The 232,569-nt window shown below is 43.4% G+C and overlaps 5 protein-coding genes and 3 long non-coding RNA genes across 12 annotated transcripts; 4 read left to right on the plus strand and 4 right to left on the minus strand.

Moving 5' to 3' along the window:
• Window positions 1-3,954: 3,954 nt before the first annotated feature.
• On the minus strand, window positions 3,955-41,352 carry SLC38A6 (solute carrier family 38 member 6). 2 transcript variants are annotated; one of them, XM_079309330.1, is made up of 16 exons: window positions 41,159-41,352; window positions 40,537-40,658; window positions 39,758-39,831; window positions 35,695-35,747; window positions 32,866-32,905; window positions 24,196-24,274; window positions 19,705-19,787; window positions 19,178-19,236; window positions 14,912-14,977; window positions 14,665-14,718; window positions 13,052-13,131; window positions 12,339-12,439; window positions 10,152-10,276; window positions 9,114-9,258; window positions 8,899-8,993; window positions 3,955-7,770 (listed from the first exon to the last, which is right to left on the minus strand). In XM_079309330.1, exons 1-16 carry the CDS (start codon window positions 41,309-41,311, stop codon window positions 7,690-7,692), a joined length of 1,410 nt encoding a protein of 469 aa, XP_079165456.1. In that variant the 5' UTR covers window positions 41,312-41,352; the 3' UTR covers window positions 3,955-7,689. The 2 variants fall into 2 exon arrangements, with proteins under 2 accessions (XP_079165456.1, XP_079165457.1); XM_079309331.1 differs by lacking the exon at window positions 9,114-9,258.
• A 104-nt stretch (window positions 41,353-41,456) lies between these two features.
• Window positions 41,457-47,507, plus strand: TRMT5 (tRNA methyltransferase 5). 2 transcript variants are annotated; one of them, XM_079309323.1, is made up of 5 exons: window positions 41,457-41,547; window positions 43,056-43,705; window positions 43,989-44,113; window positions 45,568-46,267; window positions 46,311-47,507. In XM_079309323.1, the coding sequence occupies exons 1-5, from the start codon at window positions 41,543-41,545 to the stop codon at window positions 46,337-46,339; spliced, it is 1,509 nt and encodes a 502-aa protein (XP_079165449.1). In that variant the 5' UTR covers window positions 41,457-41,542; the 3' UTR covers window positions 46,340-47,507. The 2 variants fall into 2 exon arrangements, with proteins under 2 accessions (XP_079165449.1, XP_079165450.1); XM_079309324.1 differs by having other exon boundaries at window positions 45,568-46,222; window positions 47,243-47,507.
• A 2,582-nt stretch (window positions 47,508-50,089) lies between these two features.
• On the minus strand, window positions 50,090-164,518 carry MNAT1 (MNAT1 component of CDK activating kinase). Its single transcript, XM_079309338.1, has 8 exons — window positions 164,368-164,518; window positions 130,798-130,950; window positions 129,127-129,200; window positions 120,724-120,827; window positions 116,708-116,848; window positions 111,388-111,513; window positions 83,073-83,194; window positions 50,090-50,549 (listed from the first exon to the last, which is right to left on the minus strand). The coding sequence occupies exons 1-8, from the start codon at window positions 164,454-164,456 to the stop codon at window positions 50,429-50,431; spliced, it is 930 nt and encodes a 309-aa protein (XP_079165464.1). The 5' UTR covers window positions 164,457-164,518; the 3' UTR covers window positions 50,090-50,428.
• An 891-nt stretch (window positions 164,519-165,409) lies between these two features.
• Window positions 165,410-176,611, plus strand: SIX4 (SIX homeobox 4). Of its 2 annotated transcripts, XM_079309316.1 has the most exons (4): window positions 165,448-165,852; window positions 165,946-166,499; window positions 167,817-168,505; window positions 170,858-176,611. In XM_079309316.1, exons 1-4 carry the CDS (start codon window positions 165,667-165,669, stop codon window positions 171,652-171,654), a joined length of 2,226 nt encoding a protein of 741 aa, XP_079165442.1. In that variant the 5' UTR covers window positions 165,448-165,666; the 3' UTR covers window positions 171,655-176,611. The 2 variants fall into 2 exon arrangements, with proteins under 2 accessions (XP_079165441.1, XP_079165442.1); XM_079309315.1 differs by having other exon boundaries at window positions 165,410-166,499.
• A 1,303-nt stretch (window positions 176,612-177,914) lies between these two features.
• On the minus strand, window positions 177,915-194,873 carry LOC306803724. The gene is made up of 5 exons (XR_013774676.1): window positions 194,355-194,873; window positions 190,846-190,936; window positions 189,031-189,115; window positions 178,445-178,525; window positions 177,915-178,169 (listed from the first exon to the last, which is right to left on the minus strand). It is a non-coding gene; the product is annotated as an uncharacterized lncRNA (long non-coding RNA).
• Window positions 194,874-194,903: 30 nt separating this feature from the next.
• Window positions 194,904-196,728, plus strand: LOC306803725. The gene is made up of 2 exons (XR_013774677.1): window positions 194,904-195,382; window positions 195,588-196,728. It is a non-coding gene; the product is annotated as an uncharacterized lncRNA (long non-coding RNA).
• Window positions 195,802-198,191, minus strand: LOC306803723. Of its 2 annotated transcripts, none has more exons than XR_013774674.1 (2): window positions 197,725-198,191; window positions 195,802-196,717 (listed from the first exon to the last, which is right to left on the minus strand). It is a non-coding gene; the product is annotated as an uncharacterized lncRNA (long non-coding RNA). The 2 variants fall into 2 exon arrangements; XR_013774675.1 differs by having other exon boundaries at window positions 197,246-198,191.
• Window positions 198,192-198,388: 197 nt separating this feature from the next.
• On the plus strand, window positions 198,389-201,223 carry SIX1 (SIX homeobox 1). Its single transcript, XM_079309504.1, has 2 exons — window positions 198,389-199,216; window positions 200,267-201,223. The coding sequence occupies exons 1-2, from the start codon at window positions 198,657-198,659 to the stop codon at window positions 200,553-200,555; spliced, it is 849 nt and encodes a 282-aa protein (XP_079165630.1). The 5' UTR covers window positions 198,389-198,656; the 3' UTR covers window positions 200,556-201,223.
• The last annotated feature ends 31,346 nt before the right edge of the window (window positions 201,224-232,569 follow it).

Genomic DNA, 232,569 nt, shown 5'->3' on the forward strand with positions numbered 1-232,569 from the left:
CAGATCAACTGAGTGGGAAAGGTCAAAAACTTGCTGCAACATCCCCAGGTGAAGCTCAGTTTTGCTTGTCACTGCTGGCAGTAACAAATAGTCACCACATGGAAAAGGAAGTTGGAAGCAAGTTTTGCTTTGCTCCATGATCTCCTCTTAGAGAGCCATCCCTGAGCCCCACACATGTTCCCACACCAAGGCTGGGGGGAGGCAGCTCCCACAGCTGCTGGCCAAAGATTTTTTGGCTCAGTGAAGCTCAGTAGAGACCAAACCAGCTGGAGCTGCTGGGATGCATCAAAAGCCCTATGTCTGCTCTGCCCATGCAATATGCCCATCACACAGGGTTGTGATGGCCAATTTTGTCTGGCCCCCAGAGAAGTGCCAGTGGTTAAATAATCCCAGCAGTGTTAATGTCATTTCAGGGATGCAGCCTGGGAGGGGCCATGCTGGTGCTCAGAGGGTCTCCCACCCACTGAGCCACCTCCTGTGGCTTTTTCAGATCCTTGGGGACAGGCGAGTGTGTTCATGGCCAGCTGAGAAGGGCTGAGTGACAGGCTGTGACCTCAGGCCCTCCTCTGGTTTCCTTGGAGGAGGAGGATGAGGCTCCAGGATGGGTCACCACAATGGGACCATCGTGGGGGGTGAGGGCAAACCAGGCAAGGATCACAGGGAGGCACAGGCAGCTGGTGTCCCTGCCCAGCCCCCAGACCCCCTGCCCAGCAGCAATGACACCACATGCTTTTGAATGGACACTTTGTTCTCACATTGGCAAAACACAGCAATTTCAAGAGACAGCTCAACCATTCCTTCCTCACCTTGCTCCCTCCTCCCCTCCCCTCTCAGCCACCTTCCTCCTCCTCTGGGGAATGGAAGGGCTGGGGAATTTTTGTGCCTTGGTGATCTTTAGTCTTGGCCTCCTTGCAGCTGCAGCAGTCCTGTGGCTGCTCCAGCACCAGCTTGGTTGTATCAGAGCCCACCCTGGCCAAAAGCCCCTCTTTAGGGCCTAGACCCTAAAGATTTCAGCAATCACTGAAAGCCCCTGGAATTTGGGCTCCTAAACACTTTCTGAGCTACAGGATGCCACCAGGAAAGGGGACTGACCCTCACCTGCTCACGCCTTTCATCATCACTCTAAGCTCCTAGGTTGGAACAGGAAAACAAAGAGCTTTTAAATTTACCAAATTACTGAACAAAACCTCATGTATTTTCCCAGGTAACATCCACTGGATCCTGATTTTTTTTTTTCAGCTTTTTCAGTCAAGCACGTTCCCTCTGTGGCACAGAAAGGGACTTCAACCCTCAGTTTCCCAAGAGGTCATTTAACAGCAAGCTGGAAGGAGTGGAGACATGACAAGGAATTTCAACAGAAGGCAAATTAAGCTCTTTGTAAGTCACTTCCAAATTGATTTATATAGCTAAGGCAGCTCCACTACACTTTCACAGTGGAAAAGTCCCTTAAGAAAACATCTTCAAAAGACTGATCCAAATCTCCTTGAAGCCAGGAGAGACAAATCATGCAAGTCAAAACTGGGGATAAATTGTGCATAAAATCCACAAAACACTCAAAATCACCATTCAGTAGATTGTTCCACAGTCTCCTGAATTCCAGATGCTGGAGCCTAATGGATAATGCTGAGCTATCAAAACATGAATGTACGTGGTGTTTCTTTATTCTCAGCATTACAACTTAATTTCTCAGCATTAACGTTCATTTCAAAGCAAGGAATTTTGCTTGGTCTCCCCTGGGACCCCTAAAACCCTGGTGTTTGTATTGCACCCCTGCAGCAGGAGCATGGGGTGGCAGGGAAGTGCTAAAGCCAAATGTTTCCCCTTTGCAGCTCACTGGAGAATGTGTGGTGACACCTCTGCTCCAAGGGAACAGCCTTGTTTGGATAAGCCATGGCAAACACCAGGACAGGCCCTGCAGCAATGGCTTAGGGGCTGCAAGAAAGTGGAATATCAACTTTCAGTATTTCTGGGTGAAAGAAAAAAGAAATCTGTCCATGGTTTCCATGCAGTTTCAGCCTGAGGCTTTGCATCCTCTGGGAAATGTCATTCCTTGGCTTGTGACCCACCAAATTGAACTGTCAGATCCAGGAATGGCAAGACAGACATCTTTGGACAGCCAGGTCAAGACAAGGTTGGTGTTATTCCAGAAGTTTGCCCCAGTGCCATGCACACATGGGTCAGCAGGGACCCCCTTGGAACAGCTTCTGCCCAGGCTGTCTCTGCACCCATCAACATGCAGATGATTCTGCTCATTGCTTTGGCTCAAAGGATCAAATATTGATTACTATATTTGGAGAAAGAGAAGTGGATTGCAACAGTGTGAACTGAGAAGTGAATAAACCCCATTTGCCATCTTTCCCTTTAACAAGGATGGAAGTTGTTAATCAAAACGGGGAGCAAAACATTAAAAGTGAGTCCCACAAACCATCCCAGTGCCAGACCTGTAGGAAGCTATAAAACACAGGCTCTTTAACCCTTTCCTACAGGAGATTCACAGCCAGGAGCTGCACAAACCCAGCTGAGGAAATGCTAAAGCCCCACTTTCAGCCCAAAGCATAGTGAAACAGCCAAGTGTGACTGGAGGTGAGAATAAGGCCTGAGATTTTCAAGGCCCTCAACTCCAACCCAAAAGGTTCTGTGCTGTCAAAACCACATTCCAAATCTTTTCTCCATCCCTGCATGTAAATGCCACTATCAAGTGGAGCTACCTGGCAGGGCAGAGAGAAGGGGCTCCCAGGAACCCTGTCTGGTCTGTGGAGTGGTGAGGTGGGCTCCTGAAAGGCAACAGACTGGAACAGCCCTGAGCCTCCAGGGCTCATTAACTCTCCTTGGCCACATCTGTGATTTGCTACATGATGCATGGAGCAGGAATTTCCAACCTGTCTCCAGAAAAGTAGTCCTGCACCTGGGGCTGATCAGCCACCACAGCAACTTCCCCGTTCATCAGAGATACCCGGTGACTTCAATGAAATCATGCCTGAAATCTGAAATGTCAATCAGGAAGGGAAGGCATTAATGGCAGCAATGTAAAGGCTCAGTGCAAACCTTCCCAAGATGAACTGTCCTGACCTTGGCTGGGCTGACAATGCAAGTGTGACATCATGTGCAAATGAGCTCTAAACTCAAACCAGGTGCCAGAAGCTGCAGCACAAAGCCCTGATGTGTGAGCAGGGATCCTGGGGGCAGCACAGACAGGACACACTCAGCCACAAACAGCCAGTGCAGCACAGGACACAACTCTGCACTGCATTGAAAATGCTGGGATTTGTGCTCTTGGGGCAAACACCATTAAGTAAACAGAGCTGCTGATATTCATGTCCATGTGTGTGAACTTTCCTACAGCCCTGGAATCAAGAAACCAGCACAAAAATGAGGGTTTTTTCCATGTCTGCTCATACCCAGGACTCCCTTGGACCTTGCAAAGTGCTTGGAGCTGCAAACACAGGACACAGCTATTGCAGAGCACTGTGACTTACAGCCAAAAAGCACATCCATGATTCAGAGCTCCTCCTGGCCAGCCACTGCTCCTCTGCTGCCACCCTCTAAGGAAATGGCCTGTTCCCCATGACTGACCCTCACCTTGCTGACAAGAAGGCCCTTCCCAAAGGATCTCCATGAGCAGTTTTTCACACTATTATGCACCACCAGGCCAGCTGCTCACCATTTCCCCACATCCCAGAGGTAGTGCTGGCTTGGAGCTGTGCAGCCACAGCCTCTGAGATAAATCCTGCTGGCTTGTGTTTATGGGGGGTGGACTTGATAAACACAGAAGAGGCAGGTTGGCTGTCCATGAACCAATACCTGGGAGGACAGTAACTGCAGTTCTTCTTTTTTGCATCCTGTTGTTTTGGAGAGCACAGTCCAAAGAGGCCCAGGAGGGGCAGTTGGGAACATTTCAGGATGTGCTGCAAAACATCACCTGCAAAACAGAGTGGGGATCACACACAACTGTGGAGAATGTAAACTGTTCTTTATTTTTTGCTGGTCATTTTTTGGAACATGCCCTGGCTGTTCCACAGTGACCCTGAGGCAAGGAAAACTCAAAACAGAAAATCTGTTGTCCAACATACAGGTTTGACATGAGATGGGCAAATTTTACATCCAGATCATTAATTTCTTTTGGGAATTCCATTTCCACATGAAGCATGGGTGGATGAACACTACTGGAGCACACAAATACCAAGACCACCACCACAAACTGCAGAATTTACCCAGCACTTTTATAACACTGAAAATTCTCTCCCACTGGCAGAAAGAGTAAACATGTCCAAAGGTTTCTTTGTATGGAGAGCAGCTACAATGAATGGTTTCAACATCAAAATCAACTGGAAAACAACAATTTCAGGTAAAGTGTTAAATTAAATCTAAATAGGAAAGGAGTTCTACAATAATCCTAGTTTTGAGCACTGTTGTTTGGCAGTCTCCTTCCTGCCATGCTGGTTACAAAAACCACTCTTCACACCCAGCTTACCACAGTCCAGCTGAAACTTGAGCAGCCTCCAAATGGACAAGGAATGGAAATAGGAGAAAAAGAGAAAATAAATCAAAGGCAACCAATTAATTTTCATCTCTCCCATTGTTCTTCCTGCTCAACTGGGGAAAGGGAACCTTTCCAAGTGAGTTCAGAAATGCTGTGGGTCCCTTCATCCATTCCTGTCAAGTCTTCAGTGAAGAAGGTTGGAAAATGCTGATGACAGGCAATAAAGTAAAATCACTGAAATTCATAAATCTGGAAATTTGGAAGAAACAATATCTGTATGCAAGAATAATGAAGAAAATATTTGTCAGCATTTAAGTGAACTAAGAGTTCCAGACTGGAGGTTTCTTCTGCTCAAAAATTTCATGGAAGTGCACAATTGTAGAAAAACCCTTGAGAGACACAATGCACAGCACAGCCATGGGAGATGAGAAGGATAAATTACTCTGGTTTTTCATTGTGGATAAGACTCATACCTTCTAAATTTGAGAACAGAAATTCTTTTTCTTCCCCTCTCTCCATATTTAAAGTTATGAACTACAGAAACTCAGAGGTAGCAGCATTTCTAGTTCTTTTTCAGATGAAAGGTAACAGGCATTCTGTAAACCCCTGAGCTCTCCTTTCTGCACCACAGCCAAAATGTAATAGAGCTCAGCAGAGCTGTGAATTGCTTCCATTCATCCTCATCAAGTATTAACTTCATACACTGGAATTCATCATTCCAAAGCCTACCTATCAGGACAGTCAGTCAATAGCCAGGCTAGTTAGGATAATGCCCAAGGATTAAAAACAATACTGTAGTGATTTCTGCAGCACTACAGGAATCCACTGTAAAATTAACACTGTATTTCAGGTATTTTCTCAGTCACATTTTCAAGATGATGCAGGCAAACTAAACTGCCTGAGGGCAAACAAAACATTACAGTGCATGGTAAGACTCAGCTTTTTAGGGAGAAGAGGGAAGACAAAAGTTTAGCAAAGCTTTGACAACTTTCTGTCCCCTCACAGATATTCTAAGTATTCAGACTTTAAGCATTATTGGTTAGAGTTTAAAATAAAAGTGACTCCAGTAATGACCTATCAGTACTACTCACCAGTATGCTACAAGAGCAGAAAACAAATGAGAAACTATTTCCATAAATTTTCTAATAAATACACTCCCAAAATTCTAATGTCTGACAAAAATCCCTGAGTTAATTCTCATCAGTGTAAGGTCTCCTGTTCTCCAAAAAAGTTTTGGTTCAGTCAGACAGCAAATCACTTCCTGACGTACAGTTGTCAGTGCTGACTCAGGGTACACTTTTACAAGGCATATATTTAGTTTTCTACAGCAGTGCCAGAGATTCCATGAGCATCTGAATCTCTGCAGTGTAACAAAGCCAGTGAGACTCAGCTGTCAGAGGGCAGGGAGGCAGCTACACCTGGTTAGCAGGAGTTTAAATTGGAAAAATAAGGGCAAGTTCACTTTTCAGGGAGATAATGTCACATCTTGTATTTATCTTGGTTTTCTGCTGGGTAGACATGCTGCCAGGAGCCACTGCCAGTGCCACAGGAGGAGCTGGAAACTCCTGGCCAAGAGTGGATGTGCTGTTTCTGGTACTGCCAAACTATTACACGGCTCACCTACAGTCAAGAAACCTCTGCTAGAAACTTTGTTACAAAAATAACAGCAGTCTTTTCCAGGGATCATTTTCTTTGGGATCCTACCAAAATTTCTGAGTTAGTTCCCCTGTCCTCACCACATGTGTCTATCTCTAAATTACACTCCTAGGTAGAAGGATACTTTTAAGTAAAAAGGATTTCTGAAGCAGTACTAACCTGCAGCACCTGGGTGCCTTCAGGCCATCCATCACAAATGAAAAGTAACTTTTGGACCTTGAGAGAGGCAAGTGATCTGCTGGCATGAGAAATCCTAGTCTGTCAGCTCAGGAATAGAGAAGGTGATTCCAACTCTATTTACTGTTCCTCTCCATTAGACAGGAGAGGATCAAGCACATTCAATCAACCTTTGCTTCCTTAGGGCATGAAATCTATGAAAAGGTCCCTTCAGGGCCATCAGATCCCACCTAACAGAAGCAAATGTTGAAAACCTCACCATGGTCTCAGCCATTGCTTTCAATCTACTAAAATGAGGAACTTTGCTTGTGGATACCCAACACCATTTCCAACAAAGCCCAGTTGGTGTTGAAAATTGCATTCACATTCAAAAGTAAGGAATTGTAAAAGACTGTGTGGAAGTTCAAAGGCATCTGAGGTAAAAATAGGGTTCCATGACAGGAAAGTTTCCCTTTGTTTTCAACAGAGGCAGATTTTCATCTTTCAAGAGAAAATTCTCTCTGACACACAAAAGAACATAAAATATAGAAACACTTTAGTTCAAACCTGAAACATTTGTAAAAATGTGAGTAAGAGAAAAAAAGAGAACAGCCTTTCACTTGGAGGAATACTGAGGTACTTTGAGTACTACTCAAAAGTAGATATTAATTGAAAAATGTCCATTATTAGCTGCAAAATGAAAACACCAGAATTAAATGCTACTAAAAGCTATTATGCTTGATGGGCAAAGCCTGCTAATTTAAAAATTATATCAGGATGATTCAAGTGTGCTGACATAGAAAAACTCTATTTTAAAAAACAATTAACAAATACTATCAAGACATGCCCATTAAACTGAGCTAAGGCAATTGGTCTCTGGATCCATCTTGGGATAAATTAGGGTAAACACTTGGAATCAACAAGTTCTTAATGTGAATTGGCTGAAATTCTGGAAATTAGTCAAGCAAGAGAAGTCTTTCAAGGATTAGGACAATGTGTATTACCCTATGTGCATATTGTCAGGTTATGCACAAAAAGACTGATGTAATGTCTATTCACTTTGTTGTCTTGAAAGGACAAGTTATTTCAAGTTTGAGTTTTGTTCACCATGTGCCCTAAACCACTTTTGCATTGCAGAAATTCTCCAGACCTTTTTACCTGTGATTATTACATCATCAAAAACTCATATTTCAGAATAGCAAAGACAAATTGTCCAGTAACTCAGAGTGACTCAAGATCAAAGAAGGACCATCAGTAATGGAGGTGAAAAGAGCATTACTTCTGTTGGCAGCTTTGGTCAGTGCTCCTTTAGGATGTCCAGCACTCACTGCAGCAGTGTTGGCACCACTCTGGTTCTTGCTGTCCTGAAGCTCAGATCATTCAGTGTCAATAGGCTGTTATTGATCAACCCAATTGAAAATGATTAGAACCAAACTGAGAAGGCCAACACAAATGCCAAAAATAACCAAGGCACATGCCTGTGAAGAAAGAAAAGCAAAAATTAATGCTTTGCTGAAAGAAGCATGTTACATGTCCAAGGCTTATGAAAATCCACAACAACAGGTAGAAACAGTGTCTTTTAAAATAATCTGTAATGTTTCAAATTAATCAGTCTCCAAACACAAAGTATCTGTTTAGTGAGAAACTAAACCAAGCCTGGCATAGTTTCACTGGGAACTCCTGGAGCAGTCTGGTTTCCCTGCTCACACTATCCAGCTGCACAAAAAATAATCTGCCCTTTACAACTCCAAACAAATTGAGAAACTGATTCGTATTTTACACAAAATAAAATTAAAATTACAATGGATTTTTTACTATTTTGAATAGCCAGATGATAATAAAACCACAGTTCAAAAGACTGCAGCTTGTTGATTTATAACAAGCCCCCAAAACTACTGGAACTAGTCATGACTTTAGATGATCAGAGGGCACCATTATTATATTTTCTTTCAGATTCCCTGTTTTGTCAATACAAGAGCAGCCCTATGAATCATAAAAATGGCAGAAAGACTATGCAAAAACAGTTTGTCAGCATTTTGGCCATTGCCATGAAGTTGCTTTGCTGAGCAGTAGTTAAAATGAAGACAGAGTGCAAAAAGCAGGCTCCTGTACAAATTCCAACCCAGAACTTAACCTACTACAATAAAAGAGAAACCACAAAGAGGAGAAAAAAACAAAAACAACAAAAAGGAAGAGAACAACAACAACAAAAATATTTTTTTGCAAAGTCTTTTATAGAAAACAAACAGAAAAACTGTTTCACTTAAATGCAGTTTAGCTTTGTCCCAACTACCCAGATAGAGTAACAGGCAAAAACTGAGCAGAAACTGGATTAAAAGTCAACATCTGAAAACTATAGGGAAAACACATACTCAGATCAGTGGTCCAGTATGGACACACTGCTTGCCAAAAACCTCTGGTAAGAAGGAGTTTCAGAAAGACCAGAGCTACCAGGAAGGATGAAAGAAAATGTTCAGAGATTTTGTGAGCTGCAATGAAAACAAGAGCTTTGCCCCTTGGATTGTGTGCTCCACTGTGTATTAAAATGCATTTTAAATGAGCCTGTTTAAATATTATTACTGTAGATGAAAAAACAGAAAACATACCCCAAGTTTCTGTGGTGATATAAAGTCCTCTCTGTTAAGTTTAAGATAAAATAGTCCAGGATACACAAAAAGCAAACATGTTGATGTGGTTGAGCCTTTAAAAAACAGAAAGTGAGATTTTGTTTAGAAAAGACTGAAGTACATTGCAGAATCATATAGTGAATTTATTGAAGTTAAAATAAAAACAAAGAAAACCAACCACCACAAGAACTTACCAACTACTCCAAATACATTTTTAATGTCTGGCACATACATTGCAAACAGAACAACAACTGCATTCAGTGTTAAGGTGACAAGGATATGGCAAATCCATGACCCAGGAAGATGAGAGAAAAATACCATCAACACAGCTTTCCTTGCCTACACAAAACAAAGACAAACATTGTGTGAGTAAATACATACACATACACACACACATATTTTTTGATCTTATCTCCACTTCATAACCTTAAGAATTACATCATTCCAGATGTGAAAGAACATTTTAAAAATCAAAATGCCAGAAGCTTAGTAATAGTTTAATGCTTTGTCTCTCTGGAGTGTAGAATGTAATTTATTACTGTATTAAAGTAAGATTTATCACATGGTCATTAGTTAGTCTGAAGAAATTACTGGTCCTTCCCTTTTTTGGAGGGATAAAAGAAGGCCTGGGGGATAGTGCTTTGTCTCTCTGAAAATGCCTGGTAGCAAATGTCAGCATGTTGCCAAATGATACACAATCTATACAGTGCTTCCATACACAGAGTTTTGCCTGCACAATTGTTTTTGGTCCTAAAAGGATGAATTTTCAATTCTACCACAATATTGATAAGCTAGACTAGGTTGTTTTTTAGGGTTTATTTGGTGAAATAGGTCTATATGTGGTTTTAATTTACAATTAAATTGAGTTTCAAGTATAAGTGTGTTTGTGTGTGGGTGCGTGCATGTAGAAAGGAAAAACCAAGTCAGCAAAACTCAATTTAAGAGAAAAAAAAAATCAAACTAAATAAACTTTAGAAGTTCTGAATTCTCTAAATTAAAAACAATGCTGTGGGCTAGTTTTAATCTGAAATCTGTCTCAAGAGCACAAATTAGCTTAGTGGTTAGTTGTTATTTTGGAGCTTTCATGGAACATATGCAAATATGTGGTCTTTGATCAATCACTTGACAAGTGAATAAGATACACAAGACTAGATGTGACTCAAGAATTGCAGTCTGCAAAACATTAGTGACCAGTTCTCACTGCCAGCACCAGAGCTCTCAGGAATACTCACTGGGAAATGGATTAGAGGGACTGTCAGGAGCACAGCAAACAGAATGGCTGCTCTCACAGTCATCATGGTGGTATCATGGGGCAGGTACCTGGAGTAACCTTGCAACAGTTCAGAGTCCACTTTGTCTGAAAACAAGACAAACTAGTTAATTTGTTAATCACTAGAGAGCTAAGGTAATTAGCAAGGCATATTAAGATGACATTCAAATGGATCCATCTGCTTGGGGGATGCAGATCCACTCAAGTATTACTGATACATTAGGAGGCAAAATCTTCAGGGAAATGAAAAAATTCAGGAGGCAAGGTCAGGGAGATCCTCTGCTGAAGCAAAAATACATGAAGAAAAGACACAATTGTGAAGGAAACAGGATTATAAAAAATGAGAAAATTGAACAGCAAGAGTCAGAGCACTGAGAGTGGTCTGCTATGCTGATTTTTTGGTGTTTTTTTTTAATCTTAACTGTTTTTTTAGACTTCAGAATGGACTGAAATTTTCAAAGTCTGGCCACCCTGTGAAGTTTCAAATTCACAGAAAACAGAAGAAACCATCTGAACCACAGAGAGATGAAACATGCCTTGTTTCAAAGAGGGAACTCTTCTTTTGTTTCCAATTTAAAATAAAATGTTTTACATTTTCTCAGACTGGTGTTTTAGGAACAGGGAACAGACTTTCTCTGTTTAAAGAAGTAAGTTAATTAAACAAGACAAGCAAAAAGTGAAAAGGAGAAGAAGCTTGCAAGGGGAAAAAAAACCAAACCAAACAAACAAAGCAACTCTCTTACAGGCACCCACTCTTGATTCCAGCATTTCAAGCTCCTGAGTCTTAGAGTTACTAAAAGAAATCAAGCCTGCAGAAAACCAAAAGCATTCCCAGTGAAACAGACTGAAATACTACAATCAACACAGGGTCTGGTCCTAAAGAAATCATGGCAGTAAAGGTAACAGGAACTGGCATGGCTTCCAGGAGTATTTTTTTTCCCTCTTTTATTTTGTCCCTTTCTTATTAAGATTTCATCTGGACAGATGATTACCCTGCACTGCCTAGTGAACCTCTCTGAGTTGCACTTAAATTTATATTCTCCAACAAACCTCATGGAGACAGTCAGGAAACAACAAGAGTGGCCACTAGGGTAATTAGGGCCTTCAAAACTCCCCATATAATTTTTCTAAGGTTTCTGGATATCTAGGGAGTATTCTCAGACACAAGGGTGTAAAAGGTACAAAAGTCCCTAAAAATCTGGAATTATTAGATGCTGAAAGCCAATAATCTGGAATTATTTGTTTTATCTGGAATTATTAGATGCTGAAAGCCAATTCTGTTGGTGCTTTGTCAGACACCATCTCATCACCAGGATCAAGAATTATATAACACTTGAAAGGTGAGAAAATCCTAACCAGAACTTTCATCTTATTGCCTTACAGCATCCTGTGAGAATTTTTAATCATTCCAATCAATGAAGGTTAGCATGTGATCATCTCATAATAAGAGTTTGCAGAAGGCATCAGAAGGATCCTCGTGGATGACTGTGATGCATTTATGTGACACCATTGATATGAAACTACAGCAGAATCAGCAAGTAGAGGAAATTCAATGAACTAGTTGTGTTATCATTGCTGTATGAAATAGACTCTCAACTACTTCTGCCAGGGCTGTGAGGGACCTTTAAAAAAAGGCCACTGTGTAGATAAGGGGTCTGAAATCTTTCTGTGCATTTGGGAAGTACAAGAATGCCAGAGAGAAAAAGTCATCTATGTTAAACTCTACTAAAAATCTGTACCCAGAGGTATTAAATGTCCAAATGTAGAGTAATTAAACTGGTACTGTAGCACACTGTCACCTAAACTCCTCAACAAATGAAAATGCCTGTAGAATTTGGTATAGCAAGTGTGATAACCCCAGTCACTCTTCTGATTGCTAACAAAAAGGTACAGTTACTTCATCAAAGGTCAACAACATTTCAAAGAAATGTGCACTTCTTGGTTCAATTCATATATCAAACACATTTCTGGCTCAGGAACTGCATGCAAGACCAGAAGCATGTGCTGGAAAACTCAGCTCAAAGCCTATCCTTTTGAATTTTTAAAATCTGAGGGTTCAAGTGTACTAATACCTGAAGCATTCCAGGGAGAAAACATTTCTCATTTCTCATTAACCTTTTTCTAAGGAATACTTGAAGAATACACTTACCATAAAATGTCAGGTACCCAAAGAGAGCTGATATGAAGTAAATTAGGAAACTCAGACCAATTCCTGTGACAGTTACACTCTGCATTCTCCTTTTGGAAGGACTAAAATGAAAAAGAAAAGGAAATCAGTGATGTTTTATCTGTATTAAGGATGATTAAACACAGGACAATCTATACAGTACCTTGCCTTTCATAAGGAAATATTGGCCTAATTTAAGGCCACTGAGTATTTGCTGAGGTCTGTGCTGTCACTGATATTTAGGGGGTTTAAAAGTATTTTTAGTCTGGTAATTGAAAGGGCACTTGTCAGGAAGATAATTAACACTGTCCCCATCTTGTACAGAATTTAGACATCTTTTAAATGAAAATTGGGATTTACACAGGTTTATACCTATTCAGAGCCAGGAACAGAATCTATGTCAAAAACCCTCACTGGATCAGATATGGCCACAACTGAATGCAAATTCAGCTACAGTCATAAAAATTGACTATTAAAAGTACCTTAGCAAATGATTTTTTTTCCCTGATTGTCCAGGGCAGGACAATATCCTGACATTGATGATGGAATATTTGCAACTTTTCTCTCCTCTAAGAGAGAAAAAGCCAGTACAGACAAACTGACTTAAAAATAAAAATTACTTGGGATTAATTTAGGGAAAGTATTACAAAAAAGGTTATAATTATATTTTAATATTGCATGTCTTCATGCATTACCTTTGAAGCTCACAATAGATTGGCAAGACTGAGGTATGGCACAGAAAAGAGAAAGCCATAGTGGGTATTGCATAAGCACTCTGAAATAGAAAGAAAACATCTTGTAAGTTGTTTGCTATACTGCTGATTGGAAAAATATCTGTATGAACTCAGAATTCAGTTCAAGTGTTGGAAGTCAGTGCAAATATTTCCAGATTAATGCTTTGAGATAAATCTCCACAAGACAGAAACAGTGTCTCTGAATCAGTTCACAAAAACTCAACCTTTTCAACTCATGCAAGTTCAAGTGGACATAGCTCAGTTTCATCATCAGAAGTCATGCTGTCTATAAGCCAAAAACTGGAAGATTCTTTTTTGACTATACTGAAGCCAAGTACTAATGTAGAAAGAGCAGGATGTGTCCCAGAGCCAGTGTATCATTTGTGAAATTCTCTAAGAAGTTTTCCAAATTCTGATATCCATGGCTATCTGTCAAATTACTGATTCCTTTACCCTGATCTCATTATTTTATTAGTCCTTCAGAAAATTTAGTTAAATCACAAAATATAACAGCAAATATTAACAGGAAATATAACATGCTTTGGCATCTGAAGTTTTAAGACAGTTATTTAATTAAAGATGCAACCACACAATTAGTGGTGTATTATTCCAAAAATCTGTAATAAAAGAGATGAATCATCTGTACAGCTTACTGCAATTGCCAAGTAGAATAAGCTGAACTATAACAAACATATTTGTGGTGAAATAATCAGGCCCATACTGGTAAAAATAATCCACTTTCTATTGATAAAGCTAATTTTAAAAAAGAAGTAGAGATGAGTTCCACAATTCTTCAAAGCCCAAAAGGCCAGAATCTCACACTAGATGTTTCTGGTCAAAGCACCATTTCTTTGATCTCCAGAAAACATTTGTCTGATGTTTGCATTGCCCAAACCGTTTTTTTTTTTTTTTTTTTTTTTTTCCTTTTTCTTGGGAGGGTAGGGTGGATTTTGTTTTTTCAGAGAAAAGCAGCCACATCCCTCCTAAATTCCACTACAGGACTATCCCAGATTTACCTTCACCCCACAGACCAGGGCTCTACATGACACTTCCTCTGCTGCAAGCCTTGATGGGTGGTCACAGGATTTAAATGCCATGTTAATTAACAAATACCAGAGCTGGCACCCAATGAGATGCAGAAGATTGCATCAGGCCTGAAGGATCAGCTTCAGGTAAGGAAAAACTAAGGTTAGGTCCAGGCAATGTCAGGAAACCTGCTCTACCCTGCCAGGAACTAAAAGCACACAGCCAAGCAGCACCAACTTCCAGATGAGGGTATGTTAAGTTGGCATGATGACCACTGCTTTACCTGTTATACTTTATTCTTTGGTCATATTTCCAAAATATTTTCATAAATGCTAACTTGAACAGTCAGCCTTCATACCAAAAAAAAATAAAAAAAAATAAAAAAAATAAAGTGAGACTGGATAACACTTGGCAGTAGGTACAGAAAATATTTCAGCAGCCCATAATGAGTTTTACACAAGGACAGCTTACCCTGGGTAAGGTTTAAACCCCAATTTTTTAAAAACTACCACCCCCCTTTAAGTTTGTGTATTGTTAATAGAGATTACCTCTTTTGAAAGATGAAAGAGTTTTGCTTTACAATCCCCAGTAGAATTTGAAACCTGTAAAATATAAATGCAAAAAAAAAGGCATAATGAAAGAATAAGCCCAAACCACAGACATGAAACTTTTCAGATTCTGTGATGATTAATAAAAGAAGGAATTTAAATTGCAAGCCATTCTGAAAGTGTTAATGTAAAAAAAGCATTACAGTTTACTAGTAAAATTAGAATTTCAAACCAGCACATACTTTACCTGTAAAGTCTCTATGGCACTAGTCAGAGGTAGAGGACAAGGAATCGACCATTTTTTAATCATAACCTGCAGAGACAGAATATTTCATGTATGAATGATATCCTAAAAATCAGTTTTCAATTTAGATAGCCATAGCTGAAGTACCAGCCTGCTGGAACACACAGCAGGGAGCTACACCCCCAGTAAATTACCAGGCCTGCCTGGCAGACAGGCCACCAGAAGGAGACTTAGAAAAGCCTGTCAGTGCCATTCCATGCAGCTGCTCACCCTGCACAGCTGGCAGCCTTATGGCCCATGGATGTGGGGCACTGCAATGGCTCTGACATAGCTGAAATCCAAGCAGCACTCCCCAGGCACCTCCCTGGGCTCCACAGCAAGGAATTGCTGCTGCCTTGGCCATCCCAGGCTGGAGCCCGGAGCACACGAGCCCTCAACAGAGATAGAGCAGAGCCTAGGGCTAATCTTAAAAGGCAGAAACATATGGTTTGGACTAGAAAGCAAAGGAAAAACAATAAATGCAATTATTGTCCCAGAATGTCATTGGGCCTTCAGCTACACCCTGCTGGTTTAGGGACTGCCAAGTAACAGGGCTGAAAATCAAAGGGAAATTAAAATAAGAAATGTTACCTCCTCTTTCAGGAGCCCAGTTTAAAATGATAGCTGCATTGCTCTCCTCACTCTAATTAATTTCCTATTGTAGTTGCCTGGCTTTAGAGGTTATAATTCTTTTGAAGCCTAGAGCAAATAATTAAAAACTTAATTAAAGACTCAGATTCACGAGAAGAATAACATGCAAGGGAGCTCTTCTCCTGACTCTGAGAACTGTGCTTTGCCTGCTGCCAAGTGGTGTTTCCCAGAGGATTAGATGCTCCCTCTTGTCACCAGTGCCAGGAGAGGCAAACAAATGTTACCTCTGGCCAAAATGTGGGGAAAGAAAACTGTGGGTGCACAGCAGGCTGAGTGCATTGTGGCAGTAACACATTTTAAACTGCACAAGAACAACTCACTCAAGGTATGGAACTAGGTGGGAGCCAGCTCAACAGCAGCCTGCAAACACCAAACACTAAAATATAATTTGAGCCTGGGTTGTATTTAAAGGCACCCAGACAGGGGAAGGCTTTGAAGGCTCTAAAGTAGTCAGCCTTGTGAAAACTTCCCCACTCCAGTCTAAAGCAGAAACAGGCACTGGAAAGGGGCATGGAGCAGAAGGGCAAGGTTTGGGGAAAGTAAAATGTGCCTGGCAGTGGAGAGGGGAAGATTTCCTGCAAGCTAAAGAGCAGAGATATATATAAACATTGCAAAGGGAGGACCAGACAAGCTAAACCTAAAAGGCTGGAGAACATTTTTCTAAATTAAATCCAATACAGATTAAGAACAAGCTGAAGTAGAAATAAAAGAAGACAAAATAAAATGTACTAGGTGCATTTAAAAATCTGTATTTAATATTTGCCCACCTGCTTAATTATTCAAATGAGTTCAGGTTTCCAATTGTAGCTGAATGAGTTTCCCCAACAGGAAGGGATTTTTAAGCTGGAAGCACAGCCCAGTTAGCTGAGCAGGCACCACAACCCTCCTCTAGAACTTTAAGCCTATTTCATATAAACATTCTTTTGAGTATAACATACATTTGGTTTTAAGTGAAAAAAAAATTTAAAAATCAAGAGAGATTCTAGTGGAAAAAGGATATTTTAAGCCCACACCAAAAACACTGCTAAAGAATAAAGTTAGAGGCTCAAAGTGTTCTAATATTCTCTGTGATTTTTTGTATCCTGCAAAGGGAAAACAGGAATCCCTTCATTCCAGCAGTACTGACAGCACACAGGGAAGGGGCTCTCTGTGCATAACATCATTCATTGCATATGGCAGGTTCCCAATCTGCAACATGTTTTGTTCTGGGAACATAAACAAGAGATTTAGACAAACACCATCAGCAATCATTAACACCTTTGCTGAACAAGCTACCAATAATGCTGCCTCCACACACACAAAAAAAATACAAATCTGTCTTTATGCCTCACCAATATTTAATACAGCAAGAGAGGAGACAATAACAGAAAAATTTAAGAATCACAATTTATTTTCCCTGAGGATTCAAGTCAAGGAAGTATTCAACATCTGAGCAACAAAAGTGCTCAGGACCTCATAGTATCTGGCTTTGAATTAATACTTACACATACTTGTTTTTCTCCTAGATCAGCTCATCTCAGTGTTTGCAATATTTTTGCAAGTAAAGCCTGGAAGCAGTTTTTTTGGCTTTAAAGGAAGAGATACTGAGGCACAGAGAGGGCATTTGAGAGCCAGAACAAAGAAGTCTCCAGCCCTTTGCTCAGTGCACTCCCTGACCAGACTGACCAAGACATCTCTTTTCTGCAGGCTGCAGTAAAACTGTGGCTTGCTGGCAAAAAGCTGAACAGATGGTGTGCACTTGAAAAGGCACAGAATTACTGTATATGCAAAATATAATTATATCACTTCCATATGACTAACAGAGTTCTCTTCTGGAACAAATTAAAACATATCTGCCACACAGAAATTAACAGTGTGCAAACTAAAACACCATTTCAACAGCACATATCACCCACTTCAAAGCAATTAGATATGAAAACTAAACCACATTTAATGCCTTTGACTTTGAGGGGCTGAACAAGTCAGAGGGAATATTCTGTCAAGAGTATTGGTTTTCTGGAAATATCTGTAACAGCTTTTAAAAATTTTGACCTCAGTTAGATTTACTGTGGCTGCTGCTTTGCCATTTAACAAGAAAGAGTAAGCACACAAACTTAACCATTTCATTAAAAATTCAGCAGTCTGTACTCCCTCATTAGCACTTTTTACCCTCTTTTTTGATAGAGAATCACAAATTAAAATCTAGTTTAACTCATCCCAGCTTGGCATGGCTGCATACAACTCTTGCTTACACATTTGCTTTTTCAGGGACTGAAGTTATTTTCAAATGCATTCACCCATTACAAAAGCTTTCCTCTGAGATCCATACACATTCCCTTTGAAATCCAGGAGCTGAACTGGTTTTAAAACCCTTGCAACTCCCTTCAGCCAAAGGCCTATGTCAGCATGATGGTTAGTGCTTTTTCTTACCTTTTTTTTCCCTTTTTTTTTTTCTTTAAGATAAATTTTAGGAGAGAGGTCAAAAGTTAAGGTAATTTATAAATATTACAAATGAATTTCCATTAACTCTGGAGAGGCTATGGCTGCTTCTCAATGTTCAGCCTAAGAAGAATACTTCCCAAGGTCCTACAAACACTGCAGCTCTCCAGGGATACCCTAGGGAGATGTTTTGACAGCTTTGAAGTTTGGTTTTATCACATGGTTTAGTTCCTAATGGATTGCCTTGGTCTCCTGGATGGCATGTTTGTTCAACTTGCCTTCAACTCTGTTTATCCCTTTGTAAAACAGGTATTAAATGCAAGTCAATGCAAGCCAGAATAACAGGGCAGAGGGGGAACATTTTTGCCAGGCTCCCAAATAAGATTCAAATAGATGACAAAGTGAGAGTTGCTCAGTTGTACCACATATTACACATGTGCATTAACACACTTTTTCCCTGTAAAAAGAAAAAAAAGTGCAACTTAAAGGCACATTTTCTCTCTTAGATCTGCCTAGCAGGTCTCACTTTTGATATTTGGAAACATCTACCTCACAGGGGCCTTGAGAGGGTGAACATCAGGGTCAAAAACCCCCATATGGCTCAGAGAAAAGAACTTTTCCTTTCAGCTGGAGAGGAGAATAAGGTCATTGACATATTAATGAATCTTGTAAACTGCCTTAATGAAGTTCTAGTTTTCTTTGCCTTTTTCTGAACTCTGTCACTCCATTATACATGTAAATTTAATTTATTTTGGAGTATATTAAATTTTCTGCTGCGCGAGTTGCAGTAAATAATAGTTACAAGTTAAGAAAACAGAATCCCATTCCTCTGTAAGTAGAGAAACAAAAATATATCTGCCAGCTCCCTTTGCTGTACCACCAGAAAAAAGAAAAAAAAAATTGTTACATTTACCAGCCCAAAAGATAATTATTTATACTTTTCACATGCTTGGAAGTTCATACACATTTCCCAGCCTCAGCAAAACAAATATAATCTGTCCAAATCTGTCTAGCATATACTGAACTTGAAGAAAATTCTAAATTTCACATTAAAAAAATTAAGGGGGAGGGGTAGATAATTAATTTCAAAACAGGCTTATGAAAACATTCAAACAATAAGAAAAAAAAAATGATAAGCTGGGAAGAGATTTTTTAACTTACCACAAGAGTAAAGTACACCGTAAAGAAAAATGATAAACTACTTGTGTAGCCAAGAAAGCCTGTAAAATAACAGTAAAAATAAAAGAGAATTTATAAGGAAAGTGATCCTAATGTACAGCTAAAGCTTTACATTTTAGGCATGTTTTCTATTACAGTGCTTGGTATCTGGGGCTTAGGACTCAGAATAACAACATTCCAACTGCCTGTCACAGATCATTTATGTAGTTTTGTAGGGCAGAATTAGAACTGGCTTACCACTAATGGCATGCTGTAAGTAAATGCAGCTCTTTAATGTTCTGCTGTAAAGATTTTATTTTAGTATTGCAGACAAAATACTACTGCAACCCAAGTAATAGGTTAACTAGGCAGGGCTGGAAGGCAGAGCACTACAACAACTTAAGTAATCACCACCACCAGCAGCCCCCTGCCAGTTTAAATAAATAAATAACCCATTAAGGTTTTAAAGTCTTCAACTGTAATTGCTACTAAAGTAGAATAATATTCGCTTCTCTCCTTTAATTACTCACCAATTTTAGGAAGAAGGGCAAGAGGAAAAACAATGCAGACTGAAGTAAGCAGCAGCAGCAGTCTCCCATCGAGGTACCAAGACCTGTTGGGAAATTGATTTAGGATTGATACCAAGCTCAGGACTCTTAAAAATATGTTTAGTTAGAACTGTGATCTTAGACAAAGCAACCACTAGGACAAGAAAAAAAAAAATTCCTGTCTCACATGCAATTTACATGGATTTGTACTCCTAGTTTTGACACTGACATAAAACAGAGCTCCCAGATAAAGACACAGCAGCATCATTCTGTAAGAAACCAGCACTGCAAGCAATGTCCCACAGGCAAGTATGTGTCTGCATGGACCAGGGGTCTGATGTGTGCCAATTAATATTCCTCATCAGCACAATATGCAAATCCCTGCCTTGATTCACAGCAATGGTCAGAGGGAAGGGTATTTCATACTCTACAGATTTCCTGCTGTAGTACCTACATAGCACAGTGTGTATTTAAACTGTGTTACAATGAGCTGCATATTTACACAACTGAAGAAACAGCAACATCAATTCCCACTCACTGCTGAGCTTCCCTTCCTTGCATACATCCATGAAATATGTAAAGGACAGAAGGGATAAAAATTATGCTGATGAAATCTGGTAGAATGTTTATACATAAAACCACATTAAAAAAGCATTGCAGAGGCACATGAAATCCTCACACATTTAAAATCTATCTGAAGCATCAAAATCCCATCTCTGAAGTGAGGAAAGCACAGATGGATAAGTTGTTAAGCAACAGAAACATCTTGAGGGTGGCTGCCCTGACTTGGCAATAACCATATCCTGCACTGATAAACATCTTGCACATCAGCCTCCAACTTTACCACCTATAAACACCTTGACTTTTGACCTTCCAGTTTATTTAGTCCAGGATATGGTTAGCACCTAATAAACAGGCAGCACCTCAAGTTATCATGAGGGAAGTACCATACCACCTGTGTTAAAGAAGAATTATCATATATATAGGTTTAATAACTACTGCTATACATCATGGACAGCCACTCGTGCCACTGATTTGAAAAGAAGTGTAATGTAAGTGAACAGAGAAATTTCAAGGTTGAGGGCATCTTCACTGTATCAAACCCAAAGCAACCATTAGGTTACAATGTCTATAATAAAAACAAGTCAAAATCATCTTCAAAAAATGTATTATTAGCTATGTCTGCTACTGCTACACTGAAGTAGCAACTTTGCCAAGATCAGCCTCTTGCTGTAGCATTTACTCTTCACGTTGTTATTATTTAGCATTCATATATTTTTAAACTTTTTCTTTCTTTCTTTCCAGTTTGGTGGATGTTCAGATTAGGAGGAAGAGCATCATGGCAGAGAACATAAGGATCATGCACTATGTGTAGATGTGGGATCTCTGTTTAAATCTCCTGATTCTAAACATGCAGCAAACCCACAGCTGCCACCGAGGTTCACAAGCTCAGCAGAACAGACAGAAAATTATTTTGGTTACTTTATGGTAAATGAAAAAAACGTTTCTGGGTGAGGGAGGGAACAGAGAGCAAAACAGCAGTGAGGAAATGAAGGAGAAAAAGTAATTTTGTACACTGCTTCGTTTTGAACTATCAATTCTTATACCTAAAAAGACCTCAAAAAACTGCTTAGTGGGCTGGTTATTGGAAAATGTGTCCATTATCTCCCCAAAGTACTGCTGTAAAAATACACTTATTTTCCAAAGGCAGAATAAATGTTTTGATAGTGCCTTTAAAATCAATCTGATCTGTAAATTTAATCCTATATGATAAAAGCATTCAAAATATGAAATACAGCTTATAAATCCTTGACTCTGCTGAAAAAGCTTTGGCATGCAGATGTTTCTCCTCCCTCCCCCATATTTTAACTAAAAGCAGACATTTATAAATCGCTTTAATTTCATTCCTGAATTCAACAGAACAAGATATTCATATGTTCTAAATTAGGATCTTACTCTCAGTTCATATCAATTATACAACACACAAGCAAGACAACTTAATTGCATCAATCACATCCTCTGACAGGGTCATTAAATGTTAACAGAGGGCTCACAAATTACAACTTTTTAACACAATCCTCATTTGAAACTATGTTCATGTCATCAAAACTATGTGGAATTCTTGTTATGCAGACAGAAACATCTCCACTCAATATTAATATGTGTTCATATTGTATGGTTTTGTTTTTTGAAAAGACATTAGAATGTGTTAGACTGGCTCTGAGCCTTTCAAACACAGGCACACCTGCTAACCTTGATCTATAAAAATAATTTAATGCACAAAACGTTCTTTAAATGGCTTTCCCAAATGTACAGCTCAGGAGGGTATATGCATATAAAATACTTTCACAGATAGTTTCAATGACACTTTTGATACATCCTAAATACAGTTAAGATAAATTCTGCACCAAATGTAAGTGTATCAGATGCTATAATGACCTAACAAAAAGAGAACAGCTGTGTAATCCCATCTGGAAACAAGTGGTCCAGGTAAAGAAGTAGAATCAAACTATTCAATATTTATGCCCTTTGCATAAATAAGTTGCTTCTTAGGCTTGATATTTGATTACCTATTTTTGTTGAACAATTTCCTACAATTCAAAATGTCTGCTAGTAAAAATGTACACTTAACATCTGCAAAAAAAATCCACAGGAACAAAACGTTATGATAATGGCAAAAGAAATTAAATATAGATGTGGGCATGCATATGTGCATGTTCCTGGAATACTGCTTGACCACTGCACTTGAACAATTTGCTTGGGCAAACACTGGAGAAGGGAAACTGTGTTAAATAAACATTGATTGATGCAAGAACTCCAATTTACAGAAACTGGATGAGACCAGGCTGCCAATCACCTAAAGACTGGAGCTGTGGTTAGGATTCCTATGGACAATCTCAGCTCTGTCTAAATGCAAAGCTGAACTTCATTCCCATCTCCAACTGTAATTTCAGCTAAGGAAAAAGAGTGGGTGTTGGCAGAGCTGACAGATCACTGAGGATTACAGGTGATTTGTAATAAACAGTTCAACACTGTAACCTGAGTGCAGGAGATCTGAGATAGACCTGGACAGACAAAGCTGTTGGGAGCATTATCCCACAGGCAACTTGATGAAGAAGTTTTCACAGTGCCTTTTTCAGACAGAACAACCCTCTGAGCAGCACAGAGCACCTCCAAGTTCTACCCAAAAGGAATTTTATTAAGCTGCTTGTTTCAAAGTATACCCTTGCTGAAAGAAAAGTCACTTTGCATAAACAGAGCTGACATAAAATTAAAAACAGTTAGATGTTAGATGCTAAATTTGGGGCAGATTGGAACACATGCAGCAGATACAGCAGCAGCTCAACACCACAGTGTATGGAGAGTGAGGCTGAAGTATGTGCTTGAAGGAGAAGGTTACAGCACCCAAATGAAAAGCTGATGACTACCACAGCTGGTACATGATACATTAGCAGACTAAAAATAACATACATATACATAAAATGTAATAGTTTAGGAAAAAAGAGAAAACTGACAAAAAAAAACTTTTACTAAAACTGGAGGGCAGAAAGACAGAAAGCAATATTACAGCCACAATTAATTTTTCAAACTCATCATAAAATCTAGAAGTTGTAAGTGATAAAATAGAAAATCAATTAAAGTACCTTTTAACAAACTGATTTCCCACTTAAAATTTACCCACAACATCCAGGAATAATACAAGCATTGCTCAGCCTTGAGACAATTTCACCACATTTCAATCCAGAGCAAGTTTTGAGCTCAAAACATCTGAAAATAGCAGTTTGGAAAAACAGCAGTAACACACTCCAAGATACACTGTCACGAAGGACAGCAGCACTGGAACAACTCAAACAAGATATTTCAGTGCTGAAGCTGCAGTGTTTGCCTTAGATTTCTTGTGACAGTTTTGATGGAAAAGTGAGGGATGCATTCCTTACAAACAGCTTTACAAACAGCTTTACAGCTCAACAGCGAAAAATAACTTCTTTACTGGGAGCCAAGTTTAGGAATTATAAACCAAGTCTGGAAACATGGCATTTTTCCCAAGGCAAGTCCAATTACTAGAGCAAGACAACAAAGTATTTCAATATAAATGCCAGCCATTTTTTGTACTGTGATTTTGAATTATGTGAAGTGATAACATGACAGCAGTGGAAATGTTTCCTCTCCTCTCCCCCCAGCACCTTCCTGCTTCCCCTTTTAAAATATTGCAGAAAGGAGATTTCTGTAGATGGAGTTTTGCCATTGACTTTAAGGCCGTAGGACGGGAAATGAGGAACGAATCACGCTCCGTGTGTGTGTGTGCTGCAAAAGACTTGCACTTGCCAAATATATTTCCTATTCCAACAACTCATGTAAATGACTATTTATTTTCACATGTGAGATCAGAGAAGTGTCAGTACCCATCTCTTTCAGCACTGCTGAACCCCTTTTTTCTTCAAGACAAACACAGAATGCACGATTTGTCCTTACCCACTCTCGGCTCCGCTCACAAGCCCTGCAACAGCCCCAGGAAGTTCAGACTTCACAATTAACAGATAAGATGACATGGCTGCAAACAGAAGCAGGACAGATTTAGCAGGGGAACAGCAGCATCTCAGCCAGCAGGGCTGGAGCAGCGGGGTTACGCCTGGAACATCTCAGCTCTATGTGAGACACCGCGGCACCAGAACCAGAATTTATTTTCTCGTATACTTCCTTTAAAAATAGCTGCAAGTATTGCACTGATGTCAGCTAATGCCTCCAAAGAGACTCTTACAATGTGAGTCTTGAAACAAGGAAAACATAATCCAATGGACTAAAAGGCAAAATAATATAATATATAGGCCTGCCCTTCTACCTGGGAATACAGACCTACAGGCTAGAGACAGACTGTAAGGCTGCAGCACTCCTCCTTCCTCTTCATGAGACATTATTTATAATGACAGCAAACAATATTGGTTTCTGTCAGGGTTTTAAAAATAATCAGTTTTCATAGATGTTCAATCACTGTTGTACAAAATAAAGACAGAAATTCAAACAGAAGTATAGGAGTTGAAAGGGTTTTTTTTATATACTGCAAGGTTTGGTCCTCAGAGCTAAGAGGATTATCAGTGAGAGATCCCTGCTTTGCATATAAATCCATCAACAACAAGATCCCAACAATAATATCAAGTGCAGAACTGTACAGGAGTTGTGAAGCAGAACAGAAATTCTTAGCTACTCTTACAGGAGCATTGACTTGAAATTAAATGGTTTTAATTCTATTCAGCAGAAAGCAATCCAAAAGCTCCTTCACTTTTCTTCCTTTACTAAATACTGTGATCAAAGGAATGCATGAGAGGGATTTTAAATCCTAATTTACACCAATATAAAGGTCTGATACCTTCACATGTTGCTTTTTTATGTAACCAGTATAGAATTACTCAAAAAATCAAGGTTTACAAACAGCTTCAACAAGCATCAAAGCCTATGTGAAAGTAATTTCCATCTAGCAACAGCAATTTTACTAATGTGTCAGTAAAAGCTCAGTTACATTTAGTCCCTGACAAAAAACTCATCTGTTGTACTCAAATTTTACTGTTCTGTATTTAGTAATTCTTTAGAATTTTACCACGGTGTATTTATTCATGCTTTAAAATTAAAATTAAAACATACACTTTGAAAAGGCAAACCAGCAACCTTTCATAAGATGATATTTGAAGAAGTTTATGGCAGTTTTTTTATTTAAGAAATTTTTTGAATCTTAAAAGAAAAGATGTGTGGACTCGAACTCTGCTGTACTAGAGCAGTTACTGCTAAATTCTAAAGAAATGGTAAAGTGGTCCCTATAAAGAAAGAGAATTCTATTAATACAAAGTGACATCTACCTACCACAAGGTTAAATTAAAACCATTTGGTAAGTCACTAAATAATAATATGCACTTCCCCATAATTAAAAGCTCTGTTTTTCTCCAGTATTTATGCATAGTTAGTGATATGTAGCTGCTGACTGTGTGCTGAGGTATTTATCTGCTGTCCTGATTTACTCTCCTGTAACAGAATACAGATTCAACCAGAGAGAATTACAGCAGGCATATTTCTAAGTCACTAGAATTTGTAAGTAAATTAACCCAATTTTTCATGCTAAGTTGCAGGCAGCTGTGTATTTCATTCTCATTTTTAAGAAAACTAAGTGGGGGAGGAGGGAAAAGAAAATTCTTCTAAATTGCAATTCAACCTTATTTATCTATTAACCTTCTCTCCTGTATGATACAATACTTTATACAAAAGCAAGTCAGAATTTTCATATATTTATGTCCTTTAGGAAGATTTCAAAACTAGTTCTTTTCCAGTCTTCACTGTAAACCTTCAAATTAACTTCCAGATCAGATTTCCTCCAATATGCAATCTGTCACTCTGCCCTTGCATTCCTATTAGCCTCTGGCTAATCACTTGATCACTTATCCTTTGTTGCTCATTCTTTGTTTTTAAGAGGAATCCTATTTCACTGAATTCCACTCCTAAGGAGGGAGCCAGTCCTGCACAAGAAACTTGTGCATGCTGAACATTTGTATGCATCTTTCTTCCTTTCTCTGGGCATATGGGAAACAATCTCACATAGTAGGATTTTTTATATCCTCTTGTTTGTTCTACAAGATGAGTAATTAATATTAAATAATCTTATTTCTATTCTGATGCTTATATAGGACCTGAATCTTATGCATGAATCTGAGCAGGATGCCCATACTTTAATGCAGTTTAAAAAGCCAAATTCTGCTTTTAGTTTATTTGCAAACACAGTTTTAATTCTCTTCAGGAGAAACAACTCCTTGTAGCTTTATTTGGCACGAAGACACAAACCACTGTGTAACTCTGCAGCACACTACAGAGTGAGCAAAGAACATGGTTGGTTTGTTTTTTTTAAAGATGAAACTAAAACAAGGAAAACTAAAACAATGTGACAGTCTTTTTCTACTAGGAGTTAAGGGTGTAGAATGTGGCAGACAAAGTCAGGTATCCTTTGCTCCTCAATCTGTACCTCATTTCCCTGACACCCCCACAGCCAGAGCCACATCAGGTTGTGTTGGACAAATGAAACATCAGCTCTCCTTGGCAGCCTTAATGTGCAAAGGAAGGAAGAGATTACACAGCCACAAGACTCAGCTGTGACAGCAGGGAACACAACAAAAAGCACACCCTGGTGCTCTGATCCAGCCCCCTCTGAAATACTGACACAGAACAAACCATGTGCAGTGACTTTGAGGCTGCAGCAATAAGGGGATGCCACAAGGGCTGAACTACAAATAAGTGAGCAACCTTCATATGGTCACTTCCTAATTTTTAGGTTCTGAATTTACATGTATCATGTTAATTTTAGGTAACTTTCAGTATGCACTTCAGAGCTACTTGATGGAGAACAGCTCTAAACTTCTCAACACACCAGAACTCACCAAAAATCATAATTATGTTACTAGTTTATTATTCTGTAGAGTACACTGTGATGAAAGCAGTAAGAAATATTGCTCTTAAAATGCCTATCACTTTGCCATGATCTGAAAACTTGGTATTAGCTCTTTGACAGAAAAAACCAAGAAGTTTACTAAAATATAAAATAAAGTAATTGTTTTACACTTCCATTACTACAGCCTGCAGTGGCAGCTGTGACTCTTTATAAATACACACAGCATGCATACATTATTCAGAATGTCTGTGCTGTGCCACCAATATTGTTTAACATCAAGCATATGTGCTCCTAAACAGTTGCTAGAGAAAAGGTTGTTTATTAGTCCTCAAAATATCCTTCTGAGGTAGCCCAAACTTAAAATACATGGGTGGTTGTTTGGTTAGCAGAAAAAAAGTGTAACTTTTTCTTATTCTTATTCTTATTATTCTCCCCAAAAAGAGACCAAGTCCACAGCAAGGATATTGGAGAATGTACAATAAACTTAGAAGTAAGCATAGAATTTGTGGTGATAAATCCCTTCAAATCATTTCACTGAAGGGACTGACTCTTTTGCTTAACTTTTCCTCATCTGCCACTGCAGATGATCATAAAGATATCCCAATAAAGATGTCCTGCATTTTTAAGCACTGTGCAAAGATGGAAACAAGCTCCACTCCATCTTCCCACAGGTGAAGAGAGGGCATGTACTGCTTTTAATATTTCCTATTAGTGGAAGCTTAGCAAAAAAAATGTTGGGATAATTTATCTGGTTTTAAATATAGATGTAGAATGGAGAGTGTGACAGAAGATGTAATCTTTGTTCATATGGAGAAATTCCAACAGGTTATCAATTTCTTTGTCCTTTCTGCTCCCCTGCTTCCTTTTCCTTCTATCTTTAGCTTTTACCTGAATTAGTCTGGAAATTACCCATGGCAAGCTTAAAAAACAAACAAAAAATCCTTCTTATTTTACACAGAACACTCAGCCAGCAGACTTATTTTGCTAAAATTTCATTAGTTATAAGTTTACATTTATGCTAAAAGAATAGAAAAGTTTCCAACATAGCTCATCACATATTCCATTCTGCAGTACAGTGCAGGCTGGTATTTCTCTACATTTACTTTTTTTTCTATTACTTGAAGCAAGCTTAATATTCTTTACAATATCAAACCTTCCAAAAACCTTCTACTCACTGCAATAGGAAAACACAGGAGCATGGGTCATCAATTGTTAAATTAGTACAGGAGCTGACAAACCTGCCCTTAATTAAGGCAGCTCTGCACTGGAAATCCTCACTTTGAATCAGTCAGGATAATTAGGCTTTCAGGTCAAAAGTAAACCATGCTGTGAAAACAAACATTTAAGTTTGTTTGAAAACAGAATTAGGTTTCCCATACTTAAAGGAAGCTCAGTAATTTCTTAAGGTAATAAGGATGCAGGTCTCAGCATGTGAAAAGCTGTATTTTATTTTATTCCTCCAAGATTTGCACCATTCATTAATTTTCAAAGTTTCTGGAGTATTGTTCTTGCTGATTCCCCAAAGGTTAGTCCCATCCACCCCCTCAGCATGAAAAAAAAAAATGCTTTATTTAAGTTTGAAACAAATTTTGCAAAAACTGCAGAATGAATTAACTTGGGGGCGCGGAAGAGGGAAAAAAAAAAGAGAAAAACACAAAAGAAAATAATTTGCAATTAAAAAATGCTCAATTAGCTTGATAAAAGAGGGGCGTTTTTACACAGCACCTTTAAGCAGGCACTCACAGAAAGCACAAATACATATTTTGATGGGGGGAGGTAAGTTCAATATTTCACGGATCACCTCGGGGGGATGTGGAACGCGGCAGAAGCTGGAGGTTCCCGGGCTGCCGCAGCGCTGCCGGGAGGCGGCTCGGGCCGTGCGGGGCCGGGCCAGGCCAGCAGAGGGTGGTGCTGCTTTTTTAAATACCGGCTTTTAAAAACATCTGCTCTGCACAGCGCCACAGCCTCGCCATTGATCCCGGGAAGCTTGAAAAATACAAAGCACGCGACTGTAAATGCGAATTTAGGGTGTCTGACACTCACAGCAGGGTCTCTGTGTATCGTCTGTCACCTCGACTGGTCATAAAATCTACAGAGCTGCATCACCCATTGGAATGAATCCTGTCGCTTCAGTCACCACCCAGGATAAAAATCACTCCAGGGATACAGAAGCAGCTTTTTTACTCATTACTTATCCTTACAAAGAAGCGAAGTGTGTACCTTTGAGGACACATTGTCTCCAGAATATGGAAACAAAAAATCAAAAAGCACCAGTTATAGAAATTACACAGAGAAAACGATTCTTTGTACACTTAACAGCTGTCTGGAAAGTTCTGCAATGGCAACCAAGGGAGATTATCTGAAGACATTGGAAAAAATAAATATTGTAAAAATCCCGACAGAGACCACCTAAGCTACATGGTAGTACCACAGGTTTTACTGCAGCACTGCTAATAAATTTTAAATGATTAAACTCCTGTTCTCAGCAGTTGGGACTGATGTTTGTGTGCATCACAGCCACCAGGCCCTCTGGGCTCAGCCACATCTCAGGCAGCAGTGACCTTCAGCTGATGGCAGCCCCAGCCCTGGGAAGCATGCTGGAAAACTCCACATGCTTCCTGCTAGACCTCAGTGCTGGCATTTGTTAGTGCTGGCAACGGGCTGAGAGCTGCTCTTGTGCAATACTTTATTGTGCTTGTCTCCATTTTTCCACCAGCCTTGCTCAAAATCAGCCCTTCTCTAACTTTATTACACTGGCTTTAGGAGTCCTGCTTGGGTACACAGCTGTGGACTGTCCTCCTTTTCAGTCACATCCACAGAAAGGACAATTCTAGAAGGAGAAATTGCTGTCCTCCTTCCTCCCCTGCTTCAGAAAGCACCTAGGAAGCTCACAAAGCTTTCCTGGCAGGGGAGAGGGAAGGGCTGTGTGATTCCCAGCCATGGCTTTAGCCCACTGTGCCTCATCCATCACTTCCTAGAAGCACAACACTATTAAACAATAGCAGGGAACCCATCCAACTGCATCTGCTCCTGGGAAGGATGACATGAGGAGCAGCAGAGATGTAAAACTGAGCATTTCTGACAGCAGCCTCTCTCTCTCCTTGTGTGCCTCCTGCAATTCCTCAAGGGCTCTCTCCCTTCTTTTAGGACACCTGACACCATCTGGGACCCTTCAAGAATCTCTTCTTCAGAGCAGTGAGAAATGGACTTTGGGAAGATCACTCAAGAGAAAGATGTGTGTGATATGAGAGGGTTGGGAGGAGCAGATGAACAAACTTGAACAGCCTGGGAAATGCAATTTGACAGTTCCCTTTCTCCTGTGCTCTTTGCACCCACACATGCCAATCAGCCCTTTCAAAAACAAGGCAGTTCATGTGAAACTAAGCACTGGTCTTCTACATTAAAGGGCTGCTGGATTGGGTCAAAAAAAAACCTGAGAAACTGAATGTAAAAATTAGTAGCACTGACCATCCCACTCAAGCTTTTGTTTCCCCTCATTAACAAATACCTACATTACAATAACATATTCATTATAAGGAGAGCAAGGCAAATGTTCTCCAAGTTTAGTCACTCTAAGCTCTACATAGTTTACAAAGTCTTTTGAGTTATGGTATTAAAAGGACTCTAATTTACATTTGGATTTTGAAAAGCTAACTCAGTATCCTTGTGCATCCTTAATCTTAGTACTTTAATTTTGGTATTTGTGTTATGTGGATTAATTAAATGCTTTCCAAAGGACAATTAAAAATCTGCAGGAAAAGTTGAATACTCATGTTAGAGATGTATGTTAAAATGCCAAACAATGTACTTGAAAACTTGAACCTTAATTTGACCAATCAGTACCTTCCTGCAGCTGTACAATTTTTTTTTTTTCCCCTTGGGTATCCTGTTAATAGAAAAAAAATTGATTCCCCTGTCTACACAAATCCCTAAGTGTATGCAATTAGAATGTCAAATTCAAATTTGCACATTAAGCTTTCTTTTAGAAAAACAAAAAGATGACAAATTGGAAAGCATAACTATTAAAATTATTACTAAAATGCTCTCTCTACCACAAATTAATGTAAATCTCTTCTGCACTTCGACTATTTTTAGAAGGGATCAGAGCAAACTTTAAAAAAAGCCCAGACTAGATGTAGATAGTGACAATAATCCTGGTAAAGTTGCTTAATCACAAGCCATCTCTCATTATCTCATGCTCCCTAATCACTTCTGAAATAAGATACCATATGATGCAACACACCCAGGTCTGATGATGGAAGAGGTAACACAAAACAATTTTATTTTTAGCCTTCCTGTGAAATCAAAGATGTTGACAGTGTCTGGATGTGTGCCCAACAGGCACCTTATTTCTGGTTCCTTCAGCCAGACAGAAAAACAGAAAGAGGGGAACACTCCAAACCAGCACAAAAGGCAGAGCTCAGGTTTTTACACTTAATCCTGAGCTGATTTTTATTAAGAATAGAACAGAGGAGATTATGAACTGTGATGAGGAAGAAGGGAGAGTTATATTTCCTTTGACAACAGAACCTTGTACATGATCCCAGAATCTCTGGAACCTGCCCTGTGTATCCCTCCTTCTCTTGCTCTGTTTATTTAGAGGTGCATTCAAAGGGAAATTAAAAGATTTTTCATTGCTACAGAACATCCTCTAAAACCTGTAGCAATAAATAGTCCTTAATCTTGGAATTGCTATGGTCACTCCTGCCTAAAATTAATGCTTGGATTTTTATAGCCATTTCATTTGGGCTGCTTTTATTATACTGGAACTTTTAGTATATGAAAATATTCCAAGCTTATCATGAAAGCACTGTTACTTTGTCTAGTTCTAGGTGTTTACACAGTGACAAAAACCAGCAATCACTGAATTATCTGGACTTGACAGGTAATCTTAAAGGAAAGAACAACACTGGGATGCTGTTTCCTTCTTTTGATGTATGTGAACATGGCTATCTGCTTGATGGCAGGGAACAGAGGAAGGAACTTGAGAGATAATTCTCTCATTTAAAAGAAGGCATCCAAAACATTTACAACCAAAGAAAAATTACAATTGTTGTATTAGATTCCAAATTGTTCTGTCTACTTTCAGACAAATAATCTCTAAATACTTAGTGACTGCCAAATATGGGAGCATACCTGAATAAGAGTTCAAGTACAAAAGCAAGGAGTGTTATTTTATTATGCCAAGGAAGACAAAACATGAACAGTAGAAGTGGACAGCCCACGTGATGTAAGTCAGGAAGATAAACAACTCCCCCAAGAAATAAATTATTGAGCTAAAAAAAACAAAGCTCCCATTAATGCAGAACACATGAAACATCATAGCTAAGTAAACATTCACTTGCTGCACGAATCACAAAAAGCAGGTTCCAACAGTGAAACCCAAAACACATGATCTGATAAAATGCAGCTACCAGATACAAATGTACAGAAGAGCAGAGAGGAGATGCTGCTTCCTGAGTCCCTTCCCATGAGCTCTGCAGCTCTGATGAATGTGCTCCACATCCTGGGATGCAGCAACAGGCAGAGAATCCAACCCCCAGAATTCCCCCATCTAGCCCACAACTACAGTCCTCCTGCTTAGCACCATGATAAAAGCCTTTCCCTTAAGTATTTTTAAGAAACATTAAAAGTACAGAAAACTTTAATTATTGCCATTGGTGCTGATGGAGCTTTGAAGCCAATCACACAGTTAATACTGAGCATATGAAGTCTCTTACCTCCAATATTCTGGATAATTATTGTAGTTGCAACAAGGACCTATAAAAAATTGATTTCTTTAGAAAGGGTAAGGATAATTAAAATCATATGTCTATAGCAGGCATAAACCACATGTGTATTATCTTCAACACACCAGATGTAGCAGTGATAACTAGTCCTGAAAAGAAGGGAATCTTCTCTTTAGTGAGGAGTTTAACACATGGAAACCAGCACAATTTCAGATGAACATGGAAACAAAAATTATTCCTGAAAATATCACGTTTTTGTTCTGAAACAAAGCAATTGTAAGTATACTGTGAAGCCTGTTGTGCAGAAGAAAAGGTTTTTAAATCACTGAAAACATAAATGCATTCTAACTGATATCAGGTGAAGACAAATAAAAATTATCATTTATCTCTGAAAAGACAGCAGAGATTTGTACAAGCTCAAGTGTACTTCCTTACTCCTTAATATTTTGACTGTCAGGAATGCCATTGTTTTTTTAAACTTGTAAAACATAGACTTTTCCTTAGCACTTGTGATTATTCATACTGGACTGATATGAAAGCAAAAATGAACACAGATTATTAAAATACTTGTCTGAGTAAAAAAAAAAAATAATTTCCAATTAAAAAAACACCCTAAAAGTGGCTATAAAGTTTTTCCAATGTTTTCTTTTGAATTTAGCTCTAAAATACCATGATCATCAGCTTCAGTTTTCCTTCTCCCACTGCTTTTCTTGATATAGGACATTTGCTAAATGAGTGCTCCCATTAAGATAATTTGGAAAAAAATTAAGCTACAGTAATAATAAGAAGTACAAATTTGTTTTTTGAAAAAAATAATGTCAGATTTTAAATTAATTCAGTCAAAAACTCACCAAGGAAAGGAAGAAAAAAAATGATATCTTGGCATTTGCCACAGATGGAAACAACTAGTTCACACCTTTGGAAAGGGAGAATCAGCAATCTTCCAACAGCAGAAAATTTCCATTCTTACAAATCTCAGAAAAATAGATTTGAAAGGAAATCAGCAGGTTGAGTAATTGCTCTACTTCAAGAGTAGTTAACCAGTAGTTTATTCAAACTAAGCTGCCAGTTCAAGCAAGGTTCTACACTGGCCTGGCATCCCCTGTGTGTGAGGGAAAAGTAAGTACTGCTGCAGAGAAAAAAAGAAAAAAAGAAGTGAGAAGTATTCAGGGACAGATAAGAATTCAAAATGGTTGTGGTGAAGTAGAAAAGCCTAAAAATCAACAGGATCAGCTAAAAGCAAAACATTCAGGAAGGAGACCTCAAATACATGACTTAAAGAGTTACTGGATTGCAAAGAGAAAAGTCTGACAGAACACAATCAGAAGCAGCAAAGCCTGGTTGCAGGTGAGTTTTGAGAAAAGTGTATAAATATCAAAGATGCTTCAAGTGACAAAGGCAACTGTTCCTGAAAACAACAATTCACCAGGAAATCTTGGTGAACTTTGATTATTTTATCAAAAGAATAGCTTCCCAACACAGAAATAAAAGGCCAGATAATTTTCAGCATGGATTAAACTGGAAATTATGAAGCAGCATATTAAGAAGAATTAAAAAAAAAAAAAAGATGTTGACTATGATGTGAAGGTGTGAAATCTCCTTCACTTAAGCTTTTAAATAATAGATTAGACAAGCATCTGCCAAAAATGGTTTCTGTATGTTCAGTGCTGCTTCAGGGTAAAGGCAGAGTAAGTTACATTTTAGTTTCTTCTTAAGCGCTACATTTTTATGACTTTTTCACTTAATAGCTCATGGTTAATGTCTATAGAACAGCTCCTGTGAAAAATAACTATGTCATATACCTTGCTATTATCAAAGTTTATTATCTCTTGAGGTTGATCACTTCTTAATTTGATCAATAAATATTGATCCTCAGACTACACTCATCTGCTTATTAATGCTAATGGAAGCCTTACAAACACCTGATAGCTCAGATTTAATTCTCTGACATTTAGATATAAGAAAGCAATCTCTAGCCTGTTAAGTCAAACTAATGTTTAAAAATTTGCATTGTTTCAGTAAAGTATTTAAATTACACTTGTGTATGGTTAAAACCTGTTTCCAGTGAGGTGTAACTGGAACTCAGAGCACAGAATTCATAATTTTAATGTGCAGTATTCACAGGCAGTATTTCCTGTGCACCCACTGTTACTGAATAATGTCACCACTAGGAAAAAGATTCAGAACATATTACAGAAAATTAATAGCTAATATTTGGATTACTTTTATATCAGAAATGGCTAACTTTGATGGTGGTTTTGTTTGGCTGCTTTAGTTTGGTGGTATGGTTTTTTAGTGCTTTCTAACCATGAGATAGAACAAGTAAGAAATGTTCATGTGAAGAGCTCATTATACAAAAGGAAACAAAGAACATATATTTTATATACTCTTAGTTGTCCCTATTGTGGAAATGCCATGAAAAGCCACTCCTTATCTTAGATCCCTATTAAATGCTGAAATACCACCAGCAAATCCACCACTTACCTGTCTCTTAACACTTTTACAACAGAGGTAAGTAAGACTGTATCAAATCTGAACCCTGAGCCAAGCTGACAACAATGTCAGTGAGCAGGTTTGTACTAAAAGTGAACACTGACAGGAAAGCAGCACAAAATCCTGCATTTAAGGAGTGTAAATTTAACTGAAGTTTGGCTTCCACAGAGCAGACACACAAACTGAAACCAAGTGAAAAGCTTGAGCACACTGCAGTGTCAGTACTACACTTCTTATTTCATTTATGTCTCTTTACTATGCAAAGAACAGTTGCACATGAGAAGCATGAGACCAAGAAGAAAAATAGAGGTAAAAATGAATACTCACCCTTCCAGTAGATCCAAATGCAAATAGGCCAAGGTCTTCATAAGAAGTGACAGCTGTTGGTATGGGAAAAAAAGAAAAGAGCTAAAATATCTCTAACTTGAAAATCTTACAAGCTCTATTTTTCTTGAAAGCCATTTTTTCCCATATTAAATTAATAAAATTCAGAATTAAAATAATATTTCATACTATTTTTTTCTTACAAAATAGTTTTTATATACACCTGTACTCCTGCTACAAAATACAGCTCTATGCTCAAACTTTCAGACTCTTCAGAAACTCAATGTATTTGCACTTGCAATAATTAAAATATAATAGTAGTACATTAATGGCAAATTGCCTTCTCCCTAAGATTTTCTATGTGGGTAAAGAATTATTAAATTAGCATCAGCAATTAGATATATTAGATATTTCCATATTTTGTTTACTAAACCAGAAGGTTTTTTAAATTAGATGACAACAGAGGATATATTTTCATCTTCCTACAAATATAAACACTACTATCTTTCCAGCTTTTAAGAACTAGGCCCTATCTATTTTCAAGAGAGCTGAAGGCAAACACCTTCTTTGGTTGAAATCTATTATTAAAAAAACCTAAAAGAAAACCCAAAGCCAAACAAAATTCCTGCCCTTACCTGCACCCAACTTACATAATTACATTAAACAGCCTGTGGTTTCCTGTATAATTTTGCTGGGTTTTAGCTGAAGCTCACTTCTATTATTGCTGGTAACCCAAAACAATCCTTTCTCAGAAAGAACTCATATTAAAACCTTTCATTGTAACTCTGTATTTTGTTATTAGAAACTCAAGCAGTATCAAAAACATGAAAGTTTTCTGAGAAACACCACTCACTTTCTTGGGATATAATGAAACAGCTGTGAATGGCTCAGAGTGTAAAATTAATCTCAAACCCACAAAATTCTGTTGTCAGGACACTTTGGTTTCTCCTCCTTGGTTCTGTTTAGTGCAACACTGCTCCTGCTCCTGTCACATCTCAACTGAGGGCCCAGCTTTGCAAGCTGAGCTTTCCACACCTGAGTGAAGCCCCATTCACTGAAGGAAATGCCACAGGACAGGGGGACACAGGCACCTCACAGACATCAGATGACACAGGCTTGCCCAAGCTTAGGTGGTTTTATTTTATTGAAGTTCTGCAATCCATCAGATCAGTACTCCAGAGGACAAAGAACAAAACAAAAACAAAACCAAACCAAACCAAACTTCCTAAATTTTCTCATTTTCTCAAGGGTAATGTTTCCCATTCTGTTCTACTACAGACACCAACATACTATGACAATATAAATGAAATAACAAAATGAAATGAGCCAGAGTCAGTGCTCAGCATTAAACCTGGATTATCTCTAACAGATATAATTAAACAGAAAATATGTCTTACTAGATTTTACCCTGTGTTTTTCCTAATTTCAGTTTTTTAAGTAGCTGATCACAAGGAAAAAAAAAAAAAAAAGCATTTTAGTTAGTCATCCTCATTACCATTAAAAAAATCAGTAAAATAATAAACATATTTAAGAGCAAGTTGTTTTTACCACATAGTAATAAATACACAGCACATAGGTATGAGGAGTTATCAGCAAAGAGAAAAAATTTTCTTACAATTCCAAAAGAACAACATGAAGTCTTATTTTCTGTAGTAACTGTTTCTGTGAACACTGGGAAGCCCTATTACTTGATCACATCACTTTTGTAGTTTCAAGAATACATGGAACAAAATATTTAGTGCAATTAATAGAAAGATAAATAAATTCTGCCTGAATAGTTTAATTTTTTATCACTATTGACACTCCATGGAAATGATCATTTTAAATGTAAAGGGCCAAGTATAGACCAGCAATATTTATGACTAACTCCAAAAATGAAAAGAAAAAAGCAGCCACAAAACTTCAAAGTGCATCCCACTTAAATTCCCAATTCCTCTGCTTTACAGAGTAAGCTTGGCCTTTATCAGCCCAAAACAACACAGGTCATACTGAATTACCACCAGGACAAACACTGACTAAACTAATCTCAACTCAACACTTGACTCTTAGAATATTTTTTTTGCTAAGCCTTTTGGTCTACACAAATCACTTGATTTTGTCAAAGTCCACACCAACATAACTGAAGACACTTCTTTATTTTTGAACTGCAGCTACAATGTCTGTGCTTAATAAATCCTGGCCTGTTTAAAATGGAATTAGTATTAGTGCTTTCTTTTCAGAAGGTGTTTTATAGATCATCTCTTTCCTAAATAATAATTTACAAATACTTTCAACAGTTTCTCTTCACCACCTTTTAATTTTTTCCAGCTTGTTCTTAATATAAAAATACTAAAATTTCCTTCCAATTTTTTCCCATGGATGAAGTTTAATATCGTAACACTGCTTACAAATTAATATAGAATTTTTTAAAGAAAAAGTTTAATCACCTATTTTGGAATCAAACATGGGCAGAGATTTTACTCTGTCAAGGCACAACAGTTTGTATTTCCTAGTTTATAAAGACAGTGTTCAAGGAAAAACTTGGAATACTACCTAACATTTAATTACTTCAATAGCTGATGGAAATTATAGGAAATATAATCTCAAATCTTATTTTAAAAAATCAAAACACGAAAGGTCATAAATCCAGCAAACTTATCCAAACATAGTTCTCTTGCAAGTTCTACCTGCCAGCATTAGGTGATAACTAATTGTTAAGTTTCAGACAGGAGAAATTCTTCCTCCTGACACTTCAGCTGTATGCATTTCAAAATGTTTTCCTGGGGTGGACTGTTGCCTTTGGACAAGAACTGAAGAGTTAAACCCTTCCTGCATATCAGGCCTCTGAGTTCAGAACATCCAAACTCTTCTTACTTCAACAGACTTAAATCCTTAGTTCTCCCCCTCATCAAAACTCTTTTGCAAGACTCTAATATTTTTTTACTAGACAACAGCTTAATATCACTTAATGCCCATGAAATCCAGAACTTTTCAACCTGAAGTAAGAAGTTAAAAAGGTCATCAAAATTACCACAAGCCTCCTTTTTTTTTTTTTTTCTTGCTTCTCATGTACCTCTCTAGCTATGTGTTTCAGGTTCTGATTCCTTTCTCAGAAGCAGCACTCCAAAAGGAGAAAAAAATCACCAAAGACTTAATCCCAAATCATCAAACAGCCAAAAATACCAACCATAAAAGTAACCCTACCTCTGAGGGGTGTTTTTTAAGAATGTATGAAAATGATCATTCAGCAGGTGGGGACAGGAGCAGCAGATCTAAGAAGAATCAGGAAGCAATCATCTGAGAGACCAAAGGCAGCTAAAGAAAACAAAGCCAAGGAGGAAAGAAGCAAAAGCTTTCTCCCACCACCTTTGAAAAGAGAGGAAAACAGATGAGAGGGAAACAATAAGCAGGGAGATTTCCTGCTGTAACATGATCTTTGTGTAAGAGAAGTCAAGGAAGGACTCATTGTTTCAGCAGCAATTAAAAGATGCAGGAATTAAAACATGAGCAGATTTGACTGCAGTATTAGAATGCACTGTTTGAAGTGTCCCACAGCAGTGCAGTTTGCAAATACTGCAACATGACTTCTCATTCAGCATTAAAAATGCTCTATAAGCTGCACAAGAATAATGATAATCCAATATGATTGAAAAACCTGAAAGGTATCCATTTCAAACCATGGATAAAAATACATGTAGTGCTCCTAGGAGAATGAATGAAAGGCTGCTGTGCTCTGAAGCATTCACTGAAAGCAAAAGCACACACTGAAGTAGTGAGGTTCAGGCAGCACCAAAATAATTTTGCTGCAGAAATACAGGATCTCTCTGGAAAGAGAGGCATTTAGGAAAAAAAAAAAAACAACTAAAATTTAGAAACCAGTCAGCTTGGCATTGGCGTTGCATAAAAAGACTCAGAATTATGTTTTTAAATGGCAGATATTGTTAAAAACGTTCAATATTTCAAGGTCAGTCAATCAGACACCAGTGTTAAGACACTGTTAACTGCAATCTCCATACTGGGTCATGTCTCTGTGATAAAACTGATGAAATATTTCAGAGCTACTGTTAGACAAATCCTTTTCACTTACCAGTCTGAGTGCACATACTGAGCAGAAGAAACACAGAGTAAGAAGCAAGGCTGGCAACAATCAGCAGCAAGATACTAGAAACCACAAAATATTCACAATTAAGCACTTTTACAGAACAATGCATTTTAGAGCTTTAAGAATGCTACTCTTGCAAGAACTAAACTATAAGATTTCCTCATTTTATGGCTTGTCTCTGCTGACTGTGGTTCACGTGGTCTCTGATCTTCCCAATACTTGCCAAGTTGACCTGGTGTACAGATTACAGACTGGTCATAGCCATGGGAGCTTGTGTGTGCACATGTTTACAAACACACATCCTCCAGTGAAGTGGAACCAATGCTTAGGAAATTCCAAGTCACAAAGTCACAATTCCAGTGACTTTGGCCCCATTACCCATAGTTAGCATTTGCAACAAGCAGAAGTGCAAACAAAAGCAGAAGTTGATTCACGGTTTTCAGCCACATATCCATCCCATTCCATAAGGCCCATTCCTGGAACTAAAGGAGATCAGAGTTTTGAAAGGAAAATGTCAATCTCTCAGGAGTAATGGCCAAGAAATTGCCACCCTGTGGCAATTTAATGCAATGTCTGGGTAGGATTTATGTTAGGCCAGATCTGAATGACTAAATCAAAAAGGGGAAGATATTAACAATTCTGAAAGGCACAAGCTATTTATTCCTTCCTCAGATTTGCACAGGATTCTCAGTAATCAAGTTTTGTTCAATTTAAACCTGCAAGACGAGTTTAAAAATTAGTATATGTATAAACTGAAAACTTACCTAAAGCCCATGATCCCTGTGTTGGCCATGGCATAGGATAAGCCAAGTATCCCACTGCCCATGATTGCATTCATTAAGTTAAACACTGAGAAAGCAAAGGAAGAACCACGACTTGAAGAACTCTGTGAAAAGGACAGGGGGAAAAAAAAAAGTACAATTAGCAGAAGAGGTGTTTTGATCTTTCCTAAAATGACATTCGAAGCGGGGACAACAGTCAATTTTTCCTTCTTCAATTGAAAACCTCCATTCTCATTCTAAACGGACGCAAATCCTTGCGCACACGCGATGCGGCCCCGCAAGCACCGCAAGCCGCCCACAAGCTCCGAGCCCAGCAGAGCTGAGCGCAAAACGAGCACAGCGAGACCCACGGCTCGGAGCGGGCTCTCCCTGCTCCGCAGGGGCCAGGGCACATGGCAGCGCTCCAGGCGCCCAGCAAGAGGGGAATCGAAGGGATCAGGAGCAGCGTGGGGCCGTCTCATCCTGCCCCGCCAGGTGAGCACCCTCTCCCCGGCGCTGTCCCCCCCGAGCCGCCCCGCACGGCCCCGTCCTCTGAACCCGCGCTGCCCTCAGCACCCAGCGCAGCCCCCTCAGGGCGCTCCCTCCCACCGCCCCTCGCACGCACGCTGCCCGGCGGCGGCGGCAGCAGCGGGGCGGTCTCCCCATCCTCCTCCTCCTCCTCGCCGTCCTCATCCCGCCGCTCGCGGGTAGAGAGGTACCAGCCGCGGGCGGGCAGGGGCCGGACCCGCTCGGACCCCCAGGGCGGCGCCGCCGCCATCGCCCCCCGCGCCCGCCGAGCGCCTCTGAGGGGAGCGTCGGGGGCGGAGCCAACGGGGGCGTGGTCAAAATTGGGGCGTGGCAGCCACGGAGGGGCGGGGCCGTTGCGCCCCGTTCCCGCCCCGCAGAGGGGACAGAGAGGGGCGGGGCTCTGTGGGCGTGGTCACTGCGCCGGCCCCGCCCACCCCGGCGCAGCGGCGATGACGCGCGCGCGCGGCGCGCGGGGCCCGGCATGAGGTGAGGGCGGGGGCGGGGGGGGGGGCTGAGCGGGGGGAGAATTCCCTGAGGGGAGAGCGGGATAAATGGGATAAACAGGATAAACGGGGATCCTGTGGGGAGGGACATGACGGTGTCTCTTCATAGGCGCCTTGGGAAGGTGGCGGCAGTGACCCCCAGCCAGATCCAGCGTTGCGGGCGGCTTCATCTCGTGGGTTTAATCCAGAGAAGCGACAGGATGGGAGGACACGGCCCCAAGCTGCGCTAGGGGAGACGTAGTTCGGACATTAGCAAGAATTTATTCGCAGAAGGGGTAATCAGACCCTGGAACGATGTCCAGCACAGTGGCGGAGTCCCTGTCCCGGCGGTGTTTAAGGAGCGATTGTGCGAGGCGCCCGTGCCGTGCTGCTGCTGCTGCTGCTCCGTCACTCCGTCACCCCTGAAGTCTCTTCCAGCCCTTCCCATCCTCTCACTCTGAGAACCCCCGTTCCCACCGCAGGACAATGCCCCAGGGAAAGCACGGGGGTGCTGAGGCCTCTGGAGGAGGATTTTTCCTGTGGTGCAGACGTGAGGAATGCAGTGTGTCTGAAGGAGGTGTGCTCTGCCAGGACCCTGGCTTAGGGCAGTGGGAGGTGTGGAGTCCAGCGAGGAGCTGGGATTTGATGGGAAAAGGAGCAGCTTTGGCAGAGCTTTGGGCTCAGCAGGTTTGTGAAGGAGAGAGCACACAGCCTGTTGTTACCCTGGAGAGGGGCAGGGCTGGGAACAATTTCCTTGCAGAGCCTCTCTCTCAAAACAAGCCTTTAAAAAAGGAGGAATGCCAGCCTCCAGCCCCACCTAAAGCGTTGGTTCCTGCCTTGGAGCAGCCGGTGCCAAGGCAGAAAATTGGCCCTTTTGGTCTGTCTGTAGTGGTGGAAACCATTTAGAGAAGCGTAGAGCCACTTTGTAAAGTTCCCATCCCGGGGCTTAGTGACAGGAACAGACACTGCTGATGCTGCTCTGAACCTTATGGGGACATTTCATTTAATTAATGACCTTTCTGGCATGCACCTCATGGATCAAGGATCTTACAGAGCATGGAACCCCTTACTGGGGCATGAGAGGCTGAAATCATCAGAGAGATCATGACCACTGTTGCTAATAACTGTTTTCTAGCAACCACTGCTTGGTAATGAATTTTACCAGACACGGGAGGGATCCAACAGGAGCAGGATCAAGACAGTAGAAATCTTTCCATTTGGCTTACTGAGATTAATATCACATTTATTAGAACAAAGAGAGGTCATTGTTTTTTGGCAGGAGGGGATTATCCCGCCGCTTGAAGTCAGTTAACGTTTGAGTCTAAAAGTACATTTGCAAAATAACAGAAATTTGCAGCATATATTTCATAATAAAGAGCTTTACTAAACTATTGTGGATTGTTTGGTACAGATGGAAATTCTGGTTTAAGAGAACAGCAAATCCATGTGATTTGCAGCCTTTTAAATGGAATGATTACATAATGTCTATAAAATGAATAATTCCTCTTCTAGGACTTTGTGGAGATTGGGATACTGTGCCAGACTACTGAAAACTAATCATTTTAGGACAGCTGCATCAAATACATCATTTCCAGCAGTTTGGATGCTATTAGCACAACATTCTGGCAGAATACCTGGGCTCTTTGTAGTAGTTAAAAAAAATACTTTCTTCACAATGCCCGAAACCGTGGAGGATAAAACTAATCCAGAACTGTATTTGCCACATCCTGGAGTGCGTGGGATGACACTGCTCGACAGAGAGGCTTTCAAAAGGACAGTGGTTGTTCCAGCTCTTAAAGTCAAGAAGGAAATTGTGCACAATGTGCTGAAGTCCCTAAAACAATCAGTACTGCAGCGTCCCGGCCTCAAGCGGGTGGTGGAGGACCCAGAGGATGAGGACAGCAGATTTGTTATCCTGGATCCCCATAAAGTCCCAGAATTCTCATTGGGAGAGTCAGAGCAGCAGGTCCTGAAGCAGCTCAGTGTCCATCCCGAGGTGTCCAAGTACCACCTGGAGCTGACCTATGAGAATTTCAAGTTGGAGGAGATCCTGCGAGCCGTCCTTCCTGAGGGACAGGAGGTCACCTCTGGATTCAGCCGTGTTGGCCACATTGCTCATTTGAATCTCAGGGATCACCAGCTGCCCTACAGACACTTGATTGGTAGGTGAAACTGCTCCTCCCAGGAAGGTGTTGGTGGCATTTGGGTGTTGTTTAAAAGTTACTGTACTGAGGGGCACAGTTCTCTGCTCTCACAGTGAGGTGCTGTCACTGCACTGAGCCCTGGGCCAGGGTGAAGTCTGTGCCAGCTGCAGCCCTGAGTCATGAGAGGGAGGTTGTTCCAACACACTTTTGTTAATTTAGCTGTAAACAACAGGTTTGCTGTGGCTGTTGTTGAATATTAAAAGGTCTCTTAACCATAATTACCTCTCACCTTCTCTTTCAGGCCAGGTTATAATGGACAAGAATCCAGGAGTCACCTGTGTAGTGAATAAAACCAATATTATTGACAGCACATACAGGAATTTTGAGATGGAAGTGCTTGCTGGAGAGAACAACCTGGTAACCAAGGTACAGGCCTTTCCCCCCTGGTGTTTTAAATTTAATGTGCTAAAACCCAAAGGCATCTTCTGGAGAGATGTGATGCAGGGGTGCTGCTGAGGCCATTCCTTTGCACAGTGCCCTTCCTGACACCTGTCTGAGCCTGAGGATTGGCTTTCCTTCTGCATTCCTTTGTCCTGCTCTGTCAAGGGCAAACTCAGCCATAGGGATCAGGAAGGCATGTATTCTTCCAAGTTCACAGCCTAAATTTAATGATGTGGATTTGATCTAAGACAATCCAGTTTCCTAATTTCACCAAGCCTTGTACAGTGGCTGGTACAGAAATTTTAATCCCACTAACTTCGCAACTTAGGCAACATGTGCCTTTGCCTTTTTCCTGTCCTGTCAGCAGCAAGACAAACCTCCTGTCTCCTCTGCTCTGACATTTATCAGGTGTATTCACTGTGTAACTGCCAAGTGTTCTTCACATAGGGTCTCTTGTCTGTAGCTGGAAACTTGGCCACTGCTTCCACAAAAATATTTTCTCTTATCTGTTAGCAGCTTTATACTTTCAAAGGAGAAAACATGAGATTACCAAAAAAGAAGGTTGAATAGCTTGGTGGAACATCCTGTTCATGCAGAGAGAAGGCTGTTGGATTGCCAAGGCAGCAGTGACAATTAAATTTTATGCAGAGGGTGTCACCACACACCTGGCACACCATGGAGGTGCATCAAGCAGTGCAGGGACACTTCAGGGTGTTCCTTGCTGGCAAAGCAAGCTATGTGGTGATCTGGATCCCAAATTACTGTACCTTGGAATCAGACAATTCCACATGCTGGTTCAAAGAGAGTATTAACTTGCATCCCGTTCTCATCTGAATAAATACTGTTCCTTTTCAGGTCTGTTCTTAAGATAGTGGTCATCCCAAAGCTTGGGTTTGGATCAGTTTCCAGACTCTGTCACCTTGGGAGATGAAATACAGTATTTTTCAAGCTGCAGAACTGGCTCCCAGTGGCTTTGAATTTGGCTGACGGTTCCTGTTCTTGGGCCTATCATTCTCAGACACTTATTTACTGTGTGCACTCCACAAAGGAGGGCTTGAGGCATCCTTCCAAGGTCTGCTTTCAATAAAGGAATTGTCAGCCAGCCACAAAGCTCTTGAAAACCCTCAGGTTTTTTTAGGGTCATTTTAAGTTGCTGCTTTATTTCCACCTGGTGATTGAGAGCTGCATAAAGCCAGCCATGGGGATTGACACTGGGGACATGGCTGCTTCTGATGAGTTGACTGTTGATTTAAGATCTGTTTATTTGATTGCTTAGTGCATCTGTTTAAGATTCACGTGTGCTACCAGTGGGACAATGCCAATGTACACGTTACCTTTCTATAAGGCACCTTGGTTTTTAATTTCCCTAATTAGTGATAATGCTTAAATCTGCCTGGCATTTGAACACAGAGGCTTAAGCCAATGTTTTGGACTTGCAGGTCAAAGAAAATAACATTTGCTATGAACTGGACTTTTCCAAAGTGTACTGGAACCCGCGGCTGTGCACGGAGCACGGCCGCATCGTGGAGCTGCTCAGGGCTGGCGATGTTCTCTTCGACGTCTTCGCCGGGGTCGGGCCTTTCTCCATCCCAGCAGCCAAGAGGAAGTGCAGAGTGTTTGCCAATGACCTCAACCCCGAGTCCTACAGCTGGCTGCTGCACAACTGCAAGCTCAACAAAGTGGACAGCAGGGTCAAGGCGTTCAACATGGACGGCAGGGCCTTCCTGCGGGGGCCGGTGAGGGAGGAGCTCAGCAGAGAGCTCCCGCTCCTCAAGGAGGAGCAGAAAACCAATTTCCACATAGTGATGAATTTGCCAGCTCTGGCTCTGGAGTTCCTGGATGTTTTCAGGCATCTCTTGGTCGGGGAGCCCTGCAGCCCTGCTGCCCTTCCCACTGTGCACTGCTATGGCTTCTCCAAACACAGCAACCCAGGCAGGGACATTCAGGAGCGAGCGGAAGCTGCGCTGGGAACCTCCTTGGCTGGGCGCTGCTCCACTTTCCAGGTCAGGAACGTGGCTCCCAACAAGGAGATGCTGTGCCTCAGCTTCCAGATCCCAGCAGATGTCCTGTACAAGAGGCCCTGCCCTGATGGAGGTAAGGAGCAAACCTCCCATGTGGGATTTGAGGCTGCACCTTGTGGTGCCTCGGGCTGGTCCCACCTGCTCAGCCCTGGGCCATGCAGTGTGTGACAGGGTGTGGGTGTGGCACTGAGCCCCAGGTGGCAGCAGGACCGAGCCCCTGCACGTGTGCAGCAGCTGCAGGGCTTCCTTGCTTTGGTAACAGCAGCCTGCTCCTCTGATCCCAGCATGAGCCTCCCCAGAAAAATGGTGGACTGGACAGGATCACCCCACAGGCCATAAACCAGACCTTTATGCCTCAGGTTGTGCACTGGGGGAGGATGGGGACTCAGTGATCCTTGTGGGCCCTTCCAGTGCAGGATATTCAGTGGCTCTGTGATCTAATGCCAAGCACACCTCTCTGTTAGCTCAGCCCTTCAGAACTGGAGCTGTGGTTTTGCCCAGATCAGTGCACAACCAAGGGACTGCTCCCAGCTCTGACCTTCTCCTTGTGCTCAGACTCTGTAGGTCTGGAGTCACCACAGCAGCAGAATCAAGTTCTGTACCTGATTCAGTTTGAGACATTGATACCCTTAGAGATCTTTAGTGCTGAATTTGGTTGTTTTGTGGTTTATTTTTGTTGTTTGTTTATAATTGTTCCTTTGTTCTTAAAGTACTTCTAGAAACTGGTTGGTTTCAATGATCTTGGGCTTTGCCCTACATGTCAGAGGGAGCAGAGGGAGGCTCTCAGTCTGCAGTTACATGAACTGGAGGAAAGGAGGTTTTTAAAGCATTAATGCCATGAAACTTATTTTTATGCTGTTGTTGGTAGCACTGAAATGTAGGTCAAAATGTAGCTGCACACAGGTTTTTTGAAAGTCGTTTTTGGTGTTCAGTAAAGACCCCCCATTATTGCTCTAAGAGTTTTCATTTGTGACTGTTAATTCTGATTTTCTTCCTGTTAAATCCTTTAACAGAGTTCCCTCTTCCAGAGCTTGTGGTTAGGTCAGTCTGTTTACTGTACATTAAATAACTTACTTTTTCTAACCTTTTCCAGCCAAACCAGCCTCGAAACGTCTGTGTACCAGCCAAGATTCTTCAGAAGAGAAGGTACTGAGTTAAAGACCAGAGCTGTGGTGACTGCCTTAGTTTGTGTGAAGGGTATTTGGGGTGTCTGTGCTTTACCCCTTGGAGCAGACCTGTGTTCCCATTGAGTTTCCTTTGGGAGCCTTGCTTCCTGCTCTCACCTCTTCTTCTCATTGTGGGATCCATTGAAATTGTCGTTACTACAAAAAATTAAAACTTTATTGTTTTATAACCAATGTGTTTTGGTACTTCCTGCTCTCTGTTGTTTCATGCCCTGGGCTAACTCACTGGCAGGGCCCAGGGTAGTTTTGTGCTGTAGCATTTTGATAATGTGCAAGTTGTGGGGAGAACAGATTTTTATGTCTTGTCAGGTCTAGTAAGGGTACTTATATAACCCCTGCCCTGGATTCTCCCTGACAGATGTTTTGGTTTCAGAATATTGGATTATGGTTAGCAGATGCACAAACAGCTCTTGGGTAAGCAAGGTAACATTTCAAAAGCTTAACCTGAGTTACCAAAAGGGCCAAAGAGCCAAATATCCTGAGGTTTTGAGTAAAAAATGCTTTTTAATACCAAGATTTAGTTAGGGATTAGTTGACTCCTAACTTTGTGTTTGCCCACGGTTAGAGCCAGAAAGACTTTAATGTTTTTTGCACATTTGCAGATGAAGTTCATGCTTGCATTGCAGTTCCAGGCTGAAACCAGCACCTGAAAAACAGTTCTGTCCTCCTGAAACCGTGTCCTCCCGTGGCTTTTGAGCCTCTGCCCTCTCCCAGCTCTTCCCACCTCTGCCTGCTCCCCTGCTGCAGTCCCTGGATGATCTTTCTGGCTGGCTGCTCATATTCTGCAGGGATTTGAGAAGCCTCTGCCTTTGATTTCCTTTTCTTACCCATCCAAACTATTGTTGGGCAATGTCAACCACAAATAGTTTATTTGGCCAGAGAACTCGGCTCGCCCTCCCAATTTCAGATATTTTCCTTCAGCCCAAGCTCTGAGCTCACACCCAGCAACCAGATGTCTGTCACCCTCCTGGCCCTGCTGCTGTGGCTCCAGCCCTGAGCCTGCAGCCTGCTGCATTTTTGGTTCTCACCCAAACACCACCAAGGGCCATGGATTTGTTTTGCTCATGGCTCTGTGTGATGGCCTTTCCTTCCCTTGGCTGCACAGCCGGTGTTTGGAGCGAGCCTGGTTCCTGCAGGATCAGGTTTATCAACCCCCAGGGAGCCATCCTGACTCCCTGGGTGTCCTGATTCCTCCCTGGCCTGCCCTGAGCCCCAGCACTCCTGCTCAGGCTGTGAACCTCCCTGCAGTCCAGCCTGGGAGTGCTGTGCTGGGATCCTGCCCCACCTCGCTGCTGCTCTGCTGCCTGTCCTGTTTGCTGTCACCTCTGCCTTTCCACAAACACCTCAAGGCATCTCCTGCTCTCTGGAGCCCCCCACAAACACTGCTGGAGCAGTAAGGCCTTCCACCACCCTGGAATGGTGCAGCCACCCTGGGGTCACTGCCTGTCACAGGCCCTGTGACTCCACAGTGCTTCACAGCTCCATTTAGGGCTTGGCACCACTGCACCAACAGAAACCAGGCTTTGATCACCATTTCTGGGCCAGGCCTGTAAAATACATAACTCTCATTTTCACTAAAGCATCTCAGAGCAGGGAGGATTTGAACTGGTAAAGGGTTTTTCCCTTAAGACTGAATGGCAGTGCTCTTCCAGCAGCATAACTTCAGTTTAGATCCAGTCTAGCAGATACATCACTATATTCATAACCAGGGGTTTTCCAGCTTTCTGTGCAGTTGCCAATTCTGTGTGCAATAAATGACAAATAATAGCCAAGCTACACACAAGTTAATGAGTGTATTGAAATTATAAATATTAATGTACAAATGCACTTGTGCATTCACTAGGGCATGACCTGGGGCTTTACAAAGTGAATACAGAGATCATTGGTGAGGTGCATCTTTGCCAGTCTAGGTGAGCCTGGGAGAGAGAAGAGGGAAGGATCTGATCTCTTCCTCACCTGCCTTCCATAACATTCCTTGTCAGCAGCTGTTCTGGGCATTTCAAAGAGCAATGGAAATTTTGCCATCTCCCCCTGTTTCCTTTAATAAGAAAACACCAAGTCTGGAATAGATCTCATACTTCTCTTTATTACAGCATACAAAAAATACATCCATCTAGTGCACTGCTCAGAGCAGGATTCAACAGCTATGAGCAGGGGGCCTGTAAAACACGGCCCAGGGTGGCTGCCCTGAGCAGCTTCCCATCTCCTGCAGTTGGTCAGTGTTCCATTACAAGGAGCAGGCAAGGAATACAAAAAGGATCACATCAGGTGACAGGGATCATCCCTGAGACCAAAGGAAGCTCCTGAATTTATGACAGAAAAGTTGCAAATGGAAATAAACAAGAAAAAACAAACATACAAAAGCAAAACAAACAAAAGGGTACCCCACAATTCTGACTTCTTCAGTGACTTGATGTTGTGTTGAGGTTTCTTAGATTGCTTCTGGAGTACCTCAGCTAAAAGACTTGGAGCTAAAGATTTGTTTTCCAAGCAAAGGTAAGAACCAAGTGACAAATGGAGGAAGGATCCCACACAAGAGTTGTGTCAGCATAATTCTAGAGTTTCTCATCTCATCCAGCTGGCAGGAGGAAAAACCCACTTGTCTAAACTCGGGAAACTCGTTTTATGGGAAGAAAATGTAGGCTTGAATATTGACACTAAATGTTATAATCAAAATGGCATTTAAATACTTGTGCAAATAAAACCCTGCAATAAGAGTAAAACCACAAACTTTATTAAAGTCTGGCTTTATTTGAAAAAAAATTTACAAGTGTATTTCTTTAAGCCTCAAACGTACACAGCTGAGTTATTCACATCTTCCATTAGATGTGGCTTATTGCTTCAGCCTCCCTCAGCAAAGTGCCACATGACTAACGAGTTTCCCCCTCCACAAGAATGTATCCACCATTTCACAAAGCTCTGGTGCACATGGGGTTTGTTTTTTCCCTTTAACACTTGCAGGCAGCTGGTTTTGCAGCAGAGGGGGCACGGAGCAGCGAGCGCAGCCCCGATGGCAGCGATCCCGCCCCCCCTTTGCCGGCTGGGCTGGCTCCTGGCTCTGCTGGGGGTCCCTTGTCGCAGGCTGGGCTCCCTGGCTAGCTGGGGTGCCAGAAGAGCCCGCTGAAGGCGTCCTGCAGGGCGCGGTGACAGGCCAGCGACGACGTGTAGCCCCCGGCCAGGTCCTGCGGAGACGCCGCTCGCACGTGGGTCAGGTACCTGCAGCAAAGAGAGGGACTTCAGAGCAGGGAAACACCCAACAGCCTGGGCACAGGGCAGCCAGCTGAGGCTGCTCGAGGAGAAAGCAAGGAGATGGAGCTGCCCACTTCCCACTGGACACATCAGGATAGAACTGCCATGAGTTAGAGCAGTGATGCACCTGCAGGCAGCTGCCCCACCAGCGCTCTGCTGGCACAGGGTTTATGGCACCAGGGGTTTGTGTCCTCTGTGATCACCCTGGGGATGGTTCATCTCCCCACTCCCACAGCTCCTGCCGAGACAAGGACACCACCAGGAGCTTTCCTGCACTCCCACAGGAACAGGAGGGTTTCACCTCTGCCACTTCATGCCAGGCACTCCCCAAGCTGTCTGTGCCTGTGACCTGTGCCTGGAGCCCACTGACCCCGGCAGTCAGATCTGTGGGGCCATCATCATCTTGGCTAAAGAAGGTTCTAAACTTAATTAGGCATCATCACCCATTTGCAGAGCCATCTAATTCTACCCCAAACCTTCCAGAGTGTTGAGTTGACGTGGGAACAGGAATTGACATGGAAACACAAACTGCCTGTGCTGGCACTGCCACTCTTGGCTCCCTCCAAGGGCTCCACCCCAGCCACACACGCTGAGAGCTCCTGGTACAGGATGGCTTCATCCCACACTGGAACACCACAGCTCTTGCACCCCATGAGAGGTACAAGACAGATTCTCCACCCAAACCCCACCAAACAGGCAGATCCACAGCCCTGCAGGGCCAGCACGAGAACCATCTTCAATCCTGACCACCAGACACAGCCCCACAAACACAAAGAGCTTTCCACAGGGGCTGTGCCTGAGCTGCTGTTTTGATTCCTCACTTGGTACATGTTGCTCCTGGGAAGGTTGAGTCATTCCACCTCTGGCTTGGCAATCCAAGCATAAACTTGCAAAATGCACACAGCCTTTTATAATGTTATCCTGAGAAACCTAAACCAGCTGCACTTTTGGCAGGAAAATACAGGACCACCAGTAAAATATCCAAAACAGTTGCATCTTTTAATTTATGACTGTACACTGTTTCCATAAAGAGTATATAAAACAGGTCAGATTTTATAGGTAAGATGTAATAAACAGTCATACCCATTGATGCCATAAAAGCATAGAAAAAGAGATTACTGAGAAATAATTAATTACAGTTTTAAAAACTGTATTTCTTGCACCTAATAACAATGCACAGACATGAGCAATGTTTCTGAGGGATTCTTGGTGAGATGCTGAAGCTGAGACTGAATTTACCTCTTGTGACTTAGTTGAGCTGTTTTGTACCAAGCTGTGACAGAATCTGGCCCTCATTGCCAGATACTGGCTCCTATCAGCACAGACACAGGCAGGAGAGCACAAAATAATAATAAAATAAACCCTTTTAATAGTGCTCAGTCCAAAAGAATCTACAAACACAGCAACAAAGATGGTCCCATCTTTTAATTTGCAAAGGGAGGTGGTCTGCAGAGAGCTCCTAGTTTGTGGCAGAGACATTTTATAGGTTTTAAATTTTTTTTAACATTCTTGTTACTTGTCTCTTAGTATTTTAAGAGGAAGATCTCATCCTTCCCAAAGGACTTTTAAAACTAGTGTGGGAAACAGGAGCTCCTTTCCCCAGCCAGGAATGATGGGCACTGACAATAACAAATAATTTCCTTCAAAACGCTGGTGTGAAACTACCTCTACCCTCCAAAACAGAGTCTTATAAAAATCAGTTCCCATCTTGGTTTTCACTTCTATCATATTTATTTCATTGCACAACTTCATTTTCCCCTCATGCATGAAACAGTCCAGTGAAAAGGGGATTATTTTACATTTCATTATTTAAAAAGGTCGGTTGTGTCCTTCTCATTACTTTTCTTATCTTCTCTTACTTATATATCACTGAGAGGAGAAAAACAGTCTATTGCCTCCCTTTTCCTGAGACATCTGAAATTGGAGCACTAGTTTCATAACCTGACTTCCAGCCACTGCAGCACTTGTGGTGAATTGGGAGGTGATCTCTGAATCAATACAAAACCATTGCCAAGAAGGCCCCCATCACCTTTTACTGCCCAACCCGCCCTAATTCTCCTTACTCCTGTGAAACAAGCACAGCCCGCTGCTGGCTGTCAAGTGAGGTCTTTATTTTCTTGTTAAGTATCTGAACTTACTGCTCTTGACCCATTTAATGACTGTGGTACACCAGGCAATTGCAAAGAATCTGCCACGCTGAAGCCACACAATGAGAAGTGAATGTTTTTTGCCTGCTTTTCCTCACGGGTCCCCATCTGTGCTGCCTGATTCCAGCCATCCCCTCCACAGGAGAATCTCTCTGAACTGGATTCCTGGGGTTTCTGGCAGAGGTCAGCACATCTTTTCATGTACACCTTTACAACAGCAGCAGGAAGAAGAGCTTGCCAAGTTTTATTTCCAAAAAACCCGAGCTCCGTTAGGTCTTGGGACCTGGAGGTAATTGCTCTCACTAGTTAGCAAATTCCAGCACACTGGGTCTGTTTTTCATAGGTTTATTTTAAGTACCTGTAAATCTTATAAGCAGAAACCAGGAAAAAGAGGTTTGCTTTTTCTGGTGCACAGTTTTTTAATGTAACTTGTTTTTACTGAGGGCAGACTAAACTCTGAAGTTAAATAAAGCTTGCACTATTATTTCTGAGCAGGACTAAAGGGCTGTGTGTTCCCTGGCCCACCATTTCACACTTCCCATTCCCAGCAATGCCTATGCTCTGCTTCAGGCTCAAACAAGCCCCTTTCCTGGGCTGCAGCCTTTGCATGTTGATCTTCCCCGTTAACCTTTCACATCAGTTAAAACACGTCGTATTTTGTTCCTCACGAGCCTTGGGGGGCTCATTCCTGACCTTCAGCTTCTCATCACCATGGAGGGGGTGGGAGGAAAAAAAAACAACAAAAAAACCCCTCCTGTTTTCAAGGGAAGGGGTGTGATTCACAGCCTTGGTGTGGAGGTTTAGAATCAAGCTGGTTGTTCCTGGGAGGGTTTTCTTTGTGTTTTCTCTTTTCCCAAGGCTGTGTCACAATTACTTCACCAGGAGAGGCTGGGACAGGAGAGCTACATGGGCTCACCTGGCAGCAGATGAGATCCCCTGTGCCTCCCCAGCATGGCCCAGGAGCCCCAGCTCCCCTGGCACTGCTCCTGCTCAGAGCCAGAGGACCCTAGAGCAGCTCAGAGCCACTGGCAAACATTCCCTTACTGCTCAGCAGGGTGGTCTTGCTCCAGAGAGATGTCAGAAACAATCAGAGAAATTGGAGAAACAGCACATTCAAACCTGGCTAAAATAAACACCAACCAAAAACCAAACAAAGCTAAAAAACCCCACTTAAACAAAAAGAACCAAATATACAACCAACAAACCCAAATCACCCCACAGTATATCCCTTCACTCATCCAGCTGAAAGTGCCAATGCTAGGGATTGTTTCACACCATCTTCTCTGCTGCCCATCATAAATACACTCCCAGGGGGGTTTCTGCAGATGCAACACTTAGAGATACTTCTGGATTAACTGTGTGTTTGGCATATAGATTTATTTTTACCTATTAGGTATTTTACTGGAGTGAAGAAAAGAAAAAAACATCCACAAGTTGTTTGACAGAGGAAAAAAAGGAAATAATTCAATTTTATTCCACAGACTAGATTTACTGCTCATCTGATTATCCACAGTATCCAAGACAGAAAGTAATGGGGCAGACATTAGATCCGGGAAATTTTCCAGATTCATCATATAAATAATAAATAGTGGTTGCATAAAGCAAGCAAAATACTCCAGTCTGGAAAACTGTGTGAAGCATTAGCAAGGCAGTAGCACAGGCTGCTGCATTCCTGAGCCTTTATGGAGACAGCATTTTCATTGGATTTAGCAATCCCTAGGATGAGCTATTGCTGTGCTGCTCAGGGTGAGCTCTTGTCAGGAGAGAGGCACGTGAGGAGCTGGACTGGGTCTGGTCTGGCTCTGCTGAGGAATGTGTGGCCTGGGTTATTCTCCAGCCCCTGAGCAGGTACAAACTGAGCTCCTCTGCTCAGCTCTGTTTTCCTTTGAACCAGTGAGTCCATGTAGCCAAACAGAATTTATTTATAAAATGGGCTGAGTTCATTGCTGTTCTCCATTCAATAGCCCCAGGAAATGCATTTGGGAACAGGCCTTCCATGGGTGTTATTCAAATGTGGTGTGGTTCTCCCTCTCTCAGATTAATATGATGAGTAAGGCAGGGCAAAAGCACAAGGCACAAAGCTGGTACTCAAATCCAGAATAGCAATTCATCATTCCAGGGAGTAGCTGTAAGCCTGATCCTCAAATTAGAAAAAACCAAAACCAAACAGATTTTCATCCATTTTAGCAGACACTACTTGGGCAGTATGATTGTATTTCGATGTTAAACCCACCAGCTATGACTGGTATCAGAAGATCCTGCTGAACCCAAACCAACAGAGCCTGTTCTGACACAGAATTCAAGTTTATTGCAGCCATGAGCTCAGCAAGGGCTCCTCATGAGCCCAACCCAGGTCACACTGCCAGCCCTGAGAGCAGCCAGGCACCTGCCACCAGCCACTCCTGTCCCCCACCCTCCACACCACACAGGCAAAATGGGAGAAAATCTATTTAACAGGACCAATCACTGAAGGAGTTCTGTTATTTGTTTGGGGTTTTTTTCAATGCTACCCTGGATGTCAAAACAGGGCTAAGCATGATGAGGTCCAAATATGGCAGAGAGATAAAGAATATATTTTCACCCAGATTATGGCACCTTATGGACTGAACACAGCCCATAGTGCAGGGGTACAAGGAAAAGTCACTCCAAATACCACAACAGAGTTTTGGATGCTAAAAAATCCTGCCAAAGACAAGTGAGCCAGCACAGGCACTGCCCTGCAGCCCCTGCAATCCCACCTGCAGGCAGCACTGCTCTGCACATTCAGCTTAGTAAGCCAGGCTGAGTTGTTATTATTAATAGCCCTGTGCTGCTTTCTAAGGGCTTAGTGAGCAGAAATTGCTCTCTGAGGTGTCAGATGAATGCCAGACCCTTCTCCATGCCACAAACTTGCTCAGCCCATTTCACTCACCCCTGGCCCAGGAACCTGCCACAGAACCATTGCTTACTCATCACAATTCTGATTTCCAGCAAGGAAATTTAGTGCCTTCACCTTGCAATAAATGCTGCAAAAGCAGATGCCTTCTGTCTCTAATGGATCTCTTTTTGTTACAGTTAAGGATTAAGAAAAAATCTAATTGACAGTTTAAGCTCCTAAAACTTTTATTTCTACACTTCAGGTTTTCTGAGTGAAGAACTCTGTTCTACCAGAAATAAACTTTCCCAGTAGAAAAGACAGCAAATGCCCCAACCTAGCAAATCAATAGAAGAAATATAGGACTCCTAGTGATTCTTTTTAACCTCTTCCATGTGCTTTGCTAAATAGCAATTTGTTTCAAACACTGTCAGAGTTTTCTCAAGGCAGGAATGTGTGTAAACTGTGTATGGTGAAACAAAGTACTTTAAAATTAAAACAAAACAGGTCCACCACAGCACACCTCAGCTAAGATGGACCAGGACAGAATTCTGCTACCAGACACTGAAAGAGGCATAAGAAAAACCAAAACTCAAAATGTGATACCAGCCATGAAACAGCTGTCACTGCTAAAGCCAGTTCTGACTCCAAAGGTAGAAATTAGTGATGAGTTATTTCCCCCTCTTTCCCCCCAATCTCTTCTCCCTTATAATGCCCTTTATATAAAGGGCAAACATTTTGGGTCCTGGAAACCCAAAGTCACCAGTGTCCTGCTGCAAGAGGACCCAGCAGCACCCTGGGGCTCAGTGCTCCCTCCCAGTCAGCTGCTGCAGTGACCAGTAAAGGTATTTCCAAGGGTTTAACATAAAAACTACAGAACTTTTATTTGATGTTTCACATAAACTGTTTCCTCTGTTAATGGTGAAACCCATACATGACCTGTAAGATTTATCTAATGACCCATCTCAGAGAGTTTATTACAGATTACCTGTGAACTGGTGAGTGCAGTTGTGAACCTTGGAGCAAAAAAAACCTATAAATGCAAAGACCCAAAGTCACAGAAGCCTTCCTCAGTGGGGGAAGAGAACAGAATCAGATTTTCCCATATTACTTTCCCTAAAAACTTCCTCTTTTGGTGATGGAATCCAGAGTCCAGAGACCAAACATTTCCACTGAAAAGCTAATACACTGGGGAGGGGAATGGAAGGAAATTTCCTTAAGACCTCCAGTGCTCCTCATAAAAAACAACCAGCTCTTCTACTGGCAAAAAAACAAAAAGAATTTTAAAGGAAGAAAAGTTTTAGAGAGCACCTGGCTCTCCAGCACTTTCCCAGCACTGCAATTCTACTGCTGCCCTAGTTTTTTAAATAGATGTGAGACCAGACTCAGGTACTTGCATTTATTTAACACATAAACATTTGCTTTTGGGGTAACTGAGAAGCCAGTGCTGTTGCCTTGAGGTAAGATGAAAAGCAACAGAGAAATTGAGATCAAAGGAAAGGGAGAAATGCCTTCCGCCTCCCAGAAACTGATATAATTTTAAAAGAAGTGGATGTTTTAAAGTGTAAAGACAGGAAACTAACAATGAAAAAGGTTTTATAGAATAAAGGAAGCTTTGTACTCCTCTGCCCTGATCTGCATTTTGCACATTTCCTCTGCTGCAGGCTGGATGCAGCCCTGGGACAGGAGCTGCAGGCACTGCCAAAAAAATGAGGTTTGGACAATTCCAGTCCCTCTGCAGGGCCCTACCCAAGAAGGCACCACCTTGATAAGAAAATCTATAAACTCCAGGTACAATGGACTACAGACTTTGAGACTGTCAACTTTAAACTGCAGATATAAAAACTACTTTGAAATGGGACATAAACCCCTTAAATGGTGCAAACTGACCTATTCCCATCTTCAAAAGGAACTGTAAATCCAATTGCACCTGGAGATGTTACAAATGTTAACAAGTTAAATAAAGCACCTCTTTTCACTGAGGAGTTATCCAAGCTAGAGATTCACATTCAACAAGAATTCCCACGTGTAAATCCAGTGCATGTTTGAGAAATACATTTTGCCCCTCATACGAGCTCACAATTAATATTGGGTGTGTGCATATTCCCTTTGATAATAATCAAATGCTACATTTAATCAGCTTCTCTTAACATTTGATCAAGCAGCATCACTTCAGACAAGGTCTAACAGTTCCAGCCTTAGAAAATGTGAATGCCAGTGCAGGAGAGCAGCCAGTGCTGTCTTTGGAGCACTCAGTGATTCTGAGCTAATGTGGGAAATCTTCCACACAGTTTCAAAAGTTAAAGTGATGACAGAGGTCATCTTGTTTTGTTGGGGTTTTTTTTGTTTGTTTTTTGGTTTTTTGTTTTTTGGTTTTTTATGTTGAAAAGGAAAACAAGCAGCCCTGAAGCTGCTAAAGTACATCACAACCCCACTAATGAGCCCTTAGAAAAAGGAGGCATTTCCTCAGCAGCTCTAAGGCAACATGGGTTATAGGTTTCTGTGCTGTTGCAGGGTGGATTCAAGACAAGGATTATCTGGAGGTTCTCCTCATTTTAGCACACAGCTGCCTATTTTAAATTAAAAACAGGAAATGGAAAGCAGAACCTGCAAATACACAAATCCTTTACAAGCAAAGGAAAACTAAAGGCAACTTTAAAAACTTAAAAACAACTTATTTTTGGTCACGTGTTTCAACTCACTAAAGGATATTTTACACAAATTCTATGCCGACTTCTTTCTTCAGTTCTTCATCTCACTTTCCTCCCAGAACAAGATTTGGTTGTTTAGATGGTTCCATACATGTCAGAGAAGAGCCATCACTGACTGTGCTGTGCAAAGTTTGTTCCTTGTTGCTCACCATGAATCTCCACGCACACATCCCTGCCAGCTCCTAAATATGCACAGGCACTCCCATTTGGATTAATTTTTTTTCCCCTTTAAACTACAAGGATTTCTGCTTCAACTCCTCCCCGAGGAGCTGCTTGGATTCCTCCCCCCGTGCACTCAGCTGTAACAAGAGGTGAGTGTTTATTTGGGGAAGCTTTGCTCACAGGAAGCCTTCCTTCAGCGCCAGCGCCTTCCGTAACTGCAGAGGGGCAGGGATGAGGGGGCACCTGCTCCCCCATTTGTCACCTTCCTGAGGTCACCTGCCAGCTGTCTGTCCTCTCAGGGCTCTGCCTGGCTGGGGCTGCACTTCCAGATGCAGTAAATCCATCAGCCCCCGGCCAAAGGGCTCCAGCAGCTGCCAGTGAAGCGCCCGAGGAGCCCCGAGCTGTGACAAGGACACTGCAGTGACACAGCTCTGCAGGGCTGCCCTGGGTCACACTCCCCTGCAGAGCTGCAGCTACATTTATCCTGTGGCTAAATCAGGCTCTGCTCGTACCTGACCCCGGGAAGAACGTCATTGAACACAAGGGACTTTTCTCAGCTGTCATATTGGATTTTTTTTTTCTTTTTCTATTTCATTAAGCCACCATTTCTGGAATTGCAAAGCAGCTCGCTTTCTAACATGTTGTGGAAATGCTTTGGCATAGAATGAGTTCCAAATTCTTCATCTCTGTCCTCCAACTCCACTCTTCCTCCCACACACTGTGTTTAGGACAAAGGGCACAAGAAGAACATGAATAAATTTAAATGTTTATTAAAACTCTGAGGAAGTTAACCACTGCTTTGTAACTTTCTACCTAAGTCAAGACTGTTTTCACAGGCTTATCTTTTTTATGTAAGAATAGGGCAAGTCCAGTTTTAAAGATACCACTGTGTCTTAGGGCTGGGGGAATGCTTCCCTGGAATACAGCATCCCTTCTGCAGGCAAGAAGGGAGAAGAAAGCTTTCATTCTAAAAGACTGTTCTTTTGGACACACAAACTCTTCTTTTAGGATAAAAATTCCCTCCTGTTCCTCCCACTCTGCCTTTTTTCCATGTTCCAGCCTCCCCACTGAGCACCATGAATCCCCCAGTGCACAGCCAGAGATCCATATTGATGAACTGGGGCTTTGGGAGAGCTGCATGAAAGAGATTCCTCCAGCATCAGCTTCCATGTAAGTTATGCATCTGCAGGCAAAGTGAACAGGGCACTCAGTCAGGAACACCTACAGAAGGAGGATGGAGATGCAGACACTTCTTTTCTCCCTCTTTTTAGCACATTTTGCTTGACACACTGTTCTGAGGCAACAAACAGGGACAGTCATGATTGTATCACAGAATCATGGAATGATTTGGGATGGAAGTGACATTAAAGACCATCCAGTTCCAACCCCCTGCCACACACAGGGATGACACCCACTAGCTCAGGACACAACTGCAGAGTCCAGGATGGCTCCAAGCAGACAGGAGGTTTTTTTAGCTCCAGGAATGCTGGTAAGGACCCTGATTGCAGGCCCAAGGCTGGAAAATGAAGTGGCAGAATGCTTTTAAAGTTTTTCTTGCATTTAAGGACTTGCTTTAGTCCCAGCAGGGAAGAATAGAGCCCCTGGGTGATTCATGCACCAGGCACAGCAACAGGCTTTGCCCCCAAATCACTGACAATAGAAAAAAACATATGAACACAGAAAAAGTGATTATAACCTCAGCTTTGAAATACAGTTTCCCCAGTCAGAAAGTCAGTTCTGTTTTCACTGTGACACAGCATCCCCTGTTCTGAGTGAGTAGCAGTGAATTCACATCATATGGCAATCCCAGTTGAATATGACTCAAACAAAATAGCACAAGAATTTCTAAAGGGGTTTTAGCTGCTGATACTGATCAGGTAAGTAAGCTGCCAAACCTAATAATTATCTCACATGAAAAACTACAAACTCTCAGTTATTCATTTCAGATAATAAGAACCCAAAGTTATTTTCTTTGGGCAGAATGTGAACAGTGTAATTGTTGACAGCAAATATTGCAGTTTGAATGACAGTATTTGAAGAAGATGAGATTGTTCAGGTCAAAAGAAGGTGAAAACCAGGCTGCTTTCTCTTGCAGCTGACTTGTGCTCTAATGCATGAGCCTCAGGTTCTGGTTGCTGCTGGTCAGGTCAGCATTTCAGGCTGATGCTGAGGATCAGGTTTACAGCTCTCAGCCAGGCTGGCATGACTGGAAGAGGAGGGAGGGAGCAGAGAGGGCAGGAGCTGGGAGCAAGAGCTCCTCAACAGCACAGAGCATCTGCCCCAGGCAGGGCTGAGCTCTCAAACCCCAGCTGCAAAGGAGCTGCACAGCCCCAGTCACAGCTCCCACAGCTGGGGGAAGAGGGAAAAGTTGCCCTGTTCTCCTGAAAATATTTTTTACAGGGGAATGAAGGGGAAAAAACTACTCCTTCAATCCTAGGCATTTCCTCCTATCTGTCAGCATATGGTAGAAGTTATTATTATTTGGCATAAATATAAAGCATCATTAAGACTATTTTTCTGTTTTAACAGCTTAACAATTCTATTGTGAAATCTGGGTGAAATTCTCTGGATTTTATTGTCCTTCTCTATTGTGCCCTGGTAGAATTTCTAGAGGGGAAAAATGCAGTGATGATAGGAGAACTTCATTTTACTCTTCTAAAAAGACAATGAGTTAAGTGTCTAAATTGAATCATTCTTTATATGATTTCTGTTGAATTAATTTTAATTTTCTGTTGCTTTCAGTCTAATCCAATATCCTGAAACAGCAGAGCACAAATATCAAACAGGAGTGTGCTGAGTTAGGCAGAACCCCTTAGTTTCACTTGAGAGAGAAAATACCAAGAGAGTTGTTACAGAGCAGTGACATCCAGAACTGCTGAAATTCTCCATGGATTATTTGTTAACAACTCGACTGAACTTGCACACTGCATCCCCAGAATCTGTCTCCAAAGAAGTTGTGCCTACTGACTGAACTGATTCTGAAACTGGTGCAGGAAGTGCCTTTTTAAACATGCACAGAAAGTGCCCAGAAATTAGTGGGGATTGCTAATAAAAATGACATTTAATAAATTCTCCTGCTGAGGAGAGCTCCCAGTAACACTAGGTGGCAGAAGGCTCTGTCACATTGAAGACACCTGCAGACATACATTCACAGAACTACTTGAGAGCTTGATTTTAGAAAAGCTAAGGGGAAAACAGCTGAAAGCAAAACAGTTCTGAGATCCCATTTTCCATCCACTCTTCCAGTTCTAATTCTGGCTCTGATATCCCTAGTGCACATTATTTCACCATTTAAGCTATCCTAGAACGTGAATACACCTTCTAAACTTAAACCTTCAATCACATCTTACTCAATTCAGATGAAATTCCGTATGTGACAGGTGATTTTATTAAGCTTTTATTTAATTAAAAAGAAATTCACTGTTTAAAGAAATAAATGGGCACTAGCACAAATACACAATAAAAATAAACACTGTGAATTACCTTGAGGCAAACTTGAAACCCAGCCTGGAGTGCTATGCATTTCTGCAAACACACTTCTGCAGCTGAAAGAAAATCTACAAACAAACTCATTCAAAACTGCTCAAGACTCAAAGTGGAAAAGATCTGATAAGAGTGGCAGCTGCTCCCTCATGGAGCTGCATTTTCAGGAATACTTTTGTAACTACATACAAAATTCAACTGCTTGTTTCTAGTTTGGCATATTTAACCCTTTAAATAACATCTGTGCTGCATTTTTCTTTATTCTGGCCACTCTCTTTTCAACCCCCCCTAAGTTTCTCTCTCATCCTGTATAAACCAAATAAAGAGGTGCCCCTGGCCTGGTGATGTTAGGAGGAAACTGTAAACAGGGAGAGAGAAAGCAAAAGCCAAGCACTGTCTAAATACTGAGAAACAAAAGGCTGCAGGGGAAGAATGACACTCATGTTTCTTAGACATGTAAGTTTGAAGATTTCTCTGATTTGCCCATGGCTTCACTCTTTTCCACTTGCCAAGCAGTAAAACCCCAAACTTACAGCACTTGAGGGCTGCTTCCCCAAATGTGGCTGGTGCCAGCACAGAGCATTGTAGAGGGTTATTTTGCACCTCCAGCCAAGGAGGCTGTTTGTGTTTAAATATAGTGTATTTTATCATTCACAGTTGTCAGCAGTGGAAATTGTCATCTAAGCAGGAAAAGATGCTGTTGAAGAAACAGGAGGGGTTGGTTAGAAAGTAAAAATTCTTTTGGCCGTGACAACTCCTCTCAGTGCCCATTCTGAGGGTAAGGGATCACACCACCCATTGCAAATTACTGCCTGAGAGTCAGAAAAATCAATAGTAGGTAGGAAAGTCAACTTGCCAAGGCTACAGCCACTGCCAGCAGATTATTAATGCATCTGTCTGCATTCTTTAATGTTTCGTAAGAAGCAACTATGTTAACTGAAAAGGTGTGACGTGTCACCAGCCCTTCTCTTCTCTCCTCTTCATTTTCTCTCTATATTAAAACCTTGGCTACCAAAGAAAACAATCATGTTTCACCTCATCTTTTCCCAGCTTTTCTGAAGTTCAGTTCCTGCTCTAGAGCAATATATACAGTCTAAGTACTACCCCTGACAAGCTGTTTGACAGCCCTAAGTTGCACATCTATTTTACTCCCAGAGCCTTGGAGTTGGTAGGGCTTAGATGGGAAATGGAGGCCAATTAAAATAAACACAGACAATATCAATGAATTCTTCAGAAAGGCACAAGACAAGCAAAATGAAACACTACTGCCTTTTGCCCACAGTTAGAATTCAGCTCATCTCACAGGCTCAATGCTCTGGCTGAGGTCCAGAAAGACACTTAAGCACATGTCTTATTTTAAGCATGTGAGCAGCCTCATTGATTTTTCACTCGTGCCAGGAAGAATATTCAATGTGCTTAAAGTTAAGCACATTGTTAAGTGCCTTCCTGGACCAAGGCCAGGCTATTTAGCCCTTGCAAGAGTTAGTCTAGAGAACATTTACCATTATTTTAACTTCTCAAGACTTTCTTTGAGATAAAGTTTTATGGTGTATGAAAATATTTCATTCATACGAGCAGTGACTGGCTCATGGCAACCTTCAGGGACCAAGTATTCTTCCCCTTCCCACATCTTCTGAAGCAGTAACTGGAAGGATTAAAGACACATAAGCAAATATACTGAAAAAGAAAATTAGCTTTGAAAGGGAAGCCAGCAGTCTTACTGATCTGAAGAGCAAAATGAGCCAAACAGTGAAAAGTTGACAGACATATTAATTTTCAGTGAAAACTAATAAAGTCATTTGCCAATGTCCCATCCCAATACCAAGTCCTGTGCAGGAACTTTGAAAAGCAAGCTAATTGTTGACTGAAAGTAATTATCACAATAAGCACACATTCAATTCCATTTTCCCTTCTTCCTTTTACATCGAGTTAAGTACAAAATTCAAGGAAAGGCCTGTTAGTGCTTCCTCAAGATGAGCTCACCACATCAGAGCACTCTAGAGATCAAAGGCACGACAAACCCTTTGCTCTTTGCTACAACAAAGTGATGCCATTTGCTATGTTTGTTACAGACAATTGGATTTTTATCTGGTTGGCATTATCCAAGCTCAGTATCATACCCTGAGTAGGAGCTAGAGAAAGGTGTTTAACAGTACACCTAAGGAGAGCTGGACTGGGTCAAGCTCATGCTCCCTCCAGCCCAACCATCCATCCCTCTCCAGGAGCAGAAAAGGGAGCCTGGCCAATCCAGTGGGACCAGCAGGACACTGACAATTTGCTCCTCTTTTATGAGCAGATGTACCTTTGTACTTCAGAGGGTTTTTTTTTCCTGGAGAGTTTAACTCAGTGGTGAAAGCACACAATTGACAGGGGGATACATGAACAGAAAGGCAGTTCAGCACTCTGAAATCTCAGGGTGACACAGCTCTACCACTCATCACATCTCACACCAATGCAGCTCCACTGATTTCATGCTACCAAGCCCACACCTGATGGCAACTCCAGCCTCAGCATCCAACACTCAACTTGAGAAACTGGTACAGCAACTTCTAAGACCTCTGGAAAAAGGAACTAAGATGACAAAGGCAGACTGCAGACAGAAAAGACACTTCCTAGTGGATTCTGCTCTAGAAGTCATCAATTTGAAATAAATAATCTCTTTATTTTAAAATATCCCTTTACATATGTTGTTGCTGAGATTATTTGTGAAATTCTCTCACCTTGCCATGCAATTAGAGCAGGACAGTGACACTGAGAAGGTTGAGGCTGGAAGGCACATAGGAGCCCACTTAGTCCAGGGTCAGCTCAGGCAGGTTTCTCAGCTCTGTATCCAGTCAAGTTTTAGCATCTCCAAGGAGGAACACTCCACAAACTACCTGGACAACCTGTCCCAGTGTTTGACCTCCCTTCCAGTAAATGCATTCCAATGGAATTCCATACATTTCCATTTGTGTCCTCTCACTGGGAAGCACTGAGGAGAGCCTGGCTCTGTCCCTTCACTCCCTGCCCTCCATCAGGTATTTACATATATCAACAAGTTCCTCCCAAGCCTTTTCCTTTCCAGATTGAAGGTTCCCTCATTTTCACCTCACATGACAGATACCCCAACCCCTGCTTGCTCCAGCATGTCCATGTTGGCCCCAGGGATGCCAGGACAGGACCCAGCACTCAGGATGTGTCCTCCACCAGTGCTGAGCAGAGGGGAAGCATCACCACCTCCCTGATCTCCTGGGATCCCCACAGGGACAGGCTGCTGGCTCCTTGGGGTGCTCCAGTCCCTTCCCCATGGAGCTGCTTTCCCAGCAGGCTGCCCCATGGGGCTAACCCAGCCCAGGTGCAGCTCCCTGCATTTCTCTCAGATTGCTGTGACATTTCTCCAGCCTGCTGAGGTCCCTCTGAAGGGCAGCACAACCATCTGGTGCCTGAGCTGCTCCTCTGGGCTTTGCATCACCTGCAAAGCTGCTGAGGGAGCATCCCTGCACAGCCAGGCAGGAAAGAGCAGGGTGCTGGTCCCAGTATCAACCCCCAGGGTGAACCACTGCATCCTGCTTTGCTTTCAAACCCTCAGATTTACAGGTTTGTTAACAACATTACCCTGTATTGGTTTAACCAGCTCCCATTTTTAAATTTAGGTGGTTAAATGAGTGAAATATTTTAATATATGCAAAAATTGAGTCTGTTTCTGAACGGTATCTGCTGGTTCAACTTGGCCTTAAAAGTGAACTTCCTTCAAGGAAACTTCAAAAATCATTTATGACTTCAGAGGAAGAGACAGACTTCTCTTTTTGAGTTGCTTTAGTATGTAACTAACCCAAATGGTGGATTTCCTTAAAAAATCATTTCTGCAGACAAAATTGCCCCTTCACTTGAAGAATCCAGAGCAACAAGAAAGCTATTTTCCAGAACTGGGATTACAGCCAGTTTATGATGGATAAACATTGAATGCTTATGGCATAATTATAATGTCACAGCATTTGCTGCCAGAATTACAAAAAATATTTTTAAAATTATGCCCTAAATAGAATGGTGTTTAGTTTAGCTAAACTGGAAGCACACTCCAAAAAATGTGAAAAAACAAACACCATGATTCCAAATCTTAATTATGCATACTAAGGGCTTGTTTTAATAAAAGTATATTTACTGGCTGAATAAAGTTTCTCAAAAAATAATTTTAAAGATAATGAATTCCTGATGTCTAAAAAAGTGTCACATGCAATTTCATCAGTGACTCATGTAAACTAACCTCAAATTTAACCAAATGCAACTGTGATCAATATTGTGTCAATCTGAAAGTATCTGGGGTTTAAGGCTACAAAACCAGATGCAAGGATGAGCAAAAATTTGGAACCCACAAATAGAATGGAGTTTTTGGCTACTGAAAGGTCTGGAACAGTTCTACTGACAGAGAGAAGCCAAAAGAATGAGAAGTTTTGACAGTAATGCCACATTTAGCAGGAAGAGAGTCAAGTGCAGGAGGAATAAAAAAGAGATAGTTTGCTACCATTGCAACTATTTAACTTTTTTCTTTTAAAGATGGCATCTTCCACTTGAGGCAGGGACTGTTCCACACACCTCTGAAATGTTTTACAGTGTCCAGGGCTAGACTTGCAATTATATTCCAAAAAACTTAGCAATAAACAACCAAAAAACTCAACCACATAAAATATAAACACTGTCAGATTTACCAAAATATTCTTGACAAAGCTGTAATAGTTACTGAACAGTGAGACACAGGGAGTCCAGTTTTACAGAGCAGATTTGGGCCACAAAAGAAAAGAACACAAAGTGATTCTACTTTCACTGTGAAACAAAACTGAAGGGTTGTGCATAACCTGCCCACCAGTGCTCTGCTGTCCATCACAACCTCACAACAAGGTGACAGAGAAGAAAAAGTTGTCTGCATCTATCCCTTTTATTATTTATTTTATTTATCATCTCTTGGCAGGAACACTTGTCACAAGTTGCAGTGGAAAAACTCATGAAGGTAAAACAGAAATGGGGCTGAGAGAGGAAAAGGTGTCAGAGTGGAGAAAAGGGGAGTTTTATTTCTCCAAACAATAACCTCTACCATGACAGCCTTGCTGGCTCCTTCTCCACTGACAGGAAATTTCTGTAAAAGAATCATGTGGTGCTGGAACACAAAACTGCAGAGGTTCATGTATGAGACAACCCATAGGTCTGACATGGGACCAGCAAACAAAGTGAAAAGCCCAGTCCTCTCCTCTGCCTTCCAAATTCTAAAATCTTAGAAAGTGACAGAAGCCTGTTGACTCTGACAGAGTTTAAATTATGCCAAGATGAAGCCAAAGAAGCAGAACACCTAACACTGGCAGAAAAATAAGAAGCTCAGGACTTCCCTGCTCCACAGAGTCTCCTGAAGGTTTTTACCTTCACAAAACCAGGCAGAAAATCCTAGAGGGCCACAGAAGAGCAATGGATTTATGAGGTCTGAGAATCCTCTAATGAACAGGTAGTTGAGCTAGTCGATTTTATTATTTTATTTCTGAAAGCTTAAATAATAAAAAAGTTAAAAATAAAAATAAAGCAGAGCAAGCACCTACTAGAAAAGCAATGTCAGTATTGTCCTTTAGGCACGTTTCTCTCCACACCTCTGGAAAGTTGTCTGGCATTTGACATAATTGGGAGGAAGAATTTTCTCCCCTGGCAAAGTCAATTAACTTCACTGTATTTGCATCATCTGTCAGAGCTGAATCTGCTCCCTTCTTCAAGTCTGACACAAGCTCCTACACCTTCCTGACAGATCAAACAGCTTATATAGAAATTAGTGTGCTTTAAAGGGAAGTTCCATGGCTATGTCAAGTCAAAAGCTGCAAGACAAGAGGTGAGTGATTATTCTATTAGTATACACTCCCCTGGAATATTAAAATACAGCCTAACTTTGTACTGAAGTTTAACCTCTTTCATGCAATTTGCTATTTCATTATGAAGCTCCTTCAGTCTTCAATCATCAGAAACATCTGTAAAAAATTTAAGTAGTTCTTTTTCCTGCTCTGTGTTCTTTAACTGCTCAATTTCTCATACTATTAAGATATATAAGCTCCTTACTGTAACAAGAAATGTAAGATAAAGTGTGGGTCACTGCTTTAACATACAGCCATAAACAGGTATATACATGTTTATGCATTATTATAAGCAAGCTTTTTATCTTAAGGCTACAATAAAATATTAGTGCTCTGTGAAACACCATTCAATGTGATGTCATTAGATTGCATGCCATGCCACTCTTTGGCATCATAAGCCAATTGCCAGATCTCATCACATTTTACAGGCACTATACCTCAGGCCCAAACCCACCTCCCATTAGCTCCAATTTAATGTTTGCTGTACATCAATGTATAAACCTGGTAATTAAAGGCAGCAGAGGGGAGAAGGGCAACACACACAGCTTGCTTAATGCAGTTCTCCAGTTAAACCATGAACACAAAGCAGCATGGTGGGTAATGCAGGAATGAAAACACTTCTCTACTGAAATGCCTTTCCTCCTAATCAACTCTTAAAAGCAGCCAGACCAGAAATGCAGTTCTCCCAGGTGGCAGCCAGGGACTGGGAGCACTCACTGGATGCATAACTGAGAAACAACATCAAGGTCTCTGGGGACTTACACTCCACAGATTTGATGTCCCTGAGCAGCAAAGAAGAGCACATCACAGAAGAAAATGTCACTTCTGTTGGGGCACAGACCTATTCTGAAGTAAAGCACCAAAGGCACTTGGACACTGTTGATAAAGGGGGTTTGGTCCAATAAAATCTCTTTCCTACCAGCATGAGGGTGATGTTTGTATGGAGCTGGTGGAGCAGTGCATCACCTCTGACAGGCTGCTGATGTGATTGAAGGGCACAGAGCACAGGACTGGATTGATCTCTCAGCAGCAGGGCCAGCAATCCATGGAGCTCTCTTTGAAGTAGCCCTGTACAAGTACTGCATTATCTGCCTCCCAGCACTGTGCAGGTTTTCAAAGGCTTAAATATTATGGCACATAAATCTACTAAAGGCTAACCTGATGCCCTTTGTGAGTGAAAACTTCTTGTACTACAAAGGTTCTACCACTTGGAGCCATGGAAGAGCAAAAACCACAGGGGAAGCAGAGCTGGCTCTTCCCAGACCACCTGTGTGCTACTCAACACAGGCTGGAGCACACATGAGCCTGGGCTGCCCCAAAAGCCATCTCAAATATAGCCCCACACTCAAACTTAGCCACGAGTTTTGTGGGATTTTCCTGTAACTCTTTATGGAGGTTAAATCTGCATCAATGCAAACTCCTCATTTTTTAAACAAAAAACATTCAATTTTTTCAAGGAAAATAATCTGGTGATATTTCCAGAGGAGTCCTGTGGGTCATCTTTGTGAGTTAGCAATCCTTCTGCATCAGAACTATTATCCCTCAACCCCCTGGAAACAAAAGTTTCCACTGTATGCCCTGTCCATTTAATGCACTGCCACTGAAAATATTCCTATGGATTGAACCAATATTGATCTCAAATTTCTTTACCCCAAGAATTAACATGTCCCTCAGTAACACACCCCAATGAAAAGCTCAAGCTCACCCTTAGCCTTACAACAAAATCAGGCAGTAATTTCCTTTTTTAAAGTACCATATTTTCAAATCAGTTTTCATAGGTGCTATAAAAAATTTAAAAAAAAATAAAGCATGATTTACACTGATAGATCTTAAGAAGTAAGTGTAAATGGGGATTCATCATCCAAAGAGATATTTTCCCTGCAGGGATCTCATTTTATCCTAGTGACACTCAACAACTTTCATCTACAATTTGAAAGAAAATATAAAAGTCACCCATTGCAGAATGTACATCTGTCAAAAAAACTGAGGGGGCTGGGGAAATGGATAAATGATTCAGACTAATCTGTGTAGCAGTAACTAAAGTGGACTTTTTCCAGCTAGAGACAGCTTAACAGCAAAGGTCACACAGGCAGGAGCTAAGAACAGGTCACACAAACACAGTACCACAAATTAACTAATACTTGAAACAACATAGATAATGGTGGCTGACTTACAAAACCTGAGCTCTGGTTCCTTCTGGAGGTAAGGATGTGGGTACAGACACAAAGTCGAGTAGGGGAATTCAGAATTCACCCTGGTTTTGTGCAGTGAGTTCTCTGAGTGTTACATTCTCTTTTCTGGGGCAAAACAGCTTCAGATGCACTTGCTAAAAAAAAAAAATCACTGCACTGCCAGACCTACAGAACACCTAACAATACAACAGCAATAACAGCAAGGAGTTATCACCTTGTATATGTAAAATGATCCATAACAATATTTGCATACACACACAGGCATGCACAAACATATATATATCGATAAAATAATTCCAGCAGAAACAACAGTTTTCCTGGGTGCACAGATCATCCCCTCAAAGCAGTTATTCCTGGTGCCCTAGATCCTACCCTCTGCTTGGAAAAATTAATGGTACCACTGCAGCTTCTTCACCACTTTGTCAGGAAGCAGAGTTTTGGGGGACTCTCATCCTCCCCTATATCTACCTTACCACATGGCAGCTATTCTTCTGGGAGCACATAAGCCTTTTATCAGTGGAAATGCAAAATTTTTTGAAACAGCTCATTAAGAGAGAATTTAATCAATGAGTTTATGTATAGGCTGGAGAAAAAGTGAAAGGAATCAAGGAACATGCACGCTTATTTAGATGTCACTTTCCTATTCAAGAAATTCTGCTGAATTCAGCATGCTTTTTGTTTTATTTTTGTGGGTTTTTTTACATCAGAAGTATTTTAAAGCCTCTCCTTTATTTGTATTTCTTGCTTTTCATACTGTTTTTAGTTTCTCAAGGAAACTGGCAGCTGAAATGGTGTTCTAAAAACAAGTCACAAACATTTAGCAGTGTTGCCATTTCAAACACCAGGCTCAGCTGAAACTGCCGTGTGGTAAGATGATGCTGTTTCAGCTGCTGGAGCCCTCAAAGGACGAAAAAAAAATGCTGAATAAAACCAAAATATAAGTCATGAGTCAACAAAAACTCTGGGATTTGTTGCAAATAACATCCTTCAAAGCAGCCCAAAATAGAGGATGCACTGCTCTTTGCAGACACCAGGAGCCTGTAGTATCACCTCCACCCAACCACTCCAATTTGTGTGGTTCTCTTTACTGGAAGTGGCAAATACTTCCTCAGAACCTAATGCTGATATTTCAAATCGGGTATTTCCATTTTTCAGATAATGAACCAAAGCAGCAATGGGAGAAAGAAAAAAACAAAAAGAAACAATGCACACGTGCATAGGAAGGCATAAAACAGAGCCATACATGAGCATTGACATCTCATCTATTGGCTAGCCCCATTCATAGTCTTTTTCTAAGGAGAGAAAAATAGCATTAAAAGAAAATACATTGATGTTCTTTTCTTTTTCTGGTCTTCAATTCCCAGGGCAGACAGCCTGTAAAACCTGCTGTAGTACATATGGGCAGCTGATCTGAGCAGAGAGCTCCAGGCAATTTTTCAGCATTTGTTTCGAAACACAGGAAAATCAACCAGCAGCCAACAGCTCCCAGAAAAGCCAAATATCTACAAACTCAGGGATGAAGAACCTGCAGCACCAGCACAGGGTGCTGCCCACCCTCTGTCCTACAGGTAGCTGCATTCCTTTGCTCCATTTGCAAACATCCCTGAGCCATGTGAACACCTCCTCAAATATATGGAAGAGCCTGTGAGCACACACAGTTCATGCTCTGTGTATCCACCCAGGCTGCCCGAGGGCAGGAACATTAAAGGACTTCTGGAAGGTCCAATCCTGTTCCCACTGAAGCCACTAGAAATTCTTCTGCTAGGGTGGGAGCAGAACTGGATCTGAATGGAACTTTTAATAATTTTTTAAACCTACCACCCTCATCAACCAAACAAATTAAATGGGAATTGTACAGAATAGTGTTTTGACACCAGAGCCAAAAACAAGCCAGGGAACACATGAACTTCCTACAGCTCTTTAGGGAAGGCAGGGGAGGAGTCTGGAGGTGCTGACTGAGAACTCATGAAAATGGTGAGGAGGGAGCTGCCCTGAGCTATCCTTGCTGTCAGCTCCAGGGTCTGTCAGGACACTGTCAATTACTCAGATATTTGTAGAACTGGACAACACCAATTTTGTATGTTCTTCTGCTAGACCAAGTTTTTCCAAGGCCTGGCTTGAGTAAATACAGCAGACCTAAAAAAAAATCTATAGAGCACTTCTGAGTGAGCAAAAAAGAGACGGGCAATAAATGCAAAATAGAAAAATAAAAACTTCAGTGACTGCTCTTAGACAAAAGGCCACAAGATCAAGAAAGATCCAATGGCCCAAACTGCTCAAGGCAAGGGACTGCTCAGTCACAGCAGACTCCTGAAAGCAAACTCCCCATTGCACTCACACCTTCACAACAAGACTTGCATTCCTTCTGGGGAAAAAAAGAGCAGGATGCACCTACATCATGGAACAAGGGAAAAAATAAAAAGGCAAGATATGGTTTCCATATTTCAGATTGCTTGCGGATTCTATATCTGTGGGACTTCTCATTCCAAAATTAACTGTGTGCTGAAGAGAGTCTGGAACAGCAGAGCCTTTATGCTTCCAAGTTTTGAGATGGCCTCAGAGTGCAAAATCTCTTCTCTCATTTCTGGAATAGTTTTTGACAATTAGTAGAATCAATGACCACAGAGCAAGAAGTCTGCCCAATCCATCAGGGCCCTAAATGTGAAAAGAGGGGGAAGAGAGAGAGAACCTACTAATGACAGGAAGGGGAGAAGAGGTGTAGAATTTTTTTGGCTTTATTCAGCAGCATTTCCTCATGAATTCTGGAAGAGAGTCAGAAAATAAAGATAGCAGCCAGCACTCACCTCCTGCATCTTTTTAAGGGAGAACTAGACAAATGCAGCAGTAGCAAATAAAGGAAACCATAAGTAACCTTCTCTATGCAAGGCAGACACAATCCCAGTAGAGAGAGTTGGCACAAACCCAAGGTATAGAGGCTGCCTGGTAAATTCTCAATAAATATTAAAAACACAAGTATGCTGATATCAGCTTTTTTTTCCAAAGTTGATGGAAAAATTAAAGCATGGGTCGATGCTCCTGAGAACAGAGGAGTCAGTAAGATTCCCAGGTTTAGGGAAAAGAACAAAGAGATGGAGAAACTATTGTCTTGAATCTCAATTAATGTCAAGAGATTCTGGAGATGAGGGAAAAGCACCTGCACTGGAGCCAGGAGCACAGCACCTCTTCCATCTCTCCAGAAAGGCTCACCCAGCTTTCAGAAGGTGCCTGGAATCCAGGCTAGTGGAATGATGCCAGCAAGACATGGGACCCCTCTTTCTACAGGTTTCACCCTCTTCTGTCTCCTCAGGTATATCCACTGTTCCCACTGAGTGTACAGGGACCAAGAAGGAAAGAAAGGAGACTACTTTGTTTGCCACAGAAGGCAGTCCTCATACCCTGTGGTTATATATTTATACAATTTTTCTATGTATATATATTCCTCTGCAGAGGAATAGTGGAGACCAAGTGCACAACCATCACCAGGTATCATTAGGATGTTACAGAGTCTGAAGAATTCGCTCACCCCTAAGCATCATCTTAGAAGAAACACCACCAGGACAAGAGCTGACTTGATCCCTAAGCAAAAAAACAAAAGCTACACCTATAAAAATTTCTGACTGATGGGTCATTAAAAGCAGTGACTAAAATACTTTTTATTTATTTATTAATTTTTTTTTAAGAAGAAGAAATATTTAAAATACAGAATTTCACTACCACTTCCAGGATGAAAGCAACCAAGCCTGATGTAGCAAGTGTATTACATCAACCTCCATAATAAATCTAACCTGCTAATATTTTCAACACTGTATTTGTTCTTGCACACTTTCAAATTACTCCAACACTATTTTAAACAAATCCTTTCACTGAAGAAAATGTCAATATATCAAAACTATTTTTTAAACTAATGAGTTTCCTATTTTACAAAGCAATTACTTTAAGTACTGAAAAGGTTTCCACAGCACCCTCCACTTTCAGCTGACAAATATCAGCAATGGCTGGATTTAAAACAAACAAATTGAAACTCCCAAATCAGCAGCATTTGACTCAAGGAAAAACATTAAATGTTTTCAAGCAGAAGCATTGAAAAACTTAGTCTTACTGAAAGAAAAAAGTATGTATGCACACCTGCTTTTCTATCAATCTAAGCAGGAAACCATTTCACTGCTGCATCATAAGTAGAAGAAAAGTGCTTATTAAAACATTAATCACAGTCCATTATATTCTGACTCCATGCCAGAAGTTCCCATTACATCACTGAAAATATCTATTAACCAAAACCTGACTCTGACAAGTTACAGAAGTGTAGTGTTTAGGATTTAGTAATGTAAAAGTCAGTTTTAGAAGAACAGTTACACAATTGATTTTGCAGTGGCAAGCAACTATAATTAATTGTTTTTGTGACATTTATTACTGCAGTGGGGTTGATTTAACTGGTGTTTCTACTGTAAAATTATTAAAAAATTATTTCAAACTTCATCTACTTTTATTAAACACATTTATTGTGAAGGTATTTAATACCCAGGGCTGGCTAAACAATTTTAAAACGTGCTGGATAGACCAGTACATGTAAAACTGTATTGTCTTGTGTAAATATGGGCCTTGTTTAGAACCATGTCTCACAGGAAATTATGCCAAATGAAAACCATCTCCCCTTCTCCTCTCCCACTGAAAAGGATTTATGTTTTTACATTTAATACCAGTTAAAGAAACAAAAATATGGTGGTGTTACCTTCAAGACTGAGCAATAGTTCAGCTGTGAAGTCCCATTATGTTCTAGCTTCTGCTTTGTTATTTGAAACACAGCCTAAATCTAATGCTTCCATTTGGAAGAGGGAGAAGTGAACAACTCAATTCTTTCTGGAAGCCTGGCACTACATGTCTTGTTTACCTAGAACAGTTTTCAAATAACTTACCAGCCAGGCTTTAAAACCAAAGCCATGAAATTGGTTCCTAAATGTGTGTACATAATCTCCAGCCAACCATTTTAATTGTGGGTACTGTGCTCAACCCCCTGTGAGCAGCACCACTAACAAAAAAATTTCAGAAATACCTATAATGCATGACAGGAAACCCATTTTATGTATTTTGCCCCCTTGACCCAGCATACATGATTCTCTAACTTTAAAAGGAACCTGAGATAATAACCTTTAACCTGGCCTTGGACATCATCTTCCAGTTTCAAAGATCCAAAGAGCTGCAGTGAAGGCACTTCTAGGGTTCCCCTTCCATATGCAACCACTCCCTTCCATGCAGCAGCTCTGGACTCTTTACCCCTCAGATCTCTGCTGTTCCACCAAGTGTGGCAGCCACTGGGACAGATGCACAAACTGCTGGAATGGAAGGGGCCAAAAATGAGAAATGCCAATTCTTATGGAAGACTTGAAACTCATAATTCACCTTTTCAGCCATTTGATACCTAAACAAAATTTTCATTCAGAATGCTGCTTTACAACTGTGTTTATCAGTGTCAGAGTCAAGATGTTGCATCATTTCTGGATTTATTTTCCTCTCTATGGGTCTATTTTGCTGGCTGTCTCTGGCTAAATATTTTCATTTTACATAACCCCCCCTTCTAAAAACAACAGTGAAACAGAAGTGTAGAAGGGCTTAGGAAGCTTCTCTCTCCTTTTTCCACACTTTCTGAATTTTTATTGCAATGAATTTTTACAAATGCTTCAGAAGGCAAATTAAATTAGGATGCTCATCACATTTCTATTTCAACTACATCAGAGACTAAATAGTTTAAGATTACTGCATCCAAATAGACCCTTTAGGAGAAAGTGCCAGGGTTTTCTTAGAGTTTTCTTCTTTTCCAGAGTAAGTCCTTGTTGTGCCATCTCTCCTGACAGCCAAGCACAGAGCAGGAGCAATGCTCAGATGCTGATGAAGAGGAGCAGCTCAGCAATGGGATTCCATGACTCCCACTCTCCATCAGGCAGACTTTGCTCCCCATGACTGTGTTCCTACCTCTGTACTCTAACACTGGGCTTAAAGAAATCATCTGGGGGCTTTATCCCAGGAAGAACTACAAAAACTGGAGGATACTGAGGCCCTGCTGTTGTTGAAGTGAGAGAGAATCAGGACAGATCTCTCCTGCATGTGCAAAACATATTGTTTTTCTTGTGGCAAGCACACAATTCCCAGTGCAATTATCCATCTGGCTGAGGAGCCAGAGAAAGACTCAAAAAGGGCAACATGATGCAGGAGAAGCAAGGAAGGAAAAATGTAAAGGAAAGGAAAATAATGAGCACAAAAACCACTGATCTCAAATTTACTACATAATTTCAGAGATACAACAGAAGTCCTGAAGGTTAACTTCTACCCAATTACAGCAGCTAAAGAGGAAACCTGTGGACATGCAAAGTCACAAGAGAAGCAGACATCAACAGCAATAATAATGCAGGGAATGGAGGAAGGATGAAAGCAAAGAAGGGCTTTCAGTAACAGATAAGAACCATCACAGACAATCAGGTCTTTTTAAGTGGCTGGTAGTAACAAGGCTTTGATTTGCTGAGACACAAAGAGCACACAAAATAGGGCATTTGGCCCACACAGTTGCTGGATGACTCCTGACACATTATAATCCATCAGCTTTGCCTGACACCTTTCAGCTGCCCACTTAGCAGCACTGCCTCCACACCTGCAGGGACAACTCAGAGTTTGCCTCCTACAAATTCTCTATAGTAAAGCAAATATTACCATCCAGATTTTTTTAAGTAATTTTAAATATTTACTGCTTGCTCCCATAGCACATTTTGCAGAAAATTCTCTGTTCCGTTAAGCCTCTGATTTTTTTTTTTCCTTTTCATATTTTAAGTATTTTAATAAATGTATGATTTAGTATTCAGCAAGCCCACACTACAGAAAGACTATTCTGGAATAAATGGTATAATTACATTTCCTACAGCGACCTTGTAATCTCGTGAGTATTTATTCTAGACTAAACAGCCTTACTCAGCTGCCCTGTGTCTGACTGTCGATGAAAGAAGCTTGTTTGACAACTGCTTCAAGCAGAAACATATTTTTTCCATGATTGCATGAAAAAGTAAAAAAACATTACCAGGCCAGTGTTCTGAGCACAGAGACTCGTGTTAGATCCATGAGTTAATTTGGAAGCCAAATGCCAACACAAACAATCACCATGGACATTCTGCTGTCAGGGCCAGCTTTTGAGGTTAATTTAGTGGTACACACACAGCTATAGCCAGCTTTACATATATGAAATTGTGTGGTATATGCAGGCTTCCTTCTTTGTTTCTTTATACATTTTCCATATTCTCTGCTTTTATAACCCCCCTGAGACCTTTTACAGTTACAGAACCCACACTATACCCACAGGTGGGCGGGCAGGAAGCAAAACTCTCCATTTCATAAGCCATCCACTTTTAATATATTCAATTGCTAATGACCTTGACAGAAGAGCTCCATGCAAAACACCATATTCTACGGGGTGTCATTTGAAATGTTCATAGACCCTTTTGCCAGAAAGTTGATTCCTTAAACAGTAAGATTTCAGACTTACTGAAGGCTGCACTCCTTGATTTCCATTCAGCTGGAAAAATTGGTGCTAATCTACCTCCCCTATATTAAATTTGCATCCTTCCAAAATCCTAAAATGAAGGCTGTAGGATTTCTGTGGAATGCTAAAGCAATATCAGACAGTTTCTATATCAAAGCAGGTTAAGATGGTTTACAGGCAGTTCTGTTGCCTTGTTCCCTCCTGCCATGAAGGAGGCAGCACACTTTGCCATATTCATGACTCTAAAAAAGGGCACCCAGAACTTGTTTTGCCATTCATGGGTTTTTATTCAATTGTTCATGATAAAATGAACAAAAAGGCTGTATGGAAATGTAGCTGAGTCTTCAAAGCAATAATCACTCCTTACCTGCCAATTCTCATTCATTAGGTACCTGATGCAAAATGCTTTGCAGCAGACAGAAATCTCTACTGAGGATCAGGCCCTGCAACAGGAGACTGGGAAATTCAGACCATATGCCTTGGTAGCCAAGAGAATTCCTGCAAGGAGTGCAGCCCTCTAAGTGCCCTCCAAAGCAAGACAAGCTTCCCTTGCTCTTACTCAATCTTTTGACTCTGACTACTGAGCTTATTGAGAGACTAGATTCCTTTAGAAGGAGCAGAATGAATTCAGTGTTCAAAACCAATGGGCCAAAGCAGATCAAATCAGCCCTTCATTTGTGGCTTTTCTCCTTTTCCAAGATTCAAGAAATATCTGCATACCCCAGTGACAGAGCAGATGTGAAAAATCACCTGCTATGACTTTTAAAGCCCAGCGGTCCTGTCACCCATTCAAAATCAATTCTCAGTTATTTCACTGCCTCAAACCCTACACAGACACTGACAGGGTTCTAGCAGAAGCTAATCCAGCCAAAGACCAGCTCAGCTATGCTGTAAGAATAGTTTGGAGACCATCCTGACTATTGCCTCACTTAAAAAAAAAAAAAAATCACAATGACTGACAGCAAAGAAGTTAGAAGAGTCATTTCTAGATTAAGTGCCAGAATTCTACATGTGTTTCAAATTATGCTACAACACTGTACAACAAAGAAATATGCAGAAATTTTCCACTTGAAGTAAAGGTTAAAAATTAAACACTAACAAAGCTCTAACAGATATGAAACCCAACCTCATCTTAATGCGAAATTTAAAATGCCTGAGCTGTCCTACATTAGGAAAAAAGGAATGAATAAATCCAGTTCTTCATAAGAAAAAGCACTGGGCTAAAACATGTTCATTGTATGTACAGATTTTCACAGCACTCCCACTCTGCTTCAGTCCTTACCCCTTCAACTCTTAAAATGACATTCTGTTTTAACTTTTAATTTATCAAAAGTATATCACCTATCCTCATTAGATTAGTGTTCACTATTGAATTTCATTTTCTGCATCTTATTTAAACAAAACACTAACTGGGGTACTCCTAACAATGTGGTTATATGTGAAAACAAATTGATAGATCAAAGGGAAGTCACATTTTTCCCCTAAAGAAAAGATTTTTGGAGCAAACCTGATTTTTTTATATACACACACATAAATATATTCAGCTTGGATCCCTCCAAAGCTAAGCAGGCAAACACAATTTTATTTTAAGCAGCCCAGGCTTGACTTGATTACAAGGTCTGCTGCAAAGAGAACTTTTTAACTTGACTTGTAAATTACCTCAATTTTATGAGAATGGTGAGGATATGATTGGCACTGTGTTGAGTATGATCCACTTTGGATTACAAGAGACTGTTTCTAAACCTTGAGTCATGAAGTTCACATTTCTTTACCCAAAATGCTAATCACATAAGCAGATTTTCAATTTACAGTCAGATTTTAAGTAGCTTATGTATGGCTCTTCACAGCTGTAAAACTTGGTGGCCTCTGTGTGGTCACTCCTGTTAGACAGACTTACAATTACTGCCAGGAATGTCTTTACAGTCTTCAGGACCTCCAAAAAAACATCATTTGGATCCTCAGGGGCTTTTTTTGTTTTGTTTTTCCTTTAGAATCAAAACTACATATCAAACATACATTTTTAAAACAACACACTACTTTCCATCCCCATCCTGGGTTATTCTTTTGCTACTTGGCATGTCAGTTTGTTTAATTTTTCATTTCTTTTGTTTTCCAGTAAGAAAAATGCAGACCTCCAACCACACAAATTCAGCACGCTCAGCTAAAACATCAGGAAGATAAAAAAAAAAATAGTCTGAAGAGAGACAGGCCTTTTTTGCCCATCTAAGAAAAATTCCAAATAGAATACTGGCAGCAAGTCCCCAAGCATCCAGGTGCTCCTTGTGCTCTCTTGCAGTCCCACACCTCTGCTCCCCAAAAGGCAATTCAACAGATTTGCACTAATTTGAACCAAAAGGTGACACTTCTCACTTCAGTCCAAACTAATAGTTTATGGTGACAGCAGAAGTCCAGCAGAGCCCTTGGTAAGGCAGAAATGTCTCTCCAAACACATCAAGTTGCCCTCAGCTCTGTGCAGAAACCATTTGCCAGTGCAGGCCCCTGAACATTTCAGTAATTTAGGGCAGTGACAAAGCCACACAGACCCAGGGCTCCCAGCCATCCAGGAGGGACAGGCAGCTGCAGGAGCTGCCCCCAGGATGGGCATGTTCCAGTGATCCAAGACCCACTTTCCTCCAAGGGCAGCACCACATGTCTGGGAGATGCTCTCACACATCCTCTCCCCTTTTCCAAGTCACGTTTCCATCTGACAGCTGAGACATGCACGAGCTGGTCCTCGAGTCTGAACAACCAAAGTGACCTTCATGGGGGGCTGAAGGACACAAAGCCCTACACATTATACCAACCATTTGTGTTGGAGGGAAAAAAAAAAAAAAAATCGGAATCTTCATTACCCTCAGATTTCCAATGCCCTAACAAAAAATGCATAAGGATGTTAATGCTTTTCTGCAGTACTTCAGAAAAAAAAGAAAATTTACATCCCCAGGGGTAACTGAAAACAAATTTGTAAGAACAATTTGAACATAAATTTCCTTTTTTGCAAAATATGCAAACTCCACGCAGAAGAGCAGTGGAAAAATGCAAAATCAAGTTTATGGTTTGCTCGTGAAGTTTTTTTTAAAGCCTAATAAGCAAATAATACAAGTCATCCTAAAAAACATTTTTTTTTAATTATAAAAGATTCCTTACAAATGTCCTACATGACCCCTTAAGTATTCACCCGTTTTCTTGCTCTTTGCTAAAACCTTCCTGCCATCTGTGTCCTTCATAACAGCAACTCACTAAGAAAAAAATGTTAAAGCCTAAAGCAAGTCTTGCAGAAGGTAAGAGCTTAAGGAATAATAAATAAAACTTATTCCACTGAGTGTTTTGAAGATTAAAAAAAGTCTTTATGAAAAAAAAGTCAGTAAGTTATGTTACCTGATGTGAATTCAAAGTCATCAGGTTGACAATTGTCTTTGCAATAGTTCTGGCTCCAGAAACTCAGATAACAGCCTGCACATTTGAGGGAACTATTTAGCAGCAATAAATGCCAGTTATTAACAAGAAAATAAAAAGAGGAGAAACTACAATTACAAATAAATAAATAAATAAAAGCAACTAAATACATTCAGCATTATGGAATGGTTTGGGTTGGAAAGGACCTTAAAGACCATGCAGTTCCCACCCCCCTGCTATGGGTAGGATGCCACCCACTAGGCCAGGTGGCTCAAAGCCCCATCCAGCCTGGCCTTTTATTAGTGCAAATGAACAGGAAACTAAAAATCTTTAGCTGGAGAGGTTTTCATTGTGCCCAGCTCTTCTGCCTCAGCCAGGCAGCTGCATGCAGCTGCCTGCAAAGCCCCAAAGCAGGGACAGAGGCACATTAGTTAAGCATTCATCATCAACAGGAAATGCGCATGAGTTCGTATAAACACAGAAAGACAAATATATAAACCAACAGCCCTGCACGGTTTAAGGTATTTCAGGCACCCCATGGAATAGGGTCAGAGCTGTACTGGCTGGGAACCCACAGCACTGGTGTATTTGTTTTGGAATGGCAAACAGCCTGGGGACTCAGAGGAACTCTTCTGGTGGGCACCACCCACCCACCCACCCAGCCACCCAGCCAGCCGTGAGCCTCCCCTTGCTGCCCTCAGCTCCTCCATCACCTCCAGAGCCAAGCCCAACAAGCCTGGCTGCTCCTGCCACAGCAGCAAAATGGCACATTTAAAAGTGTCTCCAAGGAAAGACTGTGGCACTGTTAGCAAACCCTACTCTGTATACACAGGTTTAAAGGGTTTTGCTCTGCAAAGTGTTGGTGCCATTCAATGCAATGGACATAAATGACAATGTTCCTGATGGATTTGGATGCCAGCATTCATGAGGCACAGGCAAAGGGAATGCTCCCTGCACAAACCATCTTTTTCTTGTTTGTGATGAGGCTGAGGGGGCCTCCAAGCCCCCCTCACAGCTGTGCTCCATCCAAACAGGTGGTGAAGGCTGAACCAGGCTCTGCCCAAATTTAAACTCCTAATTAATGTTTGGTCGCAGAAGCTTGATAGCAGATAATAAAAATTACAGGCATCAGGAGGACACAGAAACAGTAAAAATGGAGACAGCCTCAATTCCAGACAGCCTTCAATTTTCTGAAGCACCATTAGGTTGCTTATTTACCTTACTAAGTCTATCTACCCCTGTCATTTCCTGGATGAGATACAACTTCTCCCATGCCAGTGAACTAGATGGGATTCCTGCTTGGATTTCAGTGGTCTCCAAAACTGCACACTAAACTGCCTCAGCTTTGTTCAGTACTTTGTGGCTTCAGTTTTCCCAGACTGCACAGCCAAACTGTTATTTTTTAAAGCTCTTTCTTGCCTTGCCAGCCTGCACATTGGTTCAGCCATGCAGTTTTCCAGGCACTGGAAGTGCTGATGACCTTGAGGGTCAGGCCATGATGAGCTGGGTGACACTCCCCCAGTAGCTGCAGTTTCCAGGTGGCATTTCAGCTACAAAAAGGTCTCTAGAGAGGGTTCACATCACTTCTGGACTTCCTGACCCCCCTCACCCAGGCACAGAAGGCTCCCAAATTCCCTTCCAACCAGGGCTGCACACCACGATGCTGCCAAGCTGCTGGACCAACCCTGCATTATATTTTTTGACAAAGTTAAGCTCTGTGCTTCATTTCTCACAAACACAGTTTGACTGTAGACAGCAGCCGACAAGTAAATCTACCCTTTTCCATGGCAAACAGCCCAACTTTAATATTTTTACTGGCTTACAGCTGGCTAAATTAAGCCCCAGTTTTTTATTTATTTATTTTTTAATACCGTGCAACTGAAAATGAACAGCTACTTCACTACGACTGCCAAGGACAACCTTAAAAACACTAATGCAATCCAGTCCAGCTCTCAATAGATCTATAAAGGCAAGAGGACCAAAAATTTTAGCTTATCCACCCAAACAAAATGTTGGTTGGGCAGGAAGTCTAATATTTCGTTAAGATCCCTAAAAAAAAAAAAAAAAAAAGGAAAAGAAAAAAAAGAACCCTGGCAATCTGAAGATGGTAACAATCCCAGCTATAATGCCATGAAATAGGAATTAAAATTCACTGATTTACTTACCCCAGCCTTCCCAACATTTCAGGCTCTGGAACTTGTGGTCCATATGTCTCCACTTGCAGAGGCTGATATTCATACAAAGTCTCCTCTAACTTTTGAATGGGAGCTAATGAAATATGCTGACCCTGTTGAAAAAAAAAAAAAAGTAAAATATTTCTACATATGGGTCAATGTTTTGTTTTGACATTTTTATATGCAATATAAGAACAAGCATTAACTTGGTCCAGACAAACACCCTCCCACTAAGAACATACTATTCATTATATCACTCACTTCTTCATGATTCACATTTTTTTACTGGGACCTACAGATTGGAAGTGATGTTTCATCAGCTATAATTGTTTGGACAAGAAGGAAAGCAGCAAAGCTTTATTCAGGGCAAGTTTACCATTAGAGTACAGCTGCTTCCAGTGTCACTAGCAAAATTATTATTAGGCACTAATTTAATTTATCTGAAGTACTATCAAACAAATGTCTCTGAGCAACCCTACTTGATTCTGTAATCAATGATTTCCTGAAAGCCCTAATTAGAAAGGGAAGCCACTTTCCTTTCTCTCCACAGGCTTTGTAAGCTTCCATACATAATGGCTCTCAAGATAGACTTTTACAGAGCAAAACAATTAATTCATTCAGCAAATTCCCATTTGTTTCATAACTAAAAATATAGAAACACACAAACATTAAGCTTTGACTCCAGATGGCACTTTTGCAAGCCCTTTAGACTGCTGAGAAACAGGGAGACATTTCCACACCCCTCCCCTCCAAGTCCCTATCACTCAGAACTCTCACAAAACAGGAGACTTGTGCCTGGGAAGGAGGGGGTCAGGAGGATATGAGATAGAGCCAAAGTTAACAGATGTTGCTGCGTGACATTCTACACTGATTTGTTGATCTTTCACACAGTTTCAATTTTCTACTGTATTCTATGGTGCTCACAAAAATTAGCAGCAGCAGCAAAAAGACAGAGCACCATGAGCTGCCCCAAAACAGCCTGGCTTTCCCTGTAGAAACTGAGCTTCCCATCTGCAGAATGCAGGAATTTAGCAGAGTAGTAGTATTGTTTTTGTAGACATTTTGTCTGAAACAGGAGATGGGAAGCTTTCCATGGTGTAATGTTGTGTATAACCCTGGCTCCCACTGGTGATCACTTGCTGAGCTGAGCTTCCCTGGGGCCACTCCTTCGAGCATCTACTCCCTCAAGTGGAAAATACAGGCTCCTAATGTGGGACTCTGGGTTAAAATGAACTAAAGAGGGGAATGAAAAGGTCTGTAGAAGGGGAAAGCTGTTAATTAAATTTGTGGTTGAAGACAGTGACCTTTCTGAATTTGGAGCAGGGATATTTTTGTTTAGGGAGTTGCAGAAAATAGCTAAGAAAACTGAAGACGTAAGTCCTTGAGAAGTGTTATCGTGGATCTCTGTGGAAATATCAGTGGCTCAGGTTTTCCATTGAAACAGCCCTGTGTGTGTGATGAAAACAGAGAGTTTCAGGCTTTTTCTGCACTGCCTGGGGGACTGGAGAGGCTGACACTGGTATGGGGACAGCAGTCAGTCATGCTCATGGTCAGCACATTTATTTCTGTGCTACAAACTATTGCTGCAACATTAAAAGAAAGCTACTACACATTTTTAAGCAGTAGGAAAAGAAAGGTTAAAAATTCAGCTCTAATCCCATTTAACGATATTTTAGGACATAAAAGGAGTTTCAATTTTCCTAGAAGCTGTCAATTTATAATCTATCAAGTTTATTAAAATACTTTGTAGCCACATTTATTTATTTGGGCCTCTTACACCCAATTCAAGAGGTTAATGCTTAAACAAGATTTAGATTTGAAATTTTAGCAACATCTTTAACCAAACCAAATGGAAAATCATACCAATGTTTTACATGTGTACAACCTCATGGTGAGTGAAGAGTCTCACTTTTTCCAGTCCAAATCCGAATTTTATTACAGACATAGAAAAGAAATTTCAGTTTTGGGCAAAGATCAAAACCATGGTAAATACTTTGGGAAATTACTCAGAAAAAGGCAAAATCTCAGATTGCAGGCGCCCCATCCCTTGAGGACTCCACCAGAACAGCTGCTCACTGTCAGCAGAGTTGCCACTGGTGCCTTCCTGACACTTTGTTAATGAGAGTGATTTCTGCCAGCCTTGGCCAGGGAACATGGGAAGGCTCCTGATACAAGGACTGGGCTCATCACTGCCATCCTACCCCACACACATGTCCACCTCTGGAAGCTCCTGGGAGGACAGGATGAAAATGTTTAATTTGTCTCTCCTCTTTGTGGGGCTCCCAAGGTGCCAGGGGATCAGTGTGCTCATTATCTCTCAGATGACAGAGCAGAACTGTAAGGGAGCTGCCCATGAATGGTGGGAATGCTGACTGGTCAGCACACCAGAGGCATGGGGAAGGACTTTTCTGTGTAGAATTGCATCACCACCTCACTGTGGTGGCCTGCAGAGCAGCAGAAAGTCAGAAGAGGAGCTGCATTATAGAAACTGTCCCCACCTTGAGCTGGTCTGACATCACGTCCAGCACAGGCCAGGACATTTTGTGTTCCTGTATGAAGCTCAGGGACTGGCAGTTCAGCCAAAATACCTTCTTTTGAAAGGCATCCAATCTACACCTACAGATTTCAGATCACAGAGGTACAGGCACATCCCCTAGGTAAGTTGTTGCAATAGTTAATTATATTCACCATTAAATACTGGCAGCTCATTTCTGGTTCATCAAATTGACTCTCTCTATGTCCTTCTCACCTCCCAAGGTGCAGTATTAGGAGTCAGGATGTATTTTGCATGGCAAAACAACTGCATTGGTTTGTGTGCAGCCAGCAGATCTGCACCTCAAGGAGATTAGGCAGCTGTATGAGGCAGCTCATTTGTTTTTGTTTCCCAAAGTCACAATTGTAGCTGATGGGCTTTGGCAATGTGGATTACATTCCACTTAGCAATGGGTAAAAAGCCCCATGATCAGCTGCTGTTCCTACCCTATGGCTCTCTGGCCTTTAGGCTCCTGAGCTCACAGACTTTCAAATTGTTTAGCCCTGCACAGGTTAATGAGGTCTCAGAACTGGATATGGCCCAGACTGGTGCAAAAGGCTGGGATGCAAACCAAAACCATTGCCTTTCCTATTTACACTGCTGTTGGGATAAGCTGACTCACAAAATAACCTTGTTGAACTTAAAAGGTTCAATTTGACCACTATTATCTCAGTCAAAAGCCATTTGACCAGAAGGATCCCACTTTTGCCTCTCTGTCCCAAGTGATCCCTAACCACTTCATAACAGACTGGGAATAAAAGGGAAGCTGCTGCCTAACTTTAGACACCACAACAGACAATAACTGTTACTTCAGACTTACACAGCACTTTTACAGATCCAAAACCCATTTCTAATCTATGAGGTAAGACTTTTAAATTTCCTGTATTCCACCTAGACAGTCAGCCTTACCTCTTTCCAGCATTAGGAGGCATTTATCAGCGTGCTGAAACTAAAATGAAACCCAGTGGGGCCAAGGTCCTGCTTCTGCATTGCTTTCTCCTGACAAACCTAAAATCCGATGTGGTCATGGCTAAGTATTTCTAATTCCCCTTGGATGCTGTAATGTTTGTGTAAAAGAAGCTGACAGCATCCAAATGAAGAGAGAAAAGACTTCCAAGAAAACAGACAACACTTTTTCTGCCTCCTCTCCCTCCCACCCAACCTCTGCAGCATACGAGTGTTTTCCCTGGGATTATTTTAGGCACTGGAGCTGTCTATTACATATTGGAATGTATGGAACCACAAAACATGCTGCTAATTAGAAGGAAGGCATTTGCTTATCCTTGGGACTTTGTTTATATAAAAGCCTGCACAGCAATGGATTTGTGAGCAACTGACATTCTATTCATGTGCTGTATGGGTTCAGATGAGAGACATACAGGATTAAATTGGGAGGGGGGTTGAATAATGTCTTTGTATTAGAAGTAAAACTGACTGGCTGATAGACTGTTTGAGACAACTCTCAACTGAAAGAGAAACAAAAGCAGTGGCCAGTTTTTGGTTTCAGATTGTGATACAACATGGCATTAATAAAAGAAAAGCCATGGATTACATACAAAGAACTGCCCTTGCAGTAACAAGCAGCTTACTTTAAACAAAAACAACACTCTTTCAGGAACAATTGTGGCTATTAGAGTATCAAAATTAGAGTGTATCAGTACATCTTTCACACGGGTTTGGGGAGGGACTCTTGGCAGATGCCAGGTACATCAGTATTTGCCTGCTAGCACAGAGGTTATTTTAGCACCAAGTACAGAAATATCGGCCCAAGTCGCAGCATTCACACTTCTTCCCATCCTGCCCTCTCTCCCTATCCCTGTCTCCAAAATGACACTGCCTTCCTTTACTCCTTCCCTCAGCAGCAAAAAGAAAACTTACAGCCTTCCCAGAAATCTTTCAAGTGCTGAGGAGGAGGAGAAAGGAGACTGACACCAAAAATGCACTAGTAGGGGAAAGAGGAGCAACAGCTATGCCACAAAAACATCCCCAGGCAAGAGACAGAAGCCAGAGACTGGGGTCAGTAAAACTTGTCCAGACAAGGCAAGTTTCTGTACTAGCAGCAGCTGGACTAGTTGCTGGAGCCAATCTTCTTGCTTTTTAAATTTCTCTCTGCTTAGGAACTTACTCAGCTCTGCTATCACCCCACTTCCACAGGACACGTCAGAGAACAGAAATAGCGACATTGATGCTGCATCTCATTAAGTCAGTTTGCAGCAATGTTATTTTTATTTAACCCTTTCCACCATCAGGTCACTCTCCTGAGCCTGGGGAAAGGAGACAAGGAGGAACCAAGGGCTGTGGCATGCCAGGACATGATGCTGCAAAGCACATCCCCAGCACTGCTTCCACTGTAGATGGCAGGACAGAGAGGGTAACAAGGGCCCTTTTAAACACACCATCATCTGAGTGTGCAATTATCCAAATGCTTCCAAGTGAACATTAAAACAAAACTATAAATTCCATGAATTTTTCAGTATAAGCAGTCTTAGGAAACTATTTTACTGCTAAGCTTGTAACAGAATTCAGGTTTTGGAAAGATTTCATGTTACCATAATTTCTTACAGATATCAATGCAGATATTGGTGATGTAGTGTGAGCCAGAAGCTGGGCTGTTGTGGGTTTATTCTCCCCCTCCAGTTTCCACCCTCTCAATTCACTATTGACAAATCCATGTCACCAATGCTAATGTGGCTTTCTGATTCTGATTAACTACTTTGACTACAGTAATACTCAGGAAAAGGAGAATGAAACTGATAGATTTGGAGGGCTCAGTTAATATTATTTTAACCTTTACCCTCTCTGTCTTCCACAGCCTTTTTAAATAAACACAAAGTATGTCAAACTAAAATGTATAATTTTATTCGTTGCCTAAAATTCCTGTGCCAGTGAAGCTTTTTCAAAGACTTAAACATCAACTGTTTTCTCTCTGCTCTTGAAAAAGCAACAATAAATCTACTATATTTACTTGATTATGAGGACATCTCAGAAGCAAAACTGAAAGAACAAGTGATCTGACAGAAAGCAACAGAACCAACATTAAGATTTTCTGTTGATCTCAAAACCAAAATCTGACCACAAATGGGAAGATCAGAGACAGAGTACTGTCAACCCCCCTTCACTGTGTAGCAGATGATTTCATATGCCTAATAACAATCTCCCTAAATTTAGACCATTTTTTTCCCTCCACAGTAACTTAATTTGATTTTCAAATGCCAAAACAGATTTAAAAGATGTGCTTTCTTTAGGAATGAGAGAAATAAGCCAAGAGATCAACAGCACTGAAGAAGCTATTAACAAAGACAGTCAGATAATACTATTTGTTACACAAATAGGTATCTGGGAAATTATCTATGGAGTACCATGGGTTAAATCACACCATTAGTTCCACTTGCCTCCAAAATTTTCCTTTACAACTTTCTGACATAAGTAATTACCTGACCAGACTTATCTTTAAGCTGCTGCCAAAAAGCCCCATTTCTCTAATCTCCCAGAAGAAAGCCTGCATCCATCTAACAAGCTGAAATACAATTCTGCTGGGTCAGAGCCAGAGCAGGATTTAGTGCCTGCTCTGTTCACAGAAAGCCTGGTGCCCTTTGCTCATGCCCATGGATTGCAGTTCCTGCTTGGACTGTCCTCTCCAGCACTGCCTGCTGCAGCCCAGGCAGGATTCAGGGGATAGCCTGGATGCTTGCTGCTGCAAGTCACTCTCCTGTTTTCAGTGGAGACCCCAGAGTTCAGGCAGGATCTGCCAAGCTTTCCTCAAAATCCCCACCACTGTTCAAAGGATAGCCCAGTACACAAGACAGTGCTATTTTGGGGAATGAAGAATTAAAGCACATCATCATTTTCATGTCACTAATAAGCCCACAGGTCACACTCCTGATTTTCAGCACTAGTTTCTCAATCTTGCTTCCAACCCTATCTTGGTCCTAAAAAATTAGTCCTGTGCACACCAATGTGCTGGACACAGCTCAATTGCTTCTGTTCTTTTTGCACTGTCCCCAGGGCCTCTCCCTGCCCTTGGTGCCTTTTTGGCCACCTTCAACTGGACTGAAGAACCTGCCATGAGCTGGCTGCTGGGGGGCATTTGGACACTCTAGGAATACCAGTTGTATTTTCAAACCTCCTATTAGCTCTTCTGGGGGGTTTTTTTGGTTGTTTTTTTTTTTTTTTTCTTATAGCAGCTTTTACAGGGCTCTGCATGGCCCTTCTCAGGGTATAGCCACAGATTATTCCCATTTTCAGAGGAAAGTTTCATTACAGGTGACTTAAAGTCCATGCTCTGTTCAGTTTGTTTCACCAGCCCTCAGTGTGCTATGTTGGTAATATGGCACTAAACAGAACTAAACAAACTTTTGTTGCATCTCTACCATCAGACTTCTGGAGCCTTGGCCATTTTAGTTTGGCTATCAACAAAGCACAGTATCAACTACCAACAATAGCCAGTCTAATTACAGGATTTAAGGCTTTAATAGAACATTGTTTTAAATACACACATTAAAGACCTAATTTTTCAAGGGACATGAAGTAGAAATAAATGACAAATGCCACATTGTGTATCATGAACAGAGGGACAGACACAGCAGCAGAGGTCAGAGCACAAAGCATCACTCACCAACCAGCAACAACTGCCTCAGTCTCTGCACAGGTGAATCTACTGGTGCTCCTACTTTGCTGAACTAAAGCTGTGTGTTACACTGATACGATCCCTCTATTATGCAAGAAAATTATCTAGGATTTCCTGGAGAACAGTGGAAACTGTAAAAACCAGCTGCTGTGTTGGAAGAACAGCAGCTCATAAAGAATCATACATCACTGTACTCCACTATCTGCTCTTTCCTGAGATTCTCTAAAGCAGCTTCCCCCATCCAAACAGCCACAGCTCCACAATACTGTTTTTGAGGAATGCAAAGTCTGATGGATGATTCAAAAAGAAGCACTGCTTAAAATAACAAAGCCAAACAGAAAGCTGACCTCAGACTGTACAAGATGAGAAATTCTGTGTGTGTATATTGAAGTCAGAGATATATTCCCTGTTTTACTGAGTATCCAGCCTAGACCCAGATAAACCCTGAGAAAGATGCAGAACATCACATTCAGTATGGATTATGTCTGCCTGATAAAGGGAACAAATAAAGTGAGATTCCTTGAATAGCTAGATTTTAAGGAGGGACTGCTAAAGGTGGATGGTTGTCTGGCATGAGAAAGCAAGGAAGTTTTTATAGCAACAGAGACAAAAGAAAAAGAAAATATTAAGAAAAGGACAATAAAGGCAGATAAAAGGAAAAGCATGAATAGAATAGAAAAACAGGGAGGGTGAATTATTAGAAACAGACAAAAAGATAAAAAGAAGGAATTTAGAAAAACTGAAGTCTAAAGTTAAAAAACTAAGAAAGTATCAGACATTAGCAGTACATGATACCTCTTCACAATATTTGTGGGCTGGATTTAGTACAACATTTTAAATGAAAACTGTTATCTTTTAAAATTATTACTTAAAGCAGAAGTAGTTTATTTCTAGCCTTTTTCCATTTGCATGTAGGGCACACAAGTAAACATGAACCAACTATTCCAGGACAGGAGGGGACTCACTGCAAACACAACACATACTTAATGTCACTGCTTTCAAAATGCATATTAATTCTCTCAAACTAAACAAAAAAAACTCCCTGGGGCACAAGAAACTGCATTTTTAATCTGCACCAAATTTACTCTTGTCCTTCCAGAGAGTTTCAGTTTCTTTCCATGCAAGTTTCCATCTGTGTTTTAAGTGGGTACAACAAAACAATGCCTAAATCTGAACCACAGACAACAGATTTCCAAGCTGTGTGTATTTACTTCCCATAGCACCTGAATTTTACAGTCCTTAGGACAGGATTCACAGAATTTACAGGACCAAGAAGCCTATTTATAAACCTTCCCTGATTCTGAGAGAACTGCAAAAAGTCTTCCTATGAACAAACTACCACGGACTGCTGCATTGCCTGGTTTCAGTGATTTCAGCTTCCTAACTCCTTGAAACACAACCAGAAATATCTAAGGCACCTTTAACAAAGAAAAAGGAATGGTTCCTGCCACAAAAAATCTACAATCTCAGAAAAAACAGAAGCTGGCAGCAAAACCGGATAAAATCACATGGCAATTTCACTCAGTCCTTGAAAAATTGTATTTATATGTTTACAAAATAAAAAGATGCCTCATCTGTTTTATCATGTTCACTGGTTCTGTTTTGAACTCTCTTGCTAAAACACTCATATTCAAATTTTAAAAAGCAAGCATTGCCACAGACTCTGAAAGAGGAGACTGCTGTGAAAACCACTGCAGCACAAACTTTGCATTTCGAGCAAGGTGGAGAGGCTGCCTGAGTATTTCCTACTATAGGTTTACAACACAGTTTTGCCTTAAAAAAAAAACACTTCCATTGTAGAAGGCAAGACTTCTGTATGCTCTGGCACAAGTACTGGATGAAGCCACACAGGCAGAGTGCCCTGACATTTAATAATTTCCAACAGGGGAAAGCCATAGCTCAAAGGCAGCATGCAGGGGATCAGGGACTGCAGACACCCCATGCCATGGCCACTGGTGCTGCTGGGGAAACAACACACACAAGCTGCAATCCCAGAGAAAAGGAAGCCCCAAGAACAAGCATTAAGAATATTTGTTAATCAAAGTACTAATCATATAGGAGGGTTATGATTTCTTTGAATTTCATGTATTGTTTCCAAGCAGTAAAATATGCACCAGGCTCTCCACAGATGATGCAAATGCTCACCCTGGCTCAGGGCAGCTGCTGCTCTGAGAAACAAACCAACATAAGCTAATCATTTGAATCCCCTTAAAACTCTTAGTATTGGACCAAATAAAGCACAGTAGAGCTTACTACACAGTTTTACAAGCCATGCCGAGTGTCTTTGTGCACTTAAAAACTATAATTTAATTAACTTTACCTGTAAGTTTGGGGAGGGAAGGGTGCACGAGGGGGGAAGAAAAGAAAAAACACAAACTCCTTTTCTCCTAAACTCTGAGAATAGTTCAGGGTCCAAATCCCTATACAAGAAGTAATAAAAATAGTTTGGTTTCTGGTAGCAATAACAAAAATGAGGGCAAGATTAATTCTTACACTTTTATGGCAAACAATCTAAAGCAGATGTTCGAGAATAAAAGTGAGATGTCAAAGTAGTTAAAAAGTGCTTTTCAAACTCAAACACAACAACACAACTTACAGCTTTATGTGCTTATATAAAACTCTAAATTATCTCAATCAGCTTCCATCCTTCACCGTTCTCTAGTTTATGAAGCTTCACAATTACCAAAAATGTTGTATTCAAGTTTAAATCACCACAGAGCTCTGTCTCCTGAACAATAGCACATGCAAGTCAGCTTTGCTGATTAGAGATCAGCTCCTGAATCTGGGACCTTAGGAAGATAAATGGATTTGCATGGGTTGAATATCCAGGATCTCTAGAACAAAGTCCTTGTCTTCAACAGACAGAGTACACTTTAAAGGTATCTAAAAAAGTTCAGACTGTATTTATATTTCCTCTACAAAAATGCAGTTTTGAGACAGAGATCAAACTTCATATTCTAAGGTCAAAATCAACATAAGCATTCCTCAGAATCAGACTTCAAATGGATATTTGAAGTTATTCACACTTTCTTGTTTGCGAGTTCAAAGAATTGCTGATCATAAAGCAAATTTCAAGACATTAAATCTTTCAAGCAGAGATTTCACAAAAGACAAGGTGTGAATGCAGGAGAATTGAGTCCCCTTATGTGTAACACAGCAGTGGAAAGTAACCCTAAGCACACCCTTTCCCAATGAAACTGCCCTTTATTGTGAACACTGTGTCAACTTAAAACACCGTTCACTTAGATGTGCTTTCCAAAAGGCCTCAAGCAGGATGATACTGATTTAAATAAAGAAAATTAGGCAAGTTTTTGCACTTGAGCTTCCCACACAAGGAGGGCTTGCCAAGCCTTTCCAGTCTAATCAGTGCTACAATCACCCCGGTATATAAAGAGACTGACTCAGCGCACACAAACACTTCCAGACTCACCAGCAAGAGCTGATTTTTTGGCTGACCACAGCAAACTGCCTCCTAAGCCAGGCAGCCCCAGTGTCCATCTACCTGGAAGCCATCCATCCAGCCACACTGGGCTACTGGGCATCTGCACTGCTGCTGCACTTCATCACATGAAACACAAACCCGGCGCTTCAGCCATCGCAGCAACTGATACCGCATCACTCAAGTCAATGGGAGCAAATCAGAAACTCTACACTACATATGAATAATAATAGGTTTTTGTGTTCCCTTTCTCAAGTGCTGACAGTTTGGAAGGTTATTTTCCCCACCACCACCATGGCTGGACTATAACCACATTAATTTCAGCGTGCCAAGGCAAGCTGTTCGAGAAGCTTTCACGGTACATTTGGCTTAATAATTCAGGGTGGGGTTTTGGGGGTTTGTTTTCAATTGTCCAAGATTTGACAATGAAAAGAAAATTAAGTCTAAGATGCATAACTCTCTGGAAAATTATATTTTCAGCAAAAGATGGCAAACTTTAAAAAAAGCTTTAACAAACAAATTTAAATCACCCTTTAAATCATCAGCAGCCTAAATAACTAGCTCTGGACATAAACTTCTACCAATGGTAGTTGACTGAGAAAACCATGTTTTCTCCTTTAGTTTCACATTAATCTCAGGGCACAGTTAAAACATGACACTTCATCAACTTTTTTCTCCCACATCTCCTGCTCACAGCCGTTGCTGTGTTGGTTGAAACATTTATTGCCAGGACAGGGAGCACTGACCAAGAGACCTACAAGGAACAAAAGCCAGCCAGAGCCTGAAGCAGCTCACCTTCTGAAATCACCTAACCCCCAGCTCAGCTACCCCAGCAGCTGCACTGGTCTGTTCCAGGGTATTAGCACAAGTAGGGAGCTGCAGTGACTGTTTGCTATCAAGTAAAAGAAAGTCAGACCTTGTTTAATCCTTTCTATCTAGATTTTGACCAATACTAAGAGGCAACTCTCAAGTGCTACAAAAAGCATTCTATAATTCATACCACAGTTGAGTCACAGCACACCAGCAGCCTGGCCAGGATACTGCTTCAGTGGATGTACCTACCTGTGCTTCTGTAAAAGGCAACAGTTTGCTTTTAATTATTCATAATGTTCTACAATGTACTTGGATGCATGTACTGTATATACACACAGCAGTTTGAATAAAATAAACACACCTCAGTAATTAGCTGATTGCAGTGCTCAAACGGTGCTGTTTTTAATGAGATGCTCTTTGTGTGCATGGAGGTTTCTGTTATGTGTGTGTACACACAGATACACCCAGACACAAATAATCCAGGGCATGAGCTAAACAGTTTTAAACAAAGACTATCACAGAGTGTTTGCACAACCCTGTAATGCCCCAATCATGTGCACATTTGCACATGGGAATTATTCAGAGCCATGTCAAGCTAACAAATTGATTTGCCATCAGAAAATTTTATCATACACTTACCTGGGGCTTAGACCCAGATTCAGCTTAGAAAACTATCAGCAGCTCCAAGCACACAAAGAGCCTCACAAATCCAAAGGAGCAGTCACATTCCAATTACTTTGTCTGGATCATGGCCTACAAGTCCAGTCCAACAAAGCCAAGCAAGCCTAAACCTGAAGGGTAAACTGAGCCCATCCGCTGTGCTGCAATTCCCTATGGCAATGAACAGCACGCTCTAGGAAGCAGGGGCTTGCACAAACAGGCCTCCAGAGGAACAAGCAGCACCCTCACAGCCCCAGCCTCCACTCCTTGGCCTTGCATGGACTTCTCCAACAGCTGGGAAGTCCAGCAGGTTGCACTCAGGTATTGAACACCAATGTGTGTCATTGCTGGTTTGCAGATCCACCCTGAAACGTGGATGGGACTGAACTGCAACCAGGAGCAAGTCACAGAGCTGAGAGTTAAGCCAAGAAGAATACCTGCTTGCTGCATTTCAAAGCACATGCTTAAGGGTTTTCTGGGTCAAAGCCAGGGTGATCCATATCATATGGGATATAAGCACCTTGGCCAGGTTTGTATCAAAAATTTATATGACTATTTCAGTGATACCATTACCCCACAAGGGCAAACTTTAGCTCAGTATTTCAAGTATGTGCAGCCAGATGAATTTTACCAGGCTAATCCACATGCCTGAGGCATTTCTAAAGCAAAAACCTATCAGTATTGGTGTGAGAGGTTTTCTTACCAATTTAAATGTATGTTTGACCACTGCTTTCTAAATGAAGATGGGCATCAGAAGGCTAATACATTATTATTAAGATACATTTTAAGAAGTGTATCTGGCTTCCAAGTAATATCTCAAGGTCAGTTATTTATTATATAAATCACCTTAAATTCATTATCTGGGCCCCAATCCCATGGGCCAAACAAGTTGAGAAAAGAGTCCCACTAGGGACTATACATAATGTGGTCCATTACTCACACCAAACAGAATCCTCTTTAGAAAGTTAACCTAGAGAGAAAGCTTCCAAATTTCTCTAATCATGCATTTAAAACTTTAAAAGGAAGAGAGCAAGTAATAATAAATCATCCAGACACATATACTTAGAAATCTGTATAATTTTAAAAAGTGGACTAGAATTCTAAGAAACAGCTTACTGCAATAACCATTGAATTGTCCATAATCACAATCTTTTTAGAATAATTCTTATCTTAGCATTTAACATTTCTCTTCTTAATTAAAAAAAAATGTAAAATGCACTGCAGACAAACCACAATCCCTGTAAACTGATGTTTAGGGGAATCACTTTATTCATGGAGTGCACCTCATCTTATCAAAACAATACAAGGAAACTTGCTTTCTTTCCAAATGCACACCAGATTTTTCTAATCTGTGCATTTACCAAACTGCATCAACAGAGAACTGGTGGTTTGATGCAATCAGCACAGTGCCATTTAAAGCAAAGCACATCACAGCACCCTTAAATCTTCTTGGAAATACCTCTGCTGCTCAGCAGCACCAGCTTTCCACCAGTTGCTGCTCCACATGCTATTGCCAATCAGCTGCATTTGCTGTAGTGCATTCCAAAGTTTACTAATTAATCTCTGCACTAAACCCCACTGATGGCTGGTTGCCATTTGAAATGATCATCATCTTTTATTTAAAGACATAGAGACCGTATGGCCAAACTCAGACCTTATTTGTAAAAAAGAGGTGAGCCAAACTTCAGGTAATTAAATCCAGTATCATTGTGGGGGTTTTTTAACCTGGACAGAGGCAGTAATTAATGGCTTAAGGATGTTTACATTAGACACACTCAGTTATTTCAATGGTAATTGTCAGGAAATAGGCACACTTGCTTTCTGAGCATGGAGCCACATTCAGCAGAGGGTACAAGATGCAAACTACTGCAAAGAGACCGTTTATTTCTTGCAAAACAGCCTACATGCTTTGAAGCAGTGTGCTTTAAGGATCCCAGCTTATTGCTACATTTCAGATGAGTTTTTAAAGAGTGATTTCAGGCAGTGCAAGCTCTCACACCATTGTTCCAGGCTGCTCCCATTCAGCAGTGTGTACTGGCTCTGTGACCTTCACAATGACCTCCACAAAAGCAGTTGTGCGTTTCACTGTGGTGTAAATCCTCACAGACAAGTCGAACCTGTTCTTTTTGGCATCCAGCCCTTCAGATGAATACTCTGCAGAGATTTATTATGAAAGGGGAATGAAGGGGCATTATTGCACAACATTCATCCCTCACATACAGCTAAGTTCCATCTCTTACAACTTCTGAAGACTTTTAAATAAACAGATCGTCTTAATTACACAAATCCCTCTTGCTTCTCACCAATTTTCTGTAATTAAAATTCACTGTTGTTTACAAAAAGGCAGACATGCCCAGGAAAAAGCATGTGTGTGAAGGTGTTTCACATTATTATTAATAAGTAATATTCATACTTCCTGTTACTATACACAAGGGGTTAGTGTTTCCTAGCACACCATTCACTTACAACACTGAAGTATTATTCCACATTGTAGCAACACACATTGCCCTAAAAGGGTCCATTAATTATTTTTTTAATGCCATGAAGTTGCTGCAGGATATTAGACTGTCTCCATAAGAAATACACTCCTATCGTAAAATGATGAATGATGAAGTTTGCAGGTTTTTAATTAGATTTCAGAGCAGTAAGAATTTACAAAGTTATTCTCCGTGGCCTTAGCTTAATACTTTGTGTGACCTTATGCAAATAATTAAAAAGAGATTCAAGATTCCATTAATCAGAAAATACAAAAGCATAAAAGAATAGTGAAAAGGGTAGATTTTATAAACTCAGTGAGTCTGCCAAAGTGGTCACAGTAATAACCCTGTCATTCACATCATCCTCATTCCTTCAGGTTTTCCAACTGATCCTTCAGTAAAATGTGTCCTGCTAGGGAAGGGGGAAACCATAACAAAAAAAAAACCAACCTAAGTTGCATTGATATTCCAATCCAAAAATCATGTTCCAACTAGCTGCAGTCACTTGGTATTAACCACAACTGAAGCATTTTGACTGAAGCTCACATTCTCTGATCCAAATCTCAGAGTTCTCCTCAAAAGCTCCCTCCCCCCACTGTCAGCTGTCATGGACAATTGACAATGCAGACACACACATCCCTCCCACTGCAGAATGAAAGACCTGCTGTGTGTGTCCCTCCCTGGCACCCACAGGCCATGGCAGGTAGGGGTTCTCTGTCCCCTTCCCAAAAGTGGCAGCTGGCCATTCCTTGGATTTCCAGCTTCTTTTCTGCCAGCAAAACAGAATGCACAACAGCAAAAACTTCCCTTTTGTGCAAAAGATACAAGAAAACACAGTTTCCTCCCACCTTTCCCAGGTCCAGACTGCACTTTCACAGCTCTAGAGCTGCAGGTAAAAGTTTCTCCAAACATGCAGCAGTGGCTTTTACTGTCTGAATTCATTTCCCCCTGTAGGACTAACTCTTCACCACAGTCCACTCCTTCATTTCTGAGGCTACCAGTGAGAAGAGACAGACTGAAAACAATAGAAGGTAAACCAGCATGGTTGTAGAGTGCTGCATTTAACAACAAAGATAAAGTATCTGCAGTTCTAAAGGAGCTTTCTTCCTACAGTAGAAATTTCACATTTTAAAAAGCTGCAGTTGCTATGTACTTTGCCTCTTCACAAATAAACCAAATAAAAACTTAAGTGCAGCTACATTTATGCTTTGGTATTCACAACAAACTAATAACCCTGATCCTCCCAATATTTTATTCAGGGAGTTTAAAAAAAAAATCCAGAGATTTTTCAATTAGATGATAGTGAGACAATGCAAAAGTTATAACTGTCACCTACAGCTCAAACTGGTTGCAACTTAAAAGCAACAAACAGCTAAATGAGTACAGAACTCTTCAAGAATATTTATATTACTTTAAAAGTGACACATCTGTTTAATTTTGTATTTCAAATCCACTTAACTAACCAGACATAAAACAGGCTGAAAATTAACACAAAGCAAATGCTGTACACAACACTATCAATGAAACTAAATTGACACAATATTAAGCTTTAATATAAACTGAATCTTAAGGATTGGGATGGGGGGGCTTGCCCCATATTCTAAACAGATTTTATAAGTGCCTGATATGTGATAAATTCTTGGTCTAACCCTATCTAGGCTTCAGATTCTACCTAAGCAGGAATTCAATGTGGCATCATCCCACCAAGTGGCAGATTAAGGTGCATAAGTGAAACCAAATGAGTGAAACCAAAGAAAGGATGAAACTCCCACTGCAATCCCCTCTATGTTCTCCCTTTAGCTCTCAAACCAAGCCCTCTTTCTCTCCCCCATAACAAAAGAAAATCCTAATCATGTTTTCTTGTAAACAACCACAAAGGGGAATGCTTGGTATGCAAGCAAGGCCAAGATAGTGCCACCCCTTCAGAAAGGCAGAAAATTCTTCAAATATTTACTAATCAATTATTCCAACTTTGCTTGTCTGAACCCAAAGGACTCAAAGGGAACCATTACAAACTGGGATGCATGTGGCTTTTTTGCTTTATGCCAGCCACGTAGCACAGGTACCAAACACAGGTACCAAACACAGGCAGCCCCAGAGTGCCTGAGGGTGGTGAGGATCAGGTGCTCATGTCCACCCCTTTAGATCTGCCAGAACATCCCCAGAGCCCAGCCCAGCAGCTCCTGGTTACTGGAGCACTGCCTCTGACTGCCTTGCAGAGGATCACGTTTCTGTGATCTCTCTATGCCTTGGAGAAGGGAGTGATGCTCTATTTATTTATGCCTCTCTTTCAAGAGATGAAACAGGAGAATGGGCTTCAGACCTAAATATATATGTGCTGCTTCCCTCCTGTGCACAGCCTTCACTTGTTCCTCCCTCTAAACCACTTATCTTTTCCAAGTCCTCCAATTCCACATGCACCACCTTTCAATGCACCATCTGTGTCCTGCAGGATTTACCTCACTTGCCCAGAATAATACAAGAATCATTATTCTTACACAAAGCCACCATTTCATTTTCTACTAATCATGGCAAATGTTGCAAGTTCCAGTCTCCTGGCCCCCATCCAGCTAATTTAGATAGATGGTTCCACATGTGCTCTCTGTCCTTCCATTTCCTGCCCATACCACAGCACACATTTGTCTAAGTGAGTCAAAGCAGGTTTCTCTGTAGTCACGATATTCTTTAGTACTTTATATTTTAAAAAAGAAGCCTGCATTAAACACAGCCTATTACCATGCTATTACTGACTTTGCAAGAGGCAGAGGATTTTACTGCTTTGCCACACATTCTGCTGAACTGCAATGGGTCACAAGCTACAGCCAAGCCTTGGATTTCCCCCAAATATAGAAGTTACCTGTGAGCAACTGTGCTCAGGCAAAGCAAAACAATCAACTGAACTAGTCAATTCTCTACTTCAATATACTCCATTATCCATGTTTTTTGCCCTTAAAATAAAAACTTCAACAAACACAAACTATTAAAAGGAATGAGGGTAAGCCGAACTTTCAGAGACCAAGGTACTTCTTCATGAAGGTAATTTGTTTCCCCACTAGTCAATGCTGTTAATATTCCTTTCCAGAGACACTGTGACTGACAATCAATATATGGGGACTTCCACCTTTTGATGTCCAACACCAACTACCTCAATCAATATTGTTTTTTCTCACCCTCAGCACCTGAACAAACATTTTTAAGGAAAACAACTTTTGAAGTCTCCTTACAAAATGCTGTCTCTTTGATCCAAATATCTCTTTCTTCCAGTACCCCAGTCTGGGACAGATGCACCTTGGATGGTAATGATGACTACTGAAAACTAGAGCCCCCAAGAGCTCCTTTGACATACATCTTAATTTTTAAATGAATTTTTGATTTACAAATATGCCCTTTGAAAGCTCAAAATTTGTCTTCTCTGAGATTCTGTAGCAAATATTCATTTATTTGCTGTGTATACTTATGCAGGATCTAAGGTACAGAAAATGTGGTACATGTAAAAACATGCAGCACAACCCCAACCAACACACTGATGACTTTTTCTTCATATGAAATCAATATATTAGGAATTAATTTATCAGTAAGGCTGGTGTACCTTGGACAAAACTGAAGATGCTGCAGGAAACAAGTCCCTGCCTACAGCCAGAACCCTGGTTAGCACACGTGTGTGGGTGCAACATTGGAAGCCACATGAGTGCACACACATCACCCTGGCTGACCTTAGAAAAAGGGATTCTGAACAGGAACTGATTGTGATGGATGAGTACCAGAATCCCCAGGCTCCCAAATCCTTCCATCCCAGAGCCCTCCTATAATTCCCAACTTGGTACAGAAACCACTCAGCCCTTTTTCCTAGAAACTCCCATCCCACTCACACTCACCTTTCTGCCAAATCTGTCCCAAATCTCCCCTCTCAGAGTGATGGTGCCATGTCCTCTCATACTCTCCCCAAAACATTTCAACATCCAAGTCCCCACCTCCTTCTCCATGCACCTCCTCTGCTGCCCTGTGCTTCCCCATCCCCAGCAGCCCTGATTCCATGCTCCAGCACAGCACCACTGCTGCTGCCAGCACTTGTTACTGATTTCCCTGCCATATTTCTCCAGCAGCTGCCTCCCACTATGGCCAGCCCTCATCCTCCTCTTGGCTCTTTTGTATGACCAAGTCTGGCAAGAATTTCAGAAAAGCCAGTTGTAGGCTGTGCTTACCCAAAATTTGTCTGAAGGTGGCCCTGATAACAGAGAAGGAAGAAAATACAGGCATATGGGAAATCTTTTAACTGTGCTGTGAGATCAAGCACACTCCACATTGACAATCAGATTCTAGTTCATGGAGAAATGTAATAACCAGGAGTGAAACCAGGCTGTGAGGTAAGTCTGCACACATATGCCAGTCTCTTAAAGCAAGACAGACAGACAGACAGACACTGCCCAACTGCTGACTTAGAGGAATCTGCAAAGCCATTATCCCTGCCCTGCCATTCCAGGTCACCAGTGCTCCTCCAGGTACACAATAGACAAGATGGAATGAGATGGAACTGCTTTGATCAACAGCAACAGAAAAAGGATTAGAAGAAAACATGTGATGTTCTCACAGATGCAGACAACTGCTAAGAAAAAAAAAAGGATCATGGCAGAAAGGTCACACATACTTCTATGCACATATACAAATGTACTATAGCTTCCCTAAATGGCTTCAAATACTTCATTGATCTTACTACAGTTCTTTAAATGTTCTTGCTGCTCTCTTTAAAAGAATTTTCCTTTTTAAAAAGTCTTCAGCTGAATGTCATTTCACATCCAGTCTGTGAGAGTGGAGACAGTCTACCAACCATTTGCAGAAGAAATCAATGTTTTTATTGTTAAATGTCAATTAAGGTGCCTGAACTATTTTTTGAGACATAAATTCTAAAATATTTAGTTTTATGAAGTCCTCTTTACATAGTCATCTTCAAGGACATAAGAAGCTCCTACAAAGAGGTAGAGAACAGCCACCTAGGCAGAAAATGAGCTTGCACCAGGTCAAGGAAGCACAGTTACTAAAATGTAAAAGCAAGGGCAGCAAGTGCCACCAGAGGCTGCCAGGGAGACTGCAGAGCCCCCAGCTCCAGTGGTTTTTCAGAACAGGTTAGGACAGGTCCCTGCCATGAAGTACCCCTGGCTCTGTTCATGGTGAGGGGAAGGAAGGATCCCATAATCTCTCAAGAGCCCCAACCACCACTATGATTATACAATTTCACAAGTACCTGCTACAATTTTGGCACTACAGCTTCTCTTTTCTTTGTTTTTTAAAATTTTTTCCCCCTGATTTAAAATTCCACACTCACAGAGAATCTTTGTCCACTCCCAGTTTTATCATCACTACCAAGACATAATGCTTATACTTACAATTTTGGACAAGCTATTTTTTTCTGTTTCACTCCAGCACTACTTTCTCATGTGTTTACTTTTAAACAGTGCATCAAACAGCACAGTTTTACAACTTTTTGCATTAAAGTGTGGTTCAATAACTTTGTAACATTCACTTAGCCCAAACTATAATATTTAATGTTTATGATGTTTGCAACTCTTGGCCAAAGTATAGCATCAAAAGAGTATATATGCACTGAATAGTATCTTGTTAAAAAGAACAGCAGCACTGAAAAAAGTTATATTGGAACAATCTATAAATGTGTTTACATTATATGAATGATTTGCTGTTCCTTCATAAGGCATGTAGGAAGTCAGCACTTCTCAAATGTGTAAAGTATTTCCATGTGCTTAAAGTGTGATCTTTCCAAAACAAACAATGATTGAGAAATTTTTTATTATTCTTTATATCCCTGCCAGCTGTTTTTTTGGACTCTCCTCTCAGCCACCTTCTTTCTTTCAGTCAGATCTCTCCTTATTGCTCACAGTAACACCTACTCAAGCAAAGGTACATTCAGAGCAGGATCTCAGGCTGATTTAACTGGCATTTTCCTTAGATTACTCTACAACGTGTCCTTGTGCTATCTTAGCTAGTGGCAGGTCTGGCTGCAGCTTGAGATGGAAATTGGGCATCCTACATAAGAGCCTGAAGCCCATTCCTGCTGTCCCTTCCCAGTGCCTGCTCCCATTCAGCAAGAAGCAATGACAACCTGGCTGAACTCTTCCAGCAGCCTGCTCCCTGTGAGCCTTTCCATGGGACCAGAACATGCTGCATGACACTGAGATGTCCTCTGAAAACTGATGGGGAAGAGTCAGGCATGCAAGTAAGCTCTTGGGCAACCCAAAACACAAACAGGACACTAAAAATAATAAACAAAACAAAAAACACAGCAAAGAAACAATCCACTAAAATATAACTAAAAAAACCCCACATCCTAAAAGCAGCTCCATTCCAAAAAGTGACAGCTAAAGCACAGATATGCTCCACTGCTGACCACAGACACTTCAACTAACAAGCACATTGGTCATGCCATTCACTCCTGTACAATTAACACTGTTGGAACTATTTCATTTACTAAATTCCAGTCATTACAGCTGTGCAAACTTATGGGTCTAATTTGTATTTATACTAATATGTGTACATAAACATATGCTGCTTTAGCCATGTAAAGGAGCCATAAAGCAAATGAACAAATATTATTTTAACAGAGTAGTATCAGAGAGCCCAACCATAAAAAAGAATCAAGTCAAGCAGTTCTGATTATGTCTGTCCACCAAACAGCTTAATTTCAACTACAGCATATTTCCTAAGGCATTCCAAACTAAAATCCTGCAGAGAGCTATGGGGAGACACAGCACTGCATTTTTAAAATACAGTCTCCTTTTCCAAGGCCATTGCTGTGTAAATGAAGGGAGGGGAAATAACTTTGCTTTTTTCCCTCCAGAAACATTTCTTACCAACATGAGGAACAAAATTCGTTAAGTCAACATCATGTGCTGAATGTTTATGCACTTTGATATAACAGTAATTACTTAGTACAGCCAGAACCCAATTAATGTTTTAGACTTCAGTCCATGGGCTGGAGTGCACAGGAAGCATTCTGATGATAGATCACTTAAATAAAGTTTATCTGGCATACACTTCAAAACCAGAGTTCAGAAACTCAAAGAACAGTTCAGCATGTATGTGCTTGACTCTTAACAAAACATCTTTATTTAAACAGAAGGCAGGAGATTTAGTATGACAAATGTATTTACTACTGCTAATCATTCTCCATCAAGCTACTCGGAAGTTGCAGTCATATTGTGTTTATAAACTTATGAGATTTGAGGGAGCAGTAGGTGGGTCACAGGACTGAGAATCACTTTTTAAATCCAGCATGTTAGTCCTAACCTGAGTTATACCATCCAGCATATTTGGTGTCTCTCAGCTTACATATTTGAATTCTATATCCACATAGTGTCAGTAATGGTAAATACCCAGCAGCCACTATTTTTTTCAGAAATAGTGTCCTTCTTAGCAAATCAGTGTTCATTGTTAAAAAGAAGACACTGTAACTGATGACAAAAATTCAATGTTAAAGCAATGTACACTCTGACTAGGAATCAGGAAATGGTGCTTAGCAACTGCAGAATCCCACCTGTCCCAGGGCTATGCATCCCCTGTGAACCTCTGCTCCAAGGAAGCTTGGCAGGAATGCTGCTTCCCTGAGCACCTGCATCCAGAAACCCTCTGGAAAGTGCTGTGACTGCTCTGACTGGGGCATTTGGGTTTCCTCTGGAAAAGGATTCTGCTTCATGGCACTGACACAAAGTCCAGAGTGCCTGAGCTGGGACACAGCCACCAGAATGCTCAGTTCCACTGGAAATTTTACTTTTGCATGCATGTTCTCTAAACAAATACATCTATTCCTAAAGGATTCTATATGCCTAAACACATTAGTTACTCTTGAAAATGAGTATTGTGATTTTGCTGTGATTCCAAACTACCAAGAGCTGCAAAGAGGGAAACATTCCACCCAGCTGTAAAAGAGAAATGTGCGTGGTATGAGCCAAACAAAGATTAAAAACAAAATACCAATTAAACTCAAACTGGCATTCATCTCAAAGAAATCAATTCCATCTGAAGAGTTTCAGCCTGAAGATTGACCAGCTGAGCTAACAGGGAAGAAAGCTTTGACTGCTTTATTTTTTAACTTTAGCACTAAAAGCACCCAAAAAATTACACCACAACCCCTCCCCACACTCTAAAACACACTGCACCAAAACCAACACACCAACCAACCCAGAGCAGCAAGAATTGGCAAAGTAAGGCCCCCTCAGGAGCTGCAGAATAGCTGTAGCCTAAACCAAAGTGTGACATGCACCTCACTTACCTCAGAGTACCTGGCATATGTCTAAGCAACTTTGAAGGAACACAATTGATTAAAAAGATATTTTGACAGACTTTTTTGAGTTTGGAACAGGATTTTGGATAATTGCTCCACGAGCTATAAAAGAAACAGACTGAAAAACAGGAGCAGCCGCTGAGCAGTTGTTTGCACAGGAAGCAATATTGCAGGAAAAGGCAATAATAAAGAACAGTTAATTTGACCTGAGCTGATGAGGTCAATGTTTTAAAAGAAATAGCTCCACATAACATAAAATAAGAACGTTATTTCCCATCAGAATAATACTGCAAGTGTAACACTGCACAAAATCTCTTCCCTAACACTTGTTATGTGCAGCTTAGTGGTAACACACATTCCTGAGGTGTCTTAGACATCCTGTGTCTGACACAAATCCATTCCTCTGAATTATTGGTTCTATGACTGCTCCCTCCAGCAAGCTCTGGCTGCTCCACGCTGCACACTGCTCTCCCCAACATCCAGCTACTAATAACCTGAAACTGCAAGAACTGGAATAAATCTGGGCAATATTCAGAGCCACAAAGTTATATTTAACCTGCTGCTGTGATTTGGACAGAGAAGCAGGAGCTGGAGCAGATATTTCACTCTTAATTCGCTGCCATTCAGGGGTGCTGTTGACAGGAGATGGAGCCCGGCGCAGCGGAAGAGCCACGAGGTTTGGAATTCAGCAGGGCTGGATCTTATTCCTCCTTCCTCCACTGCTCTGCTGTCTAATCCTGGGTGAGAACATCCCCTCCAGGCATCTGGTTGCCCTCCCTCCCTGACACATCTATTTAAACTGCAAATTCACTGGGGTAAGGGAGCATCGTGGTAATGATAAGGCACATACAGCACTCTGCACTAATAGTTCTATTAATAAATATTCCCACTGCTATTAAGTAATAAAACAACAATGATTGTAAGAATTGGAAAGTAATTCTGAGGTATTTGGATATAAAATGCAAGAAGGGAAACTCTCCCAAGTAGGAGCAAGGCAGGGGACACCTATGTTGTTTTCCAGCCTTTTTAGGCAATCCAATTAGAGGTAATTGAGTTTTTAACTGCATGAGATTACTCCACAAATACCATCACTAGAGGCTAAGTGTCCTGAGAGGCTGGGGGAAGGGAGAAAAGAAACATCACAGAACTGGAAGGAACAGAAAAGGGACAGGGACACAGCCTGAATGTGCTGGAGATGGCATGAGCTGAGCCAGTCTGAGGCAATCAGATTTTCTACAAACATGGAATCCACAGCTGGGCCACAGACTCAAAGGTTCTGTGTTCCCAATTCAACAAATTAAACAGGAGTTAAATACATCCAGGCTTCTATTCATTTATAATCATAATGGTGAGGCAAAGCCCAGACCTAGAAAAGCCTTCTACAGATCTGTAAACACCAGAGAAATAAAAAGGAAACTAAATTCATATAAACACAATACCTGTTGCATATGCAAGCTGCCATTTGTCTGCAATACATATGAGCATCTCTTTTACAGCTTAAAATGAGCTCCACATTAAAGCTACCTGACAACCAGAAATGGCCATTACATTCACCAAGAAACAGAAGAATGGTTCTCTTGCCAGACCTTGTTTTGCACCTTCTGACAAGCCCTAGAAATGCTGGAAACATAATTCATTTCAGACAAACTTTGCTCTTTTAGACAGCTACTGAAGTCTGAAGTACCACAATTTATAAGAAATCTCATTTTTAGCACTACTGCAGCAATTAAGATTGCTACAGTTTCTTTTGTACCTTTACCCTGATTTGAGATTTAATTTAATAAGACTGTTTCAAAATATTCAGATGTGCTGAAAGTTTATTGCTTAATATGATGAACATGATAAGGAAAAAAGCCTGACAGCACTGTCTCCCCCTACTCAAAGAACTAAATCAAACTGATTGATTTGGAATGTAAGCTTTGTGCACAGAGGATAGCATTTACTGAAAAAGTTAAAGAACAGACTACAGAGGAAAAATTTCTTCCACTTGAAAGGAGAAAAAGAAAGGAATTTCACATGAGGAAAAGTGAAGGAGACCCTGTCCCCATGAGCTAATTGTCTGTCTCATGCTATAGGGGATGCTCTTGCTTAGCTTACAAGTCAAAGACATTCATTCCCTCCTCCCCCTGCAAGCAGGGGAACTCACAGCACTAATGACACCTTAAATGAGCCAACTTCCTTGAGCATTGCCCAGGAGACTAGAATGGACATGCTCCTAACTCAGACACCAAGAAACATGTCCGATTAGCACTCAGGCAGAAGAACATCTCTGACCAAGGAAAAACACTCATGTTCAAGCTGAAAAAAAACCCAGTGGATTGCCACAAGTGGTATATATTCATAGTCCTTGTGTAAACACCAGCTCTGGATCAGCCAGCATCTCAGCCAGCTCTATCTGGCTTCCCTTCTTTTAAAACAAAATTAGAGGAAAACACCCATCAGAAAAGGTCAGTGGCCAAACTATTAGGAAAAAATAAAAGTCCAGGAGAATGACATACATAGTGATTCATTAAATGTGTACTGCTAAGTCTCTGACAGTGGGCACAATCCTGCATTTCTCACAGAAATGCACTGAATTTGCAGAACTGTTGTGCCAGAGCATTAATCAGAATTGTATTTCTTTAGAAATTCTCAGTGCTCCCCTATAGCTGCCCCTACCAGCAGGAGTTGTGTGGGGTGTGATCCCCTTGGTTTAGAGAGGAACAAAGCCAAAGCAGCTACAAAGAGCACAACAAAAGCTCCACCCTCTTCACGTGGACACCTACGCACAACCAGGGCACTGAGCATCTCAGGTTCTTAGAAAAACACTCAGCCTGGCAAACAGGCATGTCCTAAAGTGAGGGCCAGGTGGGAATTCACCTTACACTGGCACCAGAACACACCTTCCTTCATGTGCAATGAGCAGAACTGCTTTGCACAAAACTAACCCACAGCTAGCAAATTTGCATTTGATAACTACAGTAACTTTCCAAGATGCACCCCAATCCTAATCTGAAAACATCAAGAATTTGAGATTTTGAATTTTAACAGCGAGGACAATTAATCAGCAGAACATGGTGTGAACTTTAGGTCTTATTCAGTTCCTATTTAGATGGTATTTGTTTAACTAAAGTTACTGGTTCTTGCTACATTTAATGTTGCACTGCTCAGACTTGGCATGTTCTGTGCTAAGGAGGTATTTAGTGTAAATTGAGTCAGACCTTAAGCATCTCCTAAACCAGAGGCAGAATGCAGCACACAGAGCAGATCTTTCTGCCTCTGAATGCACTTTTGTGGCTTCTCTTTGCATTCTTTCTGATTTTTGAACTCAAAATTCAGCCAGCACAACGCTGCAGTCCACAACTCTTCCCAAAATTGCATTCAGAAGGGGAAGTCCTTTCCTATTTATTGCTGGACTAATCACATACCCAAGGCCCCCCACACATGCTGTGGCTGAGGGTCAAACTGCTTTACTTGCTTGGCTAAACTTCCAAATCCTCTTCCCAGAGCCTGTTATTTACTCTTCTATTTCTCATTTTGAATTTAGCAGTATTAAAACACATTTCATTCAAATGAGGCCAGTTTGTCAAAGTGACCCTGTAAACTGCCAATTTGCACGTCATCCACAGAAATTCAACATCTGCTTCCAAGCACTGAGCTGCCTCCTAGCAGAACACCCACAGAAACATTCCCAGCCTGTGGAACCAGCTTCTTCAAAAATTACAAACTTAGACAGTTCATTCATTTATTGTGCAGAGTATCAATATTGTTATTATTGTGTAATAGAATTTATACATTTTTTTTAAATAATGTCATGTAATAAATAAATCAAGCACATATAAAGAAAATAGGTAAACATTAATCTTTCTAAACAAAATCTGTAATTTTGTTGGTGTAAAAGGTTTGATGCAATCCATATTCCATAAATAGTAGTCACCAACTTTTTTGTATCCTTAACTTTACTGTTAAAAAACATTAATAGAAATAAGTACAGTTAAACTGTTGTTTTTCAATCTAGGACTAAGATCAGTCAGGGTGAGGTATTTTTTGTTTCCTGGGATTGAACAAATTAAATTATTTATCTATTCACATTTTCTGAACACTGATGAATTACCTATTACCTGTTATTCCAAACATTGGGATTTAAATGTCTTGCTGCTGGAAATTTCTTCATCCAAATCTTTAACCATTTCTGATGGAAGTCTACTTCAGGCTGCAGATCTCAAATGCCCACTACCACATACTGCATTTACTATTTTTAATTAATTAGAAAATACTTCCACTCTGCTCATCATATACATAAGCTGATCTTCTTCCTTTTCCCACAGAAAAGTCACAGCTTTAAGAAATTCTGACAATATATTTTAAGAATATTTTTAAGAATGAGTAGAGGCATTCAGACAGAGTATTTTTAATAACAACAGGCATTTTCTGTCCGTTGGTTTTCCTACACAGCCAGAAAATCTCACAAAGCATATCAATCTCCCTCAGACTGTTAGATTTTAAAAGAAATAGAAAGAAGATCAATTTACATCACAAAAAAACAAGAAAACAATCCACACAGCTTTGCAAAAACTGACACTGCTTTTGGAAAAATAAGCTGCAAATGCTTCCACACTGTGAACACTTTGACAGATAATGAGCAGCACAAAAAATTCATAGCAAAAATAAATTGATTACCAATAGGAAACCAGCTTGATGCCCAGATTTTTGCTTTGCTGATTTCCTGGTTTGTTGAGAAGACTAGAGAGTGTTGGTTATTCTCAAGACATTCAATTTACCATTATTAATTGTAAAATACAAAGTCTAAAAAAAGTACACAGATTGAAAACAATACAAAGCAGAAAATCAGTAAGGTGCTGAAAAGACCAGTCAGGACCACTGGTGCTCCCACCCCCAGCTTTACATTTATGTACACAGGCTGATGTGCACTTGTACCATGTCATGACACAGAACAGGAATGCTGAGAGATCTTCAGCTGCCACCCTAACAGTGACACACTTGCAAAAATACTTGTTGCTTGTCCTACAACCAAATAATAATGAAAATAGACCCCTTAACATTGGCATAATTTTCCAGATTGGCAATCTCATACTCACAGATTACTCCAGTACTCAAAATGAATCTGAGGAAAGTGAAGATGATTCTTGAACTTCCAAAATTTCAACTTCAAGAATTGGTACACAAACGAGAAAAATAATTCAAGAACACCACAACTTCACAGGGAGAGAGTCATACTTTGTTTTTTGACAACTACACAATGAAAATGCTCCATATATTTGTGATGACCCTTTTGGGTGGATCATCACAATACTCCAACTAGCAGGATGATGAAATTCTTCAATTAATTCCTAATTGCTTATTCAATTGGAAGAGAACAATTTATTTCATGTAACATGCAACTCAAGTTTAAACTACCTCTGAATTTCATATGAGGAAGCCCCTGATCTTCTGAAAGACATTAAAAAAATAAATAAGCAAATCTTACCATTTTGATGCCAGTGGAAAACGTGACTGGTTTGACAGGTTTGGGTTTTTCCAGTTGCATTTCTATCTGAGTAGATCTGTCCTTATGCTGAGCTAAGAGCAGAGAGGCAGGAAGATCAGAGCTCTCCTGTAAACATATGAGGAATAAATTTGAGTCTTATACGAAAATAAATTTTAATTAACACTGCATATTCTTCCAAACTGCAAGCTGTGACTGCAAGGCCATCACTAGAATAGCAGAATGCCAAGTATCCTCTCCCTGAGAAACAGCTTACAGAAAACAATCATTTTCAGTAATAAGAAAAAGCTGCAGCAACCCCATAAATCAGAGTAACCTGCAAACAACCATTTTTATAGAATCCACATTAAAGACAATATAACAGGCTCCTTATTCCAACTGGCCAATGCAACTATATTTATTAAAATAAAAAAAAAAATCGAACTTAATCAGAGAAGGAATAATACTGAGTAGTATAACTTGGATCAGATGTTTATCTAAGACACATTCTTTCTACCAATGAACTCAGACCAGTTTGAAATTGTTTCCCATTAGATTTCACCTGAGGCCGTTTGGAAATGATCCTTGCTCTGTTCTGCACAATGGCACTATTGTAAGTGCAACCAACAGTATATTTATTTTCTCCTTCAGCAACTTATTTTTAGGGAAGCCAGCCAAATTTTAAAAATATATATATATATAAAGTAGTAAAATGAATAGTTAAGCAAATGAGTTACTTAAACTGTCAGGACAGAATTATTATTAACATACATATATATGTAAGTGCAGAACGCCAGGAAATTATTGGCCAAGTCATTTTGTAAGACTACTGTGACTATCTACATGCACACAGAAATCCTTGAGAATTCCTGGCTAGAATTACTATGAAGTTGAGAGCAGGGAAGAAGTTCAGACAGATTCTTCCTGGACTGCTCTAGCACAGTATTTTATTCCTAAGGCCCTCACACATCACATTTACTTCTGTTTCAAAGAGCCAAGCAAATACTGAACTATAAACTACACTTGCTATTCACAAAACCAAACAGATTTTATTGACAGGGCTGTGATTTTTTAATTATTCAGTTCCAGGTAAGAAGTTGGATGATTTTAATGCCACAAGACACCTTGCTGTTTTCATGAAGAACAGCCACGTTGTTCACTGACTTTTCACATCACTCTCCAGTCTTTTTTTCCTCTCTATATTTTATTACACTCCTTTTGTCTTACCACTAGAATGCAAGATAAAAGCAGAAAAATCTCACATGGTAAGATCTGGTCCAGAATCACAAATACAACAACTAAGGCACAGGTTCCTACTTGCATTTCTGTGATCAGCTGGGAGGAGAAGAGGGAAGATACTAAAGACCTAAACTGTAGAGACATCTAATTTCTGTACAACTGGGAGAAAATCAGGGCCACAAATGCACTAGATTAGAGTCTGCTTCTTTCAAGTGTTGTACACCTCTAACCAGCATGTAGCAGCATGTGCTGCCAGCTGTCAGCAGAGGTTAAGGATGTTGAATTCTTCCAATCACCAGGTTTAAGATGCTGGGTGAGAAGGGAAGAGTGAAAAGCATTCTCTTCTTCATTTTGTCACTCATATTCCTTAAATGCTCACTGCATTTCTAATAAAATGGTTCAAGGAAGCCAATTTTTAACCAACTTCTCAAGAGTTCACACAATGACCAGCAACCAGATTACACAACTGTGGGAAACCCACACTGTGCAGCAAGGCACCACATCCTGATTGTTTGTCCTTTTGAATATGCACAGAGCCCTTCTGTTAACTATTAACACACGTGGAAGTTCCAACCCTGTGTTTATCCATACCAGCAATTTTCTGTATGGGAAAACAAACTGTCTACACTATGAACAAAGCTGGTTATACACAACAATTTCTGGAAGATTTGTCTCAAAACCTTTGAGGTTCTGGTAAAAGTGTGGATGTGATGTCTTTAACGCCTCTGCCTGACTCTGAGCTATGCCACAGTCCAGGGAAAACCTGCTCCTCTGCCATTGTGCTCATGCCTGGAAATTATGGGCTGTTGAAGAGGAGAGTGCAAGTCCCATAACACACAAGACATCTAAGAGATCATCTTAGAATCCTTTGTATGCACGTCAGAGTTTGCACTGCACATAAAGAAAGTGCTTTAATATTTTACTCGGCCTGGATTATCCAAGATTATCCAAGGTTTAAAAAAAATCCCCACACAAACAACAACCCAAAATAAAACACTCATATAGCTCTTGCAGTGATGCATAAAGTGCATTTCAGACTGCAAGTCTAAATCACAACAGGGTGCTGTGCTTTTAAAGTGAGCGGTTTTATTGTAAAAGAAGTGGCCTGCAAAGGTAACATAGAAATTACCTAAGCAGTACTGGGAGGCAAAAAGGACCAAACTGCTTTTTCAGTGGCCTGGAGAGCCTGGGTCCCCCCCAGTGCCTTGCTGAGCTCTCCAGCACTTGACACTGGCCTTCCCCTCCTCATTCCCAGCCAAGGATGGGTTGATGGAGCTTTGGCCCCAGGTCCAGTCCTTTCTGTGTGAGCCCCTGCACTCCCCAGGCTGGCCAGAAGCCAGGACCCACTGCACAATATTTAGAATACCAGACATTTTTCTGTGCCTCTGGACTACTTAAATTATCAACTCTTTGAAGATGGTACAGCATTCTCAAACACTTTTGTACACAACTGAGACCTTTAGTTCATATGAAACCACCACAAGTAATCCACAGAATGACCTGAACCACCAGGATGAGGAGAGGGAAGGAGCACCTCTCCCATGAGGAAAGGATGAGGGCATTGGGATTGCTCAGCCTAGAAGAGAGAAGGCTTTGGGGTGACTTAATTGTAGCTTTCCAGTACCTAAAGGGAGCTGACAAAAGAGATGGAGAGACACTATTTACAACAGGCTGGAGTGACAGGACAAGGTGGAATGGCTTCAAACTGACAGGTGGAAAGTTTAGATTAAACATTGGAATAAATTCTTTACTGAGTGGTGAGGCCCTGGCACAGGCTGCCCAGAGAAGCTGTGGATGTTTCAACACTGTGAATGTTCTAGGCCAGGTTGGATGTGGTTCTGAGCAATCTGCTCTGGTGGAAGTTTTCCCTCCCCATGACAGAGGGTTGGAATTGGATTGTCTCCAAGGACCCTTCCAACCCAAGCATGTCTATGATTCTACAAGATTTGCAGCTTCATAAGATTTCTGCACTTTGTCCTCTTGACAAGGAAAATAGCCAACATCTGTACTTGTAAAAAAAATTTTTAAAAGTGTCTTAATTTTTTTCTTGCTGCCCAGTGGCAGTGGTGAACTTGGGAAAAAAAAAAAAAAAAAATTACCAAGACCTACCTACCAGTAGGTCTGGGCTGTAGGCTGACCACACCAGGTGATCAGTCCAAAGGCAATGTCAGATTCCCACCTTCCTCTGCTCTCACAATCCTGCAGAGTCAGTAGTGATACCATTGGTACCTCTGTAGCCAGAAATTAATCCTTTTTGGTTTAACACAGACCCAGCAGCCATAGATATAAAATTATTAAGTTAATTCTTCACACAGCTGCTGCCTATGCTTGGTATTTGCTCCATTTCTCAAGTTTTACTCATCATCAGTTTCATTTTCAGATTTGCAGCACAGTATTAGAGGGATTTCAGAGACCAGAGGAAATGTTTATTTCTTTAATAACCACTGGTTTCCCAGAGACTTTGTAAGTCATTATACAAACACTTCAATGCTGGTTTTATAAACCTTAATAATATTACAAAACAAGTTTTGGCTCAAATTTAAATGCCCCTTCAGAAACAGAGACAAAAATTGAAACTGTCCAGTTTTGTCCCTCAACCTTTAAAAATCACCTTTATGTTTGTGTTAGAATATTAAGATATGTTTTAATGGCAATACATATGCAATCACAGTTAAAACTACTGATTTTAGTCATGTTTTACAGGTTATTTAAGCTATTCTTTTTGCAAGCCACCTGGTGAAGGTTTCCAGTAAAACCAAATGCTGTGTTTAAAAAAAAAATATTAATAATGAAACAACCAACCACACATCACCACTGGTCTCTAGTCAGTTAGGAGTGGGTTTTAAAACAGGGTTTTAAAAAATCAGAAATTCAAATCCATATTCTGAGAAATTAAACTCAAATTCATAGAGGAGTTTTCATTAATTTATCCACTATTCCTAATTGTGTGGACTGTAAACACAGTTACCTTTAAAGTGAAAATAGATTGCTGGGTGCAAAGATACGGGCTTGACTTTTTTTAAAAGAATCTTTCTGCTCATCTGTGCTTTCATCTACAAAAGGAAAAGCAGTAACAGGTTGCCAGGAATCCTGGCTTGAGGAAAGGCATCACTTCAAGAGGCCCTGAAACTCTTAAATTTCATTTAGATCCTCTCTCCATGTCAGTACCCTTCTGCACTGGCTCAAAGAGGAAACTCAACATTTTCAGGAAAATTAGAAAAGCTTCTGTATCTTGAATAAGAACTGAGCAGGAATTAACATTGTATTTAGTGTGAGATGCACTGACATAAGAGAGAAAATATGATTTAGATATGCCAAGCAGCTTTAAATCATGCATATATCTTTTTTCTGATTTCCCTCAAGGGTACCACAGGCTGTGTGCACACAGACTGTCCTCATGGGTGTTAAACCTGTGAATGTGTGTGTATGCATGAGATGTGAACATTAAGTAACATATTTAGTGTTACTTACTCTATGCCCACACATTATTGCATTTCAGATGCAGAATCAGTAAATGAATCAAGATTACCATGATTTCCAAAAGCAGTCTGAGTTTTTCTTCTGTTTGTCTATAAAACTTCATTCGCTTCAAAAGCAGCAACTTGTACAGGAGAAGGACATGACACACTCAAGGCAAGAAAACTTTTTTTTTGTAGTAGTTTTTGAATACCACCAATCATTTAGACTGAGAAAGGGCTGACCAGTGCTAGGATAACTCATGAGGTTCTGTCCCCTGCTCTCCACTATCTCCACTGCAGAGGTGGCTGAGTCCAGAAGCACCTTCTGATGACCTTTCTGCCTCCACACACCAGACTATCAGCCACTGCTCACAACTGCTTAACAAGCCAACAGTGGCATAGTCCAATTAATTCTACAAATCCCAGAAGCACTCTTCATTCAGCCCTTAACTTACCAAAACCAGAGTGGTTTACAACACTGAAATAAGTGACAGGTGAGAGAATGGAAACACAAAACACGCAAAACAGGGGAACAAGGACAGATCTGCCAATGCCATGCAGTCAGCAGAGATGGAGATGAATGGCAATGCTACTGAGCATTCAAAGCCTTTGGGTTTGTTACTCACCAGATCATCCAGGAGTGCCTGTTTATTCTTCCTTTTTATCATCTGCTGTAGCTGCTCCTCCTTCTGCATGAAGAGCCGCCTTTGTTCGCTCTCCTGCCGCTCTACCTCCAGAGCCTCCTCCAGCTCCTCCTGCTCCCGGGTCTGAAAGGGAGAGCAGGAACCAGCTCACACAACCCCACACCCCACTGCCCCCCAGGGGACCCTGGGTAGGCTGTGCAAGGGGAAAGAGCCAAGTTCTACCTTTTAAAGCAAAATTGTAAGGTGATTATAGATTATTATTCTACCTCCTCGTTGTTCAGTGTGAAGTTAAGATTTTTAACTTGCTGCTCACTGTTAGGGAATGGGTTTTCCCAACACCTTCACTCTAAAGTGAGCCTCTCTGGGCTCCCACACACCCTATAACTCAATGATGGAAGCAGAGTGAACAAAAACATTATCCCACAGTACTGTTCCTGATCATCCCACTCATCAGCTGCATCTTCTTCCCAAGGCACACTGTGCTTATCAGTGGTGTAGAAGCAAAATGAGAAATTACAGATATGTGAATATTAACAGAGAAGCCAATAACTTCAGGCATTTAAGCATTAACTGTGAAAAGTCACATTTTCAGAAAATAAGGAATTTTTCCTATGACCTGGATTGCAGTCATATGATATGACATGACATGAAAGGAAAGATTACTAGTAAAAAATGGCAAGTTTTTGTTACAGATCTATTTCTCAGCAAGTCTTTTTTTAACCTGCAAACCATTAGGTAATCTGCACTTGAAAATCGCAGTGAAAGAATTAAAAAAAACAAAGAATTAAAAAACACTCCTCAGAGACAGAGGAAAAATAAGGGGATTAAACAGTTTTATAAAGAAGGTGGACCAAAAGAATGTCAGTTTGGTTGGAAGAAGGTACAAGGAAAAACATACAGGAAACATTTTCCAAATCTCCATCAAATATACTAAAGCAAAGGGAGATCCAGTAAAAATGGCAAGATAATTAAAATTTTACTAACTTAAATGGATGACTTATTGATGAAAGGAGTTTCAGCAAAACATCATAGGGACAGGCACTGATCTCCTCTCTGTGGTGCCCAGTGACAGGACTCAAAGGAACAGCCTGATGTCGAGTCAGGGAAGGTTTGGGCTGGATATCAGGAAAGGTTCTTCACTCAGAGGGTGTTTGGGCACTGGAAGTGGCTCCCCAGGGCAGCACCAAGGCTGACAGAGCTCAGGGAGGGTTTGGACAATGCTCTCAGGCACAGGGGGGACTCCTGGGGGTGATGCTGGGCAGGGCTGGGAGCTGGACTCAATAATCCTCATGGGTCCCTTCCAACTCAGCTTATTCTGTGATTCTGTGATCATTGAGGCCAAGACCATAATAAAGTTTGTTCTAATCATAAAGATATATCATAAAGCACAGCTAAAATAAAAGCCAGATTATGCACAAAAAAATCCCTTTACCAGACAGATCAAGCCAGTGGGTCCCAGTGGGGCCCAGTTACTCCTGGGTGCAAGAGGTGACAGATCTCACCTGCCACTGAGCCAACAGAAGCTGCTTTCATTTTCTAACTGGTGCAGTGACACTGGTAAAAGGCTGGTCACCAAACAGCAACCACCTGGAATTGGGCTGTCTTTGCATATAAAGCAAGGAAAAAAAAAATAAACAAGAAAATCTCCAAACTTCTAACTGAGGTTGTGTCAGAGAATTAAGGGATTTAGTTAGTTCAGTCAACAGAACTGAAGAGCTCAGGAAACTTTGAGACATTCCAAGGCTCTTCCACATCTATCTCTAAAGACTGCCTGGAATTCACACTAAAACAGAAGAAAACTTCTAGGGAAGTGCTGACAGACCTAGTCTGAAGAAACAGCTCAGAAAAATTATAGTCTGAAATAAGTGATAAACAAACCTAAAACACAGCAGACTATAGGAAAATGGAAGAATTATCACATGTCAGATCAAATTCTTTAAAGGAAGGCCAAACAGAACAGTAAAAGAGAAGAGATGAGTTCAATAGGCAGCAAGGGTTGTGTCCAGAATAAGATAATCTAAACACAACCCCAATATGTGAAGGAAAAGATGATGACAGTGAAACCTGGAGTAAACTCAAGCCTACAAGTAAAAAAGTAAATAGAAAGTAAAATCACATTTCACCACATTCAGGAAAGAATAATCAAGAAAATATGCACATTCACACCACAGAATTCAGACACAACTATTTAAAGACTGAACAAAGCAGCAAGTGAAATTAAACATCTAGTGATAAAGTTGGAAGCAACAAGTTACCCCATGACTGCAGAATTGCAAATATTTAAGGGAGAAACACTGGAAAAGCTGTAGTCCACTCAGGGTGCAAGGCTTGAGAAATAAAAGTGTATATAAATATCTGTATATAAAAAAAACAATTTTTAATTGAGGCATTAAGATCTCTGTATTCAATTCTGGCCCCTTCTGCTTGCCAAACACAAATTCAAACTGGAGCAGGCAAAGGGTAACAAAAACAAGAGGGGCAGAATATATCTATATCCCTCAGAAACAACCTGTTACAGAGAACAGGAAAATTTAAGTGAAGAACTTAGGGACAATGACTGGCCATAAGAAATTTAACCAAGAAAGTGGGACACCTTTTACCACCCAAGGAGTAAAGACATCCCAAAACTTGCTAAGAGCTGGAAAGGAAAAGCAATCCTTCAGTTTTTAGGAGAGGAGTAAATTTATGGAAAAGATCATGCAGTTTTTGTAATAACCATTGAGTAAAGTCTATTATTATGTTTCAATTGTTGAAAAAGAAATTATGAATGTTTCAAATGTTAAAGAAGAAAAAAAAAAAAAAAAGAAAGAAATGTCTCCAGCTTCCAGCAGCCAGCCTTCAGCACAGCAGGACTGTGGAGCACAGCAAACAGAAGTCCTGGGGGCTTGAGTGGTACAGGGTATTACAGAGCTGCTTGACAGCATCACACAGGCCCTGCTCAGGCTGTCACAGCCACTTCCCTGAAGGGAAGGTGGGCTGCAGGCAGAGCTGCTCTCACTGTGACCCCAGAGGTTGCAGCTCCATTGTAAAATAAGACATGCAGCCAAAGCTTTGGCAGGTCTCTTCAAGCTCTGAAGCAGAGGATATTGCACAGTGTCAGAGACAGGATAACAGATCAGAGATGGACCCCTAGGGAAATTTCCTTGCCTTTAAAAGGAAGAGGTTCAAACAAACATTTTTCAGATTCCAATCTCCTCCTGTGAAATCCTAGAGCTAAAGAAATCACTCAGAGTTTTGCTACAGACTTCAGGGGAGTGAGGATTTCACCCCTACTGATTTGAAAGCAAGTCCTTAGTGCAACTGGATTACAAACACAAACCCTTGCTATGTCACACTCTGGGCAGACATTTTCCTTCAAAAACTGATAACAATGTGTATTTTATGCTGAAAAAATATTTAACAGATTAAACTTTTCTTACAGGAATAAATGCATGAAGGTTTATTTTAAAGAACAAAATGATATGTGAGTCATAATTCAATGAATGAATTCTTCAAAGAGCCCTGTGTTTTGCATACAGATCATATATACAATATCTCTGATGTTACTGTTAGCAGCTCTTGAACAAAAGTTTTAATGTTTGTTTCAACATCTTTCAGTTTGAATTTTGCATAAACCAGGCCTGTGCTTTGCCTCAATTTTACAACTCTCTCCTGGGAGCTTCACAATGTCTGAGTCTGGATTCCTTTTTTCCTTCAGATGAGAAAGGAACGATTGTCCTGGTGCAGGAATGAACTTCATCTCTCCTGGATATTGTCCAAGCACACTGGCAGCACACATGCCGTGCTGATGTATTAGACACAGGCTCTACTGCCTGCCCCTCCTCTCAAGCCCTTCCCAAAATAAAGCAGAACTATATTTCAGCTATCAACCTCAATATTTAAATACGAAGAACTCTGCATAGTGCTTTCAACTTTGATTTGTTTTAAGAAAGTACTCCACAAATCCTTTAATTCTTTAACAAATGAATAAAAATTGTAGGGGAGAGAAGTTAACTAACCAGTTTTAACTTATTCTTCTGAATGACTTCTTTGTTCTCCTTTTGATACAACTCCATTTTCTTTTTGGTGTTCTCCAAATCCACATTGTTGGTCAAGTTAAATACTGTATAAATATTATAAAGAGAGAAAGCAAAAGTATTAGGTCAGCATGCATGACTATGACAAAGAAACACTATTCTTATGCTCTCTATCCCTTCTAGCCAAATATAAACATTGCAGTAACAGAACTTATTTAAACATGCCATATAAAGACAGAGACAATCTGCTAAGTCACTGCACTTCAATGAAAGCCAGCAGAGATTCTGTAGGTTTACACATCTGTAGGAGATTAAAATTTGAATCTTGCATCTCATTTTGACACCAGTAATGATACACATGAGTAACCATCATATTATTCATAAAGCACTAACCTTTGCAAGTAGCAGTTATAGCTAAGACCACAGTGATTTCTGCAAAATTAAATTAAACCAAACACAGGCATATGAAGACAAGGTTAGAAATTCAGTAACTCCATTTCACAGAGAATATCTAATGTACAAAAACTACAGTGACTGAATTCTCAGGTGCACAAAAAAAAATTCACATTGCTTGATAACTTAAAAAGGCACCAATGTACAATTACCTTTATTATGAGGAATCTGCAGATGCTTGCAGATTAATAGGTCAGTTGACATTCTTTTGATGTCTCTCAATGGTGACAGACCATATCTCATGTAATTATGAGCAAGCAGGGTCGGCCAGCAAGCTCCATAGTTTAGCACAACATTCCCAATTATCTACACATGGCACAGATGATATCTCAAGAAATTGAACAGTTTCTATAATCAACAGCTTGAAAGATGTAGATGGTTTGGATGATTTGTAACCTGATACAATGCCTGAGCCCTTCACCTCTAGGTCACTGGTTCACTTGTGGGTCAAGTGAATTCCAACTGAACGCCGTTATCACTGGGAAGTCGTTTGGTGATCCCCATCCAGAGTGGATGCTGGGCTCATGCCCATGGCCTTAAAGCCACTCAACAGTGCCAGCACACAGCACTCCAAGCCTCCAAGAGCTCTGTCACGTGGCTACAAGAGCAGCACAGAAATTTCTGCTGCCATTGATAAATCCTCCACGAGAAACCACCATGCAGTGATTGAGCTACACCAGACCTGCAGAAGGGAAGGTGTGGAAACCCCAGCATAGGACTGGGGAGCTTTTGGTTCAGTTCTCCCTTCTCAGGCTTTTAGGTAACCAGGGCCAAGCTAATCCTGGGCACAGACACCACTGACAAGTTATTTGTACCACTGAGGCTGCTAGAGAGGAACAGAAGGAAGCAGCACGAAGTCTGTTGTTACTCATTAGGATAACACACATTTCAGTTTGGGGAAAATCATATCCCCACTTCATATATATATATACACACACACACACATATACATATATATCTCATATTCCTACAGGTAACATGGCAGGAATCAGCATTTAACAAGGTTCTAGGCAAACCAAAGCAAGAGAGCCCAAACTGACAAACCAGATGAGAGTAAAGGAAACATCAATAAACCAATGCCAGGAACAAATGGAGATAAGAAGAAACAGAAAGGTCCAAAATGGTTGAGTTGTGGGATGCAGCTCAGTTCTACAAGCCCAGCTCACTACTGCCAAGAGAGGCATTCCTGCTGCCATGTCCCTTCTCCCCAAGCACAGGCCTCACTCTTTCCCCTGCTCTGATTCCAGAGCTCCCTTGGATGCTCTGCAATGTCAACAGAAACCCTCCAGTAACCTGAACTGGCTCAACACAAGGGTCAGGCAAGTGCCAGAGAAAGCACCAGGGAAGTAATAAAAGGATACAGATGGGAATAGGAATACTCTCTTTCCAAGAGTACCAAACCACCACATCATCTCACTCTTATTAAAAATACTCCATTTCTTCAAACTCCAACAAAAAAAAAAAAAAAAGCTGTATTTACTTTCCCCCTTTTCCAAATAATAAGCAGTATAAAGACAAATAACATTTCAATTCAGTCTGGCTCCTGAATCAGCTGAACTCTTCCAGCCCCACCCCAGCATCCTCAGCTGAGATGGAAGATCTAAGATGACTGAGTTTGTGCTTCAAGAATTCCAGATTTAACACCTGAGTTGAACTTTGGAACTTTGCTACTGTTCCTGGGCAGACCACTGGGCCTCTGTACTGGAGGTCTCCCACTGACAAGAACCAGGAGAAGGGGAATAAAGGTTCCTTTCTCCCACACACCACCTGCTGTATCTCCATCCCATTGCTTCAGGCAGCACTTCTCCCTGTGCTCTTGTGCTCTCACCCCAGCTGGGACCTCTGGGCACTGCCATAACCCAAACAAGCCATTCAAAGTTCAGCTCCTTGCTTTTTGGAAGCAAGCTATCCATCCCAAGTGTTTTAGGTCTTTTTTCCTCTCCAAAAGGCACGGCATTTTTCCTATTTCATATTTGGACAAACACACACTTTTTGTTGTAACAACCTCTCCTTAGTAAAACATTATTTTAGTCTAAATCTTTAGTATTTTAATGACAATCTGACCACTAAATTTCCAGCCTACAGTTGCCCATTGACAAGAAACTTTAATAATTGAGTATTAGGGCAGACAAGAAGTGTCATGTGAAAATGCTGGCACACAATCAGCCCAGGGCTCTGCAATGACAGCAGCTGCATGGGAATGTCAGCACTTCCTACAACTTAAATCCACACAGCAGCTCTCTAAACTCTTCAATGACGACACAAGAAAGAAATAGCATATGAGCCATGCTGTGCTAGCAGGATGCCCAGATGCCACCTTCAGGTGCATGAGGAGATGCCAAATTGCCTTTAGGCTCCTGAACATCATGAATATTTCTCTAAAAATAAATGCAGCAATAAGCTGATGATCTTTGTTTTGCAATTATTGCTGCTTGAAACCCTCAGGGTTTGGTTTTCTGTTTCTTTCTCAGTTATCTTTATTAGGTTCAACTAGTCACATTTTGGTCTGTAAAACAAGAAGCTTAAGATTTAAAACTCATACTGGGGAAAAGGAGGCATGTTTTAAATATGTGCAGATGCCTACATTTATTGAGCACTGCTTACAAAAATGGGTGTATTTTGATACTTTATAAGAAGTAACTTTTCTATCTAAAACATCTATTTCTGCATCAATGTTTGGGAAATTTTCAGCAGCCACCTGCATAGTCACCCTAAAGCCCACTGCTGTGCTCATGGTGAAAGTTTTTAACCCCTCTTGTTTTCCTGCTGTGGCTGGAACCAAACCACAGCTACAACCTCTCAGCAATCAGCTCTGCTCACACCAGGCTGACTGTGCTCTGTCCATCTTATTCAGCTTTGTCACTCCAGGAGATTGCAGGACACCAGCAATCAGAGATTCCAACTTCCAGCACCCTCAAAGCCACAGCAAATCTGTCCCAGAGAATATGGACATTGATGAGGAACAAGAGTGGAAACACTTAAGACATTTTGTTGCAAGATGGGAAACAGTGTAAAAAAGTATATAAAAAAGTAAAATGGTGAAAAGTGTAACAGTGTACCCAGATTCTGTCTACAACAACTTCAGTGTCAACAGCTGCCCTTCAGTGCATGGAAACAGCATCTTCCTCCTACAATAAACACCTACCAGCCAAACAAGCTGCTCTTTGACACTGCATGGTTACCAGTGGCCGGCCAGCCAGCCAAAACATCTTTCAACATATTTTCTAATAAATTTTTCATGAGCTCCAAACGTCTTTTCATCAATATTTATAGAATACAAATTCTTGCCATTGTATCCTCACAATACAGCTGACAAGTCTGTTTTGCAAGGGGCACTAGGGCACAAAAAATAATTAAGATATTATTTCCCTCTCTTGTCCCTTCTCCCCTCCACAAGTTACTTGGCATTTAAATCCAACAGCTATAAAACCAAAGAACACAATTGCTAATACTCAACAAAATAACTTTAACACAGCTAGGACTATGCCACACTTTTTTCATTTGGCCTGCTTTGAATTTTGCCAGAAGTTTACTTTAAACATACTCCTTAACTTAAAAACAAACAAAAAAAAAAACAAAACAAAAAAACCCCACAAAGAAGGAAAAAAACCACAATAAAAATATTTTAGAACCAGAAGAACTAGAAAGAGTTAAAAATCCCAACTCATATGCTGCACCTACCCTGAAAAAATATTGGTGTAGATCTGAATATGAGTGGCAAAGCAGATGGCTGGTTTGAAAAGGTTTCAAAGAGAAGACAGACTTATTTTTGTCCATGTTGAAATATAGCATAAGCCGATATAAGAGGCCTGAAGCCCTTCAGGGAAAAGAAACAGAAGCTGTTTTGTATGCAACAATTATTTATCTACTTATCCATCTCACATTGGTTGGTTTATAAAATGACTTGCCTTGAGACATCTGTTAACTATAACAGGAAGACTATTGTGTTTTTGTGAAACATTTCATTCTATTTAGGTGAAACTCCCGAGTTCTGAAATTCAGCCTCTACAGGAGACTTTGTCTATTTTTCAAAACAACAACGTTCATTATACAATTCTACAACAAATGGAAAAATATTTTCCCAGTTATAAAGAAAATGAGGCAAAAATTTTAATTAAATGGCAAAGAATTTGTCCAGAGACATAGCAGTATGAATGAATATCACTGCACTGCAGGACTAAGTCCCTCAAAATCTCCATGTTTTAGACTAAGACTAAAAATTATTAGCATTAGTTCATTATAAAAAATATTCCTTCCATCCTACTACAAACAACTTCTTAATTATCTTCATGAAACCCCAGACTGGGAATGGCAGAGTGCTACAGAGGGAGAGACAACCTCAGTCTGCCTGGGATGTCCCAGGCTACCCTGGCACCTTCCCCTGGTGCTTTTGATGCCTAGTCCCAAGGGGTAGGAGAGGAGCTAGGGCCAGAAAAGATGGAAAATAATTCAACAGGTCCCTTCCAGCCAACATTTCTGTAATTATAATGAAATAATTAGCAGGAACAAAAGAAAACCCATAGTTAAGACAGAAAAGTGTAGTCAGGTATTAATAATTGTTTCTGTTTATTCTCAGTGGTCTTTTATTGAGTCAATACTTTTTCAGAAAAACTGCATAGCAATGAATGATTGAAATCACTCAGCCCCATCAGTCTAAGAAAGACCATTTTGGCTGGAGCAGTGTGAAATCTCTGTTCACAGGAGATTACTGAAACAGATCTTTGATAAAGCTGCCCAATTTCCACTTGGGTTATTGCCTTTATCAGGACCAGCAACACCATCCAGGAGAACACACACACAGAGGGTGAAAAAACCAAACCACAAAACAATAAACAGCACAACCCACAAGTGATGACAGATAGCAAAACCCTTTCTATCCAAGGATCACTTGTCAGATAAGTGTTCTGAGCAAGACAAGTCACGAGGCAGCTGCTATTGCATAAAGTCCTGGAGGATCAGGGAGATACAGGAACACACAAATAACAGCAGCCTCCTGCGAAGCTGAATGCAGTGAATGTTTTTAAAAAGCAGCAATTACCACTAACAATTGTGCTGCGGTAATGCCTGGGGGCCTCACTCATGTACCAGGAGGAGGCAGGTCCTGCTCCGCAGAACTTTCACACAGAGCTTGGAAAAATGGCTACAGAGATACCCTGGGGAAGAAGAAAACTTTGTAGAAAGAGCAAGCGAAATTCACAGTGTGTCCACAGAGTGCAACTTGTAGCAATGCTCAAAGGTTTAAGCAGGTTCCTCTCATCCTATGGGCACAGACCTGATTCACTCAGATACATGTTGTCCACACCTTTCCCAAAGGCAGGTTTTAACTCTCTCACTTTATTTTTATTCCTAGTGCTAATGACAACAAACTGTGTTTACAATGTTCTCAAATTGTCCAACCGAATTTTCTTCCAGGGAAAACTCGCTTTAAAATGTGGTTTTTATTTAAAGCCTTGTTTAACACATTTTAGCCCAAAGCATTATTCAGTGGCTACACTCTAAAACCACTTCAAAAACCTGTTTTTTATAATAGAAATCTTAAAAGGTGACTATCCTAATGTTTGTTTGACCTTCCCCCACACACACACTGCTGCTGCACCATCCAACTCTTCTATTTCAATAGAAAAAGTCTGTAGGTATAAAACAGCTGATACAAAGGGGAAAAATGTGTTTCAAGTAAGGTCAGCAATTGCTGTGTCTCATTCCATTGCTGCTTTTGGAGCTGACCTACCTGGAATATTTGGAAAACATATCAGAATCAGGGTCACATGAAAGACACCTATACAGGATGTTTACATTTTGTCTGTGCTAAGCAACTGCTTCATTTAAGCCCCTACAAAAATTCCAGAAACAAAACCTTCCAGCAAAGGGAGGAGAAAAAAAAAAAAAACAAAAAGGTAAAGTTGCACTTTGATCCTCTTACAGAAAAACTGAATGTTTGGGGCACAGGGAGAGAGGGAAAATACAGTTCCTTGGCTCCCTACCTTCCCAACCACCAGCAGCTCCTGCCAGCCTGCTGAATGTTGGCAAAGCTGCCCTGCACATCCTTTCTTTGCCATCTTGCAGCCCAGTTTTCCACATGAGCAAGCAAGCAGGGAATTCAGAGACACAGAAAAATGAAATAACTCCTCTCAGCAGTAAAGTGTGAAATTATCATACAGAGTCAATGACTTTTAACACACTGTTCAGTCAGACAACATGCACTGGAAAATGTCACACCAGACAACTGCCCAGGCCACAGCAGGGATGGGCTTGGGGACAAATGTGCAATGGGCTTTGTCACCAGGAGAGCAAGCAGGGCTTGAACTCTTGCCTAAAGTGGTGTTGTTGAATCTAACCTGTCCCCTGGGACCTGTCTGGAGTTGGGATATCATAAATTTTCACTGACAGTGAAAATTAAGAGTCTTCTGACTGCACCCTTTCTTTCCTCTCATCCACCTACACGAACAAACTAGGATGCAGTTGGACTTCCAATTCCTTTTAGTATTTTCAGTGTCCCTCTCAGGTAACTAATTCAAATTCCTAAAAACTACCAAGCCTCTTCACTATACATTTGCAGGACCAAAACAATTATTGACCAATTCACTTTTTTTCATAAGGTTACCAAGACCAGACAGATTTCTGCTGCTTCTAAACCAAGTTCCCAACACAGGATTTGGAACCATTTGCAATGTAACCACCAAATCCCAAGAGATGCAAAATCATAACACCCTGCACATATTCATGTGTTTCAGACAATTTCAGGCAAAACTTCAGCTCCCTTGTTACAGATGTTGAAAAGCCCTGCAACAGCAGTTAGGTGGGAAATTGTATTTAATGCTACATGAAAAAAGCAGTTTTGCTTCCCATGAGCACATAGATTCTTCCAGGATCCTCTGGCTATTCTTTCTGTTCATTCCTTCCTTCCCCAATACCATTCCAAAAAATATACAAACAAAGCTACACCCACATCATCTCCTCCAGATATTTGGACCCATGTGAGTGTGACTGGTGTTTCCCAGCCACACAATTTGGCTTCCCAGCCTCAGCCTCCCGATGCCAACACAAACATGATACATTGCTCACAGCAGTAAGTGCATTGGATACATTTCTACCAAACACCACAGTGCTAAAAAGAGCAAGGGCTCCTTTGAGAAAACTGAAGGAAAAGTGGCATCTCCATGGTTTCCTTCAAATCACATTCACTGCCCCTCCTGCATACTCTTAAGTCACCTCTTCTTCCTCCAGGTCAAAAAAAAAAAGAAAAGCCTCAGAAGCTCATAAAAACCAAGAACAAACCATTTAGGAGCCACTCCTTTGAACACATCCTTGTTTTTCTAAGCAAAACCCATCACTCCACCATAAATCACAAGTCACTCTAACTAAGAAGAAAATAAACTCTGTTGATAACATTGTCCCTTCCCCAAAGGGCAAAGTTCTGCTTCAGCTAATCCAAAGAGAAAGAAATCAACGTCTGTTCCTAAACCTTCTCCTTCTGCACAGCAACATAAAATGCTACCACAGTGGTATGTAAGGTCATCAGCTTCAAAGCAGCTTCAACTACTGTACTTGCAGAAGCAAAAACGATGAAAGACACCATATGGCTTCTGTCATGGTAGATAAAGCTAATGGAGGCATATAATGAAAATTTCAATTTCTCCTCTCTTTGTTTAATCTTTGCCAGTGCAGCAGGCAGTCCCCTGCAAGACTTTCTTTTCCAGCATGCTTCCTCTTTGGATTGTGCTTTTTTCTCTGGCAGATAAAACATTTTATTTAACAATGTCCTACAGTTTAGCAAATATTATTAAAATCCAGGAAAAAAAGTAATTAGATAAAAAAATGATGCTATGATAAATCATATCACAGACACTGAACTTAGTCTTATAGGCAGCTGAGTCAGAAGATAAAAGCCTATGGTCTCATAAGCACATCAAAAATGCAAGCATTAAGACTTACCAATTTCTTCTATTTCTTCCAAGAAATCATTATATTCATCTAGAGTGGGAAAGTCTTCCTCTCTTTTATTGTATCTTTGAGAGAAGAGAAAAGTATTTATAAAATACAGCAAGATGCAATTTCCATTCAACAAGGCTTTTGCTGCAAGCTGATTAAGCATTGATCTAGTTTTATCTACTGTGTGCTTTGTGACTCCCAAACTGACCAGAATCTTTAATGGGAGACAGAAGTGCCTGTTCCAAAGGAAAAGAGGCAGCCTGGAAGAAATCAGTGCTATCTTTGCCTATTGTTTGCCAATTCCTTTTCCAGGGTTACAGGTAAACATGAGCACAGAGGCCAAGATAGAGTAACTCCCAGGCAGCCTCTTAACAAAGGCAGAGGCAAAAGTAACACCCACAGAAAAAAACCTTTTCTAGAACTATCAGAAAAGGGAGTTTGGCTTTGTGCCAATAACAGAAAGCATTTGTCAGCACCAAACCAAAAATGCTACACAATTATCTCATTTCATATCAATAGACCATTCCAGCACTCATATTCACCTCTTCAGAGCTGGAGAAAGTAAAAAGATGAAGAGACAACTGGCTTAGAACATGGACAGCTTTTGAAAATCAAAACATGCAGACTTTCTTCCCAAGAAAACATAAAGCTGAGATTTGGACTGATCTGTGGACTGTGATACCCAGGAATATAAAAATCCCAAGAATTGAGGCCATATTTCAATTTGGGGGCATTTTTTCCATCCTCCTAAAAACTGGCAAACCCAAAAGACATTTTCCAATGTCTTTTAACTAAAACTTTATTCAGTTGACTTATTTCAGTTTGACTTCTATTAACTTTAGTAGACTTTATAATCCAGACTTTATAAATTATTACTGCTTTCCACATCAGCATTTTAGTATTCAGTGGCACAATTTCCCCACATCTCATCAGCATCATATGATTCATTTACTATTGTACCAAGTTTTAGATAAAGGCTGACAAGCTTATAATTTACCTCTAAGTTCATTTAGGCACACATAACTTTCTCTGGATTGTTGCATTTATCAGATTTTCTTTTATCAAAACACCAACTGGCCAGCTTATTTTCCTTATAAAATGCTGCTTACTGGCCACAAGGAGTGAGATGAAATTTTAGAACTCATTTATCTCAATTTCAAAAGCTTTCAAATCTGCATGACAGACTGGTAACACCAGGCTTGTAAGGAACCATTTCCACTAACAATTGCTGTGTGGAGCAAAAAAACAATGTGAACTCTTTTGCCCATTTTGATTTTGAAGGGAACTGGCCTTCAACTCTCAGAACAGGTCCCCAGGGAACAAAACAATCAAGGTCCTGTTTTTTGCTCTACTGCCATGTTCACCCCCCCCAATATTCAATCACCTTCATTTGGGAGCCAAGTCCTTGCCAAAGAGGCCACATAGAAACACCCAACATTTTCTAATGCTAAGCAGGAATCCCTCAAGGCTAAATTGAGAATTCAGCTCCCAATTGTTGCACTAAATCAGGTTCTCTGAAATCCCTCCATGATAAATGGAGTCAAGTTTTATGGTTTCCCACTTCAAAAAAAAAAAAAAGCAAAATCTCCTCTGTACTATTGAATAAGTCAACTTTTTTAAAAACTGATCCATGAAATACATCCTCCTTCTGTTCTTTTAAATGGTGACACTCACATTTTCAGCACTTTCTTGCGGATTTCCACCTCCTTGTCCACAGCAGGATCCTCAAAGAGCTGCACCCTGAAGTTGCTCTTCCTCAGGGGAGTGTCACACTCATGGCAGTTCCCAGCCCCTCTCACAAACAGCAGCTCCACACAACTCTCACACCTGTGGGAGAAAGGAAGGGGTGCAAAGGCACCCAGATGTTAAACAGGAGCTGAAAGCCAGATCTGTCCCCCCTTTTGCTGCTGGCACAGCACATCCCCCCCTCATTTCACTCTTCCTGCAGCCAGAGCTCTCCACTCTGGCTCAGCAGCACAAACACATTGATTCTCCCTGCCCAAACACTCTGGCTCTTTACTGGGACCAAACTTTAATCCAAACTAAATGATGGGGTCTGTATAAAGGGGAAGCTTGTTGCTGATATCACCAAAACCATTTCACATGGACCAGACTGCAATATCCTTATTTACTCAAAGCACCACCTCACTGAACAAAAAAAAACCTGTTTATTTTCTTGATGCTGCAGTGCAAGGAGAATTCAGTCCAAGCATGGATACAAATCTTGCCTGCAGACTTCCAAGCATCTGCCAGTTCTATCACAGAGGAACTGCTGCAACAAACCTGAGCTAAATTCCACCCCAGCAAAGCTAAAAGAATCAAAACCATTTCAGTCAGCAAAAGCTTTATTCAGCTCTCCTATGCCTTCTGGTAATATTTCTTAAATTGGATATAAAATAAACTTTACACAGAGGCTGCCCAGAAATAAAAAAAATACCTTCCTAGTTTTATTTCTTTTGACCTAATGAAGACTTCAGATTTTAACAAGATACTTGCTGACCAGTCACTTGGCATTTAATAAAGGAAAAACACATAACAAGAAAGCTGATTTTAAGAAAAAAAGTACTTGGGTAGTAATAATGTGCAAATTTCTAGCAGAGGACAACACCTGCTGCAGTCATTTCCTACTGCTGGGGAGGCAAAGGGGAGCCTATTTATAGCTTTGCTATATTGAAGCCAAAACAGTTGTACATTAAGAGCTAAGCCATGTTTTACCTTCACAAACCCAGCACAAAAGCTAAACAAGTTAAGAAAAACAACACTGATATGGTTGAGAAAGATCTTAAACAAAACTTTCACACTGCTGACCTATCCCCAACTAAACTGGTTCCAGTCCTTACAGAGGCAGAGATGAGGAGAGCCAACCAGTTTAACCCAGCTTCTGTTTTCAAGATTAGAAAGTGCAAAACAAACACAATTGTATCTCACCATTAAAAAAAAAAAAATAAAAGGCAATTTTTTTTGTTGTTGTTAACACATGGAGAACTACAGCTTCAGCCTGCATCTCACACAGCAGCTGCCAATGTTAAAGAGCAAACCTTGAATTTACTTGGGCATTTGCCTGCTCCAGAATTCCTTTAGTCAGAAAACAAAGTTTAGTTATAAATACAAGTTATCTGGGTAGAGAAAGATCAAACTTCATTAGCACACTAAGCCTGAAATTCAGAAGCTGCTGGAACACAGACTCAATAAAATAATGAGATATTAATATCATGTACATAATGAAAGCAATTTATGTCCCCTCTGCAGGAGGAACAATAGTAAATGCAAGAGAGCAGGCAAGGCAGGGAAAGGGTTTTCTCCTTCCTCCCCCAACCTGTCTGTACATGCAGGAGCCTGACATAAGGACAGCTTCACTGTCTCCTTCATTCTGGCAGCTCCTGCTGTTTGTCTATCTCTCAACACAGCAGCCAAAGCACAGAAAAGTCCCTGCCTCCTCCTTCCTAAGTTAGAGAATAGAAGTGTAAAGCAGGTGGATCCAAGTGAAGGTGTTTGCATTGTTTTTTTTATCACAGTATTGCCTAAGGACCAACAGAACAGGGGCTCCATGTGCAGGATATTATTCACAGACAGTAGCACCTGAAACTACTTCACTCCCCCCTTCCCTAAATCAAAGACATTTCAAGTTTGCACAAGACTTGACTATGGAAAAAAATCCCTCCTTGGAAAAGCACTTCATACAAGTGCTTCAATGCCTTCCCCAAGTGAAACCACTGTTTCTAAGGCTGCAAAATAGCTTTCTATACATAAAAAGATGAGTCAACACCTCACTATGGGAATCCCACATCAGGTGATTGCATTCTCACTCACTCATGCACATCCACCCTTATATTTATTTGGAGATAATTCCTTCTGAATTCAGAGGGGGTTGTTTGGGACAAGTCAAGGGCAGAGCTGGACTCTGTCCATATCCTGCCTCCTCTCCCACCTCTGGACAGATTTAACATACACAGATCCCAAACTTCCTTCCGAGCAGACCTGGCATCCTTGTCCCCACAAACCTCTGCCACCAATGGTGATGTTGGGTCACACTTTTCCATCTGATTCTTGAGGAAGGGGAAAAAGCCATTTCCCCAGCCCTGCTCCAAGGAATTCCTTTCAGCTTCACTGCAGAGCATGTACTGTCACCAGGAAGGCAGATTGTTATAATGGAGGATTTAATGAATTCTTTCAAGTCTTGAAACAATGATTTCAAAATATGACTTGAAAAAAAATTATCTTGCATTGTAAAATTCAAAAATACTTTTTTTTTTCCACATGGATTATTTAGTTAGTTAGTTATTAAAGATATGTAGCAATTTCTGTGACTTCACCAAAGGTACCCAACCCATTCCTTAGCACAGAAGGACACTCCCAACACACAGCTGGTATTAGAGAGCTCCTCATGGCACACAGACCACACCATTTCAGGAGATCCTTCCATTTATTTCCAAGTCCAACTCTTCCCCACTGGCCATACTGTAAGAACAGTTGTCTGTGGAAACAGGACACCATCCTGTACATCTCTCACTGGCCAACACATTATATGTGGCTTTCTCCAAATAAGCAAAGCACCTGTTAAACTCACTTTCAAACCAGGGCCAAGATGGCCCTATGTTTTCTTAAAACAAAAGCCTCAAATAAGCAATTTTTCATTTGCATTATGTATGCAGATAGGCTACACATATAAACTAACAATAGCAAATGTTCATATTTTTAAAAAATCACATCCATACATTTGTTCAATACTGAGTTTGTCTGAAGACAACAGCTTCACATGAAATTTAAACAAACAGGATGTGATGTTGCTGTTTCTCCTCTTTCACACCAAGGTTGCACACCCTCTACAATCTATTTGACTTCACACACTCACTAAAACATTTCATTTCCTTTTGGATTTGAGTTTGTGTCTTGAGAACATGCAGTCAGGATGAAGATATCAACAGAAAATGCCCAAGGACTTACACATGGACATACAACAGGGAAAACTATCAGTAATGCCAGCAAGGAACAATAAAGTCTTCTGGTCTTTGACACCAATAAACATTAGAATGCTCATTTTCATTTCATGGACAGTGGTTTTATCTGTTGTTCTTCTCTCTCATCCCCATGAAGTATTAAATAAAATGCCCAGTCTCTCAGCAGTCCAGAGCATCACATATTTGGGGGAAGCAAACAAAGCATCTACATGGTTTGGCACCATCAATGCAAAAACAGCACTACAGACCCTCATGTTCAAGGACTTCAGGATCCTACTAAAAATGCTTCTGGTACTTTGCAGAAAACAAACAGAAGTTCCTCCCCAGAAAGCTGTTAAGATATTTATCAACTAAATTACACTTACTGGGAACTAAGTGTTTGTTTTGGACAGAGTGTCTTCAAAGGGTACAAGATGAGTGCCCAATGTGCATTCCTCACACATGCACACATTCACATCATGCAGGGATGATGGCAGATAAGGAATCAACTCTCTGGGACACTGAAGGATGAAAATGGCTCACAACATTAGCATAGCTGGATGGTGCTGCCACTTTTTTAGCTAGGCTGGCAAGGGAGCAAACAAAACATTAAAGGAACAGCTATTTTCACAAGCAGGAACACAAGATATTCTCTCAAAATTTTAGATTCTGCTGAGTATTACAAAAATCTGCAGGATTTCAGATAAGCATCCATTAATCATTTCAGTTTAAAAGAAATCTTTATGGATTTTGCTATTACAGAATGAGTTACTACCCTTCTTTACAAAGCCCATTTTTAGTACATACACTCATTAAACAGTTAGAATTAAGCAGTTAACAAACACTCAGAATTTCCAAGCCCCTTTTTTCAGCTTTTATAACCAAGATGTTTCTGTTATTTCAAGTAACAAAACAAATGATCCTCTCTACTATGGAAGAAATAGTTTTGATTAAAAAATAATAATACAGTCTTCAATCCATAGCCAAGACCTGAACCACAAACAAGAGGAGTGGAAAGAATCAGCAAAAATGATGTGTTTTCACTTGTTCCTCAATTTCAATGTCAGAGGGAAATTTACTTACAGAAGTGGAATGACTTGATTTATGAGGATGGAATATTAAAAACCAGAAAACACACACATGAGAAAGCTTACAGAATGACATCTAGTTTTTTTTAAAATCCAAGATGCTTCTAGAAACATTCCTGGGCTTCTTGCTTAGCTTGGATTAGACAATTTGATATTCTCAAGCAGTGGTTCTTGAACTGAGACAAGAACAGCCCAATTTGGGGAGAGCAGCTGTCAAACCTCCTTATTTCACAACCTTCAGTACATTCAACAAGTCCCAGTGGTTTCTACTACATGGCCAAGAGCTCATCAACGATTTGCAGTTGGCCTCTGCAGCTTTATTTTCTGGGCTGGTGGACTCATAGACACAGCCTAGAAGGTTCTTCCTGGAGACTGCAGCAACCATGACCTCTGTGATCCAAAACAGCACAAAACACCCAGCTAAAGCCATTTTTTCCCATGTTACAGGATAGGGACCAAAAGCAGAGGAAAGAGAAGTGTGACTCCAGTGACATCAAGAGCTCCTGAGAGCCTAAGAATAAAGGAGCTTAAGAGATCAGGAGGGAGTTAGGGATAAAAATCAGGCTTTTCCTTTTCACACCTCAGCTTCAGGAACCCATAAATCCTTATTCAAATACTTGCAGTAACTGCTGCCTATGTTTTTTGGGCCATCTCTTCCTTGACTGCCAAATACAAGAGGGAGCTGGGAGAAAGTGACACCAATTATTCTCTCTCCTTCCTGTCCAGATCCTGTTAAGTTCCACCACTGGGGATTTTGCTGTCCTTACCTTGAGAGGAGATAACTTGAGAATGCTCTTAAAATCTTATTTAGCCAAAAAACCCACACAATGGGTCTTGTCCTCAGCTAGTAAATAAACAGGTCTCACAGGGAGCCCACATGGCACAGAGAGAACACAGCTCATCATGGCAATGGGGGACAGCTTCAGACAGGAACCACAGCTCTATCAGACTCAGATGAGAATAACTCAAATCAGATGAGAGTTTTGGGGTTTTAAACACCGATGATAAGCTATCTGCAGCTGTCTGCAGCTCCCTTCTCTTCAGCCCAGTCACACACACACAGACACAAAATCTCAGAGATTGCTTCACTAACATTTAATTTTTTTCTCAAAAGTATCAGGACTCCAGAGAGCTGATTTGAACCCCCTCATTTAAGCAGCAAAGGAAAAGCAAAAAGAGATTCCGGTGCTCTGCCTGTGTTATGTCAATTCTCAGCATCATCTGCCAAGCTGCTGAGAACACAATCCTCCTTCTAGACTATTTATATCTTTTGGGAAAAGGATGTACTCACTCCACTTCTGTTTCATTTTTGTTTTGCCAGACAAGTTCTGCTCCGTATCGAAGAAAAGAGGAGGTTAAATGAGCCCAGACATCTCAAAAAATTTAGGAGACATTCAGGCACAGTTAACTCATGTATATACTCTGCTATACAGATCAGTTCACCTCAGCTGCACCAGAAATAAAGCAGACCAGGTAGTAGCTGAACAACAGCTTTGGCTGACTGGCATTTCAGAAAAAAAAAACCAAAAAACCAAAAAAAAAGACATACTGAGTCAGTTAATAATAAACAAACATTTCCACCACCCATTGTGCTTCAACATCTCTACTAGAAAACCATTTCAAGGGGCTTGGACCTGACAAGGGAATTTGCAGCAGTCTAAAACTTAAATCACTTTTATCCAATACAGATGAGTCCTTCTTTTTTCCCCCTAAGGAAAAAAAAATAGGGAAGCATTTATGTTATTAAGTCTCGATAGCATAGAAAAATATTTCTATGGGTATTCAAATAAAAGTGGCTCTTACTGACATAGTGCTGCCTAGTCAATTAAGGACACAATCACAAAAACATTTCTTACAGCACCATTCTGCCAGTTTGGTCAAACAACAGGCCAGTACTTGACAGGCCAATTCTTGACAATTCAAGAGCAGCTGTGTGGCATTGAGAAATAAGTGCTTTCACAATGACTAGGCACACCAAAACCGACCCAGAATTTACTCAGTGTACCAGAACAACTACTCCAAATCCATTATGGTCTACTGGGCAAACACATGCACTAAAATAATTCAACTGTGTCAATAACCTTTTTTATTATGCTTTATTCTCCTTCAATGAGAACTTTGCAAGTTTCCAGAGTTCTCAGCAAATATCAAATTAAGTAGTTATCAGGATCAACAGCTGCCCACAGCACACAAACTTAAGTCACAATTACAAAATTTTCCAAGTCTGTCCAAATTGCACTTCTTTAGACACAAATCAGCTCAGCATCACTCCCTGTCTCACAAGCCAAACATGCTTATCATTAACAAGTGTGAGATCTCACACCAGACTTCACATGAGATATGTTGCTCCCTTCTCCTTCCATATCCATTTTTTACTTTGTGACAAAGTCTGCACCATGGTATTGGCTGAGCTGCCAGGTCTTACAAACCCAAGTACTCTGAGCATTCACTTATTCCATCACACCAAACACTTACATAAGCCAGAAATCACATGGAAAAAAACCTAAAACATAGACAACAACAACAAAAAAAAAACACTTGGGGGTCCCAAAATAGTAATGACTTATCATCTTTTACTTGATCTGAAACAAGACTTCTACCTTCTGTCCTGTATTTTCAATGCATTTCACACTGCACCAGCATGTGGGAACAAGACAAGGAAATGTGGCTGTACAGTAAAAGGGGAAAAACATTTAAAGGTATTTGTGGCATGATGGGATATCCTGACCACATTACTAAGGGCTTGTCACAAGACACTCCCATATTTCATGTCTAATCTCAGAGTAAGAAGATAAAATTGATAAGACACATCTGTTAGAGAGCCAGGCACATGACCAAGGTTTTCCAAAATACAACAGTGGTTTGGGGTCTCAATGGGAAACATGCAAGGCTTTAAAAGTCTCTCAAAAATCAAAATCTTGAGCCATCTTTGCAAAGATACTGTTGAGTGATCTATGAATGTTGGCTCATCTCTCCCAGCTATTGGGAGGAACCAAGCCAAATTCCTGCCAAGAGCACAGACTTGTGTTTGACTTGAAGCATGAACAGTACACAGTCCAGTTTCCTCAAGCTATTCAAATACAGAGACAGTGTGGGTGTACCTGCACACGATTAAAAACAACTGAAAAAAACAGCCTGGTGGAGCAATTACTGCATCACCTACGTCCTGGATAGCTCTGAAATCCCTATCAGGGATCAAAAAACAAAGTGTAACAAAGTGATGTCCTCCCTACCACTAAACCTCCTTGGTTTGAAATGACTGAAAGAACAAGTTGCCATAACCAAGTGGGAGCTCCTGCATAAATCATAGTTTATGATACAATAAAATCAACTGTTTCTTTTCATTTAATTACAAATGAATGGCCAAACTCAAAGGTTAAGACATCATCTGCCATTCTGATAAGCAGCAGAGGTCCCAACAACCCTGAGTTTTTATATTCAGCTTGGGAACACCAGAAGTGTTTCCCTACATGCTAAGTCAGCACCAATGCCAGAGAAGCTGCTGTAACCTGCACTGCTGTGTACTGTCCTTCCCCTGCTGTCCTCTCCCATAAGCCAGGACAGCATCTGTGCAGCCACACAGTTATTTTCTGGATCATTTTTCAGCCAGATAAACTCTTCAATTGGGTTCACCACACAGGCAGGTTACAGTTTGAACAAGATCCCTGAACTAAGATCTTCTCAGCCTCTGAATCAAAAGCATCCAACGCTGTTTTCTAGAATTTCTCCTTCCCTCCTCCAAAGCTTTTGGAGCTAGTTTATCTTGATTCAAAAGTATAAGGAGAGAAAAAAAGACCCAAAAAGTGTCCATCATTATTTCAGGGTACCCTATAAGTTGCTTGATCAACACACCTCTATAAAGCTGAGTCAATGAACAGTTAAAACACAAGCAATGAATAACGTGGGGTAGCAGACAGAAGGTAAATAATATTTTTCAGAATTGCTAAAAATAAGACAGCCAAAAGACAAATTATTTCAGAATATTTTTCACTAAGTACACAAGATTACTTTACAGCCAAGTCCTTCTACAACAGAAACAGAAGGCAACACGACTGAAAAAAATTAATTCATGCATTTGAAAGAAGTCACAGAGCCACTGGGAGCTCATCACTTAAAGAACATCAAGTAGAGAAAATGACAGCCCTATACCAATTAATTAACTCCTCGTGGTCCCCCTGCCACGAGGTGCAGTCAGGAAAAGGCAGAACAAGGAACCAAGGTGGCAGCAGAAGAGCTGCTGGTGTTTGAAAGAGTCACCAGCAGGATGGGAGCTTGAACCAGAAGTGACCAGTGTGGTTCTGGTCAATCACACTCAAAACAGATGATTTCATCCTATAAATGCACAAAAAGGCAACTAGAAAACCACAAGATTAGGAAGATTGGCTTTTCAGGCAAAACAGCAAAAAAAGCTGCTGAACTGTAACAAGTCCAACCAATAGAGTAAAACTTCATACTGGAAACTCTACTTCTCACCAGTCACAACAGTGGGAGTCTGGAATCAAAAAGTAGTTAAAAAATTAACATGACTTAGTTTTTAAAAGTTTTGTAAGTTAACAAGAGGAGGATTTGATGACCTGATTGTCTTCAATAAGCAACCAGATTAGGTAAAGAAGATGTCTCCAGTCTTATCTATAGTACTGGTTACATGCTCTAATGACTGAAACCCTGAAACAACAATAGCTTAGGAAGAAAAATTAAAAAAGAGAGACAAGCTAAAACTATGTGCATCTTAAAACTGGGCTATGCTTGTCTTCCTTTAAAATTTTTTTTCAGTATTCAATCATCTGCTCCTTCTGCTCATAACAGTAAACACTCTAAGCCATCAGTCTAAAGCAATCTTCCCAAATTAAGGAGATCAATTACTTGCTTTCTGATAGAATAATATTAATCTTATAATACATATATGTCAGAGACCTAAACTTGATTCACTTGGATCAAATTTTTTACATTGTAGAAAGAGAAAAGCAGGATCACACCATTCTTCTTACCCTTAATAACTAATACAACACACAGAATAAACTGGAGTAAGAATCCTCAGTTTGCCCCTACTTCAGATAGAACATGTAATTTGCTATGGAGATATATTCTACTGGCATGTAAAAAAAAATCCTTTCTGCAGCAAAAAGTGGTGGTCATGACTCAACAAATCATCCTTCCCTCTTCCAGTGCAGTACAGCCTCAGGGAACTAAGTGCTTTCCAAGGCTGCTGCCTTTTCAGTGAGACAGACCAGAAGCACCAGAAGCCTTTGAATAGGAAGGACTCAGCAGCATTTTTGCTGTTGAGATCACATGAGTTTTCTGGACTAATGTAGGTAATTTCACATCATATCACAATTCCCTACTGAAATTTCAATTGATTAGGACATTATTTATTCCCTGCCCTAAAGCACCATTTAAAATGACTTGCTAAATCTCTGTTGGCTTTACTATTGCAATTTGAATAGCTGGATGTCAGAGAAGGAAGAATGATCTCTATGAACTCCTTTAATACCTCATAGAGCAAAACCCAAATTATTCTAAACATTAAGTTACAGAAAAACAAAGGATGCAAGTCAGTAACACTTTATTGCCATCTTTAATCCAAATTGAGACTTCATCCTTCAAGAAATAAGCCTAGGTAAGTATGTTTTTAAAATAAATGTTTTGGCAAATCTACTTTCTTTTTTTAACCTAAAGAAAGTTAAAGGAGATATAAAGAATAAACCCAAAACCAAGTAAAGCATTTCCAGCTGCAACAGGTCTGATTTAGGATGTGCCTGAAGCTCATTTAGACCCCATCACTTCCCAGCACTTCTGATCCACTGATGATCTTCTGCATCACAGGCACCTTCTCAGGCTCTGTGCCTGCACTCCCTGAAACTGCACCACTGACAAACACAAATTCCCCAAATTACAGCTTTAACTTTCATTTCTGTAGCCCACCAGATTTTTATTGCACTTTCTTTAAATGCTTCTTTCTCTCCCCGATCTTAATTTCCCCAATTAAAAGTGCAAAAATGATATTCATTAAAAAAACCCCACAGCAGCAATTCAGTTTCCCCCCCTCCCTGGTCTCATTTGGGAATCTCCCACTTCCTACCAATTTTTAAGGGTCATTCCTCACTTCATTTTCACATAATCCCCAAACAACCATTATCACATCTTTTCTCAGCATGAGATAAAATATAGACTGTGCTTCATAAACAGTGGAGACCTTAAGATTACATTCTTGGTGGGACACAGCATGACAAATATTTCAGGGATGTCTTGAAATACCCTACAATATGCAGCACGTGGGCAGTGAAACAAATCTCAAAAAGCAAGTATATTTTGACTTATTCGAGGAAAAAAAATAAAGAAAAAGAAAAAGGGAAAACACACCAAAACCTTCTCCCCCCATCCCACCCTGGCCATTGAGCAGGTCAGGTTTCAATTTCCTTTCTTAAAGGTGGCAGAAATCCTGACCTACTTAAAGCATGATAGGGAACTTTTTATTTTTTGTATTTTAAACTTAATAATTGCAAAAAATGGTGGCTTTTTTCCTCAAGCTAAAAAAAAAAAAAAAAAGAAAAAAAAAAAAGAAAAAAAAAAAGCAACTGCTATTCTAGTGCATTAAACCACTTGGTGAATCTCATGGAAACTTTTTGAAGCTAAATTGTAAGGTCATATTCAATGCAAGTACTTTTAGGTATTAAATATAAGGAGAACATGTCAGACCTTGATTAGCTGTGCTGGCATCTCAATCATTTCCTACAGATGGTAGGGAATAAAAACCCAGCCCAGCTCTACTCCAGTGAAGCTGGGGGCAGCTACACAGGTTATCAAACACAAAGGACAAAGTGAGCAAACATTACTCACCACTGCAGAGACAGAACAAGAGCTGTTCTCTCAAAGTTGCAGTGCATTTCAATAAAATCTGTGATGCATATTTATTCTTTCAGTGTTTGTTAGTGGGAAAAGCAAATGAGGAGAATCAGTTGCACAGAGGAACAAGAAGAGAGACAACTTGTATTAAAGGAGGATCAAAAAGTTGAAAGCAAAAAAGTTTTAACAAAATACATTCTGTTCTTGTTAGTATTTCTCTCAGTACCCATTCTGCCACAAACCACACAAAGCAGAACACCCCAGTGAAGTTACTCAGAGCAGATGCAGATGCTGGGACAAGAGGGAGGAGGACACAGCTGCCTCCCCACACTGGTGAGATGATCATGATCAAATTGTTGTCAAATGATTTGAAGTCAGATAAATAGCCACAAATCTGCTCTTTATTATGTGAAGTTCCTCCCATGTTCAGCAAATTGAGAGTACAGATTGTTGGGATTCTGTGTGTGGCTCATTCTTATGTGTGGAAATAGCCTAGAAGAGTATTTTTTTAATGCCTGTTTTAGCACAAATCCCACCTGCATCCCTCTGTGGGACTGGTCTAACTTACTGATTTTGCAGAGTATTTTTGCTCATTCCCATCTCTGTGTAATGTTAATGGGAAAGAAAAGAGTTCTCCATTTCCATTTGCTTCTTCAGCTGTAAATATCACACAGACAACCAAACCCCACCATTATCCATGGCTACATCCATATGCTTTGTGCCACCAGAGCCCTCTACTCCCCCTGATTAACTAAAGAGCCACTGAAAACAAGCAAGGAAAAGGAAATCTGGCCCAAGATTCAGATGATCAGTTCCAGACAATATTTGAGCTGATCTGTTTTATCCAAACATCAGCTGAGGAGCAATCCACAATGCTGCAGGTTCTCTCATAATTAACCACACTGCTCCATAATTATATGGGATCTGTGCACACAGTCAAAAGCAGCATTTATTTAGGCTCACAACTGTATTAAAGGCCATGTGTAAAGAACATTGTTCCTGGCCTGAGAAAATTTGTATAGTATTTTTCCTACCCATATAAATCACACACAATGAATGCTTGATATTATCTAGTGCCACTAAATCAGTCAAATTAAAACAAATCAGGGGAGAACACCCCTGAGCACACAACTCTAGGAAGTTTGAAATACAGAATTTTATGCTTTTTATATGCTCCTAGTCTTGATCAAATCATAAGCCTGTACACAATAGTGAAAAGGATTTTTTCACAACCATCCATTCAAAAAATAAAACTTAAAACTCAATCTGTTTTACACATGATTTTTTGATTCTGCAGATCCTTGAAGAAAGCAATAGCCACTAGCAAAATCATGATAACCAATGATTGGGAGGTCCAGAGAAGACATAAAATAAAGTAAAGGATGAGTTTTTCAGAAAGGAATGACCCCTCCAATTCCTGACATTTTGATTACCCATATAACAGTGATCACCTCTAACTTTCTTGACCAAAGCAAGCTACACATGTGCAAAATATTTAATTCTCTCTACCCAAAAACAAATCTTTAAGGAGATACCACATTTTAGAGAGATGTGTAAGGCACTCCATAGTTTACCAGTATTTTCTCCAAGAAACATTATTAGGATGTTATAGAAAAGTGATCACTTTCCCCACACTCACAACACACATAAGCCAAATCTACTAGTAAAAATAAAACAAAAAGGATCCAAAGATAAGGAAAAGATGGATTGCTGGAAGACACTGAAGATTGCACAAAATAATTAAAGCCACAAAAGAATCCAGTTAGGGACACAGGCTGTGATTCATGAGTCACGGTGCCATTGTGCAACTCAGGTACCTGAAAAGCAACTACAGCTCAACTGAAAAAGCCATTTACAGCCTACAAGCCTACCCAGGGCAGAAAATACCATACTGAGTGATTTCCTTGGAAAACCCTGTAAAACGAGTTTGGTGACACCCACTGCAGCACGACCTGAATCCAATGCACAAAGTTAACCAGCTCAACAAAATTCCCCAGTGAAAAAACATGCTGCAGTTGGTCATGGCAATCAGAAAGATCAGACCACATTCCCAAGATGACTGAACCCTGCAGAGAAAGAACTGCCCTGTCTGCACAGGTGAAGCAGAACCAACCATTACCTGCTGCCCTGCTACCAACATCCCTCAGTTAACTGGGGCAGGGGGATGTCAGCCCAGTTATTAATTACACACGTTGCCCAGGTCATTAGAAATAAATATATGTGCAAATTAATTCAGTGACCCTAGGGACATAATATTTTTTCCCCTCATTTCAGGAAGCATTTCAATGGCTCTTTATGCTTAGTGCCATATCTTGACCACTACAACATGCTGAGCCTTCAAAACCATTTTGTATCAAAAAATAGAATACATGACTCAGACAATTTTAAAATATAGATGCTTACACAAAAAAAACCCAAAAAACCTCCACCCCAAAATATCATCTTAACAACAATACATAGTACAGCTTCCAGAACTGACAAGTGCTCATCTGCAAAACTTCCAAGCACCAGGGCTGAGACGTGTGAAATACTGGGGTTTCTGCAGAGATCAGTATTATTAAACAATGCAAGGAACCTACCTTGCTGCCCAGCCCTTAAGTAATTTTAAGGCAAGGGAATGCCAAGATTATCAATTTTCACCTTTTATCTGAGTGCATTCTCCTGGAACAAAGACTCTCCCCCACAAAGGAGTATTTCCTGCTGGTCAGTCCCTCTTATCTGGCTGCTGAAGACCTTGACAATACTGACTGGAGCACTCTCACTTCTCAGGGCAGCTGCACTTAAACCACAGATACAATCACACTCACTGCTGCCCAGGCTGTACAGGTGGAATTAAATCTCAGTCAAATTCTCATAGGCTTTACATGATAAACTGTTAAAACTGTGGGAACGTGCACAGTGGAGGCAGCTTAAACATAATACCATTTAATTGCATAAAGATGGGAATGCACTAACAAGATAATGTATGTTGAGGTTGTGCTAGAGAGGCAGCAATTGTCACTCTGGGCACAAAGTCTGACAGTTCAAACTGGCACCAGCACCTGCCTTGTACCCCCACCTACACAGCAGTGAACAGTGAAAGACAATCCATACAACTTCTGCTCAGCAGCTTTTATCAAAACCAGATTCAAACGAGGCTAAACAGTCTATTAAATGGCCTGGCCAAAAGAGGTCATTTGGTTTTGACAATATACAATTAAGTCACTTTTCACATGCCCAAACTACCCATTTAACAGGCATGTTAACACTCAAGACTTCATTGTCGATAAGCTAAAAATGTGTGGTTGAACAACTGCTTGCAGTTTGGACAGTCTCAGACATAACATGTCAAAATGTGAATTATTTTCAGGCCTTTTTTACTATGAAAAAAAATAGCCTAATCCTTCAGTCAGTGACTACTGGGAGAGGTGAACTGGCTTCAATTTCCTCTGGGAATTGAGGTCTCAAGGATGAAGGAGAAACAAACCCTCAGTTTTTGGTAGGCTTCAAGGAGGTCCTGGATTCAGCTCCATATACTTATTTGAACAGTCTCACAGGTATCACCAGTAAATAAAAAGCCTGTTCATTACTGTTTGCAAGACCAGGCCCCTCAAGACAATGGCCTACTGAAAGCAAACAAAAAGAACCACTACACAGAAAGGAGAAAAGGAAAAAACAGAATACAGACACTTGAGAAAACACGTATTACATGCACTGGATAAATCCCACATAACTGGAGTTTTTGCTTTCCTTAGCAATACAGCATTGGTCCAGGAAGGATCAATCTTCACCTCTGCAAGCAGCCCCAGCACTGAAGCCATCCTTATGCCACATATTGTAGAAAACCCACCAGGAACTACTTTTCACTTGTTCTTTGCTACAGACAAATACTCTCCAGTGTCTGTTCAAAAACAAATGCTATAAAAACTAATTATTAGGTTTTAGACTAATATTAGACTACTTAGACTTAGATTACTAAAAGGAAACCTGAACACTCATCCAGAAAAGAGCCTAAATTTGACATAAAACTCAGCACAACAGACACAACCTGCTCTGTACCACTCCCAATGCCAGCAACAACCTTTCCACTGCTAAAACCAAAAGGTTTCTCTTTCTGCTCTGCAGGAACGACTTGTCAACCATCAAATTCACATGCAGCAGAAAATGAGGACAAGAACTGCATTGCCCAAGGGCTGGCCCAAGACATGGAGCCTTTCACTCCCTGTTCTGGAGTCAAAAGTGTACATATTTAGGCACAGCACCAAAAGTGCAGACACTGATTCCTGGTTGTCCTCCCTGAAGATCACTTTGCTGCAAAGGTCACAGAGCAGAAATGCTTCCTCTGTTTCACAGGCTGCTGATGCCACCTGGGGAAAATGCGTCAAGCCAGTCACTCCCAGAGCATTAAGGAAAACCGGTTACAAGACAAAAGCCTTCCTCAGCTCTGAGGAGTGTTTACAAATGTGATGAATGCCAGTGTGTTCCAGCATGCCAGCTCGAAAATAAGTCAAGCACCTGGCCCTCAGCACAAAAGGCTGACTCACCTGTACAGCATCTATTCCGCTTTGAAAAGACCCCAAGTTTAACACTCCTGGGGACACAAAGTACTTTCATGACGCTGATGGGAGTGTGACTTTTCCTGCCCTTCTCTCCCCCTGCACACACCAGCACAGACAGAAGTTGTGGGATGGGTTGCTAAGTCAGGGGATAAGAAAGATAGGGACAAGGATGACATGAATACATGTGATTTCTCTGATACTGCACAAACACCCCTGACACCAGCTCACCTCCTCTGTTCCAAGGGGGGGCGTGAAAAAAAATAACCACAGAGATAAGGAGCCACAAATACTTAAATTTATGCTCTGAAGTTTTAATTCCAGTATTATTTCCCATCCCATCCTGGAGCTTCACTGAAAACTCACGCATGAAACCGGGCAAGTACTTTAGCATGAGACACTGTATCAACTAACTGAGGGGGAAATGGTTTCTTGTTCCGGCTGTATCTTCACCTTCCCTGCCCAAATCTGTTTACTTTTTAGACTACAGCTCAGTCAAGCAATTTTTCCTTTCCTTGCAGAGAACTGCGAGTTGAGATTCATGAAAGAGCTTCTGGTTACTACCAATATAAATAATGTTAAAAAATGAAAAGACAGAGAGAGAGAGAGAGAGAGAGAGAGATGAGAAAAAGCAGCTTGGTGGCAACAGCCACCACACATCAAATATCAAACTTGCTTCATTGCCATTCCTATAACTGTCCAAATAGATTTTGCTTTGTATTACCTTCATTTTCATTTATGTACAGAAGAAAAATAGGCCAATCAAAACCCATCATTTTTATGAAGGGCCATATTGTGCATCCTCCTGAGTAATCTCTCATAGCAGCTTTTCATTCACAGTGGTGAGAACGTTACAAATCCACTGTGAACCAAATCCCTGCACAAGTTTTGAAAGAACCATGGAAAAATCTAAACGAGAACTGAAAACTCTTCCCCCACTCAAGAAGAAAGTTGTCTCCTCTCCAGTACAGTTCTTTTCAAATTGCAACACTTCCAGTAATCCACAAGTGATCCTTTTATTTCCAGGAGCAAACTTTACATAATGTGAAGAGGCAGTTCCTTGTCATTTGTTTAAGCAAAATTCAAATCCAAGCTACACCGTGTTTGAGCAAAAGACAAATGGAACCTCTGCAAGCTCAGGTTGTCAACTAAAACAAACATCTTAACTCCCACTGTATGAACTGGGGAATTGTGTGGGATCATTTGAGATCAAAGCTTTTTCTGCATGGCTGACACACACCCACACAGGCACTTCAGGCTGTAGGAATGTTACCAGGACACCATTATTCTGGCACAGCACTCAAGTTTCCAACTAAGACACATGCAGGTACCTCATACAGATTTATATATTTCTTTTTACCAGTATCAAATATGACTACTACAAGTGCAAGATCAAGTGTAGTCCTACAATAGCTTATCCTGTTTTAGATCTGCCCTGCAACCTCTACAGCAGGACACATGCCCAGGAGCAGTACAAGGAGCTAACTCAGCTGGTAAATAGTCTAAAACTCTAAAAGGAATCACCTTCCTGAACTGATTCACCATTCAGTGCCAAAAAAAGGGTTGGAACACAAGGATAGAACAGGCATGTGACACAGGGAACACCTGGATTTTAATTAGCTGGACTAACCAGGGAGGCTCAAGTGGAAATCAACACACACCTGCAGCCAGTAATTTTTACTTGTTTTCTTAAGCACACCACTTCTCTTCCTGTTGTCTTTACACATAAAATGCATCACCAGTGATGTCTCATCATGTCCAAAGCATAAAAATATTTTACACCAACCAGGCCAATCACAAAGTTCATTTGTACTGGAAGCAGAGTGTGAGAATAGCCATAACATTTTGGGCCCAAGCAATGACAATGCCACTGGAAAGGGTACAACCACAGAGGCCTGGCAAAGGTAAATGTCATAACACAATTTAAGGCCTTGAGAGGCATCCCTGCACATGGCAATGAGGTTTGGCATGAGATGACCTTAAGGTCCATTCCAACTCCTTAACACTCTATGATACAATAACACTTGTAAAAATTCCAAGATTATACTGCAGAGAAAAGCTAAAGTATAATTTCCTTAAGTAATTCAAATACCCTTTTCTGGAATGCCCAGCTACTCATGGGATTGGCACACTCTCAGTTTAACACTTTACATTAGGAGGCTTTCAAAAGACTGGGTTAGTTTGCTGGGGAAGCAGGCTGTGTATTTGAATTGTGGATGGAAAAGAAGTTCTACATTCCCCTTTTAGCACATATAAAAATGTAGAGACCCCATCATATCATTATGATTTTTCTCATCAGTAAGATGAGACAGTGCTGATTTAATATCACAGGAGAAACACACAGGCATGAAAAGTTTTATATCAAGAATGCTAAAGAAAAGGAAGAAATTAATGATCCTCTTATTCACTGTATATGCTTGATGTCAAAAAAAGTCCAAAAAGTAATGGATTAAAATATTGTGCTTATAGCATAAAACACATTCTGCAAGATGAAAAAATACCATTCTAGGTCAGTAATAGTACACTACCACACATACAGAGGAACCACACCAAGCCTGAGCCCTTATTTTGCAATTTTCTAACATTTGGGTGCTAAACTCTAAAACAAAGCTTGGAATGTAGCTTTTATGCACTATCTACACATTCTTCAACAGACTCCAGGTAATAATACTCGAATTATCCTTGAAGAATCTATTAAAAATTTTTGCAGATATTGGGAAAGAAAAATAAATAGAGTTTTATTAATGTAGTTGATCCAAACTTGCACAGAAAAAATGTTCTCTCATGAAATGAAGTTGGACTGGTGCATTTATTACAATCTCTAATCAAAAGCTGACCTAGTCAAACCAAACACTGGCAAGTAAAAGGTCTGGTATCACTCAGAAGAAGATGAGAGACAGCCATTTAACACCTTTGAACTGATCATATTTCAAGGGGGAAATGACACAAACCTACACCTCTCCTTCATCTCATTCACCTACAGATTCTCCTGTAAATAATCCAAGCCAAATATGAGAAGTGACTGTATTAGGACAAACTCCAAATCTGGTGCTATCAACATATCTTAAATAAACTGTTTGTCTGTGTTAAATAAACTATTTAACAGAAAAACAACTGTCAGAAAAAGTGATGTACATTTTTTAGAAGTGAAAATAAATAGCAGGGGTTTGATCCTAAAAGTAATCATCACATGCAGAGTTTCACTATTTCTATGGGGTAATTGCAGGAGTGAGGCTGTGCTGGCACTCAAACACCTGAAAAAGTGAACCAGCCTTTTGAAACAACAGCCTTGCTAACACAGCTCCTTCATCCACTCCTTGTTGTACTGTTCTGCATTTCAAATGACTAGGAAATGGGAATTCTAAGTAGAAAATTGATTTTTTTTGCAATTAGCCATCATAAATTCAGTAAATATGGGTATCACCCACAGTGGAAGTGTTTATCACTGACACACAGCTGGCATTGCCCAGAATGAAGTCTCTAGAACAGACCAGCACAGCAAACACTCCCTTCCCCACCTCAGGACATGACAGACATAACTGCCCACACCAGATCTGATCTTGTAAGGAAGGAGTGTCTGAAAGCCTTGAAAACCATTTAGGAAAGCATTTAAGAGGTAGCAAAGCAGAGTTCCTGCAGGGCCATGCACTAGGGAACAATGCAGAGCAGGGATTACAGCCCAGGGCACACCTCAGCCTGCACTGCACTTCCCACAGCTCCTTCCCCTGGCAGCAGGGCAGGAATGGCACCATCCCTGCCCCACTCTGGCTGCCTGTGCCCTCTGGGGCTGCCCCAAGCCTGTGCCAACGCTGGCAGTGCCAAGGACACTGTTCCAGAGCTGAACATCCCAGGAGAACCAGCCCAACAGCTCCTGGTCTGCACCGAGGAGAGACACCAAGGTCAACAAGCTGCAAGGCTCTCAAAGGGTGAATAAAACTGTAGGGCAGCTTCACATACCTGAAACAGTTCAGGATATCCATATAATATGCTCAGAACACTGTTTTCATTTGCAAAGCTGCTACAAAGTGCTTTAGAAGTTGGATTTAAAATATATACAGAAAAACATCCTGCTGGTGTCATGCTCCAAGTAAATCAATGCAAGAAAATTTAAAAAAAAAAAAAAACAGGCTACAAACATGTGCCATGCAAGTGCAGCTTCCTCTGGTACTAAACTAAGAATTCTTTTCAAGGAAGTCAATAGATGAAACAAAAACCTTCATGTTGCCAAGAATGGTATCATCCCATCCCCTCCTTCTACATCACTCTTTGTATTATTACAAAGGCAATACTACGTGGAGTAGAGAATGGTTCTGGTTATTCAATTTTATGTTTCTCCACTCAGTGGCATCACATTATATGTGGCCTTTTCTGAAATTAACATCCAAAAACACAAATTAAATATTTATGGATAATGTCAATTATGATTATGAGAAACAATAAAAGGACCATAAATTAAATAATGCAGATAGAACAATAAAGTATTTTCACATGACCAAAAGAATGTTTCAGTGTTAATGCTTTCTTATTCTAATTGAAAATGTAATTATGTACTCATAGGTGTTGTTATTGCATAAAATTTGGTAAAGAATACCATTTTTTCAGTATTATGATTCACTCCCAGTAAGAAAAAGCCAAGCAAGCCCAGCTGCTTCTTCCAGCAGTGCAACATTATTGGATGTTTCATAGCCACCTCCAGCTTGAGACTGTCCAGAGTGCAGTAGGGTTTACAGTATTTCCATTTTCTGTAATTAATTATCCCAATACTGTATTTTGTTCAGCACTACCAGCCAGTACTCTCCCACATGCCCAAAATATTTTCCCATTATTGTACTTTTTAACTAAGAAACTAACCCCAGGCTTGCTAAGAAACAAAAATATTAATAAATAAAATAATTTTTTTAAAAAATGCAAATACTCCAATATGACATTGAGACAACCACCTTGTTGTTTTAAGGTCATTGCTTCTGCTTGCTGAGGCAGATTTTTATTTATAAAAAAAAAAAAGGTCTGAAACAAAACATTTTTACCAAATTATCAAAAGAGCCAAAAGTCATCAGTGACAAGGAATTGTAAATTACATGGCACACACTGTTCACAAACAAATCAGATTTATGGTTATGCTCAGTTGTTCCTGTTACCTGAAATTAGAATTGGAAGCTCATTAAAAATGAATACATTTCAGAGAATGCAGAGGCACAGCATTATATTGATGAAAGCTTCATTAAATTTTCAATGATAGAACTGCTTCTATATTTGTGGAGGAAGGACACAGTAGAAAGAAGCTTGCACAATTCTCCTTCAAGCAACTTTGCATCTTTCTACTCTCCCTAGAAAACAAATGGATTTTAAAACAAACTAATTGGACTAATTAGGTGTAAGAGGAAGTGACTGTGGTCAATTACATTCAAGGAATGGTCACTTTCAGTTCAGTATTTGTCTTGTATATGTTTGCCAATTATACAACTGATACTCCAGGAGAGAGAAATCAGGTTTGAATGATCAAGCTCATATAAAATACAGGATCTGTACTTTATCTGAACTCACTTTTTAGAATATTCACTTTAAAAAAAACAAAGTATTGGAAATGAAGCTTTACTTAGCAAACAGTAAGAGATAACTCCTTGTGCAAGCAGAAATGTAAATCTATTTATCAAAGTCATGCAGTAATGCAGCTTTGTTTTTACTGCAGAGACTGAAGCCAAGAAACAGACCTGTGACAGAAAGCAAACTATAGCCAAGCCCACTACTCAACCAAAATTCTCATATTATCCTTGGCAAGTCAGACAATTAAAATGTCCACATGTAACACAGGCTACATGAAAGAAGGCAGAACCAAAAACACAAAAGTGAAAATTCAAGCGGTCTGATCCCTCTTGTGGTCGAGCACCACAATATAAATTTATTATATCTCTACATTGTACTAGCCAGTTTCCTTTGGAAAAAAGGCTTATGCAATCAGGCTGCTACTCAGCTCCTCCCCTCAATATCCATTACCTTATGTCAACTAAGGCAGGCAGCAGGGCAGAGGCCTCAATGTCATGTTATTCCTCTAACAACCTGCACGATATATGGCCTGGGCATTACATGTTTCCTTACAGTTCATGTGCATGGCCTGCCAGGCACCAGGATGAGGGGGTTGCTGTTTCCTGTTTATTAGGATCCCACCTCTTTCAGCCTTTTGGATAGGCAACACTCAGCTAACACACAGAGGCAATGCCAGTTTATCCTCAGACCTTGTTTATTCTGCCTTGCTCAAATCCTGCTTCGACACGTTTACTGTTTTCCTTCCCCTCTCCAGTTTTCTTTGGCATTCACAGTCAGCGTTAAATAACTGACCTTCTCAAAACCACCATGAGGTAGCATTATCCCCACATTACCAGATAAGGAAATTAAGCCACTATAATTAATGCTTGAAGCATGCCCAAATTTCACATTCCTGATTTGAGAGTGATTAGCATTAGTGCTCTATAAGATTTCCTCTGCTCAAAGCCCAGCTCCCAGGGAAGGGTGGGAGCAGTTGCACAGAGCCTGCACTTCCACAGGGGCATCCCATGGGCACAGCAGAGCCCCTGTAAAATGCTGCACACCAGCAACTTGGCCAGCTCCACCCCAGGGCTCCATAAAAACTCCAACATCCAGGTGCTGCTCCAGCCCAGTGAGGGAACACAGCATCCAAGTGCATTTCTGCAACCTTCCTTCTCCCGGCCAAGACTTTTGTATCCAGGCTTGGCTAATTTCCACTTAGACACCTACAGCCCCTCACCACAATGTTCAAGCACATGTCTGACATTCCCATTCCCTCATCCTCCAAGAACTTCACATCTTCCTATGCTCATCACTCCTTCTCTCAACTTCTCCTGTAGTCATATCCCTTTCCCCAATCAAGTCTCCCTTGTGATCTTTGCAGTTTCTTTTACTGCCATACAGTGAGACTGGGAGTCAGACTCCTCTTCAACCACTGCAGCATTTCACAAGGTGTTTCCCAGTCACACCTTCCCTGCAGAAGGGAAGGCTCCCAAAATTTGTCAGCTGGCAGCAAAGGTTCCCTCACAGACCCCATGCAATCTGAGCTCCCTAACTTCATCCCAAGAAACAAATCTCCAAGGGGATGTTTCACTCACACGTCACTGAGATCCTGCCCATGTGAAGGCAGCTAATTCTGCATACACCTCCTGTGTTAATTTTCCCCAAAACCAGGCAGAGAGAATAGAAATCAAGAGTGTTTTGCAAATTTTGTTGCAAGAGTAGAAACTAAAAAGTTCAAAGAAATCAGCAATTCTAGACTAAGCTCAACAGATAATTATCTCCAGCTCCTGAATTCTTCCAAGCCTGCTAAGCTGACAATCTTCAGCAACATCCCATCACCCTGGCATTGCCCTCAGTCCTGATAACATCCCTCTTACCCCCTACAGAACACAACCACATCCTAAAACTAAAGATAACTTTTCATTTTTTTCCTAGAACAAGGGATCTTGGGGATTTAAAGGCAGCTTCCCATTTCTAGCTTACAGCCCATCAGTCACAAGCTTAACAAAGTTAATTGCCACCAACAGTCTTTCCTGACACCATCCAGGGTGTGCAAGGGCTATTTTTTCAGTCTTTTAAAGCCTACAGACACTACTTCTAGAACAATCTGGGCTCTTCTGTTTACACAAGGCTATTCATATACTCACAGTAAAGATTACCTAGTCACTAGTTACACCTACAGATTGTTCAGCTCCTAATCCCCAGAAAGATATCTTTTTTCTTTTTACAGATAAACATATGACACCCTCAAGTAAGACAAAGAAGTTAAACATTTGTCTGCCTGTACTTGTCTGGGCCCAGACACTTTCCTCATTCACCCTGGCTCAGAGGGCAGCTCTTGCCATACATCTAATCCCAGTGCCAGACTTGCCTGCCCAGTTAGACCCAACACTTCCCATTCTGCCTCAGCAGTCTGAAGGTGTCAACACTGGCCAAACCACTCCCTGAGCTTTTGCTGTCTAGGAACATCAGTCCTCCTCTGCCACCCTGGCAGAGACTGGCAGTCTGGCCACACTTCTTGGAACTAATAAAAACCTGAAGAGTAAAACATTCTTGGGAACTTTCACCTCAATACTCCTTCTTAAGAGGAAACCAACAAAATACATTTCTTCTCACTCTGTCCCATCCCACTATTTCCTAACTCTCAGTAGAGCCTCTTATCTTCTCTAAAATGTTAAAGAAGTTGTCATGCTCACATTAAGCCCATGATTCTGCAAATGCTTAGACATAATCTAACCTCAGTGCCAGCCACAGAGGCAGGACTGTGTGGGCACAGCAAAAATCCTTACCTCATGCTTCTCAATTCAAAGCCAAAATAGTTATCAGATAGATGACTTCCTCATTGTTCCTTTGTGACAGAGCCATCTTGCTCTCACTGATCTGAACTTACCCACATTCCACACAAAAAAAAAACCTGCAAGAATTTCCTTATACATTCTTTCCCTTCACATATATTCAAAACAATTTAACAATATTTTCGGAGCATACAAAATATTTTTAGAAATGACAAAGTTTTATTATGTCATATATAGCAGTTTCTGCTAAGGTCTCATCAAAATTAATTATTACAAAATTTTTTTTTAATAAAGAGAAACCAGGTAAATGTCATTACAAAATTCAGATCACTGTTAGGACTACTTGTCCCAACTTGTCCTATTGCAGCCAGAGTGGTCTGTGAGGAAACATCCACTGTTTCCTGAATATTATCAAAGTAAAAGAGGGAATCTGCAACATGAAACTAAAGTGCTCCCAATGTAAGCTCAGCACACTGCCTGTCCCACAGTCTGTTATTTTCAGGGAATCTTTTTCCTTATTTTCTCACCAGATGTGAACAGTGGAGTACTCAATTCAACTTCCAAAATGTTGTCCAGGCTTTTCTTCAAACTTCAGCTGTCCAGGGGGGAGGAATAATCAACCAAAGCCCCAAAAAAAGAGCATGAACACAAATGCAACTTCTGAGTACAACAGGGCACTTCTGGATCTGCTCTGCTGTGAATTTACTGTTACCAAGACACACATGCTTTCTAAAATGACTCAGAAATCTATTTACTTAATTTCATAAATATTAAACCTATGCATATGGCTTATTAACATCTGACAGCTAATGCAACCACACAGAAGCATGCCCATTGTCCTTTTTCCTCACAAACCCACAGAATTATTGGCTTCAATTACACTGAAGTAGATGCAATTAAAAGAAAAAGAAAAACCTGCCTAATACAAAATTGTTTAAACAGCTCTTGTGTTTGCCTTCTCTTTGAGAAGCACTTGTTTCCACCACAGAGATTTACCACTCCTGTGTCAGGTATGTGTTACCATATTCACCCCAACAAGGTGAGCATTTACCCAACCCAGAAGAGGCCAAGCATCCTCAGGATGGGCACCCAAACCCAGTCCCAGGACCACAGAATGGTTTGGAAGGAATCTTAAAGATCATCTCATTCCAATCCCCTGCCATGGGCAGAGACTCCTTCCACTAGAACAGATTGCTCAGAGCTCCATCCAGTCTGTTCTTGAACATTCCCCAGGGATGGGGCAGCCACAGCTTCCCTGGGCAACCTGTGCCAGAGCCTCACCACCCCCAGAGTGAAGAATTTTTTTCAAATAACTAATCTAATCCTGCTCTCTTTCAGTGTGAAGCCATTCCCCCTGACCTGTCACTGCATGCTCTTGTAAAGTCTCCAATCCAGGCTGCAGATTTCAGCAGATTGAATCTTCAGAACCAAGGAAAAAGAATTTACGTTTCCATTTGCTGACTGGAAAGACAGGATATAATCAACAGCTTTCCTTTTGCCAAGGTCACAAGGAGCAGAACCATAACTTAAATTTCCAAAAAGTACTTACAGGGAATGAAGAGTAGAGCTCTGTGAGCTTTGCTAAGCAGACAAGAAGTATTATCAAGTAGACATGGCAATTGAAAGCTCAACAGAGAAAAGAAGATTTTCTAAATATGTCAGTTTTAAAACAAAAGAATTAAACTGAGGCATTAATACCACTTCATCAGAAGTATCAAGACCATGACTCAGAACCAAATGTAAAAGCAAATATTCACTGTCAAAACTGGATGGCAGAAGGAAATAACCTCTTGGGTATTTCAGCAATGATTTAATCACCTCCCATGACTAACTTGTAGAGACTCTGAAAGACTAATGGGATGGAACTGGATCCAAAGAGCATCTAATCCAAATTAATAAAACCAGGAATAACTCCAAAAAGACAAAGAAGAAAGATGACCTAGATTTTTATTCCCTAAGAAGTCAGGGAAAAGCTTTTTTTCAGAAGGAATACATCCCCCTTAACATTTAAAAAAATTCCTTCTTCCTCTGAGGAAGCAGATAGGCTTTGTGCAATTACTTCAATCAAACATCAGTTAAAGTCTCATAGTAAATCTGACAAAATCAGTAAAAACCTCCCTGATGTATCTCCCAAGTCACACAGAAGAAATTAAGAGAATTCTCTCCAGGTGGAAATTACTGGGAATGAAATACATTTACACAGCTTTCATTATTTATCTCCTCAAAACAAAGTAGGCAATTTCAGGACCCCACCAAGTTCCTGTTCAGGTTGAGATTTTCAACTGCATGGAGTCCCAATCTGCTTTAATCCACCAAGATTATTCATACTTTTCATACAAGCAAGGAATTACCATCCAGGAATCAAAGCTGAGGTGTGATATGGTAATAATAGCAAAAAAAACAAGCCTTAGAGACAAAACAGAACACTTGCTCTCCCAGACAATCCAACTTTTAAAGCATGTAGCTTCACAAAATGGTTAAAAAAGCCAAATTAACATTGTGTCATAGGAAGGTCCTTCCTTCCACCCTATTCCTACCTCATTTGTAGACACAGATTCCTACAGATAACCTTGCACCACCTCTGACATCTGAGTAACCATTCACAAGCCACTTCAATATGCTAGTTCTGCACAAACTCCATTAACTGAACAAAAAAAGCTCATTTTCTGCCAGGTTAGCAAACCAGATCAGCTCCTGCAAGGGTCTGGTAAGTACCAAAGCCTGGTGGCTCTTTCCTTGTGCCTGCTGCCTGCTCACAAATCTTGAATCCACACTTTCATGGCTGAACCAGCACATTCATACTTGTTTGTGCTCCAAAGCCCACACACTTTTTTGGCCTAAAAAATCATATATATCACAGCCAACCTTTATGTTTACAAATGACAACCCTGAATCATTGTCCTTGTATATCTTGCATTCAAGGTATTTTCCTTATAAAAAAAGCTTGCCAAATAAAATTCAGATGCATATTTAAGGTCCCCTAATTCCCACATACTCAAATTAAAAGTTACAGGTCTGACAGATCTTCACTGCCTACCTCTAGTTTAGACTTCCTCACTCAAACTCACTTGGCTGAAATACAGTTTTATGTTATTTTCCACAGTCTCCAGGGCTTCCCCCCATCCTAGAAGAAAGGCATTTTCTTGAACCACACTGCAGAGAAGAATGCAGCAGGAAGCCAAGCCATCCTTTCACTTGGAAGGGGTTTAAACAAGAAGATTCCAAACTGTTTTCCAACAAGTCCAGCCCCACGCACTGGCATGAGACCCCAATTCCCCTGAATTCACCAGGGATGTTCCTACTTCTACCTCCCAGGGAATTTGACAGCCACAAAACTCCAAAAGCTTCTGACATTAAAATAAACACACAAATAATGAAACCTCTATTTCTTCACCTCAGCAGCAGTTAACACTGCAATTAGAGCTCTCCAAGGATGCACTTCCCCCCTAATGAATCCCTGGAAACACCCTAACAGGGTGCAGGGCAGATTAGAGAATCCCCACAACACAACTTGGTGAATTGATGTCTCCCCTGAGCAACACAAAGCTGGGCCTAGAGACAGTAACCTTTTTACACTGCCTTCGTTTTGAAGCCTTATTAACAAATTAAATGAGAAATAAATAAATCTCCCTCTGGGAACAGGAGGAAAAAAAATCCTACATTTTAGTAAGGAGCCCAGACACCTTTCCATAAGTCTCCCGAAGACAGGAAAGAGACCAGAAAAGCTTACAATAAAGCAAGTTCATCAAATACCACCTAAGACTGTGGCAGTACACAAACAAACCCAAATCACCAAACTGGCAGCAGCTGAAATTGAGCTCCTCAGTTTTCTGTGGAGGCTGCTCTGGTCCCTGAGCCTTTGTCTCCCAGAGATGTCAGGCTTGGAAAAGACACTTTGCCAAGACAGCACAACAGCTGGCATGACACTGGGGAAGAAAAGGAGTCTCTTTGCTTTTGCTGGTCTGCATTCACATTTCCTCTGTCTAGGATGGCTCACAGGTAGCTGGAGCACCAGAACTGACTTTAACAAGAGCTTTACATACCAGTTTCCTTACCCCTCCCTATAAAAGGCAGTGGGATAACAAAGGTGAAGCAGCAGTCCCAATTAACTACCTCTTTTACCTAACATTTTTGTCTCTCCTCTTGGAGACCATATGGTCCAAGTTTACAGCCAAGAATAAATCTCTTTACCTACTCCTGCTTGCAGTAACAACCTTAACGTTCTTTTAATGCAGGTTTGGGTGGATGCATTTCCTCTCCTCTTTATGTAAGTAAATCAGTGGGATATGCTTAACCTGCCTCCTAAAACTCAACACAGGCCATGAAATCCAAGCAGGCAGAGTAAAAGATAATTCATGGTCTCAAGTGAAGCCAGGTGGATTACAACTCCATTGGCAAGCACGCACCCAGCATCTGCATGCTTAGAAAAGACTCCAGGAATTGTCTAAATAACCAAAAACTGTCATGCATGCATGATGGATTTTGAATATAATTCCTGAGTGAACTTCTAAAAGAAAGCAAAGCCATCACCTTAAAAACTAATGCATTAGAGAACTTTAATCAAGCATTGCTCCATAATTAGACACACTTTTCCCTGCACAAAAGTTTTTTTAAAGCCAAGTATCTGATGCCTTGAACCTCTGCTATACTTAAGAAAATAAACTTTAAAAGACATTCATTATTCTTGAACTAAGCATTTCCTTACTAAGTCCCATCCTAGAACAACTTTTAACTGCTAATTTATCATCCTCCCTCCCAGTGACAGGGAAGATTTATAGTGGAAAAGGCTTATTTAACATTACTCTGATGCCAAAAACACATGGTGTTACACTTTTGGCAATACTGGTCAAGAAGCAACAACCAAGGAAAACCAACTACTAAGATATAAACCCCAAAACACCCATTCCCACCATTGTAAGACTTGGCAAGATTCTATTGGAATAAACTGCAGTGGAATCCCAAGCTGAAAGCTGCTTATAAAAAACCAAATGTCTGATTTCATCCTCTTGCAGCCACCTGCCTATCCCTTATCTGCACAGCAGCACTGCTGTGCTTATCAGCACTCTGATCCCACTCTGCCATGAGCACATTCCAGAGCCCCACTGCCCATGGGAGAACTGACCATGCCAAAAGTGCAGCATTAGGAGAAAGTCACTGTGAGTTTTCTAACAGAGGGTCAAGCCACTGACATGGGCAGAGATGCAAAGGATGAGGGAGGAGAAATGCTACCTGCTGCCAAAATCCAGAACCAATCTGATGGCAGGGTCAAGGTCACAGTAAGCAAAGAGATGGGAGACCAGCACAGGGACTTTCACTCATAGCATCAACCTCAGATGAGATTTAAATTAATGAAGTGAGGAAGAGGAGAAGAGCAAACAGCCAAACCTCCAAAGCAGAGGATTTCATAGCAAGAACCTTAACTGCAGCCATCTGCCAAAAAAAGAAAGAAAAAACAGGGTATCTACTGCCCAACAAGTTCTCTTATAGTCTGAGGTGTGTTTTTTATATAAGAGGTGAGAAGGAAAAAAAAAGAAGGGGGAAAATAAACCATGATAAAAGGAATGGCTCTTCTAATTTCACCTAAGAACATGAAAGTGGAAACAACCTGGCTGACAGACAGCGCAAGAAGACAACTCTCATAGCACCTCAGAAGAGAAAACAGAGTCACAAAATGAATAAAATGAACTCATGGTAAAACCACAAGCTTTCTGAAACCCAGATGAAACAAAGATGTAAAGCTTATTGACAAATCATCTCAGCTAAGTAAAGGCTCTTCTATATTTTAAAATTCAAGCTATTTTGCACAAGTACAAATCACATCACTGGAAGTCACTTCATTAAGTGAACAGCACAGTTGACAGAACAGGAAAGATCAGGGCTTTAGGAAAGAAACTACCAGGAGGCAGCACTGGAGGTAAAATGAAAATATTCCTTCAGATTGCCTCCAATGCAAGAAAGCACAGCTGAAGCAGGAGCACATTAACCCACTGTTCAATGAGAGGGAAAATCTCTAACAGATGATGCCAAAGCACTTGGGGCATTTTCTGCATCAATCTCCATTCAGTAAGATGGATTAGCTGGCTAATGTAACTCATAGCACAGCAGAAGGAGCAGGAGCCCAGGCTAGAACTGGGAAATGCATTACAGCAACTGCTCCAAACCTCCCGAGCCAGCAAAGCCACAGCTCCGAATTCTCCATGCAGATTTATCGGCACACTTCAAACAAAAAGCACCATAAAGGCAATGTGCTTCTGCAGACAGCTTAATGAGCTTCCATAAACCCATGGACCTGTAGTCCATAAACCTGTGGACTACATCCAGGGTTACAGCATTAGGAGTACTTCAGGTTTTCAGATCTGGTAGGTGTAATCTTTACCCTTTGAAAACTGACAATAGCAGTTTTGGATCATCTCTGCTTTCTGCATTAAGTTCCAACAACCTAAAGAAGGACTAAAGCACCTGTCTCCAAGAACAGGAAACAAGTAAACAGGAAAAACACAGACCAGAGTCAGGTTTCACACAGATACTGGGAAGATGCCAAAAAAATCTGAGGAAAAAAAAACCTAATCTTCTGCATATTTCAGATAACAGATGAGATTCAACACACAATTTCTTAGGAACAAATCATACCAAAGGAATATAATTCCCTCCAATGACACAGTAACAATATAAGCAGTGAAACAGAAACTACAGGCAATATAGTTTTGTTTTAACTAGACTTTTGACACTCTTAAACTGACAGTCACATAATCTAAACAAAAGCGGAACATACTGAAGTACTCGAGGTGATTAGAAACCCACACCCAGAGATAAGCTATCATTATTTCAGCCAGAAAGAAAATTGGTAGCAAGCCCATTCACATGGCTCTAATCTTTTCACATTCTCCACTGTTACAGAAAGTAACCAGGGGAAGAGTTATTTAACAATTAAATTACTGCAGGCAACTTTTTTGCTCTGCCTCACTTGGATTTCTTATGGTCACAAGCAACAATTTCCAATACCTCCCAGACATTTTGTCCACAAACTACACACTGGAAAATATCAGAATGTTAACAGAGAATAATCTCAGACAGTTTTAAAAACTTGGATGGAGGGTCTCAGAATCCAAAGTCACTTGAAGCAAGTGCAAAAAAGTCACCTGAAGTAACAAGTTGTTTAACAGATCAAAAAGATAATAATAATCATCTGCACAACATAACATGGAAAGCAAGCTTGAATTCTGTTCTGCCCTCAGATTATGCTGAGTCCTAAAGTGCTAAAGAATCTGGGGTTTATGCTCAACATAAATCAAATATATCACTGAAAAAAAAATCAAGATCCATCATCCTGCCTGGATAAAATGCAGATATGAAAAGAACACTAAATAATTTTAACTCTGGCTGTTGTACTAATGACTCAGATGGAACACCATGTCCATCTCCAATAAAATGCAAATCAAGTGGAAAAAGCCTAATAAAACCCAGTGAGAATAGCCCCCAAGTGTAACAATAACAAAAAATATTAAAAATCACTGACGAGAGGAGACTGAGACAATGGGATTTCTTCAGAGTGAAAAACACTAAAGAAAAAACCTTCAAAATATTCCAGACACTTCCACAAAAGAGAAGTAATAAAGAGTTCACAAGTGTATAAAATTCACAGTGGAGTTCTTAAATGCTTCAATTATAGCAAATAAATTTAGATTGGAAATCAGGAATAACATTTTCAATGGTAAGAACTGCAAAATATCAAAACAGATTGCCTAAGGATAAATCTCCATCAGAAACTTATGTTAGCTCGCTTGCTTTGGGAACTAATTAAGCATTCCTTCCTTGTGACTGAATTATGGTGAATTTATGAGAAGAAGTGTAAATTACCTCCTTTCATTCACAGGTGGGTCACCTGAGCTTCCAGCTTCTAGAAGAGTTACTATGGAAATTTATTAACCATTACTGAGAAACAACTTCCAGCAGGAAGGCTTTGTAACACTCTATGGAAACAATAATAGATATACAACCCTGAGGGAACTCTTGGAAGGAAAACACAGAGGAGAAGTGGCACACTTGAACCACATGGAGATGGAGGGTCCTTGATTACAACAAAAACAAACCCAGAGATGCAAACAAGAGCTGAGGGAAGCAGAGGCTGCCCTTGTGCAGAAACAAGAAGCGAGACAAGAACATCAACCTCAAACACGATGTCAGCAACTGCACCCAATAAAGCAGAAAACACCATTAATTTTCTCAAGCAAAATTCAGCTAAATAAATAAATAAATAAAGCCCAAAACAACTGAGAACCAGTGCAGGAGAGCAAACTGAGACATGCTGTCCTCTGCTGGAAGCGGCTCTGGAGGAGCCTGAAAGCACATCAGGACCACTTTGATCAAGTCCTTTGATCTCTGGTGAATGCAAGATCGAGAAATCACTTTACACCCGCACAGCTCTGCCTAAATGGGGCTGTTGCCTTGGGGACTCCAGCACTGCTGTCACCAAAGGGACACTCCTGTGGCCACCTCTGCACCACCTCACCTTCCTGGCAACAGGAGTGCTTGCAGGAGCACAGAGCAGGGAACAGAATGAAAAGCAACACTTTTTTTCCCCTAAAACAATAAGATAAATCCTTTCTTGTAGTTGACTTCCTTCATCCTGTTCCCTAAAAACAATGTACTAAGGGAAGCAAAAGCTCTTAGGCTGCACCTTTTCAATGTTAGTTTAAACATATACACATCACAGGAAAAATGATAATAATAAAAAATATAGAAAGGGCAGCTACTGCAGTACTAAACTTTTGTGGTATACATCCAGAAAGAATTCAGAGTACAGCCTTTTAAACTTCCATGCTAACTAAGGAAGGTCTCCAGATCTGAAAGTGAATGAGTTCAGGCTATTTGTGACTTAAATCAGCAAGAGCCAGCGCTGGGTATTATCCAAGGGTTCAGTTTTGGGAGAAAAGGGAGAAAAAACAATCACTGCTCTTGGGAAAAAAAAAAAAAAACAAAACAGAAAAATAAAAAACCACGAATGAGTTAAGGCCACCATCAGCACAGGTTCGCAAGAGGATTTCCCAACATTTAAACCAGCACCAAACCTGTAGCAAAACACTCTTCATTCAGCAGAATTAACACATTGAAAGATACATCAAAACTCCTTTTTTCTTTACTACCCGAGCACAGTTTTAAACAATGTTTACTCCATAGGAAATGTATTTTTCCCTGCGTTTCCCGCTTCGCGGCCCGAAGCGCCGCGGGACAGGAGCGTGTCCCGGACTCGCGCCGTGCCCCGGGATTCCTCCCGCTTCCCCCGGGAATTTCCCTGCGGAGAAAGGAGAAGGCACCGGGGCAGCGCATCAAAGCCACACCGGAGCCCCCGGGGCTGACACGGATCCTCGGGGGGGAAAAGGGGCACAGCGGCCGCGGCCGCCCCGCCGGCACCGCTGGGCTCTGGCGGAGCCGGTGCCGCCCGCAGCCCGGAGCGGCGGGGAGCGACCCCAGCCCAGGCCCCGCACCGCGCCCGCTGCCCCCGCGGCCCGGCGCCACTCACAGCGTGTGCCCGCAGACGTTCACCATCAGCTTCAGGGAGGGGTTGCGGTACTTGGTGGTCTTGCACCGCGGGCAGCCCAGGTCGTCCATGGCCGCCTCCCGCTCCCCTCCCTCCTCCCGCCGCGCCTTCCGCCTTCCGGTGCCGCCGCCAAACGGCCCCGCCGCCGCCCGGCGCCGCCCCGCGCGTTCCGCACGCGTCCCGGCCCCCACACCGACAGCGCCCGCCCGAGCGGGAACGAGCCCGGGCGGCAGCGGGGCCGGGCTGTGCGGGGCCCGGAGCTCCGGCTGCAACAGGGGGAGACGGCGGACACTTGGCCATGACTGACCAACAGGAACCACAGAATCGATTACTTCGGGAAAGACCCCCGCGGCAACCGGACCATGGCACGAAGTGCCACGTCCAGCCTACCCTTAAACGCCTCCAGGGATGGTAACTCCACGGCCTCCCCAGACAGCCCATCGCAATGTCTCATCACCCTTTCTGCGAGAAATTCTTTCTTAATTGCTAGTCTAAACCTCCACTGTCGCAGCTTAAGGCTCTGTGCTCTCACCCTGCCGCCGGTAGCCCGGGAGCAGAGCCCGACCCCCACCTGGCTACAGCCTCCTTTCAGGCAGTTGCAGACACTGAAAAGCCACTCCTGAGTCTCCTTTTCTCCAGGAGAAACACCCCCAGCTCCCTCAACCGCTCCCCATAGGACTTGTGCTCCAGACTTTTCCCGGCTCCGCTACCCTTCTCTGGACTCGCTCCAGCACTTCAATGACTTTCTTGAAGTGAGGGGCCCAGAAGCGGACACAACAAAACTCCCTCAGCCTCAGTAACAACAGCACCGGGAGCGTTTTAACCCTTCCCCTTCCTGGGAAAGCCGCAAGTGACGGAGCCGCCGCTTCCCGGGGGCTCCAGGTGGGGATGGGGGGGGGGGGAGCGGAGAGAGGAGCGCGGCCGCTTGATTGACGGTTGCCATGGAGACGCAGTAGCCCCCGCCCTCCCGGCGCGGCGCGGCCAATGGACGGGCGCGGCCGGGGCAGCGATGGGCGGGGGCCACATAGTCTTGCGGCGGGTGCGGGAGTCGCGGCGGGGGGAGCGGCGGAGCGCGGCCGGGATACAGCAGCGATCCCGGATGGTCACTGCGGGGCCGGGGGAAACCTGATCGGCTAGAGCAGGAGGAGGAGAAGAGAGATAGGAAGGGGGGAGAGGAGGAGAAGGGAACGCGGGGGGGGGGGAGGGAGGAAGGAAAAAAAAAACCCATAAGAAAAAAAAGAAAAGGAAAAAAAAAAAAAAAAAAGGAAAACAAACCGAAACATGTCTTCTGCCTCCCCCGCCACGGACGACATCGTGATCGCGGTAGAGATCAAGGAGGAAAATGTGATGGAAATGCTCTCCGAAGCCCCCGACGGGCCCGCGCCGCCGCCCCCTCCCGCCGCTGCCCCGTTCCCCATGGAGCATGCAGGCTCCGCCGCCGCCGGCGAGGAGGGAGCCGCGGAACAGGTACTGCTCCACACGGAACTCCTGGCCAGGAATCACCACGCTGCCTCCTCTCCCTCCTCTTCATCTTCTTCCTCCTCATCCTCCTCCTCGCAGACCCCTCTGGCTTTTTCCCCGGACCACGTCGCCTGCGTGTGCGAGGCGCTGCAGCAAGGTGGGAACCTGGACCGCCTGGCCAGGTTCCTGTGGTCTTTGCCCCCGAGCGATTTGCTACGTGGCAACGAGAGCCTGATGAAAGCCCGGGCGCTGGTGGCTTTTCATCAGGGCATCTACGCCGAGCTCTACAGCATCCTGGAGAGCCACAACTTCGACTCCTCCAACCACCCGCTGCTGCAGGAGCTCTGGTACAAGGCTCGCTACACCGAGGCGGAGCGAGCCCGGGGCAGACCCCTGGGGGCGGTGGACAAGTACAGGTTGCGGAGGAAATACCCCCTGCCCAGGACCATCTGGGACGGCGAGGAGACGGTCTACTGCTTCAAGGAGAAGTCCCGCAACGCGCTGAAGGAGCTCTACAAGCAGAACCGATACCCCTCGCCCGCCGAGAAGCGCAACCTGGCCAAGATCACCGGGCTGTCCCTCACCCAGGTCAGCAACTGGTTCAAGAACCGCAGGCAGCGGGACCGCAACCCTTCCGAGACTCAGTCCAAAAGGTGAGGGAAAACTTTTCCTCCCCGCCCCCTCTCCCGCCTGCCTTTCCCTCTCCCGGCTCTTTCTTCCCTTGCAAACATGGCGCTTACCTTCGGTGCGCCTCGTCCTCCCCTCCTTCCTCCTCCCCGCTCCCTCGTTCCCAACACACCCACCCGGCCCGGGTGTGCGAAGCGGCGCGGGGAAACTTCCCGGCCCCGCCGCCCCGCGCTCCCGGGGGAGCTCCCGGCGCGGGGGAGCCGCGGGGCGGACTCCCGGGAGGGGACGGCACGGGGGTGTTTGTTTCCCCCCCCCAGCTCCTTGTTTTTATTCAATTGTCGCGCCTGACAGAGTTAATCATTGACGGCCGGAGGACGCGCGGGGTCCCGGCGCTCCCTCTGTTTTGAAACCTGACTCGGGAGCGGGCCGGGCTCGGGTTTCAGCGGGGGAGCGGGGCCGGTTCCCGGGGCTCCCGGCCGCGCCGCGGGGCGGGAGAGGAGAGCGGCCCCGCTCCGCCCGCGGCCCGGGCTCGGCTCCCCCCGCCCCGGGCAGGTGGAGGTGACCTCCCCGCTCCCGCCCCCCGCCTTCCTCCGGGAAGGGACGGGAACGGGGGGAGAAAGCGCGGGGAGGAGGGGGGAGGAAGGGAGCGGGGAGAGAAGGAGGGAAAGCGGCCGGCGGAGGGGGCCCCAAGGCATTTCTCAACCAAGGGCGCGATTGTGCCGCCGCGGCCCCTCTCCGCGGGACACATCAAAGGGCGAGGGGGGAGGGAGGGGAGAGCGACCGAAAAATGCAGACGAGGGCGGACCAGTCAGCGAAAAAGCCCGGCGCAGCCCCGGGCGGAGGCACAAAGGCCGCCCCCCATCCCTCCGTCCCTCCCCCCGGCCGCGGGGCACGGCCGGAGCCGCCTCCGGGGGCAGCCCGGGCCGGGGGCGGCAGGCTGAGCCCGGAGGGTCCGGCGGCACTTCCCGGCCTTGCCTCACATCCCAGCGCTTCATTGCCAAATGGCCGCGGCCGGTCTCACACGTGTGGACACCCCGGGCCGGCGCAGAGGGGCCCAGGCAGCCCTCTTCGGTCGCCGGGGTGGAGGAATTTATTTACAGCTCCATAACCCAGTCTGTAAAGTTTCTCCTTTGGCGAGTGTTTGATGTGTTCTGTTCTAAGAAACTTCTTCCCTTGGCTTGAATATTCGTTTAAAGTGGCTTGTAAAGGTAAAACAGAAAAAAAAAAAAAAAAAGCTTTGTGGAAACTCTCACATAGTTGTGTTAAAGCAAGAAGTTCCCCTTGGTGCAGAGATCCTGGTACGCTCTGGTAATGCATTGTCATCTCTCCATCTTTTCCCATAGCGAGTCAGATGGCAACCCTAGCACAGAGGATGAATCCAGTAAGGGGCGGGAGGATTTATCTCCCCATCCACTCTCCAGCTCATCTGACGGCGTTACCAGCCTCACCCTTCCCGGCCACATGGAGCCTGTCTACATGCAGCAGCTTGGAAACACTAAAATAGCCTTGAGCTCGTCTGGTGTCTTGTTGAATGGGAACCTTATGCCTGCCAGTACCTCTCCTGTCTTCCTCAATGGTAGCTCGTTTCTTCAGGGACCCAACAGTGTCATACTCAATGGACTCAGCGTGGGCACTTCGCAGACTGTTACCTTAAACTCGCCCAAAGCCGCCGCCAGCGTTGTGAGCAACGGGGTGTCCATCACTGACATACTGTCATCATCGTCATCAGAAGATGTTAAAGACTTCAAACTCCTTCAGGCTGCAGTCCCCAATGCCACAGCAGCCTTCAGCCCTAGCAACATCCCAGTCACTTTCCCAGGATTGATACCGAGCTCAGAGGTGAAAAGGGAAGGCGTAGAAACTGCTGCTTCCCAGGATGGAGGCTCCGTAGTTACTTTTACTGCTCCTGTCCAAATAAACCAGTATGGCATTGTCCAGATCCCCAATTCAGGAACAAATGGCCAGCTGCTGAACGGAAGCATTGGTTTTTCTTCTCTGCAGCTGCCTCCAGTTTCTGTGGCAGCTTCACAAGGTAAAAGCTTTGCCTCTTGCAGTAAGAGGTATGGGAAAAAGTTGGAATCGGGCACACTTGGCATTTTAGAAGCTCAGCCATGGCCACACGCAGAACATCAAATAATACTGTTTGCCTCCCTTTATAGTGGATTATGCTTGTGGGCCAACTGTTAGATGAGGCTGAGCTCCTGTGTTAAGAGTATGAAAGGAGGTCTGGTAATTTACACCCCTTTCATCTCATGCTGTTCACAGAAGTCTGTGATACGAGTCTTCACTAATATCTGTAAATTTTACATGTTTCAGTAATTCAAAATATTCCCCATTTGCCACCAAATTCTTTTAATGAGAAGGTTCATAAAAATGAAAATTATGGCAGCTGGAAATTGTTACCGTTGTTGTTCTTGTGGTGGTTGTTTTGGTTTTTTGTTTTCTTAACTAAGGCATTTCACAAAAATACATTTTGAATTACTGTAGACATAACAAGACCAAGCAGTTGCTTGTACATTTTCTGTTCCATAATTAAGAAAGATTAAACTTGAGGGAAACAATAGAAGTAAGCACTAGCTTGTAGATATAAAATGTGAGGCTCTTTGGATAAAACTTCCCTCAGTCCAAGGGAAATATGTCATCACAGGTTCATGTGCCAAGTGTGCAGGCTCCTCCCCAAGTTTGCTTTAGAGTTGGTCTTAACATACCATAGTCTGAATCTTGCAGCTGGCCAGGAAGAATCCCAGGGAGCACAAACCTAGTTCTGGATTCCTTTTTTTGAAGCAGGTCAGTTAAAAGCACAGTTGAACATCTTTGGTACTCACTGGCCACTATATCTTTGATTATGAAAATGATTAAGCTGGAATGATTCCTTCTAGTTTCAGGAGCTGTGGATACTATAATGGAAGTCAAATTGTGCTCATGTGCTTCTTTGAATTTAATGTGCATAGGGTGTGAATTGTTCTTGCTGAAGCTGTGCAACTACATTTCAAATGGGTGCACAGTTATAAGGTCCTAAAATGTGGCACTCACAGGCACTGAAAGTTACTGGCACATAGTTTAACCAAGATTAAAGAGAGACCTTTAGTCTGAATGCCACCTGTAATTACTAAAGCCACTTAATCCACATGCTCCAAGGCATAAACTAACCACCAGCAAAGGTGAGAGGAAGTTCTGTCCTTTTAACTATTATAGGACTATTGTGTTTGAAAGTCCTAAAATTCATAATAAGCTCTTCTCTGACCATCTTCCCCATTGTTAAAAATACTGACTGCCCACTGGAGAGTAATCCACCATATCTTTGCTACAGAAAAAAAGTTCTAGTTTTCTTGGATAGATAGTTGTCTGCCTATTCCAAGTGAAGCATGCTGCAGGCTATTTCAAATAAGCCAGTAAATAATTCTGACAGGTAACTTCAAGTTGCTTGGCTTTATTATTCTAGTTTACCCATGTGCATAACATCTTCCCAAAAATCATCACTGATTAACTGAAATTAATAGGGAACGAAAATATTCCCCATGTGAGAAATTCATCTTTGGTGCTGTTCTAAAATACTCAGCTGTGTCTAACTGTAGTCTCTTATAATTAAACTGCTTTTGAGAAAGAGAGGTGTTCCAAGTGGGACTCCATCCCAAGAGCCAGTGTTTCTTATTTTAGGAATTACCATAATGACAGCTGACATGGCACATCTAGTGAAAACAACTTCAGGTCATCTCTGGCCACCTCTTCTTGCTTGGCTCAGTACAACATCACACGAGCAGTGCCATGGCTTTTAGCAAGGGCAGGCAGTGCTGGGTGACTTCACAGCATGGTGGATGTGATAGGATTAGGATTTTAGAAAAACATGATAAAGCAAGGTGAGAAGGAATGGAGCTGAGTGCTTGAGGATTACCTAGCTGGGCCAGTAGAAATTACCTGTTTTTCGTGTTTTCTGTGCAGGTTCTGCCCAGCAGTAGTGGATTTCATGTGACGTGTCTCCAGTTCCCACACACAAGCTGTAGTCTGTCACTGAACTATCTTTAATAGCTTTTCATGCTTCTATTCTTAGATAGAAATTGAGTGGTGGCAACTAGTGAAGGCCAAAGCACATTCATTTTAGTCACATGGCTGGGGACTGTTTGCTCCTTAATGAGAGTCTGAAAGATACCTAATCTAATATACCAGAAACTTTTTTTTTTAGTTTCTAGAAGCAGCTTCTATTAACAACACTGATTTCTTTGCACCAAGTTTTCTCTCACCTGCTACAAAAATTGCTTTTCAGTGTTGCATGAAATATTAGTGTATGTGTATACTGCAAAGGTAAAAAAAAAAAAAAAACAGGACTATATAACTCTACTCTGCCAGCTGTAATCTGTTTTCTTTTCTTCTGCCTGCCTTTCCCTAGGTAATGTTTCAGTAAACCCCAGTACATCTGATGGAGGAACTTTTACAACTGAATCTTCAACATTACAGCAAGGAAAGGTTTTCTTCAGCCCCCTTGCCCCGAGTGCAGTGGTTTATACAGTTCCCAACTCGGGCCAGGCAGTAGGATCTGTCAAGCAAGAAGGACTGGAAAGAAGCCTGGTGTTTTCTCAGTTGATGCCAGTCAGTCAGAACACACAACTGAACGTCAACATGTCTTCTGAAAATATATCCAGTGCAGGACTCCAGTCCCTGGCCTCCTCATTAGTGAATGTAACGCCCTCACATAATTTTTCCCTCACACCACCAACTCTTTTAAATGCTGCAGAACTGAGCTCTGGTATCTCAGAGAGCCAGTCCATGTCCTCACCCGTGACCAGTACCTCTACAGTGATATCTATCAGCAACACTAACTATGCAACCCTTCAGAACTGCCCCCTCATCACCAGTCAGGATCTGTTGTCCATTTCCACAGCACAGCCTGTGCTTGGAGAAATAGTCCCAGCGAGTGGGGACCGTGTCAGCCAGCCCCCTGCACAAGTGCACCAGGATTTTGGCAGAGAGCACAGGTTGGTTCTGCAAGCCGTACCTGATGTCAAAGAGAATTTCTTACCTAATTCTGAGAGCAAGTCAACTGGCAATTTAATGATGCTGGATTCCAAATCTAAGTATGTTATGAGTAACATGGTTGACACGGTATGTGAAGAACTGGAAACGGACAAAAAAGAACTTGCCAAACTGCAGACAGTTCAGATGGATGAAGTTATGCAAGACTTGTAACTTCTTTCTTCTCTTGCTTTCTGTTTTAATAGATAAGTCTCCTGTTGAGGCCCTAACAAACACCTAGTGGGGTGTTTGTGGGGTTTTTCGTTTGGTGGGTTTTTTTTCATTTAAAGAAACCAGAAGAACATTTAAGTGGTCTGAATCAATGTACAGAGGAATCTCCAGCAATGGAATGAGGTTGCCACACTTGGTTTGCATGCAGTATTCTCTTTTAAGCAGATTAAAGGAGAAAGGAAATGGCCTGGGCAAGTACTGAGGAATGGGTACAGGTTTGGCTACCAAATACTACCCTGAAAATTTAACTAGACTCTCCATAGTACAACATACTCTTAACAGTAAGTATACACTCCTAGCTTCAGATGGAAAACAAAAATCTCACTCCACAATGGTAGAAGAAGTGCAGTCATTTTTTTTCTGTTTACTTCCAGTCCATGGGCATTGGGAGATTTCTAAGGAGCTCCAGACGATACTTCTCCAGCTACTTTTGTTGTTTGAGGTTAAGAAACAAAACAAAATCATAATATTGTTACTGGTATGTTTGCTTTTTTTCCAGCAGACTTGCATTCAAACCAAAAATCTCACATCAATCCTGTACAGGTTTCTAAATGCTACAGCTAGCATTTTGTCAATGCACCAGAAAAGGCATCGTTTGAAACTCTTAATTATGCAATTCAGAAGCTTTCTATCCAGTATGAATGTAAATATTGTTTCAGTACTTATAAAGGAGACTTTTTTTTTTTAATTAGTACAATGGATTTTATTTATGGTTTATGTTCCCTTTCACTTTAGACACAATGCATTGAAAAGGAAAACGTTTTCTGGTTGTTTAATTTATTTTATTGTTTGAGCAGGAAGTAAGCGTAGTTATTTCTGACAAGGTTTTACTTTTTTGTAGTTTTTTTTCAAGCAATAGACTGTAAAAGTAAAATGTTAATCACACTGAAACTAGAAAATTAATTCCCAGTCTCACAAACCCAGGAGGTCACTGTTTCTACCCCCTCTGTCTTTGTGTTCAGGGGTTTTTTTGTTTGTTTTGTTAGTAATTTGCGAATTAGTTGAACACTTTTGTGTATTTTTTACAGAATTCCACGTGCCTTTCTTCCTTGTGGCCTTATCTTTGTTACTAAAGCACAGTGGCAGGAGGAATAAAAACACTGATTTGCAAATATCCGTCCTCAGGGCCAAATCCTGATGCCTTACTTCTGCAAGTAGACCCACTGACTTGCACGAGTAAGAAGAGGTTTTAAGAGTGTTTTGGGCTTGGTGGGTGACATTTCCTGGCAGTGCAGAGAGCCAAGGGTGGGTCCTGGTCCTTCTGCAGCACATCAGCAGGACAGGAGGGTGTGCAGAGGGACTACCTTGGATCCAGCCTCAGGCAGATGAGCAGGAAAGGTTGGATGTGCAGGCTGAGGAAGGGAGCCCCACATTTACACCATTGGCCAAAGAGCACGTGTGGTCAAGCAAGGCCCCCATCCAGGAGTGCAGCTGAGTGTGTATTTTTATATATCCCCCCAGGAAAAGCAGCCTGGGGGATGCTGGTGGGATCTGCAGCAGCCATGGTCTGTGCCTGGCTGATGGTGGGGACCCACACCTTTCTCCCTGAGGACAGCAGAAGCAGGTGGAACAGATCTTAACCTTTCCTCCAGAGGAGTTTTTGTAGCATGGAAAAGCACATCCTTTAAGCTTTAAAATAATAATAAGTATTGAGATGTACAAAAATGACATGCTGTTAATCCCTGTGGGTTTGGTTTTGTTATATTTTATCCTAATGTGAATATATACAGTAACTAAAGCATGTGTTCATCCTCATCAGGGGCCTGGCCCAAAGCCTTTGGAAGGCAATGGGAAATGTTTTCATAAACTTCTGTGGGCTCTGAATCTGGCTCAGAACAAAACAAGATCACTTGTAAAGGACAAAAAAAAAATGGGAAAGTAATTGAGGTGGCATATCCCAGTGTGTTTGTCTTGGTTTTAGCTGGTTCCATGGAAAGCTTTTGGTGAGTGGAGGTTTTCCCGTGCGCCCTGAGCACGGCATCGCCATTCTCGTTGTACTTTTGCACTATATTGCATATTTTGCCAGGTTTTCTGTGGAGCCTTGAGGCTGAGCTGTGTTGGTGAGCACTGGAGTCCACGCTGTGAGCCAGAGTCTGCAGGGGAAGGTGCAGGGAGAGGGAAGGAGCAGGGGAGCACTGGCGGCTCCGCAGGCAGGAGCAGCTCACCAGCAGCTGGCTGTCCCCACGTGCTCCCAGGCAAACAGGCTGTTTGAGGCAAGCTCCAAAGCAGAGATTATCACAAGCAGGACATGGAGCTCTATGTTCCCCTGGCACAACTTTGCCTGACGTTCCTGGGAGCTCCACGTGAGCAGGGAATTGGATAGTCCAGAGCTCTCTTCACTGCTCTGCTTGTTTATCTGTTTGCTGGGCCCCAGCGTGAACAATCTGCTTCCCACCTCTTCTTCACCCATGTAGCTAAGATGGTGATGACAGTAGCAGTAGCTGTATATGCTTTGCATGGAATCATTCAGCCATTTGGAAAATTAGAAATACCCTGTATCGCTGTCATTTTAATGGAGAATGTGTACTTGGCTCCAAAGGAGTTGAAGGTGGATTAACATTTGGTCTGTGAGGCTCAGACTATATTTGGAGGCAAGCTAGGGAATATTTCAGAGCAGTTGTTGGTGTGATCATCTCTCATAACTGAAGAGACTGTGGTGTTACAACAGTACCTGTTACTTTATTTTTATTTTTTCCTTCTTTACGTTCATTGTGTTACTGAGGCTCTGAGCTCCATGGCTTTGTGGCACAGGTGATGTGAAAAAGTGTGTATGTTGTTACAGTGGCACGTTTCTTGGAGTGTCTGGTACTTCTGATAGGAGACTTCTCACTCTTCAGTGGGAGTGGAGGATGTACATAGAAGCAGTGTTTTGGGACAAAGTAAGATTAATCTATTCTAGTCTTCCAGATATCAAGTAACTTCTTACTATCTTTTACTCTTTCTTTCTTCCTTCCCTTCTCTCTTTCTTTCTCCCATTGAAGATAAGTGTCATTCCCTCCAGACAATGCAGTTATAACCTCATGTTTTCTGCAGGTACACATGCACAATGTAAAGACTCATTGCACGGTACAGTGTGTTTAAAATAGAAATTTAAGTAAGTAGTTTTATTCCTTACAAGGGTAAGTTTTTATTTTGTGGCCCTCAGGCAGGCAGGCTCACTGCTCTCAATAGACAGTACTCAAAGCCCCAAAAAGTGTCCAGGGCCAGATCTTTGGCTGCTGTAAATAAGGCATTGCTCCACTGATTCCCAAATCAAGGATTTTTATATGGTGTTTAGGGGATTTGGATGCTGGTCTCCCACACATGGGAAGGCATTGAGTGTCCAAGCCCCACAGACAGCCCTTATTATCACATTCTGTTGTTTAAATGGAAGGTATGTCTACCTGGCACAGACATTCCTTCTCTTCCCTCCCTCTCTGTTATGGATGAGTGTAAAGGATCTTCTCGACTTCACATATGTTTGTAACTTTTAAGTCCACTGGAAATCTTACAGAAAACATTGCCAAATTCTGCTGCTTTACTAGTCCCAGACTCAGCTTTGAAAAATATGCTTAAAGTTCAAGCAAATCCTTACAAAGCATGATGTTGAAAACCCCTCTCTTCTTTACTACTTTTGATTAAAGCTGCCTCTGTTTCACCCAGAGTGTTGCAGAAAACAGAAATGCATTGAATTGAATGCTCTGTGTGGACTATTTGCAGCATTATCCCTGTGGTCTTACCTGCAAGGACATTTCAGCAATGTAAATCACACATATCCATTGGCCAGGTCCTCAGCTGGGCTAAACTGGCATGTTTCCTTTGACTTTAATGTCCTTTGATGCCAGCTGGGAATATGGTCCTTTCATTTCACTCGTGTTAGGTCAGGGATGGATTTGGCCCAGTACACAGTGGCAGCACAAACCAGAGCACAAGGCTGACACTTGGCTAGAACCAAACAGTCACAGTTTATCCAAGCATTTACCTCTTCCCATGTACTGCTTTCCCCTACCTGTGGGTTCAGGAAGACTCATTCAGAAGGTGACTTCACCCAGAAGTGAGGCTGGAACTGTCATTACTACTCTCAGTCTGAGACTGATGACAATAATGAACAGGTTCTGGCTTCAAATCCTGCAAAATCACCTCAGTAACAATTTTCAGTTAAATAAATTAGGGTGGAATTTGGCCCTGTGTGCACAGGAGGTTTTTATGCACGTAGATTTCCAGTGTCTGTGCACTTTTCTTAGCAAGGGCAGATGAACAAGAGGGTGCATCCCTTCAGTATCATGTGAAATATGTGTGCAGGGCTCTGGGGACATGAACTGCCCAGTGCTTGCAGTCAAGAAAAATGTCAAATAATGAAAAAGAATAGTAGTTTTATAATTCTGAAAACAAAAATAATGGTATTTTTAAAAGCAAGGATGCCCGAAGTCTTCCTGTATCTCCTAGCAGTTATTATCTTGAAGGATATTTTATACCTTAGTTGTATGTTTCATATAATTTAAAACTTGCTTCTTAAATTTCTGAACTCAAGGAGGGGGTGAATCTTCTGCCTTTCAGGATTCACATTCAGAGGATGTTTGTTCTTTTGCTGCATGAACTGTTTGTCCAGAACTAACCAGTTATTTCTCCAATATGGGTTTTATTGTGCCTTACAACAAATTTTAAATTTAAGCAGAATGTACATGTTAGAGGAGGGAATAATCAAGAAGACTTTACTGCACTGTTAGGTGATGCTGCCCCAGAGTGTATCATCAAACATATCTGTGCTTAATTACCCAACCAAAGAGATCTAAAGTATGTATGTTTGTTGTACTGTAATAGGGGTTTGTGCCTGGACAATTAAGTGTTTTATTTGTATTCTGAGATGATGTGAACTTATTTTTCTAAACACTATACTGAATAAACTTTATATTTATACACATCTTGTGTAAATATTTCTGTTTGGATGTCATGGGGGGGCTTTGAATTTTGAGTTGGAAAAGCAATCTGAAGTAGAAACTTGGCTCCTAATGACTCATCATGAAAGGTGATGGCAACTAGGAGTGCCTGTGCTTGCCAGGGATTTGATCTTCGAACAAGAATGAGACTTTCTGTTGACTTGAGGGGGTTTTGTCAGAATTCTAAAATACTGAATTAAAAAACATAAATCTTATACCTCATATTGAACCTATTTGTGTCTCAAACTGAATTTATGCCATAATTAGCTAGATACTATTAAAATCTATTTCCACCTGCTAGTTAGGACTAGCCAATATTTACTTGTGGTTCCCATGACATTGGCATGCTTTCTGTGTCAGGGGCTTTTTTTGGGTAGGTGTACTCCTATTTGCTAAATTCTTGTTTGTTGGAATTTTTCTTTAAAATGTTTTACATAGTGTCAGACTTTGTTTTGGCAGCCTTTTGAGAGCAGCTTGAAATGTATGTTCCCCTGATACTAAAGGATTTAAACACATTACCATATTACTTCAGATCTGTGTTCCAAGCACCAGGATTGCCTGGCTATGATTTTGATGCCAAAATGAACGACAGTAAATCCAAATAGACTAATCTGTGCAGGTGAAACTTTCCCCCACTGCAGTTATTTATACCTTAAAGATAATTAACAGCTTGCACACACCAGCAGGAAAACACTCTTCCATCCCCTTAAACTGTGTTTAGGCTATAGGAAGCAAGGTGATGTTTGAGAGTTTGGTTTGGTTTTTTTTAATAGATACAGTTAAAAAATGAAATTCTTGATTTTCTTACTCACTGAGACATTACGAAATTCTTGATTTTCTTACTCACTGAGACATTACCTTGGTGTTTTTCACCATTCCTCACCTTTCCCACTCATCACAGCCGCATCCTGCTCTCCTCTCGGCTCGCTGGCAGAGCAGGAGTCACTCCCAGCCCGGGGAACATCTCCCCTCCCTGCAGCTGCCAAAGAAAATCCATTTACCCGGGAGCAGCCCCAAGGTAGAGCCAATTCCCTCCTTGCCCAATTCCTGTTTCCTTCCCAGGAACTTGACTCAGCCCTGTTGCGGCGCTTCCCTGTGCCTCGATTCTGCCTTTTCCTGCCCCGCAGATACCGAATTCCAATTGCTGTGTCCCAGCTTTGCTTGAGCAGGAGCTGAGGATCTGAAACCATCCTCCAGCCTGGCTGGGAGCGGCTTCTCTCGTTCCTCCCCCCGATGCTGACAGGGGAAGGAGCTGCAGGACCAGCGCCGGCTCCAGCCCATCCCCGGGAAGGGATTTCTGCCTGTGCAGCCCCCAAGCTCCGCATGGAGTGCAGGGGTTGGAGAGCAAGAGAGAAGCGGAAGGTCTCGGCAGCGTATGCAAATGTCCAAATTCTCCCTGAGCAGCCACCCATGCGGTATGCAGGATGAATCATGTCCTAACGGAGCGCATTCCTGCTGCTTTGGAGGGCTGCGGCAGATGTGTTCCAGGTCACGCTGGGCGAGAAAACCACACACAGCCACGGCTCCTTCTTCCCTGGCAGCCTGTGCACAGATGGAGAAAGGGGGGACAGCACCTTTGGAAGGGTCCCTGAGCCCCTGGAGCAAGGAAGGAGAGCTGCCAAGGCAGTAGCTGGGATGGAGCTGATAGGAGATGGGTGGTTTCTCCTGATCTAGCAGGGAGACAATGCTGGAAGACAGCAATTATTATCCTCTATATTCATCTTGATTTGCCCCTGGTGCCAGATCAGAAAGGGATTTTGCTGCTCCAGGAGGCAGAAGTTGGGTCAGTAAAACAAGGTTTTAATATGAGTACTCACAGCTTGGAAAGCAGAGGTCTCCTTCCAGGCTGCATCCCCTGTTGTGGTGATCTCTGGCTGCAGAAATCTCTGGGCTGGAATCTTAGGCCAGTGTATGGATACAGATCACATTTTTAATATAAAAATACATTTTAGAATGAAAATTATTCCCAGAAATAGGAATTCATCTGCCAAGCAACGTGCACATAACCGATTTCACACTTAGAGGTGCCAGAAAGTTCAGGAATGAGACCAACAATAAAAAACCAGCACACGTGTGAAAAATCTACAGCATTAAAGCCAGATTCAATAAAAATAGCACCTAGTTTATATGCTACAGAAGCTGGCACACGCCTGCAAAAGCTGAAGGAAAGAGATAAAATGTTCAGGAGTTGCATGCAGTCCTGAGGAACGGAGCAGCCCTGGAGCAGTGCTGATGGTTACTCAATAACTCATGTACCATATTCTGCATAAGTGCTTTAATTCTTCATCCTGCTACTTCTCGGGCAGAAAGACACAATTTGGAATACTTGAGGCTGATCAATAAGCTTTGTTGTGGCAGCCAAAGTGCTTTGTGATAGACCTTAGGTTATGAAAGGACTCCCAGAATATTACACCACATCATTCTCCTTTCCCAGTCTGCACGCTGACAGGCAGAGTTGGGTGGTGTGGTATCCCTTACACTGCCTGCAGCTGTGAATCAGCCCCTCCCCTGGGGCCGTGCAGGGCACAGAAATAAAAGGAGGCTGGGAGGAGAGAGGAGGGGAGGGGAGGTGATGTGTCCAGGGCTGTGCAGGCGGTGGGTGGCACATTCAGGATGCAAAGCCAGGTCTCTGACTCCCCCTGTTGCTTTGCCACCTCCTCGGGAGCCCAATCCAGCTTGGATGCAACATCCCTTGACAAAGCTGAGCTTGCTTCTTTAATTTGTTTGTTGTGTTTACAGCCATCTTCTTGTGCTGACCAATAGCCCTGTTGATAACTAGACTGGCCCTGGACCAGCATCCCTGAGCCTCCAAGCACTCAGCCTCCAAAAAACTGTTCCTGCCTGCATCATTAGCTCAGGGTGATGCACATGCAGGCTCTGGAGGACTCCAAAGCCACCCACTTCCAGATCAAGGCAATCTGAGAAAGGTTTGACTCATCTCCCACCAAGTCCAAGGTGTTGAGGGGGAGAAATGCTCAGGGGAATGAGGAAGGGTTAATCCAGAGCCTGAGCTGTGCATGCTCTTGCATGTCCTAAGTCAGAGTTTTTTTAAAAGAATACATTGAGAACAAATGACAGTTTAGATGTTACTCATGTCCTAGGGAGATGCTGGGGACTTTGCTATTTACTGCTGCTTAATCAAACCAAGGCAGGCCAGGGGATCAGAAGGCAGTTCTGAAAGGCAACACTCAAAACCATCCCAAGCACATTTACAATCCCTAAAATGTTTCACATAGTGTCAGACTTGGTTTTAGCAGCTTTTGGCAACAATACAAGTTGTCTGTATTTAAAAATATCATCTGTTGTGTTATATGCATGCAGGTGAAAGTGAGCATTGACCACATTAAGACTAAAAGAAATCTTTATTTTGAGGTCTTCTTCTCCCTCTTATATTAGATGGCAACATATATTAGAGCTCAATCCCGAAACTCCACCACAGACAGGTTCAGATTTCTGACCTGCTGCTGATAAATGTGTTGTCCCCTTGCTCAGAGCCTGTGCAGAAGAGCAGCAGAGGCAGCAGGGACTGACCTGCCTGTCAGTGCTGTCCTGGGAGGAGAGCAGACTCAAACAGTATCAGTGAGAGAGCTGCAAACATTAGGGAAGTGATACCACCTGCATGTGGAAGGATTTTGGCACATCACAGCCCTGTGTGGGGAGTCACATCAGCTTCTGAGGGCTGCTGTAGCACTTCTCTTCCCTACCAATGTAGTGGTGTTCTCCACAGAGCTCCAAAACATTGGGGTGTTTTTACTTCTGACATCACCCTCAGGGTTTGGTATCCCCCAGATTTGCCAGGAAAACAATGAACTCCAGCCCAAAAAAGTAAGACTCACTTTTACACATCTGCCCACAAGGACAAGGACTGGGTACAAGACCACAGCAAGCCAAATATCCAGGTGAGTGAGCACTGAGGGACTTCAGCTGAGCCCCTATGGCACCTTCCCCTGGGTTTGTTTTTGCTTGTGACCTCCTCAGGACCCACCAGATAAATTCCAAGGGAGGTATTTAGGAGCTGCTCTCATTTGCCATCTTCCCCTCAGCCCTGCAGAATTCTTGATACGAGGTGGGACCCAGAACTTCCAAAAACAGCAGTACCTGGCAGCAGGCTGTTGATAGCAGCCTATTTCTAGGTCTGGCTTTATCAGGGAGGGTCTGGAAGTGCTCCCAGGAGCACAGGACATGCTGCACATTCCAGGCACAGCCGCCTTGCACTGACCAGCAGTGCTGCAGAGTGCCTGGTCCCAGGACAGAGATCACACTGCACCTCCATGGCCCCAGGACAGTTCACTGGCCCAAAGGTGCCAGGAGGATATTTGGCACCTCCTGCTACGCTCAGCAGGTCTCAGTAAACCCCTTCTGGCCTCAGCTTCTTGTAACTATTGTGGTTTTTTTCTCGTGCAAACTAAAGGCAGAGTTAACCTGAGCCTCAGGCCAAAAGAGTTTCATCCATTCCTTTGGAAAAGTCAGCTCCAACAAATGACACCATTTCATATTAGTTTGTATTTGTTACCCAGTGATGGCAGCAAGCATTGCTCACCTGTACATGCTGAGAAGTTCTCCTGTTCCTCCCAGATTTCTTCACCTAGAGCTGAATCTTTCTCACAGTTTGAATCAGTCTTGTTTCAGGTGAATGATGCTCATGACAAACAAGGAATAGCCATTTGCTGGTGGCCTGAAGGACCAGTCCCTCAGATTAAAGTACAGGTAGATCATGTTTCTGTTCATCCCTTAACTATTCTCAATTATTAAGGTCTTTTCAGAAGCCATAATAAACGAATGTGAAATAAGCAGCTGTTTTGAACATACTCATAACACTGGAAAGCAGAAGGAGAGCTGTATCTGAGCCCAAAACTAGAGAACACTCCCGCTTAGGTTTCACCAGAGCCACATCCAGTGAAGGAAGTGCCTCCTGCAAGCTCTACTTCCAGCACAAGATGTTTCAGGACCCAGGTCTCCACCCTGTGAAACTTGTGCAGAACCATCAGTTTGTCTGTATTTAATGAGCACACCCCCTTCCAACATGCAAGATACCTCTGCAAACACAGCCTAAAGCTGAGCTGAGTAGAAACCCTTGCTCAAGAGATGATGGTATTTTGACCTGGAACCACAAGACAATCACTGTTTCAGAACAATTTCCCACCCACCCTACAGAGATTAGCCCAGATCATGTTTCCCCAGTTCATCAGGGCATGGAACAGCACCAAAGGCTGGCAGATGCCAAGCTGTGTCACATCTGATGGCTCTACCCTTTCCAAGCAGAGTATCATGTCATCAAAGGCAACGAGGCTGGCACGACACGATTTGAGAATCCCACTTTATAGCTGGTAGAAATTGAATCCCAGCAAGTCTGTCAGTAATGATATATTCCAGGTAATGCAGGATTCAAAGCTCCTGGCCCCAAGTCTCAGTCTTATACTTAAGCAATGCTCTGATTTGTCAATTTTCACAATTTATGGGCTTTGCAGTATTTAGTAGATGGTGAGAGAGGGGAAGTAGGCAAAGGGGTTACAGCCACAACTTCCTGCTCTACTTCATTCTTAAGTTCCTGGTTTTAAAACACAGATATACATTTGGAGATACTGAAGGTCTCCAAGCCAGAATACATATAAATTTGGGTGTATCACATCTATCTATCTATCTGCATTTTATCTCAAATCTGTGTTGCCTCATGCTTTCCAAGCCTTTGGGTCTGATGGCACTGCGTGCAACAAGACACTTCAGGAAAATAAACAAGGGCATAAAATGGGTGCTGTTTTAGAGATAAAATTAATAAATGGTCTATAAATTCAAGAGATTATTTGTCAATGCCGCCTCTGGGCCCAAATTTCTATAAATTTAAGATTAAGCTTCTGAATGGGTTTTCTAGACTGTTGCAGTATAATCAGTAAATTTATAGCTGATTTTTTAAAAAATAACTCAGTATAACTCTCAAATTAGAGACACATTTCACTCACCTAAAAACAACCCCCAAAACAGCATACAAATGCATTTTGTAAAATCAGCACTGTAAATGCAGTTCTGTTTTTAAGAAATCCAAGCAAATTCATTCTACATCCCTGTGTAAAACAGGCAGGATTTCCAGAGCATCCTGCTCCTGGCAGCACAAACCATCCCATGGCAGGTTACTGGAGACCCCAGCTCCACACCACACCTCAATACAAGTCTGCACACAAACTGCATTTTGGTGTATCCATAATATTCACAAAGCAAATGGCTCCCAGCTGTAACAAATGGTTTTCAGCTCAGTTATCACCTATAGCAAGGACCAGAGGAACCTTCAAGGTCTCTGGGAAAGGAGACAGAAAAGGGAGAGAAACCTTCTTTTATTAGCTGCCACCCTCAGCCCTGGTCCAGGAAAAATCCAAAATGTTTGTTCTCCCAGACAAACCAAATCAATTTTGGGATTTTTATTTGTGGTAACCTAGCAAGGTGTTGCAAGAAGAAAAACCACTGGGATGCTTAGGTCATTCTGCTTCTTAAAGCTTTGGCCTAAAACAGAGATTTGAAAGGCCAGTGGTGGTCCTTCTCCAGTCCTGACTATAATGAGTGTTTAAATGCTCCAAATACTTGTATTTTTTCAAAATAACAGGAAGCACAAGGAGAAAGATTGGTTATACTTTATTTTTCAAGCCCTACTCAGAGGCAGCTTGAACTGTAACTATTCCAAGATTAGCTGATCTTAACTACTTGGAACCAAAAGTCCAGCTCCTAAATATCTGGATTTACATTTCTCCATCAGTACAACAACAGTATCAGCAATTCCCTCCTCTGTGGCCAGAGGTACAGCCAGGCTGAGGTTCACCCACCTGGAATGGAACAGTCAAAATACTGAAGCCAGACCCTATTGATCAAACTTATTTATTTATATAAAATATATATTTAAATGTATAATATTTACATATATACTATATTTTCATATGTAGCATATATTTGATTTATATTATATAATCTAAATATATTATTTGGTATTATCTATACAAAATACATATAATGGATTGTTGGATGCTATGAAACTTTCAGTTTACACAGGTGACTGCTCAGAATTGTCCTGGGTGCTCAATCTCTCTCTAAGCTGTTCCAGTGCCCTCCACCTCCCTGTCCTGCCCATCTCCTGCATGCTGGTACCAGGAGCAGGACACAGCAATGAAACTCTGCCCTTCCCTTTGAGGGGCCCTTTACTTCCCCACTTCAGGAACATTTGACCAATTCTGCTCCTTTTCAGACCAGGTACAGAGAAGGGAAAGTTGTTTTTCACAGAAACACAGGATGATTTGTGTTGTAAGGACCTTAAAGCCCATCTCATCCCATGGGCAGGGACACTTTCCACCAGACCAGGTTGCTCCAAGCCCCATCCAGCCTGGCCTTGAACATTCCACAGATGAGCAGCCACAGCTTCTCATTTTAGTTGAGTCAGGAGGATAACTCTTCACCAGTGGTGATGCAGCCGAGGCTGGACACTGCTTTTCCTCCTAGCAATGCATTTAAAAGCTATTGCTTAAACAAACTGCTCATTTCATTGCCTTTCTCCCAAATCCACCAGCACAGCTCTGCATCCTATAACACTGTTCCCCCTCCTGGGCTCCCAGTGGGTGCCACTGACCCACCCAACAGAGCTGTCACAACTTTTCTGAGCAGCCAAATCTACCAGCAAATAGATCACACTCACAAATCACTGCCTGGAAAGTCTGTGTGGTATGTGGCTTAATTTTCTTTTCCATAATATGAAATCCAATCTGAAATGCACAGATTAGTTTACTAATCTGTGTAAATCCTATTAATAGCACTTACACTGCTGTGCTCCCGTTCACATTCTAACAAATCTCCTTGGACTGGTTTGGTTTTCCCCTCATCTCCTGCAAGATCTTCACACCTGGTTGCAGTCACGTCTTCACAGAATTGCTGGCCACAAATGGAAACTTGTGCTTTGCAGTCATCTCTCATATTTTAATTTGTGTCCCATGGTCCATCATGTTCTGGATCAAAGCATTAGTGCTGTAAATCACCATGGTGCCATCGAAGCTAAAGGGATTATACAAAGGATCACACAGCTCCAGTGGGGAAGGGCAGAGCTTGTATCCCACTCTCCCCCAGCATCACTGGCTTCTGCACCTCTTCTTGTGATCCTGCTGCATCCTGCCCCTCACAGCCCCACTGGCACCCCACTGACTCCATCCTGCCCCTCACAGCCCCATTTCCACCCCACTGACTCCATCCTGCCCCTCACAGCCCCACTGGCACCCCACTGACTCCATCCTGCCCCTCACAGCCCCATTTCCACCCCTCTGACTCCATCCTGCCCCTCACAGCCCCACTGCCACCCCACTGACTCCATCCTGCCACTCACAGCCCCATTTCCACCCCACTGACTCCATCCTGCCCTTCACAGCCCCATTTCCACCCCACTGACTCCATCCTTCCCCTCACAGCCCCACTGCCACCCCACTGACTCCATCCTGCCACTCACAGCCCCATTTCCACCCCACTGACTCCATCCTGCCCTTCACAGCCCCATTTCCACCCCACTGACTCCATCCTTCCCCTCACAGCCCCATTTCCACCCCACTGACTCCATCCTGCCACTCACAGCCCCACTGCCACCCCAGTGACTCCATCCTGCCTTTTACAGCCCCATTTCCACCCCAGTGAGTCCATCCTGCCCTTCACAGCCCCATTGGCACCCCAGTGACTCCATCCTGCCCTTTACAGCCCCACTGCCACCCCAGTGACTCCATCCTGCCCCTCACAGCCCCACTGCCACCCCAGTGACTCCATCCTGCCCTTTACAGCCCCACTGCCACCCCAGTGACTCCATCCTGCCCCTCTCAGCCCCACTGCCACCCCAGTGACTCCATCCTTCCCCTCTCAGCCCCACTGCCACCCCACTGACTCCATCCTGCCCCTCTCAGCCCCACTGCCACCCCAGTGACTCCATCCTTCCCCTCACAGCCCCACTGCCACCCCAGTGACTCCATCCTGCCCCTCACAGCTCCACTGCCACCCCACTGACTCCATCCTGCCCCTCCCAGCCCCACTGCCACCCCACTGACTCCATCCTGCCCTGGGCACCTGATCCAAAGCTGGCCCAAACACCAGCAAAGGATCTGCTTGCAGGGAAGGGTGATGGACCATCTCTGGAGCTGCTGGATGTGTTCACAGCAGCTCTACACACATCCCCTTGTCACCTGTGGGTTTAGGGTGGCACACCTGGCACCTGGGTTGTGCCAGCCAGAAGGAGCATCCTTGCTGCCAGCTGGGTGGGCTACAGCCCCCTGAGCTCAGTGTGGACTCTCAAAGAGAGAGTTCCTCTGTTCTGCTGTAGAACAAACCATTCTCTGCTTGAAACAACAATATTTGCTTTCCTGTAGTGGGCTCCAGTGGCTCCCTGTGTCACAGTCACAGTGAGAGGGGTTAAAACTAGAAGAGAAGAGCTGGGCTTGCAGGCCTGGCTCCAACTTCCTAATCAAGCTGTGCATTAATTAGCTAATCCATCTCCACACTGCTGTTCCCTGTGCTTTGTTTCCCCACTGTCCAGGAGTCCCTGTAACCCAGCACCTTCCACAGCCTCACCTGTCCCACAGCACGTCCATGCAGAGCCAGGGCCACGCTGCTCCCTTGGGCTGGGGAGTGCTCAGAATTTGCCAAAACCAGCCCTCTGAGCTGCTGTCACTCCTGACTTGTGCCCTTTCACTCTTGCAGCCCCTGCCAGTGCTTTCCATGCTGTGTGTCAGGCAGGAGAGGGTGGATGCAGGATGGGAACATGTCAGGTAGGAAACTCCCAGAAGTTACCAGATTGAAGGTTTTAATGGAGAACAGAACATGACAAGTCTCAGGTGGTGAAGGGAAAAAGATCATCTAGATCATCAAAAGGAAAGGATTTGAGTTAAAACTGCTTTTGGACAAGTTCACAATAGGACAAACCTACTCGTGGTCTCCCTGCCAAGGTGTCCCTGCTCCTTGCATGAGTCTGTTGGCTGCATGAGCCCCACCATCCAGCCATTCCCAATTCCCAGGGCCAGGCTCTGAAGGGCTTTCACTAACCTCAATAAAATGCTCAGTCCTACAGTGCCAAGACAGTTCCAGCACAACCCTGGACACATTTCCAGTGGTTTTTCTACTCGAGTGTGAAACAAATTATTAGCATAAAATATTTGTGGCTCTCCTCTTTCCTTCCCTACAACTGAACTGCCTTTAACACCCATCCAAAAGCATATGGATTTTCTCCCATCACTGTAGAAACTTTTCAAGGTAAATAATGCTTCACTCTCTCCTAGTTTTCCCAAAAATGGTTTTAAAGTTTTAATTACCTGAATAATTCATGGTGGTTTACTTGAGTGTTAGCTCAGGAATTGTTTGTAATACCTTAGTTTTGTGGAAAAAATATTTTAAAAGCATTACCTACTCACAAGAATTTTCCCCAAATTCTCTTTTACAAGGGGTTCATACTTGTTACCTGTGTTGAATCTTGCCTGTAAAACAGCGATTTGTTTACAGACCTTTAATCTCTTGATAAAGGTGGCAGTTGTGAGACATTAACATGCCACAGAGAAAAAAAAATTAAACAAAAAACAAAAACATAGGAATTTTTAGAGTGAGAGGGACAACCAGCCAAATACAATATGTGGCCAGACAGAATCAGAAGTGCTGGCTGCAAAACAAACCCAAGAGGCATCAGAAAAACCACCCCAGCCATGGTGGTAATGGTTCACCAGCAAAAGGAATGTACAAAACAAAATGGGGGGAAGATTCCTCCCCCTTCCTCTCCTGCCTTCCCCCCAAAAGACCATCTGACCTCTGGTGCATGCAAATGTGCCACTTGGGAATGGCAACTGGCTGGACAGGAATTCTGCCTTTGGTGTCCTGCCTGCCCCACCCTCTGCAGGCAGACCTTAGGAAAGGTGGTGTTTAAAATATTAAAGGGTGAGATAAGAGAAGGGGAACAGCCCATCTCAGCCCTTTGTACTTCCACAGAGCTCCTCTGTAAAATGAGTGGGATTTCTATCACCCTGCTGCAGAGCATCGTGTGCTGGAGACCTTTCCCAACATCAAGCTCCTGTGTGCTCACAGCCAGCCTGTGCTCGTTTGCCCCCCTGAAACAGCATTTTCCTCTTGGATGTGACCTGAGGGGACAGTCACTGTCCCTCTCTCACCCTGCCTTGGCTGCACAGCCTGGCCAAGCTCTGCCAGGGGTTGGCCTGAGAAGAGTTCCTGGTCCTGATGTCAAAGCACACTCTGCAAGAGCCCCTCTGGTTTTCTGCCCCCAAGGAGCTCAGAATTCACCTTCTCCTCCCTGCTGCTCACAGTCCTTGAGCAAACCTGCAGGAGGGCTCAGCTCTGGCAGGAAGGTACATCCAAAATGTGAATTTAACTCACAGCTGCTCTTCAAACCCTGTCCAAGGACACACTCATGAGCTCTGATTGCTTGTTTTCAGGCACTATCAGGGCTTTCTGCCCCTGCCTGTTCCCAGGACAAAGGTTTTTGCCTCTCTGTGGTCTTGGCAGTAGTAGGGATGTGTCCCCTTCATGGTCATTGCAGCACCTGCTGCACCAATGCACTTCAACCAGGTGATTTCAGCCAGGACATCACGTGTGTGATTGATCACACATTGATCACAAATGTGGTTACAAAGGATTCTGCTACAGGAGGAGCAAAGATCTTTTGGAAGGATAAGGTGGATAAGCAAGAGAAGTCAGCTCTGAAACCTCGTGAAGGCTAAAATCCTGGATCAGCCTTTGCAGCCTGGTCCCACCTTTTGGCTTCAGAAATTCAGAGTTCAATTTCTCCTACAAAACTGTGGTGTTTGATTACTTCAACTTGCTGCAGCACCTCCTGCTTCCACACACCAGGATGTCAAAGGAACACTGGCATTGCCTGGTGTAATTGTGCTCTGGGGGCAGCAACAGAAGAATTGCTGTACATTTTCCTCCATAGCAGCCCTGCAAAATCCTTTTTCACCTCCCTGGAATGTTTTTTATCACTCTCTATCTCCAATGCTGAGGTGAATAGGACCCCATCTTTAGGGAAGCATCACAGTGATAAAACTCCCTTTAAAATTAATTTTAATGGCAGTATTCATAATTAATATTGGAAGCTGTGTAAAGGATCACAAGTCCTGGCCCTTGGCATCTCCCAGTCCTCCATGCACAAACTCAAATGAGCTGCCAACACACTCCTCAAAGCTGCATCCTTCATGTTTGGCAAAAAATTATAGGGATGCCAGCAGCAGCCATGACCACGTTGTCTTTAAAGCTGAGAAATGCTTTGGAAAGTGATTGTGTACAAAAATAATCATAAAAACCCCCACATTTTTCATGCTGTCCTCATGCCCAGCCTAACAACTTCTCCAAGCACCCATCTATTGCAACTGATGACAAAGATAAGTTTCTTCTACCACCACCTTACCTCAAGAAGTGCAACCCCATGTGCATTCACAGATGTGCTTTGGGAGTTAAGTGGAATTGCTGGAAATATCTCAGAATTGAAGGAACTTCACTTGAACATGAGAAAAAGGGGAGGGGAGAAAAACACAGTCAGTAGATTAGACACTGTGATCTGATCCATGTGGGGCACAAAGGACATTAAAATAGAACTGAAACCCAAATTTGATGAAGCCAAAAGAGTGGGCAAAGCTGGATGTAGTTAACCTGCAATATTCAGAGGCACAAATTAACACAGAGGACAAGGATTTGTCCCTGAAAGTGTGGAAATATATACATTTATACACACACCTGAGCAGATATAAATATATGTGTGTACCTGTGTTCTCTCAGGGCTGAAAAGAACTTGACAGCACCATTCAGTCTTTCCCCCATCTCCAAGACAAGATCAAATAGACGTCGGTATTTTCTGACAGATGTTTGTCTAGACCTGTTTTTAAACAGAGAATCTCCCACCTCCCCAAGGCAATTTATTCCAGCACTTCCTTTTCTTCTTCAGCTTCATACACATATGCACAGGTACCTTTATCTCAGGAGGTGAGCAGCCTCTGATGACTTGCACATCAAAAGGCTTTGTGAAGTCATTTCTCATGGCAAGACCTTTCTTGTGAGTGACGTAGAGCCCCAAAGATCCCACTGTGACCTGAGGTGACAGGCTGGGCTTGGGGGACCAGCAGATGGGGCAAGGGGGGCAAATGGGGAAGGAGGGGGAAATTCAGGCTTTTCCTTATTAACCTGTCAGATTTGTCTGCTGATAAGAGAGGCCAACTTTGCACAATCCATTTTTAGACTCAGAGGTTATTTTTTTAATAAAATAAATACACTTTTGGCTTCTTCAACAGCCACCTCAGAAGAGATGCTGTCCTGTCAAACTTCAGTAAGGCAAAGGAAGGGATGAGGAATGAGGCTGTGCAGCTGGAATATGTAAATGGCAGGATGGAGAGTAGCACTTTTCCAGCCACTCTGGGTATCTATTACCTCCACTTTTGGATTGACAATGCACCAAATGTTTCATTGCCTGGGGCCTTACAAAGCTGACCAGCTTTTATAGCCAAAAGCACTAATGTAGAAAGGCAATTGGGAATTAATTATTTAATGTGGTTCTCATTGGTAGAAAGCTTCCACCCTTCCTGCATCTCAGCTACCACTATACATATGTTGCTTTTCTTCAGACTACAGTGATTAGACAGCAGAGGAAAATGATGGCTAAGTCCTATTCCCACCTGCAATGAGCTCAATTTAAATCAGCAGATTTGCATTCAATAACCAAGGGCACAGTTTAGCCCCATGGCAGGAAAACATAGTTTATGACAAAACCCATAAATAGATTGCAGCATCTCACTTCTGAAATTAAACCTTCTCATACCTCTGCTCCCAATTTCCCTCTTTGAAAGGCAGAATATTCATTCCTATGTAAAAATTAAAATCCACGCAAGTAGCCCTATTTGTAGGAAATCAAACTGAGCTTTATCAAACTTTAATTTGGCTGTTTGGATGCCTCACTGGAGCAGACAGAAAGGTGTATCCCAAATCCACTGCGTGTTGGTTCAGCTCCAGCCTCTCCCGGATCCTCAAGATAAGCATCTATTTCATTTAGAGCCTCTTTAGTTATGACCTGTGAAGAAGCAAATGTCCTTTTGAAGATCTCCCTGCAACAGCTGCATGCCAGAGACTCCTGGCCAAGTTACTTGAAGAGCTTAAGGATCAGGCCCCATGTATTTAAAAAAATAAAGTGCAAAATAAGATTCTGCAGTGGGACTGAGAAGGGGCATGAACTTACCTGTCAGTTGTGATACGTGGGAACCTGGTAACTTCTTCCCTCCAGTCAGCACCTCCAGAATCATTCCAGATGAATCTCCAACAGGATCCTACTGAAATTCAATATAGTGAATTACACCAGGAATTGATTTATTGTAATGTGTCATATTTTTCCAACTACAAAATATATTTGGTTTGCTTTTCTTTTTTTTTTTTTTTTGTTTTTTGGCCCTTCAGATGAAAGATATACTGCTGTACAGATGTGCTTTACTAAGATCCAGTGGCATGAAACCTGAAATGCCCCAGCAAGATTCAAGAGCGAGTTTTAATCACCATGGAAGCACGACACGTTTGAAGGTCTATGAAATTATACACCCAGGTCTGAGAAGAGTAAACTTATCCGTCTGGGCAGATCTGCTGATAAACAGAGACAACTCATTTTCTCCTGGAAAGCTGTGTTATATGTTTGAAAAAATAATCAGTTGTTAGAGGCAGGTTTGTGCTGGGAAGAGAAAGGAGAAAAAAACAGGGCTGGGAGAGGCTTTGTGTCAGGGAAAAGGAAAGGCAGTGTGAAAGTATTCCCTGGAAAAGCAGGAGATGGAAGAAAAGAGGGGCTGAGCATCTCTCAGGGCCAGACAGATCGAGGCTGGCGACGACAGAGGCATATGGAGACCCACCCAGGGCGCAGACAGAGCGGGGACCCCAGACCTCGGCTTACGCAGGGTGACCTTTCCCCTCGCTAAAATTTCAAAGCTGGCGTTGCCGGCGCTGAACAGACTGTGTGCCATATGTAACATGACCTCAGCTCAGCTCTGCCAAGCCACTGATGGCATCACTAATGAGGGGTGAAAGGTCCCCTCCTCGCAGCCAGCTTGGAAACCCAGCGGGATGGGGGGTGCGGGATGGGCCCCCCAGCACTGGACTGCTGAAGGCAGGACCCCACTGCCCCACAACCCCGTGTTCCCACTCAGGAGTGCCCCCCTGACCCACCACAGGGACACACACTCATCCAGAAGGGCGATGGTGCCTCTTCCCTTGGGCCAGCTGAAACTGGCTCAGTCCCCCAGCAACAGAAATATTTGATTCAGTACCTGAATGCAAAGCACACAGAGCCTGGGATGTAAATCCTGTCCCCAGTCCAGCTGCCACCCTCGCAGCCTCCGGGCAGTGCCTTGCTCCCTGTGTGGATCATGCATTAGCCAGGTGGGGAGAAGGATTTGTTCTGGGGGATGGCACAGAGGAGAAGAACCCTCAAAGTGCCTGCCTCGATCTGGGGAGGACCCAAAATATTTTTTTCCCCAAGCATTTTGCACGAAAATCATTACAATAATGTATTGCAGGGAAAAAAAATAAAATCAACCTTCACCCTCGCTGCCTTTTTTGTTGTTGTTGTTCCTTTTTTAAATAAGGGGATTTGGTGGTTTTTTTGCAGTTTTCCCGGTGTCCAGCGCCCCCGTCCTGGCCGTCACCTAAGGCAGGGACAGACGCGAGCCACCCACATGCCACCCCTGAGCTGCCTGCCCCAGACATGTGTGGGGACGGCCCGTGTGAGTGTGGTGGGTGTCACAGATGCGGGTGGGGGGTGCGGAACGCGGGTGGGTCCGTGCACACGGGGCTGCGGGAGCGCTCCCAGGCTCGGTGTGAGCACACGGGGGTCCGCCCGCAGGTGAGCGCCGTGTGCCCACGGGAGCGCGCAGGGGGTCTGTGCCACCCGAGGAGCGTGCACTGGGGACAGGGGGAGTGCCCCGCACACGGGTGGGGAGTGCCCCGCACACGGGTGGGGAGTGCCCACGGGAGGATTTTGGGGTGCGGGCACACTGAGGGGCACAGGTGAGGGTGTGTGCGGCGTGTGTGGGGTGACACACGGGTGGGTGTCACAGCGGTGCCCCTCACCCCCAGTTCAGCCCCGGCACCCCGTGGGGATCGGCAGGGCTGGAGCCGCTCCCGGAGCGAGCAGAAGGTGCCCGCGGTTTGTTTCGGTTCTGCGGGTGACTCATTCCTGGCAGATGTGGCACCGCCGAGGTGCAGAGGGAACCCATCCGCGCCCTCAGTACAAACACCCCACCCGCGACCGTGCTGCCGCCTCCCCACGCAGGGCCAGACCCGGCGGGGAATGGGCTGGATTTACCCCTCGCTTCTCATCTGCCGGGGATTCATTTTTACATCGCATCCGGCGCTGAGAGATTCAATTATTCGTTTCAAATATTATTCTGCCCCTCGCCCTCAGCACATCCTCATCTTACTGGGGCAGACACGAAGCCACCCACGCGTGCTGGGCCCCGCTGCCGGTCGAGGAGCGGCTGCAGAGGGGCAGCTGGGGCGTGTTTTTCTCCCACGGAGGAGCCGCATCCCGAGGGAACATCCTGCCGGCTGCGGGGAAGCAGCGCTGGAACCCGCGGCAGCCCCGCGCCTGGTTTAGCTGCTGCCTAATTCCTGCAGCAGCATCTTAGTTTAAAAAAAAATAAAATTAAGGAAGAGGCAGAAGTTGCAGCTAACATTGCCTCGTGTTACAGCAAATGCTATTAACGTTGGGAAACGGGAAAAAAACAATGTCGCGGAAAAGCGAATTGCAGCGCTAATACCGCGCGTCCCTGCGCGCCCGCGGGAGGATCCCGCCACGCCTTTACCTCTCTGCTGGGGGATCCCACCATCCCTTTTCCCCTCTGCGGGGGGATCCCACCATCCCTTTCCCCTTCTGCAGAGGGATCCCACCATCCCTTCCCCCTTTTTCCGGAGGGGGATCCCACCTCCCCTTCCTCCTTTTTCCGGAGGGGGATCCCACCATCCTTTCCCCTTTTTCCATCACTCTTTCCACCTCGGCGTGGAGATCCCACCACCCCGTGGTGGGGCTGCAGACCCGCCCGGAGGACTGAGGGGTTTTGGGGCGGTGTGAGCAGCAGGGGATGGAGGGGTGGGGGTCTTGTGGGACTGCAGTTGATGGGGGAGCAGCGCACTCCGGGTACCCGGGGGCCGTGTCACGGTCACCAACACGCGGGGCAGAGGCAGCAGAGCCTGTGCCGGCTGCAAGGCGAGCTCGCAGGCTTCCGTGCAGAAAAGGAGTTAAACCCCGCCGTTGTCCTTTGATTTAGGAAATGGCTCATCCAATTCAGTTCCAGATTATTCAGGGGCAGGCTGCCTCGCTCGCTCCCTCTCTCCCCACACCAGCCCAAACATCTTGAAGTAATCAGCAGCTGAGAACGGAGACGTCCCCCTGGCATCTCAGGTTAAAGAAGGAGGTCCAGGAAAATGTGGTAGAGCCATTACAAGAAACCTGAGATGCATTCATCAGAGACTCCAATTGCCATCGCATTAGGATTGATTAGAGACCAGCAGTACCGTAATGACCCGGAAAGCGGGGCATACGGGGATTATTAATATCAGACTTCTCAAAGGGGAAAAAAAAAAAAAAAAGGAAAGGAAAAAAATAAAAAGAAGGAGTAAAAAAAACCGGAGGAAAAGAGGGAAAAAGCAGGAGAGAAAATTTAAAAAACAAAAACACATCGCGAGGCTGCTGCTCGAATACAGACTTACCTGAGAGCACAGGCATCGGCGAGCCGCATGGACGAGAATTTATCTAAATTCTGGGAAACAGGAGCAAACAAACACGGAAAAAAAATCACCTCTTGAAGCCGTGAAATCGCCAGCTCGCATGCACGGGTCGCACAGATATTCCCAGAGCTGCGGCCACGGGTCCGGGCAGGCCACGGTTCGGGGGTCCCAGCCGGGGGGTTCCCCACCAGCGCCAAAAGACACCGGTCCCCGGGCTGGCGACAGCAAGGACAAGTTAAAGAGCCACCAAAGAGGAGCAAGGAGACTTCGGTGGCTCGTCTCCTTCTCAGTTCCCTGCGCCAAAACAAATCAGCCCCTCCTGGTCTCGGTTTAAATGTAGCTCACTGGATAATTAACTCCATCTTTCCAGCTCTGCTTTAACTGTTTATTTAGTGTCACCCCGTATTACCATCACTAGCACTTTCCTCTGAACAGGAGGAGCTGGAGGGTTTCACCTCCCAAAAGGAAATTCTTCGTAGCTTAAAAGAATCAGCATCCAGGAGGTACATTAGCAAAGAGGGAAGGGGGGCGACAGGATCTGGGGGTCCTATGGCAAAAGCAGGAGGGAACAGGGTGGAGGTGGGGGGACAGGGACAGAAAGACGTATCGGCCCTCGGAGAGAAAAAAAAACAACGCGTGATCACCTCTAATCCTTTGAAAAATGTCCCGGTAAGTGCGCGAAGAAAGAGCCCTTTGTGCCCTGGGGATCGGCCACATCGGGAAGGCCTTATCCTCATCCTTATCCTGCCCCAGCATCCCGGCCCGGCCCTCCTCCGGCAGCCCCGGCCCGGCCTGACCCCGCGGGGTGCGGGGGACCCCTCTCCGGGCACCCCCGGGGCGCGGGGCCCGGGCAGGGACACGGGGACACGGCCCCCGCCCCGCGGACAGCGGCTTTGTTTTTACAGGTGTCGGCAGGGCAATTTACTAACAAGTAATTAAAGGTCGCACCGGTTTGCAGGCGAGCCGGGCCAGAGGCTGCTGCAAGAGAAGAGCGGTGCATATGGAGAGGGGTTTGTTCTTCCTCATTAAAAAATAGAATAATAAAAAGAGGGGGGAGAGAGGGGGAGAAAGAAAATACAAATCCTTTATTGTTGGGGAATAAGCCGGGAAGCTGGCTGTCTCCCTGCGCCTCGCATTCGCCGGGGAAGGCGGCGCGGATCCGGTATCACGTTGCAGATCCTCACTCGAGATAACGAAATGCGATCTATTTTTCAGAACAGCAAGTGGATGGGAAAGGAGCCTCTACAACACAAACCTCATTGACTTAATGGGTCGGTTTTGGATTTCGCCTTCGAAATGTTCGGCGAGCGGCAGCGTTGTGTTTCTGCCCCGCCGGCTCCCAACCTCCAGCCCCGGTTCTCATCCCGACGAGAAGCGGCTCCCAAAAACCCGCTGCTGATTTTATTTTGTTGCGCTATTTGTTTCCTCCAGACCCTCACACTTAAAGAAAAAAATACTAAATTTTACTTTTGAATGGGGACGAACTTTATTTCTAAGCTCGGGAAGAGATGGGGGATGTATTTGGTTTACTCTTTTTTTCTGCTTTGTTTTGATATTCTGGCGAAATCGAGGAAAAACCCGCAGCGCGTTGCGTGGGCTCCATCTTCATCCCCGCCCTGCGTTGTATAAATACATCGAATAAATAAGGGAATAAATTAATTTGCGGCACAAACAGAGCCGATGGGTGTCCGGGCAATGGGGGCGAGCAGCGGAGGGCCCCTCGCTCGGCCCCAGCTCTCCGCGGGCGCGGAGGGGCCAGGCCCGGGCGGCGGGGCAGCCCCGGGAGCTCCGGCCGGGCGGGGATGGGGGTGATGCTACCGGGCTGGTGCTGCCAGGGTGATGCTGCCGGGCTGCTCTTGCTCCTCTGGCAAAGCAAGGACCGAAAGGGGCCGGCGGCAGCTCCGCGCCGTTGTGTTGTTCGGTGGCTTTTTGCTTATTTGCATCTGCCTTGTTTATGTTCTTATTTTTTTGAGCTGCTCGAAACTCTTTTTTTGTTGTTGTTCCTTTTGTGATTTTTCAAGGACTAAATGGGATGGGATGTTCTGGAAATATGTTTGCCTCTTTCCGTGGGTCAAAATGAAACGTTTCCAATTTTTAGGAAAACCAGCCCCGGAGCCTTAACGAACATTGATGCTCAGCGGTCCTTGCCTGCAGCAACTCCCAGGTAGACCCTGGTGGGTCTGTCCTCTCATTATGTGAATTTTGATGAGACGGAAGAATAAAGTCCCGCTCAAGAATCGCGAGGAAGCGCCGCTCAGCCCTCGTCCGTGTCTGTCAGCTCTTCCGCCGGCCGCATCGGGATAATTTGCTTATTCCCACCAAGAGCGGCGTTTCTTTTGTTCGGCCTTTTACAGGAGGACCAAAAAAAAAAAAAAAAAAAAAAAAAAAAAAAAAAAAAAAAAAAAAAGAGAGAGAGAGAACCGTGAGGGCAATAGAAATCCGCTCTCATTACAATGCCCAGGGGTTTCCCCAGTCCCGCGCTGCGTTTCTCTTCTCCTCATCCAGAAGTTAAAAAACCCCAGGTCCCTGTTCTCCCCGAGCTGAGTCCCTCATTAGAAAGAAGAAAATAAAATTCAAAATTAATAATAGAAATGAGGGATGGGTGAACCCACCCCAGGCTGGACAGGGCGCTGCTCTTTCAGGACGCGGCCGCAGGCGAGCCCCTGCCTTATAATTCTGCGCACTTGCTCTAGACTTTAGGGTATTAGTTGATTTTAGAGCCGGGTTTAAGGCTTCGTTCCGGTCCCCACACAGCTGCCTTGTCAATAAGGATCTGTTCCAAGTAGACATTCCTTCTGGGAGGACATTGCAGCTCTTTAAGACTTCATCTGCAGCATCATAAGTACTAAAATAAAATGGCAAGGGAAAATTACCAGACACATGGTCATGGGATATGGAAGCGCCCTGACTCCAGCGGACATAGTACAGTCGCTGTACAGACTGGGTGGCAGGGGCTTAATTTAAACAGCCCCGAGACGCGAAGTACGTGGGAAAAACAACAATCCGGATTTAGGAAAATATCGGCCTTTCCCACGTCGTGGCGCGGGCAGAGGCTGCGGGCGGCGGGAGCGCCGCGGCTCCGGGAGCGGGCTCCTCTTCACTTGGAGAGAGAGCTCCAATAAATCCGACTTGGTACGTCAAATAAATCCAACTGTCTTAGTGAGGACAAACAGGTTTTAAAGAGCCCCGCGATGGCTCTTAGCACCCGCGGAACGAACTCATTCCTGAATCCAAAGCGTTCTGGAGTGTGCTTAAAATAAGGGCTTCAACTTATCTAATCAAAGATAAATAGAGCCATAAAGACACCTCCAGCCCCCCGCGCCCTGCCCTTATCTCACCGCATTGTCCTCACCTCCCTGCTGACAATAGATTATCTTTGCTTAGGGAGCCTAATTGTTTTCTAATTTTTAAAATAATTGCTTTTGAGCGGGGGTGTGCAAATGAGGATTAGGCTAATTAAAGCGCCGCCGGTGGGTGCAGCGCTGCTGCCCGCGGTCTGCACGGGGCTGCCCCGACCCGCCGGGCCCCTCCCGCGGCGAACGGGGCAGAACGAGGGGCAGGAAGGGCGCACGGGCCCCGCGCCTTATTCAGCTCTTCTCTAAAGCATTATTTATTCATCCCCAGCTCTAAGGTAATTAAATACGGGCTGCTTCGCCAGAGGGACGGCCAGCGGGCGGGCGTGGGGCAGGAGTTTTGGGGCGGAAAAAAAAGATGGAAGAAAGAAAGAAAGACAAGAGCCCGGCGGCAGCGGCTTTGGCGGAGATGCGCCCGGGGGCGCGGGCGGCGGGGCCGCACCCGCGCAGAGGCGGCGGCGGGACGCGCAGCCGCGGCCGGGGCCGTGTCCGGGGCCGTGTCCCCGCCGCCAGGCCCCGCCCGCCCGTGCCGAGGCTCTGCCCGCCGGGCCGGGCTGGGCTGGGCTGGGCTGGGCTGTCCGGGCTGGGCCGGGCCGGGCCGGGGGTGCCCAATCAGCGCGGCGCGGGGGCTCGGGCGCTTTAAGCGCGGCGGCGGCGGAGCGGGGACAAAGTCCCCCCGGCACCGCGACGAGCATCCCCGCTCGCCCGACACACCGCCCTCGGCTGCCGCAGCGCCTCCCCGCTCTGGGGCCGGCAGCGGGACCGGCACCGGGATCGGGATCAGCACCGGGCCCGGGCCCAGCGGGCGCCTACCCCGCGCCCCTCCGCCGCCGCGCTCCTGCGGGGTGCCAATCGCCTCCTCCTCTTCCTCCTCCTCGTCCTCCTCCTCCTCCTTCTCCTCGTCCTCCTGCGGCCGCCGCCGCGCTCGGCCATGTCGATGCTGCCGTCGTTTGGCTTCACGCAGGAGCAGGTCGCCTGCGTCTGCGAGGTGCTGCAGCAAGGGGGGAACCTGGAGAGGCTGGGCCGGTTCCTCTGGTCGCTGCCGGCCTGCGACCACCTGCACAAGAACGAGAGCGTCCTCAAGGCCAAGGCGGTGGTGGCCTTCCACCGCGGCAACTTCCGCGAGCTCTACAAGATCCTGGAGAGCCACCAGTTCTCGCCCCACAACCACCCCAAGCTGCAGCAGCTCTGGCTGAAGGCGCACTACGTGGAAGCCGAGAAGCTGCGGGGCAGACCTTTGGGCGCCGTCGGCAAATACCGCGTCCGGCGAAAATTCCCTTTGCCCCGCACCATCTGGGACGGCGAGGAAACCAGCTACTGCTTCAAGGAGAAATCCCGGGGCGTGCTGCGGGAATGGTACGCCCACAATCCCTACCCGTCCCCCCGGGAGAAGCGGGAGTTGGCGGAAGCCACCGGTCTCACCACCACCCAGGTCAGCAACTGGTTCAAGAACAGGAGGCAACGGGACCGAGCGGCGGAGGCGAAGGAAAGGTACGTGCCACCCCTCCGGTCCCCGCTTTTCTCCCTGCTCCGCCGTGCGGGGGGCGTTTGGGAACCGCGGGAGCTGCTCCGGGAGCGCGGCGAGTACCCGGAGCCGGATGGGATAGGAACGACCAAAACACACGGTTCCCTTCAAACCCTTTTTTTTTTTCTATTTTTTTCTTCTTCTTCTTTTTTTTTTTTTTTTTTTTCTTTTTTTTTTTTTTCCCCCATGAACCGCGTTGCGTCTTCCCCTTGCGTGGAATGGGTTTTTCACCCAATCCACTCGACCTCACCTGCCCTGGGGGAGCAGCGAGTCCCTACCGTCCTCTTCCAGGCCGCTCCGCCGCCTTTGTTTGCTGCCTGCCTTCCCGAGCGAACCGGGAGCGATGCGCAGCCGGACTCCGGGAAGCGGTCGGGATGCAGGGTCGTGTGTTGCCGGGGGTCGGGCAGGGTCGCTCCGAAGCTCGGAGGAGAGAGATGCAGCTCCGGGATGGAGAGGCGGGGGGAAGCAGAGGGAGCCCGGGATGGGGACGCGCTGGCCGGGCCGCGCCGCCGCCCCGCACCGAGGCCACCCCGGCAGGCGACACGGTGGCCTCGGTGCGAGGCGGCCGCTCGGCCCGGGGAGACACAGAGCCGCGGAGGGCATCTCCTTCAGCCACCTCCCACCGAGCCTGCTGGAGAAAGCCCCGCACCCAGCTCGTGCCCGGGCCGCACTTTCATTTTTAATTAAAGAGAAAGAAAAACCGCCCCTCAAAAAAATCCCTTCCTCCAATTTTTCCTCCTCACCTAAATTACAGGGTTGTTCAGTGTGCTTATTTGTAGGAGGGGGTAAAAGAAATAGGGACGATCCGTTATGAAATTATTTGGATCATTTTTTCCCCCTTGAGAAGCATCTGCTCCCACGCTGGAATTAAACACGAAGGATTTATTGTGGGCATTAAGCACAACGCCCATCCCCGCCGCCTCATGCCCGACCTAACATCCCCATTGTGGAATTATATATATATATTTTTTTTTTTTTTCCTTTTTTTTTTTTTTTTTTTTTTTGCCTTTCTGCAGAGAGAACACGGAAAACAACAACGCGGCCACCAACAAACCGAACCAACTCTCCCCTCTGGATGGGAGCAAACCCCTCATGTCCAGCTCCGAGGAAGAGTTTTCTCCTCCCCAAAGCCCGGATCAGAACTCGGTCCTGCTCTTGCAGGGGAACCTCAGCCACGCCAGGAGCTCCGGCTATTCCCTGAGCGGCTTAACCCCGTCCCAGACCCCTCACAGCCTCCAAGGCCACCAGCTCCAGGACTCGCTGCTGGGACCCCTCACGTCCAGCCTGGTGGATCTGGGATCCTAAAGGGCCTCGGCGGGCCGCCGGAGGATCGGGAGAGGAGGTTCTGCTCGGGGACAGAGGCTCTGGGTTGTACATAGAGGACAGCACCCGGTTTTACAGCTCACCCGCTGATTCTTAACGGGACTCTCGGCTCTTTTCACACAGCCCCAAATCGGCTCTTGCGCCAATTCCATCTCAGCGGCTCCCACTATCACCACGATTTTTAATTTTTTTTTTTTTTTTTTCACGTAGCCAAACGCAGAGAGTGGCAATAACCCTCATCAGCCCTTCGAGTTCAAACGAATTGGTCCCAACGGGAATTACAAAAAAAAAAAAAAAAAAAAAAAAAAAAGGAAAAAAAAAGGGGGGGGGGGGAGAAGGGGGAAAAAAACCAAAAAGCAAACCCAACTCCTGCTGGATCCGATTCCACCCAAACAAATCGCAGCGCCGCGGGCGCGGCGGGGCAGGGTCGGCCGGAGCATCCCTGCTGCTGCCTGGCCCGGTCCCCGAGGAGCGGGGACAGAGGGAGAGAACCGCTGTATTGAGCCCTGTGCCGGAGGGGGAGGAGGGAGGGAAAGTTACGTTTACATTTTTCATATTTAGCCTTACCAAAAAGATTTCGATGTAATTTAAATTAAAAAAAAAAAGTAAAAAAAAAAGAAAAAGAAAAAAGAGTGAAAAAAATATCAAAAGCTGCAGTATTAGAGTTTTACCAAGTGCCTGTGTCTGACCGCGGCCGTGCGAGGCAGATACTGAGTGGGTTCCCTTGGACCCGTGTCCCCCACTTTTCTCCTCTTCGGTGGTGAAATGCATCGATGTGGCTAAAAATTAGAATAATAATAGTAATAATAAAAGTCGACGGCCATTTCCTCCTAAACTGCTCCGCCAGTTCCCCTTTGCCTTCTCTCGTCTGTGCCCGCTCGCCGCCCCCCTCCCCCGGCTTGCAGAGAGCCCGCGGATGACGCTGCCTGTCTCGAGTATTTGTTACCAAAAATCGCATGTGCTTTCGGGTTTATTTTCTATTGTACCTAAACAGTCTAAATTAAACAACGCTGATGGCAGAACACCCAGGCTGCGCTTTTTATTGCAGGGGCGAGCCCGTGCCCCTCTGCCTACCTCCTCCCCCCCTCCCCACGGGCTGCAGAGGAGGTTCAGGAGAAGCCGGTGACTTAGTAAGGGAACAAGGACGGGGACAGAGATCCCGTTTAGCCCGCGGTGCCCCGAGGGAGCGGAGCACCCGGCCGGGAGGGAGCGCCGGCTCCGCCGCCCGTCCCGTCGGGGCCTCGCTGGTGCCGCTCTTCCCTGTTAGCGTTTTGCATCATTAAGTGCGTGTTTATTTAAGTCGCTGCCGTGTTTGTGCTCGGGGTCTTGGGCCATGGAGAAATGTCACCCTCTGCAGGAGGGTCTTGCCCGGCCGGAGCGCTGTGTGTCCCTGCGGGCCGGGTGCTCCGCTCCTCGGCCCCGCTCCAGACGGAGCTCCGACGGGGCAGCGGATCCGTGCCCGCCCCTCGCCCTCCTGGGCTCCGGCTGGGGGGCAGCCAGGCCCGGGGCCGGGATTCTGGGATGGATTCCCTCCTCCCTCCAGACGGGCTCCGGCCGCCCCCTCGGGGGAGCCAGCCCAGATCCCGCCGGGATTCCTGAGCCCACGATCCTTCGTGGGGGATGGCCGGGGCAGTGTGGGGATCTCCTGTCCGGCGGGGACACCGCGTGGCTCCGTGCGAGCGAGGGCGGAGGCCGCAAATCCCGCGCAGGGACGCGCAAACCGCGCGGGGCCCGCGCAGCTCCCTGCGCTCCTCTGCGGCCACGCAAGGAGCCGGGACGGGGTGGGGGGATCCCCCTCTCCTGGTCTGCAGCGACCCCCACCTCGGCTGCCCGGCTGGGGAAAGGCACAGGAGGCGGGTCCTGCTCCGTTACCCGCCGGGACTTTAGGGGACAGGAGGGGACAATCCGCGCCCCCCGGCCCGGGCTCGCCCTCTTGTCCCTTTTTGGGGAGCTCCACCACCCTTCCCGAGGGTTTCATCCAGTTCCACCGTGATCCATCACAAAGCACCGCAGCCGCTCCCGTCTCCTGGGGCAGAAAAGGGGAATCCCCGGGGAAATGAAGGATGTTTTTAGGGTCAGCAGCAGAGCGCTCCATGCCTCGAGGATGGATAATCTCCAGCTCCGTTTATTTCCCAAACCGCGGGCTCGGTGAAGAGGAAGGATAAATATTGCCCGGGGCTCCAGCCCAGCGCGGAGGAAAAGCCAAGCAAGGACTGGCAAACCAGGAGTTATTTTCAAAGCAAACAGCTCAGAGGCGCTTCCTGCGTGGAGGCAGGGACAGGGTTGATTGTCGAAGGGTTGAAGAAGATGCCATGGGGTGCTTCCCTTGCCCGAATCCCCCTTTCCAGCACATACCTGCATACCCAGGGTAGTCTCAGACCCCCAGTCTCAGAGCCCTACCCACCCTCTGACTCTCCATTTCCCCAAAAGGAGAAGGACGAGGTTGACAACAGGCGGGAGGTGGAAAGGAGGGATAGAGGCTGCTGAGGGCATCCCCCTGGAAATAACTCCCTGGCCAGCAGTCAGGTAGGAGCAGGGAGGCCCTGGAGCTGAGCCAGGCACAGGTTGATGAGCTCTCCTCGATTAAGCTTGACCTCACAGCAAGCTTTTCACAGCAGAGCCGGCCTGGGGAGGCAGCCTGACGCTCTTTCTCACCTGGCTCTGCTTTGTATTTCCACCGGCAGGAAGGAGTTAATTTAACCCCCCCCACCATTCCCGTTCACCCCTCCAGGACAGATTTCACACTGTGTCCAGGTCAGCCAAAAAAGGGGAGGAAACGGAGAACAGCAGAATGATTAATTCTACCTGCTTTTCCCATGAGTGATCACCTGCTTTCGGGGTCATGAATAGCAGGTAGCTCTCTCCGTCTCCAGCTCTGAGAGGCTCATTTGTTTGGTGACAGCTGAGTGACAAGACCTGAAATCCGAGCCCTCAACTTTGCCTGATGTGTGGATAAAACCCTGGATGTTCCCTCAAACATTTCAGGAAATGAAAGTTGTAACGCGATCCCTTGTGCGCCCACATCTCCCCCAGCAACACACAAAAGCTCAAAGGAACCTTCTCGGATTAAATTCAGCCTGGAGAGGATGGAAGGAAAATGGAGAGCAGGCTGAGAAAGCTGGAACTGGCAGGCTTTTCTTCAGCACTTATTGGAAATGTCTGTCCAAAGCAGGGATTTAGAAAGGTCACCTCTACCGTAAGCGCTTCTTTCCTCCATCCGAGTCAAACAGAGCCCGCTGCTCCCCAGCCCATCCCCACCTCTGGAACAGCCTGGGGAGGGCTGTGGGGTGCACCAAGATTCCCCAAGCAGGAAATTCAGTGTATAAAAGCAAACACCCAAGGAGAAAGCCAGGCCCCTGCTCTCTCCTCGTTTAATTTCCTGGGTCAGGCTGAGCCAGTGCTGTCCTGTCCACAAACCACATCTGCTCTGCCTCTGTCCTGCTGCCAGCCCCTGCCCACTCCCCTTCCCCACAGTCTGTCTGAGGGGCAGGTAGAGCCCCAGACCCTGCCCCCACAGTCCTGGGCCATGTGCTAGCAAATCCTCCACAGGAGCTGCTGGTGAGGAGTGGATGCTTGCTCAGCCCATGTTTTCAAGTTTAGCATTTCCAGCCTGGGCTCCCTAAGGCTTGCAATTCCAGGAGCCCAGAACCAATTTGTGGCACATTTTGCTCTGTGTCTTCACAAACTGGGCCTGAACAGCCAGAAAGTTGGAGTTTCATTTTTAAGCACACAGGTTTGGGAATGTCAGCAGCTGGAATGAGTCCAGGTGTGTGGTACTGTCAGGATGAGGCCAAGGCATTCTGACTCCCTCTCTCCTGGGTAGGTGGTTTTATGGAGCTGTCTGTCACTAGGCAGCCAGTGGCTGCTTGTGCTGTTATCCAGCCTGAAGATAAAGTACTATTTAACAATTGTTTAACTATTCCTGAAGTGCTTCATGATCTGCAGACTCTGTAAAAGAAACAGCACATGCCCTGAGATAACTCTTCACCTCTGAGCTTCTCCCTTGCTGCTGCTTTTCACTGGACTGCAGCTCATGAATGCTGCACAGGTGGAAAATCTCTCTGTCTGCCCACCCAATGTGTTTTGCTGTCAGTAATTTTGCACCCAAGGAAGAGCTTGCTGCAGGGTGACACTGCTGGGGATTGTACAGGCAGCCTTCAGGGCAGGTGCTGCAACCTGCCCATGTCATGAACAGCAGCAGAACACAGAGCTTGCACATCCACAATTCGTGCCCAAGGATGGATTTTGCTGCTCCTGTTGGCACTGAAGCTGTCAGGATTTCTCAGGGCACCAGGTGCTGTGTGGGGAGAGCAGAGGAGGCAGGGCCGGATCTCCAGGAGCTCTGGTGCAGTGTACAAAGTAACCTGAGACATTGTCATCTTTCCCAGCTGGATGTGGATGCAGTTTTAAATATGGAAATGAAGGAAAATTTGCTTTAATCTTCAGGCAGAGAGAGCAAATTGCCAGGCTCCTCAGAGATTTTAGTGCTCACCCCAGCCTCATGCTGCCTGGAAGGAGGGCACAGGCTGAACCCCCATCCTGTGCCACCCTGCCCTTCCTTTCAGCTGGACTTTTCACCAAGTGCAGGAACCTTCCCTCTCTCCCTGTGGTTTATAGCACTCATCCACATCTCCTCAAGTCTTAAACAGAGGTTGAACTCTCTCCCAAGCATATAATCCCAATCCTAATAATGAGGTTAAAGAGGCAGATTTAGTTCAATTACAGTTTCCTGTTTTCATTTGTCCAGTGCTTTTGGAAAATACCTCTGTGGGCAGAGTGACTCCTCATCCCTGTCTTAGCTTCTCACCCACAGCTTAGTTCTGTAGGGATAAAGATGCTCTGGTATCTGCTCAGACTCAGATGAATTTCAGCTGTGGTAGAAAAGTTATGAGAAATCCTCATGCCTGCATCTCAGGATGAAAAAGAGGGAAAACTCTTCTTTTTCTGACTTCAGGATGGAAAAGCTTTTAAGGTAATAGCTGGAGCATGGATCAGCCCTGTTTTACAGGAGGGAAAACTGAGACCTGGGGAGATGACAGACCTGCAGAAGGTCAGAGCAAGGGCAGGTGATGGGGTGGGGAGGGCAGTGGGTGCTCTGCACTCCCACACTGCCTCTCTTTATAGTGCCCACAAAAAGTCAGCACAGCTTATCATTATGTAACACAATATTCCTAATTGTACGAGACAAAACCAATTGACTAAAAAACAATGCCAAATGAGGCTTGTGGCTAACACTCCCTGAAGAAATTGTCTCTTTTCTAGAACTGAAAACAACAAAAAAAACCCAACAACAAAAACAAACAAAAAACCCCACACAAATTAGAAACAATTGAAAAATGAAATCACATCTGCAAACTATCAGGGTGCTTCTCCTGAGCCCCAAAGGGAGCCTGTCCTCCCAGCCCTGCTCCCACTGTCCTGTGTGGGGTGGTGGGTGTCACAGGGACCTGCAGCTCTGTCCATAAGGGCACAGAAGGGATTTTTATGGCAGTGCTAGGGATGCTGGCAGACATAGGGATGCAAGGCTTGCCTTGGGGCATGCTTCATTCAACAGAAGGGCAGCATCATCCTAGAGCAAATCAGAAATGTATTTAGGGAATTAAGATTTTCCTACACCTAATGTCCTGGAGCTGGAAGGGAAACATGAAGATAAAGAGCTCAAGAGAGAAATAACTCCTGTTTATAAACTGCTGTTCCCTTCCTGGGAGCCCTCTGAGGCTGGGCAGAGGCACTGGCACAAAGGAACCACAGAACTAACCCAGGAATGCTGCCAGGGGCAGGGTCTCCACAGCCAGCAGCTGCCCTCTGCCCACCCAGCAGGGCTTTGCTGGGGGCAGCAGCAAAGTGAGCAGCACTGTGCAGCAATGCTCATTGCAGGGGACAGTTCTGTCCCTGTCGTGGTGGCTTCCAGCCCTGTTGGCAGAGGGGTTTAGTTTACACCACCTGTCCTTTTCAGTGGATCTGGGATGGGGATTCTCTGCCCTGTTCCAACCATCCCCTGTGTTTGGGGTCTGTTGGGTGAAGAGTGGGGAATCTCATGGTTTTACACTGCTGGGACAGCTCAGGCTGGGACACACATCACTGCTGTCCTGTGGGAGAGGCTGAAACTTGAGTATGGAGAAATCTCCTACCCCTGGAAGTGTTCAGGGCCAGGCAGGATGGGGCTCTGAGCAACCTGGTCCAGAGGAAAGTGTTCCTGCTCATGGGATGGTCTTTAAAGTCCCTTCCAACCCAAACCATTCTGTATTTCTGTGATTCCATTAATTTCTATTTTCAGAACTGCCCTTCAAGACAACATCTCCAAAAGCCAAGGAGCTGCTTGACTAGGAGGTGGGATTATTTCTTGGAGGGGAAGAGCACAGGGGAAGGATGTGGGGGTGCTGAAGCTGTGCTATTCCCAGTGGACACTGTGCCTACTGGAGGGGGCAGACACCCTCAGAGCAGCAAGCAGGCCAAGAGGCTGATGCCACCTGGAGCTGTTCCAGCTGCACCTCTTACCCTTGTGGGCAGGATCTGCTTCTGAGCCCTCCAGCTGCCAAGAGTGACTTGCACTGGGCCAAAAGGCCCTCAGGAGAGCAAAGGCAATGCAAGGCTTGAGGATGGGGAACTGCAGGAGTCTTGTCCAGAGACCCCCAGCTCTGCTCTGCCTCTGAACTCCCCCAAGGCAGGGCTGGACTGGAGGAGACCTTCAGCAAAGGGACCTGGGGCTCTGCTGCTGGCCTGGGTGACTTGCATCACCCCATGGGAACCTGCCAGTGGGGTGGTGGGGTCAGTGGTGTGGCCCAAGCCTGTGATGATCATGATGAGGATGTCAGCAGCTGGTCACCCCCACCAGCCCACTCCAACCTGCTCCCACTCAGGGCTGAATTCAAGCCTAGCAGGGAAGTTTTGGGATGGAGGAGAATCAAGCCCCTACACAGTGATGACTTTCAGGGAGGTGTTTAGCAGGCTTGATCCAGGCTCATAGCACACCAAATGTCCAATCAGCTCACCACAGGAGTCCCCTCTAGTTTATGGATGTGTCAAATTTGCTGATCTACCCTAGATAAGAAAAAGAGGCAATGCTGCAAGATCTGAAGGCACCAGTACAAGGGGGATTTGTTAAAATCCTCTAAACCAGAAGGAAAAGAGGCAAAAGGAGCTAAACCTGTGAATAGGATGAGACATAACAGGTTCCCCCAGCAAAGGGGAGTCCAAGGTGCACACCACAATGGCTCCACAGCAGCAGCAGGGTTAACTTCAAACCTAAAACATTTTCTGAAGGACAAACCCTAACTTGCATGGTTGATTTTTTTGTGCCATGCCCCAGCAACCTCCCAGAAAAGCAGCCTGGATGTCTCATGGGTGCATTCAGCCCCTGCCACTCCCTTGGGCAGCACACGAGGGGACTGTCCTGGCAGCAGAGCATGGATGGCACTGCAGGATGTGCCGTCCTTGGATGCCCCAGTACCTGGGTCTGCACCCCCTGTGCTCCTCCAGATGAGGTTTTGGGGGCTTGGCTTTGCTCAGGATGCCTCTCAGCCTCAGCCCTGGCCCTGCCAGGGTTACACAGCCGCAGCTCTTTGCTGTGGCTCCACGGAAACTGTATATCCTGATCTGCAATCGGAGACCAGGTGCCCCCGCAGCTGCCAGATTTGAAAGAGGAGCTGGCAGGAGGGGAAGAGGCCAGAATGGGTGTGCTGAGCGAGGGGGGGATCACATCCATCCCAAACAGGGACCCGTCCCATCCTTGCACAGAGAAGGACCATAGTGAAATGGGGAAAAAAAACCTTATTGGCAAGAAATCTCTCAAGGCAACATGCAAAGGGCCGGGGGCTGAGACCAGATTTAAATTGAACCTCCTGCCCAGTGATCCATGAGGAAGGCTCGGGCTCTCAAACAATGAGCAGGGAAGGAAAGCTGAAATGATGGTCACCAGGAGAACCTGAAACCCGCGGTGGGGAAAACAAATAAATACAGCGAGCAGAGCCTTCCCCATCCCAGCTGGGGCAATCTGTGCTTATGCAACCCTACCCGAGGGCTCCCTATCTCTGTGTACAATCTGGGCTGATAAGATTGTTCCCTGCTGAAAATCAAAACCACAGGGATTCCAGGCGGCTCAGCCGGAGTCAGATTGTCCACCTGAACACCGGGGCACTTTCATGTGGAAAAATAATCGCACGGTTATTTAGCTGGAATAAGGAGAGGAGGGAGAGAGAGGCTTTTGGTGGGTTTGGAGGTGGGTGCTGGATGTGTGCAGCAGGGAGGGGATGCCAGCAAAGGCCACCATCCCAGGGACGAGATGTCCCCACGGCATGACAATTGTTGCCTGAAGCAATGGTAGAAAAAACAATGGGCTCTTCTCCAAACCTCGCTGGTTTTTAATGAGAACAGCTTGGGTTCTTTTAGGGTCCGGGGACTTGCAATTGGCAGCTCTGGTGCAATAAACCCTCAAATAAAAGTCACATGAGTGACAGTGGAAGCAGCCATTGCCACTTTTAAGGTTTTTTTGGGTGGAGCAGCACATGATTAATGTCTACACCGAGTGGGAGACAGAATGCATAAACACTTCCTATACATATACATGTACAAAGAGAGATAAATAAACCTGATAGAGCCACTGTGTAGAACAACTCACCTGATAAGCCATTCCCAGCAGCAAGGTGTGCAGGATTAGATCCTTGTTTACAGTTATAAAGTAGATATTGGAGGGTTTTGTCTCTAATGCAGTTTTAAAAGCCGTGTTTTGGGGCATGTGTCTCAGCACCCAACTGATTAGATCCCACCTGCTCTTAATGTCAGTCCTTCTCTCAAAAAAAAAAATTGTTATTTGGGAAAAATGGCAGCAAGGGATTGCTTGGTGATGCTGGACATGGAGCCTTCTTTCACTCACATGCGAGTGGGATGCTCAGATCCTGTACTCTGAAGCAGAAGCAGGACAATACATGACCACCTGAAACAGCATTTGTGTTTATTTTATGCATTTAGCACCATACATTGACTGTTCACAAGTTTTAAATGCTGCTGAGTGAATATATACAGCAGAAATGGCCATTGGAGGGGTGGATAAGACAGGCTGGGGAGTTGGGCTCCCAATTCCTTGTCAAGTTCCTACTCCAAGGGCAAAGATCCTGGTAAAAAGCAGCTCTAAATGTTATGTCTTGCTCAGCTGCTGTAGCTTCACAACTGGCATTTTCGTGGGGAATTTGTGGCTTACTTTCTGTCTCTCCCTGCTGCAGAAAAAACCATGTGAGCTAGGAGGGGATTAGCTCAACAGCCAGGGTGGGCTGGGCTGCACATGTGGCATTATCACCTCAACAGACAGACTTGGCTAAAAACGAGTAAGAGCCAGTGCTCTCCCTGCTCTGACATCTCTCCTCATCCCTCAGGTCCCTCCAGTTACAGCAATTCTGCTATAAAAGAGAAATCTGTGTAAAAACTGTGCCTGCAGATGGAATACATCCCTTTAGTCCTGCAGAGGTGTTCCCAGGGCCACTGCCAGTCCAGGAAAGGCTGCATATGCACACACACACACAAAAAAATACTCTCCAACACTCACAGGTTTTTGGGTAACTGATGAGAAACAAAGTCCTTTAGTCCTGCCCATGGGTAGCTTGTCCTGCAGTGGTTGTCCATCTCCAGGGCTTGGAGTTCCTGGCAAAGCTTATGTGAAATGAAAATGCCTGTAATTTTCTGAAATTCCTTAATCCTGCTTATTTTCTCTCTTTCCCCGAGAGATCGGAAGCCGCAGTGGTCTCCTCGAGCCCACCCACTAATTACAAGACATGAGCTCAACCCACTGCTGGCCAGAAACAACATCACAGGACCAAACACCAGCAAGCAGCACTGAGCCCTTGCAGAAAACTGCCTGAGTCTGTCACCAAGAGCTTGGCAACAACACACCAGCCAAATCAAAGCCAGCAAGAAGGAAAATATCCCATTTTTCTTCCTCCCCACCCCACAATCCTGCCTTTCCTAGAATTACTGCTGCTCCAGTGAGCATTGACTGCTCTAATATGGGTCCCACTTGTCTATCTCACCCCACTATGCTCCTTTAGGTCTTGCTCTATTTGGCTGCCAATTTTTTCCCCCAATTTTTTCCCATTTATCTTTCCAATTTGCTTGAAAAGGTCAAGCCCTTCAACAGTGCTGAGGAGAATGGGGGTTTCCAGCAGGAGGGTGGCATCTAGCATAAAAAAATCTCCCTGGAGAAATTAGATCAGACAGAGCCCTGAGGAAGCCAGGCTAAAAATAAAGCCTGAACTCACAGAGGAGTTATAGGATGGGAACAGAGGCTGTGGTGCATCCCTGGTTTTATTCTTAGCAGGCACAACTGGAGAGATGGGTATAAATTTGCTGGCATAAATCAGTACAGTTCATGGAAGGATGTTGTGTTTTCTTTAAATGCTGTGTTCACATTCATGGTTTTATAGCAAATCGGGTTCTTTGCCTAAACTCCCCAGGTTTGCAGTGGCTTGTGATTGCACTTTATCCTTGATTTCACAGACTGCTTCCCTCCTCCTGCTTTCCCTGTGCACAAACAACAGGCATGTTCAGCCTCCTGCACCCCCAAAAGTCAGTGCTGCCAGAGAGAAGATGAAGATTATCCTCTCCAGCTCTTACCCCTGCACCAAAACCTTTCTGTGCACAGGATTTCCTTGGACACCCTGCTCTGGCATGGGTTAGAAATAATATATCCCAAATTCTACTGCTTGGTGGCAGGTAAAACCATGAGGGTTGGGGGGGGGGTCTCAGCTGGAGGATGTGCTGTGGAATGCCAGGGAGATTTCTATGCCCAAGTGCTGATCTGGGAGCTTGGAGTGCGGGAGTGGGGATGTGGGAATGGAAGTGGGGATGTGGGAGTGGAAGTGGGGATGTGGGAGTGGGAATGGGGGTGTAGGAGTGGGAATGGGGATGTAGGAATGGGAGTGGGGGTGTAGAAATGGGAGTGTGGCAATGGGAGTGTGACAGTGGGAATGCGGCAGTGGGAATGTGGAATGGGAGTGCAGCAGTGGGAGTGTGGCAGTGGGAGTGTGGCAGTGGGAGTGTGACAGTGGGAGTGTGACAGTGGGAGTGTGACAGTGGGAGTGTGGCAGTGGGAGTGTGACAGTGGGAATCTGGCAATGGGAGTGTGGCAGTGGGAGTGTGACAGTGGCAGTGTGGCAGTGGGAATGTGACAGTGGGAGTGTGGCAGTGGGAATCTGGCAGTGGGACTGTGGTAGTGGGAGTGTGACAGTGGCAGTGTGTCAGTGTGAATCTGGCAATGGGAATGTGGCAGTGAGAATGTGGCAGTGGGAATGCGGCAGTGGGAGTGTGACAGTGGGAGTGTGACAGTGGGAATGCGGCAGTGGGAGTGTGGCAGTGGGAATCTGGCAATGGGAGTGTGACAGTGGCAGTGTGACAGTGGCAGTGTGGCAGTGGGAGTGTGGCAGTGGGAGTGTGGCAGTGGCAGTGTGGCAGTGGGAGTGTGGCAATGGGAGTGTGGCAGTGGGAATCTGGCAGTGGGAGTGTGGCAGTGAGAGTGTGGCAGTGGGAGTGTGGCAGTGGGAATCTGGCAGTGGGAATGTGGCAGTGGCAGTGTGGCAGTGGGAATGTGGCAGTGGGAATGTGGCAGTGGGAGTGTGGCAGTGGGAATCTGGCAATGGGAGTGTGACAGTGGCAGTGTGGCAGTGGGAGTGTGACAGTGGCAGTGTGGCAGTGGGAATCTGGCAATGGGAGTGTGGCAGTGGGAGTGTGACAGTGGCAGTGTGGCAGTGGGAGTGTGACAGTGGCAGTGTGGCAGTGGGAATCTGGCAATGGGAATGTGGCAGTGGGAATGTGCAGTGGGAATCTGGCAATGGGAGTGTGGCAGTGGGAGTGTGGCAGTGGGAGTGTGGCAGTGGCAGTGTGACAGTGGCAGTGTGGCAGTGGGAATCTGGCAGTGGGAATGCGGCAGTGGGAGTGTGCAGTGTGCGGATGCGGGCCCGGCGGTGGGGTGGGATGCAGAGCGGGATGGGGAGCGGGCGCTGCTCGTTCCTGGGGCTGCAGTGCCACCTGCTGTCCCCGCCCGCTCCCGGGCGCGTCCCTGCCGCCGGGGACACGCCGAGCCTCTGCCGGCCCGCTGCTTGCAGAAATGAAGGGAAGCACGGAAAGGCAGCTCTGGGTCACACGGGTGGAGTGAGATGAGCGACATCCCGCTGTGCCAGCACCCCAGGCGGACCGAAGCACCCTGCAGGAATTATCTCTTATCTCCTTCTGGATAGCTGAATGTGATTTTCCCTTCCTTCTGAGTTCAAATGTGTCCTTCAGGAGCTCTACCCCGAATTATCACCACTTCTTGCTGGCTCTGTGAAAAGCCTGGAATTTCCCCTGTGTCCACATGCTGAGGTGGCTCAGAGCAGCTACTCAGTCCCACCTCTCCAATTCAAGCTCTTAACCTAAAAAAGCCAAGTGTCCCTTCCTGGGTCACCCATCATCAAAAGAAGAGAGATTTAGATTCGATATTAGAAAGAAATTCTTCACTGTGAGGGTGGTGAGGCCCTGGCACAGGTTGCCCACAGAAACTGTGGATGTCCCTGGAAATGTTCCAGGCTGGGTGGGACAGTGCTTGGAGCAACCCGGGATAGTGGAAGGTGTCCCTGCCCATGGCAGGGGTTTGGAAGTGGATGACCTTTAAGCCCCCTCCCAACCCAAATCCTTCTGTGATTCTCTAACCATTACCATTAACTTCTCAGTGGGAAAGGGAATTTGTGTCCTGCAGAAAGCTCAAAAGAGCTGCCATTGCCTCCATTTGTGTTGGAAAAAAGGATAGAAACCTAAAGAAAAAAATTAAAATAATAATAAAAAGAGTAGGGATATCCAAGTTGCTGAAAATTAAGCATTAGAGGGAAAAAAAAGCTCATGAAAGCCAGATCCAGACCGGCTGGGCAGCTTTCAGAAACAACAACAATTAAGTTTGGAGGAAACCAGATACTCACCATGAAAATTTGCAATTCTTTGTTGAACAAATGTTTCCATGGAAAAGCTCTGTTTACCCTTCACTTGTCCTGTCAGCTCCTGAGCTGGGATGCTGTGCAGCTGGGCAGGCAATGCCCAGAGGACCCAGCAGATCTGGGACAGAGCACCGAGCCTGTGTTTGCCTTTGTAATCCTCTACCTGTGTGGGTTAGTGCATGAAATGCATTAATTCCTCACAGGCAACCCCGTTTTGGGTAGAAGGGCTGCAAGGTCCTGATCCCTGAGCAGGGAGCAGCTGCAGCAGGGTATGGCCAAAGATTGGGATGTGCAGAGGCCAGTGCTGGGGATTTTGGGAGAAACCTGCTGGAAAACTCACCAAGTCCAGCCTTGCTGTCCAGAACAAAAACCATGAGACTTGTAGGAGGACGAGCCTCATCTTTGAAAGATTAGACTCACACTAAAATGGTCCAATGTATTTTTTTTTTTTTTTTTTCCCCTCAGCAAAGACGCAAAGTAGCGGCACATTTCCACCCGTCCCAGCCATCCCATGCCAGGATCCAGCCAGGAATCTGCCGGGTGCACTTTCAGAGCCAGGGAGGTGCCGCTGCCTGGGGCGTTCCCTCCGGCACCGCCACGGGAGAGGCTGCATTGGAACCCCCTCGGACCCGACAAAGGGAACGGGGAAAGGAAAAACAGGGGGAAACTTGGCTGCTCCTTTCACAGGCTGCGTGTGCTGGGTCCTAGGGAGCCCAGAGAGGGAGAGGGGCGGGTTTGCTCTTTGCTGTGCCGTGTCCTGGGGAGCCGGGACAGCAGCCAGGGAGGGGCTGGAAAGCAGCTCTGCCCTCTGCCAGCACACTCTGCCAGAGGAGGGGAGCAGGGGAGCCGTGCATGGGCTCCCCACTCCTGTGCTGCTGGAGAGGGCTGGCCTGGGAGCTGCTGCCCTGCTGGTACAACCTGCACCCCCGTTTCAGCACTCAGTGATGATTTGGGTGTCTTGTTCCTGCACAGGGAAAGAGGTTTGGGGCTTCATTGCCCCATGAACATCTGGCTCTTAGGGTTGGTGCATCACACGCTGCTCTTGGCTGCATCCCTCTCCTCATTGTCCAGTTGGTCTCTGGATTGCTGGGAGCCTTTTCCTGCTGCTCCACAGCTCAGTGCCCTCAACACTCCTGTTGGGGACTGTCTCTTGCTCTGGTTTCAGCAGGAGCCTGTCCACAGCAGCTGCACCATTGTCATTTATGAGGCTGTGCTGACAAACACCAACCAAGTTGGTGGGGACATGCCTTAATCCTCCCCCACACCCACCCTCATGCCCAAGTGTGTGTTTGGGACTCCTCTGTCATTCAGGCTCTGTCTGGTCCTCATCCCTGTCCTCCTCCTTGCCTCTCCTTTCCCCCTGAAGAGCTAAGTGCCTCTTCAGCATGCCCAGCTCCAGCATTTCATCTCAACAGGCCAGTCATTCACTCTGTGCCAAACTGGCAAGCAGCTCACTTTTCTGGCACGTGGCCTCCTTGGCTTTCCATCCAGACAGATTTCTTCTAATTTTATGGTTTTACTTTTCCTCATCTTTAAAATTCACCATTGGTTTTGATTAAGTGGCAGTGGACTTGCAGCCCTTGGGCTTCCAGGAACAGGAAAGGGGAGGTCTGAGGTGGTGGGTCTGGTGGCAGCAGTGCCTCTACCCAACTTATCTTGCTTTTGGGAGAGGGGAACTGCTCTGAGTCAGGGGCCAGGAGGTGGCCAAAATGTTTTATTTTATTCCAGCATGCTGTCAGACTCCCTGCAGCACCTATGTATGACTTGGGTCTGGGGTTTCAGGGAATAACAACCAACAAACAGGTTTTCAGTGGTTTGATTTTCAGTGGTTTCACCTCTGGATAAAAATGTTGGAGCAAGGAAATGGCTCTGGGTTGACAAGATTTTCAAAGCCATATTGGGGCAGCTCCTGGGATAACCAGAGTTCACTCCCTGGAAGGACATCATTGATTTGGGGTGTCAGGAACCACATCTTCTCCCCCCAGTCCTTGAGCAGACGTGGCCCCTGCCCCACATAGACCATGGGCCAGCACAGAGGCAGGTTGGAGGGATGAACAACTTCTGCTGGGAGCTGAGGAGGGTTTTGGGTGGGATGTCTGCTCCTAGGATAGCATCTGCAGCAAACACTTCTGCCCCCAAGGGAGAATGTGGCTGGGTTGAAGAGCAGCCTGCTGTCATCACTGCCACCCAAAACAGCTCCTGGGAGTCCCAGCCTACACCCTCCATCCTCCCTCACATCTGGGAGAAAATGCAGTGAGAGGAGAACCTGGCTCTGTCCCAGCACAGCAAAACTGAGCCCCACAAACCCCACATGCTTTGCCAGACCCCAAAATATCCCAACCCCTCCACCCTGCTGCTGTTCTTTCATTTTATTTTTAGATCCATTGCTCCTGTTAGCTCTTTTCTATTTGTTTTTGGTTCATATTATTCCTGGCTTCCCTCAGTGTTTTGCTTTCCCTCCTCAGCCCTCATCCGGATGTTTATCCTCACTGCTTGTTTTTCTGCTTTCCTGAGGTGCCTCCTGCTTGTAGCAGGGCAGAGATCTGTGTTTGGACTGGGCAAGGGCTCTCATGTAGCTGGGCTGGGACCAGACCATCATCTGGAGACACAGCCTGCTCCAGGAGGGGAGAACCTTGGACACTGTGTTTGCTCCAAGCTGGAACGTGGCTGTTGTAGGAGTTTGGCAGCCCCTGTAACAGAAGAGCTGGCAGCAGGGTGAAGGAAATGGGGGAAAAAAGGAATTATCCCATCTCTAAGGAACTCTAGGGGACAATAGTGATGTCCCCAAGGTCACACAGAGATCTGGGAGCTGCCTCACCCACGTGTCCACATCACCTCCTTGCCAGTGTGGTTGTGCCTTGAGGTGTCTTGAAAACCAGGCTGGGCCAGTCAGTGCCTCTGCCTATAAAAACCCAAAAAGTTTTGCTTTTGAGGATAACTGCACCCAAATCTGGCTCTGTTTCTTCCATGCTCACCACTCTCCCATACATGGATGTTTCTGTGCATCTTGTCTCTGCTCACCTAGAAGTGATTTTGGAGTTTTTTGGGGCTCCAGCTAAGACACATCCCCATGAGGCAGGTGGAAGGAGATGTTTCTTCTACAGGCTGAGAACACATCAATGACTGAGGTCTATCACTGCCCCCCCATTTGGGGCATGGACTGGAGGGTTCTTTTGGGCAAAGAGATGGGTGCTAAGTGCACATTCCTTGTGGGAATGAGGTTTTGTCCTCAGTACTGCCATCAGGGTTACAAAACCCCTCCACCTCTGGCTTTTGCTTTATTTTCTGGAAGGCAAAGTGGTGCAGTGTGAAAAAGGCACTGCAATATCTCACATCAAAGAGCCATGGTGGCTCTGGGTATTTTATTGCTGAATTGCAGATAAACACAGCACACACTGCATTTGCTGCAAGAAATGTCCAGGATTCCCTTGTTAAATTATTTATTCCAGTGCAAGGGCACAGATTTTTATGTGTTTTATCTTTTTGTGATCCTCTGTGTTTGGCTCCCCATCCTACAGCCTTTCTGACAGTGAGGTGCCCAGAGCCACATGGACATGGGGCAAGGAAGTTCCCAGCTCGTGGATAGGATGAGGAAATTCTCTGATTTGTAGGTTTTTATCTGTAGAACAACTCAGTCATGAGACCAATGTAACAATCTGGAGCAGCCTTCCACAATTTTGGTACAGTTACAGTGAAATTTGCATCTGAGACATTAAAGGGCTGGTCTGGAACTCTGCACATGGGCACAGGGACTTTTTATTGCTCGACTTCAAAGAGGTTCAATAATGGGAACGAGCATTCAGGTAGGGAAAAGTTCTTTCTCTCCATGTGCAAAAGTGTGCCAGAGGACACACAGGCATCCCTGCACACACAGAGTTACAGGGCTCTGGAGAGAGTTAAAACAGAGCAGGCTGAGGAGCTTTCATCAAAAATAGTATTATTTTTGGAAGGAAAAGTCAGCTGACACAATGGCCCAAGCTGCCAGGATCTTTTAGCCTTGGGGAGGGTGAGGGGTGAGGGGGGGAAATCAAAATGAAAAACACTCAGTTGGCTGAAAGGAACCAAAACATGGCAATTTTTGATCAGCTTGAGGCCAAAGCCTGCAGGGCTCTGTGAGAGGTGGAGTCTGGGTGCTGTGGACACCAGCTCCAGGTGCCATCTCTGTGCATTTGAGCAGCTGCCCTTGGACCATTCATAGGGCTGGGACCCCCGTCTGGGGGCTGGCAGGGGCAGGGTGCTCCCCAATGGGACTGTCACCAAGGGCTGGGGCTCCTGAGGGTCACATCCAGTCTGAATTTGATTCAACAGAAGAATTGTGAATGTTTCACTGCACAGGGACTGAGTCCTGTCCTTCCTGCATCAAAGCTTGGCAATAAATCTGAGTTTTCTGCTTGCATGGGGTTTTTTTCCTGGAATTTTGATTCTACAGGCAGAGCTGATTCTATGTAGCTTGCTTGCTGCTTGGGGTGAAAGAAGGTGTTGGAAGATCATGGAAAACATTGAATTCATGTTTTAACCTGGGGAAATTTGAGTATTCTGCATTCAGAAAAAGCCTCTTCCAGGAAATCACACACAGTGCAGGACATCTCCTGCAATGTGCTCACAGACATCCCTCCCTGCCCTTCCTCAGGATAAAAAAAGGCTCATTTGTCTGATTCCCTGGTTTCTCTGCCATCCCTTTTGACTCCATGGCACATGGGCACATGTGCTTGTGCAGATGTCCATTGCAGGGAGCTGAATTTTCCCTTATCCCCGGGTGGGAAGGCATCAGCTTCCAGCAGTTGTTGCAGCTGAGGGCTGCAAAGATACAGCCACACCTGCAGAGGAGCATCTCTGGAAGTTTTATGTTTTTTATTATAATCTTTTCCTCCTCTGGTTTCCAGCCCATCACTGTGGTGTTTAGCCCCTTAAAGGGTATCCCTGCATGCTGGCTCCATGGACACTGATCCAAACAGGCTCCTCCATGGCTGCTTTCCATCCCTAAGCATCCTTAACTTTCCATGTCCTGCCTGCTCTGTCCTGCACAGGAGAGAGAGAGAGAGAGAGACAGGGCAGGGCTGAGGGCAGAGCCAGCTGTTCTCCTCCCAGGGTGTTTCACTAAATGGAAATAAACCCAAGGAAGTGATTCCAAGAGCCCTGTGCCAGCTGTGTTTGTGGAGGCTGGAAGCAACAGCAAAGGCTCTGTCTCTTCCTGCAGACACAGTGTGCCTCTGGTCTGGTGAAGAGCATGGAGGCAGTGCCAAAATCCTTGGAAAAATATTCAAATGAAGTCTCAGAGAGGAGTGATGGTGCTGGAAATGGTCTGGCAGCCTGTCCTGTCTGTGGCATGGGTGAGATGGATGGTGTTACACCCAGGCTCAGCTCCACACTTTACTTTTTACCTCTGATAATCCTCAAGAGAAATAAAATTAGTCCTTATCAGCCTCTTCCACCCCATGGCTTTCCCTGCCCCTTTAAACATTCCCCCATTTTTTTATCCCATCACAAACTCTTTGTTGAGATCCTGGGATCCTTCACACCCTGCTGCTCTGGTTTTACCTGGACAACCATTTCTGGAAATCTGGGACTGGGTGTTGTTTCCTGCCAATTTTCTCCAGCTCTGCAGCAAACCTGGGCCAAACCACAGACTTGTGCTCTGCTCTGGATCCAAACCTGTGCTAACCCTGCTACCCTGTCTGAGCTCAGGATGCACATCTGGATGAGCTGTGTCTGGTGGGGATGGGATACTTTGGCAGAAGGGGATGGAGCTCAGCCCTTCCTTGGCTGGCTATTTCCAGAGGGAAGTGGCTGCCAGGCTGTGGGGTCACCTTTAGGGGTGTGGGGGCTCTTTCCCTGGTGTTTTTGCTCAGCCCAGCACTCCCAGCTCACACTGATGGTGGGCAAAGGATTTTCAAGGTGCCACACACAAGGGATACCACCAAGGAACTGTACAAACATGAGCTGATATTTGTGAAAAATGCCTGTGCACTTGTGGTGGATGTGAGAGTATGACACAGAGCAGCCAAAACATCACTGGAGGACACAGCTGCAGAGAAAGTGAACAAGTACAAACATTTAGAGACTGAGGTATGAAACCTCACCAACACAAAGGACGTTGTTTTTATGGGCATTCCCCTTGGAGAGCAGGAAAATGGCACCAGACAAATTTTGAACTTTTAGGAGCTCTTGGCCTTTCAGTAAGTCCAGAAAATTATGCAATCCAAAGTAGTTGATTTTTGTAACTTTTATTGCTTTTTGTTGCTCTTTTTTGTAGTATTTTTGCATTTCTGTATTTTTAGTAGTTTTCATATGCTTTAATGATTATTATATTTTAATAAATAATATAGTATTTAGGGATGTAGGGCAGCCACAAGCCAGTTAGGTAGCTGATAATGAGTAGGGACAGAACTTATTATTTCAAAACTAGTCAATTACCACCCAATTTGGACCAATTTACCAGGTTTGTCCAAGGTGGACAGGCCAGAATGCTGCTCAGGTTGAGCACTGAGACATCCAGCACAGAGTTGGGCAGGGTCATACTTGATGCCACCTGAACCTTGGGGTCACAGCTTTGCCTGGAGCACATTTGCAAACATCCAGCAGCAGCCACAGCACTGGCTGCAATACAGACCTTCTGCCACGTTTTGTTGTTCCCATGGGCCTGCCAAGGGAACAGAACACACAGGGCAGGGATCAGCCACACTTTAATTCCCCTGCAGGGGAACTTTACACCCTGGGGACACAGCCACCACCTCCTGGCACCTATGGAGGGAACAGCTGTCTGGTTTTGCTGACATAGGAGAGACAAAATTCCCTGTATCTCTGACAAATCCTTCTCTGACAGATGAGCTCTGACCTACTTTGCAGTGGAGCCAGATGTTTAAATTTATGAATGCAGACGTATTTCCCTCAGACCTGGGAAGGAATGCTGTATTAGTGCCCATCTATGTGGCCTCTTGGGAAGAGGAGCTGGATTTCACAGGAAAATACCACTTGTGTTTCAATCCTAAAGGTTTTTAAAGGAAAGGGAAACATGAGATCATGCCATGCCTTTTCAAAGGCAATCCCAATGGTACAAACCAAGGAATGTTCAAGTGATAACATTTATATCAAGCTGAAAACTGCTGCAAGGAAAGAATTTCTAACCTGACTTTTCAGAGGGTCATGTTTTCACAGTTTTTGTCTTGGCATTGGTTATGACTCCTTCCCTGGGGTTTCACACTTGTTGATATCCAAACAGAATTTTTCTGGTAGAGGGCACAATTTAATAAATGTTTCCTCATTCTCTCAATAAATCCCTTTTCCAGCCATGCAAATGGCAGAGCAGAATCCCACCCAAAGCAGTGGTGGTGCATCTGGAAAACAAACACTACTTTGTTGCTGACTCCCTATGCCAGTTTCACTCCTTCAAATAACTCAGGTGGTAATACAAATTTACAAGAACACCTTGAAAATGCCAATATCCTGAAATACAAATTGGATATGAATCCCACTGACTATATTTTATGTGGGTACCTGATTTAGGGTCATTTAATTTGCAGCTTTTGCTGTTTTAGAAGTTATTGTGATTTCTAAACAACATTTAGAAACAACATAGGGCTAAGACAAATTTAAACACAGAATACCACACCAAGATACATAATCTTTCTATTCATTTGCAGATTTTAAAGGTACTTGTTCATTGCCCACACTTCCCAAATTAAAATAGCAAAAAGATGCTTAGATTTGGTATCAGAAGATACAGATAGGGGCTGAAATCAGGGTATCTAGGGTTAAAGGAAAATATTCAGAAAGATTTGAGGCACAGATTGTGCAAATTTTGCATTCTGTGGGATGTCTGATGCTGTGTGATGTTTGGGAAGGGCTCTGCCTGTCTTTCAGACAAGTGTCACTAAGGAACTAATTTATCTGTCAGATTAGCCAAAAGTTTTTCCTGCTGGAGGCAGTGAAGCAGGAGCCTGGTGAACCAAGAGTAGAGCAAAATTCTTGACTTTTCTGTTATCCAAATTCAACATGAGGAAGGAGCTCCCTCTGGCATCATCCAATAAATCCATAACCTGCAGCCTGCTGGCAAGGATGCTCTCCCAAGAGAGTTGCATTTGGAGTTCTTACACCTGCAGTGGATGGGGCATGCACAGATCCTTCTTTTTGGGTGATTTTTAATGGACACAAAACACCACTAAGTCCATTTAATAAGGATCTTGATCCTGTCTAGATATTAAAATGCTAAGGGCACACCTGGAGACACAAGATTTACCCTTTCCCATGGGAGAGGACTTGTCTAGTTGGGACTTGGCCAGCAGTGCAAGCACAGAGGATTTTCTGTTCCAGGCAGCATGGGTAGGGATTTTCACCTCCTGCTGAGCTGACATGAGTTTGCCCTGCAGTTTTGGGGTTACACACCTAAAGCCTGTCCAAGGTTTGCTCCAGCTCTCTCCATCCCTTTGAGAGCAGCTGCTTCCTTGCTGCTCCTCCTGCCACGGGAGGATGGAGGGGCACAAGGAGGAGCAGGCACTCACATGCCCAACAGCTGAGTGCACCATTTGATGTGACACAAGGCTCAGGATCCTCCTGTCACCTCTTGCCACTGCTGTGGTGACAACACAAGTGACACCGGCTGCCAGGACACTGCCCTCACAGCAGAGGGTCCTGCTCCCTCCAGGGGGGATTTTCTGGAAATACCTCAATGGGATCAGCTGCACCCAGTCTTACCCCAAAATGTTCCCCAGCCATCCGCGCTGTAATCTGCTGTCCCTGGGGTGACACGGGCTGGTGCTGGCAGGACAGCGAGGTTTCCACAAGGTGGCATTAAAAGACCTGAACTTCCTCTCGCAGAGCTCCGACCCCACAGGGGTCAGGGATTCCCAGAGCCCTCCCTGGGGAGAGGGAAGAGGGGAGGCTGTGGGATTGTCTTTGAAGGGTCAGCCGACCCTGACACACACCGCTGCCTTTGTCCATCAGATCTCATCGGGGAAGGGCAGCAAACACTCGGGGGATCGCTAAGGAAATCAGTGTGCTCCCCTCCAAAAAATCTGCAGCAAGGGGATGGGTGGGGAGGGGAAAGGAGTGGTGAGCAATGGGGATGGCAGCAGGTACCAAAACCCTAGGAAAGAATGACATCCTAGTTTGACCCAGACTGATGTATCCAGATGACGCAGGCTTGTTTTTTACACTGCAGCAAAGAGAATCCCCAGGGAGAGGGGAACACCAAACACAACCTGAACAGAACCCAGAGGTCCTTTTTACACAGCTCCAGACCCATGGGTTTATTCCCCAGGCTGGAAGGTGAGGTTTGCCAGCCCTTATCCCACAGATATCATCCCTGGGGTGTGCCCGAGTTCCTGCTAAACTTTTTGGAGGCAACACTCAGTTCTTCACCACTCTGGGGCAGCTCTGGGTGAGATACCTGGGTGGTATCTGTACCACTTGCTTAGTGGCTTGTCTGCAGTTTCTTCTGTCTTCATCCAGAGTCAGGATTAAAAACATGAAGGAGATGAATTTTCTCGTGTTCAGGCTTGGTTGTTTATTAAATCTTATCTAAAGTACAGGGAGTTCAGCAGCACTTCCAGCCACCAGCTAAAAGTGAGCAAAATGGAGGTGAACCCAGCTAGTTACAAGGTCTTTTAAACAATCCAATAGAGAATTTACACCCTTATTATTTATACTTTTGACCCAATAACCAAACTCCTGTAACCCTCAGTGCAGCACTGACTGTCCAACCAGAAACACTGCCTGAAACCATGAAGAAGAAGGAAGAAAAACACTGAAAGAAACAACTCTGAAATCCTCCATCTGGTCCCATACCTATTACTATATTATAAAACCCTCAAATTTAAAAACCTTCACTGTGTGAAATCACTGTTAACTACACACCAGTGATTTTAACTCTATCACTCAAATTTGGAAGCTTCTCCAAGGTCTTAGGTCAAAAGCAGTGTTCTCCAGGGGGTCAGTGCCAGAAAGCACAGAAAGCTCAAAAATCCCAGGTTTCTGGGATCCAACCAGCCCTGCCCAGGCTTGGCACTGAGATGATCAGTGCATCAGGAGGATGGGATGGGACCCTGAGGATGAGTATTTGAATAAGCACAAAACACAGCTCTGTGCTTTGTTGTGCTCAGACTGTTTTGGCAAGAGGCAGGATCCAGTGGGATTATTAAAGCATTGCAGCCCTTGGAGAAATTACAAACCAAACCAAAAAACATGACAGAGGGGTGACCTCGTCCTTTGGGCAGAATCAGGGAAGGGGAACCAGCAGGAGGCTGTATCCCAAAAACACCTGTCAGACACGGGGCAAAGCCAGCAGGGCTCCGGGGAGCTGCAGGGCAGCAGGCTGCAATTCTGACACTATTGAACATTTAATATTGTCCTCTCCTGCCACAACCAGCGTGCCCTCCTGTGAGAGCCCAGAAGAAGCTGAGGTGGTGGTGCTGCTGGCGGGTTGTTTTGCTTTTAAAACATTTTCAAACTTTAAAAAAGGAGCTAATAATGATAATGAAACGGTAAGGGGAGGCTGAAGGAGCGAGGGCCGGTGCCTCTGGCAGCTCCCGGCTCTCACACGGTGGAGCTCTTGCTCCGCCGCAGCCCCGGACCCCCATCCCGACAGCCCGGAGCTCACTCTGCTCCCAGAAAATCGGAATTGGGCTGTGGGACAGCACAGCAAACGCGGGTCTATCCAAGCCACCACCCAAATTTGAGGGTGGTTTTTTTGGAGCGAACAGCTGAGTCAAAGGGAGAGGCTTTAATCAGGAGGAGGGATCTGGAGGTCAGATCTTACCCAGAGCTTTGCCTCAGGTACACTTGGACCTGTTGGGGTGAGTCCAGAGAGACCACAGAGATGCTCAGAGGGCTGGAGCATCTCTCCTGTTCAGAGGCTGAGAGCTGGGGATGTTCAGCCTGGAGAAGGGAAGGGGAGACTTTACTGGAGCCTTCTAAAGTGATCTTATAATAAAGTGGGGAAACGACTTTTTGCACAATGAGGAAGTGGCAGGAAAAGGGGGAGTAGTTCTAAATTAAAATATAATTAGGACTAAAAGATGCTTAGATTAGATATTAGGAAGAAATTCTTTCCAGTGAGGGTGGTGAGGCACTGGCACATGTTGGCCACAGAAGCTGTGGCTGCCCCATCCCTGGAAATGTTCAAAGCCAGGATGGAGGGGGCTTGGAGCATCCTGGTGGAAGGTGTCCCTGGCAGGGGGGTTGGAACAAAATAGTCTTTAATATCCCTTTAAACCTAAATGACCACCATTATATGATAATTCTATTACTACCTAGGAAAAAAAAAAACTGACCAGAGAAAAAGAAAATTTTGAAAATCCTAAGAGTTCCAGCTGCTCCTCCAGCCCTCCTGAGGGGCTCCCCTCCCTGAGCACAGAGTTCCTGCTCCTGCTGCCTGTCCCTGCTGCCAGCCCAGCTGGCCCAGGCCTTGGCAGCTCAGGATGGGATGGGGAGTGTTTGTGTGGCTGATGTGTGCAGTGATGGTTGGTGCCAGCTTGGGGAGCCCTGCCCTGACACTGAGACAGCAGAGCCTGACACTGCACTGGGCACACAGAGCTCTGCTCATCCTTCAGCACACACATTTCCATCCTCACCCACCTTTCCTGGAGCAGGGGGGCTCTGGAGCCCTTTTCTCCCTGCCACCCTCAGCAGCCCTGGGGTCTCACTCCTTTCCAGCCACAGACCCACAGCTGCAGGGAGCAGGCTGGGGATCAATGGCTCCTTGAAATAGCCTGACCCAAAGCCTCTCTAAGCAGCTGGCTCTGCCAAGCAGTGATAAAACTGCCTGGCTGTAAGCTTTTGTATCCAAACATTTAATGTTAACATTACCAGATAAACTCTTCCCTTCCTTTCCAGGCAATGGAGGAGGACAATACCTGTCCCATAAAGAAGACACATCAACCTGCACATCCAGCAGCTTTTTGTGAGAGGGTCATTACAGCCCTGGCATCACAGTCCCACATCCTGCACACCAGCACTGACTCTGGGAGCATCCTGAACTATCCCAGGCATTTTTTGAGAGGCTTTTCTGAGAAGCCAGTGGGGCAGAATATTATGTTTAAGTGTTTCCCTGGCTTGGGGCTTGTATTTACTAATAATCATACTTAATCTCTGCCTCATACAAATCAGCCTGCACACACATTTTGTTTAAGCTTTATAAGATGTGCTTTTGTTTACTGCAACCACCTCTGAGCCATCATTTTCTCACAAATGGCCTATGAATAATCAGTTATGTGCTATTAATGTTGTATGGCAATGTTCAGTGACAGGAGAGCAACAGAAATCTACTGGTCTTCAAAAGAAAACCTTGAATAACCCCGTGCAAATCCAAGTGTTTTCAGCCTGCTGCCAAGGCTATTAATATTGCAGATATTACATGTCTTTGTATGATATTTGTTAAATAATTAAGATGGAGGAAAAGATTTTAGCCTAAATGGCTGTTTGAAGTTGCAACATTATAGAGACTTGCAAAATTATTGCTGGAATCCATAAACACAGGTTTGCTTTTGGATCCAGTCTCTCAACATTTTGTGTAGGTCAGGCAGCTGTTCCCCAAAAATCAAGTTCAGGTTACAGCTCATCCTGGAGTTGTGAAGAGACAAAGAAAGGGAGAGATAATGAATGGACATCAGTGCCCTGTTGGGCTAAGAAAATCCAAGTGTTCTTGGGCATCATCCTCAATGAATTCTTACATTGTGCAGAAGGTGGTTATAGACTTTTTTTTTTATTATTTTTTAAATATCCTCAGAATTCCCTGAGCTGGTATAGAGGAAAGTTAATTTTCACAGGATCATAGAATTGCTAAGGTTGGGAAAGACCCTTAAGAGCATCAAGTCCAACCCAGCACTGGCATCTTCATCAATAAATCATGTTCCAAAGTGCCACAGCCACAATGCCTTTTGAACATGTCAGGGGTGGTGACTCCACCACTGCCCTGGGCTGCCTCTTCAAATGTCTTACCACACTTTCAATGAAGAAATATTTTCTAATATTAAATCTAAACCTACTCTAGTGCAACTGGAGGCCATTCCCTCTTGTCCTGTCACTTGTTATCCAAGAAAAGAGCCTGACCCCACCTGGCTGTCCCCTCCTGTCAGGAAGAAGTGGAGAGTGAGAAGGTCCCTCCTCAGCCTCCTTTTCTGCAGGCTGAACAACTCCTTTACTTATCTCCTGGGCCAAACTCCTTGCTGTCCTGTCCCCTGCCTCTTGCTGTCCCTCTGGTCAATGCAGTCCCTTGGTGTCTCCAGTGAAAGTCACACAGGAGCCACTCAGCTCCACCAGAGCCCTGGAGAAGAGCTGCAGGATGGTGCCAAGCCAAGGCCAAGCCTGTGTTTAGCAGGTTTTCACAGAATCACAGAATAGTTTGGGCTGGAAGGGACATTTAAAGGCCATCTAGCCATTTCCTCAGTGATCAGGGATGCCTTCAACTAGACCAGGTTGCTCAGAGACCTCTCCAGCCTGGCTCTAAATGTTTCCATTTACCAGCTCTGGGCAGCCTGTGCCAGCACCTCACCACCCTAATCTGAAAAAATATCTTCCTCATGCATGCTCCCCATCAGTTTAAAATCACTACCCTTTGTCTTACTGCCTTTTAAAATAAATTACTGCCTTTTAAAATAAATTCAACAGCAGCTGAATCCTCATCCTTTGGTGGGCTGCACAGGAAGATCTGGGATCAGCTGAAGCCCTGGCTGGCTGGAAGGGCACCTTCACAGCCTTACATTGGGCTTCCAGGTGTGAGGCTGCTGCCAACACCCAGGGGATTTTCACACCTGCTCAGGAGCAGGCAAGAAAAATGAACTCTCTCTGGCAACTCCGTATGGTTTTGTCTTTCCCATCAGCCATCTCCTGGGAAATGAGCTCCATCCTCCTCTGCCTGCAGGCTGCTGGGAGAGCAAAAACAACTTGCATTAACCCCAAATCCTGGTGCAGGGCCAAAACTCAGCACCCTGCTGGTGCTGCAGCCCCTCTAAGCAGGGGAGAAGCCCCCCAAAGACAGCAGCACCCCCAGCCCACTGCTCTGCCCAGGCTTGACTGGTTTTTTTCCTGCAGTCACCTTTGGGCCCTGGCAGTAATCTCAAAGCATCTGCTCCAAATCATCCAGGATTACAGGAATTAAAAAAAAACCCAATTAGAGACCCAGGGTCCTGCAAGCACAAATCCGTTTAGCCCTAATCCAGGCTGCTGCCCCTTCCCAAAAGGCAAAGGGATGGTCCTTGGGGGCTGGTTTTGTGTGCCCCAGCACCACCTCCTCTCCTCAGACTGAATTTGCCTATTTTTAAGGAGCAGTAGCACCAGGGGATCTGCTCATGTCAGTGGGGAAATGAACACTTGGCTTTGGGCTCTGAAATCAGATGCACAGACATGGGGGGCAGTGACAACATCATTCCCTGGGCACACCCAGAGGGGCTCCCAGGGGACTGTGAATGGACAGGGGGGTGCAAACACATCTGAGTGTGCCACAGTGCCTGTCAGGGTCTGAGCACACATCTGAGTGTGCCACAGTGCCTGTCAGGGTCTGAGCACACATCTGAATGTGCCACAGTGCCTGTCAGGGTCTGAGCACACATCTGAGTGTGCCACAGTGCCTGTCAGGGTCTGAGCACACATCTGAGTGTGCCACAGTGCCTGTCAGGGTCTGGGCACACATCTGAGTGTGCCACAGTGCCTGTCAGGGTCTGAGCACAAATCTGAATGTGCCACAGTGCCTGTCAGGGTCTGGGCAGCAGGCAGAGGCTCCTCCACACCTTTCTCACCATCATGCCCATCCACAGGCTCCTGGGAGCCCTCTGTGTGCCCAGGGAAAGATGTTGGCAGCTGCAGTCCCATGCTCACTTTGCTGGCAATTCAGTCTGCAAATGCTCTTCTGAGATAAGACACAGAAACTGGAGTCTTTCAGTAGAGTGAGAGTAGAGACTGAAAACCCATCAGGAAAATGTTTCCTTTCCTTTGAAATCCTCTCTTTCTTTCAGTGCTTCTCCAGCTGGCTAAACCTTTCACCTGCAGCCCTAAACATCCAAGATAAAAATGCACTATCCATGGAGTGTCCCAGTACACCCATAAACTCTGAATAACACATTTTCATCAACACTGGATCCCTCTCATGTGTGGTGACCTTTGCATCTGTTTGTAAATTTTACATCCAGAAGACATCCGTAAGGAAAACAGTCAATGCTTTCATTGTTAATAATTGAATGGGAAAATCTTTGAATTAATATTCAGGATCTCAGGGGGTTTACATGCTTCTAAGAGATGGGTGAGTGTTACAGCAGGAGAGAAACAATGTTTTTTTTTTTTTTTTTTTTTTTTTTTGCTTGCTTTTTTTCTTATATGTGATGCAAGAAAAGGTTCTCACAGCAGAGATTCCAGACAGGTGATGCTGTGACAATTAGCACCACGTTTAGGTGTGCTGAGACATGAGATGCTCTAAGTGGTGAAAGCATTCACAATTCAAAGGGACATTTGTGGGTGGAAAATCCTTTTCTGTCTCAAAAAAGTCCCTCACTGTGGGGATCCTCCCAGGATCACGGTGTTCTGCTCTTTTCTGGCACCTCCTCCTGCTGCCAGGCCATGTTCACCTCTGGGTTTGGTGTGACAAGGACTGCAAACCAGTTTAGAACCAACACAAGGCTAAGACAAATTTAAATACAGGGGGTTGTGGGAAAGGTGTGTGTTGTTAGCAGAGGGGTCCTTGCTGGTGCCAGGTCTTTCTGTGAGACTCTGTGGGGATCAGATAAACCCCAGAGAGATATGGGGAACTCTCCCTCTCCAAGGGTGATGGGAGAGGGCTGGAAAAGAGGAGCAGAAAGGAGGGAACCACGGGGGTTGAAAAGATGCTGGAGCAAAGAGCACATGGAGAAGGGAGAGTTTGTGATGAGCCTGGGCAATGTCAGGATGTCTGTGTGCTCTGTCCTCATGGGACACCAGAGCCATGACTGACCCACCATGCCAGCACTGCCCTCAGCTCACAGATTTCTGCATTTGCTGACTTGCACTAAAAGCTTTGTTAATTTAATGTATCCCTGACTTTAAGGTCCATCAGCTTCCTTAGAACCTGGAGCTTTCTTCCTGTCTTGGTAGGAGGTACCAGCTGGACTTGTTATGACTTGTTAAGGGCTGCACTCACTGAGGGACTCTCCTTGTAAATAAAAATTTGCAAGATTGAAAATAGAGGCAGCTCATTTTTCTAAGACCAGTTTCTGAAACTTCTCTGAGGCAAAAATGAGAGACAGGAATAACACCATCCAGAGCTGTACACTTCTTCCATCCCTCACAAAGATAAAAAAGATGGAAGTTGAAAATAATCCTAGACTTCTGCATAATGGCTAATATTAATTTGACTGGGGCTGTGGATGCTCCATGCCTGGCAGTGTTTCAGGCCAGGCTGGACAGGGCTTGGAGCAGCCTGGGATAGTGGAAGATGTCCCTGCCCATGGCAGCAGGTTGGAAGTGGATGGTCTTTAAGTCCCTTCCAAACCAAACCATTCTATGATTCTGTGATTTTATCCACTTTGATACCCAGCACAAGAGTTTCCTTCTAGCTCCAGAAGGGAATCTGCAGTCCATCTCCCCAAGGTCCAAGGCAGTGAGAGGGACTCTGGATTTTCTTTCTGTCCAACAGCCCAGCCTTTTCTGGAATACAATCCAGAATTGCTAGGGTGGAAAAAGTCTTCTCTTAGGTCCTGTTGTGCAGCTTGTTGCAAAGTTTTTTAATGTCCAGGTAATTAAAGCCCTGAGAGTTGTATTCTCATGCTGTTGTAGAAGGATTTGATCTAATGGCATGGAAGTCAACAAGAACCTGTCTCTGGTCTTAAGATGTGTTTGGTTTTGGCTTGGATTGTCAGCAAGACACAATGAAGATCTCAGCGATTAATACTGAAGGAAATATTGTTTATATAGTTATGCAACAAATAATTAATATCATTCTATTAAAGAAATGAAAACTATTCATTAATTATGCCTATTTGGCAATGTAATGAAGGAATCATTCTGCTCCATCACTCTTGGTGTCTTCTGATACTTTGTGCTTCCAGGCTTTTCATGTCCTCCCTAAGCCTTTCCTCATGATTTAAATAAATATTCTGTAAGTGCAAACAAGATCACCAATGCCAGTATGAGCAGCTGGGCCAAGGCACTGTGCTCTTACATGTGTGCACTTGGAAGGTGAAATTCAGAAACCTCCCAGTGACTGGGTCAGCCCCATAACACAAACAAACCTGAAGAGACAAAATGCATCCCTACAAGCCCATGTGTGCAGTGACACACAGAGGTGACATGTGAACAGCCAGCTGTAATGCCTGGAAGGCTGTGAGGGCCTTGGCAAGGTGACTTATTCAAAACAAAGCACAGGAAATTGTTAAAAGCAATAGAGATATCAAATGAAAATTGTGCTGCAGCACTGCTAAGAACAGCTTTTCTCCTCTCTCTGTCCCACACAATGTGGGTATGATCCTGCAGCCCCTTGTGCATCCTGGCACCACAATCACCCCACTGACTGCAGCAGGACTGCAGGAGGCTGGGGAACACTGGTCATGAATGTGACTGTGCAGGACCAGGGCAGTGAAAGACCAGTCTTGCTTCTGCAGTGCAGGAGAGCAGAAAAAAAAAGGCATTTTTGATGAAATAGTTGAAGCAGTGGGGATTCACTGAACCAGTGTTACACTGTCCATGCAGCTTGCTCAGTTTGCTGTTGCTAGCAATTCAGATATTGTCCAAGCTGTCCTGCTCATCAGTGCATGAACTCTGAAAACACTTAGCCACTACCAGCTCTGTGCATTATTTCAGCTGGAAGAGCCGTGGTAGGTAAAGCAGCGATGATGGATCTAAACGGTAATAAAGTCTCCCTGTTAAAAATTTAAAGTGCTATACAACTATTTTTAGTGACCTCTCCAGCTGAGATAATGCAGAAAGCTAACTAGATGTGAACATCCATCTTAGGAGAATTGATTCTTGCACTTGGCAAACCAAGGTGAACTGTAGAAGGTTAATGTTCATGCTCCAATACAAGAGATATCAGCTATTTGAAAAGTTGTATACTGTACATGTAAAGTAATAACCTATTCAATGGTTAATGTAGATGCAATGGTTTTTTTCTTCCTTGAGCATGTTTATTTCCATAATGGACATTTATTTCAGACAGAACACTAAGAGCTCCCTCCATTGCAGCCTCCTCCCTCTCCTCTCTTTGTGTGTGTAATGTGTGGGCATGAAGGAGGGAGAAGAATCTGTTTTTTATTCAGGAAAATGAGCATGTAAGCATTCAAGCAGGGCCCAAACCTAAGTTCTTGTGTCAGCATTTTCAAATTCAGGCTTTTAAAATGAAGCAACTGCATTTTGTGGCTTCCTAAATAAAAGAGCTGAGCACCAGCAGCTCTCTCTCTGCAAGGGGATGGAGAGCACTGGGTGCCCTTGCAAAAAATGTATCACATACTGCAAAATGCAGCACATATTCCAGGGCTGCTACTGCAAATTCTTTGCTTCTCAGAGCTCATTTATCTCAGAAGGGCTCCACATCCAGTAATGCAGCCTGCTGCCCTGCTCCTCCAAACCCTCAGATGGCAATTAGCAACATCAATAAGTAATAGAACAAATACTTTGTCCCTAAAATAACAAGCTGCAGGCAGAGCAGCTTGTTCAATTTACTCTGTGACTGCGCAAAAAAATTTTAATTTTTAATATTTCATCTGCTTAAAGCCCCAGTCCTACAAACACTTAATTTTGAGATGAGACCCTTGAAAGCCAATGTGTGAAGAAGGAAGGGTGAAAGGCAAGACCTGATGCCTGTAAACAACCATATCCATCAATTTCACTGCAGACCAAGGATGCTGCTGTGGGGAAGGTTTTTAGCAGAGTTCCTGTGACTCACCTCTTTAGCAACGAGACAATGATTTTCCATCAGAAGCAAAGCCCGAAGAAAATGGCAGAAAACAGCTAAAATACTATAATAGGGATGTTTATTAGCATTAATTAGGAATAAATTGAAATATTACTGGGGAAAATAGCTTTAAAAAGTTGAAAAATAGTGAGATCCACCAAGAAGCCATGAGCTTTGTGCTCTTAAATAGCAATGTGGC

Source organism: Erithacus rubecula (assembly GCF_903797595.1).
Source record: "Erithacus rubecula genome assembly, chromosome: 6".
In the NCBI taxonomy this organism is placed as follows: domain Eukaryota; kingdom Metazoa; phylum Chordata; class Aves; order Passeriformes; family Muscicapidae; genus Erithacus; species Erithacus rubecula.

Bases quoted from the DNA above. Each gene is read 5' to 3' on its own strand.
- MNAT1 (XM_079309338.1), bottom strand. From the start codon at position 164,456: ATGGACGACCTGGGCTGCCCGCGGTGCAAGACCACCAAGTACCGCAAC. The intron at 129,201-130,797 runs GTGAGTGTCACC...CTTCTCTCAAAG, and splicing joins CGCAAGAAAGTGCTGAAAAT to ATACAATAAAAGAGAGGAAG. The intron at 50,550-83,072 runs GTAAGTAAATCA...TCTTTGCTGCAG, and splicing joins GAAATGTTGGGAAGGCTGGG to GTACCTGACCCACGTGCGAG.
- SIX1 (XM_079309504.1), top strand. From the start codon at position 198,657: ATGTCGATGCTGCCGTCGTTTGGCTTCACGCAGGAGCAGGTCGCCTGC. The intron at 199,217-200,266 runs GTACGTGCCACC...GCCTTTCTGCAG, and splicing joins GCGGCGGAGGCGAAGGAAAG to AGAGAACACGGAAAACAACA.
- SIX4 (XM_079309315.1), top strand. From the start codon at position 165,667: ATGTCTTCTGCCTCCCCCGCCACGGACGACATCGTGATCGCGGTAGAG. The intron at 166,500-167,816 runs GTGAGGGAAAAC...CTTTTCCCATAG, and splicing joins TCCGAGACTCAGTCCAAAAG to CGAGTCAGATGGCAACCCTA. The intron at 168,506-170,857 runs GTAAAAGCTTTG...GCCTTTCCCTAG, and splicing joins TTCTGTGGCAGCTTCACAAG to GTAATGTTTCAGTAAACCCC.
- TRMT5 (XM_079309323.1), top strand. The intron at 43,706-43,988 runs GTAGGTGAAACT...CTTCTCTTTCAG, and splicing joins GCCCTACAGACACTTGATTG to GCCAGGTTATAATGGACAAG. The intron at 44,114-45,567 runs GTACAGGCCTTT...TTGGACTTGCAG, and splicing joins AGAACAACCTGGTAACCAAG to GTCAAAGAAAATAACATTTG.
- SLC38A6 (XM_079309330.1), bottom strand. From the start codon at position 41,311: ATGGCGGCGGCGCCGCCCTGGGGGTCCGAGCGGGTCCGGCCCCTGCCC. The intron at 19,237-19,704 runs GTGAGTAATTAA...GTTATTTTACAG, and splicing joins TGCCCTTCTTCCTAAAATTG to GCTTTCTTGGCTACACAAGT. The intron at 8,994-9,113 runs GTAAGTTCTTGT...TGTTTTTTAAAG, and splicing joins AAATGTATTTGGAGTAGTTG to GCTCAACCACATCAACATGT.